A 230684-nucleotide genomic window follows, 5' to 3' on the forward strand; every position below is an offset into this window, starting at 1 on the left:
AAATGTACAGGTTTATACTCAGCAGCCAGAAAAGATTCTAGAAACATCCTGAAAGATTCTCAGAGTTCAGAATGCCCCCAGAAACAAAAAACCAATCAGACAAGAGCACCTTTTCAACTATTCTCTGTAGATGTTAGTTCCAGATAAAGTCTATTGATTCCAGGTACAATAGGATGTTCTTGTTGCAGCAAATTGCCTGCTTATTGTCCCTCAAAATGGGCACGGTCTTCTATGCCAGCCTTCCTCAACCTGGTGCACGAGGTTGCAAGATATCTACAACTCTCAACATTGCTGACCATTGACCATGCAGGCTGGGGATGATGGGAATTATAGTCTAGAACACCTGGTGGGCACTAGGTTGGGGAAGGCGGCATTGTGACCAAGAGAGAAAACAAGGCATGATAGAAAACCTAATGAGTAATTGTTAGTCAGGGCAAAGACTCTGGGATGTGAGGTGTCAGTCTGCACTTGTGTATCCCATCTTGCATTTTGCTTGTTGTATCAGAAATTTTGTGTTATACAGCCTTAAAGTGTGTCCTTAATAAGATTTGATATATTTAACGAGATTTTTAAAAATTGTCTGAGGAAGACTACATGGGGTGGTTTACTTGGGTATTGATGTTGTGTTTATGTTCTCCCAAGAGTTTCCTAGCCTTACACCCAAAAGGAGAGCTTGAGCAAGCAGTAAGAAGGAGCAGAAGCAGCAGCAGCAGCAGAAGCAGAGGTCTGCTGTCCATCCTTTCCATTTTGCAGATGAAAAGCAAGTGGCCAATGGTAGGGGGGATGAAAAGGAGGACCTTGGGAGCATCGTGCCCAAAGAGTCCCCAAAACCTGGAGCTCACACTGTTAACAATGGTCCAAACCTGAAGAGGTATGCACAGCACAGCAGCCAGAAGGTGGAACGGTTCAAAGGTTCCACCCAGACCAGGGAAAGGCTGCAGCTCAGTGGTAGAACATCTGCTTGGGAGCAGAAGGTCTGAGGTTCAATCCCTGGAATCTACAGGTAGGGTGGGAATGTCCCTTCTGAAGCTCTGGAATGTCACTGCCTGTTAGTTTAGACCAGTGTTTCACAAACTTGGGTCTCTAGTTGTTTTTGGACTACAACTCACATCATCCCTAGCTAGCAAAATGAGTGGTCAAGGATGCTGGGAACTGTAGTCCAAAAGCAGCTGGAGACCCAAGTTTGGGAAACACTGGTAAACAATACTGAGCTAGATGGACACAGTGTAAGTCAGCTTGCCTATGATCTTATTTGACCCAAAGGCTGTACCACTTAATGAGTAACAAGATTTGTGCTTTATAAGAAGAAGAAGAAAAGCAGGGACAGGGACATATCACAAGAGCCAGTAAGTATTGTGCCTCTTCTTTATTTGACTATCAGCAGCATATTGCACACACACAAAAAGTCCAGCCTGGTTTTGCCCTAAGGCTGCAATCCAGTAGGAAGATAATGCAGGCTTACATCCCATTGATTTCTGGGAACTTGGATGGCACAGAACTTGTGTGTCGCCGAAATGAGCTCAGCCCAATAAAAATGACCGTGTCCCCCTTCCCTCCTCCAAAAGCGAGTGGACTTGATTTCCACAGCAGCCCTTTAATTGAATTTGGATCTGACAATAAAATCATAAAAAAATGACTCTTAAAAGGAAGGCACTTGAGCTATGAATATATCAGGCAGTGTAATCACATTAAAAAAACAAACAAAACACTAACATTGTGCTCTTATAAAGAGTTTATTTCCCCCCCTGCGCCAATTGCCTACCCATAAAATTGACGAGGGGAAGGGGAGGGATGTAATGCAAAAAGTCTCCTTTAAAACACACACACACAAGCCCAGTTGTTGCACCGAGCTTGTGCCTGGAGCGATATTTCCATATCAGCAGTGGCTCCTTCAGCTCCTCTTCACCCCCTATTACTTCTCCACTCACCAGCTGGCTGTAAAGAAACAGAGAAGGTGGGGGGCTTCTCACCATCATCCGGGCTACCGGTGGCAGAAGGGGGGGGGGTGCCTAGCTCCTTTCGGATTCATCTAACTGTGGCTGTCCCTGTATTTTATAGCCAAGGCCCTGATTTATGGCAAGCTTTTATGGTTGCTGTAAAACAGCCTCAAAGTAACAAAATAAAGTAGCTGTATGGGAACATTCTCTCTCTCTCTGCCCCACCACTCCCACCACTGCCAATTCCCTGCTTCCTAGTCTGCCTGTTTACAACGGCGACTGAGCTCTGGCATCAGATAATGTCATAAGAAGTAGTTCCCTACCCAGCGCTGCTTTGCTGCTCATTAATCATCACGGCCAAGGTAAAGTGAATAACCAACTTGTCCTAGGATATGGTCTCGAGGCACATGAAATCAAGCATCTCCTCTTCCCCCATCCCGCACTGTTGTGTCTCTCCTGTGAATTCCTTCATTCTGCTGTAAGTTTGCATATCAGCGGCAAATGCCCCAATGGAAATCCCAACGGTGGTGGTTTCGCTGGAATGCAGAAGCCTGTTTTTCAGCTGCTTCACAACTTACCACCAGGAAGTGGCACCCATATCCTTGAACTGTGGTGGCAAAGGATGCTATTCACACACACACACACACACACACACACACACACACCCATGTGGCAATTGAACACAGAGCAGTGCAGAATGTCTCAACCGGCTTGGTTTTCTCTGCAGATCAGGATAGAAAGATATAAGGCAGCACTGTCTCAACGCTGTCAGCTCTGATGGCAGCTTCAGAGGCCCACCGTTCCCCAAAGTGCCATGAAGCAGCAGAGCAATATGAATTCTTTATCAGCAATCATCAAGAAGAGTTAGACTTCTGTGTTAGGTGATCATGAACTTTAGCAAGCATGTGCAGTTGGGGAGAGGCACAAGGCAGCCTGGACTGTCCTTTAAGAAACCAGAAGACCTCTCTGGATGCATCCACGTGCTATGAGGACCATGAGCCGCTTGATGAAAAGAGGATCCCACTGCTGAGTTCTTGTCGCTGTAATGTGTCATTCAGGGGCCCTTCCATCCCATTAGTGTCAGGGAGTCTTGGAAAAACAATGAGTGTGTATTCATGACAATTAGGCAAAAGAACTCAACAGCTTCTGTTGGCAGGTGCAGGAGGCGGTAAATTGGTGTCTCTCCCCCAGCGTACTACTTGCCTCTGCTGGGTGGCCCACATGCCTAGAGAGGCTTGCTACTTCCACCCTCCCTGCCTCCCTCTAGGAAGGACTGGCAGGGATGTCCTTCCCTCAGAGCAAGGCATTCTGGATAGAGCAATTGTGAAAGTGCCTGTGGTTGCCTGATACTGGGTGGTGGGAGTTTAAAGTTGCAAAGTAAGCTGGGGGGGGGCATTAGGGGCCCCAGGACAGACCATGGACAGCTCTGTACTCCAGACAATTATAAATAGTGGCAGAACTCATGGGCATCCAATGAAGAAAGTGCCATATTTTTTGCTCCATAAGACACACTTTTGTCCTCCTAAAAAGTAAGGGGAAATGTCTGTGTGGCTTATGGAGCGAATGCACGGTCCCTGGAGCCAAATTGCCCAGGGGCAAAAAGCAGGTCGTGCTTTTTTTTGCTTTTTTTTTAGAAAGAGGGAAGGGGGTGTTGAAACAAAGCCACTGAGCAGCTGATCGGCAAGCAATCAGGATGGAGATAAGGGACTCTAGCGATAAAGGAGGCTGCCTGGGAGGGGGGAGGTAAATACAGTGAACTTGCAAGGAGAGGAGACAGGAATACTAAAGCAAGCAATGAGGAAAGAAACTCACCGTCAAATCACATATCATGTCTGTGGCAACAGCATGAACCACAAAAATCATACATCCATTGTTTCGTTCAGAATATTTTTTTCTTGTTTTCCTCCTCTAAAAACTAGGTGCATCTTATGGAGCGAAAAATATAGCACTTCTTAAGCTATGGGACTTGCTCCCATGGGAGGCAGTGATAGCCACCAACAAAGATGACTTTGGAAGAGGATTAGACAAATTCATCAAGGTTAATGATGGCTACTAGCCAGAATTGCCATGCTCTGCCTCCGCAGTTGGAGGCAGCAGTGCTCCTGAATTCTGGTTGCTGGAAACCACAGGAAAGGAGAGGGCTCTTGTGCTTAAATCCTGCTTCTGGATTCCCTACAGAAATCTGGTTGGCTGCTGTGATAACAGGATGCTGGACTAGATGGGCCATTGGTTTGATCCAACAGGCTCTTTATGTTCTTAATTGCTGTGGGGCCCAGGAGGAACAGCTAGTAAGTAGCCTGTTGCCAAGGTCTCCAACATCTACTCCTTGGGGCAGTTGCCCTACTCTGCCTAATGGCAGGGCCAGTTCTGCGAAGAAGGCTTACCTGGTGGCAAATTTAAAGAAAGGTTATATTACCATGGGCCCTGTTCTTGAATTACTAGTCTCTTGAGTAGTACAGAAAAACAAATGCAGCATGTGAACCCGTAACAAACTAGGATAGTCCCACAAGAGCTCTAATTTGTGTATTCCTAAACTGGAGAGCATTCCTTACTGGCTCTCAAACTGCTTCCGTCTGATTCTTCATTGCACTGTGTAAGTTACTACCCAGCTACGCTTGCAGGCAATGCAAGATGACAGAGGCCCTCTGTGTAGCAGGGCCAGTAGCACATTCATATGGCCATCCCCAAAGCCCTTGTTAAATCTAAAGTTCCAGCTCCATGGAGCAGTTTATTGGACTATTAAGGTGAAGTCCTAGTGGAACTGATGCTGGGTAGAAGTAAGTGTGAAGGATCTAGGAAGCAAGGAAAAAAGGGGTGGCCTCCAAAGAGAAAAAACAAAGGGGGAAGAGGAGGATATGGGCACAGCAGGCCTTTAAAAGTATCTGTTTACTGAGATTGATTGAAGCGAGTCTCTTGAGCCTGGGCAGCCCAGCCCTGACAGTATTTTACACAACCCATTTTTCTCAGCATCACTGCCAAGGGAGGCAGGCTTATCGACCTTTGCTTAAAACCAGCCACACTGGGAGCCCTGGATGCCAGGGGTAAAGTATGGCAGCTCTGCCTGGGGCATGAAGGTGACCATAATTCAGGAGTGTGCAGGGCGTGTGTGACTTATGACTCTGTCCTACCAAAGTGACAAGCCTGCAATCATTTACTCAGTGCTGCTGGTAAGTGATTCAGTTTATTCTTCACAGGGGAGAAGGAGGGGAGATTAGGCCTTGCTTGAGCTGGAAAAGGACTTCTCTCTCTCTCTCTCTCTCTCTCTCTCTCTCTCTCTCTCTCTGTGTGTGTGTGTCTCTCTCTCTCTCTCCTTTTTGCAACCGTTTCGTTTTATTATCCTCTCCCTCCAACCTGCTTCTTCTTCTTATTTCATTAAATCAATAAAAAAGAAAACCATAAAAAGATTTCTGCATGCGAATAGCAATGAGGTTGTCTTTGGGATGGTTTAAAAGCTTCTGGCTTTGTTTTTCTCGTCCTGCCTTGAGCTTGCATTTGGGACAGCCAGAATTCCCAGGAAAATGCCTGCAAGAGGCTGGATTAATAATAATAATAATAATAATAATAATAATAATAATAATAATAATTTTTATTTATATCCCACCCTCCCCAGCCGAAGCCGGGCTCAGGGCGGCTAACAACAATAAAACAGTACAAAAGTACAGCACAAACAACACTCTAAAATCATTCATTATAAAATTAATTAAATTCAAGCCACTGGCCACCATTGGGCCAGAGCTCCGCGAAGATTGCCGAGGGAGGGAGTCAGGCTGTGCCCTGGCCAAAGGCCTGGCGGAACAGCTCTGTCTTGCAGGCCCTGCGGAAAGATGTCAAGTCCCACAGGGCCCTAGTCTCTTGTGACAGAGTGTTCCACCAGGTCGGAGCCACAGCCAAAAAAGCCCTGGCTCTAGTTGAGGCCAGCCTAACTTCTCTGTGGCCTGGGACCTTCAAGATGTTTTTATTTGAAGACCGTAAGTTTCTCTGTGGGGCATACCAGGAGAGGCGGTCCCGTAGGTACGAGGGTCCTAGGCCGTATAGGGCTTTAAAGTTTAAAACCAGCACCTTAAACCTGATCCTGTACTCCACCGGGAGCCAGTGCAGCTGGTATAGCACGGGTGAATGTGATCTCGCAGCGAAGACCCCGTAAGGAGTCTCGCTGCGGCATTCTGCACCCGCTGGAGTTTCTGGGTCAGTCTCAAGGGCAGCCCCACGTAGAGTGAGTTACAATAATCCAGTCTGGAGGTGACCATCGCGTGGATCACAGTGGCTAGGTCAGGGCGAGAGAGGTAAGGAGCCAACTGCTTAGCATGGCGGAGATGGAAAAATGCCGCCTTTGTTATAGCTGCAATCTGCGCCTCCATAGAAAAAGCTGGGCTGATGCACTCTCTGAATAAATAAACACACACACACACACACACACACACACACACACACCCTTCACCTAATCTCAGGTGGATATACTGTTATTCAAAGGGTTTATGCACTATTTGAATGGTTTTCCAGCTTTCAGGGAAGGAGCTAAATGGCATTTGTGCTCCAATCCCAGGGTGTGCCAGGCTGGTTCTGATGGAAGGATGTCAGTCTATTTTTGAATCCTGCTGATGAATGGAGCTAGGAGCATCTGCAGCATCAGACAGGGGAAACGCACATGTTTCTGTGCATTAAAATAGACATAAGAGATGGAGCAGACAGCAAGGGCTGTGACTCACTAGGGTTGCCCTTTTAGCACATATTTTCGGAATCTTTCGAAAAAGGTAGAGAACCACAAGCTTCTGCTTGACTTGAACCTCGTGAACTCACAAAACTTAATAGTTGTTTGGGCAAAAGTAGTTGAAAAAGATTGATGATGATGATGATGATGATGATGTATTATTCCACTGAAAAACTGGGCTGAAAGCCTGTGTATCTTAAATGGATGGAAAGCTAGCCTAGGATTTTAGTAGTCTGGTTTATTGTATGGCTTGGAACAAATCACTCACTGAGTCATACAATTGTCGAGTTGGAAGGGACTCCAAGGGTTCTCTAGTCTAATCCCCTGCAATGCAGGAATTACAGCTAAAGAACCTCTAGCGCATGACCATCCAACCTCTGTTTAAAAATCTCCAGTGAAGGAGAATCCACCACCTTTCAAGGCAGTCTGTTCCACTTGTCAGAAATTTATTCCTAATGTTTAGTCGGAATCTCTGTTCTTATTTGAATCCATTGTTTTGGGTCCTTCAGGTATTTGAAGATAGTTATCATATCACTTCTCAGTCTTCTCTTCTCCAGGCTAAACATGCCCAACTCCCTTAATTGATAATTGAGGGTTCCCACTGTCTCACAGCCTCAGTTCTGGGGGTAATAGTGGTCACCTTCACATCCTGTTTGGAGAATGAATAAATAAAGACAGTAAAGTATTTTGTACATTATGAATGCATGCATCAAAGCAAGATATTGGAGACCATTTCACATTGTCTTAAAACAATGTCAGAGCAGGGGGAAAGCTCATGTACCATTGCATACATGAGTTTTTCTGTATGGGTACATTCACTGGGAAGCCTCAAATGGCTACCACTTCCCAGCTTGTGTATTCTACGTGTACATGAAAAGAACAGCCCGCATTTATTTATGGAACATCTAAACTGCACTTCATCAAAATAGATCCAAGAGCAGTTTGCAAACACTAAACAAACATAACTAAAATTATTAAACCTACAATGAAACAACCAACATTTCTAAAAACCCTTACAACAGCAAGACAATAAAGCAGCAGCAGTTCATAATAAACCCAGGATTTGGACATTTCAATTAAATTCCAACAAAGCCCTGGGTAATCATGTGTCTTAAACTGGCACCAGAAGTCCAGAAATGTAGAGTCTGTCTGTCCCCTCCAGAGAGAGAGAGAATTCCATAGTCAAGGTATCACAACAGAGAAGACATGGGATGCAGGTGGAACTGTGGTCTAAACCACTGAGCCTCTTGGGCTTGCTGATCAGAAGGTCAGCGGTTCGAATCCCCACAACAGAGTGAGCTCCCGCTGCTCTGTCCCAGCTCCTGCCAACCTAACAGTTCAAAAGCATGTCAGTGCAAGTAGATAAATAGGTACCATTGCAGCAGGAAGGTAAATGGCATTTCTGTGCACTCTGGTTTCCGTCATGGTGTTCCGTTGTGCCAGAAGCAGTTTAGTCATGCTGGCCACATGACCTGGAAAGCTGCCTGTGGACAAACGCTGGCTGCCTCGGCCTGAAAGTGAGATGAGTGCCACAACCCCATAGTCGCCTTTGACTGGACTTAACCGTCCAGGGATCCTTTACCTTTACCTTTTTACCTTTACAGAGAAAACCATATAGCATGTCACTGCATGTAGCTGTCTCTACCCTGCTGACTTCAGGAACTGGGTCAGCTAGTACAGTATGTTTGACCATGTGATAATTCATGCATGAGTTGCACATTAACTCCTACACAGAGTTGTCTTTCATGTCAAAATTTTGTAACGTGGAAAGCATTCCCAGGACCTATTCATGGACCTATTCATGGTCATTTAGGACCTATTCATGGTCATTTAGGAAGCCTCTGGACCCCTATTCAACCACAACATCCCATCAGGATTCAAAGAATATTTCTTAATCAGCCACACTTTTCTGGGGGCAAACACAATGATCTGAACATTGGCAAACTCAGATATATGTACGATGCTTCCCAAGGCCTTGATTTTTATTTTATTTTTAGCTGCTGTTGTAGCAGGATAATCTTTTAACCCTTTGTTCTTAGAGAATAGGTTCTGGATGATTTCACCCTGGTAAAAGCACAAGAATCGCTGAAGTAGCAGAGAAAATAAATTAGCGCCGTCTCAGCTAAAATCACACCCAATTTAAACCTGGATCAGAGTGTGCTTGTCCATGCAGAGATAGCATCTCAGAAATGACATGCATTAGTCATTTGCTGCTGTTAGCAGTCTGAATACACACCACATTTGTTCTCTTGAAAGCAGTGCATTTGCCTCCCAGTCCGGCTGAAAGGCTGAAAGCTTCCCCCCACCTCCATGTTTAATGCAGTGGCTGCCTGTTGCATGTGGGAGCAGATGGGCAATGATGAAAAGAGGTCCATATTCCAGTGCTTCCAATTATATTTGCAATGCTGCAGGCAATTGCAACACATTTTGAATTAACTGAATCATATACTCCACTACTTTTACAGGACCCTAAACATTGCATTACCGACATACTACACAACTCCTTGAGTTAGTGCAAGTTTACACAGAGCTATGTTTTGTGAGATCAAATGATGTTTTTTCTCTCCACCAACTGCATTGTGGTGTTTGCAGTGAACACTTCTTAATTCTTCAACATAGGCGCAAATCAAGATTTGGCATAACATAGTTCAGCCCATAAGAGGTTTTCTGTGACATGCAAAGTCGAGGCTTGTGTGCAGGACAAATTATTCAGATGACTCATTTGGAAGAGATTGGTGATTGAGCCTCTAGAAGAACTATTATTCTGATTGAACAGATGAGGAACATGGCACAGAATAATATTAAATGATGTAGTTGTGAGCATTGAACTGCCCTAAGGTTTCCAGGCATCTCGTATTCATTATCTACCTTCTGGCCCACCTACGCAGAGTAAAGCACATGGCACCAGAGGGCTTCTTTGGGCTTTCCATGTCAGGGTGAGAAACAAAACCATTTTCTCTCTGGAAAAAAACCCTGTTACCAGGTCTGTACATATCCTTACATACATACATAATTATATTTGCATGTGACCTTTCCACAGTTAAAACCATGCTCAAGACGGCTTACAACATGGGGGGGGGAGGGACATAATTAGAAACATAACAAAAGTAGTCGCTGCAAAATGATGGGTAAATTACTGATTCACTGTAAGTATAACATTACACATTTCCCACTGCAAACTGTTGGGGTAGTGTTAGGGGAAAATAGTGCAGGGCAAAAGCCATTAAGAACAAAGTTGTATTAAGTCTATACCATATTTTGACTTGATTGACAGAGGTGTCCCCAGTGGATTATTCCTAGATGCAAATGACTGTTATTTAAGTTACCAGAAGGACAGTGCCAGTCAGGAGGAAGATTTTGTTCTTACTAGGGCTAATGAAGACTAAATAGAGACTTGTGCTAGCAGTTGGCAAATACTACAGGCATACACTGTAATTAGGTCATTAGCATACACCTAGAGTTCATGCACTCTTCAATCACTTGAGTACCAGTAATTTTCCCCCATAAATCTGTGTCAAGGCTGGTTTCCTCTATGCACTGGCAAAACGTCCACACTCTTTGTACAGTTATCTGCTGAGCAAAACAAAAGGAATCACAGTTCCAGGGCATGAGCAGAATTCCAGCTGAGCTCCTTGATAACAATCCTTATGAACCATCTTCATGACATGACATGGCAAAGAGCAAAGATGTGAAATGGAGATTCTAAGTGCAAATTTCTCAAGTACCAGTACGGAGAGATTCATACACCAAGAAGGAACAGGACTATGAAGCGAGACCTTTCTTTTAATAAATATAGGGTTAACAAACGGAAACTGAGATCAAAAATCAACTCAAATATTAAATTACAGAGTGTTTACAAAAGTTCCAACTCTGGGCTATAGGACTCCTTTGGGGAAATGATGATGATTTAAGGATATAATCCAAGCATTTCCAAACCGTTGCTAATATTGTAATAGATATTGATGAAGTCCTTTGCAGTTCATCTGCGTCCAGCTCTCTGTATGAGGTTTGTTCACCCAGCTGTGTTTGAAAAAAAGGTCACCACCAAGCCAGTGACACTTCATCAATAGAGTTTGGCTTCAGAAAACAGAGCCTTTGGCAACATTCATTGGATGGTCCCCAGTGCTAATTCCATTGTTGGAATCCTCTCTGGTTCACAGCAGCTGCTGGTCGTGGCAAGAGGATTGTGTACAGGGGCAATGGGAAAGACTGCAAGGACTAGATTTGTTGCACAAGACCAAAACACATCCCCATCTGGCCTAGGACATTTGTTCTAATACTGTTTCTGGTTATTTGGAATATAAGAAAATAACAACCTTTTTTAAAAAAACAACACCACCAAAGTTCATGGACAGGTGGGGTTTAAATGGAAGAAGCAAATAAATGAAGTATGAATTAAAGAGTTGTGTCTGCATGTGTCTATTCTATGGCCCAATGAGGCACTATGGGTGTATGAAGTATGCAGCTATGAATTAAAAGCATCTCTTTAGGGGTTTTCTGATTCCTTCTAGGGCTGCATGTGGATTTTAGTGAGGTTCTGGGTATTCTGAAACACAGGAAACCCTTCATTATATCCAATAATCCTCCTCATGCCCACCTTCCAAATATCAGCAAAGGTCACTTCTGGCTGTTTCAGAGGACATCCATGTTTCTGTGAAAGCAGGTTTAGCCAAGTGCACAATACTGAATGGCTTAAACAATTGCTGTTCATGTTCATTGCATTATCCAGACCTTGAACACCCAGATGTATAATGTGACATACATAAAGGTCCACTACAGGGTTCTTCTGCATGAATTGAGAGAACCTGATTCTTTCCGGAGCAGTTCCAGACTCATGAGAATGCATAGTACTTGTTTATCTGAATCATAACAAAACACAGGGGATATTAGCCTTCCAGAGTCCTTCTTTGGTGACTCACTCTGTATCCTTAAGTGCATTGGTTTTTCAACCTGTGCAATGAGGAAAGTGATGCTTTTCTCAGCAGTGTGCACTGAACTTCTATGAATGTTCTACAGTCATTTTGAAACATTACCCCATAGCCGTGTGGGGTTTCTTAATGCCTTTCTGCTGGAAGATGTTCAAGGTGGTGTATAACAAGAATATAGTGAAAAACAAATGAACCAAAACTCCTCCTTAGAATACAAAGTAGAACAGCCACAAACATTCAGCCACAAAAGCAGCCCTGGTATACCAGAGGTCTAAGAGTGAAGAAAGAAGCGAAATGATGGTTAAAGCACAAGTGGCAACAGATGTGTGGTGAAGCTAACCAATCATGAGTCAGAGCACCAAATTGTGCCTATTGCATGACATTGAGGGCAGCAAAGAAGACCCACTTCTTTGCTTTCATTGCATCTTCAAGTAGCCACTCTGGAGACTTTTTTGCATTGTCCAGGATCTGGTAATATCTACTCCAAGAAATGGAGTTTTAGACATTTTGGAAGCCCACCATTACCTGTTTGCAAGGTACTTGGAGGTGAAGTCAGTTGCCTCTATTTGGCAATCTTGGCACCACATCCACATTCACTGCAGTCTGCTCTCCAGTGAGGGGTCCATCACAATATCTGCTGCTACATTATGGCATCAGTTTCAGTTGATGCAGCCTGATGATGTGGCCAATGTAGTTGCAATGATGTGGCTAACTGTGTTCTTTTGCCCCTTGCCCCTCTTGGGTACCACATGGTATCATCATGTCCCCAGTGCTATTTATCATCCACATGAAGCTGTGGAGGGTAATTATTAGGAAATTTGGGAGGCGTGTCATCATTTTGCCCAGTGCTGCACAGCTTCAGTGGCCATGGCTCCTCCTCTCTCACGCTCACCTGCCATTGTGGCTATGCCACACTCGGCTCAGTGGTTTGGCCTCCTCTGCCCCCTCCATATGGGGGGGGGGCTGAGCCCCCTGCTAAGGAATATTGAGGGGGCTGATGACACCTCCACTCCCTAGAGTTATAGAATATAGACAGCGCACCTGTCTATATTACATTATATCTAAGCATTGAAAGACTGTGAAGGACCACAGACTAAAGGTGTTTCCAGGCAAAGTGCAAATGGTACAAGGCACTTCTGGAGCACAGAATTTACTTGTTATTGGGCCAGGTGTGCTTTCTCTCAATTTCCTCAGATACTAAGTTGTACTCCTGCCCAGAGGGCAGAGACCTTGCCACAGTAGTCCATGCCTCCTTGGGGGTAATGGATTACTGCAATGCATTCTGTGCTGAGCTGGCTTTGAACAAAGTCTGAGAGTTGAGCTGCTGCAAGCTCTTGCAACCTTCCTCCTCTTTGGTGTGGGGAAGTGGGAACATCTTTAACCAGTTTTATAGCAGCTGCACTGGTTGTGACCTGTCCCCAAGTGAATTAGTGAGCCTGTAGTGCAGAATAAGAGATTTCACCCAAATCTTCCCAGTGTTCGTAGCCCTAAGCTTTGCAGTGTTGTCTTTCCAAATAATACTTGGATGCTGTTGGTAGCAAGTGAAGAGTTAAGTCTTTTTATAACTTTGGGAGGTTTATTGCCCAGGGAAGCACAAGTCTGGTAAGTACTAATTCAACTGGACATAATATGAGCAGATGTTTTGCAAGGAATCCCTCTACCCCTCCCCGGCTGCAGCTCTCAGCAGGGTACATGTGGGCAGCTATTACAGCTGGTTGAACTGGGTGTTGTTGTTTAGGGAAAATAACAAAATCTTTTCTCTGAAATGCTCCCCCTGTTTGTGACCCCTCTGCACTAGCCACCTCTACTTTTCCAGGGTATTTCTATGACATAGACACCCAGAAGGCTCAGCAAAGCACCCATATCATTATCCAAATTCAGGTTGCACCATTATAGTTGATAGGGGGGGTCTTGTGCCGCAAACCCACTTCCTCCCGATATTGGGCTTATGCAAGAGGGAAAGTGGCAGGAAAATGGAAATGTGGGATAACACACAAAGTGATTTCATGCTCTTTATTCAGCTCATAGTGGTGAGGAGGAATGAATGAAAGTCCCCTCAAAGTGTCTGCTTTATATACATTATTTACACAATGGGCTGCACATGATTGGCTAATTCTGGAATTCTACTGTAAGCCAATATGGTTGTGGATTCACTTATATCTGGAGCATGATTGGGTGGTTCCTGCCAACCAATCATACTGCTGCATTGTTCTAGGACCAATCAGACTGCTGCATTCTGAATCCTATTGTTCTAGGACCAATCAGACTGCTGCAATTTGGATCCTATTGTTCTAGGACCAATCAGACTGCTGCAGTTTGGATCCTATTCAACTCAGTACATAACACATATCCTTGAAGCTTCCCATTGTGTTTCCTGAACTGGTACCTCCCTTCTGTTTTGTCATATTTAGAAATGTCAATATGCTTTTACTGGCCAGATGGCAATAATATCCCCAGTCAGTCCAATTTTAGAGATGGGAGGAAGGACCCTCCCAAATGTGCTCCAGGTTGCTTTGGCAAACTGCAGAGCATGTGAGTTGCCATCAGCTAATTTTTGTAATTTTGACAGAATTACAAGCCTGGTAGATGAAGGGAATGCAGTGGATGTAGCCTACCTTGATTTCAGCAAGGCATTTGACAAGGTGCCCCATGATATTCTTGTAAAGAAGCTGGTAAAATGCGGTCTTGACTATGCTACCACTCAGTGGATTTGTAACTGGCTGACTGACCGAACCCAAAGGGTGCTCATCAATGGTTCCTCTTCATCCTGGAGAAGAGTGACTAGTGGGGTGCCACAGGGTTCTGTCTTGGGCCCGGTCTTATTCAACATCTTTATCAACAACTTGGATGATGGACTCAAGGGCATCCTGATCAAATTTGCAGATGACACCAAACTGGGAGGGGTGGCTAACACCCCAGAGGACAGGATCACACTTCAAAACGACCTTGACAGATTAGAGAACTGGGCCAAAACAAACAAGATGAATTTTAACACGGAGAAATGTAAAGTATTGCACTTGGGCAAAAAAAATGAGAGGCACAAATACAAGATGGGTGACACCTGGCTTGAGAGCAGTACATGTGAAAAGGATCTAGGAGTCTTGGTTGACCACAAACTTGACATGAGCCAACAGTGTGACGCGACAGCTAAAAAAGCCAATGCAATTCTGGGCTGCATCAATAGGAGTATAGCATCTAGATCAAGGGAAGTAATAGTGCCACTGTATTCTGCTGTGGTCAGACCTCACCTGGACTACTGTGTCCAGTTCTGGGCACCACAGTTCAAGAAGGACACTGACAAACTGGAACGTGTCCAGAGGAGGGCAACCAAAATGGTCAAAGGCCTGGAAATGATGCCTTATGAGGAACGGCTAAGGGAGTTGGGCATGTTTAGCCTGGAGAAGAGGAGGTTAAGGGGTGATATGATAGCCATGTTCAAATATATAAAAGGATGTCGCATAGAGGAGGGAGAAAGGTTGTTTTCTGCTGCTCCAGAGAAGCGGACACGGAGCAATGGTTCCAAACTACAAGAAAAAAGATTCCACCTAAACATTAGGAAGAACTTCCTCACAGTAAGAGCTGTTCGACAGTGGAATTTGCTGCCAAGGAGTGTGGTGGAGTCTCCTTCTTTGGAGGTCTTTAAGCAGAGGCTTGACAACCATATGTCAGGAGTGCTCTGATGGTGTTTCCTGCCTGGCAGGGAGTTGGACTCGATGGCCCTTGTGGTCTCTTCCAACTCTATGATTCTATGATTATAAAAGTGCCCAGGATGAGTACATGTTATGTTAAATGCATAGTGTGCAATGTTGTCAGAGTGTTTTTCTTTTTGGTGGTGGGGAGGAGAGATACTGAGTTCTCTGATTTCATCGGACCACAATGAATTCACTGCTAATTCCCCAGAGTGGCTGGGGAAAGTAATAAAGTAATAAAATAATAATAATAATCAGAATAATAATAATCATAATAATAATAATGCACAATTACTGCATCACTAGTATGTAGCAGAATATACCTGCAGCAAGAACAACCAGCCCACCAATCTGGAGGGGCCCTGAAAGAACTGCCTTAATTGATAATGTTCTTAAAGAGAGAGCAAGAGAGAGAAAGATGGAAGACTGCCAGTTGTACTTCGCAGCCTTACATCCATCCAGGTGAAATGGGGAAAAGGCAGCCTTTTTTTTTTGGTGGGGGGGCATGGGGGACTGGGTATCTGCACAGCACAGTTTCTGCTGCTGAAGTTGACAAAGCTGCAGAGGATTGGGGAAACAGAAGAAGCAACAGATAAAGCGGGTGGGGTAAGGGGGGAGAGAGAGGAGGAACCGGTGCCTGAAGGAGGTGGCAATACATGAAAAGCTATAGAATTAACAGCTTTGGCAACTTACATAACAGACCTTGTGATGGGATTAAGGGGAAGCTGTACAGTTCCACTTCTTTTCAGCAGGTTTTAAAGTGTGTTTTAATTGAATGTAGTCCTGGAGAAGGTACTGTATTGACTGCTCGGAGAAAAAATACCTCTTTTTCATCCCCTGGAGGGGTCAGAGCAGCAGAGGACAAGCCTTTCAGAAAAACAAATTATCATGGGACTAAAAGGAACCCACACGCCAATAAGACCAATTGCTAGTCCCAAGAGAGGCCTAAGTTGTCCTTGATATGCACCTATCCAGCCCTCTTTGCAATCTTGAATGGAATCATAGAATGGGAAGGAGCAGGCCATGTACCAGCTAGGTGAGGAAGGCAGAAGGAAGGTCTTCAACGGTCAGCTGGGATGTCATGCCAAGGAATGAATTTAGGAATTTCCACATACAGTACAAGGCATGTACTCTGCCTCTGGTGTCTCACCTAACCTTTACCAGTCCTTTATTCTAAGGCTGTATCTCCGCATGTGGATTTGCATGCTGTGGTCTTCTCCTTTCTGGCATCTGCTTGCATTAGAGATTGCATCTTGCATAAGAGCTTATAGGATTGGCCCAGAAGGGTGCTGGAATGTGGTTAACTAACACTTTAGTAATTCCTGACAGCAGTGTTCTGCGATGCTACCATTTTCCCCAGGAGAGCACCAACACCTTTAAGCAATGCTATAGCTCAGCAAGAGCTTGTTAACTCTTGGGAGGCTTCAGAAGAACGTGTTCTGCGTTTCCAGTTTAGAGCTTCCCTTCTGAGACCCTCCAAGTATCCCTATTTTGGGGGGACGTCCCTGATTTAGAGAAGCCACCCCAGTTTCTGATTTGATCTCGGAATGTCCCACTTTTCCTTAGGATGTGCCTATTTTCATTGGAGAAATGTTGAAGGGTATGGAGTTCTCTGATCCCTGAGCCATTTCAAGGCAATCCTGTATTGGGAAGTTTAATTAATGTTTAATGCTTTATTATATTTTTTATATATGTTGGAAGCTGCCCAGAGTGGCTGGGGCAACCCAGTAAGATGTATGGGGTATAAATAGTAAAATTATCATTATGAAATGGGGCATCCCTATTTTCATCAGATAAATGTTGGAGGGTATGCCTTCACTGTTAATCTCCTTCCAACCTCTGCCTCTTTTTAGAGTATGCCATGATGTAGCTTTTAGAAGAAGTGGGGAACTTGCATTTTCAGACCAAAAGGCCACACTCCCTTCTAGGCAACTTTCCAGACGACACTTGCAAGTGGTGGGTGGGGCAATGAATGCAAATTTTTCCTTTTACAATAGGCTAGTTTTACCCACACTCACATGTTCCTTTCTGTTTTCTCTCCTCCATCCAGGCAAGCACAAGGCATTATCAGAGTTCAGGGTCACAACCAGGCACAAATACTCCAGAGGAGTTTAACATAGCTAGTGAAGCAGTGGCTGGGGCATAGGGATGAGTGAACTTCTCAATTTCCATTTCTCATTTTTCCAATCTTAAGCCCATTTTTCTACCTTCCCACATCAGCTAAAAGCCCTCTTGAAAACTCACCAGCCTTTTAGTGGAGGTTAATCCCAATACAAACATGTCAATATGCTGTTTTCAGTAATATATGCGTCTTTGACAGATACCTAACTCTGGTATACTTGGCTGGAGAGCTGCACTACAAAATTCAGGGAAGTGTGAATGTGAAGGGCATCTGCGTTTCAATTCTCCTGTTGTTTCAGAGAGTGTGAATTAGATAGGCTTGGCTTTAAATGCAAACTGAATCAAAACCCTCTCCTAACCCTTCCTGGAAGAGGAGGAGGTGTAGCCGAGAACAAATTCTGAGGGCCAGATAAAAAAGACCTGGTCACATTAGGCCCCTGGGTGTGAGGCTCCTCACCCTGCCTTGATAGAACCCCTGCTATATCAGATTGTTAGAGAGGCATGCCAAGGGAACTGCCGATATTTGTGCATGCTTTGCTGTGGTATACTGATGCTGTTAGATACAAATGCACTTGTGCTACAATGCCAGGAATGGTGCCTGCCGCCTTGTATTCATTCTCAAGGAATCCTGTGTAACACGAGGGGACAGTAGAGTCAGAGGGGGTAGGTATGGAGAGGGAGATGAATGCACTACGGTGACAATAAGGCATAGCTGGGTGTAAGATGTGGTGATATCTGCAGCAGCAGAAGCATTCGCTTCCCGCATTTGCAGCTCCTGTGACACAGAAGGAATGGCTGTCCCTTCACCACATTGATTTCAGTAGCTAACCTTTCATTAAGATTCAGAATTTTATGTTAACTCGAGGAGGTCCTTCCCACTGAGGCGTCAAAACAAGGCCCAATTAATCACAGGCAATTTGTGGATTTGTGTCACATTGCTATGAAAAAGTTATTTTGGGAAATATGGATGAACAGATTTTGTTGTCATGCTCAGGATATAACTCTGGAACGTAATAATCCCATGTGTCAGACTGCCTGAATATCTAGACATTTGATGATGATGGCACCTAGAAACCTGAATTCTGTATTTAGCCCTTGTATTAATCATACAGTAGACCAACTGAAATAGAGCGAAGTTAAGAAATCCATTTATTTCATTCCTTGATCAGCTGGCCGCTCCTGCTGGGAGCTTGGAGCAATAGAGGTGCTGTCAAACACCTGGCAGAGAACACTACATGGCTAGTGGGCTGCACTTGGTTCAGTGGATCTGAGTTAGGTTCAGTTTTGGTTGGCCTTAGTTAGGATCAGTGGAGTAGCGAAACAGGAACAAAGGGCAAGTGGAGTGTCGCTCTGGGACTTATTTCAGAGCAGAAGCCATCACATCATCTGCCAAACCACCAGAGTAATTGATGGGCTTTCCTTGCTCTGGCAAGTGAATGTAGCAATAATGAGGCTTTCGACTTTTACTATTGTTTGTGACAAATTAGCATGGATGGAAAATGAGGAAAATAATAAAGCAGAGGCACGATGCTCCATTTGTTTCATGGGGTTAATATTTCATGCCAGCAGTTTGAATAGTCACACTCCTTTGCAAGATTGTTTGCATTTCTAATTACAAACGAAGGGTTGCATTTCAGCTGGCTGGAGATCTTTGGATAGCGCTCAATACGTTTTACAAGTTGAACCGCAATCTGAAGGAAGTATCACCGAGTTCAATGGAGCATGGGATTGCAGGCACATGGCTAATCAGGGATGGGAACCAAGGTCTTCCCAGCCAAATTCCAGCATGCTAACCACTACATTGCACTTTGCCAGGTCGCTGTTCTGTGACTGTCATAGATCAATGCAGCTGCCTGCATTTTTGGATTTGCCTTGCAGGTGTGGGCTATGGAGGCTGTCACGATGAGCTCCTGCATTTCAGAATTCACCAATGTGTCACTGGTTAGGATCTTCTATTTCCCAACAATACTCCCTCGACATAGGAAGCTGGACCAAATGGCCTTCAAGTCTTCTTCATACAATGCAACTCTAGGATGTAATTTTGTGACTCAAAAGAATAAATGCATGCCTCCTGATTCAGAGCCCTGTGTGTGATCTCATGCAGCTCCTGTGCAAGCAGCAGGCACCCTTCCATTGCCATAAATGGGGAAGGCGATGGAGTCAGAGGGTCTGCTCTGCTCTCTCACTCTCACTTTTTGCCAATGGGCATTTGCCAAAGACTGCAGGACTGGGTGCCTGTTTACCAAAGAAAAAATAAAACGGCAAAAGCCCCCAAACAAACACACACGCACATGCCAAACTATTCACATTTAAAATGCTAGAGCAGTGCTATTATAAAGTACAGTACTGACAGTCCAAAAGTCAGATCAGGACACAGGGAAAAGATGGAATTTCTCCTTTGCCCATCCTCCCAAGAATAGATGTTTATGATATTTAGTTCTTTGTGGGATGAAAGGGGGGAAAGTTAAGAAATACTTAAGCTTTGATAAGCACCGATAGGTATGATAATGTAACTCCTGGAATAAGCAGTTTAGTGTGCTAAAGAAAATAAGCCAAAAATGTTAACTTCTCTGAGTGTGTGTTCAAATTTAAAACTATTTTCAGTTTCTACCGTGAGTAAAAGCTTTTTATTCTTATTACTTTTAGAACTTGGATTGTTCTGCTATAGTGGTCAGAGGATTTCCACTAGAGGGAGCTTTTTGCTACAGTAAATGGCTCTTTCCTCTGCTGTACAAGTTACCATCCTTCTTTACTAGTCTAGCAGCTCACAGAGTCGCCATGCTGATGATACTATAATAGAATTTTAAAAATCTGTAGTGATTTGAAAATGGTTCTGATACTACTGCTGGTGTCCTGAATATTCCTCCTGCTGAGGACACTTACATACATGGTGGAACTGGATGATCTGAATGTCTGCACCTATCTGACTCCCCACTCGCAGCTTCTGTACTTGGGGAAGATTCAAATGAGCTGGTATTGGCATTCTTGTTTCTTTTTCCAGGGCAATGCACTTTGAGGTGAACGGGAAATGGAGGCTGGCTTATGAGTGAGCTCAGATCACAGTTGGGTGCACCACTCCAAACTGTTTGCAAGTGAATTGACCCAATTGCACTCCCAGTGGCTGGCTGGGTCACATGTGATGTCCTCACACCATCCATGCACCATAAACAAAGTGCAGTGTGAGGTTGCTGAGGTGCTTGGAAATTAATTGATTAGGGTGAATACATGGCCTACACAGGACAGTCCTCTATTCGAAGGGTTGCCCAAGGATAGTCCTCAGATGACTATCTGAAGGAGACCTTTATTTGAAGGGTTGCCTGGTCCAAGTTCAATGACAGCCGACACACAGCCGACACACAGAGGTCACCTAGGCTGTATCCATACAACCTGATTTCTTGCAGGGAGGTTAAAAGATGACAGCAATTTATTTAGCATTCATTCTTATCGGCTTGTGGGGAGGTTAGATGATGCTGCGACCAACAGATGTCACCCCACACTCTTCAGTGCTTTCCCCCATCACGTTCCGTATTGCGAAAAGTCCAATCTTTTGGGGAAGGAAGTTTGCAGTGGAAAAGCCCCAAATCAACTTTAATTGTGCAACCTGAATTTGCTCGCAATATGAATTGAATCTCACCCCAAAACAGTGACCCTCTGGAAGCAAGCCTGATCAGGTGCATTTCTATTTAAATTATAGTAATTACTTCTAAATTTGTACCTACATACAAAAATCTGCATTTACAATTTGTATGAAAATCTACACACACACCCTTTGTCTCTCCTTGTTGGCAGTGGGTAAGTGGCCACCCTAACAGTGGTTAGTAACATCCTCAGCTTGGAGACAGCTTGCACGTCTTATCACTGGAGAGATTCAAAAACTCCACTCTGGAGGTTAAAAAGCATAGAAATCAGAGTTGATGTGCTTTTCATTGTGTTTACCCTGCATCTCTGATTGCCTGAAACTGTTTTTGCAGTTAAGAATGCACACAAAAACATGAATTAAAAGCACGGGAAGAGTCACCCCCCCCCCATTTAATGGCTTTCAAGAGGGTGGGACACCTATTCTTATTGCAGGGACCACAGCTTGAACACCTCCCCACAATCACAGATGGCTAATGGTGTACTACTCAGAAGTATGCCCCAGTGAGTTCTTCCCAAGCAAGTGCTTATAGGGTTGTAGCCTAAAGGCTCTTTTCCACAGAGGTGTGCTGAATTTATTGACTCTTCAACAGCCTGGACTGCATTGGCTTCTTCTGTAGAATGTACAAGTCAGTAAAGGGCCAAATTGGACTGGACAGCCACAGATCCATGTGTTGAACCCAGGATCAGCTGAAATCAGGTAGAAAGTGAGAGGTAGGGAACGATTTTAAAGCCAAAGGGGAAGAGGAAGGGCAGTTGAGATCGGAGGACTAGTTATGCATCATTAGAAAGTGGGGTTTGGGGGGGGGTGTAATATTTGAGCATTCCAAAGAATATGGACAGATGGAAATTTAGAAGCAATTAGTATAATTTAAGCAGAAATACATCTCACCATAGCAGGGAAGACTTAAATCGGACCCCTGCTTTCTACATAATTACAGCTAGTCTGGATTTAAACACACAGATCTGCTGCCAGCAAATTAGTTTGGCCCTGACTTCTCCAAACCTAAGAATGCTTAATGGAATGTTTAGTGTCACAATGAATCTGGTGGTGCTTATTATGGAATAGTAAAGTTGCAGCATAAACACGTCCAACAGCTTTTACTTTCTGGATAAACAAAAGTTGCGCAAAGGTGTGTGAGTGCAAAGCATTTGGGTCTCAGAGTGATGGATTTGGGGAGAAGCAGAAAGCAGTTGCTGTACTTCAAAGGATGTCCAAGCACACTTCTTATATATTATCTACCTTAACATAGCTTAAACAAAACAGTTAAATAATATTTATATATATATAGAGAGAGAGAGAGAAATGCAAGGATAAAATTAGCTGTTTTGATTTCCTTAACACTAAACAGTTTTGCTTACTTAATACATCACCTAAAAGTCCACTGGAAGTTCCTTTACTAGAAAGCTAGCTTTTGTAGATGTTAGTCTCTATGCAAAAGATGTTCTTATCAACACCATCTTCCTGCATCTGAATTTCATAGTGGTGTAGTTGGGTATTTTTCTATCCCGGACTTAATGGTCTGATGGAGTGGGGCCCTCTTGAGATGCAACCACCCCAGTCTGTGAGCAGTGTGAAATTCCAGAGCTCCAGGTGCTTACCCAGGGTTCGTGTTTCCTTTGAACATGAGGCACAGTGGAGACTGTGGTGTCTTTATCATATATGACTTATTTACCCATATATACAACCTGAGCCTATGATGGAGGGGCTCACATAACTACACTCCAAGCAGTTCTTGCTTCTCCCATGGCCTCAGTCTTGAATGCCAGCAGAAATCTACCATGGCCCTGTGTCCCACTGCTCCAGCTTGCTGCATTTTACAGACTTTCTCTTTTCTCTCCCAGTTCACATCCCAGCCAACTGCAATCCTAAACAGCACTCTTTCCTGAATGGAAAACTGGTTTGGCTTGTATTTTAACACTTTGCTAAATCCAGCATCTGGCAGCCCATGCTATTACTCCAATAATTTTTTTAACTCCAACACCCATTAGACACAATAAATTAGGGGGGGATTTGGAACCCATGAATTTAGGGGAGTCGGGACACCCACAAACTCACAACCAATGCATTGCAGTACTGTATATGACTTGTTTCAGCATGTGGAAGCCAGCCCTACTATAGCCCCACCAGCTTATTCTGCCAAGTGGAGTCCTGGATGTCTATACCACTCTTCATCTGAGGATCACAGGGCAGTTTATGAAATAAAAAGCTTTCTGCTCTGTTGTAAGTTGAACTCTGAAGAATCCTAGGGTGCCTGTGTGCATTTTCTCCTATTTTTTTGAGTAAAGCTTGGAAGCATTGTTGTTGTTGTTGTTGTTTAGTTGTTTAGTCGTGTCCGACTTTTCGTGACCCCATGGACCAGAGCACGCCAGGCACTCCTATGTTCCACTGCCTCTCGCAGTTTGGTCAAACTCATGCTGGTAGCTTCAAGAACACTGTCCAACCATCTCGTCCTCTGTCGTCCCCTTCTCCTTGTGCCCTCCATCTTTCCCAACATCAGGGTCTTTTCCAGGGAGTCTTCTCTTCTCATGAGGTGGCCAAAGTATTGGAGCCTCAGCTTCAGGATCTGTCCTTCCAGTGAGCACTCAAATATAAACAAAGATTAGAAAGACAAAGGCAAATACAAGGGCTTCCAATGCCTACCTTTCTAGTTTATTTTCCTTATTTTAAAATCTCCTTATTTTAAATCAGTCCCTTAATTGGTCTCAAGACTGAGTCCGGATGTATGAATAGCAGGAAGATAATAGTCCTTGAACCTCTGTCTGCTTATTAAAAACATGAGATCAAGGTATGCTTGAAGGGCTTGCTGACAGAAACAGAAGTGCTTCCATTTATTCTTCCATCTCTTCGGTGCTTGAGAACTTGCTTGAAACAGGCTTCCATCTGAAACCCAGCAGGCAGCCCAATCCTTTTCTGAGTGCTTAGAACAGCACAGAGGTGAGGGGTCACCTTAGTGCAAATCAGCTCAGCGTAGCTGCAAGGTGATAATGACCTTCCATCCCAAATGGGTTCAGTGGAAGTTACTGTTAGAAAAGGCACTAATCAGTCTGCAGGAAAGGGGTAAACAGAGGCTACTCCCACACCTGAGAATTAGCTGGAGTCACACAGCAATAGCCAGGCTAGTCCAGAGGCAAGAATTCAAGATGATATCGAGTGAATAATAGAAGGTGGAGAAAAGAAATAGGTGTGAGGCTCAGTAGAGCAGGAACAGACAGACAGACAGACAGACAGACAGACAGACAGACAGACAGACAGACAGGACTAATCAGAAACCTGCTCCGAAAACCCCTTGCTGGCAAAAACTCTCTCAGGATTTTATATAGGTATAAAGTGCATCAACTCCAGCCAATTAAGAGCAAAGGGTGTGAAGCAAAGGCAGACACTGTGTTACTGACAAATCCACCAAAGGGAGAATTGGATTTAAAATTCTCAGTTCCATCAGAATGGAACAGAATTTTTGGTGGTATTCAACTAACTTTTATTCAGAGTACACCCACTGAAACTAATGACCATGTTTAACTTAGGTCCATTGATTTCAATGGTTCCACTCTGGGTAAAGGTTAGTGGAGTACAATTTGCAGAATACACTTAGCAAAACCCGCCTCACTTTAGTCGTATGTGCTACATGCTCATCCAAGGAGTGTTTTCTAGTGCCATGGCAACAAGCATTATGAATTCTTGCAATATCATCATTCTCATCGTATTAATCCTTGTGTGCCACCAGGCCACTCCTTGTCAAATCTCAGAACAACCTTTTCATGACAAGTCCTGCTTAAAATTGTGAGCACATATTCCCAAATCCACTAGAATGGCTAAATACTTACACCGTTTGAATACAACCCCCATGCTGCAGTGCAGCCTTGAAGAAAATATTCCATGATAATGACTAAGCATTGATGCATTGATGTGAGAGTACAAACACCATGGTGGATTTCAGCCTCAGGTAAAATTACATGCACCAAAAATATCTAGAGACTTGAATTAAAGTGAATGCAGTGAAGAGCAGAAGCCTACATAGAACCACTCAGATTTTGATTTGGGCAACTGATTTTCCTTGAGAATCCGTGAGGGGTTAGAATCTAGGAAAACACACTTTCTAATGAAGTACATTTCACACATACCTGATTATGCTAGCATGTATGCACCTCACAAACACTGAAACTGAGAGTTATGTGCACAACTTTCTGTCCCAGCACAGATTGACTTTCTGATCCAGGATTGCTACCTGTGTGCAGATTATGGTTTCCCACATCCTGGAAAACCTTTGCATTATAATAGATCAGGCATAGACAAACTCTGGCCCTCCAGATGTTTGGGACTACAATTCCCATCATCCCTGACCTCTGGTCCTGTTAGCTAGGGATGATAGGAATTGTAGTCCCAAACATGTGGAAGGCCGGAGTTTGCCTATGCCTGTATAGTGTACCTCGGGTTACAGACGCTTCAGGTTACAGACTCCACTAACCCAGAAATAGTACCTTGGGTTAAGAACTTTGCTTCAGGATGAGAACAGAAATCGTGCGGCGCAGTGGGAGGCCCCATTAGCTAAAGTGGTGCTTCAGTTGGGGATTAATATTGTAGCACCCTGCTTGTGGTTAACGCTTAGCTGGAATGAAATATTCAACGCAGCAATAGAGAAATTAAAATAATAATTTATTTGTCAGACAAATAAATATGAGGCACAGTGGTATATGGTTACCAAGCTCTGGCCTGGCCTCTTGCCATTCTGGCCAGCACTTATATTTCCTTAATCCAGCCCCCTTGCTCCTCCTGTGGCTGCCTCTGTCCAATCAGCCTGGTTGAAATTCCTATTGGCTGTTTGCTAGAACCAATCACAAAAGATACACCCATTTCCTCTTGCCTTTTATGGAAATCAAAAAGCTATATATTCTTCTATCTATAAATGACAAATAAGTAGTAATATATCTTACATGTGTCTCAACAAGGAATCTTAATTACCAGCTCACCTCTTGCCCTCCTTGCCCTATTGCCTTCCAAAACAGATGATTAATCTTGAATTTTTATCTTAAACATATGTCAAGGATTTTGAGTTCACATCAACATTGAGAGATCTCCTTCATTTGAAGGTTTCTAAACAAAAGGCCTGACAACCATATATCAGGAGTGCTTGATGGCGTCTTCTGTCTGACAAGGGGGGCTGGTGGCTGACTTAATTTCAGGATAGTTACAACTCTTACAACTATATGAAATAAGAATCTAGCATTTCTTAAATCCTTTGCATAATTATATTTAAGCTAATATATTTAATACATAAATAACCTTTTAAAAGGAAAAGAAATCTTAAAAGGATCTTAGTTTAAGAAAGAAACAGCTTTAGAAAAGACTTCCCAAAAATGCTCTCTTTCTGCCAGCCAGACCAGTTGCTTTTTCACTGCTCTTGACCTTTTTAACCTTAGGAAGAAGATATGGCTCATTTTACTATTTATCAACCCTTAATTTGTAGGGTCAGTGTAACCTTGGCTGTCAGCCTGTAATTCCCTTTTTACGACTTTGAGAATTGTTTTCTGCTATAAATCAGGGGGGCCCTTTGTCTAGGAGAAAAACATTCTGCCAAGGTTCTTTAGGCAGCTGGTCTTCTGCCTGGCATAAAACATTTATGAATTTGAACTCATTTTTAAAATACAAGCCCTGATTAAACATATAAGCTTTAATAAAAATGCAGGCTTATGATTAGATGCCTCAATATGACAGCAAAAAAATGAATTTATTCAAAGATAACTATGAGAAATGTTGGTTAGAAGTTAAAAAAGATCTAGAAATATGGTCAAAATTGAAGCTTTCCTTGTTGGGTCGAATTGCAGTTATAAAGATGAATGTATTGCCAAAAATGTTATTTCTGTTTCAAACCTTGCAGATTGTGGACAAGATGGACTGTTTCAAGAAGTGGCAGAGAGATATCTCTAGATTTGTCTGGCAGGGCAAAAAGCCCAGAATAAAATTCAAAATATTAACTGATGCAAAGGAAAGAGGTGGGTTTGCCCTGCCAGACTTTAAACTTTACTATGAATCAGCAGCATTCTGCTGGCTGAAAGACTGGCTGCTTCTTGAGAACACTGACATTTTGGATTTAGAAGGTTTTAACAATATTTTTGGGTGGCATGCATATCTGTGGTATGACAAGGTTAAAGCGCATAAAGCATTTAAAAACCATATTGTCAGGAAAGTATTGTTTAATGTCTGGACAAGATACAAAGATTTATTGGAAAATAAGACCCCAAGGTGGTTGTCACCTATGGAAGCAAAGGCTTTGAAAAGACTCAATATGGAGGCCAAATGGCCGAAATATTGGGAGATATTAGAACAAGAAGGAGACGAATTGAAATTGCAGAGTTTCGAGAAACTAAAAGATAAAGTGCGAGACTGGTTTCATTATCATCAAATAAGAGAGGCCTATAATTTGGATAAAAAAATGGGCTTCCAGGTGGAAAAATCAAAATTGGAAACAGAACTGTTAGAACCTAAAACTAAGATACTATCAAGAATGTATAACTTGCTGTTAAAATGGAATACACAGGATGAAACGGTTAAATCAGCTATGATTAAATGGGCACAAGACATTGATCATAACATTATGTTTGTTGACTGGGAACAGTTGTGGACCACCGGCATGAAATTTACGGCATGTAATGCCCTAAGAGAGAATATTATGAAAATGATTTACAGGTGGTACATGACCCCAGTCAAGCTTGCAAAAATCTATCACTTGCCTGATAATAAATGTTGGAAATGTAAAGAAACTGAGGGTACATTCTTTCACCTTTGGTGGACTTGCCCAAAGATTAAGGCTTTCTGGGAAATGATCTATAATGAACTGAAAAAGGTATTTAAATATACCTTCCTTAAGAAACCAGAGGCCTTTCTCCTGGGCATGGACGGCCAATTGGTGCCAAAGAAAGACAGAACATTTTTTATGTATGCAACAACAGCAGCAAGGATACTCATCGCAAAGCATTGGAAGACACAAGATTTACCCACCTTGGAAGAATGGCAGATGCAAGTAATAGACTATATGGAGATGGCAGAAATGACTGGCAGAATCCGAGACCTGGGAGAAGAGTCGGTGGAAGAGGATTGGAAGAAGTTCAAAGATTACTTGCAGAAACACTGCAAAATTTATGAATGTTAAAATGATGTTGGATATAAAAATAATATGGCATTAGTGACAAAGTTAGAAAGAGTATGCAAAAATGAATTTAAAAAGGGTGAAAGACTAAAGTTATATTATGTCAAATTTAAACAATATGGTATAAGAGATTAAGTTATAAGGAATAGGTAAGAACGAATTAAAAAGAGAAGAAAGATCGGAGACAAAATAGGTTGAATTATATAATTAATAATGAGATTTGAAAGAGGGTAAGGATTTGCTGAATTTGATTGGGCAAATGGGAACACAAAAACGGGAGGTGTGAGGAAGTCAAGAAACAGGGTTAAATAAGTATAAAGCTAAAAATTGGATTTTTTCTTTTTTATGTTTTTTATTATCTTTTTTGGATGATTTTTTGTGTATTGTTTTGTGTATTTTTTCTGCATTCTTGGCTATGTTTTTTTTCTTTTTCTTTGTTGTATGTAGGTATGTGTCTTTTTGTAAAACCTTAATAAATATTTTATAAAAAAAAGTGGTGCTTCAGGTTAAGAACAGTTTCAGGTTGAGAATGGACCTCCAAAACAAATTAAGTTCTTAACCCGAGGTACCACTATAACAGATCATGTATTCAGTTGCAATATAGACATGTGAATGACATGCTAAGCCCAGCTCAACACTCTAAAATATTTTGCTAGATCTATCTGCGCTGGATCCACCTCCCCATCAGTTCTGATGAGCTCATGAGCAGAAGGATCCAATTGTCATTGCTCAGATTGGAGGCATGGCAGAACATGTGCCCCTTCTCCAATCTGTCACTGACAAGGTTGCTCATTCCAGGACCAGCCACTTACAGTAGGACTCCCCCAAACTTCCACTTGTCCCACTGCTTTCTCCCAGGGAAATCCAATCTTTACCGCTGAATTGCAGCTCCAAGCACTGTTTAGATCTGCTATAAACCAATTTTATTTTTTAAACCCTAAGCTGGGTGGTGGTCTGGTGGTGGGACTTGACACCTTCCTCATTCCAAAACCTATCGATTTTCTCTGGGCCTGAACTGCGATGCAAGGTAGCCCGGGACACACAACCATTCCTGTGCATCTCCAGGCCAATGGGCTCATTTCATTGTTTCTCAATGAGATTTCCATTTGGAAAACCCATCCATCTTTGGGAAAGCATTTCAGTAAAACACATGCCTTGAACAGAACTAATCTAAGCTAAAATGTTGAGTCCTAGGCTTACATTCATTCTGACCAAGTGCAGCAGCAGCCATTTAAACTGAGCTCATGGGCCTTATCAGGCACAAAGAGTACTTTGCTGCAGCACTGCCAACAAAATCAGGTCATTGCATTCATCCCCCCCCCAACCCTCTAACATACATGTGTTCTTTCTCTTTCCTCTCTAGTTCACTGCCCTCAGGCATATTGTTAGGAAGGAGACTAAGTCGCCATCTGAAATCTAATTTGCAAAGATGGCAAAACAAGAAATGAGTGCCTATTCTTAGTCACTGTTGATGCTCCCAGGAGCCCCAAAACTGTTGTGACCCCATCAACTTTGACTGAGAGAACAGTGCACTGTAGGCAGAACACATTTAAGGCTTGAGGTGGGGTTCAGATGAAGTGAGACCCCATTCCTCTGGAAGCCTGGTAGGCTTATCAGACTGTGGAGGCAATGCTCTGTACAGCACTTGGCAGCTGTGTCCAGCCACACTTTTAATTTTCCTCTGTGCCCCAGACTGACACTGTCAGGGGCACTGTCAAAAATTAAAGGGCTGGCTAGATCTTTCCTGACAATGCTTGGAGTGCCAAGTCAGGAACTTTTAATAGAGGTGCAGGGTGGACCATAATAGTGGGTTCTGCCAAACCGCTTGGGCCCTGGCAGCTGACCAACGATGTCAGGTGCTGATGCCAGCCAGCTCCGATTGTGGGTCATACCCTGGAATTGGCTGCTGCACCTTCCCATTTTGCCTCAGGTGGAGGAACAGGATGGGCTGCCCCTGCCCCTTATGTAGATTTGATTATTTGGTGAACAAGGGTGTGCACAGAATGGAATTTGAGCAAGAGTGCTTATTGGCGCCTTCATAAAGCTGATTTGAGAGAAAGCTTAGAAGGACAGCTAAAAACAGACTCAACGCTGATGCTGTCAAAATTGTGTCAGCCTTTGTGGTGCAGCTGACTCTGAGATGGAGGTGACAGCCCAGCATTTCTCAGCTGGCGGTTTCTTCCATCGTCCTCGCATGTCGAGTCCCACAGTTTGCAAAATAGCTTCTCAACAAAAGCCATGGTTAGGGCAACAGTGGTCTTTTGGATCTCAATGAATATTTAGCTATAAGGAAAGGGAGTTGAGAGCCAGTGTGGTGTAGTGGTTAAGAGCGGTAGTCTCGTAATCTGGGGAACCAGGTTTGATTCCCTGCTCCTCCACATGCAGCTGCTGGGTGACCTTGGGCCAGCCCCACTTACCTCACAGAGTGTTTGTTGTGGGGGAGGAAGGGAAAGGAGATTGTTAGCCGCTTTGAGACTCCTGAAGGGGAGTGAAAGGTGAGATATCAAATCCAAACTACTACTTCTTCTTCTTCTTCTTCTTCTTCTTCTTCTTCTTCTTCTTCTTCTTCACCACCACCCCACTGCTTGCTGTGAACTCTTATGGGCCTTCAAGAGGGTAAAGAGCTCCAAGCTCTGATGTTATCTCTATTTCTAGGCATAGGATTTAGGGCTGCCTTTGCCAAACCGGTGCCATCTTAGATATTTTGGACTACAACTCCCATCAGCCCTAGTCAATGGGAGTTGTAGTCCTAACCATCTGGAGGGCACCAAGTAGGCAAAGGCTGATTCAGAGTACTGGATGCCATGCTATGGTACAGAATGTCAGGTGCTCAATGTTTAAGCTGAAGCTTTTGCTGGCTCCGACTCTGGCAATGATAGTGTCTCTGGAAGAAAAGGCAGGCTTTTCAACACCCATGGGGCAAGCAGTGGGTCCCAGCCTGAATCAACAGCCCATGTGGTAAAAGGTATCAATTCAATGAGCGACATGGAGGATTTTTTAGCAGAGTTTGGATTGCCATCTGTCATGGATGCTTTAGCTGAAATTCTTGCATTGTAGGGGTTTGGACTAGACCCTCAGAACCCCTTTCAACTCTACAGTTCTATGATTCTAAGTCCTAAGTACCCAATGTAGACAGCATACTCAATGAACTATTATATTGTTTTAGTATAACAGGATTCTTTCTAGGTCTCTCCAGTATGGTAGCTAGCTCTCTGTGTTATGTCATTATAGCGAAAGGGCCAGAATTAAATCCATAGATATTTGAAACTGGTGTACAGGAGAGTTAGCAGGAAGCAGATCTTCTGAATCAGCTATATCATAGCTGGGGAAGGTTGGTGTTTTATTCAATTTTACTTTAATGTGATTTTTAAATGTTTCAATGTCTTATGCTGTAAGCTGCCCAGATAACTTTCTATAACGAGTCAACCTATAAATAGTGTAATGAATAAATGAAGCATGTGGTTTTGAGCTTAGGTTGGCTGCTGAGACACATTTTCTTCCTTTAACGTGAGATTCTCTTTTTCCTCTTTCTTGGACAGCAGCCTGAGCTGCTCCATTTCCTCTGCATCAGTATGTGTACACGGGTTCTCTAATGCGAAGGACACACTGACCTGACAGTACACAGCAATGGGACTCTCTTGTTGACGTTTCCCTGTAGAATTCCTGGTACTGTCTTGCAGCAAAGAAACATAAGGCTTCTCCTACTCCATGCGTGGGGCACTTGGGGCCCTCTCTGTCTTGGGGCCCTTGAGACATATCCCTTGCTGGCCATGCTTCAAGCTTTCCTTGGGGGTTATAGGGTAGGGAGCATGCAACTGGTCTTTTTCTGGACACAATTCAAAGTGCTGGTTATGATCTATAAAGCCCTGCATGACTGAGGTCCAAGCTGTCTGAAAGACCATATTCTGTCATACAATCTGCCCAGGTTCTGAGGGAAGGAGACACTTTGCTCAGTCCTGCCACCCTCACAGCTATGCTTGGTAGAGATGCAGGAGAGGGCCTTCTCAGTGGCTGCTCCCAGACTTTGGATCTCCTTCCCTAGAGAAGTTAGACAGGCTCCCTCCTTGTTATCCCTTCTTATTCCAACAGACTTTTGGGAACAGACTGCTTTTAAAGGAAGGTCTGGCGCCATGCTGGTTTTAGTGTAGTCATCTGTATGTTTTTAATAGTTCTTTTAAATTTGTATATAGTTTTAATTCTATTAATGTTTAATCGTTTGTAATTATTTTCTTTTCTCTGTTTTTAGCTGTTCCTATTTTATCTGTAAGCTGCCTTGAGTCCCTGATAAGGAAAAATGTGGGTTATTAATTACTATTCATATTAATATTGTTAATTTCCCCCTGATTGGATTGTGTCCTTGAATTCTGATAATGCTTCTTGCTTTCGAAAGAACCTCTTCACATAGCATATAGTTAAATTATGGAACTTGCTCCCACATAGAGGCAGCAACGTACATGGCTTTAAAAGAGGATTAGACAAATTCGTGGAGGAGAGAACCATCAAAGACTACTAGCCAAGATGGCTGTAATATGCCTGTACAGTTGGAGGCAGCAGTGCTCCTGAATTCTGGTTGCTGGAAACCACAGGAAAGGAGAGGGCTCTTGTGCCTGAATCCTTTTTGTGGGTTTTCTCCAGGCATGCGGTTGGCCACTGTGAGAACAGGGTGCTGGAGTACATGTGTTCGTGGCCTGATCCATCAGGCTCTTCTTGCAGTATGTTGTAGTGGTTAAGAGCAGTAGACTCGTAATCTGGTGAACCGGGTTCGTGTCTCCGCTCCTCCACATGCAGCTGCTGGGTGACCTTGGGCTAGTCACACTTCTCAGCCCCACTCACCTCAGAGAGTGTGTGTTGTGGGGGAGGAAGGGAAAGGAGATTGTTAGCTGCTTTGAGACTCCTTAGGGTAGTGATAAAGCAGGATATCAAATCCAAACTCTTCTTCTTATGCTTGCCTGGAAGGAGCATTTTTGAAACTGATTCTCTTTAGCAGGGGTGAAACTAGGCTTTATTTCACCCAGGTCAAAGACAAAGTTTGGCACACACACACCCCATGTGCATTTGCATGCATGCCCACACACAGGCTGGGAGCCTCAATGGCACCCCTCTGGAGGCTTCACCCGGGGCAAAAACCCTGGCTCCACCCCCCACCCTCGTAGGTACGGCTCTGTCTTCAGCACTTTTCGAACAGATTTCCCCCCACCCCTTTTGCCATTGTCACCTCCTTATTATTCCTACTCAGGAGGAATTTTAAAAACATTCCTGTTCATCCAGCATTTGGTAGTTGAAATAGACTGTTCCTGGAAAACTTGACCTGGCTGGTTGTGAGCAGTGCTTTTTTATTTTTTAGGGGGGAAAGATGTCCGTACTCACCATGAAGTTGTTACAGTAAGTGCCACATTCTTAACATGGGGGGGGGGAGGTGCCAGTACTGCATACCCTTGATAACCCCCAGAAAAAAGCACTGGTTTGTGAGGATCTTGGGACTGTGTTTAATTTTCTTTTTAAGAAAGTCTTAATGTTTTAATTTATATTGTTTTATGGCTTTGTTGCTTGTCAGAATATAAATTTTATTAATAATATTAGGCATAGGAGTTGTAACAACAGTGGCTCCTTGGTGGTTGCTCCCCATTTGCGAAATGCCCTCTCTAGTGAGGTGCTTCTGTCTCCCTCCTTATTGACTTTCAGCAGAAAGACATTCCTGTTTACTCAGGGATTTGATGGGTTATAGGCAAGACTGGCCATGGCAACCTTGAATTTACCAACTGTGAGGGTATGTGATTGCTTTTTGATGTTTTTCAATGTTCTAAACATTTTAAATATGTTCGTTTTATTTTACTTTGCATTGTTTTAACATTCCCACATCTGCCGCCGTGGGCTCCTTTGTGGGCGAAAGGCGACATATGAAAGTAATAAATAAAATCAAGTTCTGGCTCTCCTGCCTTGATCTCCTCCCCCCCCCCCCGGGGTATTTGTGGGCTCCCTCACCCCACGGCACACGCCTGGGCACGATCTCTGGCAACTTCCACCCGAACGCCCAGAGATGGCAGCCTTTGCCTGGAGACAGCTGCTCTCCTGAAGCCTGGGCTCTGGCTGCCAGCAGTCTGCTCTGCCAGGGCGTCCCCACCATCACCACTGCCTCTTGCCACGCAGGCAGGGCCCCTCTCCCGGGTTGTTTACCACAGCGAACCGGCTGGTGCCTCAGGAGTTAAGTGGCAAAGCAGGCAGGAGCTGATTCAGGTGGGTGGCACATTGCAGTGACAAGACTCCAGCTAGAGGGAAGGAGGGAGGGAGTCTAGAGGGAGAGGAGGCGGAGGAGGAGGAGGGAGGTGTACACGGTGGTGGCGGCGGCGGCGGAGAGGAAAGGAGAGAGAGAGATCGCAAAAAAGATGTAAGAGGGGGAAAGGAAAGAGGATCTTTCTCCCCGCCGCTTCCCCAACAACTAGCTGGAAAGGAGAGAGCGAGAGCACGCGCAGGGAACGAGGAAGGAGGGAGCCTCGGAGGCAGAGCCCTCTCCTGCCATCCTCTCCGTCCGGGTGGGGGAGTCTGGGCAAGCTCCCGAGCTTCGTCTGGGCCCCGGAACCGCACCGCCCCCCACTTGCCGCCGCCAGCCTCCTTGTGTCTGCCAACTCCAGGGATCCGTCTGAGCCAGATGTGCGTGCCTCGATGGCAGGGAGCAGCAGCTAAGAGGAGAGGAGAGAGGAGAATCCAAGGGTAAGTTGAGCTCCTTGTCCTTTACCCGTGGCGGGGGCATTGGAGGGGCATGGCAGGTGTGGGGGGGTGCTTCTCAGGGGCCAAGGGGGAGGAAGGTTTGATTTGACGGACACCCTCTCTGGGTGGGTTTCGCCCGCGCGCGCTCTCCTGTTCTGGGAGAGGCAGAAGCGAGGGAGGGGGTTCGCGGGGGGATGAAGCCGCTGCCGTGTTGCTCTCGTGTCTCGGATGGTCTGGTTTTGGGTGCGGGGAGCGGATAAGAAAGTCAAGGCTGGAGGGAGACGCGCTAGGTGGGAAAGAAGAAGGCGCTAACCGACTGCGAACTTTCGATCCGGATTTCGCGCCCGGTGGCGGCGTAGATCCGGAGTCGATCCTCTGGAATCCGAGGCAGCTGTACAGAGCGGGCGTTCTGATCCAGGTGTGTCCGAGTCTCTCTTTCTTTCTCTCTCTCACATGCACACACACACACTTATCGGAGGTGATGGTGAGGAGGCCAAACTCTGGTCTTGGCGAATGCTATCAGATAGCGCAGAAACCCCTCGTCCGACTGGGGAGAGGTTGACTTGGGTGTTCAATCCGGAGTGGCTCCTGTGGAGGGGGTGGTCCCCGTGTGGGGTGCGGGGAGGAGGTTGACACCGGTCGTCTACATGTAGTCACAGGATTCAGCCTCCACTCCCCTGGCGGAGAGGCTGAGACTCGCTTGGCCCCGCGCATTTCACCCGACGAACCTTAGGATCTCAAGAGGTTGCCTGGGCTCTGGCCGTCTAGCCTAGCAGTCTCCATCCTGCGATGGTGCCGTAAACGAAAAGGGCTCTGATTACAAACATCATAATACCCAGGAAGAGCTGATCGAGAGAGTGAAGTGTGCGTGTATGTGTTTGTGAGAGAGAGAGATGGGTGGTGGTGGAACAGGAACTTGGTGCATTAGGAAGCCACATTGGCTTCTGCAGACAAGCCAAAGAACCACCTTCGCTCACCATTGCCAACAGCCCCCTAATGTCTCCTGCAATAACCCGGCGATGGCTGTCTGTCGTCATCCCAGAGAGAGAGAGCCAGGCTAGCCTGCGAGGAAGCGAGCGAGGAAGGCGGTGGGGGTCGTCAGCTCTGCCGAAGAGTTGCTGGCGGAACAAGTGCGGGCGTTGGAGGGGGCTGTGCTTGCTTCTGCTCCTTCCTTCCCTTCCTTGCGTGTGCCTGAGGAGAAATACAGCCCTGCCGAACCGTTTCCCTGTTGTAGTTATGGCATATTCTACCCACACGTGAAGAGACTCTGTTCAGGGGCCCCCCCCGCCCCGCTCCCCTTTTCCCCTGCAATCCTGCTTCTGATCTGCAACCCATCTTGGGAAAGCAGTGTATCCCTGTGGCGAGGCAAAGGGAGTTTTTCCAACGGGAGCTTTCGTCACATGAAATAGATCTGTAAATAATTTGTATTTCTTTCACTTCTGTGTTAGATCATGCAGTTAGTTAGATTTGATCATGGCTCTGAAGCAAACCTTCCCTAGTAATGGAGTAGAAGCTCTCTCTAAGGGGAAGGCGGGGGACATTGGAAAAGGAGGGATATTTTTTACAGTGAGCATCAGGAAGTCTGTGTGTGCATAGTTCCCCTCATAGCAATCAGATCACTTGCCCACTTCCTTCCTTCCTTCCTTCCTTCCTTCCTTCCTTCCTTCCTTTCTTTCTTTCTTTCTTTCTTTCTTTCTTTCCAGATGCATGGACCTGTATCTTTCATTCTCTTATCCTTTGCCTAAGGCTGTGTGCACACTATACTTTTAAAGTGCATTCAGCGCACATCCCCTCAAAGACTCCTGGGCTCTGTAGTTTGTTAAGGGTTGCTGGGGATCGCAACTCTGCGAGGGGTGATTTTTTGAGGGGGAGAATGTGTTCTAAAGGTGTACGCACAGCTAACTCTCTCTACAAAATCTCAGTGTCAAAAGGCGTGTGTTGCAGGGCTACCGAAGGGCCCTCCCCCTTGCCTTCAATGCAAGACTCCTGGCACAATGATGCTCTTCTGTCGAAAGGGAGTGTGTTTCTCCTCAGCACTAGCAGATCCTTTACAAGCTGTTGCTGAAAAGGTGAAGGAATTGGACCTGTGTTAGCTTTCCTTATTAGTACCTCTAATGTGTGCGCATGCTGTGGAGGGGGATTTGCACACAGAAAGGACGCCCAAATGACTTTCCCTTCATTTTGTATTTCCTGTGTAACACTGGCAGGTGGAACTTACATAGCTCCACTAGGGTGAGATGTATGACCACACATCTCACCTGGGGGGGGGGGGAGAAGTGCATAAAGCAGGAGCGCAAGTCAGTCACACTTCCTTTCCTCCCCCGCTTCTGTTAAATGCCCAAAGTTGCTCTTGGGTCTTGATCTGTATGGGTGCTCTGCATGCTCAGCCCTCTCCTCACTAGGCTCTCAGAGTCTCGGATGTACTCTTGGAAGGAAACCATAATCAGATGGCTTGGGTGGCCACTGCTTATTGCCAGCCAGAGGGAGATTCAGCTCCAAAAGGTTGCCCTTCACTCTTCTACTAGGAGGTACCTGTGGCTTGCTGTCAGAATATTTGGATATCTTGAAAAAGAAGGGTCTTGGTCCCAGGAGGTGGGCAAGTAGATATCTTAGGGACTCAAAGTAAGGCAAGTGAGGAAACGGACCTGGAGGTATGCTGAATTTTCTGTGATGATCCTATTTCCCTTATTTAAGCAACAGTCGAGCTGCTGTTTGCCCTTGAGATCAAGGGACTTCTGTGCTCCGCTGAGCATCCGGCAAGAAGGCAGGCACGTAGAAGCGCTTTGCTAAGTAAGCAGGGCTAATGCTGCAGTTTGTCCTTCCTTCATCAAGTGGAACAAATTCCATTCTAATTCCATTCCACCCTGTAGGAGGAAACTCCAGAGTGACTTCCCTCCCTGAATATGAATACTGGGAACCCAGTGCAGAGAACACACCTAGCTGTGGCCTCAGGAGTTTCCACTGGCAAAATGGCCCAGTGATTGGAAAACAGCCTTTTCCCATAGAACTCCTGCCAGGAGTTCTCTCTGCACATCTCCCCTGTTTGTGGGTCAAGAGGTCTTCTCACCACCAAATGAACCTCTTGCCTCCATTCTCCAGCCTCATGATAATATACTGCAGTGTTCCTTGACCTGGTGTCGCTGTTCACCTTGGGGAAAACCACCCTCTTTTAGCTGACCTAGTTCCGCGCTACTCCATAGCCTTACATCTTAAATAGTGACACTTACACTAGTTCAGCATCAGTGTTAAAAGCAAGTGAAAAACTGTCATTGCTTTGCATTGATACAAAATGACTCCACATGAAGTTTCTGTGCTGACAAAATTTATGGAGCAGGAAAAGCCAGGTAGCAGCAGGGCAGCTAGGTTTCTCAGATCTCTCTACCTTTATATGTGTTGCCTACATATATTATGCATACTACACCCGTCCAAATTCTGGTAAATGTTGGCATGCATGTGCAATTGTTAATAGAGAGAGAATGGGAAATGTTAAGTTTCTCCAAATTTTGGCAATAACATATATGCTGGATTTAAAGCAACCTGGGAAGAAAATTGAAAGATTTCATTACATTTTGGTAGTGCAACGTTCCAAGAGAATATTAGAGACAACATGAACCACTGTTGTTTGCCATTGTGCGAGTTATTGAGTTTCACTGTATTTAGCTTCAAGCAAAAACAAAACTGAATTGTTGTGTTGTTGGGCCCAAGGACTCAAGGAAGCAATGAAGCTGTCATGACATCTTCTGTTGGACCAGTTTTGAAATTCTGAAAGACTGACTAGCTCTGGGCAATGTAATTTACTAAAGCTGTTCCACCAGCTTCTAATATCTAGTATTTGTATAACACACCTCTGAGTGTCCAAGCACCTCACATACATTTCCTCCAGCAATTTTTGCAACAACCCTAAGTGGCAGATCAGAATTGTTACCATGAGTTCAATGAAACATGAGAATGGCATCTATGTGTGTACATTTTGGCAGCGAATGTGGCACCGACTTACCAGAACCTAGATGCTGGGGGATATCCTAGTGGGTTCTAGAACTTTCTTCTATGCCTGCACATACTCAAAGGCCTCACTGCAATGTACACATCAACAATGTACACATCAACAATGTCATTATCACATGGCCTTTATTACATGCTAGGGGGATTAGTGAATGAGGCCACTGCAGCCTGGGTTATGAATCTGCATATATTCTTTGAAATCAGTGCAGTCCAACCTAGCAGGTTTTGCACATATGATAGAAAGACTGTGAGGCTGTTCTAGAATTCAAGAAATTTTGGAATCCAGCCTGGAAGTTTGTTGCAAAACAGATTTTAAAATCTGCCTCCTCCAAAACCAAGTACCAAGTATACTATTCATCTCCACCTGCTAGTCTACAGACCTCCAAATATCCAGAGCAAAGGTTCATTCTTAGCTTCATGAATTTCTTCACATATGTTTTAGGTTACTTGGTTGGATTTGTTGTTTGTTTGTTTTGGTGTCACCATGTTGGATTTTGTGAATGAGAAGGGTGATGGATTTTATTGGTTGGAGTTTCTTTTAGTGGGAGTAGTCATAGAGTACAAGCTTAAGGCTAATGCCTAAGTATTCACTCCTGTCCAAAGTAGAGTTATATGCTGCTTGAAAGATTCTCTTCAGCTGAGGCTGGCTCAATAAAAGGTGACACCTTTCCGTCCTACATAATCTTACATAGAACTTCCGCCTGAGCCTGGTGAAAAGGTTTTCCGCTGAATTCATTCATGTGATAAAAGGCTTTTTTGAAGAAAAAAGAAAAAGAAAAGAAATAAATATCTTCTCTCTTTGTTCTTCTTATCTCATCCTATAGCAGCACAGTTATATTACAGAAACAAGAGGAGTGCTGAGTCCATTCAGGGATGTGAGCTGTGATACATCATAATGTCTTATGAACTGGAGTAACTCAGATCCTGATGTGAGAAAAGGGGATTGTTGATGCAAGTATTATTCACTTCTGTAGCTGCATTTGCATAAGAGCTGCACACATTTAGATGTGATTAATGCATTGCAGAAGGTTGGAGTAGATTTAACTTTGGGGTCCTTTCCAACTCTACAGTTCTGTGATTCTATGACATATGATAACTGTGTATACTGATAGTGTATACCTGCTCAGCCCACTGGCCTAGCCCCCAATATGTTTCACCATAACCATCAAGAGACATAATGTTCATACACAAAAAGTGGAGTCCCCTACCTCACATACAGAATTTATGCGAACAAAGTTTGTTACACACACAAGCTATGCTGAATGTGCAAGGTCCCCCATTCTTCTTCCTGTATGCTCAGTGTACATAATTGTAATGTGTGCACAGGACTTTTAGTCAGGGCTGGCCCTACCATTAGTCAGAGTGGCATGATGACTTCAGGTGGCAGATGCTGAGGGATAGGAAATGGGAGCAAGGTATTGGTGGACAAGACAGTTTATGCCACATGGCATTTCCTGAACCTTCTAAGCTGCCCTGTTGCCCTCATGAACATTGGAGGAGTTTGTCCTGTTGCCAGTGTTGAAGGACGGTTCACCCACTAGCTCCAGCAGCTTTTGCACATGGTGCCATTTTGTGTCTTGCCTTGGGTAGCAAAATGTCTTGGGTGGCCCAGTTTTGGCTTTAGTGTGATTTATGTTATATAATGAAATCTTTGTTTCTCTTAATCAAAACAAGACCATAGATGGTGATAAGGGTAACAGGTATCTAACCCCTGCCTTTTACAGCTATGCCTATGATATCAGAAAATATGCCAATTAGTTTCCTTAGGATCACCTTAACTAAACTGTTTCTTCCTGGGAAGTGTCTTCTCAAAATATTTTTTCCCATAAGTGTTTTTTCTTCTGCTATGGTCTGTTCTCAGATGTATCAATACAACAAGGTCTGTCTTATGTTCTACTCTTATTTCTGTTCTCACATCAAAGGCTTCTTGGGATAAACTGTTCCTTCCTGCTCTTTGATGTGTTTATTTCCAAAGACTGTTTCATGCAGAGCAACTGGTTATGTTATGACATTTATTTTTATACACATCTGCATGTCTGTGCCAACCATCTTGAATGGTTAGACAAGATTCTTCATAAAAGATAGATCTGAAGACACCAGAGAGGCATCTTCAGCGAGTTTGGTATTAAATGAATGAAGAGCTATATGGGGTTTTCAATTATTGCTTCCGGATTGATTGTCATTCTGTTAACATTATAATGCCAGACTACAATTTATTACAACCGGACTTTGCTTTCCAGTGGCTCAAATATCTTCTCTGCTAGAAAATAATTCTCAAAGTATTGTACCTATGCAAGCACATGTCCTATTACAACAGCTTATGCCACACGTTAGGTCACAGCCACACTTTAACAATCATGGAGAGTCCCAAGGACTGTTGTTTGTTAGGGCTGCTGGGAATTGTAGCTCTGTGAGGTCAACATTTTTCACAAACTCCAGCTCCCAGGATTCTTTGGGGAAAGTTATTCTCCTGTACTTAAATAAATACTTTCCTGGTTTAAGTCATTCATTTGCACTGGTGTGATCCTCTAAGAAATTACTCACTCTTTGTTCATCTTCAACCCATTATGGCATAAGCAATTGAAACAAGGGGTAGAGTCTCTCAGAAGCAGGGCCAAGAGGGTTTGGCCAGCCATGAATTAGTATCCAGTAACTCAAGCTTAGAACTCTCCTATTTATTAACCACCCCTGGTTGATTTTTCAAGCTTTCAATAATCTGAGGCCACGAATAAATAACCTGTTTCAGGGTAGCCACAAGTTTTATAAAATGTGTTTTCTGTGCTGTTAGTAAATCTAGAAATCACTAACCTCCTTCTTTATACAGATTGCCATTCAGGTCGATGAAAGTAAAAAGTGAACTAATTGCTACACAAAGACTCCAGATCTATGATAGTGTCTCATCAAGTCAAAAGCTTCAAATGTGGTTTGGAAAGTCAGCTGCAACCTGAACTGTTTTCATATGCCATGGGATCATATTATCCATCACACACAACCAGAGATACATGTCAGTTCAAGGTGACAAAATAAATGTAGTTGACTGATGAGGCAGACATGGTCCAATAATAGATGGAGAAATAATCTGGGAGTCCTCTGAAGGCTCATCCAGACTTCTGCTTGTCCTGCTTCCTTCTCCCAGGGAAACCAATCTTTACCACTGAATCAGAGCAAACATCAATTGGGTTTGATGTTTAAAGAGCAGGTTTTCCCAGGGAAGGTGGTGGGGAAAATAGACAAGTGCTTGGACCTGTGTTTTCTGGGCATGGCAGGGGTGAAACTAGGCTTTATTTCACCTGGGTCAAAGACCCAGTTTGGCACACCTCCCATGCACATTTGCACGTGCGCACGCACAGGGGGGGAGGGAGAGGGAGAGGTTGGGAGCCTCAATAGCACCCCTCTGGAGGCTTCACCCAGGGCAAAAAAACAAAACCCCTGGCTAAACAACACCACCCCCACCCCTAGTAGCTATGGCTCTGGGCACGGGACAAGCAGAATTGTGAATGAGCCCTAAATTGCAAAGTACCTCCAACTTCGGCAGCAGCAGAATCATGCTGTGATATCCTGTGATATCCAGAGGCTTCTTCTGTTCTCGTGAGATAAAAGGTCTGCTGCAGGTCCGGCACCTGAATTATCTGCATAGGAAGTAGAAGAGGAATTATGAGAACAAGGGGATATGGCTGGGAGTCATGAAATGAGCATAGGAAAGGGGATAAAGTTCAGTAAGTATTCTGGAAGAGCAGCTTGACAGTCAGATCTGTTAGCCCTATAATAACCTCCTTCTGCTTCCTGCATTTAAAACTAGGTTGGACACAACTGATTCTTAGCTGGAGGGTGTAGACCTCAGCCAGGATAACTTGGTTGCTTGCTGAAACATTGAATTTAGAGGAATCGCCATCAAATTACACTATGCAGTCCTGTCCAAACTTGGGATTTTGTCTAAGGCATTTTACAGGGCAGTCCTAGATTGATGTGTATAGGATTTCACCATCATTTTTTTTTTATAAAGTGTGGTGTTTTCTGTTTCTTTTTTTTAAAAAAACAGCATTTTTATTTTTGAGAACATAATTTGCTTGCTGAAACATGCTTCATACAATATGATGTTGGAGAATTTCAGTTCTAAAAACATTGTGGTAGTGATTGTAGAGAAAACCTGAAAGTATTCTGGAGGAATGAATATAGGAATTCCAACCCTGCCCCCTCCAATCAAATGTGACTTTCTGATAGAATTTTTTTCCTGTAGGAATTACTGATCACCTGTAGCTGTCACCAGGAATAGCAGTGATTTTATGAGGTAATCCTAGAATCTTCAAAACTAATGAGAAACTTGGCACAATCTGGAGAATTAGAATGTTTTGCACATTTATTTATCTTAATGGGTTTGGGCCCAGTCTCGTACGTTGTAAAATGCCACCATTTGTAACTAATTGTCACCAGACGTATTTGATTTGGTTGTATAATTGATTCTACCAGTGGTAATGCTACTATAGAAAGATACAGAAGTTATAACACTTCATTATACAATCTTTACTGATTCTATATATTATTCAGTTTTCCAGGCAATAAGAGTTGTTCTGCAACCAACCTCATAGAAGCAGAAGGTATTTCATAACTAAAAACTTGCTATCATTTGTGGAGCTCAGGGAACAGTTGGCATAGCAGGTAGCAACTGATGCTATTTTGTCTGCGCAGATACAATGATTTTTGTAATCACATATAAGTTGTTGGAACAAACATCCAGCCACATTAACAGGCATCCGTTTTTGATAAGTCTCTCACTGAATTGTTAACTTGGGAAATAATATTGCAAGAGAAATTGTGAAGGCCAACAATTTGAGGTCAAAAAGAGCTGGAAGGGTGGAAAAGTTCCTGAACAACATGGCTACTGGCCAAGAATTTAACTGGATTTTACTTTACACAAGAGGCATACCTGTCTACTGGAAGTTTGAAATGACTGAGAGATGATGGATTGCTCCATAATTTCCTTGGGGCACAAAGCTGGCAAAAGTCAGTTACTGCTTTGGTAAACACTTAGATTGTTTGAGCAGATATCCTCCTATCTGAAAGGATGTTATCCTACATCTCCACGTCTCTGCTTCTTGGTCTGTCTAGCTAGTGATGCTATACTTTTTTAGTCTTACCACTGAAAGCTAATCAAGGGTCGACAATATGCCTATCAGGAAGAAATTTTAAACAACACAAAATTTGCCCCAATATCCGGTTGTTTATGGTAAAGGTAGCTCACTTCTATTAACAGCAAATTGAAAAAAATCTCTCTTAAATGCTACGACTGTGTTGTGAAAAATCTGGAAATTGCAGAAATAATTAAATTGAGAAACATCTTTAAGAGATTGGCAACTAGACGCACTTTTTCCCTTCTAAAAAGCAAGGGGAAATTGTGTGTGCATCTTATGGAGCGAATGCAGGCTGCGCAGCTAAGCCCAAAGCCAGAACAGGGAGACAGAGCGCTGCACAGCGCTCCGTCTCAAAGTTCTAGTTTGGGGATGGCTGCGCAAAGCCTCTGCAGGGCAGTGGGGTGAAGGCACCCTGCTGCCCTGCGGAGGCTTCAAAGGCTGTCCCTGAAGCCAGAAAAGCAAGAGGCTATCCCAGACGCCAGATCCCTCTTGCTGTTCTGGGTTCTGGGGTTCAGAATTTTTTTCTTCTTATTTCCTCCCCCCCCAAACTAGGTGCATCCTATAGAGCGAAAAATAAGTTATTTTGGATAAAAGGTTGTTATTTGTCCATAGATAAAATTCTGACAATCAGTTCCTTTGTATAGTTTTCTTTATTGAAAATATGATTAGCATTTCTGTATTTTTTATATATATTTTTAATACACACAGTCTTGTGCCAAGTCTGTGATGTTTTAAAGTACCCTAAATTAGTCCCTTCACATCAGAAGCAAGCCTCTTGTCTTCATTATCAAAGACCATAGACTAGGGATGGACAAATCTGCCAATTTCTCAATTTTTTAAATTTCAGTTCTTCACATTGCCATGTCATTTTTGTGGAATTCCCACAAAAATAAGGCCCTCGTGAAAATTCATTAGCATTTTAGTGTGAATTTCTTGTAAAATATACAAATTTGGCATTATTTCACATTATTTCAATACACATTATTTCAAAGTGTATTTCCCTAATATAGTGTATTTTGTATGTCATGTGTATGAGTTTTAGGCACATTTTCTCTAGTATATGTGTTTTTTGTACACATCACTTGGCCAGAGAACTGCTTTGCAACATTTGAAGGAGTGCAGATTTCAAAGGATGATTATATTTCAGTCTGCATATTGTTTCAAAAAGTGTGCATTAGTAAATTCATCTTTAATTACAATTAGTAAATTCATCTTTAATTTCTTCCCTAATCCCATCATACATCCTGGACTGGCTTTTGAGCTATATGAATGGATACTTAAAAACAACTGATACTTCTGTGATGCTCAGGAAATCCTGTCGTTCAATTGCACTTTACTGTGTGTCTGTATACCAGATCCTCAGCTGGTGTAAATCCGTTTGTCTCCAGCCAATCTTCTTGGTATTGCTGGTTTAGATCACATGAGGATTTGGCCTATAGATACCTGGGGCCTTCCTACTGGGGCTTACTAATTAATTCCCTACATGTAGGCGCTTGCTGCAGCCAATTGCTTTTGCAATCTAGTCCTTGCGCCTGGGAGCACAATGGAGATCTGTGTCTCGCTTGGACTCTCTTTGCAATGAGGTGTGAGCCACTGGCGCGCTGATTGATGATATCTTTTTCTGACTCTTTCTATGAGCAAGATGTGCCAGCCACTTTCTCTTATTCTGTTGTGTGGCCTCCTGCAAATGAAATTATTGTTTCCTGGGAAATATATTCCCTTTCTCTTTTTTCCTGGAAATTATCAGTCCCCCACCACCTGAAAAGAAAAACACCCAAAAGATTTCTTCTTCTATCACAACACCAAGTTTTTGCATCAAAAACCTGGAGACAAAAACAAAATTGCACCATGCTTTTTGAAATCAAGGCTGGTGCTACAGTTTAAGGAAGTGACACAAACCACCCAGTCCTACTGTGTAAACCTCATTTTGTCGTACAGGAGCAGTATCTGGTGAGATGGGGTGTGCTATCTTTCTGGGTGATATTCTTTTAAATGAGTTCTGTTGCAGCTCTGGGATAGCTCAGTCAGTAGAGCATGAGACTCTTAATCTCAGGCTCCTGGGTTTGAGCCTCACCTTGGGCAAAAAAATCCTGTATTGCAGGTTGTTGGACTAGATGTCCTGAATGGCACCTCCCAATTATGATTCTATGATCTATGAACTATTAGGGAGACAAATGTCTGTTTATTTCCTTAGGCACTGGAGTTCACTGTGTCATGAATCATTAAGAACACAAAAGAGGCCTGCTAGATCAGATAAAAAATCTGATCCAGTCCAATATCTTATTCTCACAATGGCTAACCAGAAGCCTATTGAAAGCCCACAAGCAGGGTATGAGTACAGCAGCATTCTCCCCACTTGTGATACCCAGCAACTGGTATGTACATGAATCATCTCATTACATTTATTCCTTACCTTTCTTCCATCACAGAACTCAGGGCAGTATACATGGTATCCCTACATGGTCTTCCATGCAAGCAATGGCCAGACTCAGACCTCATAAGTTTCAGGGAGGTGGCTGCGCCATGTATCTTCAATCTACTATCTGGAAAGAAGTGTGTGCTCCAGCAGTTGTTCTGTGCATCCTTCTCTGTCTCTCTTCCCTGTTGTAGGTAAAAATGGGATCAGGCTATCTATAGCAGACCAGAAGACAAGAGCAGATAAACTAATCATTGGGGCCAAGAGGCAAGTGACATGGTCCTTAAATAATACAGTATCTCACTGCCCCAAAATTACTATGGTCTGAAAAAGAGACATTAGGTGACAATGGTGTCCCCGAGGACCCAGAACAGCAACTGGTGGACAGAATCATAGGCAGTATCTGCTGTTGGGGAGGGAAAGGAGTTGTCTGGCAATGGGATGCTTTGGTGTGTTATAGAGTCCTTCCACTCTGAACTAAGGTCATTTTGCCCTAGCAGATTGCTTCATCAGTATTTTAATATAAGATTTGTATGCTTCCTTTCTGCCAAATGGCATTTAAGGAGGCTCAACAAAACAACAAATTTCCTATGAATGGATCAGCCATACCCTTTAGTGAACCATCAGTCAAAGCAGTTTGGACCTGAAGTGGGGATGGACAAACCAGCCTCTTTCCATTCCATGTCAGGTTCACAGGCACTCAGTCTTAGGTCAGTTCCTGCTGGTTTTGCATATTTTTAAAAGAAAAATGTATGGCAGTTATAATTTAAACTGTTTGTTTTTTGAACACATGGTATATATGCTTTGTAGGTATTCTTTCCCCCAAATATGCATTTTGGTATGCTTTCCAATGTATTTCCCTCTAAAATACATATTTCTCCCATAAAATACACATTACTGTATCCATATTTTTTTTAACTAAAGTTGCATTTAGAGGAGTGCATAATCTAGTTAATAGCTGTGTTCCAATCCACACATAAGTCTGGGACCAATAAATTAGTTCAGTTCACTTCAAAATGTGGACCAAATGAATTTCTCCTCCATTCCAGCGAATGGCTAGCTTGAAGTCAATTGTTGTGCCCACAGCTCCTATAATGCAATCCAACCCTACCCTGCTGTTCAGGTAGCAGTCAGTCACACAGCAACATTTAACCTATGTCATTTAATTCCCTGTTATTTTTATATTTACATGACTTGAAAGCCTTATCAGCATAACTCAATCACTGCTTGAAAGAGCAACCATACATTCTACAAGAAACTCTGCTGTGACCTTCAATAGTTGCACCAGTCCTGCTGGCGACATCCCCACCTCACTTGCCCACCTCCCCTTTCCTGTGCTGAAGGCCAATTGGAACTTAGCTTGTGCCTCCCAAGCCTCTTGTATTTCCTCCCCATAAGCCATGGGAAATGAGAAGTAGGTGAAGGAGAGCTGTTTAAGAGCCTGAAGCAGTTCCAGGGCATCAATCAGTTTATAGGCAGTGAAATATACGTGCAGGTCTGGAGGTTGTTGATGGAGTAGAGTATTTTGCGATAAATATATTTATTGCAGGTTGTGTAAAAGGCTGTTCCAATGAGTGGTTTTTAGTAAGGCAATAAATGGTCAAGAAAATTGCTCCAATTGCATCTCAGCACATCTTAGGCACTGAAGCTAAATGGGGGTCTGTTCAAGCCCCTTTGCTTTGTCAGAGGGGAAAGGCAGTGGGCAAGAGGGAGCAAAGTCCTGTGACTTCTGTTCATGCAAGGTGGAACGCTTGCTATTTGGGGGGAGTAGAGTGGCGGAATCCTTTGGCTTGAGATACACTGCTTGTGCATATATGATGAGATTGCTCCTTCCGTTAAGAAGCAGGATTGCACTGAACGGGTCATGATAGCTGGGAGAGGCAGAAGGAAACTGCTCAAGGTCATGCACAAAATACAATGAGCAAGTCTCACACTGGGTGACCCAGGCAGAAGGGAGGATCTGCAAAGGAACAGAAGGAGCATGTTGTGTGCAGGAAGTGGATTAGGGGGAGGGTTTTGACCATGAATGCAAAGAAGACAAGCTTGTCCATGGACACCTCAACTACATTTGCACATGCACTTATGGCATGTTCTAGTCACAGAAGTTGACCTTTCTGAATAAGGCGGGGAAGTAACATGTTGGTAGGTGTTGCATTTCTGGTGAGATGCGCTGCTGATGCTGAAGTGGTTCAGAATAAAAAATGGTGATGATGAAAAGGGCTATTTCCCCATGTCCTGGTTGCAGGCTTCTTGTAGGCATCTGATTGGCTGCAGTTGGAAGCAGGATGCTTGGTTAGATGGGCCTGTGGTTTGATCCAGCAGGGCTCTTCATACATTCTTATAAGAGCACAGAACAGAACTGTACAGATCCTTCCTTCTGACAAAAGCTAGAATAACTTTTTTTGTTGTTCCTTCCATTTCATTCCATTTGGTTTTACAGTCTTGATTCACAGGCAACCATTTATATGCAAAGCTGGAGATATTGCTTCAATGTAATAAAATGTTTTCCGGCACATGTATGCCATCTTGAGTGAAGAATATACATCTCCATTTTGCCATGCATATACATGCTCAGAAGCTGCAGCCAGTCTTAGCTTATGGCTGAATGAGCGGAAATTCATTACGGTTAAATATTTTTTAAAGAGATCTTCTAAATAGCAAAATGAATACAATTTGGCTCTGGAGTTCTGTTTTGAGTTTTATGCTCGTAAAACCTCTCATTTAGTTTTAGTAGAAGGAATCTGTGAATTTAAAGAAATGCTCTTTCCCCGAAAGATTTTAAAATTTACTATCATGCCTATCCAGAGGGCAATCCTCACTCACTCCTGGACCATCTTTCCTACCAACGATGTGCTGACTTCTAGACAGGGATAATGGTACCAGAAGCATGAGAGACCCCATATAATTTACTTGTAATGAATTATTCAGGAGTTCTACTTGGTATTAATGCCAGCTTTCCCCTCCAGCACCTTCTGAGTCTAAAATGCTTGGAATATCAACTGACCCCATAGAGACTCTAGTGATTCCTATTAGAATTAATAACCTTTTTCTGCTCCATTATAAAGTCATATTTAGTAGAGAATATCACTGGGTATAATTTTCCCCTCCAAGATTACACTTTATCAAGGACGCCTAGTTATATCAGGCTGGCTTTGTTCTTCCCCTTTCATTTTCATCAAATCTGAGTTGAATCAGTCCTAAAAGTTCAAAGACAAGACAAGAAATTGTTCTGTTCTCCAGAGGATTGCCTGTGCTTCTGTGAAATTCAGTGGTACTTGCTTGATTTTAATACTCTTAATTGCTGATAAATTATTTTTAAAGCCAGAGAACTATTCCTGATTTGCCATCTAATATCCCCATGCCTTCCATTGTTTTGCTCTGAAAACCAGGAAATAGTCATATATTTTTGAAAAGCCTAGATTTTCATCTTTTATTCCACATCCCTTTGTGCTGACCAACATACAGGAGAATATTAAGATGGAAATGCATTCCCAGGTGGTGGTTCATTGTGCCCATTTGTTCCTACTACTTATGAATAAGTAAAATTGAATGCAAAATGCAGCTTTGTAACTAAAAATAGATGTGTTTAAAATTATTTATTAAAGCTAAATACACATTGACCAACCATTGCCAACTGCTTCATGAAGTAGGATCTAATTAAATCACTTCAAAGAGATAGGATCCTTCACATCTAAGACAAGATGGCATTGACTCTTTATGTTAAGTCTATATTATCCAATTGTCTATTTTCATCTGTAATACTTATGGAGAAAGATAAATGAAAGCTCAGCATAAAAAAAGGAAGGAGCTTTTTTCAAACTTCAACTGACCATTTCCCCCTGATGTGTCAACCAGGATAAGTTGGGAAATCATGTCCTGTAACTACTTGGCTTTTTTAACCACGATCTCGCTGGGCAGAAGCTTCTGTAACTGTTGTGGAGAGAGAGCGGAGAAAGGGTTAGTAGCAGGAGTGAAGGCACCTGGGACAGATGCTCTACTGTGCCACTACTGACTTAGCAAATTAGAGCGTAAAAGGAAATTGCTCTCATAAATGTTCCAGTATTCTTGAGAATTCTAGGGAGACTATCCAGATTTGTAGGCTGGAGAATTACTTTATTAGCAAACATCCCATTTTGAATATTGAACTAATGGAAATCAAATTATTAAATTAACAAATATTGAATGACCAATTCTGAGAAGCTCTGAAGGTACATTTTAAAACTGGGTGTGAATCTACTGTGGAAAAAGTATAATGTTCAAATGGCCTTTTTTACTCTCCTTTTCTGCTTCAGAAGGTAAATCTGAAGACTTTCTGTCCATGACCTCTTCTCAAAAAGTTTCAGTAGTAAGGAGGCATGTGTTCTGTGTGTGTTAGTAGGGGATGCCTGCTGAGAATTCACATAAAATGTGGGGGTTGACATAATAATGACTGCAATAGTATAACTGTGTGTACTGTGACCATTGTTGTTTTCTAACCCCAACAGCTGCAATCCAAAACACATTTATTAATTACATTTGGAAATTCCATTAAAATTATTGGGGACATAAAAGGTAAAGGTAAAGGGACCCCTGACCATTAGGTCCAGTTGTGACTGACTCTGGGGTTGTGGCACTCATCTCGCTTTATTGGCCAAGGGAGCTGGCGTACAGTCATGTGGCCAGCATGACTAAGCTGCTTCTGGCGAACCAGAGCAGCGCACGGAAACACCATTTACCTTCCTGCTGGAGCAGTACTTATTTATCTACTTGCACTTTGACGTGCTTTCGAACTGCTAAGTTGGTGGGAGCTGGGACAGAGCAACAGGAGCTCACCCCTTTGCGGGGATTCGACAAAGCAAATACATTTCAAAGTTGCTGCAAACACTGTATTCATAATGAACATTTGCTTGCTTAGCAGCCTCGCTTAAGCAAACCTTTGTGTTAAATCAGGGCTGGCCAAGTTGCTTCATTACATGAGGCAAATGGCAAGATGGTGCTCCAAATTTCACATACAGAAGCTGAAGAGACTAGCAGCCAAATCTAAGTTCAGCACTGGCAAGAGGACAGCGCCCTTCACTGCTCCTGATGTCAGCAGGCTAGATATGGGAAGGCAGGGCAGATTGCAGGGCACACACAACCCATTCCTCCAAGACCTTACAACTGCCCCCTGTCCTCCGCCATCTACCACCTGAAGCAGCCATCTCACTCTGCCTAATGCTGGGGCTGGCCCAGTGCTACTTTTATGCATGGCCACCTAAATTCATCTTCATGCACACAGCGATAATGAACATCTACCATCTCCCCAGTCTGGTGGCAGATTGCCACTAAGAGAAAAATGGCTAGGGAAAAGTGATTTGGGACGGTAGCAATGTCAGTAGGAGAAGGGTTCGTCTCCCCCATCATTTGCCCATGCTGTGACCTAAACATCCTCCTACCATAAGAACATAAAAGGACCTGCTGGATCAGACCAATGGCCCATCTAGTCCAGCATCCTGTTTTCACAGTGGCCATTCAGATCCCTGTGAGAAGCCTGCAAGCTAGCAACAGCATTCCACCCACGTGTGATTCTCAGAAACTGCTTTTCAGAGGTATAATGCCTTATGGCAGAGCAGGCAAAATCCTCATCCTTAATAGCAGAAGTGGGAAACCTTTTTTTTTTCAGTCAGAGGGCCACATTCCCTCTATGTTCCTTTCAATGGGGGCTGGGGGCCAGGGACAAAAAGTGGGTGGAGCTATGATGTCACCCTGTTGTTCAATAGGTTGCATTCAAGCCATGCAACTGCCAGAAGTTTCTGTACACACACATATGCACACACGCCTCCATCTAGATGAGCAAGAGGCATCATTGCAGTTCAATGACACATTCTAGCCAGGTGCAAGGACTTGAGGAGGGCGAGGGGCAGGGCAACGTGGGAGCTTAGCCTGGGAAAGTCCTGAAGGCCAGACAGAGAGGTCTGAGAGCCCCACCCTTCATTTTATCAAGATTCTTACACACGGATCCAAGGAGATATTTGCGAACATTTTAATGTCTGCAGCAGCATGTCAGGCAGTGAGGCTGACATTTAGCTAGCTTCCTTGGTAGAGAAATAGCTGCTGTGTCCCTGGCCCCTTCCAAGGAATTGCAAGCCAGTTCCTGAGTCAGCTCCACAGCGATGCTGCCAGTTTTAATGGACTCTCCCTCTGACACTATCCTAAGCCTGAGCTGCTCCCAATGCCTGTTGTTGCAAACTGTGTCTAGATTACCCAAGAGTGTCATATTCCAGAGCTGAGATCTTCTGCTGCACCTTCTTTTTCATTAAGCTCCTATTTAAATGAGACAAAATGGATTTCTGTGATGCTATCTAGGCATCTTTTTGGCATTACATTTTTTTCGTTGCCTCCTGGTTTCTTTGCAGTGAGTGCACACACACACACGTCCTCCACAGATAAATCCCCCATCACCAGCTTGATTGCATTTGTCCTTTTCTGTTTGGCAAGTGCTGAATTTCCTCCTGTGCCATTTCCCCTTTTAAATGGAAGTTAAATTAACAGGACCTGTTTATGTTTAAAGGCGATAACTTATCATACCCCAAGTCTCCCTCTTTCTCCCTCTCTGATTATGCACCGGCACCAGCAAAACACTACCTCTGCCATGTGAAAAATGGTGCCCATTACTTTGCTGCTGATACAAAGCAGCAGGAGGGCTGAGGATTGTGCTTCCAGGGAGGTCTATGGAAATCAATTATGCTTAAAAAAGAAGAAGTTGAAAATGGAGCAGTAGATTTGGAAAGCAACTGAAAGAGGAACGAATGGCACTGAATAATGATAATAGATTCCCCCCCTCCCCATTTCTGGTAAAAGCTTCTCTCTTCCTTCACCTCCTAGTACTTCAGTATCTTGTTGCATGCTGCTCCTAGCATGGCATAATTTTACCATCAGTCCCAACCACAAATTGAAATACATTTGCAATGTGGAAGGGCCATCGCTCAGTCACAGAGGATCTGCTTTGCATGCAGGAGGTCCCAGGTTCAATCCCTGGCACCTCTGGGTTGGCCCTGGCAAGAACCCTGTCTGAAATTCTGGGGAGCTGCTTCCAGTCAGCGCAGACAATACTGAGCTAGATGAGCCAATGGTCCAGTATAAGGCAGTTTCCTGTGTTCCTCTTTGCAGGTGAGTCCTGGGCTCTCAAACTGTAGGATGGATCCCCTAGAAGGACATGAGATGCTTACAAGTGAGAGGGCGTGATTCTGGGAATCGGTTGCAGCATTAGCTATTGGGACAGTTGTACATGGTGATTTCTCCCTCTTGGAAGCTTGCTCTCTCTTCCTTACTCCAGCCTCCCCTCTCCCAAAATTGAGCTTGGCAGAGCAAAACCTCTGTATACAGCAGATATGGAGGGAGAAGCTCAGTTCCTATGTTTCCGGCAGGGCTGGCCCTACTATTAGGCAGATTAATGCAGTTCCCCCGGGGTGGCAATTTATTGCACGGGAGGCTCCACATATGGGCAGATTGAGACATAACCCTGCCAAGATTCTGAACCCCCCAAAACTTCCCAAGCCATGGTCTAGTCCAGGGATCAGCAAATTTTTTCAGCAGGGGGCCAGTCCACTGTCTCTCAGACCTTGTGGGGGGCCGGATTATATTGGGGGGGGGGATAAACCAATTCCTATGCCCCACAAATAACCCGGAGATGCATTTTAAATAAAAGCACACATTCTACTCATGTATAAACACCAGGCAGGCCCCACAAATAACACAGAGATACATTTTAAAGAAAAGGACACATTCTACTCATGTAAAAACACACTGATTCCCAGGCTATCCGCGGGCTAGATTTAGAAGGCGATTGGGCTGGATCCAGCCCCCGGGCCTTAGTTTGCCTACCCATGGTCTAGTCTTTGCCTATCGCCCACAATAAAATCAGTGCATTTCCAGTGACTGAGAGGTTTCTGTCCATCTGCTTAGCCAGTCATAAAAATCACTAGCAGTAGATTCCTACTCTGCCTCCAAAGAGAGGAAACAGTCAAACAAAAACCCCAAGAATAGAGTGACTGAGGAGGTGGGAGTGTGTGAGTGAGATTTCTGTCTTGTTCTCCCTGCTTTTCTGGCTCTTAGAAGCAATGTTCAGTCGGGAGGAGTTCCATAAAATTGGGCCCACCATACTAAATGCATGGCTCCTGGTGGATACAAGCTGTGCCTCTGAACCACGAAGAACCACTAACAGTGACTTTCTAAAAGACCCCAGTAATTGGGCAGGAATATAAGAGATCAAGAGATCATTCTGGTGTTTTCACCAATGGTCTCTGTGACTAGAGACAGGGCCTTCTATGAGGCAGCACCCAAATTATGGAACATGAAGCCTGGCTCCTCTTACAGGTAATGTGAAACACTTTGTTTATTCTGTTTTGCTGGGCAGATAGCTGTCTTTATCAGGAGGGTTGGGTTTGATCTGTCATACCACTTTCATTGCAATGTATTTTATCTGATATAGAAAAAATATATATTATTTTAATTTTCTATGTTGTAAGCTGCCCTGAGTAATGCATCAGCATTAGAAAAACGGGATCATCAACAGCTGTGAATGAATGAATGGATTTAGAACAGAGTCTTGGGCTCAAAAAGTTCGAGTAACAACAAAGCCCCAATTATTTCAGTGAAAACTCACTTTCCAATAAATATCCTTAGTACTCTAGTAATTTTACCTCCACAAGCACTGCCCAATCAGACTATATATCTTGTAAGGGAGAAAGTTATCAAAAGATAAGCTCTACATCCCTATAATAAAACTTTGTTGGTAGGTCCTTTTAATAAAAGGATTTTCAGGTCATTGTTTAGACTGGCTTACAAATTGAGAGAGTTAAAGATTAAGAAAGTTAGGCTATTTCTAATGTGTTTTTGCCTTGTTGGCCCTCAGGCTTAGATAGCAATCACATTTTGAAGTGTTTCTCCACAAGAATCAGGGCGAGAATCTTACTTATATAAACGATATATGTCAAAGCTGAAACTCTCTCAAGTTGATTATGAGCCTCATGACTTGAGGCTTTAAGAAACGACAACTTGCAGCAGAATTGAATTGTGAGTGAATGATATCAACAGTTTAGCAAGGTGGTAATGATGCAAGAACAGCATCAGGAGTAGCTCGAGAATACTAGCTAGGGGAGGAGGTACATGCAACTCAGTGGAGTTACTGCAGATCTACACCAGCATTGCTGGGATCAGAGTCAGTGACAGTTTCTGCTCCATGTGCATACCCCAGTGCAATTTTATTTCATACAGTATCCATCATGCATGCTACATCCAAAAGAGCCCTTCAACACCATTGACAATCTTTTTTTTTCCTTTTTTTGAGAGAGAGGGAATTCAAGAGACAAACCATGAAGACAAATATTACTGCAGCAATCAATGCCATAGTCAGGAAAGAGAATGCATTTAGTTTCTTGTTAAGATCTCCAGAAGTACTTCAAATTTTGTGCCATGGGTATAAGTACTATCAACTGGAGTGCATAGCATTTACTTCATGATCATAGTATCAATGCAGGAAAGTGCCTTCAGTTCACTTAAAGATAAAGGTAAAGGGACCCCTGACCATTACGTCCAGTCGTGACCGACTCTGGGGTTGTGGCGCTCATCTTGCTTTATTGGCCAAGGGAGTCGGCGTACAGCTTCCGGATCATGTGGCCAGCATGACTAAGCTGCTTCTGGCAAACCAGAGCAGTGCACGGAAACGCCGTTTACCTTCCCGCCAGAGCAGTACCTATTTATCTACTTTCAAACTGCTAGGTTGGCAGGAGCAGGGACAGACCAACAGGAGCTCATCTTGTCACAGGGATTCAAACTGCTGACCTTCCGATCAGCAAGCCCAAGAGGCTCAGTGGTTTAGACCACAGCGCCACCTGTGTCAGTTCACTTAGGGGGTCCCAAACAGAACAGTTTGGAAATGTCAGAACTGCTGAATCAACACTTCTGATACCCTCCAAATCATTTGGAAATGGTGCTAATGACTGGTTACTAGTCAACATGGACCAGCTGTATGGGCATGGAAAGTATAGACTAATAGTGGTAGCACTAAAACTCTGTGCTAATGAATGCCTCTTTGAAGTGTTTTCTGATTAGTTTCTTCTTTGGCATTACAGATGCTGAGGAAGTTGTCTTCCAGAATTAACACTCACAATATGCTATCCAATGTACAGCTTCTGTAACGAACCACCATAGTTATGTTGTTGTTGTTGTTGACGTTGACACTGGGCAATCAAAGTGATAGGCTTGTGTAGGATAGAGTTGTGCCATAGTTTGGACATACAAGGGAAACTATATAAAAATATTCTGTATTGTTTTTGTTTGACCTGGGATATCTTGCTTCATCGGCAGTATATTTTTCTCAATATATAAACCTGTGATTTTATACCACTGACATTTGGTCTCCATCGGCAGAATATAGAACAATAGAAGGTTGTGATGTGTATGTGCAAATGTTCTTTTAAACAGTTAAGCAAACATCAACAACCTGAAATGTGGGGTCTCAGGTGTCACAGATTTGGAGTTTGGGTGATTGGAAGGCTTAACCCCTGAGGGGGTCTCACATAACAGTTTTGTGGTAGGATGAGAGACAGCATGATATAGCATGTTATCCTTTTCCATCACAGTCAAATTATATAACAGTCAATATTCAGAATTTTCCATTTCCATGGGACCAGCAATTTGGTGGTGATAATGACAATGACAAAATGTGGGCAGAGGGAAACCCACAACAAGATACACTGCTATAGATCAGTGGATTACTGAAACACCTAACTGTCAACCGATAAATGCAAATATGAACTCTCTGTGGTCACAACATGGAAGCAGAACTTTGAACTTGAGGAAGAATTACTTTGGGCACATCTGCATGCTAATTTAAAATCTGCTTGGAGTCCCAAATAGGAAAGATGCTCAGTGTTTCTAGGAAATGTTTAAAAGAGAACTAATTACATATTTAAAAATCTAAGCTCAAATGGGTTTCTAGGAAAAATGATGCTCCATAGGAATTAATGAGAGGCTGGGGTTAATATTTTTGAATGCCATGTACAAAATCAGAGAAGCCAGCTGCAGAGTGCCTCCTACCCATTGGTGGGAGGAGGTGGAAATTGATGTGCACAGCTACAGACAGCACACATGGAGCGTAATGCCTGTAATTTCTCACAGGAGATGGATGAAAGGGCAATGTCACCTCCTGTTAAGTAAGAAAGGAGGAGGGGAGAAAGACGATCCACTCAGCAGCACAGTGAACTAGATCGTCATCTGGTGTAAATTTGTAGGAGACGCCAATAATTTCAGTGGTGATTGAAACCAGTGTTTCTCTTCTCCTGCAGAAGATGTAGGGGTCATGGGGGAGATAATTGCAGACAGACTTGCCAATATAGAGAGAAGGGTACAAGCAGCGACCACCAACTATTTAAAAAATCTAGGCAGTCTTAAAGCTATATATATCCTATAACAGCAAACATCACAATATTATGAATGCATCATATAATTCCACCATGATCAAGGTGATTGGGTGACTCCCCTGTAAAGAAAGGTTCAGCTGGTAAAACATGAAACTCTTAACCTCAGGGTCATGGGTTTGAGCCTCACATTGGGCAAAAGATTCCTGCATTGCAGGGGGTTGGGCTAGATCAGGCATGGGCAAACTTGGCCCTTCGGATGTTTTGGGACTACAGCTCCCATCATCCCTGACCACTGGTCCTGTTAGCTAGGGATGATGGGAGTTGTAGTCCCAAAACATCCGGAGGACCGAGTTTGCCTATGCCTGGTATAGTTAAACTATAGAACTCACTCCCTTAGGAGGCAATGATGGTCACCAACTTGGATGGCTTTAAAAGAGGATGAGATAAATCCATGGAGGAGAGAGCTATTGATGGCTACTAACCACAATGACTATGCTCTGCCACAGTGGGAGGCAGCAATGGTTCTGAATACCAGTTGCTAGAAACCACAGGAGGAGAGAGTTGCTCTTGTGCTCAAATCCTGTTTGCTGTTTTCCCACAAGCATTTGTTCGACCACTGTGAGAGCAGGATGCTGGACAAGATGGCTTCTTTGGTCTGATCCAGCAGGGCTCGTCTTATGTTACACTCTTATGTACTTCTTTGACAGATTAAGGAAGATCTATGATTATGGTTGAAATAAAACATTGAGTGCTAGAGATTAACAAAATAAGGATTTTATTTATGTTCCTACTGCACAGCACTTATATTTTTTATTCATTAGAGTCGAAGTGTGCTTAATTTTTATGATTAGTCTCAAGGTCTGAGGCCTTAATTAAGAAACTGCCGACTTGCAATTGAACTGAATTGCATTGTCAACGATTTAGCCAGGTGCATTTGATGAGGATAAATAATTGGTCACAATTAGCTATATATGGCCACATACTGAGAACTTAAGGTAACTTCAGCAAGGAGTTGAATAAAATGTTTCAACAAAACTACTCTGTATTGACACCACTAGTACTTCTGGTACCAGAATTGGCCTCAATTATTATACCATGTATACAGCAAACAGTCAAATCTCCAGTAGAGTCAATTGGCCATTGTGTGAAATCAGCAGAGCTGTGCTAGGCTTCCCCCCTCCCACCCCCAGTTGAGAATAGGTCTGATGGAGCTATTGTGGGAACCTTCATTTTATCTTGGTGATGGCAGCTAGACTCTGAGATTTCTGTTTCTGATGATAACTGGAGCAGGTTTTTCATATTTGCAAGTGTCCCGGGCAGTACACCTTTAGGCAAGAAATATCACAGAGGGGAAGTTAGAAAAACAAAAGGCTGTCATTTTTCAAAATAATCTTTCCTACCCGAAGAGGAAAGTCCCTCTAATGTGGTGCTTGAGCATAAAAACAAAACAAATTAAGAAAATAAAGCTCAACAGAACAAAGGGTATGGTTTTCTGAAGTGTTTCTCAAATATGAATGATGGAAAAAGCGATCTGTTACCTTTCAGAGATCAGAAATCAGAATGGAAAGAGCAGAACTGACAGGTAATGGGAGAAGGAAGTGAACAGAAGATAGGAAGGTGCCTTATCCTGGATGTGACCATTGGCCTATCTAGTTTAGTATTACTGTATGTACACTGAGTGGCTCCTAAGTGCTTCAGACAAAGGTTTCTCCCAGTTTTACCTGAAGAACCTGGGGACTGAACGTGGGACTTTCTGCATGCAGAGCAAGTGCTTTGATGACAGAGCTACTTCCCTTCCCCATGCCAACTTCTCCAGAAGTTGCTGGTGACTGATATAGCACATGGGAGTTTATACAACATACTGTGCCCTTTTGACTCTGGTATTAGTTTTCCATTGGAAAAACAAATTAGTGCCTCATGACTTGCTTAGCCAATCAATGCCCTATATGTAAATAGACATAGATCGTTTAGGCGCCGGCCTGCAGCCTTTTTAAGGCAGTTGCTAATACTGGATCCTTTTCATACCATGTGATACTTCTCTGAACTTTTATCGTAACGTCAGCAAAGCTGTAAACCCTAACCTGAAGGAGATGTTATGGGAATGAAGAGGAATAAGTGGGTGTTGTGTAATGGAGGAAAGAGATCAGCAATGGGAGTTGTAGACTTGAATGGATTTCAGTGATTCAGGGAAACATTACATTCACATTTTTCTACTTTGCAGTGTGCATATCTAAGTAATGGTATATGACCCATGGAGATCAGGTGTTGTTGCTTTTAAGTAAGGGCCCAGAACACTAGTGGCGCAGGTATTGAGGCTGCAGGTGAGGCCTGGCCACTGAGAAGCCCCAGTTAGGGTGACCTTTGGTGCATTGGCAAAACAGAGAGGAAATGCATCACAAAAAGGAGGGCAAACAGTGGCATAAAAGCTGCATTTATATTTTAAAGTCCTTGTGAAAATTCATCAGCATTTTACTTTTACTCACCTAGGAAATGCCATGTGTTCTGAAATGCAATAACTCATATAGGAATGCCAGGAGCACTGGGATAATTCTCGTCATGGGCATCCCGGTTGTACCTGCTTCATCCCAGAATTCCTCCTGTGCTTTGTGCTTGCTTGAACACAAACCTGTCTGGGTGCTAATTTTCCAGCTGATCAAGGGAGGGGGGCTTGCTCTCATTCCCCTGGCTCCTCCTTCATCATCAGGTTCCAAATGGTGAGAGTCAAGACAGTTTAATTTAAAATAAAGTGGAAGTGAATTTGCTGAGAATAAATAGAACTCCTCACCCATGAAGGGCAATTCCATCTCTTTCACTTGAAGAAAGGATCTTCATAATTCACTCTGGCTGCTGGGAGGGGGCTGGAGACGGAGAATGAGTTATTTGGTGGCTTGTGGTAGACGATCCTTCCTGGCAGGTGGGAAATGTGGGACATCTCATTCTCACGTGACAGCCTGGTCTAGGTAAGGAAACTTAAACTGGCTATAGAAACATGAACCAGAAGTTTATTTGTATAAAAGGCTGAGGATTCATCACCAAGCTCCAAATCTGAATCCTTGCATTTCAGGTCAATCATGTTATATCATTTTAAGAACCCATTTTGCTCTTATAACTAAGGCTTCCTTCCTTCAATTTGATTAGCTATGCAAATATACATTTAATAATGCAACCTCCTTAACTCAGGGATCTGGCCATCCAGATGTTTTTAGACTACAACTCCCATCATCACTAACCATTAGTCATGCTGCCTGGGGAGATGAAGCCCAACAGCATCTGAAGGGCTTCATGTTAGCCACCCCAACTTAATTGCTCCCCTTTCTGGAAAGGTGTTAGATTATTAAAACCTTTAGTTGCTGTGTCTGGATTCCAGTTCCCATTGGAGACATACATTTCTGGCTGCAGAGGCCATTGCTTCAGTTTTAGTGCATGGGATGTCAACCAGTTTAAGCCTAACAAGCTTAAGACATGCCCACAGGAGGGGCAAAGGATTAAAGACCCTCTACCCTCTGCATTAGGATCTTGATAGAAGCCCCAAACACTGGCTATACAGGGAAACCCCCATTTATGCACATTCAATACGTGTTCATTTGAGCACATGCGCATCATGCCAAACCCAGAAGTGACCCAGAAATGTCTCCAAAAGGGGTGAAATGGGATGGGGACAGACTGGGAAGTTTGCAGGCTTTTTCAATGGTGTTTCAAATATACATGATTTCACTGATGACACAGTGCCTTGGAACGTAACCCCGATATAAATGGGGGAGTGCCTGTATTTGACTATCAAAACATGTAGGTTAGAAATTTTACCCAACAAGAAAGAGAACAGGAAGGGAGGATGTTCAGTTGCAAAATATCATTTAAATAAATGCATAAACCAAAAGGTTTTTCTAAAAGTCATGTTGATATAATAATGATGATGATGATGATGATGATGATGATGATGATAATAATAATAATTTATTGCTTATACCACACCCATCTGGCTGGGTTTCCCCAGCCACTCAGGGCAGCATCCAACAAGAAATTAAAAATACATTAAAACATCAATCATTAAAAACTTCCCTAAACAGGGCTGCCTTCAGCAGATGTCTTCTAAATGTCAAATAGTTGTTTATTTCTTTGATATCTGATGGGAGGGCATTCCACAGGGCAGGTGTTCCTACATATCTTTGCACAATATCTCCATCTCTTAGATCCACATTGGCTTCTTGCAATCTTCTGTTGGCCAGTTACTCAAATGTCACAACCTACTTTGTTCTGCTGTAAGTCGTATCCTCAGAACGTCCTTTCCATTGTCTTGTGAAAGAATATTCTATGTTAAGGCTGCTTCCCACTGTACATGTGTGTAAAGAAGGAAAGCGGCTAAGTGTCAGAAAGGTCAGGCAGAAGGACAAAACTTATAGCCTTCTGGGAAGGTTCTGGAGATTTTACAAAACACAGACATCTTCCTCACATCAGTTTTTTCTGACATTACAAATGTCCACATCTTCGGCACATGCCACTCGATGTTCTTACATGGAATCTCTTATTTTATTTTATAGAATTTGTTCCCACAAGACATAGTGATGGTCACCAAGTTGGATGGCTTTAAAAGAGGTTTATTATTGACAGGAGGGGGACGCGGGTGGTGCTGTGGGTTAAACCACAGAGCCTAGGACTTGCTGATCAGAAGGTCAGCGGTTAGAAACCCTGTGATGGGGTGAGCTCCCGTTGCTTGGTCCCTGCTCCTGCCAACCTAGCAGTTCGAAAGCACGTCAAAGTGCAAGTAGATAAATAGGTACCGCTCCGGCGGGAAAGTAAACGGCGTTTCTGTGCGCTGCTCTAGTTCACCAGAAGCAGCTTAGCCATGCTGGCCACATGACCTGGAGGCTGTCTGAGGACAAACACCAGCTCCCTTGGCCAGTAAAGCGAGATGAGCCGCAACCCCAGAGTCGGTCACGACTGGACCTAATGGTCAGGGGTCCCTTTACCTTTCCTTATTATTGACAGGACGCAAGTCAGTTTAGGATTAGACAAATCAATGGAGGATGAGGCTACAAGAAGAACCTGGTGAATGAGGCCAATGGCCCATCTAGTCCAGCATCCTGTTCTCACAGTGGCCAGTCAGATGCCTGTAGAAAACTCACAATCCAGATCTGAACTCAACAGCACTCTCCCTTCCTTCAGCTTCTAGTAAATGGCTTTCAGACACATACTGCCTCTGTCTGTGGAAGCAGAGCAGAGCTATTGTGGCTAGTGGTCATGATGGCTATGCTCTACCTCCTCTGTTGGAGCCTATATGTTTCTGAATACCAATTTCTGGGAATCACAAGTGGGGAGAATGCTGTTGCCCTCATGTCCTGCTTATGGGCTTCCCATGGGCATCTGGTTGGCCAATGTGAGGACAGGATGCTGGACTTCGTGGGCCTCTTTAATTTGAAGCCTGGCTTCTCCAGGCTGAAAAAGAACCAGGTATCATTTTGTGGGAAAGGACTTGGTCAGAGACCCTGTCAGTCAGAGCAGAGAGAACTAGCAGACCTGGTATAAAGTAAAGTTCTGCGTTGTTCCTGGTCAGGTGTTGGAACACTGGCTGAGGTTGATGCCATTGGCACCTCACAAAGGAGCACCTCAATGTACTTGGCAAAAAGAAGTGTTAATTTGAAGATGCAGTAGGAACAATATGTCACACCAGTGTATCTGCTATGTGGTGCACAGAGAGATTCTTAGGAACGAGGGGAAAGAGGACTGAAAATAGAAATTAGGAGCAACTCCCCTCACTTCCCGTAATTTCTTCTGCTCCTCTTCTGCCTTCCAACGCCCTGTGCAACATCCTGGCATCACAATGGAGCTGCTGCACTCCCCATCCTATGCCTGCAAACAGACAGATGTCAAAGTTAATAAGCAGCTGACACCTCCAAGGCGCACCAGCACATGCATGCACACAGTAACCCCTGTGAAGACAAAGAGGTTGATTGACACGCTCACTTCCCCCCATACTCACACACGCTAATGAGAGTCTGTCCACCGAAACCGAATTGTCAACTCTCCCTTCATGTTCCTCGTTGAAATGCTACAAGCTCCCTTTCAGCCAGGTAGGTTTTATCGTCCACCCCCGATGCTCCCCACCTTTCCATCCCACCCCCAACTACCTATGGCATAGTAATTGGGAGCTGTTCTTCTCTTTCTATCTCCTGCACACACACACACACACACACACACACACACACACACCTGAGGAACAAGAGAACACAGCCCCCGGAACATCGCCTGAAAGCTGTAAATGTCAGTTGCCATGGCAACCCCACATTTTTCTTGTGCTTCCTAATGACTTATTGGCATTTGTTGTAATTTACAGCTTTTTGGCAGCTGGAGATTGGCTTGTCTCTCTCCACCCCAAATCCCTTTAATGTTAGACACACTAATTAAGCAGGGCTATGAAAGGCACGCAGCAGAGCCCCTCACATCTCACCTGAGCTTGAGATCTAGGGAATTGGCTCTCCCCTTCTGAGTGCTCAAAGGTATCCTTCTCCAAATGGGCCCCCCTCTCCTACCCCCGACTTTCCCAAGCCTAATAAAAAGGCAGTGATTTACTATTCTGCTCATGGTGTTAAATCGTGGTGTATTTTCCTCCTGTCAGGCTAAGCTGAGGTGGGCAGGATGTCTTCATGAGGAATTTCACTTTGAACTGGTGCCAGTCTTGCAGGACATCTCTGGCCTGCCAAACATAACAATAACAAGCAAGGGCATACGGCCTGAGGGCGGCGGGGAGGGTTGGTGGATATAAAGCACAACTAATGCTAAGGTAAGATCCAGCATCTCTAAGCAAGGGAACAGTCAGGTGCTTCACATTCACCGGACTGTGGGCCCCTCCAGACTAGGTTGTTGTTTTACAGGTGTATTCTGCACTAAGAGTGTGTGGTGGATTTATACTGGACCAACCACACATCATTCTGGTTTATTAGTTTTTCTGTGGTGCTTCCCAAACTTTCTTGCCTAATTGCTGTCTGGAGGCGCAGTCTGGCACTCTAGCGCAACAAAAGCGTGGCAGAAAAAACACCCCAGAACATTTGTGCTCTGAAAAGTCACAAGATTTCAGCAGGAAGGAATGGGATGTGCACTCATTAGAAAAGATGTCATATGTTTGTGCCCAGAACCTTTGGAGGCACAAACAGTATTGAAAGTGGGATCATGTATTGTTGTGGTTTAGTCGTTTAGTCATGTCCAACTCTTCGTGACCCCATGGACCAGAGCACGCCAGGCACTTTTGTCTTCCACTGCCTCCCGCAGTTTGGTCAAACTCATGCTGGTAGCTTCGAGAATACTATCCAACCATCTCGTCCTCTGTCGTCCCCTTCTCCTGGTGCCCTCCATCTTTCCCAACATCAGGGTCTTTTCCAGGGAGTCTTCTCTTCTCATGAGGTGGCCAAAGTATTGGAGCCTCAGCTTCACAATCTGTCCTTCCAGTGAGCACTCAGGGCTGATTTCCTTAAGAATGGAGAGGTTTGATCCTTTTGCAGTCCATGGGACTCTCAAGAGTCTCCTCCAGCACCATAATTCAAAAGCATCAATTCTTTGGCGATCAGCCTTCTTTATGGTCCAGCTCTCACTTCGATACATCACTACTGGGAAAACCATAGCTTTAACTATACGGACCCTGCCCCCAATACGAACAAGAGTGGAGATCATCATCAATGCACAATAAAAAAAGGACATCTGATGCAGGCTGGGGATCTTGACAACTGGGTGGGAAGGGGGAATAGAAGGAAGAAGCTGAAGTAGGAGAAAAGCAACACAGATATAAAACAGATAAGTAAAGAGAGAGGTCTTTGTCTGATGTATGACATAAAAGGTCTGTATATTTTCGTATAACTATTGTAGATCTAAAAGGTAGAAAGAACCATCTCATTGTCTGGATAGGTCACTTGTATCCATTGACATCAGTGGAGCGAGAATAATGTCACTGGAATTGGGCACAAGTATGTCCACCCCATCTCCCCATACCCACAACTGCTAAATAGGGGGTGGGGGAACCAGTGGCATTGCAAGGTGGGGCAGGGGGGTGCACCCTGGGTTCCACGTCTGGGATGGTGACAAGAAGGCACCCCGCAGGGTGCTTGCCCTGCCACCCTGGCCTGGGCGCGGCATCGCGAGCAGCCATTGCACCGCCACAGCCACATGTGGAGGATCCTCCGTTTGTGGCTGCAGCTGCGAGCAGAGGATCCCACCACCGTCCATATGGCATTCGAGCAGCGCTGGCGGCAAACCACTACATACTCCGCATGTTAGTTTGCAAGCCCCCCTCCATAGAGGCTGGCCCCTCTCACTGTCCTCGGAGCTTGCTTACCGGTAACCTCTTCTGGCTGATATCCAGACAGACCAGGGAGATTTTGATAGGCGACATTTTCCCAAGCGTGGGTAAAATGCATATCCCCTCCCTCCTGCTTCCGCAGGGGAAAGAAAATAAGTCAGAAATCTATTTACATGATGTTTATTTCTGACATTACAGCACTAGAGAAAAACACGTCCTTTCAGTTCAGTTCTTCCAGCACGTCTGACAAACTTCCTGAACATGCGCAGTCAGAAGGTTTCAAGTTACACTCTTCACAAAGACTTATCCAGCCTGTGAATGTCCTGGGAAATTCTTCTTTCCCACAGATAGGCACATCATGTGATGCAACAATGCAGCTTTGATGTTTCCATATACTAAGAACTGTATCTAGTGATGCCACACATGCGCTATATATAGCGGTTTGCCCCCGGCGCTGCCCAAATGCCGTATGGACGGCAGTGGGATGCCTCCGTTGCTGCTACAGCCGCAAGCAGATGATCCCTCTGCTGTCCATACGGTTCCCGGGTGGCGCTGGCAGCAAACCACTATGCACAACACATGTGCGGTGTTGCACACATGCGCTGTGTGTAGCGACGCTGCACATGCGCTGTACATAGCGGTCTGCCCTGGCCCCACTGGAGCGCCATACGGACGGTGGTGGGATTCCTCCTCCCCAGCTCACCGTAAGCGTCTCCTGCTTTGCCGCTTTACATCAAGCTGGGGAGGGAGGGAGGAGGATGGACGGGAGCCGTGGCTCCCAAGAGGATCAGCTGCACAGCTTTGCCAGTGCCCCGGCAAAGCAGCATGGCTCCCCCCCTTCCCCCAACAGTTTGGGGTACTTGGGGGTTGGGGCACAGAAGCGTATGAAGGGGGTGTCAATGTGGGGGGAGGGGTGACAAAACAAATTTCTGCACCAGGTACCACCTGGGCTTGCTATGCCTCTGGGGGAACTCAAACAGCACAAAGGTGCTGAGAAGCATCAGTATGTGGGGCATGCTGACTAGCTCACCCCTTTCGTATGAGTGTTCCAGCTCAGCAGTCCCAAAGGCCCAAACAAATCACCAACCAGACCTCCATGGCTGGCTCTACCATTAGGCTCTGCCAGATGCTGGAGTGCCATCTTGGCTACCTGCTCTGAGACACCCCACCCGAGCCATTTACATCCTCCTGAGCTGGTGCTCCAGCAGCAGTGTTTACTGCTGGCTATCTCACCTAGTTGCCCTTATCCCAACATGTCACAGAGCACATGCACAGAAAATCTTAGGAACTGTAAGTCTACCTCTCACAGAGCTAGTTTTCGGCACCCTAACCATTCCCAGGATTGTTGGGAGGGGGGTGCTGCTGCCATGCCCTTAAAATGTGCAATAATTGTGCTTTAAATATATGGCTTGGATGTGACCAGAGACAGCTCCATTGGGAAACACCCTTGATCAAGTCAGAGGGCTGAGATCAAGGCTCCTTCCTCCAGGAAGCACAGTGCATAGTGCATGTGCTGCACTGATTGCTCTGCTGCCATGACACACACAGACACCACCTCTGCTGCACTGCAGCATTTGGGCAGCAGCAACCAGGTGCCCATTGGCGAGTGAGCACAGGCATGGTCTCCCGAAAGCCAGAGCAATGTGTGCAACAGGCAGCCTGCCTGCTCACCCCCCAAGGATGAGGGATGCTGTCCCATCGACAGTGCTGAAGTAAGATTCAGTCTGCTTTTGTACTGGAACCGAGTGAGGGGCATCATCTCCTCCTTTGCCTCAAGCAGCAAAAATGTTGTGGGCTAGCCCTGCTAGGAAGCAGCCTCAATATTCTCTGCTTTATGCTCAGATGATAACTGGTTAGGAGGACTCAGCTTGAGAAGAGTGGGCCTACACACTTGTTTTGCTAATGCTTCTCGTTTCACCCGTGCCTCCGAGTGCCTGTGCCCTCTGTCACTCAGGGCTGAGGGAAGGGCGAGAGGAGGCAGCCTCTCTGAAACCCCTGTGGCTCTAATTGCAGAAACAGCTGCCGGAATAATAAGTGTCTCTTGGCTGTGCTTAACAGCAGGGAAGAACCTGCAGTGTCTGTGTGGGGAGGGGGGGGGAGAGAAAACGTTGGCAACAGATGTTTCAGCTTTCAACTCTGTATGACAAGGCAGCATAGCTTAAAAGGCTGGAGAAGTCAGCCATGAGCCCCGGAGAAAGGGGAGGCACCACAAGGGCCTCCCAAATGCCTCAGGCTCGGAGTCCTCAAAGGGTTTGCTCCCACTTAGCTATTAACAATAGCCTTCTGCACTGCTGCCTCTCACTATGGACTCTGAGCTCCTGCTATGTAAAATCGATCAGAAACATCAAAGCCTTTCACTTCGAGGTAGTGATAAAAATGTCCGGATATATTTGAGACATCCATGCTAGTGCGGTGGCATGAGATGTGTGTGTGTGTGTGTGTGTGTGTAGAACAGAAATGTCTATACTATGTTCCTTTGCTAATCAAAATTAAACAATCGGTGCAGCTTTAGGAATTCAGAGCAGCTGAACACGGTTAGCACAGAAACATTTGACTCTGAAATGTTTGACTCATTTCTAAAAGCATACACACACACACACACACTATATATATATATATATATATATATATATATATATATATAGTATGACAGTAGGCCTATGCGGTGAGCACTTCATATTAAGAGCTTGATCACATGACTGCCATATAGCAGCAGTAAAATCATTTGTCTTCTCCTAGGCCTTTGGTTAATTTAAACCATCTATGGCCTTTTAAACTGTGGGACGTATTGCTTTTCTCTATTATTATGTTATGCATGTTTGTGTTTTTATATTGTGAACCACCCTGTGATCCTCAGGTCAAGGGTGGTATATTATAATAATAGTAATAATAATAATCATCATCATCATCATCATCATCATCTGTGAAGAACACTGGGTGCATGTTGACGGGTAGCAGCATCTTTTCACATCTTCTCCTCTGTGTTGCTATGCCAGCAATGGCAAAAAAAACAACAACCTCACACCCTCATAATGGAGGGTGGGGACGGGCATGGGTTGGAAAGGACTAGGGAAAGCACACCAAGAGATCAGAAGTCCTAGCAGAGCAGCCTTGCAGCCTGGTACATCCCTGTGCAATGCAAAAGTTGTGGAAATGGGATTCTCAGGAGCTATCAGAAACATGGGGAGCAGAGCTGGACAGCTTTGCACCATTCATGGCAGGCAGAATGCTGCTTTAGCAGGCACAATAAGAGTCTTTCCTGACAGTTACATCATTGATAGTATTAGCTGCGAATAATTGGAAATGTGATGATATTCTAGTCTTTGTTCTTTAGAGCCTGGCTATGGCTGAGCACTCTCCTGCTGTACTAGGCGGCCACAGGAGCACTCCTATGGATCACTAATAACAAATAGAAAGCAAGCAAACAAAACCTAAGCAAATATCATTCTTTACATTTCTATCTTTAGGGAGTGGTAGAGGGCCTAATTGTTTGCTGGCTGTTAATTATTTAAATCAGTGAATATGAATTCTATCTGCGTGCAAGGCTATTTCCTTAGCACCACCATCACATCTGGATTGCATATCCAGATGTCCATTGATTTAACTCTTGCAGGACTATGCTCATTAAAAACCTTATTATTGATATTTCGGGGGGGGGGGCAAATGAGTTGTAGCTATAGTTGTCAGTATGTGTGATGATTGTGTATTCTGTGTGGATATGCTTTGCAAGTTCATTTTGAAAACAGTATTGTTGCGAGTAAAACTTGTAAACATAGTGACTTGGTTTGTAATACAAGTATCAAAAACACATTTAAAAGAAATTTCACATTATAAATGGCAAAACATAAAATTCACTGTACTTTGCGACTTTTAATATTCTAGGCATGTCGAACATAGAATGCATTGCATGCAGCTGCAATCCTAAACTCAATTACACACGAGTAGACTTTGAAAAGGATTCTTCTGAGTAGACTAGAGACACTTCCACTGTGCTGCTCACAAGTAAAAGTTTTGTGCAGCATTCACACAGTGTCATCTGCATCAAAATGCCACCCCTTAATCCCAGTCCCAATCTAGATCTACTGTTTCCTCCATTTTGTTTTGCTTTACTTATTGATTTATTATTATTTTTTGCAGAAATTGTAAATCCAGATTTAATGGGGAAATAATACTGGATGTTTTTTTTTAAATATCAGAACAATACCATGTAGACACTGCATGTACCTTGTGTGCCTGAGTGACACCAAATTCACAATAAACTGCTGTGTGGAAGCACCCTAGTGGATTGTGCTGTTATTCATTGAGGGCTTATCCACACTTCCTCTTGTCCTGCTGTCCACCCCAACCACTGCTTGTGGAAAACCCTCTTTAGCACTCAGTTGGAACAAACAGAAATTGGGGTTTTCTGTGGATTGACATTTGTTCCAATTTAGAGCCAAAGAGTGGGTTTCCTCTGGGAAAAGAGTGGTGCAAGGGGGAAACCACTTGGACCTGTGCCTAGTGGTTTCTAGGCGCAGGACAAGCGGAAGTGTAAATGAGCCCTGAGTCCAACCCACTGCTTAAAACATGCCCTGGGAATACAGCCAGTAATTTCTGCATCAAGTCTCACACCCGTTGATTCATTTAGATGGTTGGTTTTAGCAAGCCCTCAGCTCCCCAAGCATCCAACTCACTGTCATTGCAGTTTACGATACATACAGTGACTTACTACAAAATCCTCCATCTCTCTCTCTCTCTTATCCCATTTAATTTGAATCAAGGCAACATGTGGGTCTTCCACTCCCACATTTGAGAAGGCTTGGCTGATAAGAATTGCATCCATCCCATTCCAGTTTTCAACCTTAATTTTTGCCTTGTTCAGTTTTATCCACCCTGGATCCCCTGAGTGATTTCTCTCTCTCCTTGCTATCAGGTTTATGTCACAGTTTGTAAACGTAAGATCTATGACATTTCAGCATTTGTAATGGGATTTCTCACCATCTGATGGCAAATGGGGATTTTTAGACTGTACAAATTATACAGGCCAAACTCCTTGTCCAAATGACTCAGTGTTTAGGACTGGGGCAGGATTTTGCAAAGAGACTCAGTTCCTTTTCTCTCTCCATCCCACACCCATCAGAGTTTTTCTTAAAATCTAACTGCAGGAAGCAAGAGTGATCAGCCCTTCTGGGAAAAAATCTAGCTCTCAGTATCTAATAGAGCCCTCAACCCCTTCTGAAAATCTGTTTTTGATGTTTAGAATACTTGACTTACCCAACACAACTCTGTGGACTATCATCCCACCATGATACATGCCTTTGCATTTAATTTCTGATAGAATAAACTTATTGTCTTAGCAAAAGAAATGGATTGCAATCAGTTAGCTCCCTACTATTCATATTTAATATGTTTATGACATGTTAGACTCTAACTCCCATATTCCCCAGCCAGTATGGCCAATGGTGAGGCAGTTGTCACCATGTTGGAAAATATGGTCTATTGACTAGTCATGTTGTCTATTTTACCAAGATCTGCAAATAACCCCATTTCTGAAGCTTTGCTGGATCTGTTGCTAAACTATTGCTTGTTTTGAACCATCAAAAGGCATGAAGACTTCAGGATTAAACGTGTCTAATGATATTTGGATGGTATCCAGTTAGAAAGGCTGATCTGTTGGATATTCATAAGCAATGTTGTGTGTTATAGCAAGATCTGCAATCAATACTATTCACTAAACAGCCCTCACCTCAACAGATCACATATGTAGTCTGGGAGCTGCTCCTTAATGTATCCGTGGCAAGGAGACCTTTATCAGCTTCAACTGATGCACCAGCTACTGCCATGGCAGGACTGGGATAGTGTGTGACTTGTCCATTGCTAACCTCAAGTTTGATTTACTGTAATGGTGCCCATTTTTGTACACACCAGCCTTCTCTACATTGCACAGTGACCTAGGAATGGGATAGGAGGGGTGAGAGGAAAGTCCTCCTTTGGCAGGCTGCATTGATTCCGCTTTAGAAAGACTGGGAGTGTTTTCAAACCCTCTTTCCTCAGAGCATCCTCTAATCTGTAACTAATAGGGCTCAGGAGGAAAATTCTCCTTGAAATGGATTATCTAACCAATTCTTTTTACTCTCTCTTTCTCAAACAGATGATACTGTTGGAATAGCTGGACTGCTGGCACAGTGTCCCATGCATAGTTCCAATATTTTTTCATGAAATGAGAACAAAAGCTGATGCACTTATTTCATTTAAATGAAAGGGTGGCTTCTCATAGTGGGGCAAGCCTCAAATAGATAGTGTGAGCAAAATTGCTTCCATGAGCTCTTGTGACAACTTTCCGACACAAACCTTTGATACATTTTTTGGTTTGTTTTCAGTAAATGTTTTTACTTTGTTGTAGTTTCCCATGATCCAGATATCTTTCAGCAGGATACCACTCTAGTTCTTGAAATATCCTAGGCTGATTCTATTGGTAAGGTCAGACAGCATTATATTGCATATGTCTCTTTGTAGATAGACAGACTACTTTTAAAGGCCCCCTAATGGAAGTTTGGGAGAGGAATAGATTTTTACTAGAACCTAAAGTACCACACTGGCTATCCCCATTGGAAGTTATGAGCGTGAAAAAAGTAAACATGAGAGGTGATTGGATAACTTATGAACAATTGTTAACAAAAGTAGGGGGGACATGGAAACTGAAACCATATGACCAGGTTAAAGAAAAAGTCTATGATTGGTTACACTATTTCCAAATAAACGAAATGTTTAGACAAGACGTTAAAGAGAGAGGATACGCGGATAAAGAATCTAAATTCCAGACTGAAATAATAAACAATGATTACAAAATTCTTTCTAAAACGTATAATATGCTATTAGAGTATAACTTGATAGATGAGGAAGTGAAGTCTGTGATGATTCATTGGGCAAGGGACATCGGCCATAATATATACTATGAAGAATGGGAGAAACTCTGGAAAAAAAAATCTTAAATTTACAGCTTGCATAACATTAAAAGAGAACCTCATGAAGATGTTTTACCGTTGGTATGTAACAGCTGCAAAATTAGCAAAAATATATAAAACTTGCAATAAATGCTGGAAATGCAGGGAAAAAGAGGGATCCTTCTTCCACATGTGGTGGGACTGCAGAAAGGTCAAAGGCTTTTGGGAAAGTGTATATAATGAAATGAAAAGTATATTAAGATATAACTTTGGGAAAAAGCCGGAGGCTTTTCTGTTAGGCCTAGCAGGAAGTGATATAAAGAACAACGACAGTAAATTCTTTCAATATGCAACAACGGCCGCAAGGGTCCTATTGGCCCAAAATTGGAAACAACAGAACATACCGACGCTTGAGGAATGGAGAGCAAAACTACTAGAATACGCGGAGATGGACAGATTGACGGGGAAAATTAGATATTTAAAAGACCAAAGGTTCATTGAGGACTGGGGGAAATTTGTGGAATATCTGGAAAATATAAGTGAAGGTCAGATAACGCTAGTTGGGTTTAAAAAAGCTCTGTGAAAAGGTTGGAATATTGTCTAAAGAGAAAAAGAAGGAAAGAGAAAATAATGTCAATATAAGCTAGGATTTGTGTGAATTTGTTAAATTAGGGTATGGATGATTTCAGGGGAAGCTGAAGGAAGTCTTATAGAAAGAAATCTGTGATAACAAGGCGTAAACTGTTTTACTTTCTTGTTTGATATGATTTAAAAAACAATAAAAATTATGCAGGAAAAAAAAGACAGACTATAATAGCCTGTTCTTTTCCCTTCTGTTTTGAAGTCTGTATGCTCCCATTTGTCTTGCTTGCTTATTTTAAGGAATGAGCAACAGCCCACCCCAGCATTTACTCATCGTACAGCGGTACATTGTTTTCTTTGACGCTTGTGAGAAAATCACATAAAAGCCAAAATGCTGTTTATCTGTCTTGTCTATCTACAAGTCTATCAAAAGACATATGCAATACGATGGTGGTGGTGGTTACTTACCTTACAAGTGCATTGTTAAGTTTACCATTAGACAATGCATGCAAAGTGTTTTGAATGCTTTAGTGTAGAGCTAGTCAACACAGCACCCTCCAGATGTCTTGGACTGATGCAACACCCATCAGACTCTCTTTGAGTGGTTTTGCCTGCCTGCCTGCCTGGAATGTGTCCTAGGAACTCTGCTCATGCCTGTAAAGGGAGGACAAAAAGGTGCATGGGAGTGTGTGCAAAAACTAGCCTACTCTACAAAGGTAAATTTTACATTCATTGCTCTGCACACTCTCACTACTGGTATGTGGCCCTGGAAGGTTATGCAGAAGGGAATATGACCCTTATTCTGAAAAAGGCAATAGAGTATCATACAAATAGCATCATAACCACTCCATCCCTGTCTCCTCTCAATTGGGCCATTCCCTCACACTGAGCAGCATTAAGCAAATTTGCAACACAAAACAAAATTACAACTCAGACCCTCACTGTGGGCAGCAGAAACACAGTTCCAGTTATCAATATAATTCACTTTCTCCTACTGTTTTCTTTGTTCAAGAAAACAAACTGAAAACACCTTTGGTGTCTCCCCATTAGTGCTGACCCTCCAGAGTTAGTCCACCACACTGCAGATTATGCAGTCTGCAGACTAAGAGGCAAATCAGTTATCTACAACTGTTTCCATTCTCCTCCTCTTCTGGAATTAGCAACAGCATCATGGCTGGTAAGGTAACCAGGAACAGGCTAGACAGACAAATGGAATCTGCTCTCCCTGGGACCCTTTACCCACAGCAACAGTCAGCAACAAAGTTGATTGGCATCTTCTCAAGATTAAGTATATGTCTGTAAATACTGACTTTGACTGAAATGACCATACAGAGTTGGACTTTAAATGCCAACTCTCTGCCACCTACCCATTTGTCTTTTACATTTGGTCTTGCTTCCAATGTGACAGTTTGCTACTCATGCTCATGAAATGCATGTCTTCCCTAGAAAATTACCAAAAATGTTCATCTTTGCAATGTCAGGAAGGTCAGATGCAAGCATGAGAACTGTGCAAACAAAGCTCTCAAGACCTTGTGTAGGAGATGCTTAAAGTTTTCCACAGTTTGTTTTTTTCCTAGTTATGCCTGACCTTCCTTCCAATTTGTCATGCACAAGTCTAGCTCCCAGTTACTGTAATTTTTAGAATGCAGCAGTGCTGCAATATACTGTGCTTGGTACCAAACCAAGGTGAATGTTATATAGCAGCGGTTGGGAGCTAGTCTGTAATTTTCAGTACAAAAATAATGCACACCATCGATTGCTATTCACAAGAAAACAAATACTGATGGAATGGCTTTGGCCATTGATATATGAGAAGGAGCAGAGAATCAGAACAACCAACTGCATAGATCATTATGGCTGCTGTGCCTACAGTGTCAAACGGGTCATCTGAATTGTTTGTCACAATGACAGAAACAGAAAACTGGAATGTTGCATGCCAGCAAACCACCTTCAACATTGAGTTGAATGGGAGTAGCCCACAACATTTTTCTGTGCCTGGTGAGCAAATCAGGCACCTGTTATGATGAGGCACCTGCCAAGGATACAGAAGAAGAAACAAAAACTAGCCCCACTAGCAGAATGGTCTTCTGCACCAGATTTTGGTTTTGTTTTTTTGTTCCAGCTTTCTGGCTTGTAACTCCAGTTTGTTCATTTCACCAAGAAGAGTCCTGCTGGATCAGACCCAGTGTTCCATACCCACAGTGGCCAACTAGATGCTAACAAGAAGCAGATAAGGAAACATGAGTGCAATAGCATTTCCCCCTTCATGTTCCCCAGCAACTGGTATTCTGAGGCATTATACCTCAAAATCTGGGCTATCAGGACCAGTAGCCATTGATAGCTTTATCTCCCATGAGTCTCTTTAATCTTACAAAGCCATCTCAGCCATCATTACATTCGGTAGTGGGGGGTTCCATAGTTTTAACTATGCATTGTGAGGAATACTTTTGTCTGTCCTGAATTTTACAATATCCCCCCCCCCCCCGGTTCTGGTGTTATGGAAGAGGGAGGGGAAAACCTTTTCTTTCTCCCCACCATGCGCGATTATGTACATTTCCATTACACATCCCCTGCTCTCACTCACTTTTTTCTCCTAAAAAGGATCCAAATATTGTAAACTTTCCTCATATTATTACAGCCCCCTGAACAGTTTGCAGTGTTCTCCATTGATTCACAAACATGAAATAAAAGCCTCTTCCCCAGGTTAAGTCACCAACACCCCTCTTGATTTTGGATTCCAGGGCTCATGTGTTGTGTTTTTGTTTGACTGCATATTCAAAGGCATATTCCCACTGCCTGTAGCAACCTCCTAAAAAGAGTCCCTGTAGTTGCAAAATACCAAGGCTCTGAGAATCCCACCCTGCCCGTCTTCCCCACTCCTGTTTGGCTTCCCAGCCTGCTGTAAGGGTGATTAATCATCCCCATCTTCTCCCCAGCTAAGAAGACCAGCTGAAGAAGCTGTTTGGACTGATACAGGAGAAATTGCAACCGAGGTTAGACTAGCCAGGATACAAATTACAATGGCCATCAATCTTTTTTGCTTCGGAGCAATAAGGATCATAACTTTTGCCACCAAGATGCAGGCCTGGAATAGAATTTAGCCCTGGAGCACTACATATCTTATCAGCAGAAGGAAAATCTCAGGTGTTTGGACAAGCTTCTGCATGCTGTAAAACCTATTGGAAAAGAAAGGCCCACATATATCTAAACTATGTCGGATGTGGCACCTGTGCGTCCAAAACAACCGAAGCATTTCCCCACTTCAACACAACAGTCTATTCAGAGTGAAAGAGCTTATCAATCAGGGATGGGCAACTGGTGGCCCACAAGCTGCATGTGGCTCCAAATCCAGTCCCCCACCCCCTGGCTTCCACTGCCCTTTGTTCCTACCAGACTGTGAACATGAGGCATGGCACCACTTCACAAATATCAGACACTCTTCTTATTTCCCTGGAGGGAAGAAGCAGTCCTAACATTCCTAATTTGGCAGAGAGGAAGAGAGAGTCAAGCACAAATTCTTACTTAGCAGGTGTCCTTTCCAGAAAAGGAAATATTACTAGGATTTCTTCATTTCCCCCTCCCCACAAAAAGAGAGAGTACCTACTAGGGATTCTCTTTTTTAAAAAATATTTTTATTAAACTCTTTTTCTTAAGCACAAACAAAAATAAAAACACAAGAAAAAGCAAGAAAGAACAAACAAAGAATAACATAAAACAAAAGTACAAACCCACCAACACTTATACACCCACCCATCACATAACAGTGCTTGACTTCCCTTCAAAACGGCTTGAGTTGTATTCCCACGTTATCTTCCTGCGGTTTATTTTTATCACCTTTGTTTACACCTCTCAAACTTTATGTATCACCTACTGTGATTTTGATGTTTCCTAAATTTGTTTCCATGTATGTAAGGAATTTGCTCCAGTCATTAATAAATTTTACATTTTTCTGATGCCTGATCTTCTGTGTCATCCTTGCTAGCTCTATATACTCAAATAACTTAGATTGCCAGTCTCTGATGGTTGGAATATTAGGGGTTTTTCAGTTTTGCGCTAACAGTATCCAGGCAGCTACCGTTGCGTATTGGAACATGGTTTGATCCTACTAGGGATTCTCAAGGAATCTCATCTTAAGAAATTTGATACAAACTGATGTAATCTGGATCTCCTGAACTAATGTACAGATAGGAACTTAGCTGCCTTCCAGCTTTTTCACTTCTTGAATGTTTCACCACAGTTCCAGGCATACACACGCACGTGTATTTGAGTGCAAAATACATTTAGAAATGCATATCTGAAAGAAAATACATTTAGAATGGTGTGTTTTGAAAGACAACAAGTTTTAAAACATCTCTTTAAATGCATACATTTTTTTGTGGATTTTAGTACAGTTTTCCCCCCTAAAAAACACCAACAGATTCCATACTATGTATGGAAACAGGTTCATGGGAGGATGTGTGCAGAAGTGACACAGGGTACAGTTAGACAGACTCACCCATTCCTAATGCCTACCAGCTTTAAAACGGTGCATAACTCCCATAAGGCTTTGGGACAAGTTAAGTACAAGTATGTTTTGTCCTGACTGTGAGCAGGAGCCCAGAGAGAAGAAGAGGTTCCTGGGATATGGGGTCCCCAGTGTAAATTTATCAGTAGCAACTACAGTGGTACCTCGGGTTAAGAACTTAATTCGTTCCGGAGGTCCATTCTTAACCTGAAACTGTTCTTAACCTGAGACACCACTTTAGCTAATAGGGCCTGCCGCTGCCGCACGATTTCTGTTCTCATCCTGAAGCAAAGTTCTTAACCCGAGGTACTATTTCTGGGTTAGCAGAGTCTGTAACCTGAAGCGTCTGTAACCTGAAGAGTCTGTAACCCGAGGTACCACTGTAGAAGCATCATGCTAAAGCATCAGGACCTTGGACAGCTCCACGATGAGCCTTTCTATTCTTCCCTGCCTTGGCTATAATCCCAGGCTCCATTCCCTCTAGGATAGATAGAGATGTTTAAAAGGGCCATATGCTGTTGGGGTTTGGGGGCTTTGCCAGCTGGTGAGTAAAAACTGGGATGTCTTGGGGGGGGAGCATGGGTAACTGTTTCTGACAGGGCCTCCACCACAGGGTGTTCTGGCTCAGGGTTTGAGGGGATAATTAGGCCATGGCGTTCTGGCAGAGCCTATGCCCGGTGCCTCTGTAGCCCATGCGACTGGTCTCCAGGGCACTCTAAGGTTTTGAGGTTCCTTTTCATCCGTATCTGTGCTCTTGAAGTTTGGGGCTATGGCTAGGACAGTCCTGGGCCTGTGACTGGCAGAGGGGCTCTTCTAATTATCTCCCAGTGGGTTTAACCTATGGTGACACAGGATAGGGCCTTTCTGTTGTGGCTTCCCAGCTTCAGAATCCTATTCCCTTGGCGGCACAGAGAGTGAATACCTTAATGGGTTTCTGCCACCAAGTAAAAGCATTTCTGTTCTCCAAGGACAGTAGGGATTATTCAGTCAAAGCTGCCATTGTTATTGGTTTCTGAGCTGCATGCGGCAGTGTTTTGATTTGTATTGATTGCTTTATCTAAATATATTTTTTCTCAAGTTGTTTTATGTGGTGGAAACTGCCACAGGATTACCAGCTGAATGATGAGCAGTCTTTCAAACTAATTCATAAAATAAGTAAATAGGACTCTTAGAGGGCAATGGCATCGTGTCTTCAGAAGATCAGGCTCTCATGTGGTTTGTCCAGAGGGTGTGCTCTGCAGCTCCACAAGTTGGCCACAGCTGACATAGTCAATTCATTCACACTTAAATACTGACAGCCACATAGCACTATTTAATGTGAATAGGCCCTTTAGTATTATCATTGCTCAATTTTCTAATAACTTCTTGATATATTTAATATATACCTGTGAATATGCTTAAGGGACTCTGCAGCTGTAGGCTATTTTTGCAATTGATTGTGTTAAATCTGCTGTTTTTCTTGCTTGTTTTGTTTCCAAAAGTTGAGATAGAGGACTTTAGATATGTGTTGATCTTGCTGTATTTGTGTCCATCTCCCCACACCTGTATTATATGACATCAAATGCATCACATTTCCCACCAGGTAGCTGAAGAATCATTGCACACAACTGAACTTTATTTAGAAGAAATATGTTCATTATAGAAGCATTAATATGAAATAAGCATGCCATCTGTGTTTCAGGCAAAGCCTCCCCCCCCTCCTGGAAATGCATTTTGACCTTTCTGTGTGTCCCCTTCCCATCTTTCATTCTGGTACCACTACTAGATCTTTGATAGACACATTTCTCCCATACACCAACTAGCTAGTTATCACAGTTTGATGTATCCCATTCAGACAAAGGAACTTTTGGAGGATGTGGAGCAGCAATGGTGAGGGGTGTGGCCTAGTGAGAGTCCTGAGCAGGGGTACCAACTTGAATAAGATATTGGGGGGACAGGTAGCCTATCAAATGGGGCTGGGACTGAAATATTTTATTGGGGGGTGAAAGGACCTTGGCCCCTAGGAGTTGGCACCTATGGTCCTGAGGATCAAATGGCTACATTTGGCCTCCAGGTCCTGAGGTCCCCTATCCCTGCACTATGTAAATGGCCTGCATTGCTTTCATTCTCTTATATTGAATCGTTTTTGAGACATGGGGAATATATTTCAAAGGGACCCAGGAATCTGCCTGATACTTGGCCAGACAATTCTTCCATCTAGCCTGAAAGAGTCTCAGGCAGAGGGTCTTTACATCACCTGCTACCTGATCCTTTTAACTGAAGGTAGCAAGGATTGGACTTGGGATCTTCTATATTAAAATCATAACCATGCAAGGGGGCAGGGGGGTGATGTCTTTGCAAGCTGGTTTATTCTTGCACTTGACAGATGTGCTAATAAAGTGTGCAGGGGCTGGCAGCACCTCGGGTCTGTGGACAGAATACTATCAATGTTATTACATTAAATACCAAAGGGAAATTTAGAATGATCTGTCACTTAGTTCACGAGCCTCTCAGCTAATTAGTAAGCAGAAGTGAGAGAGGCCTCAAAGGAAGGACCTCATGTTAGAGCATATAATGTGCTTCCGCATTTGCAGCTGTGCTCCAATTAGAATGGGAAGCACCCATATATATATATATATATATATATATATATATATATATATTGCATAACATCATAACATCCAGGGACTGCCTCATCTATTTATGCCTGTTAAGTGAATGCTTGTCAAGTCCCTGAGTCCTCCAACTATTAATGGCAACTGTGCTTTTCCATCTGGATGCCTGAACCGCGTATAAAAATAACCATTTGGATAGAGGTGTCATAAAAAAGATTTGATTGAGAAGTGTGCCGCTTAGAATTTCGGAACTCAAGCAAGACAGCTGGCACTAAAGCACAAAACTGGGAGCAAGGAGGCCAGGGAAAAAAGATATTTGAATAACTTGCAGAAGCTGCTCTATTGGACATCCTCAAGGGGCCTAGTTTTTCTGAAAGTGCACTAAAGAGGCCAAGCTGAGTTTTCAAGTGACCTGGGTTATAAAAGAAAGCATATGCGTATCATGGTGAAGCCAGCCCCATTCCAGTTTAGGTTTAGTTGGTTGTCAGTGCTGCTGCTGCTGCTGCTGCACTTTGTTTTAGCATCTTTCTGAGAAATCAACAATGAAAAGAAATGCCATCATCTCACTAACCCATCAGGCTATGCTGTGTTCACATTTCCACTTACTGTGCATTTCAAGTTTTCAATCCCTGTTCACATGACATTATCTAAAATGCATATGTATCTTAAACAAGGTTGTAAAAATCCTACTGTTTTATGCATTGTTTCTCAAACCAGCTCAAATCCAAAGTTAGGGGTGGGGATAATTTTTCATCCCAATTGTCAACTGCCAGTGGTGAGTGGAGCCAGAGACAAAAGTAAGTAAATTAATAGATGTATTTCATTAATATGAAATACATGTGTAATTCATATTAATGCTTCTATAATGAACATATTTCTTCTAAAGAAAGTTCAGTTATTTTTGCCGCAATCACATGCTCAGGATTACAGCCTTAAATTCTCACCTCAGAATGAACTACTTTCTACTTTGGTGCCTCAGTTTATTTGGTGAAAATAATGTGTGGGCCAAGTAGAGCTCTCCAGATGTTGCTGGACTCTAACTTCCATCATCCTTGACCACTGGCCACACTGGCTTGGGCTGGTGGGGGGGGGGTTGAAGTTAAACAATATCTGGAGAGCACCACATTGGGTAGCCCATTGTGTAATCTGTAGACCAGGGCTGGGGAACTTTTGGCCCTCCAGATGTTGTTAAACTATAACTCCCTTCAGCCCCAGCAAGCATGGTCAATAGTCAATTGTAGTCCTGCAACATCTAGAAGACCAAAGGTTCCTTACACCTATGGTAGGCAACCATGCCATATCGCATGCTATTGTGTTGCAAATCTTTTCTTGGTCATTTCTTTTCTTGTACGAAATATATACTTTTCCCCACTGTGCCCTGAAAATCTCATTCTGTATTTTTTCCTCACACTGTGCCCTGAACATTTTATCTCTGAACATTTTTATTGATGTAATAGTTCCTTGTTTCATTATATTTTGTGTCTTGTTAAAACACATGTGAACTGAAGCACGGTCTCCAGACTTGCTAACGGTGGAAAAATTGGTTCCACTGTTGAGCTTTATTTTTTACTTCAGAATATTGCATTGAGTTTAGAGCTTTCTGGGGTTAGGGTCAACCCACAGCCAGCCCCAAACATTTTGATGTATGATGCAAATAACAAGATAGTGCATGCACCCCCTAATTCCACATACAGAAGCCAACAGTTGGGTCTTACTTCTACAATGGTGATGGGGCAGTATCCTCCAGTGCGCCTGGAAAGAGCAGGTTTGTTTAGCAGATGCAACACAGACTGTGTGATACACACAGCTTTGACTTCCAACAAAGAAGAATGTCAGAGGCAGAGGCGCCCTATCCGAATGACACTCCCCCCCCCGAAAGTGAGGTAGATAGCTCGGCTGGTTAGAGCATGATGCTGATAACACAAGGTTGCAGGTTCGATTCCCATTTGGGACAGCTGAATATTTCTTAACTGCAGAGGGTTGGACTAGATGATCCTTAGGGTCCCTTCCAACTCTACAATTCTATGACTCTATGTAAGTAGCTTCCAGGTATCCAGGCTCAAAAGCTATCTGCACAGATAATTCTGGCTCTATTAAGAGCATTGTCTAGACAATTAAGTACAGGGATCATCTCCTTGTGTTAGACTTTTATTATACAAACAGGATCAAAAGGTCAAAAGTAAGGATGGGCCAAAAAAGACAATACTTCACGTAATTCATTTCCATCTTAATCTTAAAGTAGGCATATCCTCAAAGCAGTGACATGCATGTGTGTGATTCATCCTCTGGTCACCCGTAGCCTGAGAAAAAGACCTTGGGGTGACTTGGTTACTATATAAGTCAGGAACTGGAACACATCAACAAGTCCAGGCTAAATTGGTGGTTTTCCACATAGGCACCAACACTCAGACTTGGCATTCTCCAAATACTCCTATGAGACAAGCTCTGATCCCTAGTTCATAAAGGGACATCAAAGTCAGCATTCATCTGGCTGTCCTCTGAGACTTCAGTTCTCTATTCAATGGCTATATATGAGGTGGGCAGTCATCTGGGCCATGTAGGATCTGTCACAAGAACATCCAGGGAATTTCAGAAGGAATTGGGGAGGCTGACACCACAACCACCCCACCATTTTCCAACATTTGCCACTGACGCAGCTGCCCAATAGTAATCCCAAACCTGGTGATAGTAAGAATATCCTATTTTCTTCTCAATCTGTATAGTGAACATCTAGAATACTGCTGCTAGTGTGTAGTAAGACATTCCATAGGGGCAAGATTCAGCAGATGCCACACAAATGGCTAAGCCACAGGACCCAATAGCTAACTTCTGGACTTTCTGTACTCTGCAAAGTGAGCAATCCTTTCATCGTAGTCATTTTTCAGGGCAGGTATTTCTATGAAAGAGCCAAAGGGAAATTAATTTTCCAATAGCTGTTTTACTAATTAAATATGCCAAGAAAAACTACTCCTGCTGGTTTTCTCCCCCTTGGGGTGGGGAATGCCTCATCCTTGAATAGCAGCCACTCTGATTGAAAAATGATAGTGCAGGCCCAGTGCCTCTAGCTGAAAGCTTACTCGTGGCATATCACATACGTGAAAAGCTCCGAAGAAGGTAGAAAGAGCTGCCAGCAATATGCTCCAAAGCTATTGGTGCATCAGTAAAGCTGCTAGCACATTTGCAAAGCTAAGCAGGGTCTGGTATGGTTTCAAACTGGATGGGGAACAGTACTGCCCCCTGGGTGTGGTGGAGTTACCTAGGGGGCTGCTAAGAGACAAGCGGGTAGCAGGGTGGCACTAAAGGTGTAAATGACTATTAGACTTTGAAAAATTGGAATCACTGAATCAATTCATCAATTTTGTTGAATTAAACTCAATCATTTTAATTGGATTTTGAATGAATGTGCAATTAATTGTTACCATTTTCAATTTTATTATGTTACTGTCTTTCTTAGTGGGTTGGGCAAGCGGCTGCTCTGAATAATGCTTTTTGTAGGATAGGGGACACTGGGGATGAATTTATGGGACCAAGTAGAGGAAGCCCGGCAGGAAGGTAAACGGCATTTCCGTGCACTGCTCTGGTTCACCAGAAGCGGCTTAGTCATGCTGGCCACATGACCCAGAAGCTGTACGCCGGCTCCCTTGGCCAATAAAGCGGGATGAGCGCCACAACCCCAGAGTCGGTCACAACTGGACCTAATGGTCAGGGTCCCTTTACCTTAGGGGTGGCCCAAAAAAGTTTGGGAACCACTTATCTAGCCCCTGTGACTCTCCCAAGGCCATGCCCCCTCCCTAGCCACAGTCTCCACTAGTCCTTGAGTAGTTTTGCCTGGCTGGAATGTGTCCCTGAACTCTGATGATGTCTCCTGCTTCTCTGGATAGAGGAGAGAGAGGTGTGTATGGAAACTAGCCTACTGTGCAATGGTTAAACCTTCCATTTCCTGTACCAGCTATTATGTGCCTTTAGCTCTCTGTTTCCTATACAGTAGTTTAGAAAATAAATGCATCCCTCTCAGCTACCAGCCAGGTCTCCCAACGTGTGTACCAGCCATCTCCAGTTACGGATGGCAATTCCCATTTTATGTGTTAGTAGGCCTGGCCTGCAGAGCACGGCTCAGAGTCACAGATTCCTAGCTCAAAGGAGTTTAATTTCCTCAGCAGGGTTCAAAGCCAATACACCTGGGACTGTGAACAATTAATTTTCCAAATCTACAGAACGATCAGCTTCTGAGGGAAACAATTAGCTGGTCACAAATTGTAATTGTCATCTCACTTCTGATTTTAATTTGGACTAATGAAGGCTAAATGGTTCCGTCTCACTCCTCCTCTCCGCCTCTGCCCCCTCCCAGCCCCCCACCCTCACCTGCTTCCAGTAATAGCGTTTGCAAGATTTTGCATTCAGAAGCAAACACGGCAATGTCTCCTTTTCTACACTGTGAATGCAAAGATAGGCTGGTGGGGCACAAATTGCCATTAATTCCCATTGCAGTCTGCTTGTTTTCAGATATTATTTCCAATAAAAGTTTTATTTAAGGGAATTGACTGGGAGTGTCAGCGCACTCCACTTTGTCACAGTTTGTTAGCTCTGCCTGCTTGTCCTTTCAATTGTGGGAAGGAGGGTGTATTGTCATTTAATCTTCATCTCCCTAATATGACGATTTTCCCCTTTTCTAACTTTGACTCACTACCTGCTTGCTTGTGCATCCCTCTTTTCTCTGCGAGCACCTTTTGGATTCAGCATGGGTTTCTAATGAACTCATGGTCTCACGCTAAATTGCCTTTCGGTCTGGGATTTAATTTAGATTGAAGAAGGCACTTGTTAGACATTGAATACCAACTAACTCTCCGATGCAATATCTGTTGGACATTTCAGTTATGGCAGTGCAAATGGGGCTGAACAGAGCCAGAAGCATTTGGGGCTTCTGCAAACCAGCCAGGAATCCAAATGTGTGGCAGTCTCTTATTATGTGTGCAGCACGATGGATGTGAAAAATGGTCCATAGTGTTTGATTTCCTGTAAGATGGGCTCACTGCCGTTTCTATATTATATATGTGGAGCAGAGGCTGAGACACAATGACTTACGTTATCCAGAGTCTCAAGTAGCAGGTTCATTGCTCACCAAATTATTAAAACCATGTCTTCCCTGGCCACCCACTAGACCATCCAGTCAAAAAGATCCCAAGAACTTGTCAGTAATGGAATCCACTTTTCAATCTTCATTATCATGATTGTATAACATTTACTAGGTTTCTCTTCAACCTGGGAACAAAATGCTACTTAATCAAGAAACCAAATCACTGAGTTGAAATTCAGTGGCTACACAACTGGAAGGACCTGAAGATTTCTAAGACAGTGGATGAATACAGGGAACTTGTATCACTTTCCTGATGACCAAGATCTCATAAGCACAACTATCCCATGGTTGGGCTTCTTTCACCGTAGCAGCTGTGCCATAGCATTGCAACTGCAAACATTTCATGCTAATTGGGCCTGATTTCTTTCCCTTGTGCATATTGTGAAATGTGTCTTTCTCTGTTCAAGCTAAACGAGAATGTTATCTCTTTAGTTCAAGTTATTAGGCTTTCAGCTCTGGAAGTCCCCTGTGTAGTGGCCAAACATCTCTTTGAGGAAGTTCAGCTGTGTCAGCCAAGAGCAAGGAGAGCACTATCCACCTACCTTTTTAAAAGCTATAGAATAACCTTTGACCCAGAGACCTCTTGTTTATTAAGTTTCTCCTGTTAAACAAAACCCCAAGTATACAGTAGACAAGGGAATCTATACCTTTAATTTATTTCTGGACTATGGAGAGAAGGATTTGTCCATTTTTGTTCTTTCCATTTCTCATTTTTCTAATCTTAAAATTTGGTTCTCCACATTTCTGCCGTAATTTGTGAATTTTCTTTTTTAAAATGCTTGTGAAAAATCTTCAGCATTTCTGCTAATAGATTTTTTTTCCTATGCCGTTTTGTCTAATGTACGCATTTGCAAGTAATTTCTCCTAATATAACACATTTTTATAAGTTATTACACTTTCCTCTAATGTCTGCATTTTTGTATATGGTCTTTGGTTGGAGAACTGCCCGGCAAATTTCACATGAATGTGTTATACCACTTGGTCTTCATGGTATAGAAGTGTAGGAAGCTGTGAGTTAGCCCACTGGTCAATCTAGCTCAGTATTTGTGAATCAATTCCGAAAGTGTTCCAGAAGAAGTAGACACTGTTTCTGTTATATCTCAGATTCGTAGCAGCTACACAGCTACCTTATTAAAACCTACTGGGAAATACTGCTATTCCAGTTTAGTTTCTTGCAAACAAAACTACAAAGAAAATGAAAATGTTCCTCAAAATTGCTTACAGTTCTTAAAGCTATTTCTTTTGCAACATTCTGGTTTTCCGTAGCTGCATGCCATATAGTGGGTGTCATTATTTTGTGATTGAAATATAATACTGTCTACTCAGTTTTGTTTGTTTGATGCCTGATAGCTTTAAGATCACTCTTATTTTGGTGTTGATGTTACTCTTGCTTCTTTCTTTCCTTCTCCAATGACTGCTGATGAGCTTACATTGATTGTATAGCTGCTAGGTTATATATTGTAGCAGCTGTGTTATACCCCTCAGTCCTCACATTTCTTGACCCTTGATGGTAAATGGCCCACTTTTATTTATTTTTTTAAAATAATCTTTATTACTTTTCAAACTTACGGCAGACAAGAAAAAAGAACAAAAGAAGAAACAATACAATAAACAATACAAAACACAACTTTAACACTAAATTAAACAAAACAAAACAACAACAATTTAAAAAACATATAGCATACCATTTCATTAGTCTATCTTTCATTCCCTTATTTCATCGACTTCCTCTCACCTCCCTTTTTGTATTCCACTTCTGTTACTTGTTTCAGCAAATCCTTTCCATCTTTCTCTATCTTTATCATTATGAATGTCTTAACATATTTTTAACCTTATTTTCCATTAATACTAAAATACTTATTTATACTTAACTCCTTATAGCATTTCTGCTAAAGCCATAAAGTTTCATTCCAACAATTTTCAAACACTCATTAATTTTACAATATTTCTATGTACGAACTTTAGACTTTCCCAATCTTCTACCACCATCTCTTCTCCCTGGTCTCGGATTCCGCCAATCATTTCCATCCATTCCATATAGTTCATCAACCTGGAGATCTTCTGTCCGAGGCTCTTAAATCTTTTCCAAGTCCCTTCTGCAATTCTTCTTCGTATTCTTTGATGCTGAAAATGCTGAAGAGCAAGTCTCGGGGAGGCCCCAACCCAGCCATGCCCCCATTCCCTCTCAACAGGCCAGCCAACTCTCCACAGCTAGAACCAAGGTCCATACAATATCTCAAATCATGTTTCAAGACTCCTCTAGATCCAAAGACCCCCACAACTCCAATCACCTCCTGACCCAGATTCAGAACCCAAAGGTCAATAAATCCTTGCATGAAAGAGTCTATCCAACCTTCCTTTAAATGGCCCACTTTTAGACTTCTGGACTAAATCACCCCTGACCCACTCTGATTTAGCTTCTTGCTTACAAGATCATCTGGCTGAAGGGTGAAGTCAGGCAGCAGCATTCTTAAGAGAGCTAGTGTGGTGTAGTGCTTAGAGCATTGGACTAGGACCTGGAAGACCAGGATTCAAATCCTCACTTGGCCATGAAGCTCACTGGGTGTCTTTGGCCCAGTCACTGCCTCTAATCCTAACCTACCTCTCACAGGGTTGTTGTGGAGATTAACTGAGGAGGGAAAGAACCATGTACAACACTTTGAGATCCCTGGAGAAAAAGGGAGGGATATGCAATGATAAAAACAGTCCCAAATCATTTAAGCAAAATGTCGTAATAGTCCCAGTCTTCATTTTCTCGGATAAGGTTGGGGGGAAAGATTTACTCCCTTGAGATCCCTTTCTCAAAGCCACATATCTATAAGCAAATAGTTTGAATATAGCAAAATGCAATTTAGTCTGATTCTCCAGCTCTGCTAGGAGGTAAAGTGGAATTGGGGCAAAAGTTCAAGGCTTGTTTTTCTGTCTTCTTCTCATATCTAAACTCTTCATGTTGGGCAAAAGGCAACTTATTGGCCTTCCAGCAGGAAAAAGTCTTGCAGGGCTAGAAAGGAACCAATCAATCCATCTGCACTATCAATTTAAAGCACTAGCACTCCATTTTAAATAGTCATAGCTTCTCCGAAGAATACTGGAAATTGCAGTTTGTTAACTGTGCTGGGAGTTGTTAGAAGATCCATTATTCCCTTCACAGAGCTACAATTCTCAGAGTGGTTTAACAACCAACCTTTATTCCCAGGGAACTCTGGAAATGGCAGCTTTGTGGGTGGAACAGGGGGTCTCCTAACAACTCTCAGCACCCTTAACAAGCTACGGTGCCCAGGATTCTTTGGTGAAAGCCATGACTGCTTTAAGTGGCATGAGACAGCTTCAAATGGATAGTGCAGGTGTGGGCTTATAATTGTTAGGATATTTCCGTTCCACCTTAAAAGGGAGCAGGATGTTTGTGTCACAGCCTGCGTATTTCCTGTTCACAGGATGTTTCTGTTGTGTCTTTGCTTTCGTTTCTCTCTCTGTGCCTGAGACATTGAAGTAGGCAGTCATGTTTTCTTTGTTCTGACCAGCGCTGGATAAAGTTGTAAATAATGCTCTCCTGCGTGCATCTTTCGCTGTGCATTATCTGCTGATAGAGCATGCACCAGCTCTGGAATGTGGCAAGCTATTTCTGGAGCTCGTGTCGCTAATTGAATGATACTGCGTGTCTATGGGAGGTCGATAGATCGCAACGGAGACGACGTGGGGTCATGATGGACTTTGTCTCCCTGGCAGTATCCCAACAATAATAACATGGGGTGCGGAGATTGTGGCCTTTCACATGTCATTGGATTCAATCAGTCTCAGGTAGCATGGCCAATGGTAAGGGGTGATGAGATCTGTAGTCTAATAACCCGTGGGAAGCTATAGCTTTTCCACCCCTTTTCTAAGATGCAGCTAAGTGTCTAAATAAAAAGGTAGCATTTCATGGTCTCCAACCTGGCATCTCTAATAATTAGATGTTGAACCATTGCCCATCTGAAGCAGGAACCTATCAAAGTCATTTTGGCCCTCTCCTTATATTTTAGGATTTTAATCCTAAAGACACTTGCTAGAGAGTACCGGTAGGTCCCGCTGATCATAGTGGGACTTATATCAGAGTAAACATGAGGAGGCTTTTATGGCAAGTCAGTTTGCTGTTCTTATAGCAACACACTGACCTGGGTGATGCCCTCTGTACTTCTGCTGGGCCATAGTGTTCATTTGATGAGTCCCAACACAAGAAACCATGTTCTGCAGATTAGCATTCTTAACCCTGTCTACCTTATCCCATTCATTATGTTTCATTTGCATGATTTCATCAAGCATCATCACTTATCTGCATGGTCCTCAGAACCATCTGCATTGAGAATAGTGCTGACAACCAAAGACTGAGATATATTATATACAGTTCATTCACATCCTCAAATCAGCTATATGCTTAACATCAATCTGTTCAATAGGGGATGGTGCCACACTTTCCTGAGATTAGCTAAATCAAAGCTACGTTGTCTCCCCACTAGTGTACAAGACTTTTGGGGTCATCACAGCTGAGGAAAGGTTGAGCTCCTCATCTTCCTACTTGGATAGGACTGGCACTATCATTTGGATAATGGGAGGTGGTTTTAGAAGACCAAGTTTCCAGCTGCTATTATCAACAGTCAATCAAACTTTACACTTGCCAGCCTTTTCCCCAAAATGCATAGTCAAAAAGAGAGCTGCAAATGGAACTTTCAAATGTATAGATGCAGAGCTACAAATCCAGCCGCCTTTAGAATATGAAACGGCAAGGAAAAACTCCAGCAATGAGACTACAAACTCCTGGCTGAGATATCAAATACTAGCTCCAAACGAAATAGGTACCCCTTATTTAAGTACCACAAAGGACTCTAACTTTGCCGAACAAAAGATGACCTCCAACAGACCTGATACACCGAGCTCAACACCTAATGAGGCCAAAGAAATGGAAGTAGAGACTAAAAACAGTCCTACTGTCCATAATAGCCCACCAACCACAGAAATCTCTCAGGAACAAGGAACAGTTAAGGAAGAAAATCAAGAAAGGGAGGAAATTCTAATTTCCCGCACTTTAAAAAAGAATCTAAAAGATCCACCATTACGTCCCCCACCGAAAGCAGCGACAAATGGCTGTATCTGCACAAGAAAAAATTCCTCGCTGGACTTAATGACAGAACTAGAATGACTAAATGCTGTCAACCAGCCACCAACCCAAAAACGGATCCTACGCCTGTTGTCCTGGAATATCGCAGGGTGGGGAAACAAAGACGGAGACCCAGACCTAATGAACTTCTTTAAGGATTTTGAACTAATACTCCTACAAGAAACATGGTCAACTAGAGATATTAAAATTAACGGATTCATCTCCTATACGAAACCCGCATTGAAAACAAACACGAAGGGCCGGCCGAAAGCAGGGTTCTGTTGTATGATCAAAGACAACTTAGGGTTTGAAATCAAGCAACTAGAAATATGTTTACCACTTGCACAAGCTCTACTTTTAACCCAAAAAAAAGACTCTTTGCTACTTGTAAATGTCTATATCCCCCCAACCAAAAACAACATCAGTAGTGAAAATTGGTCACAACTAACCTTTTATATAGAAAATCTGTCCGATAAATACCCAAATGCCTCACTGATAATAGCAGGTGATTTTAATGCCAGAGTGGGAACCAACAATGAACAACTATGTAGCAAACTAAATTGGAATACTGATAATGATATCGCACATGCCCTGAAAATAGGACGATTCTCCAGAGACAGGGTTGTTAACAACGAAGGCTTACGCCTACTTGAATTATGTAACAACTTTAATTTGCAGATTGTGAACGGTTCAACAAATGGCGATAGAAGCGGGGAGTTTACATACTTCTCCCCCCGAGGATGCAGTGTCATCGACTATATTCTTGTCCCTTATAATATTATAAATTCGATCATGGACCTCAAAATTGGAACGCGCACTGAAAGCGATCATCAGCCATTATTGCTGTCTATTAGCTTAAAGGACGAAACCAAAATAACTAAGCACAATATCATAGAACCTTCTCAATACAAACAAATGACCCAATTAAAATGGTCCCAGGAAATGAGTGCAGAATTGGGGCATAAACTTACAGCTAACCTGAGAAAACAAGTATTATTCAACTTAAAGACCACTAATTCCTACTGTGATATTCCTAAAATTTATAATGAAATCTTCCAAATGCTTGTAGAGCTTAGTACTCCACCTAAAGTTTGGGAACTTAAATATAGCGCTAGCCCTTGGTTTGATGATGAATGTTTCCAGCTAAAAAGAAAACTGCGCCAAACATTTAAAAATAATCGCACTAAACTAGAGCCCTCTTATCTTGATGAAAAAAGAAAATACCATTATATTCTGGCCGAAAAGAAACAGAAATACGCAACCCAAAAATGGCTACAATTATTCGACTCAATTCAGAGTAAAAACAACAAAGCGTTCTGGAGCCTAGTGTACGGAGGACTGAAAGCCGAAAATCAACTAACTCTGCCACCAATTGCAGAATCCAAATGGTCCCAATACTTTACATCTGTATTTAACAATCTACACGGTGAACTTAAAGGAAATGAAACCATTAAAAATAAAATTAATAAACTCCAGGAGTGGCCAAGGGTAGAGGAAGAGGAAATTAGAGAGATAGTTAAAAACTTCAAATCGGGGAAATCTCCTGGGCCAGACGGTCTACCAATAGAACTATTTAAGACCTATATAGATTGGTGGGCAGAACCCTTAGCTCAATTGTTTACTCTTATAGATAAATATGGGACCATACCTGAGATATGGTTAAGATCAATAATTATTCCAATCTTTAAAAATGGCGACCCAAAAGAACCAAGGAATTATAGACCGATAAGCCTACTATCAGTGATAGGGAAAATCTACGCTAAGCACCTCTTATCTAAACTTCTTACCTGGATGAAAAATCTAAATTTACCAGGGAAAGAACAAATAGGTTTCTCCAAAGGTTGCTCTACTCTAGACCACTGTCTTACACTTATGCATCTGGTTGAAAAATACAGATCCCAAAGGCAATCTAAGATATACGCTGCTTTTGTAGATTTTCGTGGTGCATTCGACTCAATTGACCGCCCAAAGTTGTGGAGGAAACTCACAGAATTAAAAATTGATCAGCGCTTATTGATTCTAATGCAAAATCTACATTCTTCCAATACCTGTCAAGTCAAACTTAACACCAAAGGTCACCTCTCCTCAGACATCCCAAACTCGAAAGGGGTAAAACAAGGGTGTATTCTTGCCCCCTTTCTATTTAATTTATTTTTATCAGACTTGCCAGATTACCTTCAAAAAATAGAATCACATGCCCCTAAACTCAATCAGAAACCAGTTCCTCTCTTATTATACGCAGACGATGCTGTCTTACTATCACTAACGAGCTTGGGTCTGAAACGTCTTATCAACAGTCATAATCATAGTGCTTCATTCATCAAGGTTTTGAGGATTCAGCAATCTAGCCTTAAGCTGCTTCGATTTTATGCACTGAATGTTAATTGCATCCTGTCCTTTCTGCCGTTGTGAGCACTGGATGATCAACAGCTACATTGTAAGCAGCACCTACCCTTAAGTAAGTCCCAGACTTTCTGGGTCTCTTTTCCCGCACTTAAGTACTCAGCATTAATTGCCATGAACCACTGGTGATACATAACATCACCGAACAGTAGTCCATTTGTATATATGCTGTAGGATCCAAATTCTCAAGATGCTGCTGATCCAGACTGGTTTCAGCTGTTCATCCCTCTTGTTCTCTCTTTTTTCTATGAGCTTTTATTTTACTGGCAAGAAGACATGAGGAATATGTACTTAGGAGGGAAAGATTTATGGGTTTGGTTAAGGGTTTGTAATGAAACAAGCAGGGAAGACCAGGAGCTGATGGATGAGGGGTTTATGGCAGAAAATAGGAATTAAAGGGACTGGCAGAAGAAAATGTGGGTTGTGGCAGTTGCATGAGACGAGATGCCTTGGATAGGCCAGTTTATTATTATTGGTGCAATTACACCTAAACTCCCAAAGAGCAGTAGAGTTTATTCCAGTAACATAATTGATTTATGTATTATCCATATGCCCTCAACTTACATCCCGCTAAGTTGGCAGTGAAGACAGTACAGAAGCTGGCAATGTGGATAGAAGTGAAGTATTTTAGTGCTGTAGTTTCTACTTGAGTAAACTTCTGCTGCTTTGAGAGCCTAGGTGTGAACACGCACATACAACTGCCTTTGACATAGAAGTACATAACTATGTGGCTTGTCTGCTTAATGTCTGATTAGCAAAGGACATTCATTCTCTATGAGTCTTTTTAAAGGCTTGGATGGTTTGCTAGAATAAATCAAAAAAGCAGTGGGGTTTGGGCTAGTTGAGAAGCTGTCCCTGAACCTGTCCATTCAATTCAGCAGCTTGTGTGAATTATTTTTGGTCTTCCTGCTGTGTTTAATGTTAATACTCTGTGGGCATCAGCACAAAGGGTCCCTTACAAAGGTGAATTGGACTTGATATTTCATCTGTGCAGCAGTTGGGGATATCTTCCCATGTTATTTCCACGGTAGATTTTCATTCTGAGCAGAGATTCTTGAAATTTACCTTTTTTATCTTCTCTGGTGCTTTATTAAAAAATACAGCTGGGATTCTTTCCTTTCATATATCCATAAAGGCACATCTGAAAGCTTCCTCAGGCAATAACCACCTTCCTTTTTTGTCTCTTCTATGAATAGTTTGAATAGCTGCTTAGTGTTCATTCACAATGAATATTATTGTTTGCCTTTGGGGAAAACAATATTTTATCAGCTTCCACAATGCTATCTACTCTTCTAGGACTATTCCTTTCGTGGTAACGCATCTCTCAGTCAAGGTTGCTAGTGCCCATTATTTTACTATGAGTCATAGGATCTGGGGGAGTCTCCACTGGGAGAATTACACCTGGTCATGAGGTGTCTCAAAACAGTGATAATTGCAGGTGGAAGGTCCAAAATATAAATAATTATATAATTCTAAAAGCTAAAAATAAATACTCTTTCTGGAACAGTTTGCCCCATGGAGTTCCCATCGCCTCTTCTCTAGTTGTCTTCTGATGGGACCTTCTACTCACTCAGCCACCTGCCTCCTGCAGGGAAGATCAACACCTTTACCTGAGGTTTTTGTGTTTTATCTGATCTGCCTTCCTCCATTGTATTCCAAAACACTTCTTTTGAAACTGCTGTGATATGGTGATTTTAAATACTGCTTGTTGCCCCAAGAGATGCATATCCATTAGAAGGGCAGGGTTGAAATTCATATATATATATATATATATATATATATATATATATATATATATATCAAAATAAATAAGGGTCTCTCCAGAAGCAAAAACTTTGAAAGCCCTGAATGTGTTTGAAGTACAGGTGCCCCCCCCCCACTTACACGGGGGTTGCATTCCGGGACTCTGTGCTCATAAGCAAAAATTGTGTAAGTGGGGAGTACCCTCTAGACACCCTTTAGATGCCCTCTCTGGTACACTCTCACCAGTCCAGACCAAAAACACTGTGTCTAAAAATATCCACAACTAGAATTGATGCACTGGGGCTGGCAGGAGGCTGGAGGGCATGTAGGAATGCGGCTGCTGTACTACCACACACACCAGCTGCTATGCGAGGAGGCTGAGCAGCCTAAACAAAGCCCTGCTGCACTTCAGGTCTCTTTGGGGCTTCCTGTGCCCTTGCTTACATCCTCTTCATTCTCTGGGGAGGGTGTCCTTGTGAGCCACAAGAACTCTACAGCTCTCTCCTGCCATTTCCAGGTTTGAATGGAATTACTTATTTTCCAGTGTGTGTGTATGTGTCAATCACATGCCTGCATCTCATAACTTTTACATAGGCTCATAATTTTGAGGGGCTGATGGTGCAAGCCGATTCATGTGTACCCAGAAGGAAGTCCCACTGTATTCAAACCAAGGCCTACAACACTCACTGGTTTTTCACAGGCTGGTAAGGAACGGATATGCACACTAAATGTGACCCATGTAGATGTGGCCACAGAAGAAAGCACATGAATGGGGGAAGTGGGTTGGTTTTTGGTTTACCTTTTGGATGAAATTGGAAGCTGTCATCGAGTGACCCAAGAATTAGAAGTGAAGCAATGTTAACGTTTGGTGTTCTATAAATATTTTACTTTGACCCAAGAATTAGAAGTGAAGCAATGTTAACGTTTGGTGTTCTATAAATATTTTACTTTGCCTTCTGACTCGATTCTCTCATTTGGTTTCTTGTGTTATACTCTCAAATTGCTCTTCATGTTATTTTTGCTAGCACTAAAACTGCTAATTGATGAATTGGTGCACATAATCAATTCATTCATTAGCCACAAATTAAAATGTGAGCTTTTAATTGGATTTTAAATGGAGCTGTCCCTTAAAACAGTGCTCAGTTGTTGATGGCATTGTTGTAAACAATTATGTATATCTCTTGATTTGGGAAATATATTTATAGTTATTATTTTAAGTAAAACTAAAGCTTAATTTATTTTAGCAAGAAAAAAGTTACCATCATTAAGTATGTTTAAATTAAAGCTGTCAAGTCAATTAAATAATTTTTAGTTGACCAGCCATCTCCTATTTAACTGATTGATTAACTGTTCAAATTTAAATGCATTTGCTTATTAACAAAGACTCAAACTAAATACTTTTGGAGATGCTGAAGGTGAGCTAATGTTTATTAAACTGTACAACAGCACATTCCTATTTATGTTTATTCAGAAGCAAAGCCCCCATTTTCAGTGGGAATTACTTCCTAGTAAATGGGCATAGGGTTGCACTGAAAAACTACTATTCATTCACATTCCCCAATAAATTTAAAGCACATGGCATCACACAAAGAATTCTGGGGACTGAAGTTTACCTAGCACAAAGCTATAATTCCCACAGTACACCTGACAGACTACAGTCACCAGGACTTTTTTTGGGTGGGGGGGGGGAGAGAAGCTATGTGCTTTCAGTGTGTGGTGTGGCTAATGTAATAGTGACAGGAAATGTAACATAACACATTGAAACACCACAATCCTTCTGATTAAATTGGACTTCAGTCAACTCCATCTTCAACTGATTAATCTACCAATTGCAGTCCTGCTTCAAACAGACTGGAATATTATATGTGTGTGTGCGTGCGCGCATGCAAATTGATCACTATTGTAAAACTAGTGTTACAGAACCCTTATAGTATATTCTGGAGAGATGGTGTGTTCTCTGTGTGTGTGCATAACGAAGATGTCTCTGAACATTGTGATGTATTTTGGGTGCTTTTTATTCTGTGGCTGAAAAAGAACGACCCTTTGCTCAAAAGCTGGTTGTGTTAAGATGCTGGGTGTCAGTTGTTTGCAGCTTAACCTCCCATTTCATCCACCTTGTTTGCTTAAAAATGTTTGAATTCTTTCCGCTTTTGTGTGTGAATTGAATGCACTTCAGATTTGCCTGTTTTAAAAACAACAGCAACAAAGGTAAAGTGAAGAATGGTATTGAATGCTTGGGAAATGGCCAAGGTCCTTCTTCAGTTGTTGTAGTGGGTCATTTTATTCCATTTTTTGTAATTTCAGTGCATCATGCTAGGGCATTTTTCCTCTATCGGTGTACAAAAATACTGCAGTTTAACATGTCTGCCCATACTTCACTAACCACTGAGTCACTGACAATTTCAATCCAAGTGATGGAGTCATCTTCTTGAGTTGGCAACTGGCATAGACAACCTTAAAGCAATTAGATAATTGCATGGAGGTTAGTTAGTTCTATCAGTATTTAGAAAATGTAATAGTAAGAAGTTGGACTTCTTTGTTCAGTAGCAGTATACCTGTGCTGGTCCCGTGGGTTACCCGAGAGGAGAGGTCCAAGTCCGGTCTGTGGTCAAAGGTGCAACATGGAAGCAGCCCGTAGTAGCTGAAGCTAGGTGCAGGGCAGAGAGTCGGGTGAAGTCAGGAACAGGCTTGCAAGCAGGGAGCCAGGGCAGGTCAGGAGCTCAGGCAGGAAAGCAGGACAGGGTTCAGGCAGGAACTAGCAACCAACAATGTTGCTCCCACAACTTGGGACTGGGGCTAGCTGGCTTTTATCTGCCCCGAGGCATAGGGCGGCCCCGATCCTCTGGTGACTCGCCTCTCCTGGCCTGGAGGCGAGCACTCCTCCTGCGGGAACTTAGTTCCCTCCGCCTCTCTGCCCTGAGTCTCTGCAGCTCAGGAGATGCTGGAGGGTTACTGGACCCAGAGGCAACCTCAGCTTCCTCTGACGGGGCTGAGAATGAAGCACCTGCAGGCAATGGGTCCTCCATCACCTCAGGAGCCAGAGCAGACTCAGCTGATGCCTGCAGCTGAGGATCCAGCACAGGTGAGGACCGTTCAGGCTCATGCCCCAGCCCTGGCTCAGCTGGTTCTGGAGGCGGGGAATCCTGTGCAGGCTGGGATCCCTCAGGTTCAGCATCTGACTCCAAATCCCAGGCCATCACAATACCTATAATTGCCAAGACATTTAATATTATTTACAAAGTTGTATGATTCTAGATTCAGGTAGGTAGCCATGTTGGTCTGACACAGTCAAAATAATAAATAAATTGTCCAGTAGCAGCTTAGAGACCAACTAACTTTCTTCTGGGTATAAGCTTTCGTGTGCATGCACACAGTACGATGTTTAAATCATAATATTACAATTTTTTTAAAAAAAAAGCATTCAGTGTATGAGAGAAGTCTCTCCCAAATCCATTCAAGCTCCAAAAAGCTAGATTTAAGGAAAGAGAGGCAGCACCTGTCATGTGCTGTACTTAATAGCTAAAATGAAACGTACAAGCTGTTCATCTTCACTAGTAAAGCTGGTACCATTGACCTCTCTGGCCGACATTGCATTCACTGTAAAAAAAAGAAAAAAGCCAACAAACGGTGTGTTTGTGGGTGTTTATTATTAGATCAGTGTGCATAAATTTGTCATCTTAGATGTCAGGGCAAGTCAGGCATGGAGATCATGCATTAAAATCACGAAATGGGCTGTACATTGAGTTGACAATCAAGTATTCAAAAGATGAACAGGTGGCCCTGTGCCCTAGTGTGCACAGGACTCTCCTCTATTTGAAGGGCTGTCAGAGCAGAGTCTTCTAACGGAAGAGCTGTCCAGTCTGAGTTGGTGTAAGGCAATAAGCCATAAAAAGGGGGAGCTGAGGCTTTGAAGCTGCCTTTCAAGAGTTAGCAACAAGACAGGAGGCTGAAGGTACATAGTCCAAGCCACTAGTCACAGTATTCCTTCTATGGTGAGCATATTCCAGGCACCTACGGACACAACATTAAAACTGTGTTCATGGAAGACAATCTTACTCGGCTTCGAGTGATTGCCAAAGAAAGAAGATTCTATTTCTATTTAATTAGTAACTATTTTTGCATCTCTCTATCTCTCCCTCCCTCTGTGTGTGTGTGTTATCACACCCAAATTTTATGGAAATTTGTGTCTTTTCCCCCCTTTGGTGAAGTGTAAAAGCCAACCAAGCTGGCCCTGTGCCTGCTAAGTCTTTTAGCTTAACTTGAGCACCATACAAGCAGTAAATATGTTGTACAGTCTTACATACTGTCCTTGCTTACAATGGTTCCATGTACCCACACTCTGCATTAATCTTTTCTACGTGATGTTTTTAAAAGGAAATGGACCAAACCATGTTTTTCCTGGCAGTATCATCCTTCTCTGAAGTAGATGCTCTTTCATCCTACACTTCTTCATTCTCATGTTTAATATCATCATCATCTCACCTTTCATCCTAAGATCCCAGGGCAGGTTACAATAATCAGAACTATTTAGTTGTTTTGCACCTAATTTTTTATTCCCCAAAGGGAGATCTAGATTACTGAATTTACAAAGCAAATCCCTTCCCTTCAAACAATTTCTCTCCCAAGTGCAAACCTAAAGGTACCCCTGCCCGTACGGGCCAGTCTTGACAGACTCTGGGGTTGTGCGCCCATCTCACTTAAGAGGCCAGGGGCCAGCGCTGTCCGGAGACACTTCCGGGTCACGTGGCCAGCGTGACATCGCTGCTCTGGCCAGAGCCAGAGCCAGAGCCGCACACGGAAACGCCGTTTACCTTCCCGCTGGTAAGCGGTCCCTATTTATCTACTTGCACCCGGAGGTGCTTTCGAACTGCTAGGTTGGCAGGCGCTGGGACCGAGCAGCGGGAGCGCACCCCGCCGCAGGGATTTGAACCGCCGACCTTTCGATCGGCAAGCCCTAGGCGCTGAGGCTTTAACCCACAGCGCCACTTGCGTCCCAGCGCCACCTGCGTCCCTACTTGCTCTTATATAGCAGAAAGCATTGCATGTCATTTGCCTCACAATGCATCTTGCAGTCAGTGCTCATGATACACACTTTTTCTTGCAACTGTTCCCATTTTTCACACTGAATTTCCACTTCATACCTACCTTTCGCAGGGTTAGCATGTGACAACAACTAGCAACAAAGCTGGTAGGCTGTAATGAAAACATTAATTGCAATTAGGGCTAGGCCAAAAGTGTTAACCATGACAAAAAAGGAGTGAAATTGGGTGTTTGCAGGACATTAACAGAAATGGCACTTTATCTGTGCCTATTTTCAGCCATGATATTCCTCCTCTGTTCTGCTCCTCCATGTCTTTTTCCTATCTTTGTAGCCAATTGGAATCACATAATAGCTGAGTTAGCTGATTTCACACTGCAACATAGCTAGTGATGTTATATAGGCTACATGTCACCACCACAGAGGACAGAAATTGTCTGCATGGGGCAGAGGAAGATCAGTGGCTCGTGGCACACTGCGGGTTGAGAGAGAACGCTGTCCAGATACCTGTGCATGCTTGCCTTAACAAACCTCCTTTCTGAGTTATTTCTCAAATTCATTGCTTTGTTTCCCTTTCCAGGGAACCTTACCGGGGTGCTCCACCACTACCCAGACCTAACAATCTAAAGTTACCCATAGTCTGTTCCTGATCAGTTGGCAAATCATGCTAGTTGCGGGGCCAGCTGTAGCAAACTGAAAGGAATCTGCCTTCCAGCAGGAACAGAGCCACAAGGGCCTCAGAAATCAGATGTCCACCTAGCACCAGACTAACTTAACTGTTCCTTAGGAGCTTATTTCCCCAACAGGTTCAGAAGTGTATAGGTTTGGGTGTCCCAAACAAGCATGTTGACAGGTTCCCTTAAGGCTTTTCAAGTGTGTGAATGCAGCTCTTAGAAAGCTCAAATTATTTGGGATGTTTCTATTCCAAAATAGAAACTACAATGTCTGTGTGTATCTATTGAATGATAAAGGAACTGAAAATGTAACTGTGTTAAAAGTATTCAGTAGATTATCAAAAAGTAAATGAAAGTCCCATCTCCATAGCACACAAGGATTTTCTGAAACATTTGCACTTCCGGCCAAATAACCTGAAATGGTGGAGAGCATCAGAGGTTAAAAACATCAAACCATTCTGCCCCCAGTTTTTAAACAGCTGTAATTCAGTCATTTCCCACTCAATTTCCCTGAATTTAGATAGTTCAAACCCCTCTTCTGCAGTAACCTCCATACTGACAGAGCAATCCATCACGGTTTTATAAGAAACAAGATTTTCTGTGGCCTAAATAGACAATGTCAGTAATATGCTTCTTAAGAAGATGCCTATGAGAAGCCTGTGAGCAATAGTTTATTGGTTGTACTGTTTTCGTGGTTTATTATTTGTGTTTTATTTTACAGTTTTATTATGACGTAAACCTCTCTAGTCCCCACTGAAGGATTGGTATTAAATGCTTTTTTACAAATAAACAGCAGCACTCTTCTGCTTGTGATTCCCAGCTATTGATGTTCAAAGCCATATTGCTCTGAAACTGAAGGTAGTAGCCAATGATAGTCATGATGCCAGGAATGGTTAGTAGCCATTGATAGTCTTCTTCTCCATGAATTAGAATTTTACCTTTTAAAATGATCCAACTTAGTGGCTCTCACTACGCTTGGAAGTAGGGCATTCCATTGTTCCATTATGTGCCGTGTGAAGAGGTATTTCCTTTTTCTGACCCAAATCTTCCAGAATGTCCTGTTTGCCAGTATTATGAGAAAGGGGGGAAACTCCTCTCTGCCATCTCCACTCCATGCATACCATAACTACAAAACTGCTCATGTGGTTCAATAATAATAGTCACCAGGCACGGGGGGTGGCTGTTGCCATCTTGAATTTCCCTGGGGCATCTGCTAGCCATAGTAAGAATGGAACCAGGAGTCTAGATAGATCTTTAGGAGGATCCAACAAGATCATTCTATGAGGCCATGTTGCCCTACCAAGAACAATATTTATATAAAATTATTATTATTATATAACAGGGCTGGGGAACTTCAGACCTCCAGATGTTGTTGGACTTCAGCTTACCACCTCTATCACCCCTGACCATTAGTCAAGCTGATGAGCTAATGGATGCTGGGAGTCCAACATCATATGGGGGGGGCACAGGTCCCTCAACCCTGATTTAGGGCCTTGCATACCCCAAAATATGTAAGCAGGAAATCCTGTTGTGATTGAAGCTCTTTAAAAACCCTCTCTCATTCCTGCTGCCATTACCCCTGTCTTAGCTGGACACTCAGTATTATTCTGAGATGGTCCACAGTTGAAAGACTCACTACATGCATTCAGGAAGGGTCTGGGTGACACGCAGGGGGTGGAGGAAGGGGGTGCGGTGGGGTGGTCCACCCAGGGTGTCCCCACTGAGGGGGTGACAAAATGCCGGGCAGCACTCACTATGGGGCCTGCAGTGAGCCCTAGCCATGCATCTCTCCTGGGAGTGACGCAGTGGCTTGGGCGCCCCCAGGCTCTGTGCTACCTCAAACAGTCTGCCCACTGCCTTCCCCTCATCTGTAGGGTGGCTGAGTGGGAAAAGGTAGGCAGACTCCTTGGAGGCCCCACAGAGTGTCCTGCCCCACCCTGCAGTGGCTGGCCATGCCCCTGGGTGCAGGGCACTTGTGCCACCCCAGGCACCTGATTGGCTTGCTCTGCCGCTCATGACAGGAGCCCAAGTATTCAACAGGAAAGCAGACCAGATGTGTGGTGGTGTTTCAATAGAAACCTAATTTTGGTTCCCTACAGAGAATACAGCTTCAACATTTCTTTTTTAAAAAAAAACCACACACACAATCTTTGTCTCAGTGAATCATTATGAAGTACAAGGACTTGGTTGTGCTGATGTATTTTTTTCCAGGAAATAATGTGCTGGAAAACTCCAAGCAGCCTTTCTTTCAGAAACCTGTGTGGGTGGAGCCCATCTACAGGGGGAAACCTTCCCATACAACAATGTGGGTGAAGGCAGATAGAAGAAAACACATTCTTGACTTAAGAGCTACAATTAAGAGAAAGCATCTCAAACAATTTAGCTAATTGTTTTCTTCTCTGAAGGAGGCCTGAACTAGATGTTACCATAAATGTGAAAATATAATTTGCACGTCTGGTTCCCCCCCCCTGCCCCCCAGCATCTTGTAGAACTTATGCCATAATGCATAGCTGTCAACTTTTCCCTTTTCTTGCAAGGAATCCTATTCGGAATAAGGGAATTTCCCTTTAAAAAAGGGAAACGCTGACAGCTATGAATAATGGCACAGGGCTGCCACACTTCTCCACCATACCTCTATCATTTTTTGAAGATCAAGATAGTGGCTGTACTGGAAGAGTGAAACAACCTTAAGGCAGGAGTTGAGAGGTGATGCAGACATTGCGCAAATTCTTTGCACTAGGATATATCTCTACCTGCTGCTTCTGTCATGCCACCTCTGCCCCTAAGCTATGGGCCCTCTACATACAATTAATTATCCCTCTACACAAGAGCGAGGCAGCTACCTCTGGCATCAGATCCTAGAGCAGAGGCAGGGAGTGTGGTGAGTTGTTGGGTAGCAGAGTTTTGTGTGTGACGCACACAACCTGCCCTGTGCTCCCAAAGCTAGCATTCTATCCTGACAGTGGAAGGTAAGATGTTATCACAATCATCACCGCTGTTGATGTAAGATTCAACTACTTCTTTGCATAGAATGAGGTGGTGGAGGGGAGTGGGAGGGGCCATTTTGTCCTTCACCACAGGTAGGGTTGCCAGATTTCAAAAAGTTGTCAAAGTTTTTGAGACATTGCAGCGATTTCCTCCCAGACACTATTTCTGACAGCTGAATCTCAGCTATGTCTGGGAAATTCTGGACCTATAGGAACCTGAGGCACAGGCAGCAAAATGTCATGGCCTGGCCACAACCCTAGATTGCATTAGTGGTGTGATTGATGCTTCTTCTTTTATTTTTACTGTCCCAGGCTTGCAAATTTACTTTCCTAAGTAGGGCCTGCTAATGAAGGTTGCAATCCCAACCCCATTTACCTAGGAGTAAGCCCCGTCAAACTCAATAAAACTTACCTCTGAAAAGACATTCTTGGGATTGCACTGTTTGAAATGTATGCTGTCTATCTTTCTGCCTTGAAGGCAAATGCAGAAGTCAGCTCCATGGAAGTATCTGTTACCCTAGGTGTGTGGGGTGGATTATTATTATTTTTTTTTAAGTAGTGTTCAAATATTCAGGCTCTTGGCCAGTTTTCCCTCTAGAGAGGTAGTCAAATATCAGAGTATTACTTTACCTAATTAATTCGTTTATTTACAGAAGCAATCAAGAGCAGGGGAGGACAAAAGTTATTATTATATTTCAGGGTCCTTCCATCCCTAAGGAGAGTCTCAGAGCACTTTACTAACCTTAATGAATCCGCTCTAACAGTGCCCCAGGGGAGGCATAAACGTTACTAGAACAACTTCATCATTTGGGAAATAGGCATAGCTGCCACCTGGATGGCTCCCCACCCCCAAACCACCCTGACTTTGGCCTAGCTGTAGATAGTAGGCTACTTAATTTGCATAAATTAAAGTGTTAAATATTAATGAGTAAATTGAGTGATTTTTCCTATGTGGATTAGAAATGGCATTACTGAATTTTAGTGTGATTTCCTCCCTTCTCTCCTCACCCTACCCCCTACTTTTAGCGGGAAAAGAACAGGTATCTCCATGAGTTAAAGTCAAATGCTGGCCTAGATGCCCTGTCACCTGGCAAACAGAATTGAACCAACACAAAAGAACAGTTTATAATCAGGATCCAAAAAGCTAAGTCACACACACACACACACACACACACACACACACACAGCAGAAGATCAGAGCCAATGTAGAAAGAAGGGAGAACAAAGGATGGAAAGGGAATCAGGAGGACAGATGAGACAAGCACACAAAGGAGAAGGCAAAGTGCCATACTATGCCAGCCAAGGATGGCTGAGGAATTTAGAGGCTCTGAGTTCCAGAGTGGTTTGCCTTTTCTGTAGCTCCCAGCTTACTATGTGGAATTAGATGTGGCCTGCTTTAGAATTCCAACTGAAGATCTGCCTTTAAACCTTCAGGTCCCAACCCCAATTCCATTTCCCCCAGGTTCTATCTCCTTGGAACAGCTAGAAATCACAGCAGTTGCCACACACCTTGAAAATAGCATCACAGAATCTCCGTGGGGTGCTACAGTATATAACCCATAGCAGCAGGTGGGATCTATATTCTGTACAGTCCAAGGGAGGGATGGCACATCATGCATCCAGGGGCTTCTGTGACCCCAATTTTAAGGTGTTCAGCTGCTGCTGCACTTTCTAGCCATTTAAGATAGCTACAACCTTTTAAAGAAAAGGGAAGGTGATTAAAATGCAGCCACCCCAGACCACTTTGCAAAATGTAGGGGTTTTTTTTAAGGTGGACACACAGACACAGAGAGACATGGGAAATGAATGGGACAGACTACTGGCCACACACAAAATTGCCAGACAAAATTTAGACTGATCCGCCTATCCTTAAGTCAGCTAACCATTGCATGGCTCAAATGTTTTGGGCCAGCTGCTCATAAATCATTTTAGGTGGTAAGATTTCTATGTCATTTCCTGTGCATATACCCCCTTGTGAAGAAAACCTATTCCATTGGCTTCAGTAGCAAGGAGTGTGGTGTGATGCTGCTGAGCCGCTCTCCCATCACCAGCATAGCTGCATGCAGCTTAACTGGACAGGGCAGGGCGGGACTGGGCACCAATAAGGTCAGGGTTGTAGGAGCACACCAGCAAGAGCATTGGATGGGCTCTGCTGGTGTGTCAGCACAGTCCTGACATGGCCACCACCCACTGTGCCCCAACCCCATTCAGGTGAGGTGCAGCAATGATAGGTGTTATAGTCTCATTGCTGAGCAACAATGTGCAGAGCTCAGTGGAGTAGGAGGCCAGCCAACCAGAAGTGTCTCTGTCGTATACCTGCCTGAAGGCAGAGTCAGCATCCGAAGTTACGTCAAACCCTAAAGTATGGTAAGGAAAAGAACCCCTAGATGGTTAAGTCCAGTCAAAGACGACTATGGAGTGCTGCATTCATCTGGCTTCAGGCTGAGGGACCCGGTGTTTGTCTGCAGACAGCTTTCCTGGTCATGTGGCCAGCATGGCTAAACCACTTCTGTCAGAAAGGGACACCATCACGGAAGCCATAGTGCACAGAAATGCTGTTCACCTTCCCACTGCAGTGGTACCTATTTATCTACTCGCATTGGTATGCTTTTGAACTGCTAGGTTGGCAGGAGCTGGGACAGAGCAGTAGGAGCTCACCCCATTGCATGGCTTTGTAGCGCCGACCTTCTGATCGACAAGCCCAAAAGACTAAGTGATTTAGACCCCAGTGCCACCCATGCATGGTCAGATGGTCCAAGGGTTAAGGAGACCAATGATCATGGGGTCAAGAGTCAAGACAAGCAGGAAGCAGCAAGGTAGAACCAGGAATTGTTAAAAGCATCTGACTGCTGCTGGAAGCTCTGCTTAAGAAGACTGAAGCCAACTGGTTCTCATCAGTGCCTTTTCCTCTGAATCCTTGAAGGTTGATCAGCTGCAGGTGGAGTCACTCCACATTCTCCCCCTTCAGGCTGATGTTCATCAGGCAAAGCTGACTCTTGGCGCATGACAGTAGGGTTGGTAGGCATATTCTGCACCATTGTTCCATCACACCAGCCATTACTGATTGGAAGCTGCCTTTCCTACAGCCATGCATGGAAGCAGGCATTCAATCTATAACAACTGAAGCAACCAGCTATTGACACTTACTCATGGCTATTTTTCAGATATCTCTCCGAGTTCAGGTGTTTGGCAGCCTTCCTTTGTTTTTTGTTGTCTTACATCAGGGATGGGGAACCCAGGGGCATCTAGTTGTTGCTGGTTTCCATCTTCCATCAGCCCCAACCAGAATAGCCCAATGCTCAGGGATTTGGAGAATTGTAATTGAACAACATATAAAAAGGGCCACAGGTTTGCCACTCCTGCCTTACATAATTGCTCTCCACCTATCACAGCTGGAGATGTAATGTAAACAACAACAACCTAGGTCTGAAATGGAAGGCAATAGTTTCAGCAAAACATGAGTATAGCATACCTCTTGGTACCAGCTTTTCTGATCTGAGAAAGTATCCTAACAAAGTTTTTTTCCTTTGGGATATTCAGCTGCTTTTCATTTCTTTAGTTTTAGAAAACATCAAATGTTTTGTTGCCTAGGTGGGAATCCTATAAATAGGTAATGCAAAGGTGACAGCTGCTTTCCATGTACATCTGAGTTTATACCTGGTTTTCTTTTTATGTTAAGATAGCTTTTTTTAAAATGACATCTCTATCAAAACAGCTCATTTGGAAATGTCAGGTCTGCTTCTGATAAGTCATCAGTCATGGTGATTGGTGCTGACAGACACCCTGTAATGGTACTGTGGTATCTAATATACTATACTGCAGTCTTTTGTAATGTCAGGGGTTCAGGAGCAGAAGCACAGGGAAGAGGGGAGATGGAGAGCGAAGGGGAAGAATCTGAGGGCAGCGTAGGAGAAGATGACAGTGGCCCGAGAGATTCCATGAGCCTCTCCAGCGAATCGGAAGATTCACAGAAGGGGGCGCCAGTGGCCAGGGCAAGGGGATTCCCAAGGGGGACACTCCAGGAGCAAGGGGCCAGCAGGGACTCCCAGAGTAGCAGTTGGAAATCAGGACCAGCTTCCCCACCAGAGCATAGTGGGGGGGAAGAGTCCCAGGTATCGAGGGCAGAGGATTCCACACCAGGGAGTGAAGATAAGTCAGGGCTGGCCACGCCTCCATCGGAGAGCCAGACAACGGAGGGGAGGTCAGATCCGGGCAGTATCCCGGAAGAGGGAAGCAGTGACAGAAGCAGTGTGACAGTCAGGAGGAAGGTCACTGGGTTGGCGCGAGAGGCAAGTTCAAATGTACAGGAGCGCGGGACAGCAGAGAATGAGGATTGGGAACCGGGTCCTAAAGCCCGCCGGAGACAGGGGGAGGAGTCAGGCGACTCAGCGTCGGAAGAGTCCAGAAAGGGGAAAGCCCCAGCGGGCAGGAGGACCCAGAGGAGGAGAGAACAACGGAAAAGGTGGAGCAGGGCTAGGATCTTAAACTGGTGTCAGAGGGGAGGAGATTCAGATGGGACTTCGCCGGTCTAGGGTTTAAGACGTAGAGCTGCACGCTGCGGTTTTGGAATGGAAGTTGAACTTCAATAAAGACTTTTGTACATAACGACGATCGGGCGTTGGTCCTCTGTGAGCTGGGACCTAGGGGCAGCTCTGACAGTAAGTCCCGTCTCCTTAAACCTTCGCAGCGTGAGTTGAAGCGGCGAAGGGCGAAGCTTGGTGCTTTGCGAGCTCACGAAGATCGGGAAGAATGAGTACGGATGAAAGAATGGCAAGAATCAGTCACAAGGCTCAACATGGAAATAGCAGCATCCAGAAAGAGGGAGGATGAAGCAGCCGCCGCCTGCCAGGATCTGCAGACCAGGTTGGAAATGCTGATCAAACAGGGGCTGCCGGGTGCCAGACCGGAGGGAATTGGTCTCGGTAAGAGGGGGGCAGCCTCGTGTCCCATTTCGACGGGAGCCTGCAGCAGTATCCTAGTTTCAGAGCAGACCTGGTTTTTGCGCTCAAGTTGCTGCAAAAGGACTTTAGAGATGAGCAGGAGAAAGTGGGCTTCATACTAACTCATCTCCATGGGGAAGCAAAGCAAAATCTGTGGCGCAATAATGACCCAGCCCTCCAAAATTCGGATGCCTTTATTAAAGCGATGGATGCTTGTTTTCTATCGGCTGTGGATGTGGATGTGGCCAGAAGGGAGATCCATGGACTGAAACAAGGCAAAGCCACTGTACGGCAATATCACTCCCGCTTTTTTGCATTGGTCAACGCGCTGGGATGGGAAAAGAACTCAGCCGCCGTCAGGGACCTGTTCTGGGAGGGGCTGAATGGGGCTGTGAAAGATGAAATTGCGAGGGGGGGGAGACCCCAGAGCACTGAGGAAGTCGTCCAGAGAGCGCTGGCGATCGGAGTGAGGCTGGAAGAACGTCCTTGGAGCAAGGATGAAGGGCGTTGGGGACGCACGCCAGCTAGATCACCTCCTTTCTTTCCCAGAGAATACAGTTCTTCCCCTCTGGTGTGCAGCTGGCCGGCTGGTTCCGGCCAGTCCGGACTGGGCTCGTCGATGTCGATCTCCTCTGCTTCCATCTCTCTGCAGCTGTGCTCGAACCCAGGATCCTCCCCCAACACGTCCATGTCCGTCTCCCCCCCGGTCGCCTCGGGGGATGCTGCCTGCCAAGGCCACTTCAGCAGTTCCCTGCTCCGCCCCACCTCCGGTTGATCGTCCCACCAATAAGAGCGGTCTGTAACAGACCCCGAGGGTGATCCCTCCGGGGAGCGTGTGTCAGGTGCTGGTTCCTCATCTGATGAGAACCCCTGAAACGTGCTGGCTGAAAGTGTGGGTGTGAAAAGATATTCGTCGAAATAATCTGCCGGCATAGGTCTGTGTGGGAAGAGTGCATGGAACTCGTCTTTGAGGTAGTGCTCCTCGACGGCATAGTATGGTACCCACCTGTTGGCGCTGGCCGGGGTACCTTCCCTGGCGAGGAGATATTCAACCCCCTCTTCCCCCCATCTCGAGTCTAAAATCTCTGTGACCTCGTTGAGTGGCTCTGCTCTCGGTGACCCCCCCTTCGTGGGCGCCTCGCTGAGCGGGCCTGGTGCTGTCCCTGGCGTCTGAAACCTGTGGGGTGCCTTGTAGGGCGTGAGCACTGATCTATGAAAGACCGGATGCATTCTGGAACCCTCCGGGAGTGTCAACCGGAAGGCTACTGGGTTGATCTGTGCCTCGACTTGGTAAGGGCCTAGCTGCTTGTGTCCGAGCTTCTTCTTAGCTAACGATCTGGCCGGCACTGCCTGGGCTGCTAACCAGATCCAGTCCCCCACCCGGATGTCCTCCCCAACTCTCCTGTGCCTGTCTGCCTGCATTTTGTATTTTATTGTTGTCTTGTTATCAGAGATCTCTTCTGCCAGCAGTATTTACTCCCCTTTTTCCTTGATGTATGTGCAATTAATCATGTCCAAATTATTTCTTTTAAAGATCATTGCAACCAGCGGCGCGAATCGGGGACGGCGTCGAGGAGTGCCGAAAATCCCACAGGAGGGCTTTGTGCCTAGTGCCCCCACCCCCACAAATTTGGGGGTGGTATAGGGCACAGCAGGCAAGGGCCGTCCCCCCCATAATCCTGGGGGGGTTAAGGAGGCTAATTACCCCCATCATAGCCTCCAAATTACCTCGTGTGGGTCGGAGAGATGTTATTGTCAGCCATCTTCCGATGCGCCACCTAGTGGCCCCCAGCAGGGCTAGGATCTTAAACTGGTGTCAGAGGGGAGGAGATTCAGACGGGACTTCGCCGGTCTAGGGTTTAAGACGTAGAGCTGCGCGCTGCGGTTTTGGAATGGAAGTTGAACTTCAATAAAGACTTTTGTACATAACGACGATCGGGCGTTGGTCCTCTGTGAGCTGGGACCTAGGGGCAGCTCTGACAATATTATTTACTTTATTCAGCCTGGCATGAAATCTCTCCTGGAGGAAAATAAAGGGGGGGGTAGAGAGGGAATCAATCCTTGGGAGGTCTTTCTGATCTCCGTTTCCGGGAGCAAGAATCCCACCCATTTCAATATTGGCTTGGAGAAATAATTTAGAGCCTAGGATGCAAGTTGAAATTTGTGGTTTAAATTGTCTATATTTTAGATGACAGTGTGCTTTACTCACTCCCACTCCCCTGAGTAGTAGGAAGTTCTAGGCTCAGTTTATGTGCACAGGCTGGATATTTATATAGCATTTTCCTTCTGATGTTTATTTTCAAATTTACAAGTTGAATATAGGAAAGCAGGCAAGCACCAAGACAGACAGTGCTAATCTTTAAAGCTGCATCAGTTCCCAGGGTGGGGAGGTGGGGGGAAATGTAGCCTTTGGAGCACCACCCACGCCTGCAATCCACTGCTCCCTCCTCCTCCTCTGCTGCTGCCTCTTCTTCGTCTTCGTCTTCTTCATCTTCTTTCAGATAGCTGCAAAACTGATTTTTGTCCTCTATATTCCAACTGCCAGATCATTTCTCTTCAGTTACTATCCAAGCAGGGCAAAATACCTAATACTTCCACTTGTCAAAAGCCATTAAAGAAACTTTTCTAGCCATTAGTCCTCACTAAAAGCGTTATCTTTAACATGCAAAAGCATAGAGATAATTGTTCACTTGGCACCACACCAAATTCCTATTACAAGTAAATTAAAGTTATAAAGCACCCTTAAAAGTTAGGGTTGTAATTAATTTTGGATAGACCAATCCAAACCTTCCTTGAACAGTATGGGGGAGGTGCCATTGTGGCTCCTGCCAAGCCTCACCAGTGCCCCAAAACATCCCAATTGTGCCCTAAAACATCTGGAGGCCACTAGGTTGAGGAAGGTTGTAATAGGCAATATTCCACAAAGAAGAACAGATGAGCAGGACATCTTAGAAACAGGTAAAGAGGCACAGAATGAATTTATAAAATAAATGAAGATGGAACCAATGAACATGTAAGGGAAAGACAATAAAGCCCTGATATTTAAGAAGTCCCAAATTAGGAGATAGAAAAACAAACAAACCAAAGAGCTTGAACAATAAAACAGAAAATATAACTTTGTTGTTAAACAAACATTTGTTAAAGCATACTAGATGCAAGCATAATACTGTAGTTTGTTTGTATGCCTCCACTTGTGACACTGAAAACAGCCTGGTCAAGTCTTGAAATATCAACCATTGGAATGGAGATGCTAGACAACCTGCTTAAGGAGATGGTGCCACCTTAGGACTTAATTGACAGAGGAGTTGCATCTTGGTAGGCTTCGTGCAGTGCAGACTGGTGGCAGATGAGTCACTAAAGGAGGACTCAAAACAAGATCCAACCCACATGCAGAATAGATGCCAAACATCTGCTGTTTTCTTTGAAAGAGGAAAAAGCAATATCTGGTACTTGATGACTGACTGTGAAGTAATCCACCTCCAGAAGACCTCTTGAGAGTAGTCTTGGAAAAGAGTTGTGAAGGCTTCTAGGAAGCATCCTGAAATCCTTCTAGGGATTGCTTACATTGTGGCTTTTTCCACATGTGTAATAGCTACAGGGGAAGCTCCCACATCTATGGTGGTGTCCCACGTTGAGTGTTGAACAAACCCCATTGTGACATCTAGACTGTATGAAAATAAATAATATAACTAGGCTAAAATAATAGATAATTGGGAATAATTGAATTTATCCAGAGGTGATCCGAGTTGGGTGCTGGGATTGTCAGGTCACAAGCGAAGAAAAAGGCTTCTGTCTAGGCTCAGACTCAAAAAGGAAAGATGACCAGAAACCAAAAGGGCAAAACCTCAAAAAATGCAGGCAGCTGTGTTGACATACTCCTCACAAACAGCAGCTTTACAACACACAACTACCCAATTTATAAGATAATCTTATGCACAGTTGGCTAAGATTGCATGACTACAGTCCTCTACACAGATACTTGGGAGTAAGCGTCATTCAATTCAGTGGTGCATTTTTCTGACTGGACAGGTTATTATGCTTGTCAACACCCTCAGAAAATTCTAATAGGTTAATAGGACATAATTTACCCTTGCAGAAGCTATGCTAGTTCTGTTTCAGCAAGGCATGTTCTTCTATATGCTTGGTAATTCGATCTTTAAAAACATTGTCCTTGAGTTTCCTTGGAGCAGGTGTTAAGCTAAATGGCCTGTAATTTACACGATCCACCCTGGACCCCCCTTTAAAAGTTGATCTTACAATGGCTATTTTCAAGTTCTCCAGTATGGAGACTGATCTTGGGAACAAGTTACATATATTTGTTAGAATTTCAAAAAGTTCACATTTGAGTTATTTAAGAACTCTCAGGTGGATGCCACCTGGACCTGGTGATCTGTCAGTTTTTACTGTGTCAGTAAGGCCTAGAACATCTATTGTCAATACTATTTGCCTCAGTTCCTCAGAAGTCCTGAAGTGCTGTGAGTTCTTTGGATTTGAGCCAGCTTTTGATATACTTAATATTTTATTTGGAAATATATTTACTCTTAACCCAGCTTTGGACTGGTTTTTTTAAAATTTTTATTACCCACTCTTAGCCTTAAGAATGAGGTGAGCCAAGAATCTAGCTAATGACAATGCTATAGTACTACAATACTGAGACAGGTAGGCCCATTTGTGTAATTTGACAGGTTAAAGAAGAATTTTCTCCTCTGCCTTTAATAGAAAGATAAACAGTGTACATGGAACTGAGGGAGGGAGGGGGGACATTTCAGTTGAAAGAGTGCCAAATTTACAAAGATGAGCTAGGCTCTGGCATTGAGATTGGAAGCCTGGTGGGTATCAGCTTGTCTGATGCCAGAACAACATTCCCAGAATGCACCAGTTCTGTCATGCTGGCATGCTTGAACTTATGATTCTGTTGCCATTAGTCAAGCTGTGATTGGAATCATAAAACACAGGTGGGGTGCTCTGTTCACACAGTCCCCACATTAGCTTGTGGTTGATGTGGGGGAAAATATTAAACCTCTGAAAAGAGGGATATCTGGATACAGCACATAAATTTCCCTCTCCTCTCTTTGTAGGACTGGGAACAGATCCAATCTTAAAAGGCAGGACAAACTGTTCATAAAAGGACAGATGCAGTCAGAAGGATGGAGTATGCATTTAATGTATTATTTGCTTAACAACTGCCTGAGATGCCATTAGTGGTTCTGTCTGCTCCATCTCCAGAGCTTGGAAGGTGTAGTGAATCTTGCACATTAGAGCATGATCTTTACTACAGGTTGGTGTGTTTACACTACCACAGTCCAAAATCTTACAGCCTAGGATGGAGACTCCCTTGGGTAGTTGGGGGACAGACAGACCACAAGTAGATGGAAGATAATCACTGTTAAAGGTCTTAAATTGGCATTTGAATTTTCCACCCTGGGTAGAAGTTCTGCATGATTCTAACAGCTGTCTACAACTCAGGACCAAATGGCAACAATTTGAAAGCCTGCCACTTTATTTTGTTAATATGCTTTCTTAAATTCAGGGGGGAAATGTTTCCCAATCGTTTTTTTTATATATATATTTAGAATGTACATTCCCTCCTTGCAAAAGCTCTCAGGACAACTCACAATCAATTCAAAAGAAAACCAATCCCACTCAATGGGACATACTTCTGAGGTGACGTGTATTAGATTGCACTGCAAAGCAATAAAAGAACAACATATCAAATCAGCAAACAGAAATTAAAACTCTGGAAGAATAAAAGTAAGAAGCATTGGAGAAGAACAAAGAAGTCTTTTAAAGGGGTATCTGCCTGGCACAAAACAGGACTGAGTATCAGGAGAGAGTTCCAGGTGAAAGCCATAACCAAAAGGGCCCTTTTCGGGCAAGGATCACCAAATGTGTAGCTCCTGAAAGGTGGAGAAACCTGGAGAAGAACCTCCAATGATGATGATCTCTGTCCCTTGACAGGTACATGTGAAAAAAGACAGCCCTTCAGAAACTCAGGTCCCAAGTTGTACAGGACTTTAAAGCTAAGCACCAGTAAACTGAAGTGGGCTCTGAGACATACCAGCAACCACTGGGGTTGGGAGGGTGAAAGTCAGGGAGACCAGCGGGTAGCCACTAGGTGGCGCATCGGAAGATGGCTGACAATAACATCTCTCCGACCCACACGAGGTAATTTGGAGGCTATGATGGGGGTAATTAGCCTCCTTAACCCCCCAGGATTATGGGGGGGACGGCCCTTGCCTGCTGTGCCCTATACCACCCCCGAATTTGTGGGGGTGGGGGCACTAGGCACAAAGCCCTCCTGTGGGATTTTCGGCACTCCTCGACGCCGTCCCCGATTCGCGCCGCTGGTTGCAATGATCTTTAAAAGAAATAATTTGGACATGATTAATTGCACATACATCAAGGAAAAAGGGGAGTAAATACTGCTGACAGAAGAGATCTCTGATAACAAGACAACAATAAAATACGAGAAGAACGTCAAGATACGGTAATGACTGAGGGGGGGGGGGAAACCTGCCTCTACCTTTTTATGTGACTTAACAAGAATCCCCCTCCCCTAATGAGTCAGAAATTAAGGACTTAAGCTGTGGATTTAAGGCTGTGTGGAGATAAACTTTCGATCCAAAGCAATGTTTCAAGATGAAGCTGGAAAGCTAAGAGTTTTGGAGTGACGCAGTCAGGAAAAAATGCCGTTCGCCATTTTGTGAGGCATTGTGGGAGCTCTTGGGTCTGGGAGGAGAAAGAGAGAAATAGAGTTGTTTACATATCGTGAATCAACTCCTCGGTGGGACTTAAGAGGGACAAATGCCAAAATTTACGATGGAAAAAGTGATGTTATCTACGAAGGAGATATATGGAAACCATCTGGACTTAGTGGAGGAACGGGAAATCCACACAGGATTATTACACTTGCTATCGGCTTAAGGAGACTAACAGAAGAGATCGTAAAAGAAAAAGAGAAATTATACGAACAAGATATGATGTGGCAACACCAAGATAAGACTGGATAGAATTATGAACTTTGTTTGGACTGATTGGGACTGATTTGGACATTAACGCAGTAATAAGAAGATGATCTGAATTCCCCTTTGGATCTTGAAGTATGGGTTCCCCCAACAAAATTTAAAAATTTGGCTTTGTAATTCGGAATTTATATGATGTGATTTAATTTGATGTGATTGGCCAGTTAATAAAAATTATTTTTTTAAAAAAAGAAAGTCAGGGAGACCAGCAATAGAGTGGAGTCAAGAGCCTATGAATTCTAGTTTTGTCTCCATGCTTCTCGCTGTTGAGTTCTACTAGGGCAGGACTAAGACTAAGGAGGAGGCAACTCACGGGCAACGCCTGGTTGTAAGTAAGATGGCAGACTAGTGGCTGCTGGCTGAGGGCAGACCAGGGTTGGTGGTGTCTTAATGGACTAGCCTCCACTGTCCCTAACAGCCACTACCTCCCGAGGAAGCTGCCTCATATTGTATAAAGAGGAGGGGGAGAACCATGTTTGAAGGCAGAGGTGGGATATAAATCCAGTAAATAGATATATAATATATGACATGCTCTGAATGGTTTCCAGCTCTGTGTGAGCCTGTTCATGCCTGTGTAGGCTGTTTACTTCTCTGCCCACAGGGGGTGGGGTGGGGGAGATAACTTTTCCCCTCACAAGCAAACTGCGAAGCAAAGCAGGCAAATAATTCTGAAGCTTTCGAATGATATGTTGATAGGAGAATTGATATACTGCAGCTCTTTACAAGACTTTATACCTAACACATCTTTCTAAACATGGGAACAGATTGTTTATATCCATCCACAGGGAAGCCTATTACCAATTTAAATCAGGCTGCTGGGAGAGAATCAAAATCAGGTTGATAGTGGTTCCTTTAAGAGGAATTAATCAAATGTTACCAATCGGTTATGTCTGATTTGAAGATCGGGGCTGCCAAAAAATTGTGATGCCTTTGCACAGGGGGCAATGTGCCATTCTGCCTTCTCTTGTACGGTCCTGAGCAATGCACTCTTATTGAGCCCCACAGGATCAGATCCTTTGGTGAACTCTGCTTGCTGCTAATTCTTCTCCCATATGCGGCTTCCTCTTATCAATTCAAGTGTAGCGATTTGTTCTGTCACAGAAACAACCCGAGGCCATGAATCTCATCAGGGTTGCAGCCTTATCTGTCAGCTCCAAGTATGATAGACAACACTCTTTATCCCCAATGGGGCTGTTGAGCCTCCCACTTAGTTCAGATGAACCTCATACTGTGTGGCACTGTTCTGATTGCCTGAAAAAGTGTGTGTGTGTGTGTGTGTGTGTGTGTGTGTGTGTGTGTGTGTGTGTGGCTCTTGGGATAGTGATGTATCAAGCACCCTTTCAACCTCTTGCCATGTCCTAAATCTCTCGTTCCTTGAAAAAATATGACCTTATAAATCCCTTCCTGCAGCCTGCTCTTTTGTAGTCTAATCCTATGAAGGTTTTTAAATGGGTTAGCTGGATGCAGGCTTTACAGATCCGTTTCCTCGTGTTTTGATATAATAAATTGCTTTTTGCGCACCACCTTGAGCTGTAAAGATCAGGACAACAAAAATCCAAAAAGTAAACTAAAAACAAGTAAAGTATGTGAGTTATAAGGCAGCGTTAATAAAGGAGAGGGCTGTTGCCAGTAGCCATTGGAGAATATATTCAGGGAGGTTATAGCATCCTTCCTGCTTGTATAAATGTTTATCTTAGGATGGCAACCCTTGTAGCTTTCTTCCCATGTTCCTTGTGTGCAGAGGGAATGGGTGTTGAGAGGGGCTCCAGGGTTGTGTGTTTATCCAAAGGATAGGGAACCTTTTCCAGCCTGAGGGCCACATTCCCTTCTGAAAAACCTTTGAGGGGCCACATGCTAGTGGTAGGTGGGGCCAGAGGCAAAAGTGGCCAAAGCAAGACTTTTACCTTTGTACAGTAGACTGGTTTGTAGACATTCACAGGGCCCTCTTTATCTTTCATTCAGGCAAGCACAAAGCATTTACCAATAAAAGCTTTCTGCTCTTCACTTCTATCTCCCCTGCAAATGGTGGCAGCAACAGAGGGATCTTGCGATTGGGGCAAACTGTGTGGGAGGGGGAGTTTTGGGTGAGCTGCAGGAGGAGGGGATTGGCAATGGGGTGAAGTGGGTAGGTGGGGATGAGGGTATTGAAGGAGCTGTGAGGAGACAGGGTGTGTGGCAAGGGAGGGGTTGGCAAGGGGGTGATGGGTTTGGCGGGGTGGCAAGCAATGTGAGCAGGGGTGGAAGCTTCGAGTATATAAATGGGAAAAGAGAATTTACATGCATGTAAAGTGCATGCAGATATAACCAAAATTGCCTCTAATCAAAAGCCAGACACTAATTTTCCTGTACAAGTTGAAATGTATCATTCCCATCCTAAAGGTGGTAGTCTGTTATATACACAAACACACACACAGGGCTCTGGGGAATTCCGAATTTAGGTTCCACGTGAGCTTATAGGTCGCAATTGCTCCTTGGTAGATAATTTGAAAACCAATGACTTGTCATAATTTAAAATATATAATGTCTGACATGCGGTAATATTCATTTTTAGAAAGCATTTAAAGTGATGCTTCTCTTTGGTGTTTGATAGATAACATGCAATGGTAGTTTGTATTTGGCAGTTGATGAGACAACTTATTCCATTTTATGTTTGAAGCCTTCAGACTTAAAGCATTCAAGAGGCTTAATTAGTATCCCTGAGAAGAAGGAAAACTGCTCAGACTTGTGCTTTCTAGACACCCCATCTCCCATCAGCCTTAGAGAGCACAGCCAATAGTCAGGGATGATGAGAGCTGTAGTCTAGCAACATCTGGAGGGCTACCAATTTTCCAGCCCTAGCATAAAGAGTAAGCAGCTATTCTATCAGACACCACTGTAAAGCTAAATGGTAGCATTTACGCTTTTGTGATTTAATTGTGTTATAAAAGAATTATCCACTAATTATCAAAATATTGGGCTGATAACCACTAGTTTGCTGGTGAATACAATTCCATTGTTTGTGTGTTCCCACCTCTCTGGAACTGGAAAAAGATTCATCCTTTGGATCCCACCTAGAACCCCTACTCACCAGCTTAGTGTTCTGCATTGAAAAGCAGAACATGACAGGCATGGCCAATAGAGGTACATTACTATATTATTTCTCACCAACACCTGCTGCTGTTACAGTCCCTGCTTTTGCTCTGTCCCTAGCTATTCCACCAGCCTAGCATCAGGCTCAAAGGAAACATTAATAAGCCAGAAGGCCAGGTATTCTAACAATTCAGTCAAAAAGGAAGCAAAATTCTCAGAGCTCAAATTCAGAAAAAGCAAGCCAGGTTGGTTGGTTAGTTGGTTAGTTGGTTTGTTTAATGTGAGCTTTCAGAAACTCCCAACCTCATGACCTGGTAATTGGAGTAATTACAAATTGGTGCACAGGAGGAAAGAAGTAAAAGGTATAAAAACTGAATCTACAATGAAATAATAATAATAATAATAATAATAATAATAATAATAATAATAATTTATTTATACCCAGCCCATCTGGCTGGGCTTCCCCAGCCACTCTGGGCAGCTTCCAAAAAAAATTAAAATACAGTAATCCATCAAACATTAAAATCTTCCCTAAACAGGGCTGCCTTCAGATGTCTTCTAAAAGTCTGGTAGTTGTTTTTCTCTTTGACATCTGGTGGGAGGGTGTTCCACAGGGTGGGTGCCACTACTGAGAAGGCCCTCTGCCTGGTTCCCTATAACTTGGCTTCTCTCAATGAGGGAACCACCAGAAGGCCCTCGGCGCTGGACCTCAGTGTCTGGGGGTAGAACAATGGGGGTAGAGACGCTCCTTCAGATATACTGGACCGAGGCTGTTTAGGACTTTGAAGGTCAACACCAACACTTTGAATTGTGCTCGGAAACGTACTGGGAGCCAATGCAGGTCTTTCAAGACCGGTGTTATGTGGTCTCGGCGGCCGCTCCCAGTCACCAGTCTAGCTGCCGTGTTCTGGATTAGTTGTAGTTTCCGGGTGACCTTCAAAGGTAGCCCCACATAGAGTGCATTGCAGTGGTCCAAGCGAGAGATAACCAGAGCGTGCACCACGCTAGCGAGGCAGTCCGCTGGCAGATAGGGTCTCAGCCTGCATACCAGATGAAGCTGGTAAACAGCTGCCCTGGACACAGAATTGACCAGCACCTCCATGGACATCTGTGAGTCCAAAATGACTCCCAGGCTGCGCACCTGGTCCTTTAGGGGCACAGTTACCCCATAAAGGACACTCACACAGGACCTTCACCGCCTTCACTGGTTCCGATTTGAAAGAGAGGTAGAGCTGGGTATCATCCACATATTGATAACACCCAGCCCAAACCCCCTGATGATCTCTCCCAGTGGCTGCATGTAGATGTTGAAAAGCAGGGGGCACAGGACAGAACCCTGAGCACCCCACAAGTGAGAGCCCAGGGGTCTGAACACTCATCCCCCCCCCACTTTCTGAACATGGCCCAGGAGGAAGGAGCGGAACCACTGTATAACAGTGCTCCCAGCTCCCAGCCCCTCTACATGGTCCAGAAGGATGTTATGGTCGATGGTATCAAAAGCCGCTGAGAGGTCCAGCAGAACTAGGAAACAGCTCTCACCTTTGTCCCTAGCCCGCTGAATATCATCAACCAGTGCAACCATGAGACCAGTTTCAGTCCCATGATGAGGCCTGAATCCCGACTGGAAGGGATCAAAATGGTCCGCTTCTTCCAGGCGTGGCTGGAGTTGTTCAGCAACCACTCGCTCTGTCACCTTGCCCAAGAATGGAAGATTTGAGACTGGGCAGTAGTTGGCCATATTGACCACATCTAAAGATGTTTTTTTAAGAAGAGGTTTGATAACTGCCTCTTTCAGCAGGTCTGGGAAGGCTCCCTCACAGAGTGAAGCATTCACCAGCCCACGAAGCCCATCGCCCAGCCCTTCTCGGCTAGCTTTTATAAGTCAGGATGGGCAAGGATCAAGGAGACAGGTGGTTGGTTTCATTGGTCCAAGCAGCCTGTCCACATTCTCGGAGGTAACAGATTGGAATTGATCCCATGCAACTTGACTAGACAGGACTCTAGCACTCTCCCGCCCTGGCCCTGCTCCCACGAATCTGAGTGACTTTATCTGCAAAAAACTGCAAAATCATTGCAGGAGATCATGTGGCCTGTACTGAGCCCCAATGGAGCAGGTGGTTCCGCTAAATTGTGAACCACCTGAAAGAGTCTCCTGCTGCTGTTGACCACAGATGCAACAGAGGTGGTGAAGAAGGTCGCCACTTGGTAGGCTCGAAATTGAGCTCTAACCCATGTCCGGTTAGATTCAGAATGAGTTATCCGCCACCGGCACTCTAGCCATCTCAGAGATTGTTTTATTGCCCTCAGATGCATGGAAAACCACGGGGCTGTCCAGGCTCTATGCAATCAGAGAGGGCGCTTCAGAGCCAAACAGTCAATAGCCCTGGTTAACTCCACATTCCAGCAGGCCACCAGGGAATCGGCTGAAAGGCCATCAACATGGGATAAAGCATCCCCTACCACTCTCTGGAAATAATAAGGGTTTTTTTTGGGGGGGTGGAGATTATATATATATATAATCTAGTAGCTACCACCTTGGGAAATTATAGATAACCCAATTATCTTCCTAATCAGGGCTAGGGCTGAGAAAGTAAACTCTTATAAATGCTATAAATGCTGCTCCAGCTCCACCACCATTATTATTATTATTTTCCAGACTGAAGGCACAATGGGAAATTCTGCCTTCACATGTGAGAGAAGGAAACTGTGTCCATAATGCTTTCTTCCAGTCATGGGCAAACTCCTGACACAGGAGCAGTGCATAAAAATGATGAGCGAGTAATAAATCCTAGAAGATCAGAGTAGACAAGCAAATACAGCTCCAAAGGGTATCTAGCATCATGAAAACCATGAGACTGTTTTCATGGTGAAAAGCTATCTATACATTTTGTAAACGTATGGAACAACAAAGGGTCTTGGGGCACCTTTAAAGATTAGCATTAGAAATTTGGTTCGCCTTTAAGATGCCACAATGCTCCTCACTGGTTTTGCTGAAAAAGAACAACACGGCTGTCTCTCTGAAAACTGTTACATAAGGTCCATGAGCAAAATGAACCCAGATGGAAAATTACGCTGGCATGAGGAAGTCTCAAGATTTAAAGCCTATTAAAGCAGCATATGAAAAGGCTGTTAAGTGGAAGAGGAAAACTCTTGAGGAAATCAAAGAGTTCCTAGTCTTCCTCATACTAGTGCACCCTAGACCAGGAGTAGCTAACTTACAGCTCTCCAGATGTTGCTGAGGTACATCTCTCATGGGTCATGCTGGTTGGGGCTGATGGGATTTGGAATTCAACAACATCTGGAGCAACACAGAGAAGTCTGGTGCCGGATTAAAGGTTGTGGAGGCCCCTAGGCAGTAGAAATCTTGGGGCTCCCCTCACAAAACATCTCCCAATACATTTTTGTAATTTTTTTCAAGATCAAATCAATATTATTGATCCATTGTTGTGGGGGCCCTAAAAGGCACGGGGCTCATAGGCTGGTGCCTACTCTGAATATTGGTAATCTGGCACTGGATTAGTGACCCCTGCCCTATAGTATCAATCTATGATAAATATAGACCCCAATGAGGAGAGGTACTAAGAAACAGGTCCCATTGCATACAGGAGCAATGCAAAATAGTTCCCCCTGAAATAATGGGGATAAATATTCATGTATGTATATTTCCTAAGGCTATGCACCTATATTACCTTCACACTGAGTTTCCACTAACTTCAATAGGCTCATCATCTATTCCAGTTTCCCTGAGCAAATGAGCCGGCATGCCAGGGCAGCCTAGAATCCCAGGTAGAAAAAATGGTGCTTAGTGTGAAGATCTAATTCATGCCAACTGAAAACAATAAAAGCCAGTGGTTGTAGTCTGGGAATCCTAAGGTTTCTGCCACACATGAGAAAAGTGCAGTGCATGTGCAGGTATTATTAAATTTATATCCCGCTCCATACTCACAGGTTTCAGGGTAGTTCACAAGATAAAATTTCAATATGAAAACACAAAATACATAATCAAAATCTAAACAGAAACAGCCGAATAACCCCCCCAAAACATAAAAAGTTAAAACAATTAAAAACAATTTGGGGGAAAAATTGAAAAACACAATTAAAAAGCCGTTCAAAATAATGTAAAAGGTATGATAAGGAGCAGGTATGATGAAGCATGGTCCTAAACACTGGAAACAATAGAATCTCTCTCTCTCCCTCTTGATGAAATATAGAAATCCTTGTCTGCAGGAAAAGGGACAGAAAATCTCTGGCCCTCCAATTCCTTTCATCCCTGAATATTGACTATGTTGACCAAGTCTGATGGGAGTTGCAGTCTAACAACATCTGGAAGGCCACAGGTAAACCCCTCCCTGGTTTACATTACAGGCAGCGGCTTAAATAACTTCCACCCATAGTAGGGCACTGCCTTCCTTCCTTCCATATCTGATGTAGCAGTTCTGTTTTCCCCCTCCTCTTCACATTAACAGCTTGTAGTTGAAGGGATTGGTGTACATATCACTACAAAGAATTTTCAGGGCATCCACAGAAATTGAACCAAATGAAGGCTGACCCATTTCATGCAGATCCAGTGACTCAGCCAGCACAAACATAAGCCTTGGAAGTAGACGGCTGCAGCTCGTACATTAGCTGCCACTCCAGCAAGGTTACTTAGGCCATGAATTTCACTCTATTTGTGTAGCTCAGCTGCCACACATGATGAACGCCTGCATTCGTCTAAAATTTCCTTCTCCACCTGACTGTTATCGAAGTGTCTCACACTCTTGAATGTATAATGCTCTCCAGACTCACTGCAAGATATGGCTGGGCCATTATCAATGCACCGTATAAATGATGCTCAGCGAACTTTGCCTGAAGTTCCAGGGGCAGAAGAGAGAAATGGGACCAAGTGCCAAATCTGCTGCCAGCTAGGCTAGGTGTGTACAGCCCTCTGCTTCTCATTTGCTTGTGGAGTCCCCCTCTCTTCTGTAACCAAAAGAATTGCTGTACTTACCACCCAGTCGACTCATTTGTTGAAAGTAGACACTTGGTGTATAATGATTCCTGGCTGCTACGAAGAAAGCTCTCAGCAATCCACTGCTGGGACAAGCAGCCCAAGCCCTCTCAACCTTTAGCTATTAATATCCTAACACAGGCAGTCACCTGTGAAGGAAAGGGGAAATGAAAAGCATTCACCAGGTGTCAGCTGCAATTACTTGGGGAGTAAATATTTCTAAAGCAACCATCTCAAGCTGAAAGCAACAACAGGATGGATGCAGCTTCTAATATAGACCCTCCATTTCTATTGCTGTTTTTGTTTTTTTGTTTTTTGTTTTTTGTTTTTTTGTTTTGTTTTTTTTTGCTGTGGCCGGGCCCTGAAAGCTGGATAGATGAAAAATAAATCCTACAAGGAACCCAGAGAGTCACTTGTCCAAAGAGGTCTAGCTGTAACTAAGGACATAGCAACAGTGGCGTAGCGTGGGTTGTCAGCATCCGGGGTAAGGCAAGTAATTTGCACCCCCTGACCCGTGGATTAGCGCCCCCTAATCCTAACCCCCAGATGTTGCGCCCGGTGCAGCCGGCCCCCCCTGCACCCCCCACGCTACGCCACTGCATAGCAAGACAATCACATATTGGTACATGTGAAGCTATCACTCAATTGTCTCAGGGGATCTGAAGTTCTTCACACAACTAGTGTGTCTCTTGTTGGAATAATCAGATTTCCTAGTACTGAAATCTCAATTTTATATCAGGTGTGGGAGAGGGAATATGATGGCCACCGCTTCCACTAGCACATGAAACATCATGTGTGCACTGTATTGACATGGATCACAATCACTTGTGTCTGTGAAAAAAACGATGACCTCTGCCACCACATGCCTCACGTCCTGTACCATTTTGGAAACTTCCGCTGTTTCTGTTGTTGTTTTCTAATTAAGAACCTAAGCATCTACCGGTGTATAACACTCCATAGAGAAGGAATGCGTATTAGCCTTTTGTAGTTTAATCAGTCTTAGAATGGAAAACCCTTGGATTCAGGTTAGGAAAGCAGATCCCCTGCTTCCCTGTACACAAATGGTATGAATTCATTGTGATAGACACAATGAGTCACCCCAGAAAGCTTTCTGAGAAAGCAAACATATTGCATGCAAACTATCATAGTCTGTTGAACACAATTCTTTTTGTAACCACAAATACAACTGCCTTCAACATACAAATTTAAAGCTAAATGTATGGCTTTTCATTTCATTTTATTTTTATTTTGCCAAGTCTGAACATTGAATCCTGACTCTCCTGAACAACCCACTTCTCAGCATGCCTCCAAGTCTGGAGTGGATCCAGCTGAGTATGGAGGAGCCCCCTCTCTCCTTCCCTTCTAATGGGTGCTACTTTAGAAAAGCACTCCTGGACCTAGTGCTAGAGCTATGTATTCAGCCGAGTCTTCTGTCATCCCACCTTTAAGTTATCCTTGGATGAGCAGTCCATGATGAGCTCATTAAGCAAGACCTAGAGGTATCTTCCAGGCTGTTCAGGGTCTTGCTTGAATTATTCAGCATCTCACTTGACAGGATGGCATGTAGGAGCAATCTCATCTAAAGAGCTGGGGAAGTTTGACTCCATCTGGCAGACGCGGCCTCTGAGTGGCCCTATCACGAAGCTCTATACGTATGCATCCAGATTCATTCCATGGCAAATGTAGGTCTGGGGGAAACATCCCTGTAAGGCAATCTGTGCATAAAAGGGTTGTGCTGAAAAGCATGTGCATGATTTGGAAACCCACGTGAGCCTACTATTTATGCACTGTCACCTAGATTAAGGGCTCATCCACATTTCCACTTTCCCCTGGGGAAACCTGCTGTTTCCCCCTGAATCGGAGCAAACGTCAATTGGGTTTTCTCTGGATTGCTGTTTGCTCTGATTTAGCCCTCAAGGGTGGGTTTTCTGTGGGAAAGCAGTGGGGCAAAGGCAAAAGCACTCGGCCCCATGCCTGGAAAGAACTGCACAAGCAGAAAACTGCTCAGACTTGTGGTTTCTAGGAATGAGACAGGCTGAAGTGCAGACAAGCCCTCAGATTTGAGGGTTTCTCTTTGGATTTCATTGCAGTTTGATAATATAAATTATACCGAAACAGAAACAGGCTCTGCTGAGTTCAGTGCTTGTTTCAAGGCATTTATATTGCCCTCCCTGGTACAGGAGTGAGCTCTTAATGCACAACGGCTGCCTTCATTCATTGCTTCTCTAACATGAGCCAGCCTCAGTGAAACTGGGCATGTGACAAGCGCATCCGCTGTCAGAATGAGCAGCAGCTGAAGCCTTGCCCCGAGCCAGCCCTGCCAGCCTTAGTGTGCACAGAATTGGCAAGCATGCCTTGCTGCTCTGGCTCCTGAATCTCCTCGCCAACCCATCCCATTTCACCCCCCACTACCCATTATTGAAACCCAAGCCTTCGCTCCTGGCTTGTGGGGATGCAAGGCTTCTGAAAAGCCAGCACCACAACTAATGAGGAGGCCAGAGGGCATTTGAGGAGAGAGACATAGCCCCAATCATTTGTTGGGGGAAGAGCATGGTTGCCATAGCTACAGCAGCCAGAAGAGGCAGCCATGTTGTGGGAGCCGCTGTGAGGAGGGGGAGGGTTTGCTGGTGAAATATGAGAAAAGGAGGAGAGAAAGCAAAGGTGGAAATGAGGACTTAGTATAGCTGAGTAGCTTGTCCCACCTTACAAGGGGATAGTCCAATAAATTCTTTAAAGCTATTCTTTCCAAACGACAGAGATTTCTCAATGCTAGTAAACACGTTCATAGGAGTCTGTATCCACCCCACCCCCCATTTTCTTATTAAGAGCAGTGGGGCAGCTAGGCCTGGACCTCAGGGCTCCATAGCCACTGGAGGCTGGTCTGTGAGGGTGAATGGGGCACTGCCCCATCAACTGCAATATGCCGTCACATAACCTTTAACACCCCCAACAGCAAAATCCAGGACACAATCTTCCTGGACGACTTCTTCCTGCTTTTTCTTGTGAGAGAATGGCAGCCATTTTGGATGCCATGATCTTGCTTGATTTCACACCATGATTCCCCCCTGAAAAAGTGCCTTTTCAGGCACAGCGTCAAAATACACACATTTTGGGGCACCAAGCAAAATCACAACCTCGAAAAAAGCACTTTGGGAAATGGGGGTGTCACAGCACTAAATTGTGCGAGCTCATGGCAACCAAAATGGCTATCATTCTCTCATAAGAAGGAAAATGGGATGTCTAGTTTTTTCCTGGACACTTCCAGGGTATGCCCTCAAACCCTGCCTGTATGCCTATTTCCTTCCAACCCGCCCAGAGGATGGCAGTGGCCATCAGCTTCATCCTCCTTGGTCTCCATTGTACCCATGTAGAACTTAGCAAGGAGGAGGAGGTTGGGGACAGAGCTGGAATGAGTTGGCCCTGCCTGTTGTTGGCTCTGGATTCACCTACTGCTGGACTTCCCACCCTGCTTTCTGGCCTACCAGTTCCAATGGGCACCACCCAACGCTCCCCACAGCTCACCCTCCCACTTCCCAGACTACCACTCAGAGAGTCACAGATATAGGTGCCAGCTCCAGGGAGCTTACTTCCTAACATACGAATCAAATCCAGGATGTACACCATATACAAGGATTGTATATGGTGTACATCCTGTCAGCCTGTTGCGCTCTATATGTTGTAACTATCGCATCTGCGTAACAAGGTCTTGTATTTGTTTTGGGTGCAGAGCTATGTCAGGATGTTGTGTTGGGCCTTCTCAATGTGCTTCAGAAGAAGGCACTTCTGGTGGTAGAGGATGAGAGTAGTGGCAAGTATGGGCATGTGGGTCACTGCAGCATCCTGTCTTTCATCTTGGTTTTGGTTTTGTTTTTTAAATCTTACGGTTGAGGGGCAGCCTGCCAGGCACATGTGTTGTTACAAATCCTCATTTTATTATTTTTACTTTAAAATTATATTACCCTGTCCTGCAACAGGGTGGTGCTTGCACACAAGGTAATTGCCTTAGCATCAAGGTAACAGACATAAACTTTATTCCTGCAGTCATAATGGTGCTGTTATTCAAGTGGGTTTTAAAAAATGTGAAACTGCATGTGCTTGAGAGTATTTATGTGATTATTCGTAGTATTACTGTCATCATTATCAACACCAACATCATTATAATCAGAGTTGACAAACTCTTTTTGTCTGCATTTTGCTCTATAGCAGAAACACTGAAGTGGTTGCAAAGCAGGGATTGGGGTGGGTGGAAAAGAGAAACGGTTAATGTGTACTTTGCATCTGAAATAGTGCAGATGACTGTCTAAAGCTCCTCCGCCACCACAAAGAACCACTAAATCCGGGGTCTAATATTAGCTAGCTAAACCACTGATTAAGAAAATCTCTTCCCAAAATGCTAGTAGTTTCAAGATGCAATTATATCTTAATTATGAGATTTAGTACCAGAGCAGTTATTGACAGGGAGGGATTGCAGCTCCGTGAGTAGGGAACATGCTTTGCATATGGAACAGCTGTGTCGTATGCACCATAACTTGAAAGTGCATGTCTTCCCCAAAGAATCATGGGAACTGTAGTTTTTTTAAGGGCGCTAAGGGATTGTAGCTCTGGAAAAGATAGCCTACACTTCCCAGGATTCTCTGGGTGAAGCCATGGGTGGAATTAAACACTGCACTCTTCCAATTGTTCTGTCTGTACAAGCAGTCCCTTTTGCCAGATGTAGTAATACTCTGCTCCCTCCCCCCCCCCTTCATTGTTCTGGTGGTTCTCCTGAGCCCCAAAGCTAATTTAAGGCGGCACCTAGGGCACATGGGAGAAGGAGAAAGGAGAAACCTCATTGCACAAATGGTAGTCTCTGCACAGAACTTCCGCTGATGGGGCCAGTTAGAGGAATCCTGCCCTATGCGCTTTATATGTGCAGTGTGTACTCAGCATAAGTCCACAATCAACCTCTAGCATCTCCAGTTAATAGGTACAGGGAGCAGGGAAGACCACTGTCTAAGGCTTCGAAGACCTACTGCCAGTAGAAAATATTGGACTCGATGAATGAAGGAAATTAACCTGGTGTATAAAGTAGCTTTTCTCCCAAGAAGCAGGCGTATTTTAATTTTGTGACTGCTGTCACCATCATGTCATCGTGGAGCCCAAGAAAGTAAAATCTCTCACTGCCTCCATTTCTTTCCCTTCTATTTGCCAGGAGGTGATGGGCCCAGTGGCCATGATCTTGGTTTTTTTGATGTTGAGCTTCAGACCATATTTTGCGCTCTCCTCTTTCACCCTCATTAAAAGGTTCATTAATTCCTCCTCACTTTCTGCCATCAAGGTTGTGTCATCTGCATATCTGAGGTTGTTGATATTTCTTCCGGCAATCTTAATTCCAGCTTGGGATTCATCCAGCCCAGCCTTTCGCATGAGCTATGGTTTTCCCAGTAGTGATGTATGGAAGTGAGAGCTGGACCATAAAGAAGGCTGATCGCCGAAGAATTGATGCTTTTGAATTATAGTGCTGGAGGCTGGAGGAGACTCTTGAGAGTCCCATGGACTGCAAGAAGATTAAACCTATCCATTCTTAAGGAAATCAGTCCTGAGTGCTCACTGGAAGGACAGATCCTGAAGCTGAGGCTCTAATACTTTGGCCACCTCATGAGAAGAGAAGACTCCCTGGAAAAGACCCTGATGTTGGGAAAGATGGAGGGCACAAGGAGAAGGGGACAACAGAGGATGAGATGGTTGGATAGTGTTCTCGAAGCTACCAGCATGAGTCTGACCAAACTGCGGGAGGCAGTGGAAGACAGGAGTGTCTGGCATGCTCTGGTCCATGGGGTCACGAAGAGTCGGACATGAATAAATGACTAAACAACAACAAGTAAAGTAGCTTCTTGTGTTCCTAATGTAGGGCCAGACAGCCAAATAAGTGAATCAGCAGACTCATGGCTATAGAAGTTAGAGCTGTTGTGCAACTCTACCACCAAGGTCAAGCATAAGTATTTGGCCTTTGGCTCTCTTCTAGACTTGAATGCTCCTTCCTAAAATACAATAATTCTAGGTATTAATCACCAAGTCATTCTCTGGGTGGGCTCCTCGTTTGAAGAAGAAGGGAGACATTGTCAGGTTTTGGGAGTAACACCAACATTTGCAGAAGTGCAACAAATCTTGTTTTGTGGGGTGGAAGAATCTAAGGAGGGGCACCGAGCAACTCAATGAGAACTGAGCATGCTCAGTGTGCATGGAATGTTGAATGACTCTTGGGGATACAGAAATAGAAACTTGGCAGGGGGAACCTGGAATGGAGTTTTAGAAAAGGGAATGGCTGGCTTGGTAGAATCCAGGACAGGAGCTGTCCACGCTGCAACATTTTGTTGCAGGCCCTGCTTATTAAAACATGCAAAGAAACTACCATTTATGTGAGGGCAAACGTAATAAATAAATAAACCATCATTTGCCTTGCCCCTCAAATGGAATTCCTGCCCCACATGAAATGTCTGCTCTCATTCTCACTCCTGAATCAGGAAAGGATTTAAAAAGTTAATGAAAAAGAAAATTCTCCCATTTTCCCTGCACAGGGTGATTTTCTCTTCTTCACAATCATAGAACCCCCACAATACAGAGGAAATAGTCATGCTTAAGTCCCATTGAAATCAATTAACCAAGTTACTTACAGCTAACTTAAGCCCTATTGATTTCAGTGTGATTTAAGCATAACTAACTTTCTCTGGATTATGCATTCCATCAATATATTACAGCAAGATTAATGCATTACAGAAGAATCATGTTGTGCTATGAGAGCTCTGTTTGATTAAATCATGTTCTTCTGTGATGAAGTTGATACTAAATTTTCTGTGAATTTGTGTGTGCGCGTCAAATATAAAATTCTTCTCTTAAAGGGGAAGAATGAGGTTTTTCTTTATGCCCATTTACTGCAAACAGCTAATGGGAAATCTTACATTTTGCATTTCTCTTTGGCCCATAAATACTGAGACAGCGATCCGTCTCCCATTAAATGAATAGGAGCTTTGCCATTTAATGATATAGGAGTAGTTTGTTTCTTTTGGTTGTCAGAGGGAAGTTATGTAGATGCCGAGTGTGGGGGATGCTGTCAATCCTGGAAGCCTGTGTAGAAAGATCAAACCCCACAGCCATATCTCAGCATCCAGCCTCATTTTACTTGCATGAACACTGCTATCAGCATTCTAGTTCACACTTTGCCATTTGAACACTGTGCATGCTGAGTCTGAGCAGAAATGGGAATCCGAAACAGTGGGGCAGATGCCAAGAGCAGGTTGGTGGAAGCTGCAGTGTGACTTGAAACGTGACTGCTTGCAGGCATGGGGAACCTGTGGCACTCCAGGTGTTGTTAGACTCCAGAACTCCCACCACCCCTGAGCATTGGCCATGCTGGCTGTGGCCAATGGCAGCTGCGATCCAAAAACACCTGCAGAGCCACAAATCCACCATCCTTGGTCTAGCAGCTGGGGTACAGAATTTGTTTCTGGCTCTGTCTACTTGTCCCACAAGGCCAAAACTACAACCAGTCAGGGTTTTGAGGGGGAATAAGAAATGAAGTGATGGTACTCATATATAGATGTGAGTGCCAGCACAAAATGGCTGCCATGGGTGATAATACTCTGGTTACAACCCAATGCTGGGGCAAAAGATGACACAGTGAATTGAGCAAAACAGAAGGTAAGAGACGGGGGCACCGAATTTTGGGCTTGCACGGGGTGCTGCTGAACTTTGAAAGACCAAAGTCTGCCCCTGCATGGGATCTGGATCTGAGTTGTGTTGGAAGCCCCAAAGAACTTCTGCATTTAGGGGTGGTGTGGGGTTGTTCTTTTGTGGAGTGTTTAAACTGCCTGGTAATTTGGCAGCTTGAGCTAGTGTTGCATCTAGATTGAGGAGGTGGTGGTGAGGGAGGCAGTATTTAACTTGCTACCTTTTCTCAAGCCAGTCATGGTGAAGGGTGCAGTCTGTTTGCGGTGGAGGGCAGTGGGGTGGAGACTCAGCAAATGCATGATAGGACATGGGTAGAAGAGGAGCAGAACTCAGAGACTGCCAACATAGAGCAACATCTTCAGTGCTACTACTAACCTTGTTAGTTGTAGCCCTTGTTAGCAGTAGCCCTTGGGCAGCCTTCTGCAACTTGGTGCCCTCCAGATGTCCTGAACTTGAATTCTCATCCGCTCTACTCATGATGGCCATTCTACCTTGGGGTAATAGGAGTTGTAGTTCAACTCCTAGCCAACCAATTCTCCCAAAAATGTGGTAGTCTGAAGATAGCCAAATCCACATTGCTTGCCATACATCAGGAAAATGTCCTGGTGTTCAGGTGTAAAAATGGTGTCAGGGGGGAATTTTGCAGAATTGGCAAAATGTCAGGGGAAATCCAGATGTATGGCAACGTGATGGAAAAAAGCAACCCTAATTGCTGCAAGCTCATTGGAAGAAGGGCAGAACACTCTGATTTCAACTGTCTCCAGATGAGGGATTGACGGGCCAGCTTGTCCCCTCCCCATGTCCATGTTCCCCAAAATTTCTTCCACAGATAGATAGAGAACTGGTCCTTTATTAGATCCACTGTCACTTGCTTCCCCCACACTTCAAGGGCTGGGAAAGATGCTACATTACATGCCATGAGCCTTGCTTGTCGCCTGTCATCTCATTGCATCTGTCATAGGGAGCCAAAATCTGAATTATTATTATTTTTGAGAAATGAAAGGTTTTTGCTCAGCCTGACAGACACACAGGGGAGTTTTGATCCATTCCCGGAGCAAAAAAAGGATGCTGTCAAATCTCTCTAGGTTTTATTGCTGGCATTATCATAAACAGCGTCCTGTGCCTATTATCGGGTCACAGGGATGCTTTCCCTGTCGTGTTGTTTCACAGCCAGAGCTGACAGCTCAGCATCCGTGCAGCGACACCAACCTGAGAATTAAAAAAACCAAGAATCCAGGAAGAAAGGCTTCTGCATCTGGAAATTGGTAACTTCTGGGCCATTTTCTCTGACCCTATGGCTCTTGGACAGAGCAGGGGAGAGGGTCCCATCAAATGAACTATTGCTGTACTTGAACTGCTTACTTCCTCAAGCAGTATGGGGTTTCAGAGCCAGTGGTATCAGGTTAAGTTTCAGTTGGATGAGAAATAACACTAGAAGCTTATGGTGCCTTTGTAATATTTGCTTTACTTTTAAATATACTTGGCAGAGCATAAGCAGCGGCAAACTAGCACTCCTACAAGGAATCCCCAAAGAACAATTTGGGTACCATCCCAGCATGCTTACCTAACTCCAACTAGAATTTCTCAGTCTCTTTCTCTTCCAAAACTGCTCTTTCTGCAGCCTTTCTGCCTTCGTATCAGATTCTCTAAGGTGGGGGATCTGTGGCTCTCCAGATGCATTGGACTAGAACTTGCATCATCCCTGTGACCACTGACCATACAGCCTGGAGTTGTATTCCAAAGATATCTGGGGAACCACATGTTGCCCACCTCTGCTCTAAGGTCAAAACACTCATGTGAGATCTCCTCCTATCAGAAAGTAATCTCCTGTCATTGGCTTCATGGAACATCAGCTGAGCATTGTGGGTTTTTAGCCTAACAAAAGAATACCAAGGTGTAGACTATGTTCAGAGTTCAAAATAAATGTGTGCTGCTTCAAGGGTGAAAAACAAATATGTATTTTTGGATGCTTGTCTCTAAGGCTGATATTTTTCTGAATGCATTATCTAGGGACGCAACAATGCCAACGATGGAAGTTGGTAAGGCCGATATTTTTCTGAATGCATTATCTAGGGACACAACAATGCCAACGATGGAAGTTGGTTCATTCCACATCTGATGGGGTACATATATTCTGTACTTAGATGGTGTGCCTGAATACAAAATAATCTTGTTTGAAATGATACAGTAGAGAGGTACTTCAGACCTCCTAGAGATCCTATTAAACAGCACTTCCCAGATCCTATGGAGTCGAAATGACCCTAGAAATACTCAGCCCACCCACTGAGGGCATGTGGCTCCCTGCAAAATTTTACGTTTTCTGCTCTACTGCGGGCAGATGAAGTGTGCTTGTGGTGGGTAGACGAAGAAGGTGCCTTTTCATTGTGCTAGTGGGAGACTGCTTTTAAATAGCTGTGGCTGAGGCAGCATCAAAAAGGAAACACAGAAGTAAATTACCTCTCAGAAAAGGTACCAACTAGAGCAGGAGCTTTGTGCTGTGATTACTGGTTCTGTGCCATGGCTGATGCATTCAAATTAATGGTGATCAGCATGAGAATTGGCAAGCTTCCTACAACCCTGTCATTTAGGAAGCTGCTACATACCAAATCAGACTTCTTGTTCACCTAGCCTAGTATTTTCTATTCTGACCAGCATCACCAATCTAGGATCTTAGGCAGGAAGACTTTCACATCACCTGCTACCTGGTATTTTTCACTAGTCTGGAGATGGCTCAGGGACTGGAGCTGGGACCTTCTGCCCGCAGCACATGAGCACCAACACTCCTTTCATTTGTTCATATATATATGTCCTTTCTCTTTTGGAAGTCTTCTTTGGGACCCTGAATGCTGGTCTGGTGGCTAGTCAACTGAGTTGTGAATCAGGAAGTTTCCAGTTTGAATCTCTTCTGTGCCATAAACCCATTGGTTGATTGTGAGAAGCTGTTCTAGATCTCTTTCAGCCTCAGGAGACACATACACACACACACACACATACACACATACACACACACTTGTTACTGGGAACAATAATGCATACCAATCTTGCAGGGTTGTTCTAGAGGTTGTAGGATAATGCATTAGCAGTGCTTGGAACCCTTGAAAACATTATGCATCAAAGCTCCGGATAATGATCCTGATCCTCGTCAAATTCCTAAAAAGCCAGTTGCCTGTACAGTATAAGTTGGCTTCCTATGCTGTGGACTACCAACTGACCAATCAGTATACCAGAACCTTTGTTTATGTCTAGGGCATTGTTCAGAATAACAGCTTAGTGGCAGTTCTGCACATACTCAAACCTTTATGCACAATCCAATAAATCTTATCTTCTTAGTTGCTATCTATCTACAAATTTTTAGCACCATGTAATAACTCAATCCCAACATTTCCAGTGCCACATGACTACCCCTGGCCGTATTAGATGCCAATTTAGCACATAGTAGGAATCTGTATCCATCATGGTAGAAAGGGCAAGAGGATAATTGAACAGTATGCCTTTGTAGGGCACGTTACTGCTACCAAAAACAAGTGTGGCATGGATATGGGGTTCTGTTGGGAGCACATTCTTCCCTGGGCTTTATACGTTAGGATAATCTAATCACAATAATACATTCTAATACGGCTCTTTGAAAAATCTGGCAGTATGTAGCTCATAAAGAGAATTTCTGGTCACTTCTGTGCTCTGCTGATCATGTCTGAATTACACAGGACTCTATGCATTACCAACTAAAAAGCCCCAAGGCTTTCCTGCTGCGTGTAAAACTCAGAACAGGGCCTGTGGTGTATGGTTTTCTATTCTCCCCTTTAAATCCTTTCTCGGGGAAAAGGAGGGGGAATCCCCAGGGGGGCTCTTGTTTCCCTTCCAGCCCAGCAGTCTTCCTCTTGGATGGCTTTGCTAGTTATGCTCATATTTATAAACATCTGAAAGATCCTGGTGCCAGGCTGATCTGATGCTAGAAAGTAGGCATTATATTTTGTGGCAGGAGCAAACCACTTCTGAATTCATTTCTTATTAAAGATCAAGTCATTTGTGAGGCTTCCGAAGATGCAATATGATGCAATCTATTGCAGGATAATTCTCCTTTCATTTGTTCATATATATATTTTTTAAAGAGAACCACATTTGACAGGACAAGCCACAATTCTGTTATGCGATGAGAAGGAAGCTCCCATCTGCCCAACCTTTCATTTAATTAGGCAAGCCGGAGCACAGATCACAGTGCTCTCCCACTTCTCTTTAAAAAGATTGAACTGTACAGCTCTCACAGATTTTGTCTTCTGCCTGTGATCTTCGAAGAGAATGAAAAGTCCTCGGGATTCTCTGTGTGAAAAAGAAACAGAGAGTCATGCATGGCTGTCCGTGTGTAATGATCTAAGCCTTCCCCTGCTTTCAAACACTGTGCTCTTTTTCTTTGCATCTTGCATGGGCAACTGAGCTCACAGCTCTCCAGTGCAACATTTCTAGTCCTCTGTCACCTGAACTAAAAGACAAAAGCAGATGGAAGAAGGCCTACATGTAATTTTTCTTCTTCCTTATATAAGGAGCTGAGGGTATACACTAAGGGCCTATTCTCTCGGCCACTTCAGTGCCTAGTGGTGGCCATGGAGGTGGGGAACCCTGAACATGTTGTTTTCCAGCTTCTCTCAGTTCATGGTGAGTTGCTTGTGTGTACCCAACACCATGTGCCTTATTTAGGGTTTTTTTATCTACAATGAAGAGCACAAATGATGTATTGTAGTAGTTTGTCATAGCTGAAGGCCAGCCCAAGTATTAGGTAGAGCAAGGCAACCACTGCAGACAACAAATGTTGAACGGCTGGGAGCCTCTGAAGAGGTGTTGGAGGAAAGGGTTGTGTGTACCACATAGAGCACATTGTGCTGCTAATCTAGCCTGATGCTCTTACATGTAGTGGAGAATGTTTTCTTGTTGCCAACACTCGAGCAAGCAAGCTTGGTTGGCTTCTGAACATGGAATAGTGGGGGATGGGGAGAGGGAGAGAGAGAGAGAATATGAATGTTCTACCACCAGACTGTACCCTCCATCACTGCACAGTTAAAAGGAGGTACACTCTTGTAACATATCACAGATCACTGTGGTGCAAGTGCTATCTCCTCCCACACTGTTACACACTGCTTAAATCTCTACTTTGCTTTCTCCGTCTTGCAATTTCACATCTTCCACCAATCTAAAAGCCAATGGGGTGGTTGTTCTTTTGGTTTAAAGCCTGATTGTTCTAGAATAATAGAACATACAACGGTAGAAAACACACACCGGCGGTGGCAGCGTATGAAATGACAAACTGTGCACTCCATGGTGCCTGTTCTCATGCCAACATTGACACGACAGAGTACAGGGTGCTCCCCACTCCAGAAATGAGCCCTTCGACTTATGGAGGGTGATAAAGTAAGGGTGGGTGATGCACTGGGGGGGGGGGGCTTGCCACTATGACTTCACTCTTTTTTGCTCTCTTGCAAGGCAACTGAATGCCTGAATGGAGCTAAAGGCACATCAAGAACTCAAAATTTCACAATGTGATGTGCTCTATTCTCCTGAAAACAGACAGTGATATTCAGCTAACTCATTCTCCATGTATACCCAATGAACTCCATTGACTTCAGTGGATCTACTCTGAGGATGATTATATGTTACTCATACATTCCTCAAATGAATTCCAACCATAGGGCAAATTCTTCTTTTAGCCAGCATTTCTCTTCCTTTTCTGGATCACGTGAAATGCATGGGCGATAGTGCTCCTTTTGCAAAATAAGAACAATCAAGTGAAGTGGTGTACACACTTTCTGCTGCACTTCCAGTGCCAAGCACCGTGACAGGCAAGTGAGACAAGTTAGCAGCTTTATCCTTGCCCGCCTTGCCTGCTACTGCTGCTCCTTAATTATTTCATCTCCCACAGGTTATCACACTTGCTTTTATTGGGCACCTCCATCTCCAAGCCCCCATATTGAGAAAGTGTGAAATGCATAAAATGGTTGGCAGGATCCCTTCATAGCAGCAAAGAGTAAGGGAAATATTTTTTACAACCCTCTTATTATTATTTTTTTAAAAAAAATGGAAATCAGGGGGAAAAGGTGAGCAGCAACAGTTCAGTCTGTCCAGGTGCTGTTCCCTCCTGTTGGCTGCTTAAGGATTCCACAAGATAACAAGGTGCAGTCGGCTGTGGTTGTTTACTCAAAACGCACCTACATCATGGCAGCCCCCTCTCTTTCCTCCCCACTCATTTCTTTTATTTTTTCTTTTGCATCTTCAAAACAAATAGAATTAGTGGTATCAACCTTACCACAAGGAGAAACACAGACTTACAAAGAGCATCACATAGCATCAGACATGGGAGATGTAAAAAAAAAATAAAAATTGGCAAGACATTAAGTGTTTAAAACAAATAAGGCACCAACATAAAAAGTATGTAAATATATGCTTTCAGCCTGTTTATACTGCTTCCTTTTAAGTCAGGTTGGGCCCAGCAGGCACTCTGGCACAGACATCTCTTTTCCATTTGGGAAAAGAAGTCAATGAAAACAGAATGCTAAAATATACCTGTTTAGGATTCCCAAAACTCCGTAGAAAAGTTTCGTGTGTTATCTATTTATATATCTCTGCAGATACATAGGCAGGCATGCAGGCAGGCAGATTGACTGGCAGATATATTAGATTTTATATCCCAATTTCCCCTAAAAAAGGAGATTCCCAAGGGAACTATCTTCAGTTTAAAAACAGAATAAAAGCACACTATCAAAGCCAAATTATAAACAAGAGTCAATAGCAGCAATAATACGTTTAAAATACCTAAAACCGGTGCTTTTTTTCTGAGGGGACGCAGGGGTGTGCATACCCCTAAACATTTTGTGAATGTAAGTTTGGCCTCATTGAGGGGCAGTATTTCAATATGAGTAAGAAAATGAGAGTACCCCTAAGCATTTTTTAAGAAAAAAAGCACTGTCTAAAACTAACAGAGACCTGCTAAAACTAACAGAGACCTGATGAGCATCTACAAATAAGAGGTCAAGATGCTCACAGCATGCCCAATGCCACCTGGAAAGCCTTTAATCTGAAGGCTGGATTTGACAACCTATTGTATGGGAAGGATGCTCTGTGCATGCACAAAAGCAGCCACACATTCCAGGACTGGGCCATGCCACTGAAAGCAGGTTTCGGGGCTCTACTACGAGGAGTCCCAGATGAAGAAGAGCTGCTACTGAAAAATATCAACAGGGTATGCTACAGAGATCAAGCAGCAGGATTCTGTTTATATTCTGAGCGGCTGCAGCAGTAGAAAGGCATACTCTAACACCATTATTAATAACTGGTATATTCTTAATTTCATGCTGATCTCAACTTGATTTCATGCAGATGGTGGAAGAGAAAAGGAGTAGCAGATAAAGAGAGAGGAGGAAGGGACTGGCTAGAAGAAAGAGAAAAGAAGCCATCCTGCTTGCTTTTGGCTCTACCCCCCCCCCAACTCTGCTCCACCACTGGCAACATATGACTGTCATCAGAACAAAAGGACTCCCCATTTTGACTATCTAGTGCCTCCTTCAAAAAGTTCAATGCTCTGTAGACAGAATTGTGCCACAGCAGCCTTCTGAGGTGGGAGAAGCTGAAGGATAATTAGCATTCCCAGGCTGCACATACCGGACTTTGTGGTTGAGTACCAATTTGAAGACTTGTCTTCCTAGTTCAAGTCCTACTCAGTCTGCTCACTGAGTGAGATGGCTGCTCTGTGGGAGGTATGTATGGGCTTCTCATTCCAGGCAACAGCTGGGCTCACTGCAGTGCACTCAAAGAGATGCACGCTTGGACAAGGACTGGTGGGAAGTTAAAGGGCTCCATTGAGCCACCTGGGAATCCCCTCCCATATATGGAATTAAGCCTTGTGATGATAAGGCCAGAAGCATAACTTTTGAATATCCGCAGCTTCAACAAAACCAGAAGCAATTTTTATGCAGGTATGGGAGAAAGGTCAGGATTGTTACAGTGGTTTGGTCTATTGACTGAAGAAACCTTGCCATTCTGCCCATCCATCAATTAGTGCTGTCAAAGCCATTGTGAGCGCATTCATTTTTCACGCCGCCCATAACAACTGGAGGTCCAGTTGAATACAGTTTCCAATATTAAGTGAATATTATAAATGAAACAGCCAGGGCTCAGTTATGACTATGCAGCTACTGTGGCAGGTCCATTAAGGCTGTGGCCTTTAGCATACTCTCTTGGAAATAGCTTCTGAAGAGATCACAGAAGCTCCAGGCAAATTCACACAACCCTTTCAGCCCTTGGCAGATCAAAGATTGAAACTGTGGTCATGAGTGAGTGTCAAAAGCCATACGTGCTGGCTTCAGTGTGTGCCGATTACATGGGCATGGCCAACTCGGCCTGTGGCACAGCAGTTAAAGGTCGTAGCTTTCAACAAAAATATTTTAGGCTATTATTCTCATTTGAAATGAACTGCCCTCTTATCTCAGGCCATCGCAGTTCCATGGACCAACCATCAAAGGCTCAAACTGACCTGTATTTTCCTAGAACGTACCTTGGAATTCAGCTGAAAGTCTGTGAGTTGGGGATGTTCTAGGTCCTCCTATTTAAAGGACTGAGATGTGTTCCATGGCATTTGATATAGCTGGGTGGGTCGGGATCTACTGGGAGACCCCTAGGTTTTTTGAAGTAGAATGGCAAGGATTTCTGACTCCTAATTATTTAGCAATTGCACAAGAAAATTATTTCCCTCCTAAGTTGTACCGCTGAAATGAAGAAAAGGGGAGTAACTGGGAGTGGATTTTGTGTGCACATGTATATGTGTGAAAAAACTATGAGCTCAGCTCAGTTCTAGTACTCAAAACAAATTCCTGGACTCCTAATAAGTGGACATATTTTGCACTTGGGTCCAGCTGGCAGATCTTGGGGCTTTAGTTAAAAACCAAATTATGAAGTCTATGTAGAACTGTGTTTCTCAAACAGTGAACCAGGATCCACCACTTTCCACCTTCAACCACTTTCAGGTGTGTCTCGGTGCCACAGCCTGCCCATTGCCTGTCCCACCCTCTTTTGGTTAGATCAATGCTAGTACCAGCAACCCCTTGTCTGCTGAGTAAAGATGGCCAGGAGATAGAGAAGTTCACAGGGAAGAAAGGTTATCCTTCTTTGAGGGGAAAGTACTAGAGGAGGTGCTAAAGGAATGTAAGATAAAATGCTAATATGCTTTTATAAGAATAAAATCAATAAACTGGGAATGGAAAGGAAAGGGATAAGAGAGGAAAGATGTTACTAGAGGAAGAAGTGAATGTAAAAGAACCAGGGAGAAGGGATGTAAGAAACTGGGAGGGATTGGAGGGAATACAAGTTGAGTGTGAAAAGAGAATGGGAGAAGAAATTACAAAAGATGCGTAAAAATGCTTTAAGAGGAATGGGAATGCAAAAATAGAAAAGATAATGCCTCTTCTGTTTAGAGCAGGGGTTGTCAACCTGGTCCCTACTGCCCACTAATGGGCGTTTCAGGATTCTAGGTGGGCGGTAGGGGGTTCTACGGCACAAGCTGAATCCTCCTTCCATCGAGCACTGGTGGGCAGTAAGGAAATTTTACCATCAAGAAAGATGTATTAGTGGGCGGTAGGTATAAAAAGATTGACTGCCCCTGATTTAGAGCCTCAGGATCAGAAACTTCTGCCTAAAATGGAGAGGGTGAATCGCGATGCCTCCAGAGCAAATGTCTGCACTTAGCTTGAGGAAAGCTGAGCTATGGAACTGCTAGCTACAGTGAAAATACTGTGGAAAAGAACCAAGCAATTTCCAAAGGTGGATTAGATATCAGTGAAAGATGATGGCAGTAATTGCCAGCTGATTAACTCTGCCTCCATCTGCCATCATATCATAACTTGATCTGTCCCTGCATCCCACTTTTGTAACTGGTGAAACTAGTAATTTCCCACCATTTCAAGTGGGCCTTGGGAGTAGAAACCCTTTGACTAGAACCCCTGAACCAGGTCATTCTGTGGAGCTTTGGTGAACAGAGACAAGAATATAAGCCTTCCAGTTTAGTTCTCCTGGGAAACTTAATTCAGAAGGTTTTTAAAGAAACATTATCCAGATCCTGCATTTAGGCCATTTCTAAAGGGATAAGAAAATATCCATATTGCCTTTAAATGATGGTGTAAAGGATTCTGTGGAACACGGCTGCCCAAGATCTGACAAGAAGGTGAATGGAGGTCGCTCCCCAGCCACACTGCAGCTCCCCATCGGCCACGCCCTCCCGGCTAACCCAATTGGTCAGCCGGGGGGCATGACGCAGCTGTGAGTCCTAATAATGTGGGCGGCATCCCTCCACCAGGTCACTGGGAGATCCCAGATGCCCACCCACAATGCCTTCCCCTGGGGAAGGGGAGCAGTTCTGTCACACACAAAAATGTGGGGGTAATCAACACATGTAGAGGGGAGCAGGATCACAACTGCTGGTCTCACTTTTGATCTGTACATGCTGATTAGGTCTTCTGTTCAGATCCTACAGTATGTTGGCATAACTAACTCCTCATGTGCAGTCTATGTGCCTGCACATAAGACTTATGTGGACTTATTGCAGGCTTATGGGATACCAAGCTGGGATACCAGAAAGACTTGGAAAGAGGAAAGAGTGTAGGAGATCAGGACCCTGGCCAGCTGCTTGGGGAATATCAGAAGCTGGATGCAATTCTGTAATGGCTTAGCTCAATGTTTCAGTTTGAAACACTTTTTCAAAAGAAAAGAAAAGAAAAGAAAGAACCAGATTGCACACCATTTGTAGATTAATACATGGTAATCATTTTAAGATGCGGTGGTTTGTGATGCTGCAAAGGTATGGCAAGTGCAGCCGATTATATAATGCACAACAACTCATACAACGATCATACACTTTTCCATAAAGGCACCAGATTTGCACCATTTGTGGATGTCTACATAGTTATCATTTTCCATTATTGGCATGTAAGGTATTTCACATGCACTTTTGATTGGAATGGTGTTTAGGATTGCCATATTTCAAACAGTTGTTGTGCTTTTTTTGCTTTTTTTTGCCAAAGTTGTTGAGCTGTTTTGGCAAAATCGCTAAAATAAATAAATAAATAAAAATTGCCAACATGGGTTGCCATACATCTGGATTTTCTCAGACATTTTACCAATTTCCTGCTTACAACTCCAGTACAGTGGTACCTTGGGTTACAGACACTTCAGGTTACAGACATTTCAGGTTACAGACTCCACTAACCCAGAAATAGTACCTTGGGTTAAGAACTTTGCTTCAAGATGAGAACAGAAATCGCACGGCGGTGGCAGGAGGCCCCATTAGCTAAAGTGGTACCTCAGGTTAAGAACAGTTTCAGGTTAAGAACGGACCTCCAGAACGAATTAAGTTCTTAACCCGAGGTACCACTGTATTCTGGATATGTCCAGGAAATCACAGACACATGGCAAGCCTAATGGTCTTTCCATCTGAGCAGTCAAAAAAGAATACTAGGAACACTGCTCAAACTGCTGCTAGTGTTCTCTAGCCATGCCATCTCTGTAGGAAGATGTGATAACTGAAAAGAGCAATTCTACAGGCATTTTGGTGGGGTTGCTGCCCCTGACTGTATCATGGCAGTTCAGTCCCACACATGAAGGAGGAGGAGTCAGAGGAGGGGGCTTGGATGGAGCAGAGGCTGGTGAAAACCCAGCCGGATGAGCGGGGTATAAATAATAAAATTATTATTATTATTATTATTAATTATTAGTGTTGGCTCCTGGGGTCCCCTGCAGCATACATTTAGGGGCTCTCTCTAGGAATGGTTCCTCCCCCCCAAAAAAAAAGTCCTCCCCAACCCTCTGTGTCATCACAGTTTGAACCTGGGGTATGACAGTTTTGTGGAATGAAGAAGGGAGTTGCTATTACTAAATGGAACAGGCTTTTCCAATCAGTCTTGAACAAAATGGTGTATTAGCATTTCCACCAATGGATGGCAGAGTAATTCCAAAGCAGCCCCTGTTTAACTCCAGCTCGTTTGAAACATGAGGCAGGTGTGAAAGAGAAGTCTGCTCTTCTACTTCTAAGCAAAATAGTGGAGATGCAGGGATTATAATGCAGTGGAATTTAATAAAATGGCCCAGAAGTGACAAAGTTTTTTCCCGTTGCCAGCTTCTTAATTAAATTGCCTAATGCCGTTTGCAATCACAGCACAAACTCCTGTGTTTAAAGACCATGGTGTTGCCATGGCGCTAACCCAGTGGATGGTATGAGGCTGTGACAAAGCATACAGATTAGGAAGGCTAGCATTGCTGCAGGAGATTTGGTTGCCATGTTACAAAGGGAGATCTGGCACACTGTTTTCTACAGCCCAGCAATGCTTTCGCTTTGGTGAGCTTTTACATTATCCTCTTGCTATATTATTCAAAGGCCTTTTTGAAATAGCCATACCCACATTTTGCAGGCTGGGAAATTGAGGGGAAGTAGTAGCAGGGCTTATTTCTCATAGCTTTAGACTATTTTACAAGAGCTGGAAATTGGAAGGAATCCCTCACACCCTTTTTTTTCCTCCCCAAAGCCTGATTAAATAAATGGGAAATGCTGAAACGTTTCCATAAAATGCCTTCTCCTACAGCAAATAACTTAATAATGTTCAGCCCAATATTATGCATGTTTACTCAGATGTAAGTCCCAAAGTTTAATGGACATATTCAGAAGTAAATATACAAAGGAATGAAGTATTAGACTAATGATACCGGTAATGTTATTGCTCCCATCCAAAGCGTTGTTATAATTGTTTTTTAAGCTGGAATTAAATGCAGGTTCGTTTAAAACTGACAACATTGCTGGTCATATCACATTTGGCAATGTGCCCACAGTTCTTTCCTTTTCTTAATTTCTTTTTTAAAAAAAGAATCAAAGTGTGAAAATGGAAAAGCTTGCTGCAGTTTGTGCAAATCTCCAGTTTTTAAAAGCCTTTTCAAGCAACAATAGTAACTATTGCATTTGTTTATAGGAGCAATGGGGAACCCGGGGGCACCCAGATGTTGTTGGACTACAACTCTCATCATCTTTGACAATTGGCCATGCTGGTTGGGACTAATGGGAATTGGAGTCTGTCCAACAATTTACAGAGAGCCATGAGTCCTCCCTCCCTGTTTTATGGAATGCTAAAGGTTTCTAATGCACATTCCATTAAAACAGGTAGTCTAGCATGGCTTTTTCTCAAAGTCTAGTAAGAGGCTCTTCTTGGCTGTGAGGTGGAAAGAAACAAGAAGAATAGAGGGGTGTGGGATTAAGTGAGCAATGTCTCTCACTTAGGCTACCAAGCAGCAGCCACTATGCAAGGAAATAACCCTTTCTTTCTCCTTGGCGTTGCATAACAGACATATATAGGACAAGTAACATGCCAAACACTCTTGGTGTCATGAACATTTCTTGGAATATGTTTTGGTGTTTTTTTAATTTTAATTTGGATACAGTCATCAGAAATTCCAAACAATTGCTTAGATGCCCTTGCAGAGCGATTGTGATTCCTCAAAGATCACAGTTCTGAAATAATTTACTCTGAAATTGTACCATAGACTTTTGATGCTGCTTCAAACTGAGCAGTATGGAGAGCACAGTATTCCTATGAGTGCCATTCTGATCATTTGTACGAGGGATTCCATCGTTCTTACACCAGGACAAATGAAATTTTGAAGTATTGCAGGGCTTCCATTTCCAGCCTTGAGCTAGAAACCCCAAGGCAAAGACAGTCCTGACCTAAGGCTTTGAGTCTGAAGGATAGCGAGTCAAATGATCCCCATGTGAAACTGGCCATTGAAACAGATGGTGCATGAAACTCATTCAAAGCCAGGACTAGTCACACCATCACAAGGCCACAGAGGCACATAAATGGGCCCACTCAATCCACACTATAATATTGCATGGGCTAAGTCCCAGTTCAGGCATGAAAAGTCATACTTGTCTTCTGCATGGAACTTAGATTTATCATAGATGGGAAAATGACTTTACACATCTCAAAAGATACAAAATCGCTTTTTTAACACATCTGCAACCAATCATTCTATGTGCCTATTTAATAGTTTTGTTTTTATCTTCTAATGTTTGTCTGTTTATTGTTATCTCTGTTTTATATATATTATAAAATGAAATAATAATAATAATGTTTACCAAAAAAAAAAAAAAGATACGAAATCAGCAGGCAGCAATTTAAGCCAATGCACAAATTTGCGCTGAAAACTAGAGGAAGGGTCCTAATTAAGAAGCATAGCATCTTGAAATCATGGGTGAGTCTTGCTTGTTTCCCAACTCAGAACCTAGTTGATTAACAGATAGTGGACTGGGGAGAATGTTTCCATAGTGTGGATCTGACTGAAAGTGAGTGTTGGTGTGTATCCTTGGAGCATGAATTACTTCCTCAGTCCATTCAGGTTTTAATCTTCTAGTGATTCCTCTGACATGCCATTCCTTGTTTCTCTGCCTCTGTGGGCTGTGTTGTTGGCACACGCAGTTGGGTGATTATAGGCCATTCTCTCTCTCTCAAAAAAAGTGCCATACTGTATGTTGCTAATGTCGGGATATAAAACAAGGCTGTGTGGATTCTGCCATCCTGCACAAGTACAAAGGGGAAAAACTCTCCAGAATATAGCATTGGATATACAATTCAGCTTTCTTAGTACCCCAGCTTTCATTTCAAAACAATCTGCGAGCCCTTGATGGCAGTGTGTGAACCTCACCATCTCTTGTTGTGAGAATCACCGAATATTATTTCTAAGTAGTGGATAATAATACATAGCTCCTATATCCTCCTACTCAGAAGCAGAATACTGGTACATTGCACAAAATACACACACATGCGGATCATACTCAGCCATGGCTGTAGCACATCCTGCGCTACTGTTTGACAAGGCCCGATTAAAGGGCATGGGGACTCTTCTCTGACTTGTACACCACACAATCTTCTCTGTAAGCCAGTGCTAACACAGAGATGAAGCACACAAACACAGTCACCCTTGTCTGCTGTCCACCCTTGATAACTATACCAGTGACTCAGTCCAAAAAGCCATAAGAGTCTCTCAAACTAAGTCATGTAACTTCTAAAGATAAGAAAGAACTATATTGTCTACTCTACTAGCATTTTGATCTTTCATCCAGCTGGGCACATAGTTGTTTCTCCTATGGGTCATACAGTGGTACCTCGGGTTACAGACACTTCAGGTTACAGACTCCGCTAACCCAGAAATAGTACCTCGGGTTAAGAAATTTGCTTCAGGATGAAAACAGAAATCGTGTGGTGGTGGCATGGCGGCAATGGGAGGCCCCATTAGCTAAAGTGGTGCTTCAGGTTAAGAACAGTTTCAGGTTAAGAACAGACCTCCAGAACAAATTAAGTACTTAACCCGAGGTACCACTGTACTGGATAAATCAGATAAGATACTCTGAAGGAACAGAACAATTTTTCAAGTTCCCAGACTGGCTGGGGCTCTACTTTGTATATAAAATCAACTGTATTAATGATATTTAGGGAACCATATCAGTGCTTAAGCTAAAATAAGGGGCATTGTGTCTCAAATCTGCCTGGAAGTCATCCATTCTTACCTGGAATCACTTCCAGTAAGTCAGGATATGGGTTTGTTGTTCTTCCACAGTGAGGAATATATATACACTGCATAGGCTTAAACATTATCACTCCTGATTACTTTCTGTGTTCAGGCTGCAATGCGATAGGAACATAGGAAACTGTCCTAGAACAAGTGGTACTGATTGTACTTCTACCCAAATATTGCCGTCTCTGAGTGCAGCAGCTTTCCAGGAGCTCAAGAAATGTCTTTACCATCACTTGGTACCTGATTCTTTTAATGGAATAATCTTTTAACAGGACATCGGACTAGATGAGCCTTTGACCTGGTCCAGCAGATTCTTCTTATGATCCTATTTTATTAAAATGAAGCCCTGGTGGACCCTTGGTCCGTGACAGCCCTACATTTCTATGAGTCTGTGATTTATCAGTGTTTCTGTGATAAAGTGACACATAAAGGATATACGGTATCTGATTTTCAACATGGTGCCAAAGGTGTTCCACAAACATATGCTTCTGTCAGCATTAACCACAAGTGACTCATCCAACATAATTGAAATTTAATAACATAGTTATATTATGTTAAACAAGAGGGTGGTCATTAAGAACATTTATTCAAGATTAACAGCCAGGTAATAGACACTCCAAGGATCACAACTATGGAGCAGCTGATCCAGAACACGCGGAAATTAATCTGGAGTCAAATTTACAATGGAAATTAAAATTCACCATTCAGTAACTTTCTTTTTCAACCAGATTCCATTTCACAGTGAACTTTTTGAGACAGCGTACAGCCGTTCTAAATGCATATCCTTTGCAGGAAAAACACATAATTTGATATGGTAATATTTTTCTTTCACCTGTGCACTCATGTTTCACATATAGCAGATTACAAGGCTGAGAAGAGATCGAATCAAAGTCTAGGCAGGTAAAGCTCAGCAGTGTCCCCTGCCTCTGAAATAGATATTGCTAGTGGAGCATGCAAAAAATGTTGTAGTGTATCATCCCCACCCACAGCACTCTTACATATCATGGTCCTATTCTTAGGATTCCAGCCAGCTGGCCAAACCAAGCCCTCTTACAGGCTACTGTGAACTGAGGCTTTATCTCTTTTTCGGAAGAAATGTTAGCGTTGTCTGAGTCATCATTATCATATCATCCTGTTTTTGAACCTTGTTACAGTTTTCATTTCATCCTTATCCTGTGGCAATACCCTAGGCACACATAGGCATGCAAAGATGGGGCTGTCCACATCTTCTTCTGTTGGTCAAGGAGAGCTTCACACACACAACAGGCTACTGCACCCACAGAGCGTGTCTCCAATTCATCATATAAGAAAGGCGAACAAGTTCTCAATACTGTATGTGACTCTCCATGAGTGCATTGGACCCTTTGCTTGCATGCTGGAGCTTCCACATTTCACTGCCTTTACTAAGGAATTAACACCCTGTGGTGGTTGCATTTTCATTTTTTAAGTCAGGAAAATATCCTCAACCCATGTTTGAAAAAGCAGTCATATACTGTATCAATTCTGATTGGTTAATTAGTATATTAAAAGCACAGTTATTACTCATATAAGAAAATGTTCCATTTGCTGTCAGCTCATATCTGAAAACCAAATGATCAATAGTTCTGTCACCTGAGTTTTGTACTTAGCTCTACTGATATTTAAGAAAGTTTACATAGTATTAAAATTATTAGACAGCTGAGATGGCAAAATTGACATGTTTGATCAGAGAAAAGTCATTGTCAACATTTACTAAAGATTGGAAACCTCTCATAGACTTTTTGCATGAAAAAGAAATAATGACATTTGGGTTTGAAGGTTGAAGATAATGTTGGTTTATAGATCGTGGTTGTGCTGGGTATTATATTGGAGTGGATGAGTTGAATAATGTTTCTATATAGCTAACAGATGAAGAATTGAAAGTTCCTTAGTTTCTTAACTTTATTTTTCTCTCTTCTCCCCTCCCCTTCTTTTTTCTTTCTTTTCCTATGGATCTTTGTTTTTTATTTTGTCTAGATTAATGATTCAGTCTGGACAAAAAAAAAATTATAGTAAGAGAGTAAGAGTCCCTTCACATATGCAATGGTACCTTGGTTTTCGAACATAAACCATTATGGAACACAGTTCGTGTTCTGAAACGTTCAAAAACTGAAAACTCAATAGGCAACAGCTACGCTTCAGAATCTTGCACTAAGCAGAAGCCGCACGGCATGTTTACTTCCAAGGCATGTTCGAAAACTGAAGCGTTTACTTCCGGGTTTGTGGCATTCGAAAACTGAAATGTTCATCCACTGACACGTTCAAAAATTGAGGTACCACTGGAAAACACTAGTTCTTGCCTGTTCACTACATGTCACTAAACAGAACATCCCAGCAATATGAGGAAAGATGACACATGATTTTGGGAAACACATCTGGCTTTTCTACAGGTCATGCTGTTGGCGCTGGAGATACCACATACTTTTGTTGTTGCAAGTGGCGTTGAATGTGCAACCTTTGAAAATCCAGGTTGCAGGGTGGTAGCAGAAATATTTGGTTGGTCACCATGAGATGGGGATGCTGGACTGGACAAGCCCCTGGCCCAATTTCTGATTTCTACAGTCATATTCTACTACCACAAATACAGATTTGTTTTTCATTTGCTGCAAAAGGGTTGTAGGGGGGGTGTGATTTTTCTCCACAAACCCAGCACACACCAAGAGAGCCTCCTTTCCTCAGTTTGTTCTAGTGTAGAGCAACTCACAGCACAGCTGTTCCCAGGTTATGGTGAACTGACCTCCCACTCACTCCAGCTGCCACCTAATCTCTCGAGAAGGGAACACAAGCTGCTCTCTTTTGCACTTACAGCTGTCAAGCCTTCGCGGGAAAGATGTGGACTAAAGTTAGCCAAGTCCATTCTCTCTCCTCTTGTTGCCTTGGCCAATGTTCTCACTGAATCTGTTTCTTTTCTTGCTTGTGCCTCCTTCCTGTTGACAGTTCTCATATCATCATTCCTCACAACACCTGCCCCACTGCTGTATGTGGTGCAACAACTTGAGCAGAAGCTGCCAGGTGGAGCCAAGAAGCCTCAGAGTGCCAGCATGGGGGTTGCTTAACAAATCCCTATTGCTGCTTCAAATTACATAGAAAAGCTCACTCCCACAGGAGGCAGGGATGGCCCCTAATTTGGATGGCTTTAAAAGAGGATTGGACTAATTCATAGAGTATAAGGCTATCAAGGACTTTATATATATATATATATGGTTTTCCAAATTAAAATTTTACAGTCACGTGTTCAACTTACAACATAAAAACAAGATTCCAAGGAATCTCTTGGACTTCCCTCCTCCCCTTTGTGGGTCCTATTTTTAATCATTTCCTCCTGCATCATTTATGATAATCCAAAACCTTTTACCTCTCCGTTGTGTCCAAAATTCGCCATTAAACTGCAAGTGATATTCCAGTCCTACTAATAATTTTAACAGTTTACAATGGTTTTTAAGATAAGTTATAAATTTGCCCCATTCCTTGTTAAATTTTTGGTCTTCCTGATTTCTGATTCTTCTGGTCATGTTGGCCATTTCAGCATAATCCATCAACTTGATCTGCCATTCTTCTCTGGTAGGGACTTTATCTTCTTTCCATCTCTGGGTTTATTAAGGACTACTACGGCAACGCTCTGCTACCATGGTTAGAAGAGGAATGCTTCTGAATACCAGTTGCTGGAAACGACATGAGGAGAGAGGGCTCTTGTGCTCTGATCCTCCTTGAGGTTTTCCACAGGCATCTGGTTGGCCACTGAGAGAACAGGATGCTGGAGTAGATGGCCCACTGGACTGATGCACCAGGATTTTCTTATGTTCTTACATTCCCATTAGCTTTACAAATTGACCCCATCCCTCACAATTCCATGTTCAGTGTTAACGGTCAATGAGTGTACAGTCTGTGCTGTATAAATCAACACTTGCACACACTTTCACACAAATGTCTTGCGTAGATATGACATGCACCTGTAATATGTAATGTGTGAACAAGCCTCATGGTAACTACCATCATGGAACACTATAGTCTGTTACTTGGGCTGCGGACACACCATCCATTAAAAGCATGTGATTTCCTGCAAAGAATCCAGGGAACTTTACTTTCAGAGAGAGAGAGAGCTACAGTTCCCAGTACTGTTAACAAACTACACTTCCCATGATTCTTTGGGGGAAGGCATGTGCTTCTAAAGTCCCTTAAATGAATAGTGTGTTCACAGCCAGTTTCATCAAAGGAAGTTCTCTCCTCCCAGTTCTCCATCTCTGGGCTATTCAGAAAAGCCAAGGAGCTTATTCCAAGCAATGGATAGTTTTTCTTTTCTTTTATTTCATTTTATGAATATATCCTTGTCCTGAGTGTGTAGAAAAATCAATAGTGGCTCAATTGTAATTAGTTTAATTCATGCCATCTGAATTTTATTGATTTACCTGGCAGCTGTTTACACCTGCCTCCACTGAGTTACAGTCCCTTTACATTCCTGAAGACGCAGAACAAACCATAGAGTGCAACAAATTATAGAAATACTGCAGCCTCATCAATAGAATTGCCTCTTTTTTATTGAACTACTGGATTTTTCATAGCTATGGGGCGGGCAGCAATTTAACAGGTAAAGCTCTTTCCTATCAGTGTAGCTCCATGCCGAGGAAAGCTGCAGTCATGTTGTTCAGCTTTAACAGGTGGCTATGACACTCTGATGCTTGCCTGGTCTGTTTGTTGCACTTCCAAGACTGAAGATGGGAACACAGAACACAGCAAGGGAACATAGGAAGTTGCCTTATACTCAGTCAGATCCTCTGGTCCATCTAGCCCAGTATTGTCTACACTGACAGGCAGCAGCTCTCTAGGGTTTCAGGCAAGGAGTTTCTCCCAGTCCAGGCTTGAGATACTGGGGATTAAGCTTTGGATTTTCTGCAGGCAAGACAGATGTTCTGCCACTGAGCACTTTCATAAGGGTTTAAATACTCTAGCTAAACACATATTGTCCTATTCATCAAAGCTAAGTCACACCAGAGACTGTGGCAAGATGGCCTTGTGTGTCCTGCTTTGCAGAGAACAGACTTCTATTTGTAGGAGTTGCCTATTTGAAAGGCTGTCCCACTCAAGTCCAATCTAAAGATGAAGAATCATGTGACAGGAGAACAGGGGCTCCAAGGTTACCCATCAACAGTTAGCTCCTGAACAGCAAACTGAGTAAACGCATAAGGTCACCTGGTCATAATCTATGATGATGTGTATGATATTTACTTATTTGTTTATTTCTTAAAATCTCATTAAAAAAAGCAATTTCTTTTTTAAAAAATCAATTCAGATTATAACTTCTTTGTAATTTTGCACCTGTACATATAAATTAGCAGATGCTCATAAGAAGAGCCTGATGGATCAAGCCAATGTCCCATCTAGGCCAGCATCTTGTTCTCACAGTGGCCAACTAGATGCTGGTGGGAAATCCATAAGCAGGACCTGAGCACAACTGCACTCTCTGCACCTATGGTTTCCAGCAACTGGTATTCAGAAGCATACTACTGAAAGCGGTGGAAGCAAATATATATTGCAGATATTAATGTTGCACATTCTGAAGTGACTGGATGCATAAAAACTGACTGCTTTGAGGATGAAGCATTGTCCAGACCCATTAGGTTGTTCAAAACTTTACTTGCAGAACTTTCTTCAAAACAGAACAAAAACATCAAAGATACATCCAAATAATTCCATGTAATATTATGCAAGTCCAACACATCTTCTTAAAAATAAAATAAACTTATAATCAGAGCTGATAATCTGAGCGCTCTCTCTCTCTCTCTCTCTCTCTCTCTCTCTCACACACACACACACACACACAGGCTCCACTGCCTGCATTCCAGCCGCTTAAACTATAAGCTCATCTTACTTTAACAGATCCTGAGAACAAAGACTAAAGGCAACCTCATTTCAAAATGGAGATTTGCAACCAAATACCTTTGTTGCCTGATCTAAGGTTAAACACTCACATGTTAGCTACTAGAGAACAACAATAGTTAATTATCAACTCCAAGTCCTATTCTTGGCTGCAATATAGCCCCATGGGAAAAAACCCATGTTAAAGCCTTCAGTAATACACATAGCCATTTTCCATTTCAGCGTCAATTAAATAATTATACTTAACAATATGGACATCACAGATGGTAGCCACTGATAGCCTTTTCCTCCATGAATTTGTCTAAGCCTCCATTAATGCCATCCAAGTTGATGGCCATCACTGTTTCTTGTGGGGGAAATGTATGCACTTTGTGCAAATCTGTGTTTCTCCTTTTTCTTTTTGGTAATGCCCTCCCTCTTTACATTAGTTAGCTCACCACATGTTGAAGTAAGTGAAATAATACTCTTTACCATCTAAACAGGAGGCCTGTAAAATGATTTAGTCTGAAGTCTAAAGTTGCTTAACCACAAGGCCAGGACTTTTGCTTCCAGGCATCAGGTACACTGCCCTCCACCTCCAAGAATTAGGGTCAGCGGAAGGACTTTATTAATCACTATTATTAACCTGCATCTCAACTAGAGCCTTTACGAGTTATTACTGTATAATTTTGCCAGTGGCCCTTCAGGGTCAGTCGCTCGCAATTGCCATACAGGAACCCTGCCTTCTGCCTGGGGTACCAAGTAAAACCAATTGGGTCATTAATTACAGGCCAGGACTCTGCTGGAGTTGAATGCTTTTTCTCATTAACACCCAATTCCAACATTTAGAACAGGGTGTTATTCACTGACCCTGAACTCAGAATTATTAGGTTTTGGCATGTGGCGGCGGGTGGCTGTGCGCATGCATCTGTGTGGACCTAAGCAAAGAAGCAGGCTGCTGGGTGACAGGCTCAGAGCTTGAACAGCCCCAGTTGCTGCAGAAAATGCTGAAGAAAAACTAGAAAGGGCAGCATATTTCCAACTAGCTGTGCTAAATATTCTCCACTCTGGTGTTCAGGAGGCACAGAAATGCCGCTGCGCCACCCCCCACCCCCCACTCTCTTAGATGGGCTGACACTCGCTTTTTACCATTCTGGTTGGTGCCAATTGTTTCACCAGACTGCTGCTGCATTTCATGTCATTTTCGCCTTGAGAGCCAGTGTGGTACAGTGGTTAGAGTGTTGGACAAGGACCACAAAGGCAAGAGTTGAAATCCCCACTCAGCCATGTGAAGCTCACTGGTTGGCCTTGCACCATTCACTGCCTCTCAGGCTAACCTACCTTGCAGGGATGTTGTGGGGGATTACACGAGGAGAACCCTGTATGCTACCTTGAGATCTTAGGAGGAAAAAGGTGGAACACAAGTGCAACAAGTAAATAATAAATACAATAAAAGGATTGGTGACATGGCTACATTTGTCTACATGGTAATACTGGCCAATGAGAACAATGGAAAGCAAGGGCAGGTCAGTCCAATGCTTCCTTGATTAGATACCTCTCAGGAAGGGAAAATGCAATGAATGATGTCCTACTAATCATATTTGGCTATGTGGTAACACAACCGACAGCGCATGAAGTTGAGAGACAGAGAAACTGATAAGAAATGGGCAGTTCACATAAACAGTCAATTCTATCCAAAAGGAGTACTGAAGAGTATCAAAGTGCAATATATTTTTCAGCAGGGTCAAAAATATTTCTGAGAAACTTTGACATTGTTTTCTCAGCCCTAGTTAGAGGAAAGCCATTACTTACATTGGTCTTACTTTCGCTGAAGTAGCAAAGGACCAGTCTAGACAGAAAAGGGGACATGTGGCTCTTTAAAATCAGCAACTGATTAAAGAAGAGGAAGTAGAGAGTAGGGATAAATGAACAATCTCCACGATTTAAGTGGAGTCCTTTCCACAGGTCTATCTTGGGAATAGTACTGCTTACTTATTTATAAATGATCTGGAGTCAGTGGTGAGCAGTGAGATAGTCAAGTTTAGAGATGACGCCAGATTATTCAGGATAATGAAAATCCAAGAGGCTTGCAAAAAAAAAAAAACTCTGGTGAATGGGCAATAAAGTAGCAAACGAGGTTTAAATTAAGTATTGCACATCCTAGCAAAGAAAGTAATGCAAAACATTCAAATTTTGCATTTCTATTGATGGAGTCTGAACTGGCCACGGGTAGCCAGGAGATGAATCCTAAAATTGTGGTGGCAAGAAAAAAATGAAAATATCAGCTTATTTCTAGTGGTGGTAAAAAGGGGGGAAGACTGAAAATAAAATAGCCAGTATTGCAACACCTTTATTGACATTGACTTTATGTGGTGTACTTGCATTTGGAATGCTGTGTATGGTCCGGGTTGCAACATCTCAAAAAGGATATTCCAGAACTGGAAAGGTGCAGAAATGGGCAACCAAAATGATCAAGGGGCTGAGGTATCTTTCCTAAAAGGTAAGGTTAAGGAAGGAATCCTAAATCCCATAAGAGAGTGGCAGGCCTCAGTGACCACTACTGCATACAAACCCCTGTCAATCACATCAGCCAGGACAGAAGGGGTGATGGCGATTCCATCCTGTGCTTTGCTGCATAAGCTCCAAGGATTTGGGACTATTCAGTTTAGGGGAAGAGAGGTGTTCCAGATGAGTCATGATAGAAAGATATAAAATCATGCATGGTGTAGAAGAAGCAAATAGAGGTCATCTTCTCTCCCTTACTCATCATTAGGGATGGGTGAATATATCAATTTCAGTTTCTCTCAGTTTTCTCCTATCAGTTCTCTACAGTTCTACATCAGTTTGGGATTTTTTAAATTCCTCAATTCTGCATTTTGATGTCCATTGCTCCAAATATACACATTTTTTGCAAACCAATTTCCCTTAATATAATCCATTCTTCTTTGTTCTATTAACTAATGCATGCATTTATATACACACACTTGACCCTAGCAAATACGCTTTCATACACATTACTTGGCCAGAGAACTGCATTGCAAAATTCAGACGTGTGAATTTGGAAGGATGGCCATGTTTCAATTTGCAAAATGTTTTGAAAATTGTGAATTAGGGAAATTTGCCTCTAAAAGCAAACAGAATCAAATTTCTCCCTCATCCCTACTCATGATACTAGAATTCTGAGTCAGTCAAGAAAATAGATCGGTGATAGTTTCTGACAGAAGGAAGTACTTTAGAGCTAATTAACTGACAGAATTTACTACCCCAAGGTACAGTGGCAGTACCTTAGATCTACTGGCAGATCAGTTACAATTTTCTGACTGTGGTTTAGCAACAGCAAAAAGGCTTCCCTCTCTCCCTCCCTCTAAATTAGACTCTTAGAATTTCTGATCTGTAGTAACTCAAATGTAGATTTCTACTTGCAGATTTGAAGTGTGAGAGGTAATTGGTTCCATCTTGTGAGCCACCATTTTACATTCTATTCCAGTAGATCTCATGATGCAAATAAAAATACAAAGTAGATCTCACAAGGCTGAAGTCTGCCCATTTGTGCCTTAGATGACTTTAAAAGGGGACGGGACCAATTTATGGAACACAAGTATATCCATGGCTGTAAGTCATAATAATTAAATAAAACTTCCATCCTCAGAGGCAATATACCACTGAAGAACATTTGTTGAGGAACAGCCACTGTAGAAGAGTTCTAGTTACAGGTAGGTTGCCATGTTGGTCTGCCATAGTCAAAACAAAATTAAAAAAATTCTTTCCAGTAGCACCTTAGAGACCAACTAAGATCATGGCCACTGGTCCCATCACCTCCTGGCAAATAGAAGGGGAAGAAATGGAGGCAGTGAGAGATTTTACTTTCTTGGGCTCCATGATCACTGCAGATGGTGACAGCAGTCACAAAATTAAAAGACGCCTGCTTCTTGGGAGAAAAGCGATGATAAACCTTGACAGCATCTTAAAAAGTAGAGACATCACCTTGCCAACAAAGGCCCGTATAGTTAAAGCCATGGTTTTTGCCAGTAGTGATGTATGCAAGTGAGAGCTGGACCATAAAGAAGGCTGATAGTCAAAGAATTGATGCTTTTGAATTATGGTGCTGGAGGAAACTCTTGAGAGTCCCATGGACTGCAAGAAGATCAAAGGTATCCATTCTTAAGGAAATCAGCCCTGAGTGCTCACTGGAAGGACAGATCTTGAAGCTGAGGCTCCAATACTTTGGCCACATCATGAGAAGAGAAGACTCCCTGGAAAAGACCCTGATGTTGGGAAAGATTGAGGGCACAAGGGGACAACAGAGGACGAGATGGTTGGACAGTGTTCTCGAAGCTACCAGCATGAGTTTGACCAAACTGCGGGAGGCAGTGAAAGACAGGAGTGCCTGGCATGCTCTGGTCCATGGGGTCAGGAAGAGTCAGACATGACTAAACGACTAAACAACAAGAAGTTTGTTATTGGTATGAGCTTTCGTGTGCATGCACACTTCGTCAGATACCTGAAGAATCTGAAGAAGTGTGTATGCACACGAAAGCTCACACCAATAACAAACATAGTTGGTCTCTAAGGTGCTACTGGAAGGAATTTTTTTTATTTTGTAGACTTGTGAGCTAACCAGAGGCATCTTGCTGGCCACTGTAGGAAGCTAGATGCTCGGTGTGATAGACCAGGTGTGGACCCTGTTGCTGAACTACAGCTCCCATCAGCCACAGCAAGCATCACCAATGGCCAAGGGTGATGGGAATTGTAGTTCAGCAACATCTGCAGGGTCAAAGGTTCCCCACACTTGGTCTATCATATCCACCATCTTGTTTCCCACAGGTCAGAAGGCAGAATGGATGGATGAACGCCAGTAGTTTGGTGGCAAGGGAGGAGGACATGGTAACTTCCCTCAGCAACACATTGCTGAAACAGAGGAAAGTGAGGAGGTCTGAGAGCCTTCATGACAGCCAGTAGTGCTGGATTGGCCCTCTGCTATCATCCAGCCAGGGGTACAACTGGTTGTTGTATGAATGTTTCAGCTGAAACTTTCCCTGTTAGGAAGCCGAGTGAGAAAAGGGCTGTAAAGCACTTTGCATGTTGAAAGTTTTCCATAATTATTATAATTTGACCTCAGGAAACAGAATATAAATACCAAGAAAAATGGCACAGGTCTTTAGGTGCCAGAAGAACCTTTCAGCCATCCACATCTCAAATTGAGTTTTATTTCCTCAGAGCTCCTGAGAAAATTAATGCCTATAATTAATCTCTGTGTAATATCCAGACAACTCAAGTCAGCCTTTTACTAAGAAGTCCCCAGGCTATATTTCTACAAAGCCTGTCAGATTTAGATCATTGTCCATTTTGCCTTGACATCTATGGCACTCCACAAGCACATAGGTGGGGGACAAGTAAGCGTTTGGTGTTATCCCTGCTGCAAATATCTGTTGTGCTGTGAAGCCATGGTGATCCAATGGGCAATCCTCTCAAGAACTGCCACATTTAATAATAAATAAAATGAATATTATATAAGAATGAGGTGATCTATCAAATTGTCACCAATCATGCCACAAGCACAAAGCTACCCTGCTTTTAATATCACAACTAAGGCCCTTCCTTAGGTACTCTTGTCGCTAAGGATGGAAGTATCTGTCAATTTTGGTTCTCTTCATTTCTCTCTTTTCCCCCCAATCTTAAATTTAGTTCTCTATATTTCTGCAGCAATTTGTGAGGTGTGGGTTTTTTTTAAAAAAAGATCCTCCAAAAATTCATCGGCATTTTAGTGCAAATTTCTCCAATTAAACACATTTTTGTATGTAGTTATAACTCAAATACACATTTTTACAAGGAAATTCCTCCTATATAATGGATGTTTGTATATAGTTTCAATAATATTTTCATTTTTATGCACATATTCCACTAATGGAGACACTGTTTGGTTGAAGAACTGCATTGCAAAGGTTGACTGCATTTCCGTTCTCTTGTTTTTGAAAGTGATGATTTGATAGATTTTCCTTTAAATGTGTACCAAATCAAATTTCTCTGCAATCCCTACCTGCCACAGGAAAACAGGCCATTATCAGAGAGAGAACCTTTTAGTGGTGACATCTCAGTTTTGGATCTCTCTCCGTAGAGAAGTCTACCTGGTTCCAGTGCTGCTGCCACTTAAGTATCAGACATAGACCATCTTATTTCTACAAGATTTAATTAACAACAATGGCTTTTATGTGTTTTATTTTGGTTTGTTGCTTAGATCACCATAGTGCAATTTTCTCCTTCCTCTAGTTTCCTCTATTGTTGTATTGTTTATTGTCATGAATGGTCCCCCCCCCCCATTAATGGAAAGACAGGATATACATTTCTTAAAGCAAATATCAAAGAAAACATCCAACAGGTGTTTACTTGCAATTACAATAGCAATCTGGGAAATCACAGTTTTCCAAGTAAAAATATAGTTCAACGAGTCCTGGTAAAATATGATATCATGGCAACACAAGCGCAAGCTTGAAAGAAGAAATTGGACTATGTGCAGTAAATGGGTCACAACTGCGCATATATTATTGTGCTAAAAATGAAATCTGGGAAATGAAAGACCCTTAGTTGTTTCACTTAATGGCCGATAGATGAGACCACATGCTGAACCATTTATTAACCCAAGATTCACCAGACTCTCCACCACATGGTTTTTCTCATGCAAACAAAAACTGTAGTCTATGAAACAGTCGATGGTGATGCTTGCAGCACTGTGCAAAACTTGTCACTCCAGCAGTCAAAATGACTTCTGCACATCAGGACAGATTTTAGCCTTGAAATGAAATTCACGCCAGAGGCAATTGGCATATCAGCGTAAAACAAGTGAATTTGCAGCCACAGGTTTCTAGCTCCATCCCACTGTCCATCTCTTTTCCATGTCATTTATCGCCTTCTTTTATCTGGTGGCTGCCTTTGCTATGCATCAAATTCTCCCTTACAAAAATAATAATGCTCCTAATAAAATGCTCAGAAGACATTACGGCCTCTGATGCTTTATTTGAACGCCGTCCTTCTGTCCAATCTGAATAATGGTGCCGTGCCTGGGACTTAGCCAGCCAGCACTTTTGCAGTCAAGAAAGTGACAGACCCTGCTCACTGCAGCAAAGGGAGTGAGAAAAAGAGACTGGGGGAAGAGGGTGGCTGGGGGGGGGAGGTGAATAGCCTGAGACTCAGCTGCAGCCATTTATCTCCTGAAGCTGGGCTATTAGACAGATGACAGAGGGAGAGAAGCAGCCAGCAAAGGCACTGAAACCCAGGCTCCTTCCAGTTGGTGATTTATCTCCCAGCTTCATCTGGCAAACTTGCTGATGGAAGGACTCTTCCTTTCTCTGCGCCTCATCAATTCTCATTCTCATTGCATTCCCCCCCACCCTCTTTAGAAAAGATTTCTAGTTTCTTTTCATTTAACTACTATCTCTCCCTTGTTCTTTTTCAATCTCTCATTATCTTCCTACTTCTTTATCTCAGCTCATTCCTACCCCTGCCTTTCTGCTGCTCTCCCCCTCTCCCCGATCTCCCTCATTACAGCTCTACTTCAGTTCCTTCTGTGGGTCTGAAAAGGAGAATCTTTCTTGTGCTCAACATTTTGTGGGTATTTTGAGCTGAGGCCTTTCAGAATTGAAAAAAAGAGCAGACAAGAATTAAGAATGTTCCCAGCAAAGATTGTGCTATATTTTGACCTGGGGAAACGAGATTCCCCCCCCCCCGCCCCGCTTGCTACTGCAATTGCAAGCAGTATAGACACTGATTGGATATCTGTTTTATTTGTTGTTTGTTCCCACAGTGGCCAACCAGATGCCTATGGTAACACTGAAACTGAAAGTAGTATATAGCCATCAAGACTACAACCCATTGATAGCCTTATTGTCCATTAATTTTTCTAATTCCTTTTTAAAGCTGTCCAAGTTGGCGGTCACCACCACATATTATTGTCACTTATCCCATTCCTTAACTAATCACTGTATGAACAAATTCCTCCTTTATTCCTGCCCTGAATCTCCCACCATTCGGCGTCATTTGATGATTTGATAGTTCTAGTATTATGAATCTCTTCGCCCCATTGCAGAGAATAAACCACACATTTTTGTAAGATAAACGAGAAAAGGCTTCACTAACAAATCAATGCAGGCAACAAATACAACACAGAAGTGTGCAGGAAAGTACTTCTAAGTTACAGTAAAATAAAAGTTGGTAGTCTTAGCTAACATGGCTTGGAGCTTGGAGGCATGGTGGAAAGAGAGAGTCTCCTCACAGGCAGAAGGAAATATAAAGGATTGTCTCCTTTGTTACAGAATTCCCACCCAGAGGAGGCAAAGGAAGTAACCATAATCAGAGGGTCCTTTCTAGGAAGTTTAAGAACTCTCTTTGTACTAGCCCTGTGCTTGTCCAGCAAAACATGCATTTGTGATTTTGGCTGCAAACCGCACAGGGGGCATTCTGGATTGGGACCATGGTACTAAAGGAAACTCTGAGTCCAACCATTCTCCCCTCCATGCCGTTTCTCCCATTTATATCCCTCATTGAAGCAGCAATTAGCAATAGATACAAGTACCGGTCATTCCCCCTCTCCACCCTGTAGTTAACAGCAGTCTAGGAGATACAGTTTTGAGCAGGGAAGGCGGTAGAGCAGAAAGGGTCATGGCCCTGATCTAACCTGGCCCCCAGTTGGCTTTTTTAATGAAAGAAGAAGATTTCAGGAGATCTGAGGTCATGTATCTCCCACATCTCATCTAGTTTTGCCCTAAGGCCTCAGCAGAACAAGCGAAGGTAGCACTGCACGCCCTGAAACATACTCTTTGTTGATCGCATCATTTGTTTTGGTGTTCTCCAGGTACACCACACAGAGAACCCCATGTGGTTGAACTTCTGGCACAAATAAGGGATGTGAGACAGATGCAGACACAGAAGTGGTTAAGCACAGCCTCTAAATATGCTTTGACAGATTAGCTCCCAGTCCAGATCCAAAAGCTCCATTTGAGCTCAAGGTCAAGGAAGTATGTTCACGTACACTTTTGGCAAGTAGCTGTGCTGAAGCTGGCCATGTGGTGTAGTTAATGAAGTAATTGATGGCAGGCACAGAACAGCCGGACTCAGCATAAGCAGTGATATTAGGAGGAAGTCGGTTTTATTACCGGTACATTTATTTTTTTTTTACTTCTCTGAGCTTCGTTCTTGCTGATCTCTGCCATATCAAGCGCTTCCTTTAGGCACAAGGCTTTGGGGCATCACAGATTTTCAACCTATGGTCCAGATGGAATGTTCTGCTAGTCCCTGTAGGAACTCCTTCCATCGGCACATTGGACCTCCCACTTCTCCTTCATTTCCACGTGCAGTGATGGCACAAAAGGCTCTGATGCCATATTCATTAGCATAGAGACTGTGCGTTCAGAGGGCCTTTTGCATAATCCCTTTGCCTGGCGGCAACCACTACAATCTGTGGCATCCTCTGCACTTCAGGGGGAAGGATCCTGGCTTTCCTGCCTAACAGACCCCCTCTGAGCTTTGGTGTTTAAAACCATATGGTGCTTTGCAATTAAGGCTGGATATATATTTATCCATGGAATTGCTCGAGTCAGATCTATTCTTGACAGCATAAGAACCAACAGAAGGGTTTTTAGCTGAGCACTAGAGCTGTCAGGCTATTTCAGATACGATCAAGACATAAAATATCAATGCAGAATTTGTAAGAGAGGTTCTTTCCCTGCCTACTGGGGCAGAAACAGGATTTGAATAGGTTCTTGGGATGCAAAGTGTCTCTGTTCTTATTTTCCCCCTGGTCTTGCTTTTCTGTACTTTTCTTGGCAGCCTGACTTAAAGAAATAGAAGTGGTGAAATTTTCTTGGTATGCAGGTAAGTGTGAGGAAAGCTTCTCCTGTTAAAGTTCTTTCCCCACCTGCACATCAAGCTGATTTGATTGGCACCTTTCAGTTTCTGCCTTACCCATAGGTTACAGTAAGATTGCCAAAACACAAATTAAAATTTAGGTGTCAGGGTTGATGACATGGAGTTTTGTGCACAGAGAATCTTGTGTGCCTAAAGACCCTTTGTCAGATGTCCTGACATCATAGATGAAGTGAGTGGCTGATAAGGTGTGTTAGTGCCCCACCTATGGTACATTCTGCCCTGAAAAGTTAGGTAGGCACCAACATGGGTGTCTTTTAGTGGCAGGTTAAGAGTTCATTATTTCTTCTTCTTCTTCTTTGGCGATCACTCATAGCTGAGTAAGATTGTCTTCCATAAACACGGTTTTAACAAATGGCTTTAAAGAAGGCAATGAATGACACAGAAAGAGGTGGGACAGTGGGATAGAGCCAGAAACCTGTGGCTGCAAATTCGCTTATTTTACACTGATATGCTGTAAACTGCTTCTATTGTTCTGCTGTTCTTAAAAGTATGCTGCTGGTTTTTATGGTTATTTTTATAGTAAGCATTTTTTAATTTTTTAAAAAAATACTGTTTTACGTGTTGTGAGCCACTTTATGAACCATAAAGTTGGAAAGAGGCACATGCATTCTTAAAACAAATAAAGAAACATGAAAAGGGCAGAATTTGCTACCTCAAGTAGCTCCAAGCATTGCACAGTTTGCTCTCTTTTGCAATGTCATAGAGCAGGTGCAGCTAACTCAGTACTCTCTGGATATTGCTGAGCTAAATCTCCCATCATTCCTGATCACTGGCTATGCTGACTATAGTTCTACAATATCTGGAGGGCACCACGTTGGCTACTTCTGCTGGGATGCTACACTTGAGCTGTATAAAGCTGCATGCAATCTGGAAGTGATACTCTAAAATTACTTATGGCATCGCAAGACCTCCCTTTGATGCATTTCTCAGATTCTATCTTATTTCATGGGCAGTCCCCCCAAATATTGTCTAACCCTGAGAAACAATTATTTTGAAGTGGGGGGGATAAAGGGCTGTTTATGCGAGCACCTGTTGCTCATTATTTGTCTTTGGGGGGAAACCTATGATCTAAGAACAAGCTTCATATATCACTACCTCTTTTTAAAGGTACACTCCAGTTATTTGGGGCTAGTATCTCTCCATTATCTCCATTGAACCAGGCAAATATAACCATCTTGTGACAAAGATAGAATTGTCAACTCTTCAGGGGGGATATATGGTGATTTTTAAATAAATAAATAAATAAATAAATAAATAAATAATCTAAACTCACTGTTCATTCTCTACAGTTATTAGCCTGCTGGAACATAGGCACTTCTAGGCCTTTATCCAGGGGTAGTCAATGGAGTGCCCTCAGGATGTTGTTGGATAACAACTCCCATCATCCCTGAGAAATTGCCATGCTGGCAGGGACTGATGGGATTATTCCAACTACAACTGGATGGCCCCTGCCTTAATGATGTGAGCATGTTTGAAATGAGAGCAATGGGTTCCCTTGACCAAATCCTTACACTGTCACTAAAATATTATGTGTGTGCATAGTGTTAATATGCATAGAAGAAAACATCCTTAAGCAGAAAACATGCCAAGAATATGTACAGAAGATCCAATGCTTATATTAGTTCATTGGCGTTTTTGTGATTAATAAGATTTGGACATTCTGGATAAAGGATTTACCTGAGCCATCAGCAACAGAATCTATGAGATGTGGACCTAAACTGCTTGGGCTATTTGCCCATTGGATGGGGAACCCATGACCTTCCAGATACAGATGGACTACAACTTCCATCAGACCTAACCATGGGCCATTCTGGATGTAGCAGATGGAAACTGATGTCCAGCAACATCTGAAGGGTGGCGTGTTCCCCAACCCTGGGCTACAGTATACTTCTCAAATATATATGGGCCAAAAATTAACTCCACTATGTTGCTGGGCAAGCCAGTTTCTCTCTCCCTTCAGCCCACCTCACCCCTGGTGCTGCCTCAAAGACTCACGCCAATCTGACACAATGGCTGTTCCCACAACAGGTGCATGTGTCATAGGAAAGGTTTATGTGAAAGGCAAAATTCAATCAAACGTTCATGAGACAGAGAGAAAGGAGGGGGAGGAAAGGAGAGAACAAAGTGGCTGGTAGGAAGGGAGGAGGAGAAGTTGGATTCAGGACCTATTTAAAGACAAATCTATCAACTTTGCACTTTGCACAACAATATGTGGACCGAAACACAGCTTATCTTGGAGTTTGCTAGAACCCTAAAACCCACGGACATCCAGTGAAGCTGAACGTTGGAAGATGCGGGACAGATTTTTAAAAGTATTTCTTCACACGACACATAGTTTATCTATGGAACTCCCTCCCACAGGTAGCAATGGCCACCAACCTAGATGGCTTTAAACAAATTCATGGATGAGAGAGCTATTGATGGCTAACCATCGCTGGTATGTTTTTGAATACCAGCTGCTGGAAAGCACAGGAGGGAAGAGTCAGAAGCAGATTTAGGGGAGTGCAAGTGGTTTGGTCACACTGGGCGCAGAGCCCCGGGGCACCACGGGGGCACCACAACTATTGATGTGGAATGGAAGGTAAGAGGTGGGGAGGTGCCAAATTTTCGTCTCACAGAAGTTGCCAGAGAAATCTTAGGCTCCTGCTTGTGGGTTTCCCACAGGCTTCTGGTCATCCACTGCTGGATTGGTCTGATCTAGCAGGCTTTTCTTATGTTCACACATATCTGAATTTTGCTCTCCAACTAAACAATAGTTGCAAAAATGCATATATATTTGGGGAAAATGTGCATAAAAAGGAAGACTTTGGTGAAAATAACATACATGTATATTGGGAGAAATTCACACTAAGATTGTAATTCTCAAGGGGATTTTTAAAAAATTGTTTTGCAAATTGCTGCAAGAATGTGGAGAAGTGAATTTAAGATGACTGGAATAATGGACAAGGGAGAGAAATGAAATTGACAGAGCCTTCCATTCCTAGCAAACATTAGCAGAGAGAAAGAGGCAAGATTCTGGTGATCTGAAAATGAGCAGAGAGGATAAGCAGAATGGCCACAGAAGTTTAATTGGAGTAAAGGGGTATGTGGGCTGCTTATGAGGGGACAAAGAGCTAGAGGGATTCCTCTTCACCTTCCTCCTAGCAGCCGCCTCTGTGTTAGAGGCCTGCATCTCAGCAACTGCTGGCAGAAGCAGGCGAGGCCTGAAGGGATAAGCTGCTGAGTCCCAGCTGACAGCAGCTCATTACTAACAGACACAGTGGGCCTTTACAGTTCCAATGTGCGTCACGTGGCTCCGACATTGAATTTCTAGTCACATAGCAAGTACTTTTTCTCCCTCGCAGACTCCAGCATGCAGCACCGTAGGCCGAATCTTTTGAACTGAAGATCATAATAATAAAAAACTCTTAAAACCCAGAATCTGAGCCCACGCTTCCCTGAACAGAAGCAGCAACAGATTGCAGGCAACATGCAGCAAATGCGTGTGCTACACGGGAGCTAATGAGAAGGTGTCCTTTCGGCGCACAGTTTGCCAACAGAGAGCTTTGTCCAGCTCCTGTTGGAATCTGTCCATTGATTTTAATGGCAGCAGGAGCCATCCCACAAACCTAAATAATAGCTTGTTTTTCTATAACCCTTTCATCTCCAAGGAACCTTGCCGGATTTTGCAGAACGCATCCTTGCCTGTCGTTTAAAATGCAGATGTGGCTCAGGTCCGTTGGCCATCACAATTTTATCGCTATTTTGCAAAATATGGGGGGGGGGCGCCAATCTGTAAAAGTTCTTTGCACACTGGTGGAAATTGGATCTTAATGAGGAAGTTTAACTAGAACAATATAATTAACAATCTCTGGCACTGTGAAAAGGCCCATGTGATTTTCTTAAGGACCGTATAAGCAACTGGAACCATTATTGAAACAAAGAACTTATGAAGAGGGATCAGAAGTGTGTGACCTTATTCAGCAAAGAAAAAAGGAAGGATTGTGGTGAGGACCTATTTTCCACAAATTTATTAGAGGGGGGGGTAGTACAAGAAAGGAAGGAGAGCTATTTAAACTAAAGAACAACACTAAAAGAAGCTTCTTAGCAGTGGTAGGAATGCAAGGAGACTGACTGTAGGTGGAGTCTGAGCCAATAGTAGGCGGAGCCAAGAGTATGCTGGGATTGCCCAGCTGATACGGAGTATCAGAAGACTCTGTAAACAGTGCAAACTGATTTATTCATGCAGAATAAACCGTAATATTTCTTCTTTGCTATTGCATTGAAGTAAATGATACCCTGATGCTTTCATAGCTGCCAGATGCGCCTGTGCCAGCAAAGCTGGGGAAAACACATAATCCCTGCAGATATAAAGCAAATGCATCAAGGGAAAAGACTAGGCTAAAGCCATCTTCTTTGCATGCTACATGGGCACATATACAGTGAGGGGTTTTTTTGTTTGTTTGTTTAAAATATTTCTAACCTGCCCTGCATCTCAAGTGTTCCTGGGGCAGGAGACCATAAAGAAAAGGAAAAGCACAAATGCCATCAACAACATCATAAAACCAGATAAACCATTGGCTAACAGTGATAAACAATAACAAAATCTGGCCATGAGTATGGAAGGTTTGCTCAAATAAATAGATTTTCACTGGATCTGAAAGGGGGGGGGTATATTCCATAATTAAGGTGGAACCACAGAGATGGCACATTGGTACAAAATTTGGTATCTCAAAGAAGTTTAGAGGATACACTCTTGCACTAATAAACAAGGGGTGAAGGATCCTATAGTAGAGAATCAGACTGAGGACATGTGCCGTGTGACCCATGTGATGATGTGGAAAGGAAGCCAGAAATGGCAGTCATGGCTATGCTGGGCAACCCAGGGAAGAGGAGAAGCTGCAGCATTGCTGGGGGAGGTGGGAGGGGGCGAGTTTTTCCTACCTACTAAAATCATGCCTCTGTGAAGTCTGTCTCCATGATCTGGGAAGCAACTCTCCTGCCATGCAAGGAAAAAGCCACACCCCTAATGAGATGAGACTCATGCAAAAGGAAAGTCTGAAGAACCTGTTCAACAGTGCAATCATTTCTCTCCAGAAGAAACAGGACAGAGCACTGTTAATTACAGCTACCTGCAATCACACTTAGATTGCTGGCTTCCCTTAGACAGCTGCTCGTTGGGGATTGGCCACAACCACAAGGAGTTGCTCGAGCTCAGGTGTGAAGAACCTCTAACTCTCCAGATGTTGCTGAACTACAAGTCCCATCACTACTAGCATTGTCCCTTCTTGCTGGAGTTGATGGGAGTTGTAGTTGTGGCAACATCTGAACTGCCAAAGGTTCCCATCACCTGCTCTAGCTGATGGTTCCCCAGCCCTGAACTGAGTAGAGGTGAGCTCTGCAAATTGAAGGTGAGTTGGGAAGAGGAGAGATTTCCTTCAAAGTTAGGCACTGTCTCCCCACCCATAAAAGGCCCTCCGAGACTGTCATGATTTGGGGTGGGGTGGAGCTCAGTTACATACCAGCAAATTCAGGCTGTACAATTAAAGTTGATTTGTGGGGGGTGGCCTTCTGTGGAAAATCAGGCTTTTTGCAATAAGGAAAGCGATTGTAAAATCAGGGCCGGCACAAACATTAGGTGGGGTGAAGCTGCTGCTTCAGGCGGTAGAAACCCCCAAGGTGCCACCCCTACAAGCACCTCACCTGCCCCACCAGCAGTGAGGACGTTGCGCTGGTATCAGCACTCTCACCGAAATCACAAGAGATATTGCAAAGTGCACGAGATCTCATCCAGAATTGGCATTGATGCTGGTGCGCAGGCAGCAGGATTGGTGGCGCAGGTGGCAGGGCAGGGTGGCACCTCCCATTTCACCTCAAGCAGCAAAACAGGACTCACCTTCCCTGGGTAAAATGCATGGGAAGTGTGGGGTGGCACTTGCCTTGATGCAACCTAAGCTGCCCACAAACAATCGGGCTGAATACTGATTAAATAGCTGTGATTGCCTTATCTCTCTGCAAACAAATCAGACTCAATGCTCATTAAATAAGTCATCTAGACAGAACCAAACAAGCAGTCTTGCCCTGCACACCATGGTTCCTACATCCCAGCAAACGCTGCATCAATAGGACTACGTGTTTTGCTATGAACCAGTTCATAGGCACACACTGTCCCCTTCCTCTCAAAGGATCATACAGTGAGAAATGATAGTGATAGGTTACAGCACCTCAGACCCAGCAGAGTATTCCTGTGGCAGAATGCAAAAAAGATTCTTTCCCCCAACTTCTCAAAGCTGAGAATGAAGAAGACTCGGCTATTGATCGTTATCCAGGGAATTCCTCATTACAGCTACCATTGTTTAACTAATCCTCTTGGTCTAGATTTTTTACTGCTGCGGATTTCTCAAAATCCTGACCTAGATTCAGCAATCACAGATGTGATTTATGACCCTAGACAAAGTCTTTTTTTCCCTTGCCAGGCACACTGTCTGCATTAAGAGGGATGCAGTATTCTGAAACCCCTTCTGTGAAAAGTTCCCTGTGATCCTCACTGAAACTTAACGCAAGGGTCTAGCTGCTTGGCTTTTACATTTCACAATCCTGTTCAGGATGTGAGTGCAGAGATAGATGCCAGGGACCTCCAAGTTTCAAAGAACAGCACTGAGCACCTTAAAGGTTGGACACTGGATAAATTTGATCTCACAAAGTGGACTTCATAATATTTATTTATCTCCAGCGCATGTTGGAAGACCTGTGGGTAGAGGGGGAGGAAAACCAATTAAAATTATTACTATTTTCACTCCTGGCCTCCTCTAAAAATGTTAAGATCGCTCAGTTCCTCTATAAATGTTTAAAGTAAGCATTCTACCTCTGCATAGTTTATCTCCCTCCCCTCCACGCTGAAACACATCCCAGTGGTTGAGACATTAAAACACACTCATAAATGTCTCATCTGGCACTTCCTGCTCAGAAGGGGCTCCCCATTTCCCCTCCCTGAAGCCCCTCAGTGGTGCAGTGCAATAAAACAGTAAATGACTTTGCATGCTACCTCCTGGCATCATTGGCTTCTAATTAAGAAATAATGAGGCAGACTCCATTCTAGACTGCGGAACTAATAAATGACGACCAACAGGTCCCCTGCCCCAGCTTTATTTCAGCAACGAAAATAATCCTGCCCAGCTCAGTGCTCCTATTTGCATAGGGCAGATTTTTGTAAGCGGGAAGAAGATTCTCATTATCTCAATGGAGGCAGGGGAGGAAGCAGAAACAGAACGGAATCCCTTGGCATGAATCCTATCCATGCTTGTGCTCCACCCTGCATATAAAGCACATCTTTCCCTCCAGGCAAAGAGCAGGTGGTGTGAAACCAATAACTTTAGACCCCTTGTGCTAGTGTCACTGGAGATCGCATAGAGCATTTCGCAGTCTAATTGTCTACTAATTTTGCCCCCAAAATGAGTTTTTGGGATATCATACTCCCCTTAAAGCAGAGTGTGTGCCAGGTAAGATGGAGAGCAAGGATGGGGAACCTTGGGCACCAGGGTCATCTTGCCATGGGCCCTGTGGCACTAGCTGGAAGGGGTTAGGAAAGACAGGATGTGTCAGAGGAGGAGGAGGAGGACCCAAGGTCTTCTCTTCTAAGATTCTGGGCCATAAGAGGATAAGGAAAGCCTGCTGGATCAAAGCAGTGGTCCATCGAGTACAGCATTCTGCTAAAAACCCACAAGCAGGACCTGAGTACATGTTGCTCCTGAATACAGATCTTCAGTTTCCATACTCTCTGGAGGGGAGGGCAGGGGAGGGAACCAACTGAAATCTGTGGAAATATGACCATTCCTCACCTTTGGGGGAATTGCTCTAGCTGGGCTTCCATTTGTTTCTTGCACAGAAAGAGAAACATTAGCTGCTTTCCATAGCCCTTCTGCCCCTATCTGAAACTGGTGCTGCCTTGCAACCGGGAAAAGACTTCATTGTCCTTGTCAAGCTCTGTTTGGATGACATCTCACTCCCTGTCATCATTATGCACTGCCCATACTCCCTTGTCTGTCCCAGGTCTGGCTTCCTTCCACCACTTATAAGAGTCCTGTGCCCCCTTTCCAGCCATGATGGAGGGAGAATGTTTTCAAGCACACACCTTAGCCATCAGCAGCAGTGATGGACGGGGGAATGCCAGGAAAACAGTGCGTGGCAGTTTGATGGGCCCCGGCTGAAGTATTGCACAAGGTGTGTTGGCAAGAAGCCTTTACAAGGCATCTGCCAACAGTAAGAGCATTAGCTTTGTGTACAGACTATGCAGCTTCTCGTGTGTGTGTGTGTGTGTGTGTGTGTGTGCTGTCTCTGCTTCTGTATTTTCTTAGCCACAGTTTATCTTCCCCCAAGAAGACTGAAGTTTATCAAAGTTATATTCCATTACGCCAGTCATATGTTCTTCAAGGTTCAGCCTGGCGCAAAGGGATGGGAGGCTTTTTCAGTCAGCACAACATAAGGCTGAGGTGATCCATCAATGCTCAGACTGTCTAGAATGTGTCTGTCTGCCCACTAGGGACACCATCGCAGTCATGGCAGCTGCAATTCTGCACTGATATGGAGTATGCAGCATAAGGAAGCAAATACAACTAGGGCAGGAACCACGTTCTGCTTTCAGTAGCAGAAATACCATACTGTGGGTGGTGCACTACCTGATCCAGGAGTTGGAAGGGTCTGCTTCTTTCCACACCAAGACACCCTGCTCCAATATCCTATTCCACAGGTGGGCATCCTTGGTCTAATTTCAGTGGCTGACAAGGAGGAGGAGATGGAGATGAAAGGAGTAGAACAGAAAGAGAAAGGGGCAACAGAAAAAGAGAAAGAGATAATGGGACGGTTGAAAAAGAAGAGAGGGTGGCCCCAGCTACTTTTGGCTCTGGGTCCACCCATTTATGGCTCTGAGCTTGCCTGCTTTAGAGTCTAGCCCAGCCCACTGCTGGTATGTGGTCCCTGACAGATTACCCCAAGTGAATGTGACCCTGGACCGACCCCTGTTCTAAGCCAATAGTTGTATTGGCAAAATATCAGGGGTTTATCTGCACAGAGCAGCAGTTCTCAGTAGAGAAAGTACTGTCAGGTCCAGTAGGTGTTTAGGGAATAGGAACCCCTCCATGCATAATTATATAATACATGTGAGAGAGACTGTTTTCAGAAATAACTATCTTTCATATACATGCCATCCTTGCATTTGTGCTAGTATCCTGTCCCAGAATGCATTGTGCACCCCCTTCATTTCCTTTCCTTCTTCATGCCATCTGCATACCCCTCTTTTCTTTCCAAAAGGACAGCCCAAGCGGCCAATGACAACAACCAAAATGAGCACCAAGATGTCAAAAAGAAGAAATCAAACAATATGGGAAAATATCCCACAATAAAAATATCACAATAATCTGTCAATTAAATCCCATGGTGGACATTAATAATTCAATTAATAAACATGATTCAAAATTCATGAACATCAACTCAAATTCCTAAAGTAAAATCAGCTAACCCAAGGTGTTCTAAGCAGGCAAAGACAGATTAAGATATGGCCCCTTCAAGCATTCAGCCTGGAGTTGCAAGGCCTTTAGTGGGGCAATGGGGAGTGGGGGCATATTCTTGACTAGGAAGAGGCTTTTAAGCTTGTTTACCTAAATATGCTTATAAGTCTCTCTGTACTTTGACTTAAAGAAGCTAAGACCAGGAGTGGATGGGACATGCCTGGTGACACACGGGGGAGGGGCTGCCACCCTATGCACTTTAGCCCTCACATGTCAAGGCTGAACACACCAGCCCCTGACAAGAGACAAAAGAAAATGCAAGTGCCCTTGCTACTCGCCTAAGTCACCCAAGGTGATTCTTCTTTGGAGTTTCCCCTTTGCATTCACTTCAAGTGTCCTGATTTCCCAGAGACAGTCCCAGAATTAGAGAAGCCAACTTGGTTTCTGATTTGATCCTGGAGTGTCCCAGTTGTTCTTTTCCCGCCCTTCTCATCTTGGAGCACAATTAAAAGTAGTGGACAGATCAGACTCCCCGCCCTCCTGTCCTTTTTGGAAACAGGAGCCTTGCAGAGGAGGCTCTGTGTAATCCTGGCCACTGTGCAATTGGAGTTCCGGACCGCATGGAAACCTGCTGCATGCATGTATCTGTAGGCACACAAGGGAGGCCTTCAGCAATTCTGCTCCTTAGCCTGGACTTTTTTTTTCCTGCCTTCCTTCAGGGCACACAAGTCTTTAGTAGCCAAAGTGAAGTGGTTGCCTCTCAGAATAATTAATTTACTTCCAAGTCTGGCTATAAATACAAATCAGGCAGCCAGAAATGTAAAGAGCTTAAAGGAACTAAACAAAGATTCATCAATCCTCCCATTATTCAAAGAAGACAAGGCCTTTGAGGGGGAGGGGGAGGTAGTAATACAAGTTTGTACCATGTTCTGCTACCCAAGTTCCAGCCCATGGCATCAGGAGAAATTAAACCTAGCCCTCAGCATCCTGAGACTTGATCCTAAAATTATACATAGATTAATCCAAACCCCCACTTACATCAGACTGGGAAGGGGTTGGATTGAGCAGATGTGTCCCTTCACCCAGCTCTGCCAGCTAAACTGGCAAACGTGGGTGGGTGGAAGGCTCCTTGGCAATGTCCTCTGTCAATGTGCGTCAGTGGAAAGCCCTGATGCGAAGGCAGGATTGAACTCTGGATCTCAAGGCATTTTTGTTATTGTGGTGCAAAAGCATCAGGTCTGATCCAGACCTGGTTTGCTGCACCAGCCTGGAGCTGGTTCAAGGATCAGGCCCAGTTGTCCTCCTTCCTATCAATGCCTTCTGCTATGACTAGGGTTGCCATATTTCAAAAAGAGAAAAGTTGTTGAGCTTTGTTTTTTCCAAAATCTGAAAGAAAAATTAGTTTTTGGCCAAAATTGTAGAGTTTTTTGTGCAAAATCTGGACACATGGCAACCCTAGCTAAGGGTTGGGGGTTGGATGGCACCCTTTAACCAGGAAGGATTCTCTTCACATACTGTACATGCAGAACATGTGTGCTTTAAAGAAGCAACTCTGCAAGACAGACCTGGTGCCTGCACATGACGTCTGTTGGCAGATGCTGGAGTCCCAGCAGAGCCCATCAATGCTGGGACTGGTCTGCCTCCCCATTTTTTTGTTAGGCCCTAACAAAAGTGTTAGCTCCCGCAGCAGGACTCGTCAATGCCACCACCATTTTAATCCTCAGTGCAATTCCTTACCAAGACCACTGCATTGTGAAAGACATTGAAAGGGAATTAAAAATGGTAAAAGCACCAGAAAAAGTAGCTACATGGCATGAGACTTCATACCACCTGCTGAAAGTTTCTTTGCACAAATCATCTACCTGGTGGTCTGCACTCTATAGTCTTCTTGGCTGCCCTTTTTCCTGGGCTGAAATGTAGTTGGCTGTACAAAACTAAGAGTTACATCTGTTGCTTCTCTCACTGTTGCCTCTTGCTCTGGCTGCCACTGGCAGGCAGCCTCCAGAAGGTCGCTCACATGATAATATGGCCCTATCAGAGTTACACACACAAACACACAAAATGGCTTTGCTTCATGACAGAGCACAGGGGTGCGGAGGAGAGGTTGGCTGGTTTTCAAATGATAAAAGCTTTGCTGGCTTCTCTGTTTTTCCTGCCAAAGCCGCTGAACAAATGCTTCTCCAATCAATTCAAGGCAGGGGAGAGAAAATGGAAAGCACTGCTGCCTGGTACTTTGTTGCCAACAGAGGTGCACATTCAATAACCCTTTTCCCTAGGGGTATTTCCTTGGTACCACATAACAAACAAAAGGAATGCTCTTCCAAGAGGGTAAAGCTGCCTCACAGACTGCAGGGCAACAGGCAGGGAGAACTAGAAGAATAACAGGCAAGGGACCAACCCTAGCTTTTTGTAAGAGAGACCTGCTAGATCTTGCCACTCACTCAGTTCCAGGATCCTTCACTGGGACTCCCTGCCACTGGGAGAGCAGCAAAGGGAAAACGGATTAATATTTGTGCCAGACAAAAATGAAATGAGCAACATGGTAACCCAAGGGGAGAGGCCCATCCATCCATCGAATGTGGGAGCCATACTTGTCCCTTCCTGATGCTGTTGCAGGACCAGCATGTGCAATGCTCAGGGGTGATGGCCAGGCCTTTTTTCTGGTGAGCCCAAGTTGCCCACCTCATTTCTGCAACCCTCAGTGCTCATTCCCCATGGTTGTCTTGTGGGAGGGAGGAGGGTGGTTCAGGAATTGCTCCAGGCTTGGGACTCAATGGGCCCTTCAAGCAGCCAGGGTACAGCTGGAGAGGCAGTTTTCCAAATCATAGCATATCCCCCTTTTTTTTGGACTAGAGAACCCAGCCATTGTCCAGCTCTGTCTCCGGTCTTAAATGAAACACACAGGTGCTCTTGTGCTTTTGTCTGGCAGCGGCAGCACAGCATGAGAGGAGCACCTAATCAACGGAGATCAAATCAGACTTCATAATAGGTACAAAATGAGGTTACATTTTGAGATGGAATAAGCTCTTCATCAGGGGAAATTTAGCTCAAAAGAGGCACCTTTTCATAAGCATCGTTGTATAGCTCCTGCAAAAGGCACTCTGTGTTGGCAGCTTGGATGCACTCAGCTGTTCTTGTTATGTTGCCTCCCTGAGGGAAATTGTTTTCTGCCAACTCTCCCCCTTCCTGATTCTGTTCAGCTTATATTCTTTTTCTCTATACCATTCCACCTTCATGGTGATTCATTCTCTCCACCACCCCCACCCCCAAACCTGGAGGTGGGCGTTGGAAGTGGGGGATGGGATGGTGGGCAGAGGCTGACTGGTTCACAAGATGCGGGTGGGAGAAGTCAGATGCCATAGCCAATCTTTCATTCAAGCCCCATGCTCTATAATGCTGGTTCTAAATCTCCTCTTGCAGGCAGGGATAGCCTATTGATCCTAGCAAACAAATGTATTTGTTTGATTGATCAAACAAGGTTGCAAGGGGGAGAAGTGGTTGCTTTGTAAAAAAAAATTCCTAGGCAGCCAAGGTCTAAGTAAAGCACAGAGCAGCAAGAGAACAGTCTGTTCTAGTGGTTAGGATGGTGATGGTGGTGATACAGGTGTTAATTAACACACCTAGTACCAGAGTAGTTGCATTACATTCAACACTGCTTTGTGAATTGTCACTGGAATTATTTTGCAAAGTATTAATGCACTTATTACTGTCTACATTTCTTGCGTTTAATTTCCCTCTGACATCACAGCTAACGTTTTTTCCTCTTTACATCTCTCTCTCTCTCTCTCTCTCTCTCTCTCTCTCTCTCTCTCTCTCTGTGTGTGTGTGTGTGTGTATTTGTGTGTTAAATCTGTCAATTTAGGATAACATTCCATTCATTCCATGATGGACTTTTGCTCACAAAAACTTATGCCAGAATACATTGGTTAGCCTTTAAGGTGCCATAAGACTGTATTGTCTTTGTTGGTACAAACTAGCATAGCTACCCCTTAATAAATTTATTTAATTGTTGTTGCAGCTGCTGCTGCTGTTGTTGTTATTAAATGTATTGTCAGATACCAGTACTGTACATCAAGTTTCATCCCGCATTTTAACATTCAACAGAGTTAATGCATTACAAACTTACTAACACAATGGCAGATGGATGAGTGGTTAAACCAAAGACCTTATTAAGCTTGGTCAATGAACAACTAAGTAGCCTGTGTATCAGCTGTACATCACACAAGATTTGTCTTGTTTTTAATTGCTGATGGAAACTTTTGCTACCTGGATTTGGTTTTTTCCCTTCTTCCCTCCCCATATTCCTCAGCCAATGGCACCATCTTTTGCAATGTAAGCTTGAGCAGAGTACTTATGGCCTGTTAAAATCTTTGCATACCACCCAGAACATTTTTGGCATCTTATAAATAAAATGAAACAAATAAAAATAGCGTTAAGACAATTTGATCCACGTACATAACATCCCTGGCTATAATGCAGCAGACAAAATAGGTGTGATGACAGCTCTTAGCAAACACTCCTTTTGTGCATCATAATCTTGAGTATATTCAAGTGCAAGCCTTTGAATCTTCCCGGGACTCTTCCAACCCCCACTGGGGTGCCAGAGAAAAAGGAAAGCCTGAAGGTAGCTAGAGGGCTCTAGCACAATGCAGGACTGCCTGGTTTATCCTCCCTCTCAACTGCCTTGTAATCTTGGGGATGGCTTGCCCATTTTCCCTGGGATAAATCGGAGATGAGCGTGTAGGTGTGTGCATGAGAGTGAAATGTTATATGTACACAATCCATTAGCCGCATCTTCAGAGCACCTATAATGTGCTAAAGCCTCCGACAATTATCTCATGCGATGAACAGGGAATGCACTACTAATGAGTTTACCCGCCTGCTTCTGTGAACAACCACACTCCCCTGCGGTGGCTGGTTAGAACAAGGCACTGAAGGAAGCAGCAGAGAAATGTGTGGGACTTATTTTTAATCAGCTTCTTTGTTGCTTGGCATTCTGGTGACTTCCTGGAAGGCTGAATCTTCTGCTTGAGATCAAGCCAGAGGAGAGACTGGAACTGATCTGGGCTGGAAATCTGGGGGGGGGGGGGAGGAAGCTGGAATCCCAAGTGTGAGATTTGGCTGCATTAAGCTTAATGTGACCAGATGCAAAAGAGGACTGGGGCTCCTGCATCTTTAATAACTGAGCAGAGGAGGAAAATTCAACAGGTATTCTCTAAACCAAGGTGCAAGAACCCTGTCTTCTTTTGCATCAGCTACCCTAATTAGGCACTCTGCTCTGCAGAAATGCTTATGATATGTACTGTTATATGTTAGTTAGCATGTGCATTTTCTGGATTTAACCATGGGCTGCTGGGGGAAAAGAGAGTGAGGAAAGACAAGGTTCTTGCCTTTGTAAAAGCCATGTAGAAGAAGAAATTTGGGGGCATGCAGCTTCTCAGACAAGTAGCCCCCCACCTGCTGCAACTGCCTCTCCTGCACAACTATGAAAAGTTCATCACATTTGGTTACCCAAACTGGAAAGTATTTGCAAAAGATAGAGGAAGAATAAAAATGAAGTATTGAGCAGAAACCAACAGACTTGAAGTAAAGATGGTGCTTCTGAAAACAGAGCTCAGAAATAGCCACGGGAGGTATGGAGCTAGCAACCAAAATCTTGCGGACATTAGCATGTCATGCACAGTCCCCAGATCTGCCAGGGCCACCATTCACAAATGAGTATAGCTCTGTGTATATGGGTTTACTTATTGAGGCTGCAATCCAATTCACGCTGATCTGGGAGGAAATCCCATTGAACTCTTTGGGCTGTACATCTGAGTAGACATGGATGGGATTGCATGGTTATTTATTTCCAGTGCCATGGACAAGCAGTCAATTGCTTTACAGAGAATGAGAGGGGAGGTCCCTGCCCCAAAGGGCATCTATAAATAGACATATCAGACACAAGAAAGGCAACAGGAGATGGAAACAGGTGAAGTGGAGTGGATTGTGCAATGAGTTCTATGCAGTGCTTTTTTTCAGCCGGAGCTTAGCTGGGCACCATTGCCATTCTAAGAGAACAAGGGAGAAGTTCATGGTGAGTTCCAGGTACCTCTTTTTCTAGAAAAAAAATGGCACTGGTTCTGTGGATTTAGCTTTAGTTACAACAGGGGCAGGTAAACGTAGATCAGGATCTGTTGGTTGGACAGTTTAAGGTGGATCAGAACAGAATTTGACTTTATTTTATTTTTAACCTTCCACAAACAAGCTCCACCAGTCCCACCTGCCCACAATTGCTCTGTAATTAAAGATCTTGTTCTCTCAGTGAACCAATTGGCGGCTGTGCTGCAAGCACATGCAGTCCATTACAAAGGAGACAGATTGAATTTTAACAGCCTCTTGGAGGGTGCATTTGGGCTCCCGTGTGACTGGCCCAGGCCCCACAATAGCAGGATGATTAAATAAAAGAGATGCAGCCCTCTTGCGGAAACTACATTAAATTCTATTTAGGAGGCATTTGGAAAACTTCCAGCTGATGTCTGGGGACAGTGGTGCATAATGAGTTACCCAAAGGAAAAGCCAGTGTCCTCAGGGTCCTTGCTCTATGACTTCTATTTACCACTGTACTGCTGCCATCCAAGCACCCTGGTCCTAAAACCACATGATTCAAAGTCAGTGCCAGTGCAATGGATGCAAATTCCTTCCAGATAAATGAGTTTAGATGGAAGACAATCGGCTTCGTTTGATGCATCTTTTACATGTGCTGAAGGTTTCTTGAACAGAATGCACCTCTGGATATGCAGGGAGATAAGAAGCTTGATCCCTGATCCTAGCCATAACTGTAGATGTCTTACTGCATTCAGTGCAACTCTTTCCCAGGTAAACTGGCATTGGTCTCTATGTCCTAGGGAGCAACCTTCCCCAACCTGGTGCTCTCCAGATGTTTTGGCTGGATGGGGCTGATGGAAAGCCAGAGATTCTCCACCCCTGTAGTTAAAGCAATCATCTAGTTGCGATTTTCCCCATTTTCAAAGCTCTTGCCCTTTCCCATGATACTGACTTAGAAGTCACACCTGATGATAATGTACTCTTAAAAAACAACGACTGGGAACCAGTATTGTAGAATTATGAGCTCTTTTCTAGAATGTATTGAACTCACGCTGTGAGTGTCCTTGCAGGGCTGCTGGATGTGGAAGGTGTGAAATCATGGAAAGGGAGGAGATGCAGAGGAAAAATATATAATAGTGGGGAGGTGAGGGGGATATCTTGGGGAAGTAAATGGAGAGGTGGACTAGATTTGATGGAACATGACTGCTTCCTTTTATGCCACATTTCTAGGTGCAGTGTGTCCGAGAACTTCCCCTTCCCCTTCTTTTGCCCTGGCACTTCCTCCCAAAAACCCACTCTTTACCACTGAATAGCAGGGACGCGGGTGGCACTGTGGGTTAAACCAGAGAGCCTAGGACTTGCCAATCAGAAGGTTGGCAGTTCGAATCCCCACGACAGGGTGAGCGCCCGTTGCTCGGTCCCTGCTCCTGCCAACCTAGCAGTTCGAAAGCACGTCAAAGTGCAAGTAGATAAATAGGTACCGCTCCAGCAGGAAGGTAAACAGCGTTTCCGTGTGTTGCTCTGGTTCGCCAGAAGCGGCTTAGTCATGCTGGCCACATGACCCGGAAGCTGTATGCCGGCTCCCTCGGCCAATAAAGAGAGAAGAGCGCCACAACCCCAGAGTCACGACTGGACCTAATGGTCAGGGGTCCCTTTACCTTTACCTTTTAGGAGTAAATAGCAATCCATGGGAAACCTGGAGAAGAGGAGACAGAGGCGGCTGTAGGGAGGCAGGGACCTTTAGTCTCGGCAATTGATCCATGGGAGACAACTGATCCTACCGGGGACGAGTTCGAAACTCTGCCAAGTCTGTGCAGATCTTGTTCCTGCTAATAAAGGGTTAACGCCAACGTGCACAGTGTGATTTACTGCTGGCTCACTCCTGTCACGTATGGATAGAAACATACAAGGACTCAGTAGGCTAGGAATGGCAAGCAGAAAGAAGAGAAAGGGAGAATGCAACGTCTCCACTTGTTATCCAGCATCTCTTCACAGCATCGTTGCAACCAATTAGGATGTCACTTGGTAGCAATTATAGAACCTTAAGGTGCCTACGCACAGTGAATGTGAATGTTTTTGGTTAGTTAAGTTGGAAGTGCTTCAGAGTTCGTGTGTGTGAAAAAGATGCCCAAGATTTCAGAACTAGCAGTTGGGGATTTTAATGAGCAGCTACACTATGTGAGATGGTAGCTGTGGCAGGTGTGCTCAAATGCTAGTCAGAGAGATTTTGGCCCCATGATGTGAACCTGCTGTGGGTCGGCTTCATCTCCTTCATTGAATCTAACATCCCAGGCTGTAGAGAGTTCTCTCTTTTGAAGAACTCTGCTCTCAAGAATGTGAAAAATCTTTGTCCATGGCACCCTTAGGAACTTTAATTCTCTGACAGTACAATAATTTTTTTTGTATCCTCATAGAACTTCCATTCAAAGATCTAGGGGGCGGGGGGCATAAAATTGGTAAATTTCATTATATTTGTTATTGCATTTAGATCCCACCTTTTTCCTCCAAGAAGCTTGAGACATGGTTGTCTCCCTGCATTTAATCCCCACCACAACTCTGTGAGGTTGCTTAGGCTGAGAGGCAGTGACTGGTCCAAGGCTACCCAGTGAGCTGCATGACCAAGTGGGGATCTGAACCCTGGTCTCCTAGACCTTAACCTGACCTACACCACACTGGCTCTCATGCATTTGCTCTGTGTATGTGGACTTGGGTTGGGAAAGAGCATAGAAAGTAAAATGGTACAGATGAATGGCCAAACTAATTGGAATTTGTTTTATTAAGCACTAATAAATCCTCCTGCAGTCACAATCATTCATTCAAGACTGTCACAAAGGACTGTGAAAAAATATGTGCAGGGGAATTCTCAGAATCCTCAATTCTGTCAAACAGCGACTAGTCCCATTTTTAAAACTCTGCTCCCAACTAACGTACTGCACTTTTTCCTTGCCCTCTTCCTGCCCCAAAGGAATGTTGAAATGTGTGAAAGGGGAAAGCCACAGCTCTGTGTTCTCTTGTAAGCAGGATGTTGCTTGCAGTCGACTGGAAGTTTTCCAGAAAAATAAATTTTAAAATGTCCATTTTTCAAGCTTTCATTGGTGTCTGGTGCCCATTGGGACTGATAGGACAGGATAGAGGGAGACCCAACACTAGCAGGAGCCAGAGCCAATGGCAAGAAGAGTCAGCTAATTTTAGTTTTGTCCTTACACTCCTCCTCCCTTGCTGAGCAAACCTGAGACTGAGGAAGATGAAGCTGACAGCCAGCACCATTCCCCGGCAAGTTGTAAGTAAGTTGGCAGGCAGGAGGAGGCATGGCTGGTTCAGGCCAATCATGGAGCAGATAGAGCCCTTGGCCAAAGCCCAACCCCACCAGTCACTAGTGCTGGAGCTGACTTCCTCTCTTCTCATTCACCGACATCAAGAAACATTAACACTCATGCCTTAAAGTCCTGCCTGTTAGATTTATTTTATCACATAGATGGAATCTGCCACAGAAAAGATGGCAATGGGAGAAATGGGGCCATAATAATTCAAACTGGAGCCTGTAGCTAAATAAAGCAAGCTAAATAAAGAACCATGAAAGAGAAACCTAGTTCAACAGAGTTCAGAAGGGCAGGGACTAGCCTAAGGTCTCCTGCTAATTACCTTTGCAGCTCCTCCATTAGGTAAAATTGCTAAATCCATAACCAGAATTGACTAGCCCATATGCTTTGTGTGGCTGTTAACAATGAATGGCAGACAAGGAATCAGTAATAATGAGTGATAAGCACAAAATGATTAATGAGGAGTGACAGACGATGCAACTGTCATTCTGCACAGTTTGATTGCTAGAATACTGTCCTCCTTCACCCCCACCTCCCACACACACCCCTCCTCTGTAACAAACTGTTTGCTAGAAGCTCATCTTCACCAAACCTCCACATTTGGACCTAGAAAGGACATTTAAGACAACGCCAGTACAAACGACATTATGGGTCTGACTGAAGGATTTCCACAAAGGTCTCCTACAATAATTGATGCAGTCCTCCTACACTGAAAGAGGGTGATTCCCTTCCCCACCTAAAACTCGTCTTATATCACAGGTGATTGAAAGCAAAGATGTAGGCTTTAACTGACCATGCAATGGCCACTTGGACCTCCTCTGGACCCAGGTTCCATGAAAGAGGAGAGGGCAAGCACTGACTGGTCCATAGGATGACCTAAAAGAGAAGTCCCAATTTGTTTTCACTGTTGTTTCTTTAAAAAATAACATTTATATAGCAATATTTTAATTTAAGAACTTGTATTCCAAAAGATTTGGTCCAGAATAAATGGATCCTTCCCCTCCTCACCCTTTTCACATAACAAATAAAATACAAATAAATAAATAAGCCTATACCCACCTCCAATTGTATTTCCACCCTCCCAGAGCTTCAACCTCCAGATGTACACATAACATTAGAGGCACTTAACTAAATTAACAAAAAGATAAAAAGAATGGGGGGGGGGGAAAGAACAAAAAAAAATGCCTTGAAAATAAACTGTATGCTGAGCCTTTTCAGAAAGGCTTCCTTAAAGCTGATTTGCTTTAACCCTCACTTTATCCTCCCAATTCCAAATAGAAAAGATCAGCATTTCCAGATCAGTTTAACGGTTCTTCTTCAAACCACCTCCCGGCTTTGAGGTTCAGAAAGAGAAGGACCCTGTGATTTGCAGAACAAAACCCCCAATCATCTATGAAGCTTAAACATGCAACTTGCAATCATCATGCACTCCAGGAAAATTAAATGAACAAGGCTGTGGTTTTCCAAGGCCAAAGAAGTTAGTTACAGGCCCAATGCTCACTCTATAAAGGGTGTCGGAGTAAAGATTATATGCCACTGCCTTGCTGTGGCCCAAGTGCCAAAATTGATCCTTTGCATTTACGCTGCTGCCTTCCACAAGGTCTTTTGACTTTTATTATGCCAACTCCCAGAGGAATTGCACTAAAGAAAGGGTGGGCTGCATTGATTTTCACATTCTACTTGATGGACCTTCATCTTTCTTTCCCCTCTCTGCGGATGTGTTTTCTTCCATAAATCCATCCAGATCGTGCAAAACAATGTATTTTCCTCTTTTAAAGGAGGCAGGTACAGAATAAGGTTCCTTCATTTCCTTGAGACTGGAAAGTGATCTGGGGAAAACTGATCAAGAAATATAGGCAAACATTGTCTTTAAATAGAGACTCTGGACACACAAAAAGCAGGTGTCAAGAAGAGCTCCAGGCTAGGCTTTTCTCTGGCATGCCAGTTTCCTAGGTGCGCATGTTTTCTATGTATTTTTGTGAGAAGAGCATTCAATCACCTCTCTTCTCAAGGCTGCCCCAAGAGATTTTGCTGCCAGATGCTAAATACAAGAGGGTGCCCACTCCATGACTAGGTTGGCCATTGTTGTTTAATCACCTTCAACACACATCTCAAGGCAATGTACAAAATGCAATAAAACAGTGAGCAACAATACAGAAAACAGTAGCAGAGTAGGTCTGGCAGAGAAATATTATTCCAGATGAGAAAGCTTGTTTGAACAAAAACATCTTCAATTGTTTATGGGAATGTGTAGCTGGTGGGTTCCTGTTGTATCTTCACAGGATACATGCTGTTCCACAGAACAGGGGTAGCCACACCAGAATGAATTAATAATTTATTATTATTATTATTATTATTATTATTATTATTATTATTATTATTACCCCGTCCATCCCGCTGGGCCTCTCCAGCCACTCTGGGTAGCTTCCAACAGAGATTAAAAAGACACTAAAACATCAGTCCTTATGAACTTCCCTAAACAGGGCTGCCTTCAGAAGCCCTGCTTTTAAGTGTTGACAGAGCACCCTTCAGATATCTTGGGGACATGAAAGTGACACACTCCTGCAGACTGCACTGACCTACCAGGCATTTAAGGGGTAATGTGGTCTCTGAAGTAACATGATCCTGAGTTGTATAATGCCTTATATGCTAGTACCAGCTGAGACTTATTTCAATACTCCAGGCGCTCTTGGAGGAAACTGGTTTTCTAGATTCAAGAAAGGTAACAGCTTGGAGGGCTCAGGTGGAACAGCGGGGGGGGGCTGCAGATGTGCTGCTACACACACACACACACAGAGAGAGAGAGAGAGAGAGAGAGAGAGAGAGCAGCTGCAGCAACTGTCTCCTCAGGCAGCTACTTCATTCTGTCCAATTGTAGGGCCAGTTCCGTTTGCCCACTCTCAAGATTCAGCTGTCTCACCCTGCTGCATGCTATCGATCAAGCCTGACTTCTGCTGGATTGTGCATTTAGAGCCATGCCAACAGATAAATGTATTAAAACATCCAAATGGCCAGTAGCAATCCCCGCATGGGTCTTCAAGCCAATTCACAAGTGAAACTAAGAACACATTTGAGCCTGCGATGTGTCTCTTATGAATGTCATTAATGTGGGTCTGGGAATGGAAGGAGAGTGATTTTTACAGCAGGCTTATCCATCCTACCTTCTCACGGAACATGTCTGTGAGAGTTGCAGTATAATCATAGGAGCACTGGGAAGATGGAAGCAGTATAATAGTTGGTGACATGGATTTCCAAAGGAGGGTATGTCCCCCCACCCCCTGGGAAGGAGATCGCTCTCTGATTAAGCTGCCAGCAGAGCAACCTAATGCATTACTCACAAGCTGCCAATATAGCCCTTGACTGCAGTCTGCACTCAAAAAAAGTGTGTGTGCATAGTGCACACATGCACGCAAGACTGAGAGAGAATATATTTTTTTTAAAAAAATATTTATTAGCAGTTTAAAGATTACAGAAGAAAAGAAAAAGAATTAAACAAGACAATACAAAACAAAAACAAAAACACCACAAACCCCAAACCCTAAAACATTTAATCAACCAGACAAAACAAAAACAATTAAAAACACATCCATTAATTTCAATATCATAACTTTCGTTCACTTGTTTCAGCGACCTCCTCACACCTCCCTTTTTGTATTCCACTTCAATTAACTGTTTCAGCAATTCCTTTCCATCTTCCTCTGGTTTTCTGTCCTGTAATTTATCTTAACATATTTTAACCTTATTTTTTCCCTTTAATACATTTACAATCTGTCTGTACCTAATTCCTTATAACATTTCTGCTAAAGCCATATAACTTCATTCCATCATTTTTCTAACATTCATTAATTTTACAATATTTCTGTAAATAATCTTTAAACTTTTTCCAATCTTCTTCCACCGACTCTTCTCCCTGGTCTCGGATTCTGCCAGTCATTTCCGCCAGTTTCATATAGTCCATCAGCTTCATCTGCCATTCTTCCCGGGTGGGTAAATCTTGTGTCTTCCAATACTTCGCGATGAGTATTCTTGCTGCTGTTGTTGCATACATAAAGAAAGTTCTGTCCTTTTTTGGCACCAATTGGCCGACCATGCCCAGGAGAAAGGCCTCTGGTTTCTTCAGAAAGGTATATTTAAATACCTTTTTCATTTCATTATAAATCGTCTCCCAGAATGTCTTAATCCTTGGGCATGTCCACCAAAGGTGAAAGAATGTACCTTCAGTCTCATTACATTTCCAACATTTATTTTCGGGCAAATGGTAAATTTTTGCAAGCTTGACTGGTGTCATGTACCACCTATAAATCATTTTCATTAAATTCTCTCTTAGGGCATTACATGCCGTAAATTTCATACCAGTGGTCCATAACTGTTCCCAGTCAGCCATCATAATGTTATGTCCAACATCTTGTGCCCATTTAATCATAGCAGATTTCACCGTTTCATCCTGAGTGTTCCATTTCAACAGCAAGTTATACATTCTTGACAAATTCTTAATTTTGGGATCTAGAAATTCTGTTTCCAACTTTGATTTTTCCACCTGGAAGCCAACTTTTTTGTCCAAATTATATGTCTCCATTATTTGGTAATAATGGAGCCAATCTCGCACTTTGTTTTTTAATTTTTCAAAACTCTGCAGTTTTAACTCTGTCTCCATCTTGTTCCAAAATTTCCCAATATTTCGGCCATTTGGCCTCCATATTGAGTTTTTTCTGTGCCTTCGCTTCCATTGGTGACAACCATCTTGGGGTTTTATTTTCTAACAGATCCTTATATCTTATCCAAACATTAAACAGTGCTTTTCTAACAATATGGTTTTTAAACGCTTTATGTGCTTTTACCTTATCATACCACAAATAATCATGCCAGCCAAAAGCATTATTGAAACCTTCTAAATCTAACACATCAGTGTTTTCAAGAAGCAGCCATTCTTTCAACCAGCAAAAAGCAGCTGATTCATAGTAAAGTTTAAGATCTGGCAGGGCAAATCCACCTCTTTCTTTAGCATCAGTTAATATCTTAAATTTTATTCGAGGCTTCTTGCCCTGCCAGACAAATCTGGAAATATCTCTCTGCCACTTCTTGAAACAGCCCATCTTGTCTATAATTTGCAATGTTTGAAACAAGAACAACATCCTTGGCAATACATTCATTTTTATCGCAGCAATTCAACCTAGCAATGAAAGCTTCAAATTTGACCATATTTCTAAGTCGACTGAGAGAGAATATATTCTCTCTGAGCTACAAGCCTATGGTGGGCTATTCCTTTAAAAAGAGAGAGACACAGACAGACAGACAGACAGACAGACAGACAGAGAAATTCTTCCCAGCAATTGCAGTGTATGCATTTAACTTCTTTCTTCCTTTTTTGTGTGGAAATACTGTATACTGAATGAAGGGATCTCTTAATCATGCATAACTTTTTCTGGATTGTGCAAAAATCATTCTAACTTTTATTTCCTGGCTGTAGATTTCTGCTATAAATAAATTAAACATTACAGCAAATCATAGTTAAGCAAGTTTAACTATGGATTTGTGTTTTGTCTGAACTGACAAACAAACCAACAAACCAGGATCAGAAGCTGTGCTTTGAAACAGGCTTGCAAACCATGGTTTGTGCTACCTGTGGTTTGGAGTTGTGTCTGAATTTATAAACCACAGTTTCCCCAACTTTGGAGGCCACTGTGCTCAGAGACACAACTGCTGAGCTGGAAGGAAGGAAGGAAGGAATACAGAATTCAGTCATAAGCATGGAAAAGCCTGTTGGCCTGGATGAGACCCATTAGAATAAAGAATCATCAAAATAAAATAAAACGGGCAAATTCCAGGTATCTGCTGAGACCAAATTCCACACTGTCAATTTTCTTACTGAATTCCCATCTGGCAACTTCCTTTTAAAACATTTTTTTTCCTCTTGAAACATTTTTTTAAGTACTGTAACCTTAAAGTTTGCTATAGAGTGCCTTGATGGACTGAAATGGACTCCTGTTGTTTTTTTAGAGTTACATTTTTGATGACCAATTTATCCTCTTCCACAGCAGATAACCATTTTGACATCTGTAAATGTTACAGGGGTGCTATTGGCAGCTGATGATGTATGCCACGTTGGAAGATGAGCAAGGGGACAAACTCTTGCTAGGACTCATATTGTAAAGTATCTATATAGTCCTACCTGGGTAGACAAGGTGACAGAGTTAGCACACTAGTTTTTATGCAGGGTTTTATGTTTCTACTGTAGCCCACCGGTATGTGGTGAGTAGCCACTTCAGACTAGGGGGACTATTCATAAAGAAGAGCAGGCCCACCTCCAAATGGCCATGAGGGGGAAAGATCATCTCCCCAAATGAACTGCAGATACACTGGAGAGCTAAGAAATGCAGGTGACAAGTGGTGCTCTCTAACTTTCTGTGCTGGGCCTGTCTTCCACAGTCAGTGCCTCCTGGGCGAACTACCCTCCAAGCCCTGTCAATCTGCTGCTGCCCACCCCCACCCCTCCTGCACACACACACAATTCCCTGGTTGAGTACTGGATTTTAAGAATGCCTGGTGTAAATCCTGCAGGCATTGTTCTCTGTCAAAAGGACGGGCACAGTATCAGTAGTATCATAAACTTGGCTGTAGGCAGTGGATCATGGGTGGGAAGAGGAAACAGGCAAACATTAAAACACAATATGGAAAGCCGTTAGCAAGCCATGAGGCCTTTTTGATCAAACAATTTTCACAGAATGTCAACCCATGATGGACACATGCAGAACACACACAGTTCTGAAACACTGCCTCTGCCACACTTACAGCAGCTCTGTATGAAATCTCCACAATGGCATGCTAAGCTTTGACTCCTGTGTGTTGCTAGCTTGTGAATTTCGTTTCTTACACAAAGTTTTTTCGTTTATCTCTTTCAGGTGCAGCCTTAAGAAGAAGTCTGAACGATGCAAACCAGGGAAAAAATGAACCACTTATGGAGGAGGAAAAGGAGAAGCTCTGATTAGAAAAAGAAGGACCACAAGGCCCATTAGGATGACCTCTTTAGCTGAGGAAGCCTCCTACCCCTAGCACAGCACCCTCCCTCAGGAACAACAACTTCTGTGGAAGCTTCTGGGGGTGGCAGGGCAGTGGATTTTTGCTGTCTGCTCATTCCCGTTTCTGGGTTTTGTTTTTGCTTATGTTGAGTTCCAAATGTGTCCTGTAAAAGCTTACACCTTGCATGGAAGTTGGACTTGCCAGTTGAAAATGAGACACTTCCAACTGAACTTGCTTCTCATCTGTATGGCAACCACCACTGCAATCCCTGTTGTGCCCTGGAAGGTCAAATGCCCACTGCAATGTGTCTGCCAGATCAGGCCATGGTACACGCCCAGGTCTGTGTACAGGGAAGCAGCCACAGTTGACTGTAATGATTTGTTTATCTCCACAGTGCCTGAAAGCTTGCCAGAGGGGACGCAGATTCTTCTCTTGCAAAGTAACAATATTGCCAAGGTTGAGCAGAGCGAGCTGGACTATCTGAAAAACCTGACAGAGCTAGATTTGTCACAGAACAGCTTCTCAGACGTTTTGGATTTCGGCCTGAAGAATGTGCCCCAGTTGCTGAGCCTTCACCTGGAAGAGAACCAGCTGGCTGAACTGCCTGACAACAGCTTCCCGGGCCTGTCAAACCTCCAGGAGCTTTATCTTAACCACAATCAAATACGTAGGATTTCACCCCAAGCCTTCTCAGGCCTTGGAAGTCTCCTTCGGCTCCACCTCAACTCCAACTTCCTGAGGGCAGTTGACAGCCGCTGGTTCCAAGTGTTGCCCAGTTTGGAGATCCTCATGATTGGAGGCAACAAAGTGGATGCCATTTTGGATATGAACTTCAGGGCCCTATCCAATCTGAGGAGTTTGGTTCTGGCTGGAATGAACCTGAAGGAGATTTCAGATTATGCGCTAGTAGGCCTGAAAAGTCTGGAGAGCCTTTCTTTCTATGACAACAAGTTGGTCAATGTCCCCAAACGGGCGCTGCAACAAGTCCCTGGTCTCAAGTTCCTGGATCTGAACAAAAACCCGCTTCAGAGGATTAAGCAGAGTGACTTTACAAATATGCTACACCTCAAAGAACTGGGACTCAACAACATGGAGGAACTGGTTTCCATTGACAAGTTTGCCTTGATCAACCTGCCTGAACTGACCAAGCTGGATGTGACCAATAACCCTAAACTATCCTACATTCACCCGAGTGCTTTCCACCACCTCCCCCAGATGGAGACCCTCATGCTCAACAACAATGCCCTAAGTGCCTTGCATAAGCAGACACTGGAGTCCCTCCCCAATCTGCAGGAGATCAGTATCCATAGCAACCCCATCCGCTGTGACTGCGTCATCCGCTGGGTCAACAGTACAGAGAACCGCATCCGCTTCATCGAGCCTCAATCCACATTATGTGCTGAGCCACCAGACCTAAAGAGGAAGCACATCCGCGACGTCCCTTTCAGAGAAATGACTGACAGGTGCTTGCCCCTCATCTCCGACAAAAGCTTTCCTTCCCATTTGGAGGTGGCAGATGGTGAGGATGTCTCTCTTCACTGCAGGGCTCTGGCAGAACCAGAGCCAGAGATCTACTGGGTCACACCATCAGGTCTCAAGCTAATGCCCTACTCCGAAGATGGAAAGTATAAAGTGTACCCCGAAGGGACAATAGAGATCCACAAGGTTACAGCACAAGAAGCTGGGCTGTACACATGCATGGCTCAAAATCTCATTGGTGCCGATACAAGAAGCATCAGCTTGATGGTCAACAGTTCTTTCCCCTTCAGCGAGGATAATCTAGAGCTGCTGGTGAAGGACGTCCAGGCCTACCACATCTTGGTTGCTTGGAAACCTCATCTCAATACCATTTCTTCCAACCTCACATGGTCCAGCTTCAACCCCAGCCTGGACATGATGAGCGTGGCCCGTCTCCCAACAGGCACCCACATGTACAACATCACACGGCTACACCACAGCACAGAATACTGGGCCTGCCTTCATGTCGCCTTCGTAGCCTTGCAGAGCAAGGTGTCCTGCGTCAATGCTAGGACTAAAGAGGCGCAATACCAGTACCTGGAAAACAGGCAGAGTGCCCTACTGGTGCTGTCTCTTTGCGTTTTGTTGCTGCTTATTAGCCTTATAGGCAACTATGGTTTGGGTGCTCTCAAGCCACAGCCTGGGAGCCACGGGGCCTGCATGCCATGGAAGTCAGGTTCCTCTTCAGTGCGTGTTGTGTATCCGACTTATATCAAACACTGGGATCAAGCGAGGAAAAGTGAGACACTCCTAGCCATGGAGGTTCAAGCAACACCACTAGACTCCTGAAGGATTCTGGGAGCTTTTTCCCCCCAGAGAGGGTGGGCAAGAAGTTCTGGTGGATTAAAAAAAATTACCAAATATAAATTGGGGGGAAAGCTCAACCATGAAAACAATAAGCATGGAGGATGAAGACAACAAAAAGTCCCCTTTGGATGTCCCCTTACCCAACAAAAATCACCAGTTTGGCCAAACCAATGTTCCTTTATACCAAGATGAACAATCCATTGTTTATGGAGGGAAAGTTCCAGCAAAGAAAGTCGGTGCCCAGAGAGCAGACAGCATGAGCTTGGAAGCACCAAGCTTGGCATCTCACCATCCCTTTATAGGTTGCCTGTGGGTCCCCTGGCAGCCTGCTACCAATGTACGTTTTGTTCAGCAGATTGCTGCTCCCTTGGAGATACAAAAAAGAGGCTTTTCCCTTATGTGTACATGTGTATTGCCCATCGAGAATCTAATCTTGAACCAAATCCACCAAGCCTCTTCTTGTAGGCTGCATGGGTTGCCTCCTGGGGATCACCTTAGGGAAGGTGAATGTGGAGGAAAGGCAAACTTATGGGGCTATGAGATCACAAGGAACAATAATGGTCCTCAGAACAATGAATGCATCCTTGAATCTATTAGCAACATCAGTTAGCAAAAATGGATTGGATCTCAAAAGTGGATTGGAGCTTAATTTCAAGGCTATTTTGTAAACTTTTGTGAATAATGTTTAAAAAAAAAGAGGAAGAGGGAGGGTGAAGAAATTCCTGCTTTTCTGTTTTTTGTAAGAAAAAGAAAAGAAAAGAAAAAAAATCCTTTGTATACCAATCTACCATAGCTAGAAGGCTTTATGCTAGGTCAGCATTGCTTCAGCTAAGGGGTGGGCAGTGGGGAGGGGAGGCTATGGGGGGATAATCTTTGATGTAAGAGAGGTTTCAAAGAATAAGAATCTCTTCGTTTTGAAGTGGCTGATCTCCACGCTGCATAGCTCAAAATATCCCAGGAGACAAAAGCAAGTGGAGTGGGTGAGGGGTTGAGGAAAAGGGGAGAGGATAAATGTTTCATTTTCTAACTCTGTCATCACCTCTTTGTCTCTGATAAGCCAATTAAAATTGCAAATGAAACATACCAGTGGGCAGCGTGCTTTCCCCAAATCTCTTCCTAGTTGAGCAAAATAAAAAAATGCAGCAGTGGGTTAGGGGGTGCAACACCTAGGAAGAAACTGTTCTACAGAAGAACCATTGTCAGTAGTGATTGATGGGGCATCAGCATTTACCTGACTTCCCATCACTGGTGCTGCTGCAGCTTATCGGGAGGAAGAAGGGCAAGGTTGGTGCAGTGCAAACACACCAGCAGGAGCACTAGATTGGCTCCACTGCTGCAAGTGACTCTGGATGCTGTTGGACTGCAACTCCCACCGGCCCCAATCATCATGACTAATAGTCATGAATGATGGGATGTGTAATCCAGCAACAGCTGGAAGTGCACAGGATCCCCATCCCCGACGAAAAGGATCATGCAGCCGTCAGATGTGATGTAACAGTCACTTTATTCGTATCCCACTTTTCCAGCTGGCACACAGTCAAGCATGACAAATGCATCCACTAGATCTCTGCATAACCAACAATTTGGTGAACAGTTGCATAATAATAAAAGTATAGAGTGCAACTCCCTCTCTCCTAGATGATAATTGGCAGGATAGATAACAGGGCTCTCTCAGCTGGCAAGAGTCCAACTAAGACCAGGAGCAGAATGAGTGGCCCTGGTGAGGGAGAGGAGGTTAGTCCTTAGTCCCATATACCAACAGCACAATGGGAACTGACCCTGGGCACAGTGTTCATCATAAGACACTTCTAAGCAGCAGCTTCCCTTGCTCTCCACGGCACAATGAGAAGGTATCGATCCCTTCAGACAGGGATGGAGAATCTGTGAACCTCCATAGGTTGTTGGACTCCAACTCCCATCAGCTCCAGCCAGCATGTCCAGTGCAGAAGGATAAGCAGAGTTGGAGTCCAACAATTTCTGGAGAGGTTCCTCATTCCTGCCTTGGAATATTCCCACACCCACAGTAGGAAGAGAGTCTGGACATACCCTTTTTGCTGCTTGCAACAAACAACTTAAGGCAGTCATCTATGGACACCCAACCTTCTCACTAAGTGGGCCTACAGTGGCAAGGAACTCTCTCCAATATAACATGGGGTATGTATATCATGCAGAGCCTTCCTTGAGCAGCTATTCTAGAGTAGCTCCATTTTCTTCTTTCTTGGAGTTGCCATGAGATACGGTGAACTTGGGGCCCAAGGGCTGTTTCTTCTAGATGAAATATATCCAAAATTTCCTCTCCTGGAGATGGGGCCTTCAGCCTAGTGATCTGGCTGTATTTGGTAGGTCACATCCATCCAGAATGCCCATCCATCAGAAAGGGCTGGTCCATTGTTCTCCAATCCCTGTCAGCAATGTGGATCACTGGTTCCTCAACATGAGTTACAATGCCAGGGACCAGAAGCCATACACAACTGCATCCTAGCCCTCTAGACACACCTATGAACAAGAACTACACTCACCTTCCTCCCAATAAATTGGTCTGAAATTTCTGAGTTCTGAAAACATGTCCAGCCCCTTGCTTAACTTCCAGTCATGTATGAATGAGCCCCTATCAGTAAGCCAACAATGGTCAAATAAACAGAAGTGGGAATGACTTTGCACCTCTCTTAATAGAGGACTGAATCAGGAATTGCAAAGAAGGAAAAAGGGGGAAGATAGATTGTCTTTTTTTCTTTTCTTACAGAGCTGGGCTAGGTTTAGGACAGGAAGAGACAATGTGGTGACTTCCAAATGTTGTTGGACTGTATCTCTCATTATCTCTGACCGTTGGCCATGCTGGCTGGGACCAAAGGAACCTGGAGTCCAGTAATATCCATAGGATACTCTGTGAGCTGCCCCTGGCCTAGAAGATGGTAAGTTGGTGTGTATGCTGGGGGAGCAGGGGTCAAAATTCTGGAACAGCAAAAGGGATTCAGCAGATCTGATGTCAAGAGTTCAGCAGCATAGGCTCCAGGGCATAGGCAGAGCTTTGCAGAGGAATGTTGCCTAGGGCTTTCCTGTGCAAAAGTCCATCCCTCCAGGAATTAAAACTCCCACTCCTTACTTTTTACAACCTGAGGTTGGGTTCATCAATTAAAAACTGAAGTGCCGGCGGGGAAATTCCAGTCACTTTTCAGCAGTAATCATCTAATGCAGAATATGCTGCATTAGCAAGCTTTAAAAAGCCCAGGGAGCAGTGCATACAAGATGCCAGAGTGCTGTAAACACAACGGTGCCAACTCCCTTTAGCAGGAGGGAGGCCTTGGCCCTTGAGTTGATCAGAGAGAAACGGGAAAACCAACACGTTTCCCTTACGACTTACAGCAAGCCCGCTGCAGGTAACAACAGCAAATAACTCAGTGTTGCTCAAGGTGTACAATGGAAAGGCTGTCATTAAAAATTAAAAGGGCATGGGACAGATGCAGTCCCAGCCTTAGCAATCTGCCAGCAATGTGAGATTCACTTCTGCATGTGGTACCTATTAACTCAAGAGGGGGTTGCCTGCAGTCTCATGGAGGGGAGATGATATTCCATTTTCCAGTATTATTTACCACTCCCAACCCTCACGCCATGGTGTAATTTGACTCTGGCTGGACACTGTAGATGACCTACTTCCCATGAGAACTTTTAACCTTTCATCCCAGGTCACCTGAATCTTCCCAGGACAAGATTCATTTATGTATTTATTTATTTTTAAAAGTTTTTACAACACCTTTCACGGAAGGGGGGGAAAGCCTTCTCGAGGCAGCTGTCAAATAAAACATACAAAATATATAACACAATTCATTAAAAACAGCTACATTTCAAAACTTCCCATGCTGCCTTCTTCATGTCTAATATACAGAACTTCGCCTTGGAACAGACCACACTTGAATTGTTAGCTCAGCTCTTGGCCAGTTTCCCTAAACTGATCACAGCAGTGCTTAATAAAACACGATGAGTGTGAAAAGGCTAACACTGGAATTTATTTTTCTAAGTGAGAAAGAGATTAGCTTTAAAGTCCGATGCTGGCTGCAGGTTTGCCTCATCTGGCAAAATGCAAGCCTCTTCTTTTTGGGTCTCCCCCTATAAAACACAACTGTATTTAGCTGGGCACCTCCTAGGAGACATTTTCTTGACAGCAGAAGCAAGGAGGATACAGTTTAATCCTTCAAGCTCCTGGTTTTAGGGGCCTTCTTGATAGCTTTTAAACACTTGCTCTTGGCAGCCATGGTGTCATTGAGCACAGCACTTAATCTTCTGTTTAACTTTAATCATGTGCTTTAGCTCCATTGAGTAAATGGGGCCTAATTCCCATGTTTAAATTAAATGCATGCTTAAGTAACTTCCTAAATGAGGACTGCTGTCATGAAGCAAGGCTTCTTTGATCTACAGTACCCTTTCAAATTAGTTACTCAGGGGCATATGTGGGGGGATTTGCATTCCCCCATTTAGGCAACTTACTACTCTATTCCCCAAACCATACAATTCTAAAATCTGGTGCCAATTCTTTGACAACAGTGTGTCATGTTTGAGCAGAAAAGCACTCTGTTTCCTTTGGTTTGTTGGGGTGGGGTTCTTGAATTGTTTTGGTTTTTTGTTTGCTTATATAATCCCAGGGCTGGTTACAAAAGCATCCCAATTAAAACAGGTACAATTTACAATGAAGTCCTAAAATAAAACCACAAAGAATATTTTAACAAAACAACAGCACAGAGCAGCAATATCTAGCACTGGCCTGGCTGTCTCTGCTTCCTGGCCAGGCCAGGCAGGCCAAACACATATCTGGGTTTGCTTGTTATCTCCGGCAATGCCATAAACAGCAAATCAGGGAGGCGTTCCAAAACTGTTGGACACAGCTGACTCAGCAAAAATGCCTTAACAATAGCAATGTCTTCCATAGACATGGATTGTACAGGTGGGGTGTTCAACAAATTCATAGAATTGTAGAGTTGGAAGGGACTCTGAGAGTCATCTGGTCCAACCCCCTGAAATGCAGGAATATCAACTAAAGCATCTTGTCAGGGAACTGCCATCAGAGCCAAGGGTGCTGGTAAGGCTCCCCAATGACGCTGGAGAGGGAACCAGCAAGGAGAGAGGGAGAGCTTCTGCTGGGGAAGGAAATAGACGTGACGCCAGGGAGAAAGAGGAGGCTGAGGGAGCTTCGGAGGGAAGGCTCCGAGACTGTTCCAGCGAGACCAGCGGGGAGAGCACAGGACCTCCCCTTGGGACGCCCACTCTGCGCAGAAAGCTTCCGCGCAGGGAAGCTAGGCGGCGACTTGGTGTCAAAGAACTTTTATGTTGGAGGAAATTCAGGAAACGCCCACTGACGGATTTTGCCAGTGATTGAGACAGTCACGGAGTGCTGACTGTCCAGCCAGGGGAAAATTTTAACCAAACTACTCAGCTTGGAGCAGTTTGCGACTTACGCACAAGCAACCCCAACCCCCATTACACATCTGTAACAGATGGCAGTCCAACTTCTGCTTAAAAACTTCCAAGGAAGGAGAGTCCACCACCTCCTGTGGGCGAGCGTTCCACTTTCCTCTGCCAAGTGAGATGAGTCTCTCTCCACTCTGAGCAGCCTGCCCACCCCAAGAAGGAAAATGAACACAATTTTGACAAGCTCAGGAAGAAAACAGGATAGTTCTGGTTGCTACTGCATGTACAAAATTGATGTAAACAACTTAATCTGTACGTCAGTTGTTTGACTTTTGATTTCAGTCAAAAGCTGTTCCCTCCAGAACTGGTGAAATGTATTATTCACCATTTTATACTTATTCACCATTTTATACTTCATTTTATACACACACACTTCAATCAGCCAGGAGGATCTTCATAATGTTTTGCAAGCTTTGGAATGTCAACAGAGAAAGTAGCCTTTGATATTTGACAAGACAAGATATTTGACATTCACCTGGCATTGAGGTCCTCCTTTTTATCCATTTGTTTGGATAGTCTACATCTAATCAGCAAGGGTCAGCAACCTTTTTCAGCCGTGGGCCGGTCCACTGTCCCTCAGACCATGTGGTGGGCTGGACTATATTTGAGGGGGGGCAATGAATGAATTCCTATGCCCCACAAATAACCCAGAGATGCATTTTAAATAAAAGCACACATTCTACTAATGTAAAAACACCAGGCAGGCCCCACAAATAACCCAGAGATGCATTTTAAATAAAAGGACACATTCTACTCATGTAAAAACACACTGATTCCCAGACCATCCACAGGCCGGATTGAGAAGGCGATTGGGCCGCATGTGGCCCATGGGCCTTAGGTTGCCTACCCCTGGTCTACGTATTTTAATCTAGCTACATGCTAGCTGTGCAAACAATGAGGGAAATGCACTGAGAACATCAACACTTGGGACAGTTTTCTAGCTGTGGTCTAATTTTGGTGCAAGGAATGAGAGTGCCTTGTCTACAAATCCCGCTATTAACATTATGTTTATCTAAGTCTGTTTCTTTCATAATAATGGTTGGTCAGGGTGAACTGAGCTGAGCTCAGCTGAATTAAACCTAATGGGGTAGAGCTGCCACAAGGCTACTGTCATAGGAGCTTAAAAGAAAAAACTTAAATAGTTGCAACTATAGACAATAAGGCAATGACTATCCTCAACATTACTCAGGATAAAAACCTAACACATAGACGGTGGCTCAGTGGCAGAGCATCTGTTTGCAAGAAAATCATCCTAGGTTAAATCCCCAGCGTCTCCAGGTGGAGTTGGGGAAAGTTTCCTGCCAGAAATCCTAGAGAGCTGCTATCAGTCAGTGGAGACTGAGCTATATAGACCAATACTGAGCTAGATGGACCAATGGTCTGACTCGGTATAAGGCAGCTTCTTATGCTGCTGTGGCAGAGTCTTGCTTTAAGGACCCTATGGAACTGGACTGCCCACATGTGTCCAATATATGATGGCAAAGCATAGTGGCCTGGCCACAGCACCCATCACTATTTGGATTCTTTCAGACAACCCAGTTCTGTGGGGACCTGAACCTATGGCAAGGTGGAAATGGCCATCAGAAGAACCCACCTTGAGAAAACACATATTTGGTGCAAGGCCGGATGCTCAACACCAATGAATCCCTGGCAGGGAAGCGCAGAACTGTATTACATGACATTTTGTGTTGCCCTTTCAACATGCACCTTTCTAATCTGACAGAGCTAACTGCTGGTATTACCCTGGATTGTGAGGCCAATATCAATTCTAAAGTAGCTTTCCTTTTCCTCTCTTTAGCTGTTCTCCTTCCAAAGAGAGCAGTGCTTCCCCCACCCCCAGAATGACTCAGACAAGAGAGATGCTGCCTAATGGTAAAAGACAAGCATCTGGTTCAATGCAAGGACGGTCATCATAATAAGCTATTGTTGAAGCATCAACACAAAAATTAGAAAAGATGCCCAGCTGTGCAGCTGGGTTGGAGCAAAGTAGCGTAGCCTTGGAAACATTTCCTGAGTATAGGACTTCAGACACAGTTAGACAGGCAGCCTCCGGGCTAAGGCCTAATGAAAATAATGAATTGGCCTCCCTTCTCTAGGAAGAAAGCAACCCAAGCTCTGCCACTGCATTAGCTTTAAATACTCTTGCTCTTTTAGACTAGCCTTCCCCAACCTGGTGCCCACTAGATGTTTTGGACTCCCGTCAGCCCCAGACAACATAGCATTATCCAGAGAGTCACAGGTTTCCCACTCCAGCCACAGAGCATTACAATGGGCATACCAGGCAGGGGCTGGGCTCTTAGATGCTGACAGATGGACCAGTAATACTTCCTGGAGTCACAGCCCTCATGCACGTATCAAATAGCAAGCAATGGAGGAAAGTAGCTTGTAATAGCTCCACAGGCACATATCATACCCTCCAACATTTCTCCAACAAAAATAGGGACATCCTATTCCATAATAATTTTACTATTTATATCTCACCCATCTGACTGGGTGGCCCCAGCTACTCTCAGTGGCTTCCAACATATGTAAAAATGTAATAAAACATTAAACATTTTTGAAACTTCCTTTCAGCTGGCTCGAGGGTTGGAGAACTCCATAGCCTCCAACATTTCTCTGATGAAAATAGAGACATCCTAAGGAAAAGCGGGACATTCCAGGATCAAATCAGAAGCAGGGACAGCTTTTGAAAATCTGGGACTGTCCCTGGAAAGTAGAGACACTTGGAAGATCTGACAGAGCATCTTCAAAGCATTGGGTGTGTGTTTTTTTCCAATGCAGTACAGAAACAAAAATTTGCAAGCTCAGCTATTCCATCCTTGAGGGCAGATTAAAAAAACAAACTATCTAAGGTTTCTCTTAACATGCATGTGTAGATAAGCTGCAGATAAACTGCCACAATCCCAGTGGCTGAATGTTAGAAAGCAAGAACACCAGACAGAAATAGCCTAATCTGGAATAAGGCAGCTCTATAGGTTCCTAGGTCACATCAGACAAAGGCAAAAGGAACTTCTCTGGATCCCTTCCACTTCCATATGGCCCTTTGGTATTTGTCTGAAGTGGCTCACAGGCTCGCCCATGCACCAGAGAGGCAGAAGAAGCCACAAATCAGTGAAGCTCCTATTAAAGTCAGCCTAGCCTTGCCTCCATGAATCACTACCTTGAAGGTGGCATCGTGATAACATCACTAATCAGGAGGGAATAGTCAGAGGATGAACTGTGCACTGTGAATTATAATGGCTGCAAAATTTTATAGGCCCTGCTTATTGGGACTTATGGGCCACTGTGTAGCTCATGGCTGAATCCTGTGAATGGAGCAGTTGTGCGGCTCCACAGGGGGTATATTTTTGACTGCCAGGCATAAGTCACTTCCAGATGTTGTCTCACGAGAATGAAACAAAATGGCTCTCTCTAAGCTAGCCTCTCTCCATTTGCTTTATGTTCTTTTCAGAAGCCTGCCACTGGCTGGACAGATCCAGTAAGTGATGGTGCTAGAGGATGCCAGCACAATTGATGCCCACGAGGGTTGTAGCCAGAGTAGGAGCCAAGGGGCACACTGCCCCATTTGAGCACTGGTTTGTTCCAGTTCAGGGGGGGGGGTTGTGTGTGTATGTGTGTCAGGCATTGAAATAGAAATTACAGTTCGTAATTTCAATTTTAAAAGCCTCTTTTAAAGAAAATGCATAACTGGAACAAATCAGTGCTCAAGGCGGGGCAGTGCATCCATTGCTTGTTTTTAGAATAGGAACGTTTCTAGCTGCTGCCACTCAAAAGTGACCAGCATATCAAGCCCCACCAACGTGACTCAACACAGCTCTGCTTATCCAAAACATCCCCTGACTCAGAGTAGACCATTTCCAAATGAGCTATTGCCCTAACCATGCTTATCATCACCCTGGGGAAAGTGTGTCAGTAGGACAATGGGTAACATGAGACTGTTTTTATTTATTCAAGAAAGGTGTGCATTATAAAAGTTAATGAACGTTTTAAAAATGTTCTTATTAAGCTTATGACAAATGTATCTCATCCTTCCTGCAAGGAGACATTATTCATGGATCTCCCTCCATGTTATCCTCACAACAATCCCGAGGAGAGATAGTGACTGGCCCGAGATAACCCAGTGAGTTTTGTGGTTGAGTGGGGATTTTAACCTGGGTATCCCCACTCACACCCTGTCTTTGGCCCCATCTGCACTATGCATTTAAAGCAGTATCATACCACTCTAAACAGTCATGAATCTTGGAAATGATTGTTTGGCAAGGGTTCTGAGAATTCTTAGGAGACCTCCTAGTGCTGTCACAGAGCTCCAATTGATTGGTCTTTGCAAGATACATTTTCTGCCATTAGGGCTGCTACATGGTGCAGTTGTACAGAGCAGGAAGTGAAGGGAAAGGAAAGTGTGTCTAGGTAGCAGATTCCTGCATATTTTTGTGCCACAGGGATATCTGATCATGAGTGACTTCAAACAGCTATGCCATCTTCTGCTTTCTTAGAACCCTGGTTCAGCAGCACTGGAGTCCAGGAGGAGAGGGCTTTTAATTCATCGCCCTTTCCTATGGAAATGCTTTTCAGCCTACTCACTTGCATGTTTATTCATTTATAGGATTTATAATCTGCTTTTTGGAAACCATGCTCCACAAAGCAGCTCACATATATAAATGACAAATCCAAGTCCAAGTACAATATAAAACCATTTTAAACCATTATTTTAAACCATTTCATAACAACCCTAAAAGCCTAACCAGTGCAGAAGCAGAACTAAAATGTAGTAGAAGTAAAACTCAGATGGATCCTTCCATTACAACAGTCCTTGTTTATAGCCGTTTCTTCTGATATGAAGCAACGAGGGCCTTGGGACTTTTATTGTTTCATCATAATCTGGGAGGAAAGTTGCCTGAAAGGGAACCATGGTCCACAGTTTGGAGAACCACTGGCACATCCCATGTATATGAAAACAGATTCGGCACTGGCACAACATACCAAAAGTACACTCATATCAAAATTGAGCTGCAATGCTGAAACTGGTGGTGTGATAGGTTTCAGACTGTTATCCATGGAGGTACAGTGGTACCTCAGGTTAAGAACTTAATTCGTTCTGGAGGTCCGTTCTTAACATGAAACTGTTCTTAACCTGAAGCACCACTTTAGCTAATGGGGCCTCCTGCTGCCACCGCGCCGCCGGAGCATGATTTCTGTTCTCATCCTGAAGCAAAGTTCTTAAACTGAGGTACTATTTCTGGGTTAGCGGAGTCTGTAACCTGAAGCGTCTTTAACCTGAAGTGTCTTTAACCTGAAGTGTCTTTAACCTGAGGTACCACTGTAAATGAATGATTGTGACTGTTATTACACCCAGGGTGGGGGGGAAATCACACTCCGTTCAGGATTGTGAACTTAGCCATATGATTACAAGGGTCAAGTGAAATTCTATCACACAATCACAACCATCACCTGGAGTTACAATCATGGATCTATGGGTGCATTATACACAGCTTCTGAACAATAAAACGCACTTCATTGCAAGTTATCTGCACACCATGGTAAGTCCTAGAACCTGTTTTCAGAGCCGGCGCATGAGAGCTGTGGGGAACCGGTCCAGCTGTATCAGCTCATATAGTGAGGCACGCATATCCATTCTCTTCTGTTCAATCTGGATCTGTGTTTTGCATATTGCAAACATAAATACTGCAGCATGTACAACAATATGTCAAACTCCAGTTCTGGGCTGAATTCAGCACGTGGCTCAATATTTCCTTGCCATGGGCTGATGGAACTGGAAATTCAGTATGGTCAGAGCTTTTGTCCAATCTGCAATGCACTGAAGTAGCCACATAGACACCTGCATCTTCCTCTGTTTTCTTGAAAAGACAAGAGGCTGTGAGTTTCCATGAAGTCCTGGTGTTGGGGGGCAAGTGGCTTTCATACTATTTTCCCAATCAAAAGCTTCTCCCCACACAGCTTTGGACCCCGTGATGAGAAAGATACTGGTACGTTTCCCCCCCCCCCAACAGGATGAAAAGCAGCTGGAGGGGAGAGGCTGAACAGAAAAAGAGATGGGAGGGGAAGAGTTAGGCAGCCACATCTTCCACGGGAATCTGCTTCTGGTAAAATAAAGAAAAAGTCAGAAATATATATGTGACTGCATATAATGCATTGTTTGGACCCAAGAAACTATGAGGGTATACTTAGTGAAGGCGTCCCAAATATATGACTGCAATGGGGGGTGTTGAATGGGTAAATCAATTATTTGCTTGCCAACAGACATCACTTGCAGGAGCATTTCCAAAAAATACACTGTAGTTCAGCCACAGGTTAATGGGCCGAATGCAAGAATTATGGGTGAATTTCTCTACTTTGTGCTACACGGAAGATTAGAAAACTCATGTTCACAATGCTTCCTTCTGACCTTAAAATCTATGAACATGATAAAGGGGAAAGTTTTATGCTGCAGTTAAGCCTTCCTGAGTAAATAACAGGAACATTAAGAAAAACAGATGGGATGAAGAAATGATCTATTTGGGAGACCAAAGAACGATTCCTCGGCTGATGGTTTCATTTGCAGTGTGAAAGTCTTGTTGAAAGCATGTATCCCTGCCCCACTTTGAGGTCTCATCTCCCTCTTGCAAACCAGAAGACTTCTGCTGCCACTGTCACTGCCGTTATTATTGTTTACATCTTACATTTGCTTGGGGAATAACAATCTAACACATCAGGCACCTCCATGGCACCTTCTGCTCTCTACCTTCCCACCCTCGTCCTTCTTAGTGTAAACAGCTTTGTGAGTTTCATGTGCAATTTATTAAATTCAGGAAAATCCAGCTGAGGGCATTGTGTGCCACACTCTATTTTAAGTACTTGATTTTATTTTATTCTTTTTTTAAAAAGGGGGGGGGGAGAGAAATTTACTGCTGAATCTTTCTTTGCAAGAGAATGGTTATTGTTTGGATTAATGGTAGCTTTCACAGCTGCAATCAAGGGAAGTTTGGCCGCTACCAGACTGCCCTGGGCTTTATGCAGACTCAAGAGTGTGCAGAAGGAAAGTTACTGATAGAAGACTCTGCTGAAGCTTAAAGGGGAAATCCAGGAGCCTGATCCAGCTAAATCCCATTAAAAGCAATGAGGCTTCCTTTACTCATGACCAACACTCTACTTATTTCCATGGGACCAAAGTTTCTTCCATTCTTTTAGCTATGTATAATGAATGCACCCAGTGGGGCAGCATCATGATGGCAGGCTCTGGTCCTGATGTACGTATCTGTATCATCAGGGCTGGCCCACCCATGAAGCAAGGTGGGGTGACCACTTCAGGAAGCAGGATCCACAGGGGCAGCAGATCTGGCCTCCGAGGAATGCATAGCCTGGTGGTGCTGCTACAGTGACAACAGCTGCAGCACCCCTTGCAGGCTGGATCTGCTGTCTTCTAGGCACCCCACCTCCCCCCGTGCTACCTCTACAGCAGCCTCTTGGAAACAGGAGGCACAACTGGTCTCCTCCCACCCTTGTAGATCTTTATTCTGTGGCCATGCTCATCATAGTGTTTAAAAAGATCCTTGTGCGTATGACTGTACTCTTACAGGCTTCTCATGGGCTTCTGGTGGCCACTCTGGGGACAGAATGTTGGACTAGACCCAGCAGGGCTCTTCTTATATTACATTATATTCTTCTTCATGCATCCAGCAGCCCACTTTTCCAGAGCCCTCCATGGATACAGTTGGAAGCACAATGATCACATGTTAGTTAGGAGCAGAGCTTCTACCATACACACATTCAAAAACATGTGGAGAGACTTTAGTCATGACTAGCTTTAGTTGGACTGGGAAATATTACAGTGACAACCTCTCAAACAGAGCTAAGCAAAACAAACATTTTAAACATAATCAGAGACAAAACTTGTTGAGAGAGGAATTCAAGTGTCAACTCATAAAACTATTCTGCATCAGCACAAGACAGATTCATTCCAATGGCTTTGGGGCCAGCAGAGCATTCGAAAGGACCAAGGTGTGCACATCACAGAAAGATCAAAATCATGTGGATGCTTTGGAATTTGTTGTGCAACTCTTGGCTTTCCAACAAGGGGAAGCAGCAACACAAAACTACGGGCAAGTTAACCCTTTTAATCCTAGCCCAGATACCACAGGCTCTGGTTATGAGCTCGCAGCACTTAAAAAAACAGGCATGTTATGAAATGTGTTCCAAACCAGTTGGTCACAACACCTTTCCCAATAAGATTGAAGTCATTGGCTTCAGAGCACAACCCATCCATCATAGGTCACCCAAATGGTGCCCTTCAGATGTTGTTGGACTACAGCTCACATAATCCTTGATCATGGGCGTTGCTGATTGGGGCTGATGTGAGCTGGAGTCCAAGAATTTCTAGGGAGGGGGAGGCATCTTGTTGGCTGTCCCGTCCTAGGATCTGCACTCTACCATGTATGAAACATGTCCCAGCTCTATACTAGTGTGCAACCAGACCATACTATGTAGATACAGAAACACTTTTTATTTATCTCTTTAACTGTTAAACATTGATCATTAAAATAGTCTCTTTGAATGCAAGAACAAAGAGACCATTAATTAAAAGAACACTAGTGATTTCAAGCAGGTAGCTTCCTATTAAATGTATGCCTGTTGAGAGTACAAGGGGACAAAAAAAGAAACAAATGAGTCATTTACTGAGCTATCAGATGGGAGGGGGGTCATCATAACTAATCTCCCCAAGAGCCCCGTGGTTCCAATTTGCTATGAACCATGTTCAGAATTGCAGGCCTCATCCATTGGCTTTATCATCTTTCAAATCTCATTAACTCATTTATCAAAACTCAGTATGTTCCTCATCAAGACTTACAGCAGGGTCACAGATCATAGCACGACGGGTGAGGGTGAAAAGAACTGAAGCTCTATTTTAATGAAACAAAAGTTGGAAAAAAGATATATACCCGCACTTTGACTCATGCTGACCTTTTTTGGTTTAATTAATTAATTTTAACTTTCTAGAGAAGTTTGGGGCTGGTTACTTGGCAAGATCAGCAGGCGGCATGGAAGTTACTTAGGAACATAGAAAGGAACTTATACTCCCTTGCTCTGTTTATCCATATAACCCAGTATTTTCTATTATGACTGGCAGCCCTTCTTCAGGATCTCATTACTTAGTGTTGGGCCCTTTTAACTGGAGATACCAGAGATTGAAAGTGGGACCTTTTTGCATGCAAAACATGTGCTCTATCCACCAAGGTGTCTAGAAGGAAAGAGCTTCAGGAGCCACAGGTCAAGGTTTCACTGATATAAATTAACCAGCTCTTCCTACCATAGCTGTGTGTCTACCTGAAAGGCAAGAACTCAACCACTGGAGATGGATGAACCATTTGCCGAGTTCACCTGAGGAATTAGGCCAGATCTATGACTAGAGAAATGCAACCTACAACAGGGTGGGTAACCTGTTTCATCCTGAGAGCCACATTCCCTTCATGGCAATCTACAGAGGGCCACATGCCAGTGGGCAGAGCGACAAATGTAAATTTCACCTGTGCTAGATTCTGCACACACTCACCTGCCCCATCCAACCTCCATCCAGGCAAGCAAGAGACATTTTTAAAGACACATTCTAGCCAGGCAGAAACACTTAGGAGGAAAACAAGGCCACTGAGGGGTGCAGCCTGTGAAGCTTTCTGGGGGCAGAGAGGCCCAGAGGGCTACATTTGGCCTGCAGGATTGTGGTTCTGCACCCCTGCACTGGAAGATAAAAGGTTGAAGATAAGAGAGAACAGACAGGCCTGTTTTGATGGTCATGTATTGTTGTGTAAAAGTCCAAATCTGGAGTTGACCAACAAGGAGTTATATAGGTTTTGCGGCCAATCAGGATGTAGTAGATCCTGCAACAAATTGGGGAGTGGGGCAGAATCAGGAGAGTCCTGCCCCTTCTGATTCTGCCAAGGCTGGTGACTCTGCCAGCCTTCTCACCATTCAAGGCCAATTCACACAGTGAGCTGAGACTGTAATACCTCTCAAGCTCATTGCTTAATGTAAAAAAATAAATCAGCTGAAGATGAATTGCTCAAACCTGAAGTAATCAAATGCGTACTAATTAACATTAGAAATGAAACAAACCAAGTGTGAATTAATTCAAGTTCAAATGCAAAATCTGTAAGCAAAATCAAATGAACATCAAAAGCTCAATTATTTTCAAGTCTCAGGTCTTCTCTTCCCAGATCCTGCATTAGAAAATTGGTTCTCTCCATCTGTATAAACTCATGAGTATTATTCTAATTGGCCATGGGTAGTGCTCAACCACTGGGTGGCCTCAGGTAGGATATCTGGTTGGTTATTATGCCACTTCCTGTCCCAAATAATGCTTACCTGCCTTTAACAACTCTATAGCAAGGAGAAGTGAAGGAGATACACTTTCTCCTATCACATCAGGAACCTAAGTAGCTGCCTTACACTGAGTCAGATCACTGGTATATTGTTGATACTGGCTTCTAGCACCTCTCCAATGTTTCAGAAGGGAGTCATTCTAGCCCTACCTGGAGAACCTTGGATCCTCTGCATGTAAACCACATTGTAGCAGTGGCAGGAGAAGCAGGAGATCCTGTGGCCCTCCAGATATTTATCTACTTGCACTGGGGTGCTTTCAAACTGCTAGGTTGGCAGGGGCTGGGACAGAGCAATGGGAGCTCACTCCATCACGGGGATTCAAACCACCAACCTTCTGATCAGCAAGCCCAAGAGGCTCAGTGGTTTAGACCACAGCACCACCCGCATCCCCATCCCCATTTACCTTTTACCTGCTGAACTATAACTCCCATCATCCCTATTGAACACACTGGCTGGGGCCGATGGGAGCTGGAGTCCAGCAATATCTGGAGAGTCACAAGTTAGCCACCCCTGCTGTAGAATCTATAAGAAAGCTTCCTAAAGAAAACTGAAAGCTCCCCAGGCGTGGTCACCATATGGAGGCACAGAGCTACACATTCTGCTAGCAAATGTGCAATTCCTAAACACACACCTGCCAGGTAAAATCAATACAAAAGCAAGGGAGGGGTATTTGGCTAGTAGAAGCAGCAGTCAGTTCTCCATGGGAAACGCCCCCTGCAGTAGCAACATGAGGAAAAGGGCTTCCCTTGGAAAATAATGCCCCACGCTCAAAAGGAATGTTCCACACTCAAACGGGTCTAATACAACTCATGCTATTCTATTATAAGTATAAGTATATATTTTAAAGTAATAGTCATGTTTGAATCTGGACTCTCGGTAAGCCTAGCTTATTCTCTGCAGCTGCAACTTTGGCTTTGCTGTTTAAAACCTTTGCACCAGGGTAATGCTTGGAATGCATGAATAATGTCCTGGAATTGCTGCTGTACCACTGCTGTAACACTGCTGCCTAGGTTGGCTCAGCAGCCAGCAAATCCATCCCAAGTATTTATTTGCGGGCCCAGCAAGCCATAGGATCAGGTAGTAAAGCTCTGTAAACAAAATAAAGTAAAAACGGGTAGTGGAGAGAGCAGAGAATTTGAAGAAATGGTTTTGTTTTGTTTTTTACAAAAAACCAATGTTGTCAGTTTCAAATGTGCATATATGCTTGTGTGTGCTCATGGAAACTAACCATTTTGTTTTTCTGTTTTGCTTGTCCAAGTTTACCCAAACTGGCCATAGTACGGACATTAATTCTTCCAGGCTCCAGCACAGTACAGTGATTGTGGAGATTATTTCTATGGCTCTTCCTCTCTACCCCAGTCTTAATGTTTTATCAGTAGATGAGTTATGGTGCCTGGCCATGCTGTTACCATTTGAAATTATAGCCGCTACAGAAGACTGCAACATAGAATACAGTAGTACAAAACTAAAAGATTACAGCCTTGCTACAGTATGCTACAGCTTACAGAAGGGAAGCTTGAAATAGGAATGCCCAGGCACCCTGATCCTTAAAAAGGTGTAGCTGCAACACAGAGTTGTACAGACAAGAGCAGAATGCACCTAGGTTGATGTAACAGCATTTGGTGCAAGATCAGCAGGGCAGAAGGGATGGGGAACCTGTGGCTGACCACTGACCATGCTAGATGGGGCCAACAGAAGATGGGGTCCCACAAAACCTGTAAGGTGCTGCCCTATATGTTTAAAAGGTAAAGGACCCCCTGGACCATTAAGTCCAGTCAAAGGCGACTATGGGATTGCAGTGCTCATCTCACTTTCACGCCAAGGGAGACAGCGTTTGTCCACAGACAGCTTTCTGGGTCATGTGGCCAGCAATGCTAAACTGCTCCTGGCACAATGGAACAGCATGACAGAAACTAGAGCGCACGGAAATGCTGTTTACCTTCCCGCCAGAGTGGTACCTATTTATCTACTTGCACTTTTTGGCGTGCTTTTGAACTGCTAGGTTGGCAGGAGCTGGGACAGAGCAATGCAAGCTCACCCCATTGCCAAGCTTCTGATCGGCAAGCCCAAGAGGCTCAGTGGTTTAGACCACAGCGCCACCCTATGTTTATCAGCTTGGGGACCATAGCACTCCCCTGAAAGGATATTTAACCTGACCCAGCAAGAATATTTTCCTTTCGTTTTTATCAGGAGTAGCCAGCATGGTTTCCTCTAAATGTTGTTTAACTCGATAACTCCCATCCGCCCCACCCAGCATGGCCAATAATTAGGGATGATGGGAATTGTAGCCCTGCAATATCTAGAGGGACCACTTAGACTAATCCTGCTCTTGTGGTTTCATTCTGCAAACTTAATTGGCAGGCATAGGGAGGTTTCTAAGACCAGACATGAATCATTTCCACTTGAAAGGTGAAGGTGTAACCCATCTAGCAAAAAAAGCCAGAGAGAGAAATAAGAGTTGGCCAACAAATGGAGGGCATCCACAGTCAACCCTTACCATCCCTACGGACTGCTTCAAGCATGATGACTGACGAGTGTTCACTGCTGGATGCCACGGTGACAGGGAATAGCAGCCAATCCATCCTCCACCACTCAGCCAATATACTTGAGTAGCAATATATCAGTTCCATGCACACATTGCATTGCCCTGATTTGTACACATAAAGCATTTTATGTGTGCATGTAATACAAAGTAATAATGTGTGCCCCTCAGTAGTAGTAAAATGTGGCATCAAATCTCAGTTATAGGCCAACTTCAGTCCTAATGGTTTTGGCATATGCATACTTGTCACTATGCCGAAAGGCAGTGCTGGGAGTGCTACCTGAAACAGACATACAGCATTTGGAGATGGGAAACTTACATGACATATGCCTGACCTTTTGCTAAACTCCATGGGATCAGTAATATCTGCAGTCAGAAGAAAAAGAGAATGAGATTCTTTTGGAGTGTGTGAGGATGCACATAAAGGAGTCTCCAAGTTATTCTGGCACTTTGAAAGGATGCAATTCCCCAGCCGAGAGTAAGAACATATGTCTGATGAGCACCTGTAGGTATCAGCACTGATGTAAAAGTCACTGTGTTCTCTCTTTCAGCTGATTGCAATGACCTTGAAACTGTACCGAGATGGGTAATGAAACCCCTGTGGCCTTGAGTTAAGATTCTGTCAGACTAGATCTAGGTGATGCCAACCCCCACCCCTAAAAGCCATCTTGCTTCTCCTCTAGCAGTAACTGTTCCCTTCTAGAGAGCTCTCTCTCTCTCTCTCTCTCTGTGTGTGTGTGTGTGTGTGTGTGTGTGTGTGAGAGAGAGAGAGAGAGAGAGAGAGAGAGAGAAATATACTCGGAATTTCATGCTCTTTATTCAGCTCATAGTAGCAATCAATGAAACTTTCCCCAAAACGTCTAGCTATATATACATTATTTACACAATGGGCCCCGCGTGACTGGCTAAGTCCGGGCTGTTCCTGCAGGCCAATCAGGTCGCTGATTCATTTCCACCTGGAGCTGGATTGGGTGGCTCCTGCGGACCAATCAGACTGCTACATTCTGGATCCTATTGTTCTAGGATTCAGCTCAGTACATAACACCCTGGCGCTCTCTCAAGCACACACACAAGAACAAATCAAGTGTCCTGATACGCAGGGCAATCCATGCATAGAGAAGAACTTAGCAAAGGTGCAATCCAAGTAAATCTGTATGAGATGTCTTCCTGTCTGCATACCATTCAACCCAAATTGCAGGGTAGATAAATGCAAGTGAGCACAGGTGGTGAAAATGCTGCCAATTGGATGTATGCCACAGCGAACCCTGAACCACATGCTATTCCAAGCTCCTGGTATAGCTTAAAGTAGGATGCAAATTCTAACATATCTTTATTGTGGTATATAGTATCTGAGAGGCTACAGCCATTTTTTGAATGACACTTCCTGGTTTTAAAAGGTATAAGGGCCCAGGTGGACCTACCTGAAAGCTGAGAAGGCTTTTGGCCTGCAAAAAAGGTTCTTGAGTAAGTCAGATACTCATCTGTGGGACCTGATAGTTAGCTACAGGGCTAACTGAAAAGTCAAAGACGGTTTCATATATCTCACTGTATGCATATCCTCCCACATTTCTCTGATGAAAATAGGGACGTCCCATTCCATAATGATAATTTTACTATTTATACCCCACACATCTTACTGGGTTGCCCCTGCCACTCTGGGCAGCTTCCAACGTAATGAAAACATTAAACATTAAAAAGAAAACTTCCTTATACGGGATTGCCTTCAGACGGCTCGGGGGTCGGATAATTCCATAACCTCCAACATTTCTCTAATGAAAATAGAGATAGCCTAAGGAAAAGTGGGACATTCTGGGGCCAAATCAGAAACTGGAATAGCTTCTCTAAATCAGGGACGTCCCTGGAAAATAGGGACACTTGGAGGGTCTGCTGTATGCAGTAGGCATGCATTCAAGAAATGCCAAAGCTGGAGGTTTTTCCTATAGCATTGGTGTCACTTCAGTGTTTGCCAATATCTATATAAAAGCCAGTTTCTGAAACAAAAAGGGTGGGGGAGATAATGACAATACCAAGGAACCTAACCTATAGCTAGAAATGCCCCACATTTCAATGTCGCTTAAAATATTTAAGCAGAAAAGGGGCCACGGGGGGGGTGAAGGTTCAAAATAAGCAAATATAAACAGATACACATTGGGGCAAAAACATCGCAACTTCACATATAAGAGAAGTTGGCTCATATTAAGAGCCAATGTGGTGAAGTGGCTAGCATGGATAAGGATTAGGAGGCCAGGCTTTAAATCCCTGCTCAGCCATGAAACTCACTGGGTAACCGTGGGCCAGTCACAGTCACTCAGCCTAAAAAGGTAAAGGTAAAGGTACCCCTGCCCATCAGACTCTGGGGTTGTGCGCCCATCTCACTTAAGAGGCCAGGGGCCAGCGCTGTCCGGAGACACTTCCGGGTCACGTGGCCAGCGTGACAAAGCTGCATCTGGCGAGCCAGAGCTGCACACGGAAACACCGTTTACCTTCCCGCTGGTAAGTGGTCCCTATTTATCTACTTGCACCCGGGGGTGCTTTCGAACTGCTAGGTTGGCAGGCGCTGGGACCGAGCAGCGGGAGCGCACCCCGCCGCAGGGATTCGAACCGCCGACCTTTCGATCGGCAAGCCCTAGGCGCTGAGGCTTTAACCCACAGCGCCACCTGCGTCCCAGTCACTCAGCCTAACCTACCTCAAAGGATTGTTTGTAAAGATACAATGGGGAGGAAGTGAAATATGTTTGCTACCTTGACCTCTTTGGAGGAGAGATGGGCTATACATATGATAGGATAGATAGATGATAGATAGATGATAGATAGATAGATAGATAGATAGATAGATAGATAGATAGATAGATAATAGATAGATAGATAGATAGATAGATAGATAGATAGATAGATAGATGATAGATAGATGATAGATAGATAGATAGATAGATAGATAGATAGATAGATAGATAGATAGATAGATATAAAATATGGAAATAATTTTTCCAGGATGAGGTTGGGAGGGGGAAAGTTTTGCTATCAGGCCGTGGCCATCTTGCCAGACCCAAGTCTGCTAGTCTCTTACAACAGGCCCTGCCAGGTAAGATCATTCATGAGCACAAGTTCAGTGTTTCTCCTCGCAGGCATTTTGCTTGGAGCCCTGCCGATTCCAATCAAGCGAAGCAGCGGCAGGAGCAGCATCCCTCATTTGCCAAGGACGGCCAGGAGACAGGAGGAGCAAGCAAAAGTTCTGTTGCAGAGAAATGCCTTCCAGGCAAAACATCCGGAGCCTCAGATTTCACCCTCCGCACCTCCCCTCTTGCTGTCTTGTAGCCTGTTGTCTGAAGGATGCAGGACTTTTATTATTAATCTTGTTGCTCCCATGCCATTCTAGGGCCATATTAAAACTTAATTAGGGGGAAAATCTATTTCTGATTTGCATACAGAGAAGGGCAGGATTTGGGTTGATGAGAAATTAATATTAATATGTGCTAACAATCGTGCGCCCAGCTCTGATGCACAATGCAGGAATTGGAGGAGAGCGGGCGGGCAGAGCAAGCCGTCCACCCACCCTCAAAAAACCCCACCCACAACCACTCAGCTGGAGCATTTGAGAGAGCAGGACGAAGGCCCTTTGGAAAGAAAGGCAGACCTGAGCTGACAATCAGGGCTGTTTTCTGAGAAGCTTGCGGAGCTAATGGGGATGAGGGCAAGAGGGTCAGCCTGATATGCAGATCAGTTCCACTTAGAAGGGACAAACATCTAATTAAGGCATGTCAGTCTGTCTTCACGCAGCACAAGCACAGTCACTACCTCCCCCAGTTAAAGGGCTCCGTTTCCTTTACAAAACCCCATCATATCCTTTACAAACAGGGGCAGGTGTAATCGCCCCAAATCATCAAGCACTCACAGCATGGGGCACCTCTTAGACAGCACACTCTCTCTCTCTCTCTCTCTCTCTCTCTCTCTCTCACACACACACACACACACACACACACACACACTGCAAATGGTGATAATGTGCTGTAAAGGAAATGGGAGAAGCAAGCAACCAAATGCCAGCATCTTCTCTGTGAAATGCCTGGTCCACAGGGTGTTCCACGCTCACTGCTGCCTGGGATGGAGGTTAGTCTGAGAAAGGTACACAAGAGCAATGCAGAATGGTATCATCATGATGCAGGAGAGAGATGTGCCTCTGTTATCAAGCAGGCTACATCAGAGGGGAAGATGGGACCACAGGGCTTCTCCATCTGCTCAGCTGAGAGTGCAGCCTTTGGCTTCTCCCGTCCTTGAATTCTTTCCATCCCAACTGGTCACTACAAGAACTCTGTAACAAATAATTACTGCCCGAGTTTCCTTTGTCCCTCTTCCCTCCCCCACCCATTTTCCCTTTGTGTCATGACTTTTAGATTGTAAGCCTAAGTGGAGGGACTATCTTATTGATATTTGTAAAACACTCTGAAAGCCTCTTTTTTCTTTTTGGGAAGAGCAGAGTAAATCGGCTGTCTCTGGAATGACTTCCCCTTGGAGATGCATCTAGCACTGACTTTGTTGGTTCATGAAGACATGCTTCTTTGCTCCAGTTTTTGGGTGGGGGTGATAACTGTAATGAGCCGCTCAGTCTGAAGCTGCTGCTGGTTGATATGGTGTCATTTGAAGATGTTTAATGATGTTTTCATTGCTATATGACTGTTTTATTGACTTGCTGCTGTTTCGTTGTTGTATTCCCTTGTTGCATTCCCACTTTTGGACCAGTTGGTGAAAGGTGGGCTACAAATATAATGTATAAATAACAAATACTAAGAACTCCAGCAGAACCTGGAAATTATATAAGCAGGAAGTAAGGCATGAACGGTCTCCCATGGTCACCTGACATCCTGTTTCAAGAGGCATCTCTTGCCCAGTTATGTATCCTAAATGGCTAGAGATACCCACAATGTCCTCCTTTGTCCAGCTGTTCTGGTGGTGTCCTGTGGCCAGGCTAGGGTGGAAGCCCAAGCAGTGGTTCAGCCAGGAGCTCAGGCCCAAGCAGAAATCCCAACCATCTAAAACCAGAAGCAGATTCTGTTGCCAAGTTTTTCTACAGATGCATTCTAAAGGCTGGCCGTTAACTCTGCCTTCTGCACAATAAGTATCAAATATTTAAGATCTCCCTCCGGTCTGGATCCTAGATATATTCTAGAATATTAATCTGGCAGAAACTTTTCTGGGTGTAGGGAGCGAGCGGTACTTGTATGAGATGGACACTCTGGGGGACCTGAGGTTTTAGAAGTGGCTGGTTGTGACATTTTGTACAAAGTCACACCCGTTGCAAAAACAGGGTCTCTCGTACAAGGAACAAAGTCAAAATGCCAAAAATGGAGTGGAAGGAAAAGGCAGCACAACATGCTCACATCAGGGGTTGCAGACACATCTGTTACACATTCCTATTCAATTATGCAGGATTCTTTGTCCTGCATTAATTTGTTTGGTGAATTATCCCCTGAATATTTCAGCTCATAGAGTCTAAAGACGAGGCAGGTGATTAATAAAACATGGCGGCATATATATCCCCTGAGCTCTTTGGAGCAACAGATGCAGCGTGTGACCAGTCCCATCAGTCCTTGGCCTGACCTGGTGCATAGCCCAGAACTGGATTTTAATCATTCATGATCTGCTAACACCAGCAAGCCTGTGGAGCTGATCCTGTCTCTGGAGGAAGGGGGTGTGATGCCAATGGACCTTTGCTGGGATAATGCATCATTCAGCACAGAATGCTGAGCTCAGTCGCAACAAAAGCTAGGTCAGGAGACAAGAGAGGTGTGTGTATAGCAGGATGAAGTGCAGAGAACAGACTGTTCAAGGAGCATCTCCAACTCTAGAGCTAAGCCCAGTGTGGGGCTGGAAAGCTTCCAGAATGGGCTGCATCTTATGCTCCACCAGCACTATTCATTTAAAGCAGCGTCATACCACTTTAAGCAGCCATGGCTTCCCCCAAAGAATCCTGGGCCGTGTGGTTTGTTAAGGGTGCTGAGAGTTGTTAGGATACTCTTATTTGCCTCCCAGAAAGACAGTTCCCATAGTTCACCCTCAAAGGGGGACAGACCTTCCAAATGTCCCTATTTTCCAGGGATGTCCCTGATTTAGAGAAAACAGCCCGGTTTCTTGTTTGATCTTGGAATGTCCCCCTTTTCCTTAGGATGTCCCTATTTTCACTGGAGAAATGTTGGAAAGTATGGAGGGATTGACTGTTAAGCCACTCTGGGAACCGTAGTTCTAGGACCGGCCCACTCATTAGCTTCAGTGAGATAGTCACCTCAGGCAGCAGGCTGGGGACAGGTGGGAGGGGCGGCAGATCTAGACCCCCAAGCAGCAGATCACTTGCCACCTTGTACACTTGTCACTTGCAGCCACCATCTGCTAATCCCTGGCTTCCAATTTTCTCCCCTGCTTATCTTTAGCGTGTCAGGGCTTCCCCAGACTGCCTCCAGTCGCCTCAGTTGGTGAATGAGGTGGTGGGAAAACACCATTTTCTGTTTTGCCTCAAGTGGTAAAATGTCTTGGACTAGCTCTGTGTAGCTCTGTGAGGGGAGTCTCCTGAGAACTCTGAGCACCCTTAACAAATGACATTGGCCAGGATTCTTGTGGGGAAGCCATGACTGTTTAGCGACATGATATTGCTTCAAATGTAGACAGGAGTCCTCATTCTTTGAGGGATAACCAAATTGACCAACTATGCATCTAGAAGTTAGGACCTCTCTTCTTTCACACACACACACCAAGCTGTGTTTTGGAACCACTCTCCCTGTAGTTTTAGAACACTTTCGGCTTACAGAAAGAAACAAATTGAGGAGGGCTGAGGAGATCCACAGCCCAGGTGGCTCCATCGACTCTTCCGTGTGCTCTCACAAGCCACATCTCTGATGGAGATCGTATATGCAGGAGGACCACTCCAGCTACACCAATGAAAAGAAGAACCATTATAAAGCCAATTTCGTAGGCCTTTCTGTGAACAGGAAGATTAAGTGAAAGGAAAATTCCAGCGGCTAAGCAAGTGGAAAGCATGGCATGCTGCTGCCAAATCTGGGCCACTGCCTGAGAAGCTGAGGCCCTGAACAAACAGCTCCCAAACACCGGTGATATCCAGCCCAAATGCTAAACAGCTTTGATCTTTTACCAATCCTTTCTAAATCTTGAGCTGTGTCTTGTAAATCTTTAATTACAAGAAAATTGCAACCCTAACAGTGAACACACAAACTGTGTTGCTAAATATTTAAAATTGCTACAGCGACAGATCTGAAGGGATTAGGAAAAGATATATTGGAGTGACAGTTATTAAACACTAAATCCCAGTAAATGTTACAGAGCAGATAAATAATGCAGGCCCCTGACAGCCATTCCGACGCTGACAGACCAGGAGAGACATCTGCTCTGGGGGGCGATTGGGGGAGGGGGCTGCAGGGCTGCTTGATGACTGACACCTCCAGAAGCACAGGTTTGTGTTTGCTGGGAAGGAGGGAGGGAGGGATGAGGTTTGGCGGAATAAAAAGGAAAGGAAAATGGCAGGCTCTGGAGCAAAGTGCAACTGGGTAAACGGTAACATTTTACAGACTCAAAATGAGTGCTGAAATACTTGAGCACCCTGCCTCTGTAACTGTGTGAGTGCAGGTGGGGAGAAGGGAGAAGAGAGGAGCAGTAGGCATTTCAGACGTGAAAACCAATTTCAGAATTCTCATTGGTCCAGAACCAATGCTGGAACCAATGGAGCTGCATTACCCCAGGTCAACTTTGTTCACCTAGGCCACTATTGTGTACTGCAAGTGTGGGAAACCTTTGGCCCTCCAGATGTTGCTGAACTGCAACTCCCACTATTCCTGGTCATTGACCATGCCCCAGCAAGCACTGACCATGCCCACACCTAGACTACTGTGGCTGACAGCTGCTCTCCACAGCCTGCAATAGAGGACTTCGATGTCACCTGCAGCAACCCCACCAGAGACCATCTTCCTGCAAAGCATGCACTCTCCCACTGATGCATAGCCCCTCCCCATTCAGATATAATTAATAAGTTGCATCCTGCACATTAAAAATATTGCAAATTTTAAAAACAACAGTTGCAATCTTACTCATTATTATTAATTATATTTCTTATCTCCCAGCCTTCTTCTCATGAGAGCCCAAGAGGGCTAACTACAAATGCAGAACATTAAAATCAAAGTAAAAGCACAGTAGGCAAGTCAACATTAAATTATACACATGCAAATGATGTCACTCTCATGATGCTCCAAAGGGTTTTTGAAAGCCTCGGAAGCTCATTAGCAGAGATCACTTTGGGTATATCAACACTGTGTGTGTGGTTGTGTGTACATTCTGCCACTTTAATTATTACATTCCCCCCCCAAAAAAAAAAAAAAAAATCTGAAAATTGTAGTTTGGCCATGTTGAGAGATCTCTTTAAAAAGTCTGTAGCTCCTACCTTACCGTTTACTCTCTCTCTCTCTCTCTCTCTCTCTCTCTCTCTCTCTCTCTCTCTCCAGCCCATACTGGTCCTTTCTGCTTGAGTGAGGATTGTTCCCATTGCTGGCAAATTACAACAAATGACCTCTTATCACAGCATTGCATAAACACCATGGCAATTGCCACTTAACAAATGGATGGCCCTCTGAAAACATTTAAAATGAAACTACTGAAAAAATTTAAAATACCCTTAGGGCCTTTTGGCTAAGATCAAGTGTAGTATCTGTTCCTATCAGTTTAATATCTGTTATGTCCTCTAAGGGACGCGGGTGGCGCTGTGGGTAAAAGCCTCAACGCCTAGGGCTTGCCGATCGAAAGGTCGGCGGTTCGAATCCCTGCAACGGGGTGCGCTCCCGTTGCTCGGTCCCAGCGCCTGCCAACCTAGCAGTTTGAAAGCTCCCCCCCCCCGGTGCAAGTAGATAAATAGGGACCGCTTACTGGCGGGAAGGTAAATGGCGTTTCCGTGTGCTGCGCTGGCTCGCCAGATGCAGCTTTGTCATGCTAGCCACGTGACCCAGAAGTGTCTCCGGACAGCGCTGGCCCCCGGCCTCTTGAGTGAGATGGGCGCACAACCCTAGAGTCTGTCAAGACTGGCCCGCACCTTTATATATTTCAAGACTCGCCCTATTTTACGTGACTGCATGTTGTTTTTATAATTGTAAGTTTTAAAAATTGTTTCTAAGTATTTTAGTGTTTCTAACATTGTATTGTTGTAACCCACCCTGGGATCTTAGGGTGAAGGGCAGTTAAATAGTGCCGTTATTGTTACTCAATCATCTGACTTTGCCTGGTGGCCCTAAATGAAATTTCAGAGAATTATACCAAGAGAGAGTGCAATCAAACCATGGTTTCTTGAAAGCACATTTGATTCTAAAGGACATATCAAACCTCTAATGCATGAGTTCCACTTCAGACAACAGTATGGGGATGGAGAAATGGTGCCCCTCCAGATTCTGTTGGACTCCCAGCTCCCATCATCTTTGAACATTTGCCTTGTTTGAGCCCAACAACACCTGAAATATCATGTATTCCCAATCCCTACTATTACAAGAAAAGAGAGGTAGCTATTACAGCAGGAGTGGGAAACCTCAAGCCCATAGGTCTAACCTGACATCATAGAGATATCAGGCAACTGAAAGATGGACAGCCCTGTCAAATTTGGCCTAACATGGTTCAAAGAGATAAGAAATTGGCCCACCTTCCAGAAAAGGTTCCCACCCTGCATTAGATTGTATATCCGATTTATAATATTGATGATGGCAAGTCTCAGGGTTACCTATCAGCAGATTTCCTCTCTCCTGAACAGAGTTCATTTTCTTTCCTGAGGTAACACCGAAATTTAATATGCTACACAATGACTTAAGAGGCAATTTTCAGAGCAAGGAGCAATAAGGTATTTTCTATCTACAGCTATGCCTGGCAACTACAGAGTCATCTTCCCACTGAAATCCGCCATGCTAAATCTGTTAACGTTTTAAAAATGGCAAATACAAAGTTGTGGGGGGGGGTTTAAGGAAAGTTAGATGTTTCTCATTACTGGTCTTTAAACGCCGAGAAGCCTTGGGAGTCTTTGTGAAGTAGTCAACGGAGCCGTTACTGCGCTTCTGTCAAAGTTGGCATCATGGGATGACAAAACATGTCAGGTTTAGAAGACTTTCCTTGTTGAAACTTAAAGACAAAATTAAATCAAATCCTCAGGAGCCTCTACCAGCAATCCCTGTATAACAGGACTCTTGTTTAAGGAGTGTGCTGTTCAATGGAATGTTAATTTAACCTCCTCCCCCAAATATCTAGTTATTAAACCCAGATTTGTGGATTGTAGCTAAGGTGTTGACTGGAGGAGAAGGTGGAGGTGGCAGACCACAGGAACAGAGTGCAGGTTAGCAGTCGTTAGAAATATTTGGATTCAAATTAGTAGCTCAGTTTGAAGTCTTTTTCCTTTCTCCAAAAAATGTTTTGCTTAAAACAAAAAGCATACACTTATGTGATTGTTCAACAAATATTGAACTATTCCAAAGCAAAATCATGAAATATATATGAGTGGACAATAAATCTTGCAAGAACAATTCAGAAAAAGGAGAGATATTGAACGGGCAATCACAAAGAAACTCTGTAGAAAATGGTACAGAATGTTGCAACCTACCAATAAGAGACCTTGTTACATATTTTCCAAGTTGTTCTTGCGCCAGCCCTGTGGAACAACCCCCCATCAGATGTCAAGGAAATAAACAACTACAGTGGTACCTCGGGTTAAGAACTTAATTTGTTCTGGAGGTCCATTCTTAACCTGAAACTGTTCTTAACCTGAGGTACCACTTTAGCTAACAGGGCCTCCTGATGTTTTATTCTGTTTTTAATCTGTTGGGAGCCACCCAGAGTGGCTGGGGAAACCCAGCTGGACGGCCGGGGCATAAATAATAATTTGTCGTTGTTGTTATTGCTATTGTTATAAGGACTGTGTTATTGTTATAAGGACTGTGGCAACAATCTGGCCAAATTCTGAACTGAATCAGACTGATTCAAGGTGGCACCAGATTGGATCAAAGCAACTCCAGATCATGTTGAGTCCACCCAAAGCAAACTGTATGAAAACCGCTCTGTCAGAAAGCCAGACAGCCTGTTTCTGAAGTGTCGTGATTATTATATAGACAATACCGGGTTGTGAGAGTGTCAGCAGAATTTGCTCATTGGCCATTCTAACTTCCAATCCAAGTCTAACACCTTACCCAGCCCCCAGAAAAAAGCTGACTTTAAAAAGTGGCTACCACAGAAGTCCACTGAGCAACAGATCTGAAATGTGGCATGTTTAACCCCCTCTTGAAGTGCTACTATGTCTCCAATTTTCATATACCTATTGTGAAAAAACAAAAAAGTTGTGGCTGTTATGGTTTCTTGATAGAAATGAATGGGAGTGTGAATGTTTCGGAATTCCAGATTTTAATTCAGATCTGCGGGTCTGGATTGATCTGGGCCCCAATCCAAATCACAGAAATCAAATCAGAGGTGGCCTTGCACAACTCTAATGCTAACAGTGTGGAATGCAAGTACATTGGTTCTTGTACATGTCTTGTCTCAGCCAGGGGAGCCCTCATTATAGGAAGGCTGGAAGGATCTGGCCTTAACCAAGCCCTAGATCTGGCTCCATCTGAGAGTGAGGAACCAGAATCTTGCAACAACAAGGGGCCACCCACACCCAGATGAGTTCAGCCTCTAATTTCAAGACCCAACATGTGCCAAGTCCGAGGGTGGCAGCTTAAATACTAGGCAGAAACCAAGTCCATCAAGAGAAGTGCCTGACTGCAGGCAAGAACTCCAGGGGTAGAGGTCTCCTTGAGAGTAAATGTGGTTCCCACAACTCCAGCTCAAAAACCCTCGTGCTGGGCTGGAAGAGCTGCCTGAACAACATCTATGTACTAGTTTTGTGCCCTACCTGCTGTTGCATCACCTGCCTATGCAAACCTGACCACAGACTACTCTGACCTTGCCTCTTGCCTGAGCCTTATGGTGAACTCCGCTAGCTTGGACCCTGACCTTTGATTGGCCCTGGAAACCACTTTAGTTGCTGCTCTTTTGGTTTTGCCACTGGCAAGTTCCCTGTTTGCTTAGGAGCCAGATGAGAGCAGCTCTGATATTACTTTGGCCATGAGGAATAACCAACCAGAACAACCTTATAAACCCGTCATTCTATTCTGTTTTAATAATTTCTTAACTGCCTTTCAGGACACATTGCCCTCACGAGGCAGCATACCAAAATACATTTAAAAACACATAAAACATCAGAAATACAATCTGCACAACAAATTACTGTTCACAACCGTCAATTAAAACCAGCAGCAGTTAAACACTTTCAAGCGCAGCATTTCAAAGGTAACAAAATAAAGAAATGTTTTCTGTTTAATTGACTTCAAATTCTCACCAATAAAATTAGTTCCAAACAACAAACAATAATTTTAAAAAGCTAAACACAGTAGCAGCTGCAACAAACAAACTGGTTATTAAAAACCTGAGTTCTTAAATGAAATCATTTATTTACCTGGCAGCTGAAAGACAACAAAGGCGGCACCAGGTACATAGGAAGATGAGCAAGTTGCTTTCTACCCAACCAGACTATTGGTGCTTCTAGCTCAGCATTATTCACAATGACTGGCAGTGGCTCTGCCAACCCTACCAAGAGATACCCAAGATTGAACCGGAGACATTTCAAATACAAAGTACAGGCTCTATCACTGAGCTAGACCCCTTTCCGCCAGAGGTGTCTTTGGGGAGCATGTTCCACAACTGAGGCACCATCACCAAAAAGGCCTTGCCTCTGGTAAGTATCCACTTACAATCTGAAGGCAGGTATACCCAGAGCAAAGCTGTAGGAAAGGAGAGCCAGGAACTCAGAGCTGAACCACAGCCAAGGAACTGAGCCAGGAGTCAAAGTCACATAACACATCAGGCAATGCTCAACCAAAACAAGATGTCTTTTATAGCCCTTCCTATTTAGCAGGGCTTGGGCAGGGGCAGGAGGATCAAACCAGAGCCTGAGAATACTTCACTGTTCCAACTACAGTTCTGTGGTTCACCATATGGGGCAGCCACACAGAGTTGAGAGCTCTTGGCCCCTTCCTGGCAATGGTGTCTGATCATAAGATGTGAACAGTTTCATATAGGAACTAGTGGTCTTTCAGTAGCCCTGGTCCCAAATCATACAGAACTTTACAGGTTAAAAGTCATCACATTGATTGTGCCTAGGTGGAAAAAACCCTTCTAGGTATTGACGATTTTGGAATACCGGTGAGATGGGTTCCAACCGGAAAATACTGTTCAGCAATATACCTGCTATATTTTGAACCAGTTAAATTTCCTACACAATTTCCAGCTGCAAGTCTCTGTACAATGTTTTACAATACAGTGTTACCTCTGATTATGTACTTAATTCGTTCCAGAGGTCCGTTCTTAACCTGAAACTGTTCTTAACCTGAAGCACCACTTTAGCTAATGTGGTGCTGCACGATTTCTGTTCTCATCCTGAAGCAAAGTTCTTAACCCGAGATACTATTTCTGGGTTAGCGGAGTCTGTAACCTGAAGTGTATGTAACCTGAAGCATATGTAACCCGAGGTACCACTGTAACTGAATCTGGATATTACAACAGCATGAAGAACTTTAGCCAGGAGCTTGCAACACACCCGCCTAAGTGTCATAAACTGGCAGGACAATGGGGAGGAGGAAGAGGATCCCAGCAAGAGTTGTAATCGGGACTGGGACACACCAAGGCAAGCAGAAGATGGGGAAGGAAGTACTCACAAGGTGGCAGAGGATGGCGAGTGGATGGAGGTCAATGCACAGGAACCAGAGCAGCAGGACCCATCACCAGAGTCAGAGGGACCCCTGTCCCCACAAACACAGTGGGCTCTGGGGTGTAGAGAGCAGCAGGAGTAGAGCTCTAGGAGACTGAGGCAGGCAAGGGCCCACGGCCCAGGTCTCTAGCTGGCCAGGTGAGGCTCACTAGCTCTGGGAGGAGGGATATGATTCCTCAGCTGGAGTAGGCTTGGAACAGGTGAGGGTCGCGTGCCTCATCAAGCCCAGATGCTGCAATCAGCATGCAAAAGGGAAGCAGAGCTGAGGTGCTGTGTCTGCTCAAGAGCCTATGTTGATGTACCTTAGCTTGGATGTGCCTGGACCTCTAAGGGGCTGTGCTTCAAGATTCACTCTGGACTGTACCCTGACTGTTGGATTTCAGACTTGGCTACTTGGATTGACCTCTGGGCTGTGTTTCCTGACCTTTGGACTTTGTGTGGATGGACCCCCAGATTTTGAACTGTGGACTTCACATACTGACTTGGTGCCAGGTAAGCCAGAGGTTCAGGACACTAAGTTGGTAAAAGGACGTTTCAATGTATGTCACCTGAGCATCCAGAAAGGACCACTCTCCAAATGCCAACCTTGGTCCTTAGGAGAAATGCAACCCTTTTAGAACACATTGAGCACATTCTTCCAGGTTACTGGAACCACCTATCATCTCATCACCTCAAATGCCTGCATTTATGATAGCAACTTCCAATCTAGGTACTGCAAGCCCCAAGATATGCCTCGCTCACAGGTTTACAATGTACAAGCGACATGGGGGAAACCTGCGGAAAAGGAAAATGTGGAGCGCTTCAAGCAGATCTTCTGGCTGCGCTGTGTTTCAGTCAATAGAGTTCTACAAATTCCACGCTGGCATACTCTGTTCTATTGATAAATCAACTTGACTTGAAGCACCCAACTAGCTAAGGGGCACTGGTGCTGGAGCAGAAAGTCACTTTGAGGGGAAGGACAATATCGATGTAAGATCAATAAGGCATTGGCACATTCTGCTTTCCCAACAGCTTATTGCTCCCATGGCTGATTCTGAATCAAATGAAAAGAATGCCACTCTCTGAAAACACAGGTCTTGTGCCTCAGCTTCATTCTGCTTGGATTTGGGCACAAAACATCTTGTGAAATTACTATAAAGGTGAGTGCATAATTGATACACACACTTTTTCCCTTGTCTATCAGCAGGATTTCCTGTGTTAGATTTCTTTCCGCCTTGGCCACCTTTCATTTAAAGTTAACTAGAGTTTTCTTACAGAATTCCCAGCTAACATTAAATATTCATTCATCCACTAAAGGCAAGTAGCAAAATAAGTTAATTATTCCTATCAGCCTGGCCTGCAGCCATGTGGACAGAGATGCAATAAGCAAAAATTAGTCCAGTTTCTCCCTTAATAAAAATAACAATTCCCCTCACCCTAAAAAATTTGATTTAAATATGCCCATTATAAACACGAGGATAGAGATATCCACAAACGGGCTGGAGGGCTGGTGTGTGCATGCATAGAATCACAGAATTATACAGCTGGAACATAGCTGTCAACATTTCTCTCTTTTTTAAGGGAAATTCCCTTATTCTGAATAGGATTCCTCGCAAGAAAAAGGAAAAGTTGACGGCTATGAGCAGGAAGTGACTCTGAAGGTCATCTGGCCCAACCCTGTGAAAAGCAGGAATCTCAGCTAAAGCACCCATGACAGATAGCCATCCAACCTCTGCTTTAAAACCTTCAGTGAAGGAGAGTCCACAACACCTCTTACTGTCAGGTGTTCTTCCTGGTGGTTAGCTGGAATCTCCTTTCTTGTAACTTGAAGCCATTGGTTTGGGTCCTACCCTCTGGAGCAGAAGAAAACATACATCCCTCAAAGTCCCATCACTCAACGAGGAGCATGATGGTTATGCTCTGCCTCCAGAGCTGGAGACAGTAATCCTTCTGAATACCAGTTGCTTGACAATGGCAAGACCTGCTGGATGCTGCCCCCTGCCTTGTCCGCCTCACCACACACAAATAAGTTGCTCAGGAAAGTTTAGGAAATGGCAAGAGGAGCACAAGATGCAAAGCAAAGACCAATCTATCTGTGTGAGAGATCACGCTTTATATTTAAGATGTCTGTTTTCCTGTTTGGTCCAACTGAGTGCCTCAAGGAGGCTTTCAAATTTTATTGGTCTCCCTTTATTACATAAAGGTTGTTTTACAGTGTGATTTGTGTAACGGCAACTCTGTTAAGCTGTTTTCTCTCCCCCAATTTCATTGTTCATAGGAATTGCTTATTTGGGGAATTCTATTTATGCTCTTAGAATATTTTATTTGTCCTCAACTTTTGTGCATGAACGTATCATTGTTATATTCTTGATGTATTTATACATCAGTGAGGAGAAAACCATGCACATCTACAGATGCACACAGGCCAACCCCTTTCTGGAAGGCTGGATGGCATAACTTAGGGAGTCCTTAATAGGCGATTACCTACTGAATCTCTTCATGATATCCTTGAAGGAAAGAGTCTCTAAAGGCTCTCTAAGTGGCTTAGTTCATTGCTGAATTGCACTTAGAACTAGAAAAGCAGAGTGTCAGAGCAGGACAGTAGCCTCAGGGTGTATGTTGGGGCTAGGTGCCTCCCTAGGGATATTTGGTGCCCTCTCCCTGAACTTTCAGCTTTCATTTCCAAAAGTAAGTCTCTATCCGTTTCACTTGCAGAGATAAAAGGGAGAATGTGAGCTGGTAGTATTCTCTGCAACTGCTCACCAAGATGCAATGCATTTAAATTATAATAAATATGATAGGATATTCTTATGATACTAAGTTTTTTACATTGTTTTTAATATTGTGTTTTATTGTTGTAAACCACCATGGGACCTTCGGGTGAAAGGCTGGTAGTAAATAAGTAATCTATGTGCTGTTCTGCAAGGATTCCTGGCCCCTTCATCACAAATGTCAAAAACATCTTAATTCAAAATAAACAGATGCACAAAAATGGCTGTGTGGGCATCAAACTGGCATTTAGGAATGTTGAAAACCAAGTTTCAGTTGGGTTTCTCCCTGCTCATGGGAAATATCACATTACAGTAGGTTTTATATCTTTCCTGCTCGACTTGAAAACAGGTATCAGGACCAAACTGATGCTGAAATGTGGAGTGGTGTCTCTTAAATGCACCTCCCTTAATTTTTATTCCAATATCTGAATCACATAGATGACAATATATTTTGGATTTTCTTCCCTTCAGAAATGGACTTGGAGGGTGAGCTGATATTCTAATTTGAAACACACAGCTGAATATGCCTACCCAGTTTCATTCCAATATCTCAATGTTCCAGGGAGAAATGACGGTAGAAACAAATGGAATATAGAACAGCTGAGTTAAACTACTGGCCTCTCTTTGCCTGGCCAATTAGATTTAGGTCAGACCAGTTGAAATAACTGAATGAAAGAACATAATGGAATGTATTCTGGGAGTGTGTGGAAGAATACAGCTTCATTGGCCAACAGGCTACAGCTGTTAAAACTGTTGTAGTTTCATCAGCCTCTTCTAATAAATGGGGGGGGGGGGGGAGAGTATCCTATAGGGATCCATAAAAATCCCAGGTAACCAAAGGCCTGATTAAGATAATCGGCAGCCCCTATCCAATTGCTTGCAGCCCTGGGTCACAACACAGGTCACATGGAAGCCACAACAATTGGCACAATGAAAACATGGTACCACTATAATTCCAGTGGCTACACATATAGTCCCAACACTGAGGTTTCCAGTTCATACTAGTACAAGGCCTGATTTCTGGTCACCCATTTTTGCAAAACTGTTTTCACACATTAACAGCTCAGGTCGCATACCAGAAGGGTGGAAGCTGAGTATAATTGCCCCAATATATAAAAAGGGTGATAAGAAAAACCCTGCGAATTATAGACCCCTTAGTTTATTAGATGTAGCCTCTAAACTATATGCCAGGCTCCTTCTTGGGAGACTGGAAGAATGGGCAGACACAAATAAGGTGATATCTGAAGTCCAGGCAGGTTTCTAAAGAAGGAAATCCACATTGGACCAGTGCTTAAAAATACTCGTACAATTGGCACTATCACATGATCCATGCTGGCTCAAGACCTACTGACAGATTTACAAATTAGTTCCTGCCCTTTATCTGAAGTTCCCAGGGCAATATAACGACATTAAAACATAATTTACATAGCGTAATAATAACAAACAATAAAGCAATCATAGGAAGAAAGCACATAATAATAGTCCCCTGTCCCACTTTTAAAAGGCCACAGATTGTTTAATGGCCAGAGGTCTGCGTAAGTAAATAGGAATGTTTTTGCCTGGCACCTAAAGACATGTGATGATGCTACCAGGTGAGCATCTCTGGGAAGGGCATTCCACAAACGAGGAGCTACCAAAGAAAAGACCCATTCTCCTGTTTTCATTTGCCAAAGCCCTTGGGGTGGGGGACCTCCGAGAAGGGCCTCCGATGACAAATGCAGGGTCTGGGTCAGTTCACATTGGGAGAGGCGGTCATTGAGGTCCTGACCTGTATAACTTTGAATTTGGCACAGAAACTAATGGGCAGCCAATGCAGTCAGGCCAGGACCGACTTGGTCCTTGGGTTCTGCAGAATGCCTGTCTCTCAACTGGTTAATTCCTGGCACTTCTCAGCCTTATATTAAAATATCTAGGTTAGAAAGTCTGGTACCGTAGCATTTTCTTTCTATTCAATAGCCATCCTCCCCCCTTCCCACCTGTGACCATCCTTCCGAAAAGCCCTCTCCTCCAGCGAATGGAGACATGTTCATTCCTAAGAATTGCAGTTTTTCTTTTGAAAAACACAGAACTCTTTGAGCCTCCCTCAAGAACGACTCTTTTCAGCATAAAATGGCTGCTGAAGAAATTCTGCTTGGCACATAATAAGCTGCTGTGAAACCCATATATGGGAGCACAAATCTAGGCAGGCACTGAGCCCCTTAGTTCACATTTCCTCTACACCTACCATATACCTATATAGGAGCTGGGAGCTCTTAGTACCTTGTGAGCAATTGCTTAGCTCCTTGCAGAATGAGGCCCTTGCCCCATTCATATCTGAATTATCGCTATGCCCTTTCAATTTGCTATCTAAGGATTTTAGAGGATAATGACCCTTGTTCAAGCTCTGACTATATTTTCATTTACATTGGATGGAGGATACTCTACTGAGCTTAAACGGACTCTTAGATGCACAAGAGGAGTTGGCAGCTTCAGCAAGGGGAACAAACCACAACTGCTCCCTGATGCTTATTCCCAGTGATAATGTCTCTTCCACACACGAAAAGCCTACAAACAAAAATCTCATCTAATAATGCCAAGACATGCCCTTTGTTTGGCTTGATCATTGTCTTTGTTTACTTATCCAGGTCTTAGTGATTTGCACATTCCAAGAATATCCAAATTGCTTATTCAGTTTGTATACTAAGCAGCACAGACTTGGGTACAGAATTTCACTTCCTGAAAATGTACGGTGTTCATCCCTTGAGGGGAGAGTGCAGTCATCAAGTGGTAACTTGCACATGTGAATAAACCACCATGCATCAAAACACCACAAACAGAACATTGAACTCATTGCATATTGCAAGGGGAGCCAACTTAGCACCTTCCAAATATTTTGAACTACAACTCCCATTATGCAGGGTGTGTCCTTTAAAAGAGGCCCCGTAGATACACATGTTCCACGGGGCCTCTTTTAAAAGACTCACCCTGTACTTGGCCACTGGCCATGCTGGCTGGGGCTAATGGGAATTGTGATCCAATATTGTCTAAGTTGGCTCCCTCTGGCATATTGCCTCCAACACAATCCTTCATACATTCAGCAGTGAGTCATCATATGGAGTGATATTTAAATACCTGCATGTGTGAAACAGGCAGCTTTTAAAAGAAAATAAATAAATAAAATAAATTCATCATTAAATAACGATGATGAATTCAGACACCCTTTTAAAAGGTCTGTAGAAATTTAGCTAAGACTCAAATTTAGAGGTAATGGCTACATCATTTTTTAAAAGAGAAAGAGTAACTTTGCCACATTAAAATCCACTATTTTCAAGGTGGTTGTTGTTGTTTTTTACATTTAATTGTGTACGTTTGTTTATAAATGAAAAAGACAGGCTGATACACACACAAAAAAACCATTAATGTTGATAGGATATCTAACTAGCTTTTTATTTACAGGTAGGTAGCTGTGTTGGTCTGCCATAGTCGAAACAAAATATAAAAAATTCCTTCCAGTAGCACCTTAGAGACCAACTAAGTTTGTCATTGGTATGAGCTTTTGTGTGCCTGCACACTTCTTCAGATACACTGAAAAAGAAGTCACCAGACCTGGTCTGAATAGAGACATTGGATTCTTATCTCATTATACATGACAAAGCTATTTTTAGCCATCTCACCCCTTGCTTTTTCTTATAAGACCAATTGCAGTTGTTAACAGTCGTCAGCAGCCAATCACCCATTCCCACCACCCTTCTGAGTAATACCCCTCCTCACCCTCTCACTATATATAAGGGTCTGGTGACTTCTGTTTCAATGGTATGTGCTGGATAACTAGTGCAGTACCTATTTAGTTATAAACAAGTTGCCCGTTGGGCTGCGTTGGTACCTAAGCCTCCAAATGAGTGCAAGTGATGTGAGCTTGGATGCTCCTGGTTGTGCATCTGCTTCACGATTCTCCTTCATCCTTTGAAGCAAATGAGGATGCCTGCAATTAAACATTAACTTTGGCACTGCGGACACATTAGCTGGGCTGACAAATTTCAGAGGATGCACAGTCTTGCATTTATATGGCTGTGGGATTACTAATTCCTCCCTGTATTTATAGGGTTCAAGCCCTCCTCCTGCTTGCGCATCAGCATCTCACATCAAAGAAGCATATTTTCTATCTCATTTCAGCAGATGATTTGCGAGTCCCGCAGGGGTACCTTGTCAATTGGACTTTGCTGTATCGAGAACAAACTGGAGCTACTGCTCCCATCTGCAGATCCCTCCCTTGCTTATTAGCAAGTGCTGTGCATTAATATTTCCTAGATCCAGAACCTGAAAAGGGCCTCTTAAACTGGCATAGGAAAAGATAGAGCAGTAGGCTGTGTTTCAAAACAGCCTAATCGTATTTAAACAGAGAGAAACCACTGTTTGCTAAGAGAGGGGGGCTGGCTCTGATGAGCTTGATGGGGCACTCTTTGCAGGCACTGCTTGTTAGGAGCAGATTAGGAGAACTTGCAAAAAGGAAGAGAGAACATCTGCTGCATGTGTGCTCTGTAAGCAAGATCATTAGCCTTCTCTTGGCTTCATTTGGCTAGAAGAATGACACTTGGAGAAGTAGATGTTGGGGCTTAAGGGAAGGCAAGGAAGCAGG

General features: G+C 43.7%; 1 protein-coding gene and 2 long non-coding RNA genes across 5 annotated transcripts; 2 read left to right on the forward strand and 1 right to left on the reverse strand.

Annotated features, from left to right (window-relative positions):
• The first annotated feature begins 34177 nt into the window (after positions 1–34177).
• LRRN2 (leucine rich repeat neuronal 2) lies at positions 34178–192206 on the forward strand. 3 transcript variants are annotated; one of them, XM_079982361.1, is made up of 2 exons: positions 34178–34872; positions 188685–192206. In XM_079982361.1, exon 2 carries the CDS (start codon positions 188959–188961, stop codon positions 191107–191109), a length of 2151 nt encoding a protein of 716 aa, XP_079838487.1. In that variant the 5' UTR covers positions 34178–34872; positions 188685–188958; the 3' UTR covers positions 191110–192206. The 3 variants fall into 3 exon arrangements, with proteins under 3 accessions (XP_079838487.1, XP_079838488.1, XP_079838489.1); XM_079982362.1 differs by lacking the exon at positions 34178–34872 and adding an exon at positions 34941–35287; XM_079982363.1 differs by lacking the exon at positions 34178–34872 and adding an exon at positions 137431–137535.
• LOC307219388 lies at positions 35342–38915 on the reverse strand. Its single transcript, XR_013840391.1, has 4 exons — positions 38867–38915; positions 36820–36930; positions 35847–36060; positions 35342–35653 (listed from the first exon to the last, which is right to left on the reverse strand). It is a non-coding gene; the product is annotated as an uncharacterized lncRNA (long non-coding RNA).
• On the forward strand, positions 106054–113879 carry LOC307218429. The gene is made up of 2 exons (XR_013839965.1): positions 106054–106156; positions 113813–113879. It is a non-coding gene; the product is annotated as an uncharacterized lncRNA (long non-coding RNA).
• Positions 192207–230684: the final 38478 nt, after the last annotated feature.

Source organism: Podarcis cretensis (genome assembly GCF_951804945.1).
Source record: "Podarcis cretensis genome assembly, chromosome: 6".
Classification (NCBI taxonomy): Eukaryota; Metazoa; Chordata; class Lepidosauria; order Squamata; family Lacertidae; genus Podarcis; species Podarcis cretensis.

What these genes read in the sequence shown, in the direction of transcription:
- LRRN2 (XM_079982361.1), top strand. Translation starts at nt 188,959, where the DNA reads ATGTGTCCTGTAAAAGCTTACACCTTGCATGGAAGTTGGACTTGCCAG.